General features: G+C 45.6%; 7 protein-coding genes and 8 long non-coding RNA genes across 37 annotated transcripts; 8 read left to right on the top strand and 7 right to left on the bottom strand.

Annotated features, from left to right (window-relative positions):
* Nucleotides 1-23743: 23743 nt before the first annotated feature.
* LOC121071154 lies at nucleotides 23744-27549 on the bottom strand. The gene is made up of 3 exons (XR_005820405.1): nucleotides 27534-27549; nucleotides 26406-26584; nucleotides 23744-24063 (listed from the first exon to the last, which is right to left on the bottom strand). It is a non-coding gene; the product is annotated as an uncharacterized LOC121071154 (long non-coding RNA).
* Nucleotides 27550-29122: 1573 nt separating this feature from the next.
* On the top strand, nucleotides 29123-30866 carry LOC121071152 (inositol 1,4,5-trisphosphate receptor-interacting protein-like 1). Its single transcript, XM_040559182.1, has one exon. The coding sequence runs from the start codon at nucleotides 29264-29266 to the stop codon at nucleotides 30770-30772; it is 1509 nt and encodes a 502-aa protein (XP_040415116.1). The 5' UTR covers nucleotides 29123-29263; the 3' UTR covers nucleotides 30773-30866.
* Nucleotides 30867-33568: 2702 nt separating this feature from the next.
* On the top strand, nucleotides 33569-35507 carry LOC121071151 (inositol 1,4,5-trisphosphate receptor-interacting protein-like 1). The gene has a single exon (XM_040559181.1). The coding sequence runs from the start codon at nucleotides 33905-33907 to the stop codon at nucleotides 35411-35413; it is 1509 nt and encodes a 502-aa protein (XP_040415115.1). The 5' UTR covers nucleotides 33569-33904; the 3' UTR covers nucleotides 35414-35507.
* Nucleotides 35508-38206: 2699 nt separating this feature from the next.
* On the top strand, nucleotides 38207-53212 carry LOC121071150 (inositol 1,4,5-trisphosphate receptor-interacting protein-like 1). 2 transcript variants are annotated; one of them, XM_040559179.1, is made up of 2 exons: nucleotides 38207-38894; nucleotides 51853-53212. In XM_040559179.1, exons 1-2 carry the CDS (start codon nucleotides 38542-38544, stop codon nucleotides 53051-53053), a joined length of 1554 nt encoding a protein of 517 aa, XP_040415113.1. In that variant the 5' UTR covers nucleotides 38207-38541; the 3' UTR covers nucleotides 53054-53212. The 2 variants fall into 2 exon arrangements, with proteins under 2 accessions (XP_040415113.1, XP_040415114.1); XM_040559180.1 differs by having other exon boundaries at nucleotides 38207-38898; nucleotides 51857-53212.
* On the top strand, nucleotides 38812-39810 carry LOC121071153 (inositol 1,4,5-trisphosphate receptor-interacting protein-like 1). Its single transcript, XM_040559184.1, has one exon. The coding sequence runs from the start codon at nucleotides 39160-39162 to the stop codon at nucleotides 39805-39807; it is 648 nt and encodes a 215-aa protein (XP_040415118.1). The 5' UTR covers nucleotides 38812-39159; the 3' UTR covers nucleotides 39808-39810.
* A 10641-nt stretch (nucleotides 53213-63853) lies between the features above and the next one.
* LOC121071418 lies at nucleotides 63854-75770 on the bottom strand. Of its 2 annotated transcripts, none has more exons than XR_005820582.1 (3): nucleotides 75424-75770; nucleotides 74057-74153; nucleotides 63854-65240 (listed from the first exon to the last, which is right to left on the bottom strand). It is a non-coding gene; the product is annotated as an uncharacterized LOC121071418 (long non-coding RNA). The 2 variants fall into 2 exon arrangements; XR_005820581.1 differs by having other exon boundaries at nucleotides 75512-75770.
* Nucleotides 75771-92636: 16866 nt separating this feature from the next.
* Nucleotides 92637-101986, bottom strand: LOC121071817. 3 transcript variants are annotated; one of them, XR_005820796.1, is made up of 4 exons: nucleotides 101783-101986; nucleotides 100425-100546; nucleotides 95578-95694; nucleotides 92637-95490 (listed from the first exon to the last, which is right to left on the bottom strand). It is a non-coding gene; the product is annotated as an uncharacterized LOC121071817 (long non-coding RNA). The 3 variants fall into 3 exon arrangements; XR_005820798.1 differs by lacking the exon at nucleotides 101783-101986 and adding an exon at nucleotides 101028-101154; XR_005820797.1 differs by lacking the exon at nucleotides 101783-101986 and adding an exon at nucleotides 100716-100948.
* LOC121071819 lies at nucleotides 101386-122778 on the top strand. The gene is made up of 4 exons (XR_005820802.1): nucleotides 101386-101397; nucleotides 115814-115823; nucleotides 120882-120883; nucleotides 122031-122778. It is a non-coding gene; the product is annotated as an uncharacterized LOC121071819 (long non-coding RNA).
* On the top strand, nucleotides 102093-113414 carry LOC121071818. 3 transcript variants are annotated; one of them, XR_005820800.1, is made up of 4 exons: nucleotides 102093-102194; nucleotides 103113-103189; nucleotides 105920-105990; nucleotides 106802-113414. It is a non-coding gene; the product is annotated as an uncharacterized LOC121071818 (long non-coding RNA). The 3 variants fall into 3 exon arrangements; XR_005820801.1 differs by having other exon boundaries at nucleotides 105920-106913; nucleotides 107125-113414; XR_005820799.1 differs by having other exon boundaries at nucleotides 105920-113414.
* Nucleotides 111650-211387, bottom strand: SYT16 (synaptotagmin 16). Of its 13 annotated transcripts, XM_040560575.1 has the most exons (13): nucleotides 185099-185508; nucleotides 183060-183189; nucleotides 181477-181544; nucleotides 172352-172415; nucleotides 167350-167665; nucleotides 166831-166956; nucleotides 163497-163673; nucleotides 150583-150625; nucleotides 149726-150352; nucleotides 131271-131527; nucleotides 126946-127389; nucleotides 125718-125907; nucleotides 111650-114487 (listed from the first exon to the last, which is right to left on the bottom strand). In XM_040560575.1, exons 9-13 carry the CDS (start codon nucleotides 150279-150281, stop codon nucleotides 114174-114176), a joined length of 1761 nt encoding a protein of 586 aa, XP_040416509.1. In that variant the 5' UTR covers nucleotides 150282-150352; nucleotides 150583-150625; nucleotides 163497-163673; nucleotides 166831-166956; nucleotides 167350-167665; nucleotides 172352-172415; nucleotides 181477-181544; nucleotides 183060-183189; nucleotides 185099-185508; the 3' UTR covers nucleotides 111650-114173. The 13 variants fall into 13 exon arrangements, with proteins under 13 accessions (XP_040416509.1, XP_040416507.1, XP_040416511.1 ...); XM_040560573.1 differs by lacking the exons at nucleotides 166831-166956; nucleotides 167350-167665; nucleotides 172352-172415; ... (1 more) ...; nucleotides 183060-183189; nucleotides 185099-185508 and adding exons at nucleotides 201031-201166; nucleotides 201319-201457; nucleotides 210573-210674; nucleotides 211305-211337; XM_040560577.1 differs by lacking the exons at nucleotides 172352-172415; nucleotides 181477-181544 and having other exon boundaries at nucleotides 167350-167701.
* LOC121071820 lies at nucleotides 137633-142893 on the bottom strand. Its single transcript, XR_005820803.1, has 2 exons — nucleotides 140216-142893; nucleotides 137633-138628 (listed from the first exon to the last, which is right to left on the bottom strand). It is a non-coding gene; the product is annotated as an uncharacterized LOC121071820 (long non-coding RNA).
* A 4577-nt stretch (nucleotides 211388-215964) lies between the features above and the next one.
* SNAPC1 (small nuclear RNA activating complex polypeptide 1) lies at nucleotides 215965-225587 on the bottom strand. Its single transcript, XM_040560570.1, has 10 exons — nucleotides 225247-225587; nucleotides 224558-224717; nucleotides 223201-223341; nucleotides 222618-222722; nucleotides 221488-221646; nucleotides 220965-221039; nucleotides 220282-220344; nucleotides 219153-219294; nucleotides 218084-218167; nucleotides 215965-216453 (listed from the first exon to the last, which is right to left on the bottom strand). The coding sequence occupies exons 1-10, from the start codon at nucleotides 225387-225389 to the stop codon at nucleotides 216419-216421; spliced, it is 1107 nt and encodes a 368-aa protein (XP_040416504.1). The 5' UTR covers nucleotides 225390-225587; the 3' UTR covers nucleotides 215965-216418.
* A 2208-nt stretch (nucleotides 225588-227795) lies between these two features.
* Nucleotides 227796-261231, bottom strand: HIF1A (hypoxia inducible factor 1 subunit alpha). Of its 3 annotated transcripts, none has more exons than XM_040560565.1 (15): nucleotides 260793-261231; nucleotides 246605-246795; nucleotides 245659-245804; nucleotides 245474-245558; nucleotides 242510-242622; nucleotides 241198-241400; nucleotides 239743-239849; nucleotides 239438-239585; nucleotides 238425-238645; nucleotides 237960-238240; nucleotides 237301-237423; nucleotides 236673-237067; nucleotides 235727-235835; nucleotides 232893-233019; nucleotides 227796-232745 (listed from the first exon to the last, which is right to left on the bottom strand). In XM_040560565.1, exons 1-15 carry the CDS (start codon nucleotides 260825-260827, stop codon nucleotides 232594-232596), a joined length of 2436 nt encoding a protein of 811 aa, XP_040416499.1. In that variant the 5' UTR covers nucleotides 260828-261231; the 3' UTR covers nucleotides 227796-232593. The 3 variants fall into 3 exon arrangements, with proteins under 3 accessions (XP_040416499.1, XP_040416501.1, XP_040416500.1); XM_040560567.1 differs by having other exon boundaries at nucleotides 227796-231084; nucleotides 260793-261156; XM_040560566.1 differs by lacking the exon at nucleotides 260793-261231 and adding an exon at nucleotides 259888-260200.
* On the top strand, nucleotides 236947-259902 carry LOC121071814. 2 transcript variants are annotated; one of them, XR_005820795.1, is made up of 4 exons: nucleotides 236947-237083; nucleotides 242011-242171; nucleotides 248643-252688; nucleotides 252770-259902. It is a non-coding gene; the product is annotated as an uncharacterized LOC121071814 (long non-coding RNA). The 2 variants fall into 2 exon arrangements; XR_005820794.1 differs by having other exon boundaries at nucleotides 248862-259902.
* Nucleotides 261232-266118: 4887 nt separating the features above from the next.
* Nucleotides 266119-273809, top strand: LOC121071813. Of its 2 annotated transcripts, XR_005820793.1 has the most exons (4): nucleotides 266119-266725; nucleotides 267660-267742; nucleotides 273083-273218; nucleotides 273493-273809. It is a non-coding gene; the product is annotated as an uncharacterized LOC121071813 (long non-coding RNA). The 2 variants fall into 2 exon arrangements; XR_005820792.1 differs by lacking the exons at nucleotides 266119-266725; nucleotides 267660-267742 and having other exon boundaries at nucleotides 272708-273218.
* The last annotated feature ends 12323 nt before the right edge of the window (nucleotides 273810-286132 follow it).

Genomic DNA, 286132 nt, shown 5'->3' with positions numbered 1-286132 from the left:
AGTATAAGAACTTATACCACTTACTATGAGTGAAAATCATGGCGATCATTTAAAGTCCCATTAAAAAATAAAAAATAAAATAAAATAAAAATAAAGTTTTCTCATGGGGAATTAGCAGTAACAGTATATTTTCAATACATAGTAGTTATTACAGTTAAAATACAAATAAAAATGGTGTGTAAGAAATGCACACATAGATCACATTATAGATATGAACAAACTGTGAATATACATTTGCTTCCAATGAGGAGCACTATATTCAAATTCTGGATGAATTGCAAGGTGTTTAATGCAGGGATCAAACCCAAACCAAACAAAATACCATGTGTTGATTCTTAGCCTCCAGGAACAATACATTTGAATACCAACCTCAGCATTTTATGGCAAAGAAAGGGAATGGATACATTTTTCTATAGAAATACAAAACTTGAAGAGCTTTAATATTTTTTTGGCATTTATATTCAGTCTGCAATACATCTACATCAATCACCACCCACACGTGCTTTGAAGACTGAAAGTAGATAGTAAGTCTAGCAGAACTTCATGGTGGGAGTTGCGGGTTTTTTCTATTGAACCTTAAAGAAGGCTTGTATAAGGTAACTTCAAAAATCCTGTTTAAATCCCAAGGCTGTTAAAATTTGGAACTGACTACTTATCTTCCAAGCCCTATAAACAAAATTGCTGGATTCACCATTTTAAGTAATTCTTAACTGAAGACTGTATTATTGTTATTGTTTTAAATAATGGTTTCCTTTACTTCATGTATTTAGACTGGGAAGCATTATGGTTTTTAATAAAGAGGAAGTCAGAATAAATGGCCAGTAATTAAGCTTTCTGGCCTTGCAGATTTACAAAACCACTGCTGATTTAGAGCAGATAGAGAGGATGAGAAATTGGTTCTAATTAGACCTTGGATAGAGCTCCATGCAGATAAAGCAAAGACTGACCCTTCAGCCTAGTCTAACATCAGCCACCTGGATGACACCCCATACAAGATCATCCAATCACTCATAAGATAACCATCAGTCTTTTATGTGACTCAACACACAGCTTTCGGAAAAAATTACAATCCTGATGGTTCAACTTCAAATGATGGAGAATACAACATATGCAGTTGCTATTTTTGCTCGATTGTACATAGAAAAAAAAAAGAAAGAAAGAAAAGCAAAACAGTAGAATGTGACCAGCACTTAATTTTGGCTGATCTGAATTTTAGGGCAAGATAAGAATCGGTTCTTTTTTTCTACTTGGGCCAGTGCACTAACACGTGATACGAAAGCTTACATGGCTCAAAAACCTTAGATTCTAACTAAATTATCTGTCTTCACACATACACCATTTTGGCAGGCAAAGATCCAAGAGGGACACTTTTGCTGGCATATCTGAGCATCCAAGTCTGAAGAGAGGGCTTTTAGCAAGTCATAGCCATCTACTTAGTATCTTCATACTAAGTATCTTCATTTACTTAGTATTTTCATTCAGTAGCGATGCATTAGGCAACACATATTGCCTTCTTAGAGCAACACTGCAAGAAGCCTTCATTCTAGGCTTTGACTTACACAGAATTAAGTAAGGCAGACAACTCCCTTGAGAGGTAATCCAAGACAATAAATTCACCCACATTATTGCTGTGAGGCCCCATGACTGCTACAAGCTACAGCAAAAGCTCACACCTGCCAGCAAGTGGTGGATCTTTATGCTTCTCCTTGTGGAGCTCTTCTGCCTGGGGATGCCTTTGAAGAAGATTTTCCATGTTCACAGTTGGTGGCTAGCCATAAAGAACAAGGTCATTCACCCAAGCAAAAATCTTGATGCGTCTCAGAGCTGGGTCCTGAAGACAAATGGTCAAAATTTCCCAAGCTCCTCATTCAGATATTGCATACGTGCTCAGAAATAGACGGTTTACTACATTTTTGCTAAACAACAACAAAAGAGCCAAGCAAGGCTGCAGTCTCCTCTAATTCAAACCTCATCCTGCCCCTTCCTGCCAGAGAGCAAATAACTCCAATCCCCACAAAGCTGGCCGGTTGGAGGGCCACAGGTTTGAGCAATGATATTCTATAACCCAAAACAGTTCTGCAACAGGAATATTTCCCTCCAGCCCATCAGCTCTGGCCTTGTGGCTCCTCTCAGGTGCATTTGAAAGTTGGTTTGCAGATTTGCCTGGAGAGGCTGTTAGGGGCAAAGTGGTCACTGCTAGCCTACTCAGGACCTTACACGTACAAAAGCAGGACCCCTCTGAGATGCTCTAAGTATCCTGAGATCATCCCCAGCCCTCCCAGGGTGCAACGAGCACCCAGGAGGGTATGCCAAAGGATTTATGACATGGATAGTGTGAGAAGTTAGTTTTCAGGACACACACGCACAAGTGACAGAACGACATAAACACAACCAGCAAGTGCACAGAAAGATGCATGTGCTACTCATGCCATTGCTGCTTTCTCAGAGCTTTGAAAAGCACAGAATACTGTAAGAGGCATGTTTGAATTATTTCTAATAACTCCTTCCCCGAGCATCAAGTGCACCTTGGCAGTGGCAGATACTCAGTGCACTCTGGACTCTTGTTTCAGACCCATTCTTCAGCCCTAATGTGGTGGGGACAACTGCTGGAAGTGGCTGCACTGCCCCATGTCCCCACCAGGCAGGGCTTTGTGCTACAGCCCTTACCAGCACCAGCCTGCAGGGAACTGAGTTTGGGTTTAACAATTGCCCAGATTTTCAGATTCCAGTTTTAGTTCCTGGCTGTTTTTATTGGGATTTTTGTTTCAAGGTGCTTATATACATACATAAAAACACTGCCAAGGTATTGTCATAATAACCTTATGGGAAATAATGCTTCAGAAGCTGGAAGGTATTCTTCTTACACTCCCACATGCTCTTCTTTTAAAAGGCAAAAGAAGAAAGAAACAAGCAAAATACCAGCCACTTTCTCTATTGAGAAGAGATTAGAGAGGACAAGTTGCAAACTAATGTGAATAAAATGACTGTTTATAAACTCCTTTTTTTTTTTTTATTGAGGAGTTTATCATTAAAATCTATTATTGAATTCACTTGTTTTGGTTTTGAACAAATGAAATTCATCTAATGTGTTTGAGCTTTTGCTTAGGTTTTACCTGCTTAGGTGCCCCAGTAGGTGTGTGAGCCTTCTGTGGGCTTTGCATAGCACAGTAATGCTGTTTTCACTCTCTGATCTCCAATATATTTCTCTGAAAACGTATACAAACTGAATTATCAGGTTTTCTGTTTATTTGCAGAGAATAATAAAAATATCAAACACCAGTAACTTTGCAGTGCTTTCCTTGTGTTTTCACTGTTTCCAAACTATACTGTTTTAATCTACCTCATTGATTCCCGATGGAATTAACAGGTGACATTTCTAGTCCTAAATTGCTTACTGTCTCTAACTATGCCAAACCATTAGGGATGGGAGCAAGCAACACAAGCTGCTTCTCAGCTCAGATATTAGGAGGTGGAGGAACGACTCTGCTCCAACCCCCCCTGAAGTTTTTGTCAGCCTGAGAATGGCTCAATTTCCAGCTCCAAGTGAGGCAGTGCACTGATGAGCTTCAGGACAGCAACAAAAACAGTCAACAACCTTCTGGAGCGTATGTGCCATCTAGTAGTGATGCTCACAGAACCAAGATGAAATACTGGTAATGTTCAGTGGAGTCTGGATTAGGTGGGCACAAGAGGAGGGGTGGGGTGAGGAAATTACACTAAAAAAAAATCAAAAACAAACAAAAAAGGGATGTGAATTTCTGGCTTTAAAACCTCTATCTTACAGAATATTTCAAAATGGGAGACAGCTTTTATAGCAGCCATACCACAAGAGGAAAGCCTGCACTCCACACTAAAACCCTAAGAGGTATTAAAAGCTGTGAAGTTTATCCACTACAGAACAGAAGGACAAAGACAAGGTCATTCACTGTGTGCAAGTGAAAGAACAGGACTCCAAAATCTCCAAACAAACAGGGGTAGAAAATAATCTCCTTGGCAAAGTTCTGCAGTATTTGAGCATCAGGAGAGAGTCAGAAGAAATCTTATTGACTAACGAAGCTGACATTTGGCTACTGGAGTATTTAATTCTTTTAGTCCCTACTAGACGAAAGGACACCATGTCCATCTCCAAGTGATGGTCTGGCACAGGCAAACAGAGTGCAGACTATCAATTTTTTTTCCTTAGTGGGTTGGGGAAGAGAGGACAGACCTAAAAGTTTCTCAGTTGCACATTGCACTTTATCTTGATTGATAAGTTGACTTTGAGCAACACCTGAGGTCAAGTTCTGCTAATTGGCCATTCCCATCTCCCTGCAGCCTTTCATTCGGTGAGGTGGCTGCAGAGAAGGGCTCCCAGCAGGACATGGGATACGCTGGATATGCTGGATTCCACTACCAGGTCAAGCCACCAACACTGCACAAGAGGCTGTGATAAGATGGAAGACAAACCCCTTTCTGGGAAAAGGAGCATGCATGGCATAAGGCATCGAGCAGGAGGCTGCAGTGCTGGCTGAACACAGCCTACAAGGCTTACCCAACCTCCATCAACAGTTCAAGTCAAACCAGCCCAGTCTGGAAGAAAAGGATCCGACACGTCTCAGTCTCATGGCAGAAGCTGCTAAGAGAACACCAGACAAGTGTGAGCCGCTTACAGAGAGGCAGCACAGATCACTCAGCACCTAATAATCGTGGGATGTCTTTGTTGACATGATCAAGGCCCAAAGACTAAGGACTCTAAATAATTATATCCATTTTTTGATAAAGCTCCAGCTGGGTGGCAATTCATTCTTGGCTACCTATATTTTATTGGCAAAGCTGCAGCAGTCTTTCATAATGTTCAGCCACAGACAACATACTACATCACAGTGGATACTTCATAGTAAACTATTCAAGTCATTCTCCATCCCTCTGCTCTTCTTCTTTGCAAGCTACCTACAAGCAGAATATATATATATATATATTTATTTTTTTATTATTTTACTCTAGGTGTGTTTGTGAAGATTCCCATGCATAATCTTTGATCTGTGGAGTACTTCACATAATCTGAAGTTCAAAATTTGATCTGCATCAATTGCTGGCAGGGCAATTTTAGCCCTAGGACTAAAATTGCAACTCTCAAGATTAGATTTATGGTGTAAATATTGAAAAAGTGCAGTAAACATTTAAGAAACAGTAATAACTTCTGAAAATTGTGGCATAAAAGTCCCTGGGTCTACTCCTTGGATTCAGTTATTAAAGATCAGTAACTTACATGAGAGAATTCATTCTAGTTCTCATTTTTTAATTTTTTATTCATTAGCTTTCTGCTCCACCTACCATCTCCCTGTTTTAGAAATTAAGGAAATAGGTAAACTTGGTCAATTTTCTTATGATTTACGACTTCATGCCTTCTTGCCCTGTTCTTCTTTCTTAAAACACACTCTCTTCTCAGTGCTAGACAGCCTCCCTCCAGGCCACCTCCCCCATGAGAAGCTTCTTTGCCTGTAAGACACACTCATTGCCCAGCACTCATTTCCCTTGGTTGGTCCTTTGCACTGGGCCATATTTCCAAAGGGCACAGCATCTCATTAACGAGCATCACATTAGCTGTCTTAGTCCATCTGCCTGTGGATGAGCATCTACGTTACAAGCTGTGCTGGCAGTTTCCCAAATGAGCAGCTAGGATGCTGGTGTGACCCTCACGACCATCCTGTCCTGGAAATGGCTCAGGAGGTGGGGGATAGGACAGGTAGGCAGCAGCCAACCTTGTCCCCAACAGTCCTCTGTACTCACTGGACTGCAGTCCCTGGGCTGTCAGGCTCAGCACCTTTCAGGAAAACTGAATTTACACCCACATACTGCTCCCCCTCCTCCACCCCCCCAACTCCAGACATTATAAAAAACGCTTCATTCCCTGGTGATTCACCAACACCTGGGAGCAAGTTCTGCTTTCTTCATCTCCAACTAAAATCGTTTCTTCCCCTTGGCAACCAAACGACAAGCCTCCAAGATTTAAAAGAAATGAGAACGAGTGTGTAAGTGTACGCTTGTTTCCTTGGAGTGCATGAAAGGCTAATTACAGAAATTAAATGCTAATTTCTCAAGATTAATATAGGCAAGTAAAAGGCTTTTTGCATTGTTTGCATAAGAGGCTATTTCAAAAGCCTTCCTCCTTTTGCTCCTCACCTGTAGTTTCTACCATTCCTCCCTGTGCTAGGTTATTCCAGGTCAGGTTTTTAATTGGTGCTCATTAGCCAAGCTGGGTTTGCTCCCCTCTGGTCAGTCCCTTTGCCCACAGGCAACTGCTGGCTGCATCTCTGCAGGCTAGGAAAAGGAAAGCAGGACCCCCTAGCCCAGCAACAATGGCACTTTGAGCTCTGGCACCAGCGGCTTTCCTGACACCCTGCGGAGAAATTTAAAGGGGAAAAATATATAAAATAAAATAAAATTTATATATATAAAATATATATAAATATATAAAATATTTTGCAACAGCAAAATTTTGTAGCCCAGCTCCTGTGTTTGCCAAAAGTAGCAAACCCACATCACAGCACAAGCTGTGTATTTGGTTAATGTCCAGGTTATCTTCTTCTCTCTCTGAAGCAAGAATAGAGAGGCCCCAAACATATTTGATGGTTGGACCACATGATCTTGGAGGTCTTTTCCAACCTTAATGATTCTATGATTCTATATCAGGAACCCACTCCATTGTGTGCCAATGGGAAAATAGGTAGTAGGATGAATGTAAAATATATGTTGTGCTGTTCCTAAACCACCTTATTTTTTGATGCGCCAATAAGAAAAGTCAGCATTAAGGTTACGTTTACAGTCTTCATCCAGTAAAGGCTATACAAGTACTCATAGGAACCTCATCTGAGAAAGAATAACAGAACTGCCCCTACTGAAAAGCTGTAATAAGGGAAGGAAAGAAAATGAAGTAATTTGGCATACCTAGGTGCACATATTAATTAAAGATAACAATAATAATTATACACTTGGGAAAGGCAGACAGGTCCTCAGCAGATCAAGAGGCCTATAAAAGTTCTAGTGAAAGGAACCAAAATCTAAATAAGAAGGGGTGCAATTATTCCCCAACACCCACCTCTGCTGAGGGTGGGAAGGGACAAAACTCACAAGCAAGAGAAAGTAAATGTCACAGATGGGTAACAGGGACAGCAACTGAGAAATTCTCTGTAAGGTCTTCCAATACAGAACAACTGAACTAAGAGGATACAGCAACAGCATTTAATCGCAGAACTCAGGCAAAGTCCAGGGGCATTTCACACCTCTCCCTCAGCCATAGGAAATGGACAGGCAGCTTCTGACAAATAACTGGAAAGGGTTAAGGTGGGCAAAAACTGGAATGGATTTTTAGCAGGTTGGTGATGTTTATATTTCACTTATTTCAAGATCAGGACAAGAAAACAGAGAGAATCCCCTATATTCCTCACCCTGTTAATGAGCATAATACATCCTCCCTGCAATATTTCTGCAGCAGATATCATGTTATAGCTAGGCATCAGAACAGGAAAATATCATACAGTAAGAGGATTGCATGCTAACATCTTTTGCCTACAGCATAAATGCATGAAACTAAATAGACCCTAGCCAATAAGCAGCACAGCAGGAATAGTTTTATTGAGCTGATATCCTACACATGCCTTTCTACATTAATTGTCCAGTAAGTGCAGCTGGCTCAACAGGGATAGTGAGGGAGCCAGCATCAATCAGAAAGGAAAAAGACGCGTGTAAGAAGATATCCTCTGAACTAGGTACAGAAACATTTCAGCACTTACTTCAAACCCAACCATATGCATACACCAAGTTTAATTCACGAATAATATACATTGGTATAAATGTAGAACCACCTCAATTGATGTGAACAGTATATAGCTGCTCAAGACATTTCGGAGAGTAAGGAGAGGTGACACAGCCCACTGTAAGTGTCTCAGTGACTCGTTGCAGAGCAGACCCAGTACAACAATATACTCCAGCAGTTCTGAAGCACAATGCCTTGAGCTATTGAAGCTGTCATTGAAAGGTACATCCACTCTTGCACCTCAGGTGTGAGCAAAAGGAAACCAACCCTTAGAATATGAACCTGGGATGTCAAATTGCTCATTTCGACATTTCTAAATAAATTACCTAATTCCTTGGTGAAAAACCTATACACGAGGAGCTCCAGCATTTTAATTTTCTTGAAATAACAGAGCACAATTTATAACTCATGGTTTAATTGAAGAATAGCCTAAACCAATACAAATTGCCCCCAAATGTTGCAGAGCAATTCTAAATCTAGAATGAAGTTTGCAACAAAACAGCAGCAGCACAAATTTCTGCTGTTAGACAATCTCCAGTTAGTTACCCAGAGATATCCACTGGAACATTTAGATTACACTGATGAGAAGAACAGGGATAAAAAAGCCAAAGGTTATGGGGCCTCAGCAGGAAAATTATAGGTCAGCTGCAGTTCTGAGTAACTTCTCTGCTCCTGTTTTTAAAACTCGTGGGCTAAACTAGTACATCACTAATTATTCTTTTACTTCCCAAGCTTTCTGTTCACATTCTTCTTGTGTTACTCACTGGGCCTAAGTATGAGTGGGATCGAATGCACCCTCAGCCAATTTGCTGGTGACACCAAGCTGTGGGAAGGGCTGCCATCCAGATGGGCCTGGGCAGGCCTGAGAGCTGGGCCTGTGCAAACTTCATGAGGTTCAACAAGGCCAAGGGCAAGGTCCTGCACCTGGGTCGGGGCAATCCCAAACCCAAACCCAGGCTGGGCAGAGACTGGACTGGGAGCAGGCCTGAGGAGAAGGGCCTGGGGGTGGTGGTGGATTAGAAGCTTGACATGAGCCGGCAATGTGTGCCTGCAGCCCAGAAAGCCACCCATGTCCTGGGCTCCACCAAAAGCAGCGTGGCAGCGGGACAAGGGAGGGGATTGTCCCCCTCTGCTCTGCTCTCGTGAGACCCCACCTGGAGCCCTGCACCCAGCTCTGGGGCCTCCAGCACAAGAAGTACACAGAAGTATTGGAACCAGTGCAGAGGAGGGCCACAGAGATGATCAAGGGGCTGGAGCACCTCTGCTGTGGGGACAGGCTGAGGGAGCTGGGGGTGTTCAGCCTGGAGAAGGGAAGGCTCCGGGGAGACCTCACAGCGGCCTGACAGGGCCTAAAGGGGGTTGCAGGACAGCTGGGGAGGGACTCTGTGTCAGGGAGTGTAGTGACAAGTAATGGTTTTAAACTAAATGAGGGTAGCTTTAGATTAGATATAAGGAAGAAATTCTTTACCTTGAGGCTGGTGAGGCCCTGGCTTAGGCCGCCCAGAGTAGCTGTGGCTGCCCCATCCCTGGCAGTGCCCAAGGCCAGGCTGGATGGGGCTGGGGGCAGCCTGGGCTGGCAGGAGGGGTCCCTGCCCATGGCAGGGGCTGGGATTAGATGGGCTGTGAGGTCCCTGCCAATCCAAACCATGCTGTGATTCTCTGTTCCATTAAATATTGCAGCAGCGGTTATGAATACAACTTTGTCAAGTAAGTATCTGGCTGAAGCTATGGCTCAACAGACACTTCACTGAGAGTTGTCGGTTAATAATAAACACCCTAAGAACTTTTGGGTGCAGGGCACCATGGTGACATGTTATCCTTTCACACGAGACAGATACTTCCAACCAGCTGAACAATACTTAGAAAACTAGATTCTGTATTTAAAAGTATATGCTGGATATCCTTGGTTTCCATAGGACCTATTTCAAAACAAAAGGAGGAATATGATGCTGATGTTCAATTGCTCAGAGAATGCTAAAAACATGAGAGTTCCGGGAAGGATTTTTGCCAGATTACTGAATTGCTCCGCTTTAGATAGTAACTTAGAATCCTTTTTGGCAGTAATTATATGGCATAATGTGCAGATGAGATGTGGCACACATTCTACCATATGGGCTGGAAAAAAGCAGATGTCTAGGGAATATCTTCAACTAAAAATATTGTGTCTTATCTGACTAACAGAATTGTAAATATTTTAAACGATAGTCAGAATATTTAATTCCACTCCTTGGAGTACTGGAATTTACATGCAAAATAAACTGACAATTAAATGCAACACCTTGAAAATGTACTTTCCAGCTCTCTTCTGTGATTGTGTTATGATAAAGATATACTCAATGTGTTAAACAAACAAAAAAAAAACAAAAACAAAAAAAAAAAAAGGAGAACAGAGGCAAAGGGAAATTCTAACTTCTTCCAAGACAAATTTTGGTTGTCTTCAGAAAAGCAGCAGGAAAGGCCTGATGACCCTAAAGGCCTCTCCCCAGTGTTCACAAGTGTCTAAGCTAAAATTAGTTTCCCTTGAAAGACAGATGCAGAATATTTGAGATTCCATGACTTAATGCTCATCACCCATATGCTAATTTAGCAGACAAGAAAGATCGTCATGGAGGATATTAGAGTGAGTCACACTGGAAACTAAAAATCACTTTCTACATGATGGTGCCTCACAGAAACTGACTTCTGCCAGCAGAGTGCCTGGGGAGACAAGGCTTGGTGTACATTATACAACTCCAAATTTTTGACATGCCAAGTTATATTTGTGCAAACAAGAGAATTAGGAATCTTAGTCATTATTTGCTCAGGCAATGATCTGATTTGCATGTGAAAGCCAATGCTTGTAGATAAAGACATAGGACCAAAGATATTAGTAGACTTCAAATGAGCAAAAGCAATTGTAAATGCTTCTGTTATTTCAACAAACAAGCTGGTTGAGAGGGACATTAAGATACATATCAAAATTCAACACTACACCCCCAGAACACAACACCCCCAGATCCCCAATCCTCCTGCCTACAGTGCTATTGGAATTGCTTCAACCACAGATTAGGTAAAATCATCCCAGCTACCCATCTGCACCAGCCTCCCTTCTCTCTAGGGAACCTCAGCAGGGCAAACACATCTATAAATTCTCATTATGATATTGTTTTAGCCAGAAGACTTTTTCTTTCCACATGGAACTTCACACCAAACAGCTGAGTATATAATATCTTGTAAAGGCTCAGATTTATCCGAACTGAGAAGAATCTTTACAGTCACTTTACCTTTTTTCAAGGCAGACTCCTCATGAGGGAATCCCAACTATGAGCTTTATCTTCTTGAGCTCAGAAGTTTCAGAACAGTGAAGTTATTACTACTCCAGCATGTTAAAATAAAGTCTGTAATATGAAATATGTACATATGTTGGCTAAAAGAATTTAACAGCACATGACTAGTTTAAGAAATGCTGTCATAAAAGTACAGCAGCAGTGCAAAATACTAAATGAATACCACAGCCTCAGGACAGTAAAAAATGGGATTTAGCATGAAATTCACCCCCTCATTGGAGTGAGAAATTTCTGCATCAGCTATGCTTTCTGCTCATCTTCTGCAATTAATCTGGTTTGTTTGAGTCAGGAAGCAGAGACAAAATTTAATTTTGCACTGTGGTTACCTGGCACTCACACCTTCTTGAACTCCAAGAGGTTCACTTGGTCAGCCTTTTAACTGAGGACTTTGTGAACAACTTGCTTCCCTCTCCCACCCACCCTCAAACATAATCACCCCACCAGTCAAAAACAAAGTTTTCTGGGGAACCAAACCACATTTTTCTTCCTGAACTTTGTGAAAGGCCTGCATTTTGCTACCAGAAAGGATGAAGCATAAGGCACAGGAAAAACATTTTAGTCCCTCTCACCTTCTCCTGCATTTCATGATAATGGACTTCAATGAACACTCACATTTTCTTCAACAAAATATTCACAAACACATATCTCTAAACATTGAAGTGACTCCACAATTTCATCTTAAAATTCAGAGCAAGTTGGCAAGGCTGTCTGGAGACAGTTCACCCCAGACATTGATGAAGGAATATGTGATTTCATGAATTATTCTAGTTTTCATGGAATCACTTTGATTTCATTTTCCTCCTCATAATTCCTGTTAAGATTTGCCACCTATTTAAGTGATATTTCTGAGATCTTTCTGGGATTGATTTATAATTTTTCAGGTTTCCTGTAGTGTCTGTCTTATGCTACCATTTTATTCTCTATCTTTTTTTTTTCCTCCTGTCCCATTAAACCTGAAGGAAAGGCTCTGTTTCTCAAGAAAAAAGTTCTCACTGAAAAACGTTTTGTTATTTAAAAGTTTGGCTGTTCCCGAGGAGGCTTGTCAGCTCTTCAGAGTAAGACTGGACTTCTCTGTCTCTCTTACACTCTAGTGCATAATGCCAAATTCAAGCAGAATCTTAGACCTATTTCTGTGTTGCATGATGCAACAAGAAATGTCATTCTGTACAGCAACAAAGGGGAAATTAATCTCTTTCGATTTCCACTGCAGATCACTGAGTCATTACTTCTCTATTAGGTTTTCATGGCACTAAATTAATGCAATTTAAAGTCTCTATATATAAAGTCCAAGAAAACATGTCAGTTGCCTATGTCATTTTTTATTGTATTGAAAAATCTCAAAAGGCAACTGTATGAAAGAACAGCTTAGACTGGAGAAAGAAAAAAAAAAGAAAAAGAAAACATCAGATTTCTTGAAGCATTAGTTGCCTGCTTAGCTTCTGAGTTTTCAGTGGCATTTCCATGTTTATGATCGAACAGATGGTTTAATATACTGTGTAAGTCACTTCTGCTGCTGTTACAGAACCACAGGGCCACAGAAGGATGAGGCTGGATGGTTCAGGTACTCCTTGTAATTTCAACAAGTCCCTAACCCCATCTTAAACCAATACAATTACGTTGTTTTGTTTTGTTTTGTTTTGTTTTTCTTGACAGATTAAGAGTAAGAGATCTTAGCACAGGACACTCATCACTTGCTATCTCTACTGGAGATTCAGCGCTGCAGGATTTGATCACTGAAATTCTTCCTAACCCCTATGGGACTTCTCTTTCACAAAATCTCTTATGTACTTGGTGTCCAGGAGTACTGCAGAACCAAGCTCCCCCTGTAATGGTAATTGCCCTTGTCACTACATACTACAGGAAGGCAACGTGATCTTGGAGTGTTAGTGGTGCTGGCCTTCCTTAACCATAGGAAGCTGAACCTTAGCATCCACAAATTTCCAGCCAGGAGAAAGAACAATATTTCTACTAGGACAACCTGTAATCTTATCTTACTGTTTTGTTTGTTTGTTTGTTTCCAAAACTCTCAATTTCTCTATGTGTGGTAAAATAAGAGGCTCATATTGACTTATTAATTTCATAGTAACTACTGAATTTAAAAAAAAAAAAAAAAAGTGCATTAACTCTCTTGGAAGCAGATTAGGGAGACCTTGAACACATTGCTAACACTTTAAGAAACCGTTTACCACTGGTAAGAAGCCAAATACTCTCAGTTAGAAATACCTTTACCCAGACCACTTTTTCCACTAAACGAGAAGTGATACACACCATTAGCTTTCATTTCAATTATTTGGCAAACTGAAAACTTCCTCTAAAATGCACTTGCTGAGGAAGTTCCTGGCAGGAGACCTTCAGCACTGTATCCATACTTTGTCCCTAAAAAAGGAATAACTGAAACTAACAGAGCTGGTGGATAAATCACACAATGCCTGTCCAAGAGCATACTGTACCACTGTATTGCTCCATGTAACCAACACAGCATTTATGTGGTGGCCATCAATGAAGCGAAAAATCACTACAGGTCCTTCCACCACAAGCTATCCAATCTTTTGTAATCACAGATCTGGCTTCTATTCCCAGCATGCTAGCCACATAATTACACCAAAAATCTGCAGCCAGATTTGATATGCTGTGGGTTTTCAAGTCTTTTCAGAGCTGGCAGTCAGCTGCTCCTTCCTATAAAGGAACAATCGGTCAAACACAGAAGAGTTAATGTATGTCTGTGTTTGAACTCCAAGTATACCCGAAGCTTGAAGGTGTTCAGAGCCAAAGCAATGACTTTATTTGCATGTGAACTCTTCGCCTGGCATGCGTGAATATCTGATCGATGGAATAATGTGCACACATGCAGCCTCTTTTTGCTAGCTACAAGTTCTGACTTACTTACATCACTTTTCCATGCATCACAGATACAGGCATGAATTGTGTTGCCACTGGCCCAGACAGAAAGAAAGGGGCTTTAATCCCTTCACCAACAAGTCTTCTTCCACTGGGAGCCTTGTTTCAAAATTTCTGATGGGAATCAGGCAAGGAAAGTTCTGAATCCTTCCCTGTTCCTAAATCATTAATACCCTTAGGCAAGGTACTGAAAGTGTCCTTCTTATCCATGTGGTATGCAAAAGCTGCATTACATTGCCACAGCTACTACCTCCTCTACCTCCTCAACACTTTGCTGCCAGCTATACCCTGAAAACCAGGGCAAATTTGGCCCCAGCAATGGTCCCAGCACAGTATTCACTAGGGGTTGGGGGTGGGGGAAGAGCTGAGGAGTTCTGCTTTTTCCATTTTTTCCTGCACTCCTCATTGCAGCAAGAAAGGTTATCAAGAGCTTTAATCACTACATCTTAAAACACATGAAGTTAGTACTTTTCTGTACTTCCAGACAATAGATTAGTGCAGCCTGGCTGCCAAGCATGATTAATAACTCTGCAAGGGCCTTTGTACTGTATGCACTATTTGCCAAAAATGGCAGAAATCAGAAGAGAGGAGGGTGCACTGCAATGACAGTTATTTCAGATCCAGATGACTGTCTGTTTGTTTGCTTGTGTGATTAAAGAAAAAAAAAATTACATGAAGAAAACACCGTGACGTAAGCTCTCCTCTAGTTCCCTCCTCCCCAGACCCCATCACCCCTTCTTCTTTAAAGTGTTGCTTGGCATTCCTGAGATTAATTTCATGGCTATAAAATAAACACTTCCAAAAATAGTAAGAGGAAACAGTAATCTTCCAAAGTGGAGTTTGTTAGCTCATTTTCCAGAAACCAGAAGCCCTGCCTGCTTGAAACCCTTATTGCTGTGCAGAGCAAGGCGCAAGAAGATAAAATGACTTTCAGTATCAGCAAAGACCAAACACACTGCTGTTCTGGTGCAGAGTCTCAGGCTTCAGTATAGGTGGAAAGCAAGCAAGAAACACAGGCTGGAGGGGCTGGGGCAAACCCCAGCACAGCTGGCGAACTCAAGCCTACCAAACCAAGTTCTGCTTGATGACCAGGCTGGCTGTTGCAAAACTAGTCCATTTTTCACTAGAAGTGGTCTCACGTTCCACACACATTCCCATCAGCATCGACTTCACCAGAAACATCTCCAAGAAGTACACCCTCATTCCCTACCAGATCTGACCATTTAAAGTAAGTTAGCACGATCCTAGCACTGCCTGTCACCCCCAACATGAGTTCTTTATGTCTAATTTGGAAAAAGGACTTGGTGTGTGATGCCAATCACTCTGTCCTCCAGGATATTCAGCAATGAGACAGCCACTGCTGTGGCAAATGTGAAGGGTGGTATTGAAGAAAGTATGGCAACACTCCTTGGGAGAAGTGCAGCTTCCTGACACCCATAGCCAGCTGCAGCAGCCACCATCCATCACACAATTTCTTCACTCAGAATAAAGGAAGTAAAAATAGATAGATAGATAGATAGATAGATAGATAGATAGATAGATAGATGAAGAGAAGGGGAAGGGGAAGAGGAAGGAGGGAAAAAAATAAGTGCTACTCTAGGCTGTGATTTCTAAATTGCCATGTTTCTGTCTCAAAGCACACACAGCAGAGCTTCAGATAAGTTGGGATAATACTTGATAAGCATCAGATTCTTTGGGATGGGGGCTTACATTTTTGTCCAAAGTCTGAATTAAATAACTGTAGAATTACTTTGTGGCATTTTGAAACAGTAGAGAGGATCTGTTCTGCCAATAGAGCATCCCCATCTACTGTTGGAGAGTGGAAAGAGAGCACAAGGAAGCAACACAACAGAAGAAGAATCTGCCACCCCGCAGGATTGCCAGGAGCCCATCTCAAACATGCAGAGGAGCAAGTGCCAGGTACAAAGACACTTTGCTTCTCAGCACTGCTGTGGCCTTCAGCAGAGCTCTACTCCAGGACCTATCTAGGAAAACCAGTTTTTAGATGTCATTTTTAAAAAAGGAAAATTTTAGAAAACAAACTTTCATGCAAGCCAATAAAAAAGCATCGCTTTTCTAATCTTGCAAACAGCCTCAAATAATTGCCTAAGTAAATTTGAAGTCTATAAAGGGGAAAAGCTCATAGTGACATTTTAGCTGCTAAAATCCATTTAGATCTTTCACTGCTGTTGACGAAATAGCCAATAAATCTGCAATAGCCAATAAACTGTAGCCAGCTTTTTTTTTTACAGCACTTGTCAAATTTCAAGTATTTCTGAAAAAAAAAAAAAAAAAAAAAAAAAAAAAAAAAAAAAAAAAAAAAACTCTTATTTCTTATTTTCCAAAGGATTTCCAAAATGTATCTAAATTGAGATTAAAGATTTTAACCTTTTCAGAGTTCTGAAGTTTATTGAACTCACACACTTATCTTTGGTCATCTACTAATTGACAAGGAGAACAGAAAAAAAAAAATGATCAGACTAACAACTGCGCAGTAAGGCACGGATTTAGCAAGGGGCACTCACAAAGCTAAAATTAAGATATTAACAAGCCTGCCTGTCAAAGAAGATGTGGAATGATTCCAGACTAAAGCCTTCAATACAGCTCTCTAATTACAGATTACTCTTCATAGAGGCATGATGAAAACAATCTTGATAAAGTTACCCATTCATCAGTTACTGTCATTTTCCCATAATAATAATTCTGCTTATAACATAGAAAGCAAGAACTCAAGATCTATCACTGGTACAGAAATGAACAGCCCCATAAACTCAAGGGATGTATTCTGAGAAAGCAAGCTATTCATCACTTTTCTATAACCCCTTTTTGTGTGTGTGTGTGTGTGTGTGTGAAGTAGAAGTGGGCTAAAAATTAATGAGACAAGACTACTCCCATGCTGCAGAAGTTAAGCACCCACTTTAAACAGCTTCCAAAAAAGAAACGAAATTACTTGCACACTTGAAAAAACTTGCTGAATTCAGGATTTTGATGCTGAGGGATGGCTGGCTGAAAGCATCCCCAGAAGATGCCATATTTTTATGATTGATTTAATTCAGAAAAGAATCTTTTAGTCTTTAAAGTGATCCACTTTAATACTGAGCTTGCAATAGCTGTGCATGTGTACACAGACACAGCTTGCAAAGGAATGAGGAGAAATCCAAGCACTATTTTTACTGTACAAGTACCACTTAACTTGTTCCAAGCCTATGTTTGGAGGTTTGTCTTTGGAAAGCATCAACATTTTCTTTCTCCTGTTTTATTATGCAGTAATACATTCCCCTTTGGAAAAATAATAATAAAATAAAATAAAATAAGGGGGAAAAAAAGAAAAAAGCAGACCTACATATAGTTATCTCAAGGCCAGAAGATGACAGAGACACATGGGCCAGATTTTTCACTCATTGCTCCTCTCTCTCAAGGATGGAGGGCTTAACTCTCTCCAGGTGATCAAGGAACTAGGTTGTCACTCATATAGTAAACCACAAAACAACTGGCATCTCCTTCTATGTGTAAAATAGGGAAATAAATAACTTTCAGCTTCTCTTTGGACTAGAACGAACAGGAGACCATGTACCCACATTGGGCTCAGACCTCTTTCCTCTTGAATTATTAGTAAGTGTCCAATGGAGGACCACAAGATGCTGAAGGGACTTGAACACCTTTCCTATGGGGAAAGGCTGAGACATCTGGGACTGGTCAGCCTGGAGAAGAGGAGGCTTGGGGGGATCTTATCCATGTCTGAAGGGAGGGTACAAAAAGCTGTGCTCTTATCAGTGGTGCCCAGTGCCAGGACAAGAGGCAATGGGCACAAACCGGAACACAAGAGGTTCCATCTAGCCATCAGGAAGCAGGTCCTTACTGTGTGTGTGATGGAGCACTGGCACAGGTTGCCCAGAGAGGCTGTGGGGGTCTCCTCCTTAAAGATCTTCAAAAGCCATCTGGGCATGGGCCTGGGCAACCTGCTCTGGGTGGCCCTGCTTGAGAAGAGGCTTGGGCCAGAAAACCTTCAGAGGTCCCTGCCAACCTCAACCAGCGTGTGATTGATTCTGTGAACTCAGGGATTCAGTGAAGGGAAGATGAATCCCTGCACATGCTCCCGGGGTCATCCTATGCCAGGGATCAATCCTACTCTCCCTCAGAAGGCAGGAACACCTCTGTTGCACACCACTTCAGGCAAGTATCATGCACTGGGCAGAAGTCTCCCACAGCAGATGTCTCACACATTTCTCCTAGTCTGGTAACTTATTGACCGGTAACTCCGGACCATGGGAACACATCACAAAGTCCCACGTTCCCAGGTGGCCACCTAGAAAGCCAAAAGGCCCACCTCTGCTCCTCAGAGACCTCAAGAGAGAGTCTTTTCAGACTTCTGTTCTGTAGCACACTTTAAACAGTTGCAAGGGCTGTACTGCTCTCCACAAAGACTTTACTAGACCTTGTAGTAGAAAGAAATTGCATAAAAGGAAGGACACAACTTCAGAAATCAGGTTAACACTTTGACTCCTCAACTGCTTATGCAGGGACTGTCCCAGTGAAATCAATTAGTAAAATTAAACACATGCATAAATGCTTGCAGAATTTAGGCCTAAGAGAGAGCAAGTACTCACATAGCCTGGGAGATACATATCCAGCAAAGGATATTTTAGTTTTGAGTCAAAATACATTTCAATAAACTTTCCAATTCCATATAAACATTCTTAAAAGACCATATCCATTTTCTGCTTGAAGGATATAAAAGGAACAAAATAGAATTGAAAATGATTAGTGTATATTTATGCCTTAAAAGTGATTGTTAAGGGCATCCAAGGAGTTGAGAAAATATTAAGCTGTAAGTTTTATTAAACCCTGAGGAGAGACCAAAACAATACCACTGAGGCAATGACAAATTCCGGGAAATACAGGCACTGGAAATCCAAATGAGAAAGTGTTGGGTTAAAATAATCTCTCTCCACTGCCAAATCATGAGGGTTGGGGTAAGGGTGCTGGGGATTTCCAAGGTTTCCTGAAAATTGAAGTCTTTTTGTCCACGAATGGTGAAACATCAGAAGCATTTCACTCAAAAAAGGAAAGGGAAAAGAGAAGACTCTGAATCTATAGTGGAGCAAAATTCCCAAGCGATGATAATATAAGCCCCAGAAAGAGGGCTTCAAAACCATGGAGTACATCTTGGCGAGCTTAGACCAATATAACTTTGACAAGCAGACAATACCAGTTCAGTGAGATACAAACCATAGTGGAAGTGGGGACCAGGGACAGAGAATGGTCCTAGGCATAAGGCTGCATACAGGGATGTTACGAAGGACAGCATTTACACCACGCATCAGATGTTTCTAGCACCATGGGAGGTGCCTTACACAGCATAAAAGTCTCAGCAAGGAGTTGCCTTGCGCACTTATGAACTCTACAGAAAACAAAGTCATCACTCTCAAATGTTAACCACTATCAGATGTGTTTGCTTTGTGCGAGCAAACTGGTAAAGCAGAAAGGAGACATTGTTCTTTGAAGAAAAATACCATACAGGCTGCTTAAAACATAAGATATCAGCAAAGAACTCAGAGCAGCTGGAATGCAATTACCTCCAAATAACAGGAGAAAACTGCACACAGGCAGATGACGATCTCCATACTGCAGCAGTTTAGCAGATTGCTTAACCAAGAGTGCTATTTCAATAACTTTGTCCATTAATCCAAACCACAAACACTTCCCAAATCTAAACAGTTTTACTAATGAATAATGAATTAATTTTCATCACATTCTGAATATTCTTAGGGGGATTCTTAATAAATCTTTAATTTATTAGATATACACTGTATTTCTTGATAAGGAACTCAGTCTCCTAAGGAGAAAAAAAAAAAAAAAAACAAAGAACACAACGGTCCTATTCTCCTTAAGCCTCATTCAGATCATGAACCACCCCCACCCAAGGCCACCCTCATCCCAAGTAATTCCCACATGAAGTTTAGCCTGGTGAACAGGTAACAGAGTTTGCTTCACTCCAGCAGCAGCATTCTTTGGTAAAATCTACCATTTTGATGCAAACAATTTCCTCACGGGCAAGGATCCTTTAATATGTAACAAATTCTTGCCATATCTCCTAAAAGGTAGGAATGAGAGTCAGAGCAATTAGAAGCATGGACGCGTCAGTGTGAATTAAGTCACCATTAATAACAGTCCTTATGCTTGTCTTCTTGCACACTTCCACATTGCTTGAAGTATGCTTGTCTCCTAAAGAGCAGAGCTGCCACTACAAAAGGTCCACATATGACAATAACGGCCACAACAGAGCATATTTTTATTTTCAAGAAGAATATTTTTAGGAATGAGAGAAAACTGGACCAAAACTAGAGGATTATTTCTTCCAGCATCCTGTTGTTACTAATGGCAAGTACCAGCTGGTTCAACAGTCAATGCAACAGTGCTAAAGTCTTAGAATAATGAAAGGAAGAAAGGAAGACTTGATATATAAACAAGTTCTATTATATTTTTGCCCTATCCACCGTAATTCTGGTGGTCTCTACAAATGATGTAGCTGTCCAGCATGACTCAGAAAAAGATTAAGACATTATCTTGTCTGCATCCAGGAATATGCGGAGTTTGATATATTAGGTGTGCTGTGTAAAATAGCCAATGTTCTCAATAACTACGGTATTGTGTCAAATATGATTTCTCTGTAGGCAATGAAAGCCTTGAAAACCAACAGCTTCAGCAGCAGCACAAGATTATTCTTCTAAACTACCAGAAAGAAAAGGCTTTAGATTGTTATGGATTCTGCAGAGTAATTCAGCTTTAGGGATCTCTGCTGGGCATGTTAATATTCATGAATGACACAACCTGTGGCATTACAAACACTAATATTTATTGCTGCAAGAGAGGTAGCAACACTCATATTTAACATAACAATGGTGCCTGCTATGACATCTAACAATTTCCACTGACGTTAATGGGAGTTGGGGCTTTTCTTCCCCGCATAGAAACAGGACCCACATACATCTTGCCATTATTTTCAGGAGAAAATACTTTTATCAGCTATGCCGTAGATGATGGGGAGTGGAAGTTAGAACAGGACATAGACAGGTCCCCACTCATGTTAATGTTAAGTATTCTAATATTAATCTCTACAAACTGAATTTTGAAAGACAGGCAGATTGTGACTTAAGCTATGTAACTGCAAGGAAGCGGGGGGATAGAAATCACTCTTCCCTTTCAACCTGAAATATCTTTTCAAGCAAGCAGGAGAGCTGGAGGAGTGGGGCAGGCTTTGTAAAGCTTTCCAGTCCCCACTGAGACAGACAATGGCAGAAACCATCTGGGGACATGGCATTTAAGCATGACTCTGGTCATGCTTCGTTTTGGTCCTTGTAACCTGGTCTCATGGCAAAAGCATGGCCAGGCCCCCACTCTCTGAAGAGCTGGCACTGACGTCAGTGCAGAAAAAAAGTAATACAAGCCAGCAAAAGAACAGCCACAGCAAGTACTGCTGACAGTGATGCAGATCATTATTAGTTGTTGTTCCCAAAGCACACGTGTGCCAGTCCTGTCAGGCAGAGAAACACATACCTGAACCTGCCTTAGGGCAGGGTAAGCCCAGCCCCTTCCAGTCCAGTTTCCTCCCATTTATGAGAAACTCTGTAGCACATAAGCAAAAACAAAAGAACTAAAAGATGCCAGCAAGGCCAAAGACAGTAACTGTTCCAGTGCTTTTACTCGCCTTCTCTCTCCAGATAAAGACAGTGTTAATCTGCAAGCCAAAGCAACATCCATTTCTTCCTTCTTGATACAGACCCTCATATGTGCAACTACTGCTTTCATGGTAAGAGTGCCAATTCTGGTGTAGCTTAATGAAGGAAGTTACCCAGAAAGGGACGTGGACTCCTATCAGCCTCATTATTTTTTTATTTCACATGGCATTCAGTAGCCTTTAGGAGAGCGAATGTACAATGCTCAGTATCACAGGTTCAGAATACATGGTTTATTTAGTATATTTTCACTGAAGCATCAAAAATAAGCATAGCGCCACCACATCTAATTAATGTTTTTTCTCTTGCCTGATAAGATCTTCCTTTTTAGAGTATTGCTCCTGAACAGAGAAGGGACCAATGCTCTTTTTTCTTTTTTTTCCCCTTATATATATTTCTTTCTTTTCCAAGACCATAAATCATCTCCAGTAAGGTTTTCAGGCATCTGTAGGCATTTTTCAACATAGCTATGATTGGTCCAACTTGTACTACTCAGAGGTTTCAAAGCAAAATTCCATTTCTAGAAAAAGCCTTGCATTTGAAGACACACTAACATCAACCTGACGTTAGTAACTATTCCTTAAATCCATTGGGGATGATGTCACAACCTCAGCTGAGAAACGGACACACTTCTCTTACAAACCTGACCTCAGAAACAAACTGTTTTTCCACTTTTCCATTCAGATATCTTAACGCATACTTTAAATCTGTGTTCACTCCAAGTGAGGTATGTTCTGTGTACCAGACCATAGCTCAAACATGCAGTTGAAAGTCCATTTTCAACTGCCAAAACATACCAGCAGCTGTTAGGGGGTGATGTTTAGAACATCCAATATTATTTCACAGCAAGCTCCCCTCAATAAACTACATCCCTCCAAATCCACATCTGCAGTAGGCAAATCCTCATTGCCTCTTCATCAGGTAGCACTGCATTACGTTGCTTTATATCTAAATATAGGACGCATTTTTCCTTCACTAGCAGCTTCTAAGAATCAGTTTCTCATCAGTGGTTAAACTCATTTCTTTAAGGGACTTATGGTCACCATCTTTTTAAGTCACAGTCACTCCCTGCCCCTGCTCCATGTGGGGTCCCTCCCACGGGATGCCGCCCTGCCCGAACTGATCCTGCGGGGACTGCCCACAGGCAGCAGCTCTTCAAGAACTGCTCCCACATGGCTCCGTACCACGGGGTCCATCCCCCAGGAGCAAACTGCTCCAGCACGGGTCCAGCAGCTCCCCCCAGACCCCTGCTCCTGCGTGGGCTCCTCTCCACGGGCTGCAGCTCCGGCCCGGGGCCTGCTCCTGTGGGGGCTCTCCATGGGCTGCAGCCTCCTCCAGGCCACATCCACCTGCTCCACCGGGGGCTCCTCCACGGGCTGCAGCGTGGAGATCTGCTCCATGTGGGACCCATGGGTGCAGGGGGACAGCCTGCTCCACCAGGGGCCTCTCCACAGGCCACCAGGGAACTTCTGCTGCACCCCTTGCCCTCCTGCTGCACTGACCTTGGGGGCTGCAGGGCTGGTTCTCACTCCTCTCTTCCAGCTGCTTTTGCACAGCAGGTTTTTTCCCTTTCTGAAATCTGCTCTCACAGAGGTGCAAACAACATTGGTTATTGGCTCTTGGCTCAGTTCTGTCCAGTGGTGGGTCCCTTTAGAGACAACTGAAACTGGCCCTTATCTAACATGGGGCAGCTCCTGGATTCTTCTCACAGCAGCCACCCCTGCAGCACCCTGCTACCAAAACCTTGCCAAGTAAACCAAGGGCCCCAAGAGCATCCACCACCAGGAGGTTGGCCCCTGCCCTGCCACCATGCTGTTGTGCCAGGCCCCAGTGTCCCCTTCCTCATGGCAGTTGGCCCTGGCAATTTCCACCCCTAAGGCCATACAGGGACGGTCATCATTACAAGCCAATACATTCCATTATTAAGGCAGACTTTTAAGGCATGTAGTTGTATCAACAGATAACACTGACATTTTGTGAGTATTCAGCTTAGTATTTTGAGATTTCTATTCACTAATCACTTTTTTTTTTTTTTTTGCAAAGTAGAACTCCCACAGCTGGTTTTTACTAGCTCAGTTTCACAGATTTATTGTCCTGTTCCAACAAATGAAATGGATCATGTGCTGTATTAATACCCATATGCAGGAAAAACTTCTGGACTGATTTTTCCTGTTGTCAAGCAATAAGCACATGTGAATGGTGAATCAACTTGAAAACCTTTCTGAGAAGTTACATGTTGAACCAACAAAAGCATTTTCCGTACATGCGCTCCTCTCAATGGCACTCGAAGCTATATCTTCACTGTAATCTGCAAAAGAAAATAGGGGTAAATTTTGCAGGAATAAGGAGAAAAAGAAAACTTTTTAAATATGCAAGTGCTGAATAAATTGTTTGGTAGGGCAGAGTTTCTGGGCAAGCTTCACATGGAGACTGCCTTACAAGCAGACATGAACTGCCGTTATATAACTGTCCTTTTCATACTTTTTATTTGCCTGGCCTTTGTTTTCTTCGTTTGTTCACAAATCTTTTTCTCAGTTCTGGTGTGTGCTGTTGCTGTCTGACATTAATTTTGGGCCTAATGCACAGTAACATGTAAACTTTGGAAAAAACTTCAAAGAAAGGTTGCGTGGTCCAAGTAAATGGTACATGCCTAATACTTGCACAAAGTCTCTTAAGAGAGCCTGTGAAGAGCACAAGCTGCCACCAGGTCTCTTTAAATTTGACCCTACCTCAAAGATGTAGGAATGAAGAACATATTAAATTAAAGCTGGTGTGATAATCAAATACACGTCTTTTACAAACCAATTTCTCAGTGTATTGCGTTATCTGCCTTCCCTGTGTTAAGAACAAAAAGGATGCAAAATTACAATAAAGCTGTATGACTGCACATGCACACCCATAAAATTCAAGTTTGAAATAGGTCAAAAGTCTCAGTTCTGTTTCTAAGCATTACCACCATATCTAGAAGCCGTGCTGTCATTAGGTGGACTTTTCATCAGATCGTAGTGTTGGCTTGTTTCCTTTTGGGCAGATATGAACTAATCAATATAGCTATTAGGTAAATTCCGTAACAACAAAGTGTTTTCAACAAAGTGTTTTCTTAAATATCAGGTTCAGGTTTTGTTTCATTATCAGTTCCTGGAAAATTAAGAACACAGACTTTTTTTTCTGCATTGGTATGTTATTATTTTACTTTCATTGGAGACTGAGCAAATACTCATTTGGTTGTATCTCCAGGAATACTTGATTAACTACCTTTCTCTTCCTCCAACAAGATTAGTTCAGTTCTTGCTGAGAACATAATGAAAGTTTAATTAACTGGAACATCAGACAAGGCCTCATCAACCTCAAACTTTCCACTTTCCGTTTTTTCTTCAGGAAATAAGATTTATTGTGCTCTCTATTCTATACACACTTCCACTCCTGCAGACATGTCCTTTTCAACACTTTCCACTTGAAATTCTATTTTGGGAGCTGCTCTAGCACTTTTCACATCCATTTTCAGTCCTGAAATTTCTACCTTTGGATCTTTCAGCTTAGCTGCAACAGAGGCATCGTTTTCTAATCCCTGCTACAGATCAGAAGGCTGGAGCACCTCTCCTGTGAAGAAAGGCTGAGAGATCTGGGGATGTTCATCCTGGAGAAGTGAAGGCTCCAGGAAGACTTCATTACAGCCTTTCAATACTTGGTCTTATAAAAAGAATGGAGAAAGACTCTTTACTTGGGTAGACAATGATAGGACAAGGGGGAATGGTCTTAAACTAAGAGAGGATAGATTTAGATTAGACATTAGGAAGAAATTCTTCACTGTAAGGGTAGCGAGGCACTGGAACAGGCTGCCCAGAGAAGTTGTGGATGCCCCATCCCTGGAGGTGTTCAAGTTGGTTGGGGCCTTGGACAACCTGATCTAGTGGGTGGCGTCCCTGCCTAAGGCGTGGGGGTGGAACTAGTTGATCTTTAAGGTCCCTTCCAACCCAAGCCATTCTATGATTCTATGATCATTCACACCTAGATCTTTTGAATTGGCGTCCTTGCCCGTCTTCTTCCATAATTTTCAACTCACCTATAATCTTTCCTGTTTTAATTGCTGGCTCTTTACTTTGAATGTCTATGTCTTTCTTTGGAAGACTAACATCTATTTTTTAATGCTTTCCACACCCAGTATTCTCATTTGATGATGGTTTAAACTACTTCTGAAGTCTGTAACTCAGTGGTGCTTTCTACTTTGTGGACATCCGTATCCTATGATTTGACTTCGTGCTCTTGAGGAGTCCAAGCAAGTGCAGGGGCCTTATTTGGTAAGCTGTTGTCTGTTAGTTTTTAAAGCACTTATTTCTGTTTTAGGCAATGCTGCTGAAGACACTATATATTCTGAAATATGCATTTTTATCCTTCAGCAACATGTTTAAGTCTACACAGGTTTCATGTCTGGGAAAATTCACTCTACTCCCTGTTCTCTCTGCAGATAATAAAATATCTCCTCCTAAATTTGTCAAGCTAATGTTAGAACTCTTGACACATTCTCCTAACTTTGGAACCCCTCCGTTTTGAATTTCAGTGAAAGTGAAATTTCAGAGGCTGCATATGGCAATGGAAAGGTATATTCAGGAATATTTTTCCAGTTTCTGTTTTGGCAAAAGGAATGCCTACCTGAGGCTTTTCCAGACTTCTTTCAACATCAGAGAGATTCCAAACCTTGGCTTCTGGAATGTAAGCATTTTAATCTTCATCTGAAAACTTTCCAATTTTATTTTTCTTCCTTCCACAAATGAGCACTAGTTTAGGGCTCCTCATTTCAATTGAAACTTCTCCTTTGGGATATTTAATACCTGTTTTTTGAATTATATTTTCATTAGTAAAAATTGACTTTTTTCACTAGGAACTTTCTGATTCCACATCGGAATCAAAGTCACTTTCTGACAGTTTTCCTACTACAGCATGAAATTCTAAGTTTTGGTTTTCAGGATTTAGGTATCTAGGTATTTTAACTGTAAATTCCTTGTCACCCACACATATTTCAGGAGCTAGTGTTTTCCTTCTTGGTTTCAGACTTCTTTTCTCCAAAGAAAAATCTTTATCTAAATTTTCAAAATGTGTTGCAGAAAGATTCACTTCAGCAAGAGATTACATTTTGATTCAGATCCTGGAATATTCACTGATATTTAGTAAGACTTTCATATCCTTCTGGCAACCTCTGTGTCCTTGCACCTCCCATTCCAAATTGAGAGATCTCAAGCATCATAATCTTCATTTTCAGGCACAATGCTTCCAGCTTAGCTCCATCCAGAGAGCCTTTGGCAGAGTGCACCTTCAGAATGCCAGAGGTTGACAGAGCCATCAGCAAAAAACAGCTTCATAACAGATGCAGAGAAACTGACATGAATAGAACTGGGCTTGAGATATAACTTTTCATGTGGCATTTCAGCACTACAAAACATTTTGTGTGTAACTGTTAACTTTTATTTTGGAGGCTTTATATCTTATGTTAAAAAAAAAAAAGGTTAGACACCATGATATTTTCCTTTTGAAACAGTGTTTCTGTCCCTTCATCTTCACCTGGTGTAGTTTCATGGTTATTTTTCTTCCTGCAACACCATGCTCATTCACAACATTATTTCAATATCAGGTTTGGGAATCACAGTTTATACTTTCACAGAATCACAGAATTATCTAGGTTGGAAGAGACCTCCAAGATTATCTACTCCAACCCCTGACCTAACATTAATAAGTCCTCCACTAAACCACATCACTAAGCTCTACATTGAAACGTTAACCAACCTCTATTGACAATCTCTATTGGTAACTATTAACCAATACTCCTAGGTCCCGCTCTGCCAGGCAGCTTTCCAACCACTCATCTCCCAGCCTGTAGCTCTGCTTGGGGTTGTTGCGCCCCAGGTGCAGGACCCGGCACTTGGCCTTGTTGAACCTCATACAGTTGGCCTCAGCCCATCGGTCCAGCCTATCCAGATCCTCCTGCAGAGCCTTCCTACTCTCGAGCAGATCAACACACGCACCTAACTTGGTGTCATCTGCAAACTTGCTGAGGGTGCACTCGATCCCCTCATCCAGATCATCAATAAAGATATTAAAGAGAACTGGCCCCAGTACTGAGCCCTGGGGGACTCCACTAGTGACCGGCCTCCAACTGGATTTGACTCCATTCACCACAACTCTTTGGGCCCGGCTACCCAGCCAGTTTCTAACCCAACGAAGCGTACGCCAGTCAAGCCAAGAGCAGCCAGTTTCTTGAGGAGAATGCTGTGGGAAACTGTGGAGCTATAAACATACATTCTTTTTTTTTTTTTTATTTCATGCAATTACACGTATTACAACACGTGAATGAATTCCTGCCTGGCCCAATGCAAGAGCTGCTGCCCAGCCATTTGGCAGGACCCATGACAGCCTGGTCTTTGCCCCGCTCCTCTGTGGGCCAGGCCAACTCCCTGATGGGTCCAAACTTGAGCTCAAAGGTGATTTATTTTAGTGGCTGATCTTGCCCAGGGAAAGCCCTGGTGAAGGACTGGGAGTGAGTGCATGCGAGAAGGCAGGAGGGTGAGCACGACTGCCCATTCTCGTCTGGTGAGCCACCGGATGGCTCCTGTCACACCTACACCCAAAGCGGAGGATGCTCTCCCATCGCTGCCCAAGGCTGACCGTCATTCCTCCAGCCTGGAGGCACCGTCAGCAGGAACATGCCAGCCCCAGTCAAAATCTCACCCATGCCTTCAATGCAGGCGGAGAAGGGAACACAAATCCCTCCTGCTGGAACAGCCCTGGGGGACCAGCGTAACTCTGACAAGCTGCAAGAACAAACCTCGAGATCCGACCCAGTGGGAGCAGAGGACCTGTCTCTCCTTGCCTCCCACTGCAAGCCCTCCTGTTCCAATGACTGTCTATGGGTTACTTTTTCAGAACTTAACGTGGAATGGCACACGAGGAGCACAGCCTCCACAGGCTACATCATCCAAATTTCTTTCTGCAGACGGCCCTGGGGGCTCCCGTGAGCGGTGCAAAGAGAGCCCGGGGAACTCTGTCCAGCCACGTGCCTCTGCACTCGGGTGACACCAGGGCCTGGGCTGCCCAGGGCAGCTGGGTGTCGCTGTGCCACGGTGGGGACCGAGGGCGGGGCGGGGGTCCTCTGGCAGGGCGGGGGCGCAGGTGACATCAGAGGACGCGTCACAATGGGGGGGGCTGCTTTTAAGGCAGCCGCAGGCAGCGCTGCTGCATTTTGGCCTGAGCCATCGGTGAGTGCAGTACCAGGGGGAAGACGGGGCTAGGCCAGGGCTGGGGCACAAATGCTGGCCTCCCAAGGGCTTGCTAAGCCTGCGGCCAGGGCTCAGCCGCTCAGGGCAGGGCTCGCGGCTGTCACTGCCAGCACTGCCCACAGTCCCTGCTGCCTCCCAGCCCCTTCGCCCCCTCTCCTACCTGACCCTAGGGGTCTGCGGCTCCTGCCGTAGCTCCCACCCAGCCCCACTGACCCGCTTCTCTCTCACCTCTTTCAGACCATGGCTTCGGCACTTTTTTTCATCCTGACGTTCCTGGGTTTTGGCCCGCAGAAGGTCGGCGATGAACTAGATGCAGATACAAATGAGCCCATACAGCAGCGTGCGGAGATGCTGCAGGAGCGCATGATGCAGCTCCTGTTGGAAATTGAGAAGAGGGACCAGGAGCACCACAGGCGTGGTGGCATGCAAGCCGTGCTCTTATCTGTGTTGCTGCGCTGGCAGTTCTGGTTCAGCATTGGAGTTCTTGTCCTTTTCTTTTGGTACCTGTGGCGGCTTCTTAGAAGGATCCGAGAGCCTGACAGCAGCAGTGAGGAGGAGAGCTCCAGTAGCGAAGAAGAGGAGGAAGAGCAAGAAAGACCACGACCAAACCCCAATGATGCAGACGATCTGGCTGATTATGTAAGTCAGCGCATCTACTGGCCACTTCCAAATCCAATCATCAGATGCTATCAGGTGGTGGAGGTGGTGGAAGACCTCCTGAATGTCTACAGCTCGGTCTTTCAAGAGACTTTCTTTCCGGAGCTGCAGTCAGCCATCGGAGTGGGCAGTGCCTTTGAAGGTTGGAGTCCCCGTGAGAATGACACTGTCTACCGCCTGCTTATGCCCATGACAGCCCCCCGTGGGCACTCCTTCCACCTGGAGCTGGGCAATGAGGATGATATGCTGGCAAGGAACTCCTCTATCCGTGTCGAGCTGGAGTGCACGTGCGCGAGGGAGCAGGCCTTTGAGGACATGCTGTGCTTCCTCCACCATTCTGAGGATGAGCTGAAAAATCAGGAGCCGAGCCTCCTAGACACCCTCTGCACCGACTCCTACCTAGATGCGGAGAAGACTGCAAGGTGGTTCCAGAACTTCGTGAAAACAGCCTGGGTGGTTATGCCTCAGTCGCACATTTACAATGTAAAAGTGCTACCTTCCAGCCGCTCCTGCAAGTTCCAGATGACAAATGCTACCAAGAGAAACCTCACCATTGAGATAATATTTGGGGTTCAGCAAGGCAATTCAGACATCTTCCTGAGCAGCCAGAGGACGGAGGCCATCTTTACCCGCAGCACAACATGGCCACAGAGCTGTGCTGTTGCAGAGAGGAAGTTCTTCCAGCACATAAACACCGAAGCCTGGTTCTACAGCTTACACCTCAAGTGCATGCAGATCTGCGCCCGTATGCTCGTGGGCACAAGCATTTCCACTTATGTCATCAAGACTGTTGTCATGCACCTCCTGACCACCATCCCCTTGGAAACGTGGCACAGGGAGGATTTTCTGCTGCGGCTGGATGATATCATTCGGTACCTGCACTGCTGCCTGGAAGAGAAACGCCTCAACCACTTCTTCTTTGGCAACGAGATGGTGCCCGATGTGATTGTCCTGCCACCAGCCTTCCAATTTTCTGGCCCAGTCAACCTTTTCGAGCACCTGGAGCAGGACACGCATGCCTACACCCACGCGCTGGAAGAGTTCCAGGAGCTGCGCAATCGGCTCACAAGACTGATGATCTATGGACGCTGAAAGAGGCCTTCGTGCACAGACAGGGCACTCTGCTGACAGCAGGTGATCAACTCTTACCACTCTGTGGGGAGCCAGACCTCATGCAGCTCAAGAGACTGCTGCATGGACGTTTGACGCAGAGACTGCTGATACCAACTGGGCAGGCACTGCCTGTCCCCTTGGAGGGTCCATTCCATTGGGAGCTTTGGCCTCGGCAATAAATGCCTTGCTTGAACAAACGCTTTGTCTGTGAGCATCCTCCTCGAGCAGGGCCACCTAGAGTCAGTTGCCCAGTACCATGTCAAGATGGCTTTAGAATACTGCCAAGGTGGGAGACTCCACAATTTCTCTGGAGAGACTGTACTAGTGCTCAGTCATCCTCACGTTGGAGAAATGCCTTCTGATGTTCAGACAGAACCTGCTGTGTTGCATTTTATGCCCAATGCCATTTGTCCTGTCCCTGGGCACCAGCAAAATGGTCTGGTTCTTTCCATCTTGAAAATGGCATCAACAGCAGCAGTTGCCACGTGCTGAGAAGAGCGCAAGGCCTGCAAAGTCCCAGTCGTGCCTGAAGGAGATTCTGTGCCCCGACACTCGTGGGCCATGTGAGCTGTGCTTGCGGAGACACCAGCCAGCAGGCCACTGCTCTCATGAGGGGCTGGGCAAACCGCCAGGGAGTGTGGACTGAGCATGTGGCCAGCTTGAACAGCAGGAGGCCGCAGGAACGTGCCTGAGGGAGCACCAGCAGCCTGCGCGCGCCAGCAGGGAGTGGGTGCAGTGGGAGGCAACAACCAGCACGCACCCACAGCACGAGAGGGGCTCTGTCAGTGGGCAGCCTGGACTGTTCTGCTCTGCTTATCTGCTCTGCCTCACCAACAGGCCTGGGCTATAGCCCCAGCGGCCTCCTCAGCCAACGGCAACACGCATTCCGTCAAGCGTGTGGAAGCAACAAGGCGCAGCCTTGGGAACCGCTCATCAGAAAGCCATCCCCTCCACTGCTGTTCCTCCAGCACCCAGTCGGACCGACACAGCCATCCAGATGGAACGCCAGGCAGCTCACACGACCACCCAGCCCTCAGGCTACAGGATGCACATTGTGCCATTCCCTGAGACGGAGAACCAGAGCAAGCACACCAGTGCGAGGTGAGCCTCCTCTTCTCCAGGCCGAACCACCCCAGCTCCCTCAGCTGCTCCTCGTAAGACTTGTTCTCCAGACCCCTCACCAGCTTCGTTGCCCTTCTCTGGACTCTCTCAAGCACCTCCATGTCCTTCTTGTAGCGAGGGGCCCAAAACTGAACACAGCACTCGAGGTGCGGCCTCACCAGAGCCGAGTACAGGGGGACAATCACTTCCCTAGCCCTGCTGGCCACACTGCTTCTTATGCAAGCCAGGATGCTGTTGGCCTTCTTGGCCACCTGAGCACACTGCTGGCTCATATTCAGCCGACTATCAACCAATACTCCTAGGTCCCGCTCTGCCAGGCAGCTTTCCAACCACTCATCTCCCAGCCTGTAGCTCTGCTTGGGGTTGTTGCGCCCCAGGTGCAGGACCCGGCACTTGGCCTTGTTGAACCTCATACAGTTGGCCTCAGCCCATCGGTCCAGCCTATCCAGATCCTCCTGCAGAGCCTTCCTACTCTCGAGCAGATCAACACACGCACCTAACTTGGTGTCATCTGCAAACTTGCTGAGGGTGCACTCGATCCCCTCATCCAGATCATCAATAAAGATATTAAAGAGAACTGGCCCCAGTACTGAGCCCTGGGGGACTCCACTAGTGACCGGCCTCCAACTGGATTTGACTCCATTCACCACAACTCTTTGGGCCCGGCTACCCAGCCAGTTTCTAACCCAACGAAGCGTACGCCAGTCAAGCCAAGAGCAGCCAGTTTCTTGAGGAGAATGCTGTGGGAAACTGTGGAGCTATAAACATACATTCTTTTTTTTTTTTTTATTTCATGCAATTACACGTATTACAACACGTGAATGAATTCCTGCCTGGCCCAATGCAAGAGCTGCTGCCCAGCCATTTGGCAGGACCCATGACAGCCTGGTCTTTGCCCCGCTCCTCTGTGGGCCAGGCCAACTCCCTGATGGGTCCAAACTTGAGCTCAAAGGTGATTTATTTTAGTGGCTGATCTTGCCCAGGGAAAGCCCTGGTGAAGGACTGGGAGTGAGTGCATGCGAGAAGGCAGGAGGGTGAGCACGACTGCCCATTCTCGTCTGGTGAGCCACCGGATGGCTCCTGTCACACCTACACCCAAAGCGGAGGATGCTCTCCCATCGCTGCCCAAGGCTGACCGTCACTCCTCCAGCCTGGAGGCACCGTCAGCAGGAACATGCCAGCCCCAGTCAAAATCTCACCCATGCCTTCAATGCAGGTGGAGAAGGGAACACAAATCCCTCCTGCTGGAACAGCCCTGGGGGACCAGCGTAACTCTGACAAGCTGCAAGAACAAACCTCGAGATCCGACCCAGTGGGAGCAGAGGACCTGTCTCTCCTTGCCTCCCACTGCAAGCCCTCCTGTTCCAATGACTGTCTATGGGTTACTTTTTCAGAACTTAACGTGGAATGGCACACGAGGAGCACAGCCTCCACAGGCTACATCATCCAAATTTCTTTCTGCAGACGGCCCTGGGGGCTCCCGTGAGCGGTGCAAAGAGAGCCCGGGGAACTCTGTCCAGCCACGTGCCTCTGCACTCGGGTGACACCAGGGCCTGGGCTGCCCAGGGCAGCTGGGCGTCGCTGTGCCACGGTGGGGACCGAGGGCGGGGCGGGGGGGTCCTGTGACGGGGCGGGGGCGCAGGTGACATCAGAGGACGTGTCACAATGGGGGGGGCTGCTTTTAAGGCAGCCGCAGGCAGCGCTGCTGCATTTTGGCCTGAGCCATCGGTGAGTGCAGTACCAGGGGGAAGACGGGGCTAGGCCAGGGCTGGGGCACAAATGCTGGCCTCCCAAGGGCTTGCTAAGCCTGCGGCCAGGGCTCAGCCGCTCAGGGCAGGGCTCGCGGCTGTCGCTGCCAGCACTGCCCACAGTCCCTGCTGCCTCCCAGCCCCTTTGCCCCCTCTCCTACCTGACCCTAGGGGTCTGCGGCTCCTGCCGTAGCTCCCACCCAGCCCCACTGACCCGCTTCTCTCTCACCTCTTTCAGACCATGGCTTCGGCACTTTTTTTCATCCTGACGTTCCTGGGTTTTGGCCCGCAGAAGGTCGGCGATGAACTAGATGCAGATACAAATGAGCCCATACAGCAGCGTGCGGAGATGCTGCAGGAGCGCATGATGCAGCTCCTGTTGGAAATTGAGAAGAGGGACCAGGAGCACCACAGGCGCGGTGGCATGCAAGCCGTGCTCTTATCTGTGTTGCTGCGCTGGCAGTTCTGGTTCAGCATTGGAGTTCTTGTCCTTTTCTTTTGGTACCTGTGGCGGCTTCTTAGAAGGATCCGAGAGCCTGACAGCAGCAGTGAGGAGGAGAGCTCCAGTAGCGAAGAAGAGGAGGAAGAGCAAGAAAGACCACGACCAAACCCCAATGATGCAGACGATCTGGCTGATTATGTAAGTCAGCGCATCTACTGGCCACTTCCAAATCCAATCATCAGATGCTATCAGGTGGTGGAGGTGGTGGAAGACCTCCTGAATGTCTACAGCTCGGTCTTTCAAGAGACTTTCTTTCCGGAGCTGCAGTCAGCCATCGGAGTGGGCAGTGCCTTTGAAGGTTGGAGTCCCCGTGAGAATGACACTGTCTACCGCCTGCTTATGCCCATGACAGCCCCCCGTGGGCACTCCTTCCACCTGGAGCTGGGCAATGAGGATGATATGCTGGCAAGGAACTCCTCTATCCGTGTCGAGCTGGAGTGCACGTGCGCGAGGGAGCAGGCCTTTGAGGACATGCTGTGCTTCCTCCACCATTCTGAGGATGAGCTGAAAAATCAGGAGCCGAGCCTCCTAGACACCCTCTGCACCGACTCCTACCTAGATGCGGAGAAGACTGCAAGGTGGTTCCAGAACTTCGTGAAAACAGCCTGGGTGGTTATGCCTCAGTCGCACATTTACAATGTAAAAGTGCTACCTTCCAGCCGCTCCTGCAAGTTCCAGATGACAAATGCTACCAAGAGAAACCTCACCATTGAGATAATATTTGGGGTTCAGCAAGGCAATTCAGACATCTTCCTGAGCAGCCAGAGGACAGAGGCCATCTTTACCCGCAGCACAACATGGCCACAGAGCTGTGCTGTTGCAGAGAGGAAGTTCTTCCAGCACATAAACGCCGAAGCCTGGTTCTACAGCTTACACCTCAAGTGCATGCAGATCTGCGCCCGTATGCTGGTGGGCACAAGCATTTCCACTTATGTCATCAAGACTGTTGTCATGCACCTCCTGACCACCATCCCCTTGGAAACGTGGCACAGGGAGGATTTTCTGCTGCGGCTGGATGATATCATTCGGTACCTGCACTGCTGCCTGGAAGAGAAACGCCTCAACCACTTCTTCTTTGGCAACGAGATGGTGCCCGATGTGATTGTCCTGCCACCAGCCTTCCAATTTTCCGGCCCAGCCAACCTTTTCGAGCACCTGGAGCAGGACACGCATGCCTACACCCACGCGCTGGAAGAGTTCCAGGAGCTGCGCAATCGGCTCACAAGACTGATGATCTATGGACGCTGAAAGAGGCCTTCGTGCACAGACAGGGCACTCTGCTGACAGCAGGTGATCAACTCTTACCACTCTGTGGGGAGCCAGACCTCATGCAGCTCAAGAGACTGCTGCATGGACGTTTGACGCAGAGACTGCTGATACCAACTGGGCAGGCACTGCCCGTCCCCTTGGAGGGTCCATTCCATTGGGAGCTTTGGCCTCGGCAATAAATGCCTTGCTTGAACAAACGCTTTGTCTGTGAGCATCCTCCTCGAGCAGGGCCACCTAGAGTCAGTTGCCCAGTACCATGTCAAGATGGCTTTAGAATACTGCCAAGGTGGGAGACTCCACAATTTCTCTGGAGAGACTGTACTAGTGCTCAGTCATCCTCACGTTGGAGAAATGCCTTCTGATGTTCAGACAGAACCTGCTGTGTTGCATTTTATGCCCAATGCCATTTGTCCTGTCCCTGGGCACCAGCAAAATGGTCTGGTTCTTTCCATCTTGAAAATGGCATCAACAGCAGCAGTTGCCACGTGCTGAGAAGAGCGCAAGGCCTGCAAAGTCCCAGTCGTGCCTGAAGGAGATTCTGTGCCCCGACACTCGTGGGCCATGTGAGCTGTGCTTGCGGAGACACCAGCCAGCAGGCCACTGCTCTCATGAGGGGCTGGGCAAACCGCCAGGGAGTGTGGACTGAGCATGTGGCCAGCTTGAACAGCAGGAGGCCGCAGGAACGTGCCTGAGGGAGCACCAGCAGCCTGCGCGCGCCAGCAGGGAGTGGGTGCAGTGGGAGGCAACAACCAGCACGCACCCACAGCACGAGAGGGGCTCTGTCAGTGGGCAGCCTGGACTGTTCTGCTCTGCTTATCTGCTCTGCCTCACCAACAGGCCTGGGCTATAGCCCCAGCGGCCTCCTCAGCCAACGGCAACACGCATTCCGTCAAGCGTGTGGAAGCAACAAGGCGCAGCCTTGGGAACCGCTCATCAGAAAGCCATCCCCTCCACTGCTGTTCCTCCAGCACCCAGTCGGACCGACACAGCCATCCAGATGGAACGCCAGGCAGCTCACACGACCACCCAGCCCTCAGGCTACAGGATGCACATTGTGCCATTCCCTGAGACGGAGAACCAGAGCAAGCACACCAGTGCGAGGTGAGCCTCCTCTTCTCCAGGCCGAACCACCCCAGCTCCCTCAGCTGCTCCTCGTAAGACTTGTTCTCCAGACCCCTCACCAGCTTCGTTGCCCTTCTCTGGACTCTCTCAAGCACCTCCATGTCCTTCTTGTAGCGAGGGGCCCAAAACTGAACACAGCACTCGAGGTGCGGCCTCACCAGAGCCGAGTACAGGGGGACAATCACTTCCCTAGCCCTGCTGGCCACACTGCTTCTTATGCAAGCCAGGATGCTGTTGGCCTTCTTGGCCACCTGAGCACACTGCTGGCTCATATTCAGCCGACTATCAACCAATACTCCTAGGTCCCGCTCTGCCAGGCAGCTTTCCAACCACTCATCTCCCAGCCTGTAGCTCTGCTTGGGGTTGTTGCGCCCCAGGTGCAGGACCCGGCACTTGGCCTTGTTGAACCTCATACAGTTGGCCTCAGCCCATCGGTCCAGCCTATCCAGATCCTCCTGCAGAGCCTTCCTACTCTCGAGCAGATCAACACACGCACCTAACTTGGTGTCATCTGCAAACTTGCTGAGGGTGCACTCGATCCCCTCATCCAGATCATCAATAAAGATATTAAAGAGAACTGGCCCCAGTACTGAGCCCTGGGGGACTCCACTAGTGACCGGCCTCCAACTGGATTTGACTCCATTCACCACAACTCTTTGGGCCCGGCTACCCAGCCAGTTTCTAACCCAACGAAGCGTACGCCAGTCAAGCCAAGAGCAGCCAGTTTCTTGAGGAGAATGCTGTGGGAAACTGTGGAGCTATAAACATACATTCTTTTTTTTTTATTTCATGCAATTACACGTATTACAACACGTGAATGAATTCCTGCCTGGCCCAATGCAAGAGCTGCTGCCCAGCCATTTGGCAGGACCCATGACAGCCTGGTCTTTGCCCCGCTCCTCTGTGGGCCAGGCCAACTCCCTGATGGGTCCAAACTTGAGCTCAAAGGTGATTTATTTTAGTGGCTGATCTTGCCCAGGGAAAGCCCTGGTGAAGGACTGGGAGTGAGTGCATGCGAGAAGGCAGGAGGGTGAGCACGACTGCCCATTCTCGTCTGGTGAGCCACCGGATGGCTCCTGTCACACCTACACCCAAAGCGGAGGATGCTCTCCCATCGCTGCCCAAGGCTGACCGTCATTCCTCCAGCCTGGAGGCACCGTCAGCAGGAACATGCCAGCCCCAGTCAAAATCTCACCCATGCCTTCAATGCAGGTGGAGAAGGGAACACAAATCCCTCCTGCTGGAACAGCCCTGGGGGACCAGCGTAACTCTGACAAGCTGCAAGAACAAACCTCGAGATCCGACCCAGTGGGAGCAGAGGACCTGTCTCTCCTTGCCTCCCACTGCAAGCCCTCCTGTTCCAATGACTGTCTATGGGTTACTTTTTCAGAACTTAACGTGGAATGGCACACGAGGAGCACAGCCTCCACAGGCTACATCATCCAAATTTCTTTCTGCAGACGGCCCTGGGGGCTCCCGTGAGCGGTGCAAAGAGAGCCCGGGGAACTCTGTCCAGCCACGTGCCTCTGCACTCGGGTGACACCAGGGCCTGGGCTGCCCAGGGCAGCTGGGCGTCGCTGTGCCACGGTGGGGACCGAGGGCGGGGCGGGGGGGTCCTGTGACGGGGCGGGGGCGCAGGTGACATCAGAGGACGTGTCACAATGGGGGGGGCTGCTTTTAAGGCAGCCGCAGGCAGCGCTGCTGCATTTTGGCCTGAGCCATCGGTGAGTGCAGTACCAGGGGGAAGACGGGGCTAGGCCAGGGCTGGGGCACAAATGCTGGCCTCCCAAGGGCTTGCTAAGCCTGCGGCCAGGGCTCAGCCGCTCAGGGCAGGGCTCGCGGCTGTCGCCGCCAACACTGCCCACAGTCCCTGCTGCCTCCCAGCCCCTTCGCCCCCTCTCCTACCTGACCCTAGGGGTCTGCGGCTCCTGCCGTAGCTCCCACCCAGCCCCACTGACCCGCTTCTCTCTCACCTCTTTCAGACCATGGCTTCGGCACTTTTTTTCATCCTGACGTTCCTGGGTTTTGGCCCGCAGAAGGTCGGCGATGAACTAGATGCAGATACAAATGAGCCCATACAGCAGCGTGCGGAGATGCTGCAGGAGCGCATGATGCAGCTCCTGTTGGAAATTGAGAAGAGGGACCAGGAGCACCACAGGCGCGGTGGCATGCAAGCCGTGCTCTTATCTGTGTTGCTGCACTGGCAGTTCTGGTTCAGCATTGGAGTTCTTGTCCTTTTCTTTTGGTACCTGTGGCGGCATCTTAGAAGGATCCGAGAGCCTGACAGCAGCAGTAAGGAGAGCTCCAGCCATGAGGAGGAGAGCTCCAGTAGCGAAGAAGAGGAGGAAGAGCAAGAAAGACCATGACCAAACCCCAATGATGCAGACAATCTGGCTGATTATGTAAGTCAGCGCATCTACTGGCCACTTCCAAATCCAATCATCAGATGCTATCAGGTGGTGGAGGTGGTGGAAGACCTCCTGAATGTCTACAGCTCGGTCTTTCAAGAGACTTTCTTTCCGGAGCTGCAGTCAGCCATCGGAGTGGGCAGTGCCTTTGAAGGTTGGAGTCCCCGTGAGAATGACACTGTCTACCGCCTGCTTATGCCCATGACGGCCCCCCGTGGGCACTCCTTCCACCTGGAGCTGGGCAATGAGGATGATATGCTGGCAAGGAACTCCTCTATCCGTGTCGAGCTGGAGTGCACGTGCGCGAGGGAGCAGGCCTTTGAGGACATGCTGTGCTTCCTCCACCATTCTGAGGATGAGCTGAAAAATCAGGAGCCGAGCCTCCTAGACACCCTCTGCACCGACTCCTACCTAGATGCGGAGAAGACTGCAAGGTGGTTCCAGAACTTCGTGAAAACAGCCTGGGTGGTTATGCCTCAGTCGCACATTTACAATGTAAAAGTGCTACCTTCCAGCCGCTCCTGCAAGTTCCAGATGACAAATGCTACCAAGAGAAACCTCACCATTGAGATAATATTTGGGGTTCAGCAAGGCAATTCAGACATCTTCCTGAGCAGCCAGAGGACAGAGGCCATCTTTACCCGCAGCACAACATGGCCACAGAGCTGTGCTGTTGCAGAGAGGAAGTTCTTCCAGCACATAAACGCCGAAGCCTGGTTCTACAGCTTACACCTCAAGTGCATGCAGATCTGCGCCCGTATGCTGGTGGGCACAAGCATTTCCACTTATGTCATCAAAACTGTTGTCATGCACCTCCTGACCACCATCCCCTTGGAAACATGACACAGGGAGGATTTTCTGCTGCGGCTGGATGATATCATTCGGTACCTGCACTGCTGCCTGGAAGAGAAACGCCTCAACCACTTCTTCTTTGGCAACGAGATGGTGCCCGATGTGATTGTCCTGCCACCAGCCTTCCAATTTTCCGGCCCAGTCAACCTTTTCGAGCACCTGGAGCAGGACACGCATGCCTACACCCACGCGCTGGAAGAGTTCCAGGAGCTGCGCAATCGGCTCACAAGACTGATGATCTATGGACGCTGAAAGAGGCCTTCGTGCACAGACAGGGCACTCTGCTGACAGCAGGTGATCAACTCTTACCACTCTGTGGGGAGCCAGACCTCATGCAGCTCAAGAGACTGCTGCATGGACGTTTGACGCAGAGACTGCTGATACCAACTGGGCAGGCACTGCCCGTCCCCTTGGAGGGTCCATTCCATTGGGAGCTTTGACCTCGGCAATAAATGCCTTGCTTGAACAAACGCTTTGTCTGTGAGCATCCTCCTCGAGCAGGGCCACCTAGAGTCAGTTGCCCAGTACCATGTCAAGATGGCTTTAGAATACTGCCAAGGTGGGAGACTCCACGATCTCTCTGGGCAAACTGTACAACATGCTTTACCTTTTGGTTAGCCCTAAAGTGGTCAGGCAGTTGGACTAGGTGATCTTTAAAGGTCCCTTCCAACTGAACTATTCTAAAAGCTGAAGCTTTTCCCCTGCTTTCCCATCACACTGGTGCTGTTAACACTGACCATTAACTGTGCTCTCACATCCTAAGACTAGAGATTGCATTTGCTTTTTTTAATGTGTTATTACATCTTTAGCTACACAAATCATTTGGTTTTGATACAACTGTAAAAATGTAATAATATGGAATTGTTTTGGCATTCATGTACACCGGTTGCAGTCTCCCAAAACACATTTGAGGCATTATATATCATTTTAACTTAGGACACTGTCATCCAACCCAAATGAATTGGGCTTTAACAAATTTTATAATCTGAATGGACACTTAGCTTTAATTGAAGCCTTGGTATATAAGTTTACCATGAGCTGTTTGCTTTAAAATCAAACTAAGAATAAAACATCGAATGAGTATTCTGGAGGTATTGCTAAAAGAAACTAGTACCTCTTGTAAGCAAGGGTGACAGGAAGATCATCAAAAATTTTGTAATCATGTAAGTTCAGATGGAAACTTGCATGCTTTGCTCACTCATTTTTATTGTTTGGTAATAATATCAAGGCAACAAGTTATCCCTTTGCTTTACTAGGATTTTGGTGCTTGCCACTTACCATTTCATAACTCTGATAAGTAACAAGCAGATTTGTTTGTCCAATATCGGTCAGCAGAAATAAATAGATCTGATTACATAGCCAGGGTAAGTTCTTGTGCCTAGACACGTGAGCAAGGCTGGGACGTCTCTAGACCAGGCGTCCTCTGACAATGCAAAGCACACCCTGGGCACCTAAGGTGATTTGTTCTGTTAACGAGGAAGGATGAGTACTCCAGCCCCAGAAGGTTGCAGCTGTGCGTACGCCTGGCCATGATTTTGTTAATCCTGCACCAACCTCCTGCAGCAGGCTCGTGTCCCAGCCTCAGTCTGTCCCCAGGGAGATGCCTGACACCCAGGGCTGGGGCTGCCCCACTGCCCTGCTCCTGCTGGGGAGGTGGGATGTGTCCTGGCCATGAGGCCCTGACCCACCACCCTTTGGAGCCCCCAGCCCTTGTTGCGCCCTGACAACTTCAGCGTTAAATTCCAGCCATCCTTAAACTGCAAGTTAGTTTAAACAACCTGAAGTGGTTTGGCTGAGGCCAAACCTAAGCTGAAGCTCAGTGGTTTGTTTATATTCCACACCAAAACAAAAGTAAACAGAAACAAACCTGTATCATTATCAGCACTTTTCTGCTCTTTGAAAACAACTAAGTTTTCTTTGAAGAAAAAAAGCTCAGGGAAAACCTTATAACCAGCTTTTTTTATAGTCCAGCTGAGTTCACATAAATGAGAGCTAAACTGAAATAAATGTTTCCACAATCTTCTTTTTTTTTTTTTTTTTTTTTACAGTCCCAGTTTAATTCAAACAAGAGTAACTGTATGCAGACCTGCCCTGAGCAACCTCTATCACATCAAGAATTTAAAATGATTTATAATTACTGGAGTCCCATCATTTACAATTATGTTCACTTCAGACTTCCTTTACTTTGACAACAAATGTAAAATGACCTTTGAAAATCTGGGAATTTATCCCACCATATCTTGTGCAGTTATGTCACATTTTCAACAGAAATCAGTTAGAGAAGAGCTGTCCTACAATGTCCCAAGTTTTCTTCCAGAAAAAGTCAGCAGAACCAATTATAACAACAACATACAAACAAAAAAACACCTCGGCAACTCTTTCATTTATAAATTACATCTTTGCCAAGTGCTTCCCTGCTGCATAAAGCAGATTGTCGCTTCTCACTTCAGTTCCTTGTGTTTTGTCCCACAGCTTGAAAAACATTTTTGCAACTTGTTACAAGGTGAGATTTTATCCCTTTAGACAGACAGACTGCCAGATCAAAAGCAGATGTTGAACAAAATCTGAGAGTTTCAACCACTAAGAGAAACCTCGAGTGCTCTTAAACTCTGCAACGCCACAGTGGCAGCTGACAGCGCTGCCACTTTGCCTGACTTGCTCAGTACATAAAATTAGGGATAGGAGGGAGGAGGCACTGAGCTATATAGCTTTGTGTTTCTTGCCACTACCATGGCACCTGAGAGTTTTTCACGTACTAAGAACTAGGTAATCAACCTTCTGTACAATTCATATGGGTCCCATCTCATTTTTCTTTATTCCTGGTAAAGCTTTCAATACCTATGAAGGCTACTTGTAGCTACGTAGTTCGAGCAGATCAGCTTTAAATCAAACAAAGGCATTGCAGCATCTCTCATGGTTATTACATCACTGTCTCAGCCACTCTCTTCTTGAAGTTGGTTCCACAGGCAAAGCTAGGAGCGCTTCAGTCCCTTGTTCTCCTGCTCCTTTTTGAATCCTGTCTCAGAAAGCATCTTTGTCTCATCACAGTCCCACTGAAAACAGATCATTCCCCAAGGAGTTCTCACCTTGAACGCGCCTGCCCTCCATACAGAATCTCACTTCTCTGTTAGCGCCAAGTTTTTGCCCTGTAGCAGGAGAGTTTTCATTTTAGTGTTCTGCTTTAAAAAGGTGGTCAGAAGTGCTGTCTTCTAAAAGTGCCTAGAGAAAGGTTCTGGGGATTTGCTTGGTGATGGGGAAGAGACTGAAACAAAGGAGTCACAGGGTGTCGTCATACTCTGAAAAGAAAAAAGCTGTTCATAAGCTTATAGAAATGTCATGGGAATTAATGGATTTGCACAATGACAAACCAACTAAGAAAGGAAATACTTCAGCACTTGTCTGTAGGGGCTCAGACCTTCCAGCTTTGTGTGCTCTCCCCATCTCAGCTTCATCATTGCTCAAGCTTCAGTGCCAGGGAAAATAGGTGCTAATGCCATGAACGGACTGACACTACAAATTCAGGATCAGACCAACACCTCTCCAGGCTAAACAGCTCTTCCTATTGCCACTTTCCAAGATAACCCACATATCCCTAGGTAGAATTCTGAATCAAGGATAAGGTGTGTGTGTGTTTTAAGAGGTACCTTCTACTTCAGTACTTCAGGATCTGAAAGCTCTTGACACAGTGTGTCCCTGGGTCTGTATTTTTGCTCAGCAGTGGTACTGTGCTAAAAATGGTAGTAATAATAATAATAGAGCATTGCTTGGAGCTTTCAGTCCCTGACAGGGGAATCTACTGACTCTCAGGTGGAAAGGAATAGAATGCCAGAAATTCAAGTACAAACTAGTGTTTTACTGTCAAAAATTACTGTGAGCATCTTGAACACAGATTAACAAGACTGACTGTATTGGTCTATGCATAAGCTACATTGGGTAATAATTCTGTAGCTCCAGCCCAGGGTTCAGCTGCCTGCCCTGTGCTCATATTGCACAGTAGAACTGTGCAAAAAATAACTCTTTTCCTGGAAAACTGTTGATGAGCTGCAGTACTTTGTAAGCTAATGCACGCAGATCTGTGCCCGTATGCTGGTGGGCACAAGCATTTCCACTTATGTCATCAAGACTGTTGTCATGCACCTCCTGACCACCATCCCCTTGGAAACGTGGCACAGGGAGGATTTTCTGCTGCGGCTGGATGATATCATTCGGTACCTGCACTGCTGCCTGGAAGAGAAACGCCTCAACCACTTCTTCTTTGGCAACGAGATGGTGCCCGATGTGATTGTCCTGCCACCAGCCTTCCAATTTTCTGGCCCAGTCAACCTTTTCGAGCACCTGGAGCAGGACACGCATGCCTACACCCACGCGCTGGAAGAGTTCCAGGAGCTGCGCAATCGGCTCACAAGACTGATGATCTATGGACGCTGAAAGAGGCCTTCGTGCACAGACAGGGCACTCTGCTGACAGCAGGTGATCAACTCTTACCACTCTGTGGGGAGCCAGACCTCATGCAGCTCAAGAGACTGCTTCATGGACGTTTGACGCAGAGACTGCTGATACCAACTGGGCAGGCACTGCCCGTCCCCTTGGAGGGTCCATTCCATTGGGAGCTTTGGCCTCGGCAATAAATGCCTTGCTTGAACAAATGCTTTGTCTGTGAGCATCCTCCTCGAGCAGGGCCACCTAGAGTCAGTTGCCCAGTATCATGTCAAGATGGCTTTAGAATACTGCCAAGGTGGGAGACTCCACGATCTCTCTGGGCAAATTGTACAACATGCTTTACCTTTTGGTTAGCCCTAAAGTGGTCAGGCAGTTGGACTAGGTGATCTTTAAAGGTCCCTTCCAACTGAACTATTCTAAAAGCTGAAGCTTTTCCCCTGCTTTCCCATCACACTGGTGCTGTTAACACTGACCATTAACTGTGCTCTCACATCCTAAGACTAGAGATTGCATTTGCTTTTTTTAATGTGTTATTACATCTTTAGCTACACAAATCATTTGGTTTTGATACAACTGTAAAAATGTAATAATATGGAATTGTTTTGGCATTCATGTACACCGGTTGCAGTCTCCCAAAACACATTTGAGGCATTATATATCATTTTAACTTAGGACACTGTCATCCAACCCAAATGAATTGGGCTTTAACAAATTTTATAATCTGAATGGACACTTAGCTTTAATTGAAGCCTTGGTATATAAGTTTACCATGAGCTGTTTGCTTTAAAATCAAACTAAGAATAAAACATCGAATGAGTATTCTGGAGGTATTGCTAAAAGAAACTAGTACCTCTTGTAAGCAAGGGTGACAGGAAGATCATCAAAAATTTTGTAATCATGTAAGTTCAGATGGAAACTTGCATGCTTTGCTCACTCATTTTTATTGTTTGGTAATAATATCAAGGCAACAAGTTATCCCTTTGCTTTACTAGGATTTTGGTGCTTGCCACTTACCATTTCATAACTCTGATAAGTAACAAGCAGATTTGTTTGTCCAATATCGGTCAGCAGAAATAAATAGATCTGATTACATAGCCAGGGTAAGTTCTTGTGCCTAGACACGTGAGCAAGGCTGGGACGTCTCTAGACCAGGCGTCCTCTGACAATGCAAAGCACACCCTGGGCACCTAAGGTGATTTGTTCTGTTAACGAGGAAGGATGAGTACTCCAGCCCCAGAAGGTTGCAGCTGTGCGTACGCCTGGCCATGATTTTGTTAATCCTGCACCAACCTCCTGCAGCAGGCTCGTGTCCCAGCCTCAGTCTGTCCCCAGGGAGATGCCTGACACCCAGGGCTGGGGCTGCCCCACTGCCCTGCTCCTGCTGGGGAGGTGGGATGTGTCCTGGCCATGAGGCCCTGACCCACCACCCTTTGGAGCCCCCAGCCCTTGTTGTGCCCTGACAACTTCAGCGTTAAATTCCAGCCATCCTTAAACTGCAAGTTAGTTTAAACAACCTGAAGTGGTTTGGCTGAGGCCAAACCTAAGCTGAAGCTCAGTGGTTTGTTTATATTCCACACCAAAACAAAAGTAAACAGAAACAAACCTGTATCATTATCAGCACTTTTCTGCTCTTTGAAAACAACTAAGTTTTCTTTGAAGAAAAAAAGCTCAGGGAAAACCTTATAACCAGCTTTTTTTATAGTCCAGCTGAGTTCACATAAATGAGAGCTAAACTGAAATAAATGTTTCCACAATCTTCTTTTTTTTTTTTTTTTTACAGTCCCAGTTTAATTCAAACAAGAGTAACTGTATGCAGACCTGCCCTGAGCAACCTCTATCACATCAAGAATTTAAAATGATTTATAATTACTGGAGTCCCATCATTTACAATTATGTTCACTTCAGACTTCCTTTACTTTGACAACAAATGTAAAATGACCTTTGAAAATCTGGGAATTTATCCCACCATATCTTGTGCAGTTATGTCACATTTTCAACAGAAATCAGTTAGAGAAGAGCTGTCCTACAATGTCCCAAGTTTTCTTCCAGAAAAAGTCAGCAGAACCAATTATAACAACAACATACAAACAAAAAAACACCTCGGCAACTCTTTCATTTATAAATTACATCTTTGCCAAGTGCTTCCCTGCTGCATAAAGCAGATTGTCGCTTCTCACTTCAGTTCCTTGTGTTTTGTCCCACAGCTTGAAAAACATTTTTGCAACTTGTTACAAGGTGAGATTTTATCCCTTTAGACAGACAGACTGCCAGATCAAAAGCAGATGTTGAACAAAATCTGAGAGTTTCAACCACTAAGAGAAACCTCGAGTGCTCTTAAACTCTGCAACGCCACAGTGGCAGCTGACAGCGCTGCCACTTTGCCTGACTTGCTCAGTACATAAAATTAGGGATAGGAGGGAGGAGGCACTGAGCTATATAGCTTTGTGTTTCTTGCCACTACCATGGCACCTGAGAGTTTTTTCACGTACTAAGAACTAGGTAATCAACCTTCTGTACAATTCATATGGGTCCCATCTCATTTTTCTTTATTCCTGGTAAAGCTTTCAATACCTATGAAGGCTACTTGTAGCTACGTAGTTCGAGCAGATCAGCTTTAAATCAAACAAAGGCATTGCAGCATCTCTCATGGTTATTACATCACTGTCTCAGCCACTCTCTTCTTGAAGTTGGTTCCACAGGCAAAGCTAGGAGCGCTTCAGTCCCTTGTTCTCCTGCTCCTTTTTGAATCCTGTCTCAGAAAGCATCTTTGTCTCATCACAGTCCCACTGAAAACAGATCATTCCCCAAGGAGTTCTCACCTTGAACGCGCCTGCCCTCCATACAGAATCTCACTTCTCTGTTAGCGCCAAGTTTTTGCCCTGTAGCAGGAGAGTTTTCATTTTAGTGTTCTGCTTTAAAAAGGTGGTCAGAAGTGCTGTCTTCTAAAAGTGCCTAGAGAAAGGTTCTGGGGATTTGCTTGGTGATGGGGAAGAGACTGAAACAAAGGAGTCACAGGGTGTCGTCATACTCTGAAAAGAAAAAAGCTGTTCATAAGCTTATAGAAATGTCATGGGAATTAATGGATTTGCACAATGACAAACCAACTAAGAAAGGAAATACTTCAGCACTTGTCTGTAGGGGCTCAGACCTTCCAGCTTTGTGTGCTCTCCCCATCTCAGCTTCATCATTGCTCAAGCTTCAGTGCCAGGGAAAATAGGTGCTAATGCCATGAACGGACTGACACTACAAATTCAGGATCAGACCAACACCTCTCCAGGCTAAACAGCTCTTCCTATTGCCACTTTCCAAGATAACCCACATATCCCTAGGTAGAATTCTGAATCAAGGATAAGGTGTGTGTGTGTTTTAAGAGGTACCTTCTACTTCAGTACTTCAGGATCTGAAAGCTCTTGACACAGTGTGTCCCTGGGTCTGTATTTTTGCTCAGCAGTGGTACTGTGCTAAAAATGGTAGTAATAATAATAATAGAGCATTGCTTGGAGCTTTCAGTCCCTGACAGGGGAATCTACTGACTCTCAGGTGGAAAGGAATAGAATGCCAGAAATTCAAGTACAAACTAGTGTTTTACTGTCAAAAATTACTGTGAGCATCTTGAACACAGATTAACAAGACTGACTGTATTGGTCTATGCATAAGCTACATTGGGTAATAATTCTGTAGCTCCAGCCCAGGGTTCAGCTGCCTGCCCTGTGCTCATATTGCACAGTAGAACTGTGCAAAAAATAACTCTTTTCCTGGAAAACTGTTGATGAGCTGCAGTACTTTGTAAGCTAATGCACGCAGATCTGTGCCCGTATGCTGGTGGGCACAAGCATTTCCACTTATGTCATCAAGACTGTTGTCATGCACCTCCTGACCACCATCCCCTTGGAAACGTGGCACAGGGAGGATTTTCTGCTGCGGCTGGATGATATCATTCGGTACCTGCACTGCTGCCTGGAAGAGAAACGCCTCAACCACTTCTTCTTTGGCAACGAGATGGTGCCCGATGTGATTGTCCTGCCACCAGCCTTCCAATTTTCTGGCCCAGTCAACCTTTTCGAGCACCTGGAGCAGGACACGCATGCCTACACCCACGCGCTGGAAGAGTTCCAGGAGCTGCGCAATCGGCTCACAAGACTGATGATCTATGGACGCTGAAAGAGGCCTTCGTGCACAGACAGGGCACTCTGCTGACAGCAGGTGATCAACTCTTACCACTCTGTGGGGAGCCAGACCTCATGCAGCTCAAGAGACTGCTGCATGGACGTTTGACGCAGAGACTGCTGATACCAACTGGGCAGGCACTGCCCGTCCCCTTGGAGGGTCCATTCCATTGGGAGCTTTGGCCTCGGCAATAAATGCCTTGCTTGAACAAACGCTTTGTCTGTGAGCATCCTCCTCGAGCAGGGCCACCTAGAGTCAGTTGCCCAGTACCATGTCAAGATGGCTTTAGAATACTGCCAAGGTGGGAGACTCCACAATTTCTCTGGAGAGACTGTACTAGTGCTCAGTCATCCTCACGTTGGAGAAATGCCTTCTGATGTTCAGACAGAACCTGCTGTGTTGCATTTTATGCCCAATGCCATTTGTCCTGTCCCTGGGCACCAGCAAAATGGTCTGGTTCTTTCCATCTTGAAAATGGCATCAACAGCAGCAGTTGCCACGTGCTGAGAAGAGCGCAAGGCCTGCAAAGTCCCAGTCGTGCCTGAAGGAGATTCTGTGCCCCGACACTCGTGGGCCATGTGAGCTGTGCTTGCGGAGGCACCAGCCAGCAGGCCACTGCTCTCATGAGGGGCTGGGCAAACCGCCAGGGAGTGTGGACTGAGCATGTGGCCAGCTTGAACAGCAGGAGGCCGCAGGAACGTGCCTGAGGGAGCACCAGCGGCCTGCGCGCGCCAGCAGGGAGTGGGTGCAGTGGGAGGCAACAACCAGCACGCACCCACAGCACGAGAGGGGCTCTGTCAGTGGGCAGCCTGGACTGTTCTGCTCTGCTTATCTGCTCTGCCTCACCAACAGGCCTGGGCTATAGCCCCAGCGGCCTCCTCAGCCAACGGCAACACGCATTCCGTCAAGCGTGTGGAAGCAACAAGGCGCAGCCTTGGGAACCGCTCATCAGAAAGCCATCCCCTCCACTGCTGTTCCTCCAGCACCCAGTCGGACCGACACAGCCATCCAGATGGAACGCCAGGCAGCTCACACGACCACCCAGCCCTCAGGCTACAGGATGCACATTGTGCCATTCCCTGAGACAGAGAACCAGAGCAAGCACACCAGTGCGAGGTGAGCCTCCTCTTCTCCAGGCCGAACCACCCCAGCTCCCTCAGCTGCTCCTCGTAAGACTTGTTCTCCAGACCCCTCACCAGCTTCGTTGCCCTTCTCTGGACTCTCTCAAGCACCTCCATGTCCTTCTTGTAGCGAGGGGCCCAAAACTGAACACAGCACTCGAGGTGCGGCCTCACCAGAGCCGAGTACAGGGGGACAATCACTTCCCTAGCCCTGCTGGCCACACTGCTTCTTATGCAAGCCAGGATGCTGTTGGCCTTCTTGGCCACCTGAGCACACTGCTGGCTCATATTCAGCCGACTATCAACCAATACTCCTAGGTCCCGCTCTGCCAGGCAGCTTTCCAACCACTCATCTCCCAGCCTGTAGCTCTGCTTGGGGTTGTTGCGCCCCAGGTGCAGGACCCGGCACTTGGCCTTGTTGAACCTCATACAGTTGGCCTCAGCCCATCGGTCCAGCCTATCCAGATCCTCCTGCAGAGCCTTCCTACTCTCGAGCAGATCAACACACGCACCTAACTTGGTGTCATCTGCAAACTTGCTGAGGGTGCACTCGATCCCCTCATCCAGATCATCAATAAAGATATTAAAGAGAACTGGCCCCAGTACTGAGCCCTGGGGGACTCCACTAGTGACCGGCCTCCAACTGGATTTGACTCCATTCACCACAACTCTTTGGGCCCGGCTACCCAGCCAGTTTCTAACCCAACGAAGCGTACGCCAGTCAAGCCAAGAGCAGCCAGTTTCTTGAGGAGAATGCTGTGGGAAACTGTGGAGCTATAAACATACATTCATTTTTTTTTTATTTCATGCAATTACACGTATTACAACACGTGAATGAATTCCTGCCTGGCCCAATGCAAGAGCTGCTGCCCAGCCATTTGGCAGGACCCATGACAGCCTGGTCTTTGCCCCGCTCCTCTGTGGGCCAGGCCAACTCCCTGATGGGTCCAAATTTAAGCTCAAAGGTGATTTATTTTAGTGGCTGATCTTGCCCAGGGAAAGCCCTGGTGAAGGACTGAGAGTGATTGCATGCGAGAAGGCAGGAGGGTGAACACGACTGCCCATTCTCGTCTGGTGAGCCACTGGATGGCTCCTGTCACACCTACACCCAATGCGGAGGATGCTCTCCCATCGCTGCCCAAGGCTGACCGTCACTCCTCCAGCCTGGAGGCACCGTCAGCAGGAACATGCCAGCCCCAGTCAAAATCTCACCCATGCCTTCAATGCAGGCGGAGAAGGGAACACAAATCCCTCCTGCTGGAACAGCCCTGGGGGACCAGCGTAACTCTGACAAGCTGCAAGAACAAACCTCGAGATCCGACCCAGTGGGAGCAGAGGACCTGTCTCTCCTTGCCTCCCACTGCAAGCCCTCCTGTTCCAATGACTGTCTATGGGTTACTTTTTCAGAACTTAACGTGGAATGGCACACGAGGAGCACAGCCTCCACAGGCTACATCACCCAAGTTTCTTTCTGCAGACGGCCCTGGGGGCTCCCGTGAGCGGTGCAAAGAGAGCCCGGGGAACTCTGTCCAGCCACGTGCCTCTGCACTCGGGTGACACCAGGGCCTGGGCTGCCCAGGGCAGCTGGGCGTCGCTGTGCCACGGTGGGGACCGAGGGCGGGGCGGGGGTCCTCTGGCAGGGCGGGGGCGCAGGTGACATCAGAGGACGCGTCACAATGGGGGGGGCTGCTTTTAAGGCAGCCGCAGGCAGCGCTGCTGCATTTTGGCCTGAGCCATCGGTGAGTGCAGTACCAGGGGGAAGACGGGGCTAGGCCAGGGCTGGGGCACAAATGCTGGCCTCCCAAGGGCTTGCTAAGCCTGCGGCCAGGGCTCAGCCGCTCAGGGCAGGGCTCGCGGCTGTCGCCGCCAACACTGCCCACAGTCCCTGCTGCCTCCCAGCCCCTTCGCCCCCTCTCCTACCTGACCCTAGGGGTCTGCGGCTCCTGCCGTAGCTCCCACCCAGCCCCACTGACCCGCTTCTCTCTCACCTCTTTCAGACCATGGCTTCGGCACTTTTTTTCATCCTGACGTTCCTGGGTTTTGGCCCGCAGAAGGTCGGCGATGAACTAGATGCAGATACAAATGAGCCCATACAGCAGCGTGCGGAGATGCTGCAGGAGCGCATGATGCAGCTCCTGTTGGAAATTGAGAAGAGGGACCAGGAGCACCACAGGCGCGGTGGCATGCAAGCCGTGCTCTTATCTGTGTTGCTGCGCTGGCAGTTCTGGTTCGGCATTGGAGTTCTTGTCCTTTTCTTTTGGTACCTGTGGCGGCTTCTTAGAAGGATCCGAGAGCCTGACAGCAGCAGTGAGGAGGAGAGCTCCAGTAGCGAAGAAGAGGAGGAAGAGCAAGAAAGACCACGACCAAACCCCAATGATGCAGACGATCTGGCTGATTATGTAAGTCAGCGCATCTACTGGCCACTTCCAAATCCAATCATCAGATGCTATCAGGTGGTGGAGGTGGTGGAAGACCTCCTGAATGTCTACAGCTCGGTCTTTCAAGAGACTTTCTTTCCGGAGCTGCAGTCAGCCATCGGAGTGGGCAGTGCCTTTGAAGGTTGGAGTCCCCGTGAGAATGACACTGTCTACCGCCTGCTTATGCCCATGACAGCCCCCCGTGGGCACTCCTTCCACCTGGAGCTGGGCAATGAGGATGATATGCTGGCAAGGAACTCCTCTATCCGTGTCGAGCTGGAGTGCACGTGCGCGAGGGAGCAGGCCTTTGAGGACATGCTGTGCTTCCTCCACCATTCTGAGGATGAGCTGAAAAATCAGGAGCCGAGCCTCCTAGACACCCTCTGCACCGACTCCTACCTAGATGCGGAGAAGACTGCAAGGTGGTTCCAGAACTTCGTGAAAACAGCCTGGGTGGTTATGCCTCAGTCGCACATTTACAATGTAAAAGTGCTACCTTCCAGCCGCTCCTGCAAGTTCCAGATGACAAATGCTACCAAGAGAAACCTCACCATTGAGATAATATTTGGGGTTCAGCAAGGCAATTCAGACATCTTCCTGAGCAGCCAGAGGACGGAGGCCATCTTTACCCGCAGCACAACATGGCCACAGAGCTGTGCTGTTGCAGAGAGGAAGTTCTTCCAGCACATAAACGCCGAAGCCTGGTTCTACAGCTTACACCTCAAGTGCATGCAGATCTGCGCCCGTATGCTCGTGGGCACAAGCATTTCCACTTATGTCATCAAGACTGTTGTCATGCACCTCCTGACCACCATCCCCTTGGAAACGTGGCACAGGGAGGATTTTCTGCTGCGGCTGGATGATATCATTCGGTACCTGCACTGCTGCCTGGAAGAGAAACGCCTCAACCACTTCTTCTTTGGCAACGAGATGGTGCCCGATGTGATTGTCCTGCCACCAGCCTTCCAATTTTCTGGCCCAGTCAACCTTTTCGAGCACCTGGAGCAGGACACGCATGCCTACACCCACGTGCTGGAAGAGTTCCAGGAGCTGCGCAATCGGCTCACAAGACTGATGATCTATGGACGCTGAAAGAGGCCTTCGTGCACAGACAGGGCACTCTGCTGACAGCAGGTGATCAACTCTTACCACTCTGTGGGGAGCCAGACCTCATGCAGCTCAAGAGACTGCTTCATGGACGTTTGACGCAGAGACTGCTGATACCAACTGGGCAGGCACTGCCCGTCCCCTTGGAGGGTACATTCCACTGGGAGCTTTGGCCTCGGCAATAAATGCCTTGCTTGAACAAACGCGTTGTCTGTGAGCATCCTCCTCGAGCAGGGCCACCTAGAGTCAGTTGCCCAGTATCATGTCAAGATGGCTTTAGAATACTGCCAAGGTGGGAGACTCCACGATCTCTCTGGGCAAATTGTACAACATGCTTTACCTTTTGGTTAGCCCTAAAGTGGTCAGGCAGTTGGACTAGGTGATCTTTAAAGGTCCCTTCCAACTGAACTATTCTAAAAGCTGAAGCTTTTCCCCTGCTTTCCCATCACACTGGTGCTGTTAACACTGACCATTAACTGTGCTCTCACATCCTAAGACTAGAGATTGCATTTGCTTTTTTTAATGTGTTATTACATCTTTAGCTACACAAATCATTTGGTTTTGATACAACTGTAAAAATGTAATAATATGGAATTGTTTTGGCATTCATGTACACCGGTTGCAGTCTCCCAAAACACATTTGAGGCATTATATATCATTTTAACTTAGGACACTGTCATCCAACCCAAATGAATTGGGCTTTAACAAATTTTATAATCTGAATGGACACTTAGCTTTAATTGAAGCCTTGGTATATAAGTTTACCATGAGCTGTTTGCTTTAAAATCAAACTAAGAATAAAACATCGAATGAGTATTCTGGAGGTATTGCTAAAAGAAACTAGTACCTCTTGTAAGCAAGGGTGACAGGAAGATCATCAAAAATTTTGTAATCATGTAAGTTCAGATGGAAACTTGCATGCTTTGCTCACTCATTTTTATTGTTTGGTAATAATATCAAGGCAACAAGTTATCCCTTTGCTTTACTAGGATTTTGGTGCTTGCCACTTACCATTTCATAACTCTGATAAGTAACAAGCAGATTTGTTTGTCCAATATCGGTCAGCAGAAATAAATAGATCTGATTACATAGCCAGGGTAAGTTCTTGTGCCTAGACACGTGAGCAAGGCTGGGACGTCTCTAGACCAGGCGTCCTCTGACAATGCAAAGCACACCCTGGGCACCTAAGGTGATTTGTTCTGTTAACGAGGAAGGATGAGTACTCCAGCCCCAGAAGGTTGCAGCTGTGCGTACGCCTGGCCATGATTTTGTTAATCCTGCACCAACCTCCTGCAGCAGGCTCGTGTCCCAGCCTCAGTCTGTCCCCAGGGAGATGCCTGACACCCAGGGCTGGGGCTGCCCCACTGCCCTGCTCCTGCTGGGGAGGTGGGATGTGTCCTGGCCATGAGGCCCTGACCCACCACCCTTTGGAGCCCCCAGCCCTTGTTGCGCCCTGACAACTTCAGCGTTAAATTCCAGCCATCCTTAAACTGCAAGTTAGTTTAAACAACCTGAAGTGGTTTGGCTGAGGCCAAACCTAAGCTGAAGCTCAGTGGTTTGTTTATATTCCACACCAAAACAAAAGTAAACAGAAACAAACCTGTATCATTATCAGCACTTTTCTGCTCTTTGAAAACAACTAAGTTTTCTTTGAAGAAAAAAAGCTCAGGGAAAACCTTATAACCAGCTTTTTTTATAGTCCAGCTGAGTTCACATAAATGAGAGCTAAACTGAAATAAATGTTTCCACAATCTTCTTTTTTTTTTTTTTTTTTTTACAGTCCCAGTTTAATTCAAACAAGAGTAACTGTATGCAGACCTGCCCTGAGCAACCTCTATCACATCAAGAATTTAAAATGATTTATAATTACTGGAGTCCCATCATTTACAATTATGTTCACTTCAGACTTCCTTTACTTTGACAACAAATGTAAAATGACCTTTGAAAATCTGGGAATTTATCCCACCATATCTTGTGCAGTTATGTCACATTTTCAACAGAAATCAGTTAGAGAAGAGCTGTCCTACAATGTCCCAAGTTTTCTTCCAGAAAAAGTCAGCAGAACCAATTATAACAACAACATACAAACAAAAAAACACCTCGGCAACTCTTTCATTTATAAATTACATCTTTGCCAAGTGCTTCCCTGCTGCATAAAGCAGATTGTCGCTTCTCACTTCAGTTCCTTGTGTTTTGTCCCACAGCTTGAAAAACATTTTTGCAACTTGTTACAAGGTGAGATTTTATCCCTTTAGACAGACAGACTGCCAGATCAAAAGCAGATGTTGAACAAAATCTGAGAGTTTCAACCACTAAGAGAAACCTCGAGTGCTCTTAAACTCTGCAACGCCACAGTGGCAGCTGACAGCGCTGCCACTTTGCCTGACTTGCTCAGTACATAAAATTAGGGATAGGAGGGAGGAGGCACTGAGCTATATAGCTTTGTGTTTCTTGCCACTACCATGGCACCTGAGAGTTTTTCACGTACTAAGAACTAGGTAATCAACCTTCTGTACAATTCATATGGGTCCCATCTCATTTTTCTTTATTCCTGGTAAAGCTTTCAATGCCTATGAAGGCTACTTGTAGCTACGTAGTTTGAGCAGATCAGCTTTAAATCAAACAAAGGCATTGCAGCATCTCTCATGGTTATTACATCACTGTCTCAGCCACTCTCTTCTTGAAGTTGGTTCCACAGGCAAAGCTAGGAGCGCTTCAGTCCCTTGTTCTCCTGCTCCTTTTTGAATCCTGTCTCAGAAAGCATCTTTGTCTCATCACAGTCCCACTGAAAACAGATCATTCCCCAAGGAGTTCTCACCTTGAACGTGCCTGCCCTCCATACAGAATCTCACTTCTCTGTTAGCGCCAAGTTTTTGCCCTGTAGCAGGAGAGTTTTCATTTTAGTGTTCTGCTTTAAAAAGGTGGTCAGAAGTGCTGTCTTCTAAAAGTGCCTAGAGAAAGGTTCTGGGGATTTGCTTGGTGATGGGGAAGAGACTGAAATAAAGGAGTCACAGGGTGTCGTCATGAACAGCTTTTTTCTTTTCAGAGTATAAGCTTATAGAAATGTCATGGGAATTAATGGATTTGCACAATGACAAACCAACTAAGAAAGGAAATACTTCAGCACTTGTCTGTAGGGGCTCAGACCTTCCAGCTTTGTGTGCTCTCCCCATCTCAGCTTCATCATTGCTCAAGCTTCAGTGCCAGGGAAAATAGGTGCTAATGCCATGAACGGACTGACACTACAAATTCAGGATCAGACCAACACCTCTCCAGGCTAAACAGCTCTTCCTATTGCCACTTTCCAAGATAACCCACATATCCCTAGGTAGAATTCTGAATCAAGGATAAGGTGTGTGTGTGTTTTAAGAGGTACCTTCTACTTCAGTACTTCAGGATCTGAAAGCTCTTGACACAGTGTGTCCCTGGGTCTGTATTTTTGCTCAGCAGTGGTACTGTGCTAAAAATGGTAGTAATAATAATAATAGAGCATTGCTTGGAGCTTTCAGTCCCTGACAGGGGAATCTACTGACTCTCAGGTGGAAAGGAATAGAATGCCAGAAATTCAAGTACAAACTAGTGTTTTACTGTCAAAAATTACTGTGAGCATCTTGAACACAGATTAACAAGACTGACTGTATTGGTCTATGCATAAGCTACATTGGGTAATAATTCTGTAGCTCCAGCCCAGGGTTCAGCTGCCTGCCCTGTGCTCATATTGCACAGTAGAACTGTGCAAAAAATAACTGACTCTTTTCCTGGAAAACTGTTGATGAGCTGCAGTACTTTGTAAGCTAATATCATTCAAGGAAAGGGGCGGGGGGGACAGGACAGAAGTAATGTTGCTGAGATAACAGGTAGTAACTCAAGGACAAAAAGACACCACATGAGAAGGAAAAAAAATTAAGGACACACCTGAAGATATAAATCAAGCAAGGTCAGGTATCTGTCATTCCAACATTCCAAAGAGGATACATCCCCCCCATCAGACAGCCTGGCTAGCTCATCAGGCATCTGCACATCTAGCGTGTCATTGCCATGGATGTCCTACCTGCAGAGTCTGTGATGACTGATGCCATCATAAACACCAACAGAGGAAGGTGTGTCCATCAGAGGAGTGCAGGTTTGCACTGCAGATCCCTGCAGTGATGCCATGCCCCATTCAGGGGACAGCGCTTCCCAAAACAAAGTCACTCAACTGCTAACGACTCAAAACCACTTCACTGAAAGACAAGTACACTATACAGTGTGCTGTATGCCTGTGCCTAACAAGTACAGCAAGCACCTGGGTGGCATGAAACCTTGGGCTCATGTGAGTGCACCTCTGTGTGTTAGTTCTGTTAGTTCAGTTTGCTCTGTTCAATTCTTCCGAGCTCTTTAACCACATTATTACTGGATTTCATCTGGGAAGTGCTGTCTGGGAGCTTTTGGTATTTGAATGACATTGGCGATCCCAGGTCTTGAAAAAGGAGTATTACTGCCTGTTGCACCAGCACAAAGTTGTCGAGCGTGACTGTGAGTATAATGGGCTGTACAGAGAAGAAATAGCCCTTGCCGCTATGAAAGTACGATCTCACAGACTCCCTTCTGCTCTTTTTTTTTTTTCTGAAGGATAAGGTTTACTGACCTCACCTTCATGTTTTAATGCATATTAGAGAGTTACCCAAGATAACATAGGACGCCTGCAGCAGAATCAAGAACTAGGTTCGTGTGTTCATTAAATATAAGGTAATCTTTTTTTTTTCCATTTCTTATAAGGAATTTTTAAATACTGGCTGCCAAAATGAAAGGAAGACCCCAAATTTACAGTTTTTCCCTAAATAAATAACCCTTTTCTTCCATTGAAGGCTGTCATTTCAGAGCACAACCCTACCTAAATTAGAGATGATTTGAGCACGTACAAGGTAGCAAAACTGAATTTCACTCTTAAAAAGGAAAGAAATAACAGATAAAAATAGCTTGCTTCTGTCCTACAAGCCCCCAGCAAAAAATAAGGTTGGGGAGAAAAAGTTACTCTGCCTAAGCCATCCTCAACTGATTTTTGCTTGAATTACTTAAGGACAGGTTGAATAACAGAGGCTTCACCTTCTATTCTTTTTTTTTTTTTTTTTTGCTATTCTCAGAGCAAAAATTCTTATGCTAATTTAAACCTCCCTTGTTTTAATTTAAATTCATTATTTCTGATTCTACCCATCATGTACTTGAACAGATTATTCCACTGCTCTTTTAAGCCACTTACACCCCCTAACAGAACCTTCTTTAGTTTTCTCTTTTCAGGAGACACCATTCTTGCCATCTTCCCACGTAACAAGTCCATTTTCCAGCTCCACACTCAGCAGCACGCTTCCCACCGAGGCCGTCTCTCACCGACCACATCCCTCTTGTAGTCCATCCCCAGGACTCCCAGAAGAGGCCAAGCAGAGTGGAAAGGCTTCAGGTATCCAACAGTTTCATTCGTTCATCCCAAGATGACAAGGTCTATTCTGTGTTAAATCTTATTCCACTTTTGCCCTGCTGTGCCCCGTGTGGCATCGGCACCCTGTTTACACTTGCATTTTTCCCACCATGCCAACACACTTCACTGATCCTGACAGTTCTGTTGTGTTCTTTTATGAGCCACACCTGAGCACCTCTAGCACTGAGAGTCTTTTACACATTAACTGAGAGTTACAAGCCATGTTCACCACCTCTTTGGTCCCAGTGCCAACTTGGAAGGGTGACATCTCCAGAAGGAGACGTGAACGTTTCAGGCTCTGGATTGCAGCTTTAGGTAAAACTGGTTTTAATTTCAAGACATTGGCACATTTGGGGGATGGCTGCTAACGCTCTCCAACTGTCAGCTCTTTGGCAGGGGCACCACTTGACTTTTGGTGCCAATCTGTCTTTAGATATCGCAGCCTATAAACCCGCAGATGGAGTTTTGCCCAAGCAGAAACTAACATGTCAGTTTGATTGTAGGATCAGCTGGCTATGATCCAGCACTGTCTTTCCCTCTCTGTGCCTGTGGGATGTGTGCTGAGTGAACAAGGAGCTAAAGGTACCTCTTTCCAGGGTTCAGGCACAGGCCAGCAATCTCTTGCTTCTGCTCCCCCAGGGGAGTAAATGTAACAGACTCTGATCGGAAAAGCTAAAAACATAGAGGTGTTTGTCAGCTTACATTTACTGGTAGCACGGGGAAGCAGCATTAAGATTACACCCTAGGCTTATAGACGCATTCCAGCCTGTTGCTTCACTACGCCAGCTAATAAAACCAAGCTTAGCATGTTTGTTGGTATTTAGGGCTTTTTAATTGACTTTATAGAAGTTCAACCTAAACACCTTCATTACCAAGTGCTTCACTCTGCCCACATCATGTCCTGCACACACATTGTGCTTTTCTGAGGATGACCAGACTATGTTGTATGAGTCCCCTCAGCTCTAAGTCCAGGGATGCATGAAAACAGGGTGTATTAAATACGGAGCCTGCTCTGTAACCCAGAGCTGATACCCAGCAGTGCACAGACTAAACATTAAACCTGATATGGAAATAAAGGACATACAAGAGTTTGGAATAAAGACTGCCTAGACAAGCCAAGCTATTTTGAGACTCATCCTGAGAACTGCTAGTGGGATAGTGACTGAGAAGCACGTTTACTTCTATCCCAAGCTGCCTAGTACTGAAGCCAAGCTTAGTGCAGACCAAGCTGTACAAGAGAGGACTGAGGGATATATCAGTGCTTTTCCAGCAAGCCAGAAAATTAATTTAGAAAATGTTTACAAGCATTCCTTTAAGTGTGTATTATTCATTTGACTTTTGAAAATAATTCAGATCATTTTAAACTACTGCATTGCAGCCAGCAAGTAAAAACACCTTTCTAACAAGTATCTCTACAATAATAGCTTTTCAGGACACTCACTTGTATCTATTCTTTCTAGTTACCAAATATACACTCATGTCTAAATAGTCAGCAGATAATTTAATGTTTCTGGATGTGACATTATGAACAGTATTCCTCTGAAAGTGATGGGAATATATTATGACTCACACGTAACATCTATCTTCATCCTAAAGAGTAATTTAAACTGGAGTATTTTATCAGGAGATTATTAATTTTGGAACATAAATTAATGAGCATTAGCCTGAGTGAATATCTAGAAAATATTACAAATGAGTGGGAGGGAAGAAAAGCTACTGCATGACTCAGAAAAGTTTAAAACACCATTTAAGGGGGTATAAGTACAGTAATAAAAAAATGGCAGTTGAAAAATTGAGACAGATTATGTCTGAAGTAAAAGTCTACTAAGGACAACAGCAGTTCCCCCCACCACTGCAACAGGTCTTCTACCAAGTCACCATGAAGAAAAAACAGAAAGTACCTGTTTCTTGTAGGAGTATCGCCATGGGGGTCGACAAGCCCTGTGGTTGGTGATAACATCGGACTCAAAGATGAAGCCACGAGGAACGTAAACAAGTTAGAAGGAACAAAGTGGTGATCCATGAGACACCTTGCTGTCTCAAACCCACTTGTTCTCCAACCGTTAAGACATGGAAGTTGCTAAATGTTTGCTGTTACAGTGCAAAGTTGTTAACCAATGAATAGCTAGTGGAAAAGTACCACTTGTAGAGCTAATGGTATAAGAAGGGAGCTTCTCCTCAATAAGGTTGTTGAAGTTATTGATCCCCAAACTTACCCTGGTGTCTGTGTGGTCGTTACACCACAAATGGCGCCTGAACAGGGACAGGCCAACGGAACACCTCACGAAGATAGGTTCGGCTGAACCCAGCAAGCTGAAAGAGCCAAACCTGGCAAGCTGAAAGAACCGAACCCAGCAAGCTGAAAGGAAGTGCACCCGAGCTGAAAGAAGCGTTGTGCTGAGAGAAGCATATCCGCACACACAATTACCTCTCACTGGCTGAAGGTAAGCAGTTGCACACCATGGGGAATCACATGGCCTTAGGAACAAAGAATGTCATGGGAACCTTCCAGATTATTCCCTCTAGTACGAATCAGACAGTTTACGATCCTGAAACATGGAACCAAATTGGGGTCAAGCTCTGGGACTCTGCTACTAAAAACAACAAGGTTGTGGCTGGATTGCTCAGCACCTGGCAAGCAATCTTTGAGGCCTTAAAGAGCCATGTGGGACCACAATCAGAAACATCTTGTTTGGCAGACAGTGAGGGAGCTGCGGGCTCATCCACCAATCCCCCTGCTAGGCCATCGCCTCCCCCACCATGACAGGCCTTCGCTGTTATGCTCCCTGGTGACCTGGACTATCCTTTTGATCCAGGCCTTACAGACCCTGAAAAGGAGACAAATCTGTTTCCCTTTGATCTGGGGGGGGGAATAGAATACATAGGACCCAAAGGCTGAGTTGCTTAACAACTTAAAGCGAGATATATTGTTCCCACGACTAGCCCCTGAAACTCACCAGTGTTTGTAATCGAAAAAAGAAATGGAAAGTGGAGACTTACATGATTTGAGGAAAAATTAATGAAGTCATGGAAGATATGGGAGCGCTTCAACCAGGACTGCCATCTCCAACTATGCTCCCCCCATCACGGACATTAATAGTAACAGGCTTAAAGGATTGTTTTTTTATGTTAACGTTTCAATTGATACGTTTTCCGCTTGTATTTTTGCATCTGTTCATGCAGGAGAAAAGGCAAAGGATGTCTGTAAACATCTTCTGTCAGCTTTTGCAACATTAGGAATCCCCAAAACAATTAAAACAGATAATGGCCCAGGATATGTGGCCCACATAACCCACTTTTTTTCCAACAGCGGGGCATTCAACATCTGACAGGTATAGCCCATTCTCCCATAGGTCAAGCAATTATTAAATGGGCCCGTGGTACCCTAAAAGCTATGCTTCAAAATCAAAAAAGGGGGAGTATGGGTATGACCCACCAGGAAAGGGTAGCTAAAGCATGCTGTTATGTTCTTATTTTATTTTTATTTTTTTTTTTAATCAATGGACAGAGGAAGGTCCTCCAATTCAAAAACATTTTAATCATAATACCTTAAACTCAGTTAAAGAAAGGGCACAAGTCATGGTAAAAAATTTAAGCACCAATCAATGGGAAGGGCCCTACTCTCCAATAACTTGGGGCCAAAGTTATGCTTGTGTTTCAACAGGAACTGGTCCAAGATGGGTGTCAGCACAATGGGTCCAGTCATCCGTCTCATCATCTGCCTTAACATGATCACAGCATTCTCCTCTGCTGTTTGGATTCCAGCTCAACCAAAAAACAACGTATGGGAAGGTCCCGCTGGCACATGCAGGACCCACAAACAGGCGCTCCAGGAGCTGGAGGGGCAGCCAGAGCCCCCCGCTGGGCAGCACTCAGTGCCTGCCTCTCCCAGGGATGTGTTACAAAGTTCATCAAAGATAGGATTAGTATGCCTGATAGTTTTTCTTAATTTGTGTTAATCCTACTTTCTCTCAATAAGGTTGTTGAAGTTATTGATCCCTAAACTTACCCTGGTGTCTGTGTGGTCATTACACCACATTTCTTATCCTCCCAAGTTTGTTATGACCTGAATGGGAGATTGCCATGATACAGAACTTTTAAGGACACAATGAGCACTGAGTTTGAGATCATGAGTCAACACAAATTACTTCTTTAGTCTAGAAGACTCCATTTCAAGCTATAAAAGAAATTGGAATGAGTTGTGTCTCACTGCCGCTTCCCAAACCATTCGCCAGTGACAAAGCCCAGGCAGCATTTTCCCATCTGTAGCACTACAATACAGTCAGGATGTCACCTGTGTGAAGAGAGGCTAGAAGATACCAGGGGTGTAGATACAAACATCTAGAAAATGTCTGAAGAAACACAGAAACAGCTTAGCTTTGAAAAGAGAGAAGTCATCTTCACATATGAGGGCAGCTGAAAGGAGAGTGGAAATAAGCCCTTCTCTCCACATCCAGGATGGCGAGGGCAAGGAGGAGTAAGTTTAAATTGTAGCAGGGGAAAATTCAGACTGGAGTGGCTTTAACATTTCTAAGACTCAGAACAGCAAAGCAACAGATGGGATGGGGAGGAAGTTTTGGGGATCCCCTTGTGGAAGGAGTTCAGCACAACATCAGGGAATCAACATGTCAGGGATGGCAAAAGTAGCATTGCTTATGTCTTGGGGCAGAAGGATGACCTTGATAGCTATTTGCTAATCATGGGAGATAAAGACCTTAAGCAGCCATTTCCTGTGATTAGCAAATGGGCAGAGTTGAGTTCCTACTTGTACCAAAACCATTTCATTTGGCAGCACGAAGAGTCCTAAAAGAGTGTCTGGGAGAAAAAAAAAAAAAATCAAGCATGCAGCTTGGCAGGTGGTAATAGTCAGAGAGCATTCCCCATAGTCTTTAGAGAATTTATGAAGTACATCATCAGAGGGTGATTGTCTGTGTCACATATGGGAATACAACTACTTAGAAATGTTTAACTTTTCCATTTTGCAGTTGGAATAGCCCACCCAGGGCTCAAAGCATAGGCACCATCTGACAAGCTTTAAATGGGAACCCAGTGAGCCCTCAGTTGTTTGGAAGCATGAATACTAAACTGAATTTCCCCAACTACATTTCTTGTCCTTTATGAAATAATAATGAATTTTTTCTCAGTATTTATAGTACTTCATGAATTTGGGATGAGTACTAGCAAATGGTTTAAGAGCTAGCAGAACAATAGTAAATAAATGCATAAAGACTTGGACTTAACCTTTTGATGTGATAGTTTCTCCTCCCTTGATTCTAATTAGCGAGGGGCAACTCACATGCTGGGCCTTGAAATGCATGGTCTTTTACAGGACACAACCATTAACTTCTTAGGGACTAGATTTAGTCTGACCTTTTGCTTAACACATCTGGCACTGGAAACCCCAAAATACACAGGCTGTGGGGAGTGCGTACTCAGAGACCATTTCTACAGAAATTTCAGGACTACCTCCTCTGTGCCAACCAGTGAGTAATTGTTTCCCATCTTTTCTAACATAATAGCAGGTACCAGATGAAGCAGGTCCAGGCAGCCACTTACACAAATTCGTGCATGGAAAGGTCAGTCTCTTTGAGGCAGCGTTACCTCCTACCCAGAGCTTCTTGAGAAAAAACACTGCAGAGAATGTGTATTGTAGGTTTTGTGTGTCTGCCTCTGAGATGCAGAGAAGGAACCACTCTGTGCTGTATTTATCAAGAGCCACCAAACACAGAAAGCAAAGTTAGTTCAGGTATCTGGCAAAGAAAATTGTGTTTTAATTTCCCCAGCATTTACATGCTTCTCTTACCCCTGTCAGAAAGGTATGGGGGAAGATGCACCGCCACCTGACTCAAAGAGGGCAGGATACCTTTGTATAAACACTTTGAGGAAGGAAATTCAGGACACTGGGACTCTAAAGTAATTCCTCCAATGTAGGAACAACACAGGCGGTGCTTACTTTACACCGTCCTCCTGAATACTTCCTTCATTGGCACAGAAACATCAACAGGTTATTTGTTTATTGTAAGGTTCATTTGCAATATCAGTGGTGATTCAAAGCTTCCATACAGCCTTGTTTCATTTAGGAAAAAAATATTGTTTAGGTTAAGCTATATTTTTTCCCCATGAGTCACATATTTGAGGGCCTTCATGAAAAGAGCATGAGCAACAGCAAATCTCTCTTAAACCAGGGAGAGGAGAGCAACTGAAGCATGAGCCTGTTGCAGCAACAAAATTTTGCTATGATGTTTTGTCAAACACAATTCTGGAGTGTTAAGCCTTTCTTAAGAAAAGAAGGTCTATGGAAGTGTATTTTTGAAAGTGCCCATATACCTTCATGAAAGAAGCAATAAGCGCACAAAACAAGAACATGCACAACACATTTTCCTCATGCACTCGCACACAAATGTGTCAGAGCTCCCAGGGGGAAACTGTTACCGAGCCAGTGACCTTTCCTCCAAAAACACCCAAAGTTACTTGCATTGTGACCATGCAATGATTACGCTGAGATGAGGGCAGGCTCCTCCAAAACTACCTGCTATGCAAGGCTGAACACTCAGACTCCATTATGTAGATCAGCTGACAGCTGAGGGGAGGAGGAACAAACTTCTGAGCCTCAAGTCCTTTCTCCAAAACATGTAAGAAGGAGCTCTGCCTGCATGGGAATCTGCAGTTTTGGACATTCACCGACCAGCACAACAAAAAGGTACAGGATGTCCATTTCTGTTGTAACACAAAGGGACGTTAGCCAGGTCAAAAGTGACAATTATAAGAACGGCAAGAAGCTTTCGCATCCGCATTGTATTTGCAACTAGCATACCAAAGGAGAAAAGCACAAGTCTGTTCTGTGACAAGAAGGGATTAGTAATATCCACAAGATCACTTAATAAGCACTGCTGGTATTTTGCCAGCCTTGCTGCCTGCTCTCCAACCAACAGCCATGTTAACAGCTGCTCTCTGATTTCAAAGTGCTGCTGGTAGCAGGAAGGGCAACTGGCAAAGTTTTCCCTGGTTAGAAAGGCTGAGCACTGGTAAAGCTCTAACTCTCCTCTTTGCATAGCTGTGGTCAGACACTAACAGATCATTTTCAGCCACCCATTAATATTTCATCTAAAAAGATGTACAGCAGTCTTTTCTTAGTACACAAGCAGGCATTTTACAACTTGCGCAATAGCGGGTGACTGAGAAAGTCAGGCTGAGAGCCAAGTGTTACAGAGATCTGGCTGGCCATGCTCTCCTGGCAAGTGCAAGCAGCCTGAGCAACCCTGGGAGGGAACTCTGGAAACCCAGGGGCCAGAACAAGTGCATGTTCAATGGCTTAGAAACATTGAAAAAAAATTTGCTCTCAGGTCAGCATGGAGAGAAGAATCTGTAAGTAGCAGGTCCTGGGTCTGGGGATCTGCTGTACCATTTCAGATCCTGACAGTATTGACAGAAACACACGAAGCCTTGACACAACTCCAGTTTGGGCTCAATATGCAGTATAAGCACACATCCCATTACTAGTTCATCTGGTCATGACTAATTCCTGGAAACTGGGAAGTCTAAGTAATAGGGGGATTAAAGAAGAAAGAAGAAAATGTACTGTCACAGAAGAGATTTTCCTCAAACACCACGTGCCACCCATCCAGCATTTCTGCACAGCCAAGTCCTGTTACCGTGAAGGAGCAGTCCAGAGAAGCCGAGCCGAGCCGAGCCAAGCCAAGCAAAGCAAACGGAGCTGGCAGCAGTGCTGACAGAGGCAGGTGAATCCTAGTGCTGTCAGCACAATGCTGAGCTTCAGTCTGTGTTCCAAGAGCAAGTGCTAAGCTTGCACTAATTTTTCCTTTTTCCTTCCCCCCTCATAGCCTGGCCTGATTTGTTAAGCAGTGTCCTGCCCAGAAAGAGAATTAATGAGGTTTCATCTTTTCAGTTCTTTTTTTTTTTTTTGAGACATTATAAATTGCAAAGCTCAGCTGATCCCCTCCATCCTACCCACCTCTCCCCTTCCACAGCTTAAGCAGCAGAGATGTGTGCCATCAGCTATTATCCTGTTAAGAGCCTGAGACTAGCACTATAAATACCCAGTATTCTAATGCCGGCACCCGAGCTCCCAGAGAGTAAACTACCTTGGTACCTTGATTGAAGAATGGGCTCATTAAGGTAACAAAGTGACAGTTTTGAGCAAGCTCCCTTTGCAGTTTCTAAATGCATCTGCTCTGATGGGATTAAAGATGTGCTACCAACTGGGAGGAAAGAATGTCCTTAATGTCAGATCTGCCTCTGGCTACATCATTAAGCAATAAGACATGACAGGCAGTATGCTTCCAGGAGATTTTTTGCATGCTTAGGTATGCAGTGAGGTATAATGGTCAGAGCAAAGCAATTTTAGCCCCCAAGAGCTGTGGTCATTGCACCAGTACATCTTATACACACACCCCAGCCAGCCAAGCCCTATGCATTTCCAAGGCAATAACACAAGGAAGCAGTCATAGAGCATTTTTTCTTTTTTTTTCTACATCCCTAATTAATGGGGGGGGTGAGGGGGGGGGGGGGAAGGGAAAGCAAAAGATTTGCTCTCCCCTCATTTAAAATATTTCTATTTCTTATATTTGGCTTTGTGCTACAGGTTCCTTCAGCAATGAAATATCAGATACATGCTGAGATAGATTCTCTTTCATCAAATGGGAAGTAGGCTTCCTTGATAGAAATTACAGCCCATCCTGCCATCATCCCTATTATAAAGATGTACCTTTTAGGAACCAGGCAATGGAAAGAACCTGACTCATCCCACAGGCAAACTGCCTTACTCCTCTGAATGTCAGTTTGTTGTTAGATAGGATGAAGTACTCTTTGGGAAGAAGTCATTGACAAAGAGAGCTATGAAAGAAGATAGATATGTATTTAGCAATAGCATATGATTGTCCTAAGATGAGAACCCTCTTGTCCAAGGATCTTTGACCATAAGAAGCTGATAAACTTTCAAAGCTTTCCAATTACAGAAGATGAGGGGATTAATACCATCTGAAATACATCATTTTTAATAGAACATTTACAAAGGCAGAATATATTGACAAGGCAGACAGTGGGAACTTGCAAAGCAAACTTAATTTTGGTTTTCTTTAGCTTTCTTTATAGAGTTACCAATGCTACTCATTTTCCTCCTTGTTTCCTATATTCTTTCTGCCTATCTCATCTCACCCCTTCACTCTGTCTCCTTTCCTGGGGGGCTCTTCTGAACCACCTTGAATCTGTACAGCACACAGCACAGTGGGGCTCTGTTCTTGATTTGCCCATAGATATTACCAGAAGGAAATAAAATACAGCATCCTTGTTAGCACAGGATTTATTCCTGGAAGGCTCAGAGATTTTCCCATCAAGCTGGAATTGTTTTAAAGGCTTCAGAAATGTTATTCTGCCAGCTTTTCCCCAACCCAGTAATAACTTCTTAAATGAGACTGCAAATTTACTTTAATCGTTGTAAGAAAGAAGAAATGAGGGGAAGGAACAGAGTTTCAGAGGAGTCATAAATTTGTTTTGCTCCTGTTTAAAGGCTTAACATTGTTTTCTCCTTTCCTGACATCAGAAGTCCAGATAAGCACAACCAGCCTTCTGGAAATCATCTGAGATGAATATAACTCACTTGAGTCTGTAGAGAATAGAGCAGGTACACTGCTTACATATGATAAGAAATACCCTCTGTGGACAACCTACAGGTGAACCTGAACAGAGATGAAGCAGCGTCCTCTGGCCACAGCTGTCCTCTCCCCTTTACGAAAAGATTACCTAGTAAATCAAAGGGATGCCTTGAAGGCCCTGTGATAGAAAACAAAGATAGAACACACACACACACCAATAACAATCAATCCTGCTATAGTGTATTCAGATAGGCCACACATCTGTAGAGGGGCACACATGAGGACTAGGAAAACAGTACCTTACAAGAAGAAATACCTGGCATTCTAAGAATATGTGGCAGTTATGAATAGGGCAACAGTTTTGCAAGTCTGTTAAAGTCTTTTTCTCGCAGCCCATCCCAGTGCTGTTAAAGACTTCCTGCCAGAATGCAATCTAGGCGTAGCATTTGATGCGAGTGGACATCCAAGCATACAGCTGCTGGTGACTGTCACTACCATTACATCAGAGAGGCACCAGTCTCCAGATCAGGCTGGAAATTTCAAAAGACAGGACTATTTTGTGGCTTGCAATGCATCTGGACTGTGCTAGGAGACAACCTTCTTCATTTACTCTCACATGTGCTGGAGGACTTCGATGTAAAGGTCTTGTTACATCTTTGGATTCCCTGTGCTCAGAAATACAGGCTACGTGCAGCTGGAGCTGGGCTGGAGCTCAGCTGCCTACAGTTAAGCATGGTAGTCAGAAACCACAAAGTTTTGACCAATGCCAACCTTCCATGAACGCACACACACATGCTCATGGCTGTATTTCACCAATATAAAACTAATTGCACATGCATTAACTGGAATTGCACATGCATTAACTGAATTTCATTAAAAATAATTCTGGCACACGTCTGAGCTTTGTGTACTTCCCATTTTAAGCACATATACAAGGTCTCTTCATCTTACGAAAAATCAGAGAGGTCTCTTTACTCAGACCCAGTCTCCAAGCACAGAACTCTTCTGGGAGTTCAACATGCCCAGGAGCCAAGCTGCCAGGCAACAGAGAAAGGCCTCCAACTGCTCCGTTGTACTGCCTGATGCCATGCTAAAAAGGGGGTAGCAAAGACCAGACAATTATCTCAGAGTTGCTGACCAGGAATCCAGGGACCTAATGAAGTACATGTCCAAAAATATTATATATATGTATATATGCATTGCAATAAATTTAAGCAGCTTGATATCCTTCCCAATCCTTACTTTTCAGCATGTTTTGCTTATAACTGGTGCATGTTCTTCCCGTCAATGATTTCTCAACCAAGAAAAGCAACTGAAAATACTAACTCCCACCACGTTGCAGGAGCACAGCACACCCTTGGGTACCAGGAGTTTCCCTAGAACATCCCCTAGCAGATGGCGTACACTCAGTGAACCATGGATGGGAAAGGGAATCCCCAAGAGATGCAGTGACAGCAGAGACGCTGTGAAGGAGATTATTTCCGTGTCCTCACAATCCATTTCCATACAGCTCTAGACTTTTCTCCCCATAGCATTCAAGACTTGAGCATCTTTAATGATTCACACTTCTGAGACTGGGATGAGGTAGGGAGAAAGAAAAAGCACTTCCTAAGTTTGCAGAGAAATCCCTGAGACACCAAGGGGACTACCCCCAGTCTCTAGGATGTGAGATGAACAGGACTAGTTCCAGAACAACATGTAGGTGCACCAGCACTATTATATGAGCAGCAACAAATAAATGCCTAAGAGACAATTTCCTGCCTCCAGGACCCCGGCTGTTTACTCGCCTAGCTCTGTGCTCTGCAGCATAGATGTACCACCTGTCTCTGAGTCCCCAGGCTCTGCACACCATGTTGCACCAAATAATGGTCATAAAGTACTTTTCAAGTATAAGATCATAAAGCAGAATCACAGCCACTGAAGAAAAAAAATCTCTAGGCCCAGAAAACAATAGTTGGACCACATCCAACAACCTAGCCACGGTAATATGTTTGCTGCCTCTTTTCTCAGCACCACCTTCTCACACTTCTGTGCACATGAGCACCAGAACCCCCAGGACATGAGATATGCGAGTGACCTGCTGGACAGCAGAACTGGGCTGACTCCAGTGCCTTCCAGGGCTCCCCAGCTCGGCAATCTGCACAGCACAAACACACACCAAGTTATTTCATAATTTAACAGATACAACAAAGCAGGAGGCAATCTGACAGAAAACAACATAGCTTTCAGGATAAAGAAGGGTCTCTCTCATGTTAGAAATTCCTGTGGTTTGGTTACTAGACCAGCTTTGTCAATTATAACTTTAAGGAGACTTTCACTGTAATCAAATGCTTAGGTGTTCCACAGCATCAGTAACCCCATCCGAAGTGAGACTTGGATAAATGAGCAAAAAAGTGCTGACATTAAAAATGATACACTGCAGTGAGTCACTCAATTAGCAACCTCTGTGCAATGTTTGGTTGACAGAGAAGGGCTGTCCTATCTGGTAAGTGACTCACAAAATAAAAGAACGTAATACAGTAGTGATCAATCACAGAGGTGAATAAGCAGCAGCGGTTTTGTCCAGAGGCTGAGTAACATACTCAGCTACACATCAATGATCCATGCTCCTGCTTCTTTCCACTCATTTAACTGAGTGCTACATTGCCTAAGCTCATTGTATCATGCAGTGCCTTATCTAAAGGTTGGAGATCAAAGAGCAGAAGGAGAGGACTTCAGACAGTCCACATAACTCTTCTTGCCAAACCCTTTTGCCTGACTCCAGACAACCCTGCAGAAGATCACAGGAAAGGAATTGTACAAATTCCACCTGAACAGAGGCTGCTGGCAAAGCCAATAAAAAGTAATTTTAACCCAAAGTAGTAGCTCCTATCATCTCTTCTAAAATTAATGGACAGAAAAGTCTGTCCTTTCACTTACTTGTGGATGCTCAGCCCTATCCACATCCCAAAGTTCATAATTCCCTCAATTGTGGTGAAATATGGCTGAAGCATTCACTGTGCAGAGTCTTCTTCAGTTCAGAGATCCAGCCAGAGCCCAGCTTCCTCCCATCCCCAGCTGTGCTAGCAAGGGAACAAACTGACGAGCAACAGGGCCAAGTCAGTTCTGCTACCATAGAAAAATCATGTACTCTCTGCTGGGAAGGGAATATGCTTTTACCTATTAAATGCTGTTGCACAGTGGATTGGAAAGATGCTGTCAAAATAGCAGTTACATCAAATAGAATCTAGTAACTGCGGCCATTCACAAGCACAGCAGGTAAGGCATAGTCAACAAGTCAATGTCGATGGACATCCTGCAAAGAACCTGTTGTTTGGGTCCCACAAGCCATGCTGCTTGCTGTCCTGGCACCTGCTCTATGAAAGCTCTTCTGAAAGAAAGACATTGAGAAACACCTCATAACTGGAAAGGGGAGAGGTGGCTGGGCAGGCGGGCACTGCTTCGAGAAGATACAAGTTCGTGCAGGTGTTTAATGGCTCCCTGCAACATAGGAAGACTCACCCAGGGAAAAAGTGAAATCAAAGATTTTTACCTATTTCTTTGGTCTCTCCTAAAGGAAAACTCACCATTATATACCACATGAAAGCAACATCCAAACACCAAAAAAATAAAGAGAAATTCAGGACCCAGAGCCAAATTCTTTAGCTCTGAAAGGTTGACTCTTCAACCTTAGTAATTTTTTTCCTCCTTTTAAGCCATGCAAATACAGATAAAATATCCTAACAATAGTTATAAAACCTTTGCAAAGCTTGTGTCTTGGGTGATCACATTATTCATACGTTAGCTAGCTGTAAGTGAATAGTGCAGCTCATTCGACTGATTTCTTATTCAACTTTCATACAGCAGCACATAATGGCACAGTGTGTCGTAAACCCTCTAGAATACTATTTTAATGTCTTCCCCAAATATTTCTAACCTAGCATTACAACAGTTTCTTACAACTATAGAGCTAAATTTCTTAGAATGCATGAACCCAAATGTGCTGAACTCAGAAAAAGTCTGAAGATAATGTAAGAATCAAGAAAAATCCTTTTTTCACACTTAGACTGCATTCACGTCAGAATTTCCAAGGATAATGATGTTTTCTCCCTTCAGTAGAACACCACAGCCAGACCCAGCTACAGTGATGCTGTAACCCATAACATCTGATGATGTAGTGGGGTGTTCTTGGGGGAGACACCTCGAGGTCTCTTCCATTCCATTTTCTGCCCTCTCCATCCCCTAAATCCATTCTGGTGTGCAGGTGTAGGATAAGGGCTTATTAAACTTTTGTTTTTTTTTTTAACTAACACTACAGAGCAATACCTTAGCTTGGAAGTTAGCCAGTTAGCCCAAGCTCTTCCATTGCACATCAGTGCCTTCAATCTGTTAAGAAGACAGAAAAAAATCCTAACTACTCTCCTTTACCTGGACACGCTCTCACTTTGGTAGACACCTGAGCTAATTTTAAAAACAGTTGAAAGAGTTGCACAAAAGGCAGTTCCAAATGAGGTTCCTGTTTATCTCAAGAACGGTCACTGGTACATGCTCCAGACAACATCTCAAAGACAGGCAAAAGTCTGAATTCCAAAAGAGCTGCCATGACCCAATTTTATTTCAACCTTCAAGAAACCCCAGCATGCACATTATTTCTACATTTTGACTTAATTCATAGAAATCCACCCCTTCATTTCCAACCAAAGGTTATAGGTCAGAGGATTTTCAGCTTGCGGCCACATCCTTGAGGGTGCTGCAATAATCTCCTTCTCAAGTGATGAGCTGAGTTCAAAATTTGTTGGGCTAAGGGCATCATTTCCATTAGTAGAGTATGGAGGGAATCACATCTATATAACAATACAACCTCTCCTGGGCCTGCATTGCTCTAACCCAGATTACATGCAGCCTTTGAAACCAATCAAATTATCTTCTGACTTTTCTCAGCATAATGGAATCAAGTCCCAGAGACTTTCAACAGACCAAGTCTGAAGAACACCTGTGTCATCTTAGGATCTCCAGAGTTTAACTATTCAAACCACATTTTTTCAGCTCTTATGTAGTAGCAGCAGCACATTTGCTCTTCTCCATCACAAAACACAAGTACACCATTCAGTCAATTATTTTAGGATACTGAAGCAGGTTAACAGAAAGTATGCATCAGCATATCATCTTCAGGTAGAAATTCTAGTTTTTATTCATTTTTTGTTGGCAACTGTCTGCAGAATTAAGCCCCCTTCCCTTCCAATTCTTTCAGCTAAAAACAAGATCATTTGGATGCTGTACGGCATTAGTCTGAGCAGCAATAATCCCAAATGAGGTCAAAAATAGCATAATACTCCCAAAAGAAAAGTCAGACCAGTTATGTATCAACTACTCCTTCAGCTAACTAAAAGTAAAGGCTTACTAAAGGTAAGCCTACTGGTCTTTAATGCTTTGGTTATAATAATTCTGCCTTCAAAAGATCATTAAACTACAAGGAAGAGCACAGGATACTTAAGTGTAATGTTGTAGTTGGAATCCTTTCATCTTTTACCTAACACAGGCAACGTAATCACTAGAATGCAGTTGCACTTCAAAAAAAAAAGGCTTAAAGAAAATCTTTAAAATGTTAGTGACCTCAACACAAGAGTACAAAATTTACAGGAAAAGCTTCAATTAAAGAAGTTTTTGCTTAGCCAACCCCCAAAAGATCCCAAATTTACATCCAAATCCACTACCACTTCATCAAACACTTAGTTCCTTATACCTCAGATCTGACAATAAATGTTCATAATTGCTTTTAATTTTTTTCAAGAATTTAATAGTGAAAACAAGCATCAAAGTCTGAAGACCAGTCTGAATGTGTTTTAGCAACTTAGTTCACACTAAAGGAAGATAAAATACAAAGAGGAATATGAGTCTGTACATCTCAAAAACAACCTGCCATCATTTACAAACCATCATTACCTGGGGCGCAGACTTCAAAGGACTTTCGGAGTTTTCACCAGATTCTGAGTTGTTGCTTTATTCTAATTCATTAGATAGGATGATACCTATGAGTCATCTAAAAGGTCAGACAAAAAGAAAAGGTGAGTTTCAGCTCTCTACAGGTCTGATTGTTTAACATTTTCAGCTGGTCATATTACCTGATAGCCTAAGCCAACTAATTGCTTTGAGTCAATTGAACAGTAATTGGTTTGTTGTCCATAGCTATGGACCAATGCTGCAGCATTGTATTGCTAATACAATAAAAGTCTATGAAATCCATGGCCTTGTTGTGGAGAATGGTACCTCTGAAACAAATACATGCTTCCATTATGAATATTTTTCTTTTTTTTTTTTCTTTCTTACATCATTCTAAGTGCATTAAGCGTGCATACTTAGCAAGCTGCAGCAGAGTGAACGAGCAGAAACTAGACAATGGTTCCCTTTCAGGGAGTGATTTTAGAAAACACTTCTAAATTTTATCTACTGAAAAGTTTCAAAGACATTTTAGTTCCTTTGCTCGAAATCTTGTATTTAAGGGATTCCAGCACTATTTTTTTTCCTACTATAAGACAGCAGCCAAAGTTACAGAGGACAGAACAGCTCTCCGCAGATTGTTCACCAAGAAAACAGAGGCTTCTGTAAGCACTCATATGCAGCCACATCTGAGTCTGAGCTGTACTCGGTGTGGACATTGTCACCAGAGAGCCTTCTATAGTGAAGGAGGTGAAACCGTCTTTCCCAAATGATGCTAAGTCTTGACTTTGCCATGAGCAGCAATTACAGACTGTAGTTACACTGCTGAGTGTTGCCCTCATCAGGGTGTGACAAGCATTTGTCCCTGGTCACACAAGTGAGGGAGGAAAACCCATTGAGGAGATGTGCCTCAACTCCAGGAGACATCTCTCACCTCGCATTCAGCAGACAACCCCAAAGAAAAACTACTTCTGGCCTTAATGCACCTAATACACAGGGTGCGGGAGGTGAAATTGCACAAAAGTGGGGCTGAAGCGCATTTAGCTCACAACCATACTTTATACTGAAAGGGCAACATCAAGTCTAGCAGAGTATTTCTCAGATACAGATAACTTGTGTCAGAAAGAGCTTCAGGTACATGTAAGGCTGCAGGGCCATAGCCTTTGCCTTAGAGTTTCATGTAAGTTAACCTAGAGGAAGGCTCTGTTGTTTTATGACTCTCAAGAGACAGGGATGTCTGGGCTCCCTTCATGGCTGACAAGGACTTGCTTCTGTAATAAATGCAAACTCCAAACCCTCCTGCATCACCCAAGAGGGAACCCCCTTGTCTCTGCACTCCTCCCGACCCCTGTTAGCTTGCTGCAGGAACTTACACGTGACAAGAAACCAGGATTTATTCCTCCCAGCACCACCACCCTTTCCGCACAGGACAGCGGCGCAAAGAACACAGAAAGCACTCACTTGGGGTGATCAGTTTTGCATTCCTTGGTGCTAACAAAACACACTCTGAACACACCCACCTGGAGCTGGCCTCCAAAAGAGAGAGGCTGGAAAGCACTGAGCTATATAATGAAACCTTGGCATATCCTGTTCACACCTGGCACCTGCTCCAAGAGCAAGGACTCAAGGTCTCTAAATCCCCTGCCTGAGGTGATTAATTAGGTGATTATTCACACACAAAGCTTAATCCCCAACCCATGGAGACCTGTGGGAGTTCACTAAGGACTGGCAAGTTGCTACCCAGAGCATCCCCAGAGATAATTATATACCAGATCTGCTCAGATTATAGACCTGATTTACAACACTGCTTGGTATTAAGCACGCCTAACACTTTCTATTATACAGTTTAACATTGAGTGTTTGTGCTGAAGTGTGTACATGGCTGCTTCAGGGAGCATCTTTGGAGAACATTTGAAGTCAGACATGTTAGTGGCTTCCAAGAGGTAGAAAACAAAACAAAAATAAAATAATTAAATTTATTAAAAAAAAAAAAAAACACTACTGAAAATATATTGGCTTGTTCTTTGGTGCCAGATCTGGGGTGTGTGTGTAGGGTTAAGCTTTTATTTGAAGACCTCTAGCACACCCATGCTGTGGTATGTCAAGAACTAGAAAGCAGCCAGCTTTCTACAATGTTGTGTTCTTTGCATCACTACAGGAAGATCCACATTTGTGATTTTGGGCATTTCATCTGCTACAAAACCCCAAGGACCCTGTTCTCAGGTGGACCTCTTGGTAACTCCCTGCTGGGCCTGGGCATGCTGGAGGAAGAGGAAGCACCTCCTCCTCTTTCAATGAAGAAGTGACATAGAAGTGAAGGGAAAAAGTGCCTCATAGTTCCTTCTTCCAATCTCTCTACTCAGGAAAAGCCTTATTTTATCAGTTGCCATCCCCTTCCACCTGTGGAAGAATAGTGAAGAAGACACAAGCAGATGGTTCATGTTTGTATCAGTACCCATGCCTCATGTAAGTGCTGTCCTTCTGCCGGCATGGCATGGCAGGAATGAAGCAGAGTTGTCTGTGCAGGCCAAGGCAACCCGTCAGGTCAATGCCACCCACTGTCACACGGATGTGGAAGGCATGAACATCATGAGATGATCCACAGCAGTAAGCCTCCTCTGCTTGAGTTAGCCTCTGGGTTCACAAACCACAGTACGAGCCCTCATTAGACACTCTGAAGGAGTTTCACTTCTTGACTTGCCCAAATCAATACACCAGGAGCAGGATCAAGGCGTTTGCTGGATTGTAACAGCAATTTGGGCATGGCAGAATGGGTCCACACTGCCTGGTGATTCTGTTTCAGGCTGTGCTTGGCTTATGTCCCCATGTCGGTGCATAAAATACTTGCAAAGAGAGAAGAGCCTAAGCTGCTAGTGTGATCCATTAGGCTGAGACTTGTGAGCAAGTGTTGCCACGAGACTATTTGGAAAGGTAAGATAACATCTGTAGCACAGAGGCTGTTTCACTGATAATGTGGATTACAGACTGCGGTGCAGTCGTCTATCACTTAGAAGTTATGAGTCTGCAGTAGGGAGCAGTCTGAAAAGCCAGACCTATACGTCAGGGATTTCCCCAATAATAGGATTACTCATCAAAACAGCACAAAGGAGCTGAGCTGAATATCTTCTCCCAGGCAGGAAAAAAGTGACACAGAGTTAGTGAGCATGCACAGGTGCAAAATTGCAGCTTTGTTAAAGCTGTGCCTTCCAGTTTCCTGGAGATCTGGCTTTCCTCAGGCCTCTACTGTGCTGTTTAACCACAGCCACCACCTCTGAAGAGCTAAGGTAGGTGAGGGGGACATCCAGGGGACAGAGCAATGTTTGCAAACAAGCCATCATCCATCTGCGGTGCAAGGCAGAGATAAACATCTTTATGTAGAAGACAATTTATTCCATGGAAAGGACTCCTTCAGCCATATGGGATGGCTGTATAGAATCAACATCCTGACACCAGCCCAAAAAGGTGTCACAAGCCAAAGCATACTCAACTTATTAAATAGAAGAGGCAACTCCGTCCAGATCTATGGTTATACATAGAGTGCACATCAGATGGAGCAGGCAAATATAAGGACCCTACATTTCTTTGATCTTCTAAATTGATCATAAGCTCCTTCAGTCAGGAAGGACGGGTTCCCAGAAATACACTGCAACATCACTCACTCAAGTGTTTTACATCTTCTGGTATTGGTTTTTGGCCTCTGTTGATGGCAGCTCACAGGACTGGGCAGACCACCCTTCTCTTCCAGTAACAGGATCAAGTCAGCAAATTAGAAATTTGATTTTTGGGAAGCTGGCTCTATTGGATTGTCTTGCTGATAGTCTCCCTGGCTTCAAAGCTCACATCTGTCTCATGAGCTGGGGGATGGTTTCTAGCTTTAGTTGACCCAAATTACTCACAGCCTTTTTGTGCAGCACGCAGCAACGCTGAATGTTTGCATTGTGCCTTTGATCATTGCACCACTGAAGTAGGCTGACCTGGAAGTCTGTGCAAAAAGAGCTTTACAGGCTAACACATTGGTGATTCAGCTGTCCTTAACACAATTATTGTCTGATTTGGAGTGGCAGAGGAGGAAGATGAGCACAATACTAGTTTTGTTTGTTTTTTTGCATGATGCTGAGTTTCTGTGCATTCCTATCACATCTAAGAGCAATTCCTCACCTAAAGGAGGAATTGTCCAGGCCATATTCTGGTTTTCCATAAGATGGTCCTGTAGGTAGCAGAAAGAAGCTTTCCTGAAGTCTTAGTTTATATATATATATATATATATATATATATATATATTACACACATATATGAGAAGCCCCACAGTCTACCCCAGCCCTTGTTGTTAACCCTTGAACTGTTAACTTCATCAGGGACAAGAGACTGGGCCACTCTTCCTTTGTATCCTAAGATATTTCCTAAAATCTCTCTCTGTCTCTTATTCCCTCAATAAACATGCACACTCTGTAAATGCCAAATTAACATTAAGTTACATACAAAAAAAATGGTTAGGATTAGAGAATTTATGCTGGGAGTCAGGATTTTAGTGACTCATTTGAGGGAGTTAACACATTAAGTGTATACTGCAGTTGTATTCTTGCTGGGCAGAGCAAATGTAACTCTTCTTCAGTACTGGGATGATTTTTGGTCATTATCTATACTTGCAACACCACTAACTTAGCTGAAATGGTAGGAAGATAACTGTAAAATTCTTGGGAGAAAAAAGATAACTGTAAAATTCTTATTGCAAAGAAAAGTGAAACTCAAGCAAAAAAAAGCACAGCATCTGAGAAAAGGGTAGGGCCATTTTTAACCACCACGAATTAGCAGAATACGGCACAACTTGAGCTCTTGACTATTCATAGATGTGACCCTTCTAAACAGCAAGAACAGGGAGAAGAGGTGTTTTGGATTTTTGTTAAAAAAAGGAAAAATTAAAAACCCTTAAACAGCAGGATATTATGTACCTGCTATTAAATTCCATCTGGCACTAACCGTTCAGGCAAGTAACAAGCCAAAACAACCATTTTTGGGAAAAAAAAAAAAAAAAAAAAAGACTGATCTTAGCAGAAGCTGTAGAAGCAAAATTTGTTTGAACTGTTTCTGTACATCTTTACATCATGCACTTGCAATTTTTAAAACTATTTTAAAACAGGGTGGTAAACGTGTTAAATAGGTCACTCCCTGTGTCCAGCGCAGAGATAAGAGGCTGTTTATATCTCCAACTGCAGAACTTTGGCTCTTGAGCTCAACTGGTAACTGCTTACATGGCAGGTCTCCAGTGCTTGCCCAGAAGGCAAATGTTACAGTCAGAGGAAATAAATAAATCTGACTGCTCTCATGTTTAGTCCTGCTCCAGCACACCAATACTGCTATATATGGCAGCCCTGCAGCTCTGGTACAGGGACCACGGAGGAGCACATGATGAGTTGGAGAAGCAGTCCAAAAAAGTTAAAGCATCAGACAAAGAGGCAAACTGGGTGGTGTTGCAAGAGTAAGCTGGGAGAAAGAAGGTGACATTTCTGCTGAAGAGGACTTGGGTCCTGCTGCTGCTCACAGATGTGACACACAGTGACACGTTTTGACTCAACGTGGGGTAGGCACAGCCCTGGGATGCACCAGATAAAATATTCAGGCAGATGCATGTGATCAAGGAGCAGGCAAAAACTGAACAAATGCTGCCCTGAGTCTGCCTCCCCTTGTCCTCAAGGGACCTGGTATCACTGATATCACAGGCTGTGGCATGGTAAAGACTTCAGGTGTCCCAAGGTTACAGGATTTTCTCCACATTATGGTTTTATAACACAGGAGAGTGAGGAAGATGAATCCAAATGTACTCTGACACTGTTTTGCAGGACAAGTGTCCTCCTCCCTTGGGGAGCCACAGGAGTTCATGATGGGAGATGCAGGGAAAATGCTCAAGGGGTTGGGTCTCTACCTGCAGGCTGCAAGGAACAGCTCCAGGGTGGTTTGGTCCCTCCAGGCCTCAGAGAGCCTTGGAGGTAAAACAAGGCCCCTCGACAAGCAGGCAGTGTGCCCACCCTGGGTACATCCTGCCAGTGCCTCTATAATGGCAGTGCCACCAGAGCAGGGACGGCCAGAACTTCAACACTGCTGAGGTGCCGAAAAGTAGTGCTGGAGCTCCTCCAGTTCTAGCGGTAATTTGGTTCAATTAAGCGTAGGTAAACTCCATTTAGGCTGAATTTCCCCCAGAGCAGGGGTTCTGTAAGAGCCAGAGGGAGTGAGGGAGACCTTTCCAAGGTCTGAGGCCTGCCTGCTGAGAAACAGATTTACAGCTCCGGCTTCTGCGGTCTGGAGAGAATAAGAAAAGATGGGAAGAGGGGGAGGGAAGAGCTTTCCAACATGTAAAAGATAATACGAAAATGAAGATTGTAAAACTCTTCTATATACTGGGGATAGACTAATAGGCTTACAGTGCATTAAGGCCTTATGCAGGCCTCCCTAGGGAGAGCTTTCATGTGCTCAGGAAAATGAAATCACTGGGATACACTACCTGGAGAAGGCAGTGGAGCCTTCACCTTCTGCACGAGCAATGAGTCAAATGCTGTTGAGCCTAAGATAAGGGATTAGATTAGATTAGATATGTAGAGTCCCATATACCCTTCCCAAGAGCCGTATTTCATAACAGCCCAGAGCCACATTTCAGCAGTGCTTACTATCCTTCGGAAGTGTTTTTACATCCACTCGGAACTGCTCCTACCTCTAAGCTGTACTAATAGCTCAGGAAGACTGAACGAGACCAAAGAGATTCTGAGCCCTACAAAGACAGCAGATTGTAAAACAAGCTCTCTTCTTTCTCTTCCCTTGTGCCTCCCAGAGGCACCATTTAAAACCTGAGCCCTAAGCCCAAGTCTGTCCATGAGGGATCCAGAACTCACATGGATTTGGAAACCCCTTAGACTTCACTGGAGCAGCTACCATTTTAGAGAAGAATAGTGTTGCATCAGCCCTTCTGCAAACTCCATTGCATCTCCTTTGCCGGCCAAGAGCTAATTATTCCGTAGGACGTATTGCAGCAAGGAGTTCAAAACATCTCTCTGATTGCATGGGGATTGGCTCAACTACTACCTACCCCCTTTGTGGGCCAGTTGCATGGAAAGCTATGGTGCACCAAAGCTCTGAAAGCAACAAGGTGTCTGGTCAGGTAACCTCTCTTTTTACTAACAAATGCAGCATGGGCAGAAGCAGCTCCAACGTGGAGGCTGAAGGGTTCCAGGTGATGGCTGACATGAGCCTGTGAGATCCTTTTTGGAGAAGCAGGAAACCAACGATATGGTGACTAAGTAGGAACAAGGAGTTAGATCAATAAATCGTCTCATCACATGCAGCCCTGCCCAGCATAAAAATATTAGCAAAAAAATAAAATAAATTAAAAAAGGAAGGCCTGTGGGTGGTGAATGCTGTTCTTGGTCTTCACATCTCTTCTGTTCCTCTGCCCTTTTGTTCCTGCTTTTGGGCACAGCAAGAGAAGTGTGGAAACAAATCAAGAAGCAGTCGCACACAGGAGGAGCGAAACCTCAGACAGCAGCTAGCAGAGAGCAGAACATATGTTTACTGTCATCTTCCTCCTCGCGTTTGAAAAGCCACCTTATTTCCAAGGGGGAGAAAAATCCTTGTGCCAGTCTCTCGGAAGAGAGGAGAGCACCTCCTCAGCTGGGTGCTGGCTCAGCTCACAGCAGGGGGGTCATTTTCCTTCGTCTATGCAATCCTCCCAGCGCCCTGATGGAGCCTGTGATTAATTCAGCTCTTTGCTCAAGTTCCGCGCTGTTCCTCACTCATTCTGTGGAAGTTGTTCCTCTCCTGTAGCAGAAAGTGGCATGTTTTGCATGTGCTCCTGTGGGCTGTTGTTTCAGACCGGTGGCTTGTATCTTTGTGTCGCTGGTGCTCACAGGGACATCCCTTACAAAGTCTGCACCCTGCCACCAGCCAGGGGAAGCGTCAGTCCCCATGACAGAGGGAACAGGGGTCTGTCAGAGGGACAGGGCTGACCCAGGCTGGTGTTGGGATGCTGGAGCAGCACAGTGCTCTGAACCCAACCAGAGCATGGCTTGAAAATACAAGCCCCAGGGTGAGAGAGGGAAGCCAAAGGAGGAATGGAGAAGAGAGGTAACGACCTTCACTTCTGACACCCCCATTTAAGCACAAAGACAACTATATAATTGCTTTATTCCACCATCAAATCTTCATCAGTAACCCTCAGGTTAGCTCCCAGGGGTGGCTTCTCCTGCCCAAATGCAGGTTCTGCACACAGCTCGTCCAGCTTACTGGGAGACGCTGGGGTTGTTCCTATCTGGAGCTGGACCCAACGGGAACGCATCGCAGGCTGCAGGACAAGGATTAAAATCAGACCACGCACAAGCTACAAGTGAATGACAAATTGCAGTTGTAGGGCTCCTGTATATAATACAGCACTGGAGACACAACCCAAAGCAAGGAGCACTTTTATGCACTTAATTCCTTCACCAAAAATATAATAAACAGATCTTGTAGGTTTCTACCACTTAATTCTCTGGTTTGTTTCATTCTTCCCAAAAAGTTCACTCGGCCCCAAGCTGAAGTTATCTGTGAATTTATTACCACGGTGGTTCCTCAGATTAGGCAGCAGCACTGAAACAGAAATACAGAGCCATGAAGTGGTCCGAAAATAGGTGAGAACTAAATCAATTAAAATTTAAAAAATCAAGCTTGTAATATTGCTTATTAAGACAAGGGTCACCCTGCTCACCGTCACACACCAGACACCCTGGAGAAGAATTTATCCCCATGAATGACAGGAGCCAAACTTTCCCAAATGCAATCCATCTGTGTTTTCCCCAGCCTACTCCAAAGAGGCTGAAGGTTTCACCTTTGGGACAGGTAGTCTGGGAAGGAGGTCAGAGCAGAACATACCGGGAGTGTTCGGCATCATCAGGGTGAAGCAAACTTTCACACCTGGAAATTTGCATCCGGTGATGATTTCAGCTGGGGTATGAGCAACCAGCTGATCCTTTCACTGCCACAGGAAGATTACATGGCACAGCTTTCTGGCAAAGGTTTTTCTGCTGGCTGAGATTAGACAGGTAGGAAGAAGATTCTCTGAGAGAGCAAGAACACAAAGTGGAAAGAGAAAAGTCTCGAGCTGACAAATTAATGAGAATCAGACAGAAAGTAGAAAATAATACTTAATGAGTCGTTAAGGGACATTTTGTTTTGCAAAACAGTCATGGCCACATGCTAACTGTGACATGCAATGGCCAACACATTTGCTTGTTATAAATGTTTGACTGCAGTTGCCCACCAGGAAGCTGCAAGGTACTCTCATTAGAAAAGCTATCGCTAGGAAATCAAAGCTTGCTAATTAATATAACTCACCAAAACAGACAGTGAGGTAGAATTGTAGACAGTGATATTTACACATGTATTTCTGAAATGCTCTCTTCTGTTTCATAATTTGCATCACTTTAATGGTCTCCAGAAAGAAAACTCTCTATTTCATTGACCCTGTCAGAGAGGTGAATGAAGTATGCCTGACTTTATTCTACTAAATTGGTGAGCATATATTCTTCCTTCCCCCCCAAAAAGCCAGACCCAAAGCTTTTCCTTTGGCTTCGTTTATAGTCATCGTATTTCTGGGTCTTGTTCTTCAGTACTAGGCCTCTCTTTAAATTGGAGTTAGAAAAATAAGCTGGCAACATCAGATTGTTGGATGTTTTTTAACTCACAAACAAGGAAAGCTTGAGAGCTTGTATATGTATTTTTTTTCAGTGGAAGGCAGGGGAGCTACTAGGCAAAAAGACATTTTGCCTGTTATGTTCTTGATACAGTAATTAAGGATCTTGGAGCTTTATTCTTACCATGTTTGATAAAAGATAAACAGGAATATAAACCAGCAACTAACCGGGATGGGAAAGGAGCTACTGGTAATACGATGGTATGAGATATGCTTCTTTGCACTCTTAGATGCTGTCAAGAGCGTAACTAGACATACTGCATGTACCACCGTAATTCTTATTGCACAGGGCAATATTTTGGTTTTACTTCCTCTCTGCATTTCTCCTTCATCCCCAGGAACGAGTCATCCAGTAGCAAAGCCGTCTGCACAAACTCACTTGTGTGACAAATCACCACTCCAACATTTCTGGTCTTAAGCTACTCCTCCATTCCCAATCCCCATCCCACCACACATACTTTTAAGCCTGCACTGAACCAGCAGAAGTTTGCTTCAAAAGAAGGATCCAATGTGCCTTAGTGGCCACCTGGAAGTCACCTGAATTTTACATGCAGGAGCTTTACAGGTTGGGAATTTTCTAACGCGGGCACGTTCTGGACAGCGTTAATGTAAAGCAGGGTGTTGCAAGGGAGCAGATCCAGCTCTGTAACAGGGATCAGGATGGGTTTTCAGTATCAGTGTGAAAGCAGATCATCTCCTCATCAGTTACAGCACTATAAATATTAATCTAATCTTGATTTAACAACCATTTCTCCTGTTCTTGCTCTGCAGTGGCAGCTTCTGGCATTGATGACAGAAGGGCTCAGAGTTTTGAAGTTCAGATTACAGGGGCAGGGTAAGATTTCCCAGGCTTAGGATTTCCTGATTAACACTGGTGCCCAACATCTTTCCTGCTTGGAAGAGCCCTGCACAGGCTGCAAGAACTGAGGCGTTTGGGACTTGCACAAGCCACTGAGCTCCAGTGCTCTCAAGACACAGGGGTGGCTTACATGTAATGGCTTGAGTAGAGCACAAGGTGAGCTATTTCTCCTGTCAATTTTCTTTACAAGGTTGGCCTTTATATATATATATATATATATATATATATATGCAGTATTTTTCTGTACCCTTGAGATAGGGGAAAATCAGATATCTTGCCAATGGAGAATTTCATGTCAGAGTACAGGATAGTGTTTTCTTCACAGAGGTAAGGCAATGAGAATCACTATTATCCCCAGTAGGGAACCAATATAACCTTCTGTCTAATACCTTCTGCCCTATAGCAATCACACTGGCTTGCAGCAGCCAGACTGAGCACTAGGCTTTCCTGAGTTCAAAGCTGAACTTGCTGCCTCCCCACCCCTGCCAGCAGGCATATCTGTCTTCATCTGTTTTCTCCAGTGTGGCCTGAAATTCGTGAGAACATTTAATATTCTGGTCTTGACAAAGGGATCCACAGCCCCAGCCAACACACCTGTCGCCTGGTGTTGTAGGGTGACGGATCCAAAACCAATTTTGCATCTTGGTGTCTGAAACACTGAGACAAACATAAAAAGGCAAGAGTAAAGAAACTGGATAAAGGAGACTTCACTCTGTATTGGCCATGAAATCCTTAATGCCTCATGTCATGCTTTAGAAAATCACTTTAGCCTAAGACTCACTTAGTGATTACAGTCCCATTTCAGCCCCAGATGCCCAAGTGAAGCTCTGATGGAAGGTTTAGAAAAGGCCTTTTAGCCACAGACAGGGAGCTCAATCTGTTTAGTCTCAAAAGGCAGAGACTGGGAGGCAACTTGATTACACTGTCTTCACATGGGGGAGATAACAGGCACTTAAAAGGGATTCTTAATCTAGGAGAAAGGTTTAACAAAATGCCTGTGGCTAGAAGCTGAGTCCAGACCAGTTCCAATTAGAAACGAGACACTTAAAGAGATTTAAAGAAAAAAAGGCACCCATACCAGTGGTTGCGGCCACTGGGACAGACTCCTTGGAAAGGGCAGAGCCTCCACACCAAGACTGGATGCTTTCTGGGAGGTGTCCTGCATTCCCCCCCTTACATGGTGCAAAAAAGGGAAACCCATCAGGAATTTACCAAAAAATCTCACCCAGCAGCTCCTGCTGAGCTTAGCTAAGCCCCCAGAATAATCACATAAAAAAGATGAAATATACTTTCCTAGCAATCACGTTGCTCTGCTATTCCAGTCCAAGTCTACCTGGGCTTCCGTAGTTCGTGCAGTGAACCTGTGTCAAACAGCAAACACTACCGGCCTTCTTCCTACCAGTGTTGGTCATTACTTGGTACACAGAGACATGCTACCACCAGTAACAGGGCTGGGAAAGCTCTCGATGATCCAGAAGTGGTTCAGGAGAAACCAACAGAGCTGCATGGCTGCTTCTCCTAGCACTTATGTACCCAGCTTCTACATATGCAGAAGAAAATAATACCATGAGTTCCCAGAAAGAAAAAAAAAAAAAAAAAAAAAAAAGAGGTTTCTTCAAAAATACAAATACCACTAAGACACGAGGCACATAACATAACTGCTTCCCTTTCTGCCAAGGTTTCAAAGGAAGCGCTGCGTTCGCTGACCAGCAGCAGGTCCCATTAGTGATTCTGAAGTACGGTGCTGTCTGATTTATTTATCAAAGCTGGTATTTTCAAAGGAGCTTAAAGGAAACACAGTCATTTGGGAGGGGAGGGAGAGAGAGATGAAGGGCACAGCACAAAAAGCTCTGATCTAAAATGGCCTTTTCCAAAATGTGAAGTTCCATGAAAGATTTCTTTAAGAAGTCCCCAAAAGCTTTTACCGAAACAGTTACACAGCTTCCTACCCGACACCTAGGCAGGAACAGCGAACACGCGGGTGCAGAGGGCTTGCAGGCACTTGCAAACCACTGCTGGAGGCTTTACCGAGGGAGCACGAGCAGGGTTTTAGCCTGCCAGCCCCAGCTTGCTCGCAGCTCTGCCTGCTGCTCGGTCCTTGCTCCGCAGAGCTGTGTCTCTTCCCAGCGGCAGCACGCCTCCCCGGCACCTCTGCGCCTGCTAAAGCCAGCGCAGGATGAAGGCTGCTTCGTTCCGAGCAACTTGCTGCCCTCTGTAGTCCTAGCAGAGCTCTCGTTAAGTCAGTCTCAAGAATTAAGAGCTGAAATAGAAACCTGTAAAGTATGTGTGAAGCTGAAATGAAAAACAAAGCCGCCTCAACAGGGACCCCGGAGAGGCCCAGCTGTTTAGCATGCCCCAAAGCATCTGCAGATATGGCATTTCCTTTGCCGAGCTGGAGCTGTGTTTCTCTCTGGTGAGTTAACCAGAAAAACAGCTGATGGAAACCTCCTGAGCCCATGGGGGGCAAGGAGGGACGAGGCTCGGGGACCCACCAAACAGCACGGGCACAGCACGTAAATATGGGTCTGTCTCAGGAGAGCCAGGATCTCTGCCTTTGATGGCACATGGGCCCAGGATTATGTATGACAGAGGGAGCACAGCCCAAAACAAACCAAAGCTCCTATTTTCACAGCCCCACTGTCCTGAAGCAATTTCTCTCCTTCCCCCCCAACCCACCACCTTTCTGAAAACTAACCCCAAAGCTTCCAAAGGAGGAGGAGCTCTTTCACTGCAACACGACAAAGGTCACAACCAGGTTGTTCCCTGAAGAAAGCAGTCCCTGCTTTTCGGCCCTCCCCAGTTACATTTGTACAAAGCATTTCACAAGGTGACAGGTGCCCTGGGTTTGGTGTAACCCACTTAAAGTCTGCAGGTAGATGCAGCCCTCCAGTGGTGACAATACACACAAGCAGCTATGCTTTTTATTTTTTTCCTTCCCCCTCCCCCCCCCCCCTTTTCTTTTCCTTTTTTTTTTTATTATTATTTTTTTTTAATCTGAGACAGAATTGTCCTTATGGGCAATGATTGCTGCTGCTTCTCCCTGCCGATGGCATTTGGGAGTGCAAATGCACAAATGTCACTAAATCCAGTGGGCACACGGGGTCATCCCAGGAGGGCCACGACCCTTGAAGTGTAAGCACAAAGCTGTGAGCTCATGAGCCTTTCAGGGGAGCAAAGCTTCTCCACGTGCAGCCCCACGGGACCCAGCAGGGGGTTCAGCCGAGGAGCCCGTCCACCCAGATGGGGTGTGCAGGACCCTGGCAGTCGGGGCACCCTCCTGGCCTTGTCCAGGCCCAGTCCCACCTCTCGGCACCCAGCTAACATCCACACCACCGAGCGTGCGTTGGACATCGCCTCGGAGCGTGTCCCCGCTCGGTCCCCATCCCAGACCTAGGATATTATGGCCGGCAAGGGGCTTTTTCCCCCTGGAAAGACCAATTCCTTTCTGCACAGCACAGGAATTATTTTCTGCTACTTCAGGTCCTTCAAGAAGAAATAGGAGGAGGAGGGTGGGGGCAGGACATGGGCACAGGACAGCCAACTCATTCAGTCCCTGTGGCTCTGGCCACAAATGTTTTAAACCATGTGAATGCCTGGGCAGAGCCTCAAAATGTCCCTGGGGCATGTTCCCGTCCACCCTTTTACTGCTAGCACATGAAGGTATGGATAAATTGAAGCAGCTCCTTGCATGTTTTTATGGTGTTAAGCATCACCTGTTCAGCACACCTTCATAAGAAATCAAGGAGAAAGAGCTTGCAAAGAAATAACAAGGTTTGGGCACTGGGTCCAAAAGCTAGGAAAATAGAAAGAGCTTGGTCCAAAAGCAGTCTGGGTTTGGGGCTGCCTGCCCGTGGGTTTGGGGGTCCTTCAAGCCGAGGCAGACAGTCCCGGTGGTCGCCCCCACACCAGGGCAGGAGCCCCCCCAGTCCAGCTCTATCTTGGCACGGGGAGGTTACAGCTGCTTTCCTGCCATCCTTCGATGCAGCAGTGCCATCTTCAGGCAAAAAGCCTGAAATTAAAATTTAAAATAAACGGTATCACTGTCTGGCCTGGCCACGCAGGGCTCGCACTGACGCACACCGTGCTGTGCAGGACACCTAAGTCATCGTGGCACTGTCACAGTAATTGTGCTCGCACCCTTCATCCCATGGCTCGGGATACCAGATCCCGAGGTTTCCCTGGACATCATCCCATACCTCCCAGCCTCCTCCATCCCAACTGAGCTGTCCCGGGATGGAGGCAGCTGGGAAGTATGGGATCACGTCTGGCCAGCACCATGCCCAGGTGGGCACAGCCCCAGCAGAGGGCTTCCCCAAGACCCCAAACCCAGAGCTGGGCATTTCCCTCACCTCTGCCCAGGCAGGAGCTGATGTCCATGGCCTGGCTGTGGCTGGAACATCTCCCTCAGAGGTCTCCGCATCGACATGAGCACAATATAGCTTTCCTCTGAAATTACATGTCTTTCCACCTGCGCCTGGACCATGCAGAGGCTCTGGGGAAAGGCCGTGGAGCTGAGGCCACTCTGGCCCCATTATCAATAGGGGGCTGCAGCCCCTCTCTGTGCTGCTGAGCTTTGGGAAGGACCCCATCCACGTGAGGCATGGTGCAGCTTCCTTTGGGAATGCTCTCTGGGTACAGTACCGGTGACCCCAGCAGCATCCGGGGACATGCTTAAAAAACCCCATGGCTCCCACCAGCATCACAAAAAGGTGAGAGTGAGGGAGGGGGAAAGCAGCCCTCCTGCTGGGGAGCTGGCACCTTATAGGACCTTCTCCTGCCTCCTCTTCCCCGCCAGCAGATGTTACACGCAGCCCTTCTTGCTGCGAAATGGCAACGATTTCCACCAAGCAGTTTGTTTCGGCACAGTCTCCCTGCCCTGCTAGGAGCTGCGACTTGGCACCACTCAGCCCAGCTGGGGATAATCGGCTATCAGCAGCACGGCAGCCCGTGGGCAGCACGGACTGTCCCGCCGTGCCCCAAAAGCCAGGAGGATGCCCTGGAGCAGGCCTCAGCCAGGAGCTCAAAGCATCACCTAGCCTGAGGAACGGGGCTGCTTAGCTTAAGGCCTGAATTAATTAAGCCCTGAAATGCACGGAGCCCGGGATGTAATGGTGATAAAGAACATCCCGTGTTCTGGGTGGTCGCTGCTTCCCCCTGGTAGCATCCAGCTCAAACAAGGTACGCAGGGGACTTGCCACGGGTGGTTTCAGGGCAGTCACCAGGCTGACAACACGCAGCTGTAGCTGTTCGGTCCTCAGGCAGCACAGCTGGAGCAGGAGGGTGATTTACAGCTGTGCCTAAGGCCGGTGGTTGCAATGCTCAAGTCCCGAAAAAATGCCAGCCCTCGACGGTACCCAAGCCCTGGCTGAAGCACCTGGTCCTGCAGCTGCTTCGAGAGGCTCCTCGCAGGCTCCCATCCTGCACAGGAGGAAAGTTTGTCCTTTTATAAACATTTCTCCTTATCTATAACACTAAAAATAGTTTCAGAATTTTGTTTCAGCTTCTTCAGGGGAAAAAAAGAAATCCCAAAGAAAAGCTGGGAGGATGAGGGAAAGGGGATCTTTCCATTATAATCAGGATTTTTAGTTAAAAATTCCCTTATTCCTGAACTGCTCCAATAGCTGCCTATTTTATCTTTGACCCTTCTTCAGCATCTGGAAGATGTCCTGCAGAACATTATTAGAAAAATGGTTCCCAGCTCTGCACGTCAGACTTGCCAGCTGGGTCCAGGTTCACCCCGGGATGCAGGTCCCTCAAAGAATATGTAGGTTTAAAAACTTTCAGGGTGTTCATGGTGTTAGAATGGTGTTAGTTCTTTAGTAATTTTGCATGTTTTCCTGTAAACCAAAGAGCATATGTTCAATGAGAGCCCATCTGATTCAATAGAAATAGATCTTTATTAATAACATGCACATTATATGTATATTTAAAATACATTTACATTTTTCTACTATTCACTTTAGAAAACAATTTCATAAAAACCTTTAACCAGGTCCCAAGTAATTTTAAACATTAAAAAGCCATTTTTTATCATAGAACCAGTAGGTATTATTCCAATTAAGTGGTGTATAATCACCATGTATTTACCATAATGCAGGCTCATGCATTTCAGCAGAAATAGGTGCTCCCTTTTCTGCTTTGTTAACCATGTCAAATATACGACGATATACTTGACAACATTATTATCTGCATTTGTGATCCCCTGCTGAGAGAGCGCTGTACAGATGGCATTGAAAAGCTGGAGACAACTTTTTTTACAACTTTTTGAGTTCGCGGGAGGGGCGCTGGCATTGCAGGTAACACAGAACCCGGTTATGGCAGAAACTGGAAAAGGAGAATTTTGTGAACCACGAGGAGGAATGCAGTCTAAAAAAAGATGAGAAGAGGGAATTGCCAAACGCCCTCTGTGTTCATGGCAAACTTTGGGGTCAGGGTCGTGCTTCCCAAGGCCCTGCTGAGCACGGAACCAGATCTGCGTGGAGTGCACAGAGTTATCAGCTAAACACGGGCTGCGGTTTTTACAGGACATGTACAAAGGCTTGTATGAGGATGGGACTTTAAGGCACGATAGTCCGTATGTATACTCAACACATTCATCGAAAACAAAAGTTCCATTTACAGTGCAATATAAACGTATCCAAGAACTCAAGCGGCAGCTCTATAATCACTTTTCACTGATAATTAGGCAACTGAGGAGCACGTCTGTGGTGCAGGGCAGCCCCAGCCCCGCTCGCCCGTACACATGCTGAGCGTTGAGCACACGAGGAGCCTCCCTGGCTGCAGCCGGAGGATGCGCGCCGAGACACTCGGGCAAGACCCGAAGTGTTTGCAGGATCAGGGCCCTAATCTTGCGGGATGTCTGCACCAAAGCTGATTTCCTGCTGGGCCAGGCTGCCTCCTACCACAGCTGCTGCTGCTCCGGGCGGCACCGGCGCTGCTCAGGTCCGGCATTCCCAGCCAGGTTGGGGAAAGCGGCACAGAGAAAACGTAGCTCTTTGAAACGCTACTTACAGCCAGGTGTGCTGCTGTTCCGAGATGACAATGGATTGTCCTAAGCCAGTCCTTTGCAAAGTTACCAGCTATCTGTCACCAGCTCTGTCCGTGTCGCCCTGCATCGTCTCTGATGAACGCGCTATCTCCAAGGCAACTGAGTCGAAGGGAAGGAAGGACTTTCTTTACATCCAGTGCAAACATAGCCCGTGTGTGGGAGCTCCTACCGCAGTCATAGTAGAATATATATATATATATATATCTATCACCGAAATTTGACCACCTACAGACAGATTCACACATCAGAAGCTAGAAGAGCTGAATTGCAGCTACAAACCCCAGAACAGGAAAATCACTGTAGGAAGCTGTATTAAAAACACTGGTACCTAGTAGCTTGGCAACTAAACGATAAGATCAGCACATAATTCAAAAAAGTGTCAAATTAAATATTTCGGGAGCAACTTGCAATGTTACTGCACCTTTCTACTTCTTTATCACTCTGAAAATCATGTTTCTTAAGCACTGAAGTTGAATGTTTCAGACCCACTTTTCAACAGCACAAATCACTGGGTGAAGCAGAAGGCAACAAAAACTTGTGTAGACTCAAAATAAGTTAGAATTGTGGACCTTTAACTCAATTTCATATCAAAAAGTCAACCAGAGTTTTCTAGAAATAAAATTATCTCTTTTAACAGCTCCTAGAGCAAATAGAAATAAATAAAATTAAAGATTAGACAATGTATTTTGTTCAAGAAAACAACACATGAGAAAAACACGAGTAAAATATTACTCTCTTTCATGGGTAGCCCAAGCAGTTTTGTTATCTGATCCAGATCTGCATCTGTTGTACCTGTTCAGGAGACAGCGCGTTATCAGAGAAGCTTTCAATAGGCAAGAAAGTACCTGCCCCTTTCAGCAGGCAAGGAATTTAGTGTTCAGAGCTGAATCTGACAGGGGCACTGCTTTTTCTTCAGATGAGATTAAAGGCTTTCATCCTACTAAGCTTTTTCACTCCATTGCAACAAATTTTATGTAAAAAGTTTTGTTTTTCAGGCCAGGACCGTCGTATGAATGTAATAAAGCAGGGCAGAGGAAAAACAGAAGCGTTTTAGCATTTCATGTAGTAGCTAGATCATCATGAGTTCAGGCAGAAACACACAAAGAACAAAGAAGCATATAAATTGGATCACTTCAGAGCAGCAAATTACATATTTTGAAACACCAGACAAGAGGAACAGTTCCCCTGTAACACCCAGCAGCCTCCTGAGGCCTGGCTTCTGTGTCCCCAGGAGGATCCCAGGGGCCAACAGGGGCTGGGAGCTCCCCGGGGGCTCACAGCACCTCTCGTGGCGCCCATCAGCCATCAGCCCCCTCCTGTGCAGCACGGGGTTGGCTTCCAGCTTCTGCTTAAGGTACGAGGGCTGCTGCGCCCAGCTGGCAATGAGCAATTAGCCAGCCTCTCTCAGCTGGCCCCTGTCGAGCTGGGCACAGACCCTTGTAGCTGGAGACTCCCCAAACAGGGCCCAGCACGAGTTTTTTGGGAGGGAGGCAAAGCCCCCTGTGTTGCACAGCAAGGGGCTGATGACACCTTTTTGAAGAGGCAAAGAAGTATGCCCTGCCTCAGCACAAAACCAAAAGCTGCTTCTCACAGCCTGAACATTCATAACAACCAACAGGGCCTCCCAAACACAGCGCTGCCCTGTCCTTCCAGCCTCACTGCAATACCTGTGCTGTTCGTGTTCCCCAGTTTGCAGGCTATCCTTGTTTTGAAATCAGCTGTTGCATTTTTTTCTCATTAAAAAGTTGTATTTAACTGCTCCGTTCTATCCCCTAAACCTGTCCTGCTTCCAACTGCTGATATATGAGCTGACTTTGCTCTTCACACCTTCTGCTCTTGCCTTCCTATCTTTTTTCCTGCGCTATGAACACGTGCCTGACAGCTGCGATGACGTGCAACACACACAACTAAGATGCTCCGGGCAGGGTTACAGAAGGAATCCTACACTAAACACATCCCTGTCAAGCAATGGTATTTGTTCGTACTCCATAATGCTTCAGAAATAGCATCGGCCAGACCCGCATGAGAAAACCCTTTCAAAATAAAAAAAAAATCATGTTCTTAGATACATATCTGCCTCCAGCTGAGAGTGTGCTATTACTTTGCTTTAAAGCTGCGGGGGTGATAGCCAGGCAGGCAAAGCCAATTTCTTCACTGGAAGCCAACAGCCCTAGAGGACAGGCTTTGGACCATTTTGCGTATTTGTTCAGTGATTCTGGGTTGTGAGCCACCCTCCGGAGAACAGCAGGTGTATCAGCAACTGATAATTTACAGGCTCATCAATCACATTTCCACAGGTTATAGTGCAATCTTTGCTTTTGACCCCATTGCTGGAGCATCATCTTTTCCCTTATATTACTCTTTGGTATTTTCATGACATAGCTTTGGCAGCTATAAAACTTTCCACTTGTAGTCATCGATTTGCTGAACATCTCTCATGTCATTTCATAGCTTGCGAAATATATATTTACATATTCTAAGGTTAATTCCCAGATTGAAATTAGACATTTCACTTGACCTGAAACACTATTACGAATGCTGAGTAGCTTCATCAGGAGAATCTCTGAGGCTTTACTAGCATCTGTCACGTACATTCATTCTCTATCGATAGGAGTTATGGTTGTTTTTCTGCCTTGTTTATTCCACGTAAAAATAAATGACTGTCTATTCCCTAGCACCAATGTGAACCTCCGGCCAAACAGCAAATTAGCATGCAGAAAAGTATCAGGGAAACAACTAGGGGAAGAATCAAATGAAGCTAAGGAAACACTGATGGCGGGCTGAAGAAGCAATTTTTCCTGTGAGTCATTCTGTTCTGTATTAAAATAGCAAAATAGATACCAGCTAAGAGATAATAATATGTAAAAAGGTGAATGCAATTATTCTAAAAAAAAAAAAAAATAACCTTGTAAGTCTCAGTATAGAGTGTCTTGTAAGTAGCAAGCGAGTTAGTCTCTGAAAATCCTAAGCAAAAGGCTATTTCCTTTGGCACTGACTCCTTCATATTCCAAACATTTCCTCAAAGAAACTTTCTATCTATGCCTTTACGTAAATAACTTGCTTTTTACTCCTCACTGTTAGACTACTCTGCTACTCTAGGGGCTCCCCTTCTGCCAGGAATGGCAGAATTTAACTGCAAAGTGATTTTCAATGTCTGTATCTACACACACAGAACTTAAATGCGGCTTTGCTTCTACACAACATGCTGCACACAGCCTCAGTGGGTAAGGACCTGTGTATTGCACCAGCTCCGTGTGTGTGCCAAGGTACTTCATAGCCACGGGGTTAAAACTGGGGCTGCGGAGCGGATTTCAAAGTGCCATTCGCTCAGCTCCTACCGCACCCGGCTTGATCATTAAGTATCTCTGCAATTAGTGCCTCATCTTAACACCTCAATAAGCAGTTCAAGCATTCAGAAACAAACATAGGTGGGTCTAACAGCTACTTTAATTCATTTTATAAATAAGCAATTGAGAATTTTGCTCCAAGTGGCTGCTTGTGTAGCCCATTCCGTAAACGGCGTTCTCTGCAGAATAAGGCACGATACGATACGAATGCAGCTCTTCATAATAGAGCGACTGGGAACAGCACTCGTGTACCATAAACTTCAGCCGTTTTCGTGCATCAGAGTAAGCAGTCCTATAACACGGAGCCTCCTTAAAGTATTCATAGCTCTCCCTCTCTGTCTCTAGGTGAATCTTCCTCAACAGATTGTTAATTAATACAGACCTACGGAGGTAGGCTTCAGGGTCTTCCAGGAATCGGAGTTTCTGGAGAGAAAGTTTTAGAATACAAGTCCGGTCCTCGGGTAGTATCAGGTGCTGGGGAGCAAAGAGCATCAAAGGGGTCTTTAGTACGGAGGAATGAAACCGAGGGAGGATGGGAGCTGCAATGAGAAAGCTACTCACTTTTGGACAATACTCATGGCAATCTTGATGTAAATGTTCTTCTTCTGCATATTTCCTCTTAAAGTAGGCTACTTTCGACGTCGTTAATGTGTTTGGTAGGCCCCGATGAGATCAGCTCTGCGCAAAACAAGAAGGAGAAGAGGCTCGGTAACGCTGCCGCCGTGCCTGCAGCAGCACAGCCTGGGCCGTGCAGGGGGTCCGGAGATGGGACCACGCTCCCCCCGACCCCACTGCCTCCTCTCCACACCCCAGGGACAAAACCTGAGGGGGAGTCTCCAAGCCCGCGGCCCTCCAGCCCCTCAGGCCCTGCCCTGGCAGCGCTGCCCCCGCGGCCTGACGGGCGTAGGCTGGGGGGCTCGGGGGGCCGCAGGAGGGGCCCCCCGCTGCAGAGAGGGGTCCCTGGTGGGCAGAGGCCGGCTGGGGGCCACCATTACCCAGGCAGCTCCCGACTCCCCCCTGTCGCAGCACGGCCCCGCTAGGGGGTGGTGTTGGCCCGGAGGAGCCGCCGAGCCCAGCCGGTGGAGCTGCGGCAGTTACCCGTGTGAAGGGTTCCAGGCCCCGTGCTCAGCGTCCCCCTTGGGGTCGGGGCTCTCTGCACGTCCTGCTCCCAGCCCGCTGTGCTGCTCCGAGGGGAGATGTGGGGCTAAAGCACCTCGTCGAGACCGTAACTCTGGTGCTGGGCAGCTCAGGACCCTCCGGGAGAACCGGGGCCCCGTTGTGGTTCCCAGTTCGTGACACGATATCGGGAGGCAGGTGCCTGTGGGGCGGCATCACCGCCGCCAAAACCCGCTCTGCTTGCAGTGGTTTGCTTTTAAATGGGCACATTTTTGAGATCTTACTGTGGTGAATTTTAAAGGCAGTCCCCAAAAGTTAGTATCTGGATTCACTCAGGTCTTACGGCATAAAATTTCTTTCCCACGCTGAGATCCTTTACGGGGGCACGTAAAGCCCGGCTTTCCGAGGAAATAAAGGGCTTGGTTTTGAACCGCATCTGTACCCCAGCAGCAGAGCCAAATACATTGTGCAGCCAAACCAGACCTCATCTTACAGGGTGGGCTTGGGGAGCTCCTGGAGTCCTCGCTGCGGGTGGGAGGGAAAGGATGTTGGTGCAGGTCTCGCAGGGGAGGAGGTGATGTGCTCTGCCATCCTCCCTCTGCACCAAAACCCCAAGGAGATGTCTGAAGAGGACAGACCCTCACAGGAGATTCTTCTTGTGTTTTATCCCTGAATTTCAAGTCAGTGAGGATGGAGGTTTGCCATAAAAGAACGTTACAAACCGGGGCGGAAAACCCTTGACTGGTGGATTAACACCTGACTTACAGCCAAGACCCCCAGCCCTGGGACTGGCCTGACATGGATCCCACAAAGCAGCACCGTTCCCACCACAGAGGTATCAGAAAGGGACTGCCAATCTTGTGACAGGACAACACCGTGTTTTAGTCACGCTGGACCACTGCACACAGCAGAGATGCTCCCTGCACTGACCTCAGCTCTCGGGACCAGGGGCACGGCTGCAGTAAGCTCTGGGCAGCCACAAACACTGGTTCAAACACACGTGCAGCAGCCTTCAGTGCTGGCAGGTTTTATCCTAGTATTTGAATTATGCTGGAGACCAGACACCCTGGGCACTTAACTACTCTGATATTAGGTTCTCCTAGGTTAAAGCCCCTCTGCTGTGTTTTCTGAGCGCAACCCCAAAGCATTTACCCTCCCTGCACTGTGGGGTAGGAGAACACTACGGTTTTCCTCAGACTACTTTGAGGACAGAGGTATGAAACACAAAGTGGTGTTCTCATGGCCTCCCGGGCCATCAGGGATGGGAAAGGAGCCAAACTCAGCGTACAGGCTGATGAGCCAACCAGGGGCTCGTTGTTCTCCTTCAAATCAGGCTTCTAAATGCTAAAACTCGCTCCCTGGTGGTTTTCAGTGAAAAGGCAGAAGCACAGACCCAGCACTGCCTGTGTGCTCTGCAAGCAGAAAATGAGCAGAGGCAGGATAGACAAGCACAGCATAAAGAGAATCACTGCTGCTGCTATGTGCAGAGCCCTCCAGCTCCTTCAGCTCCAAGCAAACCTCTCCTTTGCTGCCGCTGGCAGCAGGAATGCCTCCCCCCTGGAGATGGAGGGTGACAATGGGACAGTCATTGCCCTTCGCATGCACGGTCCTGAAGAAAAACCGGCACGTAGCTTGGAGTGGCCATGCTAGATGCAGTTCCCTGGGACCCAGACCCCTCCAGACATGATTGTCTTGCATGAGGGTGAGCCACGGTGCAGGAGAGCCTGCAGCTGTCCCCACCACACTGCCCTGTCCCCACTGGTCCCCAGGGTGCTCCCAGAGGGAGAGGATTGTGTCCTGAGAGGGACACGAATCACCATCCTGGCAGTGGGTTGGGCGAGCATCCAGCTGGCACCAGCCCTCTGCCTGCCAAGTCTGCAGGGTACGGACAGCACCAGCTTGGGACGTAGCCCTCGGGTGCGAACCGTAGTCAGTTCCCAAAGACCTCACAACATCAGGCAAAGCAGTGGAGTTATCACAACCCCCAGCACTTTCTTTAGGAGCAAGGAGGGGCAGCAACCAACGGCTGAACACCAAACGCACCTCTGGGCTGCGAGGCTGATGTTAAGAGGACATGTTCCTACTTGAAAGTGCAAAGCCACTCAAAAGACACAGAGAGCAAAGCAGACACAAGCTGCTCAACGCGATGCTAGCTGCTGGCAAAGCCCAGAAACTCCAGGGCAGGAGGCTCGCGAGCTGCCAGCCTTGCTCTAATCCTTCTCTGAAAGTCAGAGCGGACGGCCTCTGTGCGTGCCTCGGGACTGCTTGGCCGGGGCTGCAGGCACGCACGGCGGTAGTAATGCCGCAGTGAATCAGACCCTCAGCGTTTTGTTTAAATATAAACATATTGAATCAGTGCTTTTTGTGTAGAAGGCTATTCTCGCCAGCCAAGTGTTTTGACAGTTACAGCAAGGTGGTATGAGTCACTGCCTCCGCCTCACTCAAGCTCGGAGACAGATACATCTTAATCACATTACATTTCTTCAGCGCCACACCACAACGCAAGGCACGGGGCCAAGTTTCCCCTCCAGGGACTAACCGGTGGGTCCTGAGCCTGATATTTGTCCTCCCAGCCTGGAACAGACCTCGGGAAGCGCGTTGAGCCTCCCGCCGCCCGCCCGCCGCCGCTGCCTGCTCGGCATGCGCGGCACACAGGAGCGCGGCGGCTCTGGCTGCCATTAGCACTAATGGAAGTTCGGAGCATAAATCCCACGCGCGGCAGCGAGGGAATAGACGCCTCCGTCTCTCCAGCCTGCATCTCTCAAACGCAGCTTCGCGAGGTCTTTAATTGCGCTTTCAAAAAGAGCAAAATCTGCCCCTTCCTATTCATTTCTCCGGGAATAATTGCAGCGCTGCGTGGACCCGCAGAGTTATTAGGCGTGTTTGGGCAGAGGGCTATCTTATCTAAATTGAAATGGAAATCAATTTATAACACGGCAACTTCGCGGTCTAGCTGCAAATTGCAAGAAATTGTCTTCATCTGGCCCCGGGCTCCCCCACCACCCAGTGACAGGAGCCCCTCTGCGGCATGAATTAGTGCCGGGTGATTTCAAGAGGGCTGCAAGTCAGCCCGGAGAGGGGGCAAAGTGGGGCTTAATGAATGATCAAACAGCCAGGAGAAAGCAAAGCTCATGCTTTCCCACTTGGGGCAAGGAAGAGGGACCTGCCAGCCCCAGCTCTGCCCCGGACATCGTACGTGAGAGCTGGGGAGCGCTCCTACACTCGGTGTCTCCTCCTTTTCTCAGAGGAAAACCCATCCCTGCCTCACTGTGCTGCAGTGTCGGGGCCGTAGGAGCTGCTACTATCGGCACGTTGATGCAGACGTCTGCAGGGGGCAAGCAGAAGGGCTCGCTGGCCGAGCCAGAGCTGCCGACACTGCACGTGGAAGGCGGTTGGTAAAATGTGCCCGTGCCCTGTGGGGTTTCCTAACACGGGAGAAGGTGATCAGTGTGCGAGGTGGAAACCGTTTCTGAGCATCTCTCGCATGCACAAATAGAAAACCCGAGGGAGGCTTCTAAGCACGCAGAACTGGGCATTTATTATCAGCAGGAGCTGTGACTTTGACATGGCTGGAAACATCGTAACGTCCTTGCAACCGCTGTCAAACGGCAGTGATAAATTCCCCTGTCTCTAACCTCACCAGCGCTCGCAATTAAGGAGTGCTCGGCTGAAACCCTGCTCTGATTTCGCATGCCATGCTGCTGCATTTCTCCTCTGCCGCTGGCAGGACAAGCAGCTGGTCCCACCGGGGGCTTTCCGGTTGATAACGCAAAGCTACCAAGCCACAGGCAGGCGAACATGTGGATCGAAAACACACCAGCCCCAGGATTTCACATAGACTGCCGGTCGATTGCAGCTTTTCCAAAGGGTAGGGACAGATTTCCTACTCCTCGCTCAGGCGGAGAAAGCCCCCTTTAGTTCACCTGTGGGCAGGTAAAAGCCTTGCTGCTGTCTGCTGGCGGGAGCTGCTGGCTTTGCACTTTAAACCTGCCTTCCTTTTAGTTTGCTAATTGCTTTGCAGATCTCCCTAATTCATTTCTGGGCAAGGCACAAGCATCCAAATAGCTCTCACGAGTGCATGAAAACCGGGTGACTTCTCCTCTCCCCGTCCCTGCAGTCCCACTGCCTGCACCCCTCTGACTAAGGGGATGGCTAGAGCTCGGGCCACATGCAGCAGAGAAAGAGAATAAAATCCCATCCCCAGCTTGATCCCCTTTTAGCACTCATCCAAGCAATTCCCCTCACCCCGAAGGCAAGCCCGACCGGCTGGACTCTGCAAACTTGGTAGTTACCTGAGGACGTGGAGTCAGTCTGCAGAGGGTCTTTCTGGGGTAACGCCAGCAGTTCCGGTGAGATTTCCTCCTCGCACGGGCTCAGCGAGCATTTCTGGCAGCACAGCACTGCTGAACGGTACCTGCCACGGGGGATCAAGGAGAAACACACATGGCTCAGGTGGCAAAGCCGGGACGTACGCGGCACATAGCTGGGCTGCAAGAGAGGGGAGCGCTATCTCAGGAGCCCCGCGGGGCTCGCTAGCAGGGAAAGCAGAGCTCTGGTGTCACATCCAGCGCTCTAACTCTGACCTCGCTTCCTAGACACCCTCTCGAGCATCAGGAAAGTGAAATCAAACATTAAGAAAATTTGCTTCGGTCTCTCGGTGGTATAGCTGCAATCCTCCCAGAACAAACGCTGCAAAAATACAGCTTGCTCCCTGAATATCCGGAAGTTTCCTCAGCTAGAACGTGATTGCTGCCTTGATCACTGCCCTTTAAAACTGCACGTTATTTCCTCTGTTAGTTCTTGTCAGCCTGGGAGGAAAGCTGAAGGGAGACTATTAAAACCACAGCATCGTTTCGAGTAGTAGCGCTAATTTCCTATCCCATACGCGCGCACACCCACACTCCTGCAGAGTCGCACAGCTCGGGGGAAGGCAGATTACCAGCTTTATTTAACAGAACGATTGCAGCGCGCACGTTTCAGTGTTTGCCTTGTGCACCGGCCAGTTCCTGGGCTGCAAGTAGACGCAGCAGCACCCAGCCGATGCCTCGCCTCCTGTGGGGAGCATTTAGCACGGGGCAGCGAGGACACCTCCCGCTCCAGGTGGGGAGCACAAACAGCTCTGTGCGTGCATCCCCCAGCTCTGCACTTTCACGCGTGTGTGTGTGTGTGTGCAGGCACTCACACTTGTTATGTGTGTGTGTGTGTGAACGAAGAACAAACAGCTCTAAACCCTGCGAAAGAGAGAAAGAAAAGCAGAGCGTGTGCGTGCATGCGTGCCTGTCTCGCAGCTGTAAGACATCTATATTTGGATGGTTGTCTCATCCCAGGAGATGACACTCAGCTAACAGGCACCAAACGAGCAGCTACGGATACTTCTCAGAGTCCTGCTTTGGCTACACCGAGGTGCCTCGGATGCCAGCAACCTCCCCTTGGAGCCCGACGCAGCCCGGCCGAGCCACGGACACCTCCGCAGGACGACCAGCCGAGCCTCCCGCTGGGCTCCTCACCCCCTGCCGAGGCGCGGCGAAGCCCAGACCTCGCCCCCACAAAACTCCTCCGCGCCAGCGTCCCCCTGCCAGCCCCACCGGGGAAGCAGAACCAGCAAAACCCCACGCCGCCCTCCACCGCACGCAGCCCCACGGCCGCTCACCCGCCCGGCTGCAGCAGGAGGGCTGCTCCCCGTCCTCCCCTGTCCTCTGCGAGCCGCCGGCTGCTCCCGCTGGCGGTGCTGGCGGTGGTGGCAGCTCCCGGGTCCCCGCAGCACTGAGCCCAGCATCACCCCCGGCCGCCGCACCGAGACGGGGCCCAGATGCGCCCCGCGCCGATTGGTCCAGCGGGAGCAGGTGCGGGGCCGTCGCTAGGGGCGTTGCTAGGGGCGTTGCTAGGGGCGTCGCTAGGGGCGTTGCTAGGGGCGTCGCTAGGAGACCGTGACGCTCTGCCCATCACTGGCGGGACGCGGGGGTGCGGGGAGGGAGGGGATGGGGTGGGGTGGGGTGGGAAGCACACGAGGGTGAAGCCAGAGGATGGAGCAGGTGGCACAGCTCAGAGCTGGAAAAAAGGGGGTGAGAAGCCGCCAGGGACACGGTGGCAGGGCAGAGGATGGGGATGAGGAATGCCGGAGGTAGGAGGGGACGGCTCTGCTCCAGGCTCCGAGGCAGAAAGTGTCCCGTCTGGGCAGGATGGAGGATTTATGGAGCAGAGAGGAAGCTGCGGGGGAAAAGGAGAAGGGTGCCGGGTGTCTGCCCCAGGACAGGGAGAGGGCAAAACGGGGAGAAATGTAAGCCAGTGCCTGGAAGGACCTGAGGCAGTGAAGGGTCCAATCTGGGGCTGCTAGCACTATGAACTGGGACCCGAGCTCTGCTGCTCTCCTTCTGGGTCACACTCCTCTTTCCTCCTCCTCCGTGCCCATCGCCCCTTCTGGGCACACTGGCCTTTGGGATGCCCCATCACAGCACCCTGCCTGTGGCACATACGCTAGTGACCCCAAAGGGTTCCCCCCCAGCACCCTCAAATCCCAAGGGCAGAAATAGGGATTGCAGCAGGAACAGACACCAGACAGAAGGACAGCCCAAACCTCCTCTTAGATCAGCCCAGCACCCTGGGATCTGCTCAGCACCCTTCCCAAGGGGAAAACCCTCCCAGCCGTGTCTGTGCCCACAGAACACAACTATCGTGGATCCACCATGGATCCACCGTGGATCCACCACGCCTCCTGAGAGCTTTGTGCTCATGCCACCACCAGCCCCGTCTTCGTGGCCTGCCCAGGTCCCAGTTAAATGCAGCCTCAAACCAGCCACTGCCTTGTCTTTGGGCATCTGGTTGCACCGACACGCGGTGCGTGCACACATCTCCTCTGGCCCATGCAGCTCGAGAAAAGATCAGTCACGGCCACATACTTACTTCAAATTATCTCTGAAGTTCTGCTCCTTTTACTGAAAAGTCAAACGAACTCAAACTAATTTCAAATTTGATTTTGCCAGGACAATAGGAAGGCACTGGAATTTAATTGATTTTGATTACCTGCCTTATTATTATGCTGCCAGTAGCGATAGTTCAGGTTGGTGTAATTTTAAATTTACTGTGAGATGAATTTGACATTTCTCTGCTGCTGAATAGAGGACTTGAGCGATGCTTCAGCTCTTCACAAAGATGTCATAATTAATTCAGTAATATCACTTCTGGATACGGAGATAGAAAAGGAAGACACGGCAGCACCTACTCTGCATCTAGGAGCCGAGAGAATGACAGAGTGCGTTACTCCAGTGTTCCCAAAATTGATTGTGAATTTTTTTAACATTCAACACAATTTCTGCTGCAAAGACACGTCTTCCCCTCTCCTGTCAGCAAACAAGTGGGACTTATTAGCCGGCAATAACTCACAGCTGAGAGGTCAGCTCATCTTCCCCCAGCTGGCTCCAAGAAGAGTTGCCATCCCCTGAGCAGCCCAGAGCAAATTCTTCTGAAATCCAAACCTCGCTGCTTTATTTTGCCCCCTTTGGGGGGGGGGGGGGGGGGGGGGGGGGGGCAGAGAGTGCAGGGAAACAGAGTGCCTGCTAAGACAAACCAGTGGTCACACAATCTGAAGGGAGATGCACAGCAGATGCTCCATCCCATCCCATCCCATCCCATCCCATCCCATCCCATCCCATCCCATCCCATCCCATCCCATCCCATCCCATCCCATCCCCATCTCCCACCCCACCCCACCTCATCCCTTCCCCGTATCACCATGGGACGTGAGCCGCCCTCCCCTCCCAGGGGAAGGAGCTTTCCCCTCTCGGCCAGGGATGCCAGCTCAGGAGTCGCTGCCCAGCTCAAGCACACGTTGTTTTCGTGCAGTGGAAATTAAACAGACCCGTGAACTGGGACCAAAGTCTCTATTGACAGTGATATTATTTGAAAAGATAAGACTTCAAGTGTGTACTGCATGAGATAAAACCCGGACAAGCAGACAATAGAAGAGTAGCTTTTTTTTTTTTTTTTTTAATTCTTTGGAAAGCAAGATTGCCTAGCACAGTCAGTGCTATAATAAAATAATAAACAGATTTTAAAATGGTTTAGGGCAATTGGGAACATAAAAAAAAAAAAAAAAAAGAAAAAACAAACAAAACCATTAGCATTTACTTTACTCTAACTACCTCTCAGAATTGGAAAAAATCAGCTCCTTCATCTCAAAAGAGTTACATCTCCTCCAGCCAGCTGTTGAGGACCAGCGCATGAAATGAACGTGCCTTCTGAACTGAAGCACCGAACACCCAAAAGACGGGTGCAGGAGCAGCAGCCCTCCCGGGCACCGTATACCTGCACACACGCCGTGTGTCTGAACACAGCCCGAGCCCCGCTGGCACAAAGCTTTACACATGCAGAAAGTATTTTAAAAAGACAAAATGTACCTGAAATGCTTAGCATCTGCACCCGAGAAACCGAGCAGTTTCGGGCGTGCCCTGCTCCGGTTTCTCCCCCTGGCCTGGCCGTTTGGCTGCCCCAGCCCACAAAATCCCCCAAATCCTCCCCTCGTCCCGGCACATCTGGACGTGCAGATCCAGCTGCCGGAGCCCTGCAGCCACTGGCCCACCAGGGAGGGACTGAGTGGCCTGGGGGCCAGCCCTGCCCGCAGCCTGCAAGGCCAGCTCGTTTTGGCTTTTCCAGTCTTAGACCTCCGCCTTTCTGCCCTTTTCCGTCGGTATTTTAGAATCTGCTAGGGGCTGTTTTGTTTCACCGCCCTGTTTACATTTAATAAATCAATAGTGAGACAACAGAAGCCAGCTGGGGAGCAGCAGAGCAAATGAACTCCTTTCTTATACCCGTTTCCACTCTTTCCCCATCAGCCTCCCACCAAACCCCACCGCAGCCCCTTGGCCACCTCCAGCCCCACCAGGGGCAGCACGCGGAGCGGGGCCGGGGCTGCGCCCCATGGCTGTGTGCTTGCCAACCAACCCTGGGCTGCCAAACCTGCTCCTTTCTGCTTCTCTGCAAGAGCCCCTCTGCCAGGTAACGCAAGTCGTAGACATGTAATCGGCTTCCAGACGTTCACCCTTCTCTCAGATGTGCTTGAAATTGGCCAAACCGTTCAGAAACGGTGACGGTGGGGGAGAGACTGGTGAGGAGACAGATGGCAGACAGCTCAGCTTCCCCAGCCCAAACTGAGCTGATGGAGACGTGGGAATGCTTTCACCCTCTCATGAAAAATGATATCACTCTTTCGTTGAAATTCAAAACTTAGCTTCCCGACATTAAAAATGTGACTTCTCCACCTGGCCAAATTGGGGATGACATCAGGGATATCTTGGCAAAACAGTACTTGGTGCTTTGCCAAGGAACGAAGCAGCTCCGAGCAGTGGATTAACATGCAGCTGGAGGACGAGCAGAATAATGGGAACAAAACAAAACAAAACAGAGCGTGGCGTTTGCAGGGGAATCAAGGATGGGAGACGGGCAGCATGAATTGTAAATGCGTTTCAGAAAAATGCATGGGGAAAAGCTGTGCTATCAGCCAGCCCAGATTTGCACTGGCAGGGTGAGTTTTTCTGGGCTGGGTTTGCTGCACGCCCAGACTGGGCTCGTGCAGCCACTGCTGGGGCTTCTGGAGAGCAAAGCCACCAAGAGCCGCCAGGAGAAGGAGCTGTTTCTGGACCGGCCCTGGAGAGCCAGCCCCGCGGGTGCCAGCAAGGATTCAGAAATCCTGGTTCCTCCTAATAAATCACCGCTCTCGGTGCTCTCCTTCAAAATCACCCCCAGTTCAGAATTGTTTATTCTGAATTATTATTTAACTTTCGTCTTTTCCTAGCTTAACGTGGTCGTGGATTACAACTGCTACCTGGTGGAAGTGTACCGCACGTAAGCAAAGCACGATCAAAGGTACTTGCAGGCCAAGTGGCCACCGGACAGGGACAAGTCTCTCACCCCCACAGTGCCGTGCCCGGCCTCGTGTCAGCCCAACCGCTGAGGTCCGGCCCAAGGGACACAGCAAATGTGGAAGACACGGCTAACCAGGAGCAGCCCTCATGGGAAAGACGACTTTTGAGCTCTTGGCTCCATTTCCGAAGCAAGACGCATCCTCCCCTTGGACACCCCGGCCACAGGGGCACCCAGAGCCCCCTGTCCCCCTGTCTGTCCGTGCAGACAGACAGGGGGACGGAGGGGGCACATTCCCATTCCTCCCAGCCATGCATTATGCACCGGCCACCTGCATCTTTGTTCTGAACACAACGCGTGCGCCTCTCCTAGATGCATATTCACTCGGTTCTGCCACAATAAGAACGACGCGCTGGTTTTTGCATGTCTACATGAGCCATCTGCCTCTAGTTTATTGATAAAAACCTGGAACAGCATTGCTCACCGAAACAAAATAAGAGTGCTTGTAAGGTGTGGATGGTTGTGTGTGCGTGTGGGTAATTTCAGCCCAGAATTCTGCAGAAGCTGGGTTTAATGCTTTTTTTTTTTTTTCCCCAGTCAGATATCATCTAGACATTAGTATTCCTAACACAGCATATAATTAGCGAGAGGCAATATATTGTATGATCATGCACGTTAACACTTAAGTAGAATAAAAATGTTTCATTGTCAAGTACATGAAAAGCTAAGAATAAACCCATATCACTCTTCCTGTTGAATATCCAAACATCTTTTCATCGTATTTTTCATCTTCTTTTTTTTTTTTTTATCACAGTTTTGCACTTCAGCTTCTCTCTTTCAGTCCCACACGTAGCAAGTAAAACGATGCTCATACCATTCCCATGGCCTCACCAGTCAGTACCAGTCATCCACTAGCTAGAAAGAAGGTACAATTTTCAGTGCTATCTTTGAACTTTATGAAAGTGAAAAGGGTACATGAATTTGTTCCGTGTAACCTTCAGAGCAGAGCAGTTCTCCTTTTATAGACATATTTATAAATTGGCAATAAATTCAAGCTCTACAAGACCTGCTTTTATAGAGACAGGAGTTAGGGAGCTGGCATTTTTATTAATTTGTCCATATTGATGCGATGTTAAGTGATCGATTTATAGAGGATACACCGCGTTTCCTGGGAAAGGAGAGCTGAGACCCGTGTTACTCCTGACGCATCCTCAGCCACAGGTCGCTCCGCATTTCTCAGCGTACCAACCAGCCCGAGGACATGACGGCAGGGAAGGAAGAAAAATCTCCCAGGGGATTATTCCAAGCATCAGAGGCATCAGAGGGAGGTGCAGGGAGCGAGCTCGCCGTGCTGCCTGGTGCCAAGGCACCCCAAAAGCTCTGGCATCCACCCACCAAGCAGCTGGAGATGAAACACTATCACATCCCAGGGCACGTGCGAGAGGGACTACATGCAACTTGGCCAGAGAATCCACCACGTCCAGCAGTAAATGCAGCCGAGGGGCTACAAAGACCCATCCCTGCCAGAAAAGTGCATTGTTCCAATAGAGAAAGAAGCCAATATGCACTAAAAATGACTTACTATGTACAGTGTGCTTAAATCAACAGTCGAACGTACGTTGAAATGTGCTTCATGCAAATGCCCGGGGGCACTCTACCATAAAAAACATTTTTATATACACATGTATAAATGCCACGCAATATTTAAATGCTAAGTCTACCAAATGATTACTCCACTTACTCTTCATGACAGGCAGGAGGCAAAACTCTCTGCTGGGAAAAAGTCGATGGAGTTACAACAGGGAATAGAGCCCAGCATGACAAAAAATACAGCTGCGCCAGCAGAGGCCAACAGGAGGGATGTGGGACTAGCTTAATTGGAAACCTTGTGCTTGAGATGCCACATAGTGACAGCAAGAGATCGGAGAACAGGTTTTATCCTGAGCACCATGAATATAAAATATTGCTGCCAGGCACGGCCCTGACTTGGAGCAGATCTCTACTGATATTAACAAAAGGCTGGGAGATGGCATGGTGGAGGTGGTGTGAAGGAAAAGCACCTGGAAAGTGTTAACAAGACACAACAGGGATGAGGAAAACTGGCAAAATTCTGTGATTTTTCCCAGCTGCTAATGAAAAGTTTGCAATGTTCTCGCAAGTCTGAGAAATTAAGGGAGAGGGAATCATTTGGCACGATAAAATGCCTTCCCTGGAGGTGAAAGGTAATTAATGGTTGCGGGACTCAGCAAAGAATTCAGCTTGTGTCCAAATCCTGAATCCTTCTTGTTCTTCACCCATGGCCAGAACAGCTTTTGGTCTCGGTCCTCAAGTTGAGATCCACCCACGATGGGTAGGAAGTTACAGGGATGCCTCTGAAGCATTTGGTACCTCCACGGTGCTGGTCTGCCACAGCCAGCAGGGGCCAGGAGGCCACGTCCTCACCTCCTCACACCTGCAGCTCCCTTGGGAGCTGAGATTTCTGTTAAACCACACTTTTGTTGAGCACAGCCCAAGACTCTGCCCTCAAATTTTCTAAAGAGATGAGCATTGATGGATCTTCATGGCTCCCATCTGGCTCTCGGGTCTCCTTTTGAACTTTTTCCACCTTCAGCTGCCCACTGCTCCGTGCTGGTGACAGGGGGACATGTGGCTGTGTGCTGTGCAAGGCATCGCTGAGCACCACAACCACCTGCATCGCTCACTCTGGCCCCATCTGCAGCCCCTCACCAGGCCCAGGCTGGTTATGTCCCCCAAAAATGATCAAACACATCTCAACAGTGGCCTTTTACCTGCCATATCCAAGCGCTGGGTTTTCCCTGCTTTTCCTTCCCTTGAGAACTGGGGGAGCAGAGGGAAGCAACCTGGCCTTCAGCCATCTGATGTGGGGAGCAGAGGGTGCACAGCCTGCAGCTCTCCTGCTACACCCTCTTCCGTACGGGTGGTTTGTGTGGAGAAGAGAGGGATTGTAACGCTACAAGAGATGAATTGTAACACTAGAAGTGATGAATGGTAGCTACCAAGTTCGTTATCCAGGCTATCCAGTATTGACCTATATCTGCTTCATAAAGGTGAAAAAACATGGATAGCTGCGTGGGTTGAGCAGGAACATCTTCCTGCTGCCAGCTGGCAAACAGCTTGGGGATTACAGCATGAGGATTAATAGCCTTTGTCATTTGTAAGTGCAGATGCTAACCTTACTCACATGACGGACTGATCTTCTTTGGATTCTGTGCCTGTTTGCTGTTCCAGAAAGATGACCTTGAGCTGCTGTGAGAGACAAAATATTTACACTTTCATTTCTTAAGGCCTACGGTGCAGGCTGCGGGAAGACACGCGCTCACTCTGCTTAGGAGGAGGAGGAGAAAAAAAAAAAAAGCTGTATGCCTTGTGTATGCCTTCAGCAGCTCTGGGGCTAAGGAGCTGTGGTGACAAACAGCAAACCCACAGGTGTGCAGCAGTGCAAGCACCCAGCCTTCCCTCCCCCTGTCCCGGCCACTGCTGGGGGTTTTCACTTCTTGCACAACTTCTTGCACGTCGTGCCTGCTAAATCTGCACCAGATCCCAAATAAACACTCAAATCAGCTACACTGAGTTCCAAGCTCTAAGACCTGCCAGCGTCTGGGTGTGTTTATCGCTGAAGAAGACCAGCCGGACACCAGCGGCCTACCTCCAGCCCGGCCCCTCAGGTGGCAGCTAGCCCCACCGCCATGCCCTGCAGCAGGCCGTAGGCTTCGCTCGGCCTCCACATCCACCTTTGTGGCGAGGGCAGGAGGCAGCTGAGAGGCCGAGAGATGAAGTGCAGTGATCACACAGATTAAAGACGATGATAAATATGGGAGTGGAAGGAAAGCTCTGCAGGCACGCTAGCTGCAAGGTCAGCACCAGCTGAAGGAGAAAGCGAACCGCCACCAGAGGAAACGCCTGTTCCTCTGCCAGGCTGCCACCGTCAGCTTTGTGCTGGAGAAATGATCAATAGCAGCTGGCAGCCCCTGGTTCTGTGAGTCCAAGAACATCTGAAGACATTCACAACTGAAGATCAGTCGATTATGTAAAGCACACGGTAACTCCTCGGGATCTGCAGCCGCTAAAAATACCCGCATGCATTGTCCGTGCGCCCCAGGAACCGCGCACCCCGCGTCACCCCGTGAGGGAAATGCAGGCAAGCTGGAGCGAGCAGGACACAGCAGGGCCCAAGTAATTAAAGACAGCGGTAGAAAGGAAACCCAGACTCATCAAACCGCGCAGCAGACAGCCCAGAGGAAGGCTTTACAAAGGGGCACTTCAGTTAGCTGTCGCTGCAGCGCCGCAGGCTAAAAGAGGTTCTCGTTTCTGTGGGCATCAGTTGAAAGTCAGCATTACTGCAGAGAATACAAACGCGGTGAGATCATTCTGTTCTGCTGTTGATACACATTAAAAACAAAACAAAACAAAAAAATAACAGCAGAGTGCCGAGCAGGACAGGGACGTGCTGGCTGGAGAGAGACCAAGGAGGGAGCAGACTGCAGCTAGCTGAACGATGCTGCTTGAGGTACAGAGATGTACCCAGAGCACTTGCCCACAGCACTCTGGGCTTATGCCAGTGTTGTTAGCTCCTTCCCACACAATGGTTTTGTGGGTTTGGGGGCTTTTTTTTTCCACCACTCCCCAAGAGGAGAAAATTCAAACAAACTCTTAGGGGATTCCAGACAAGAGAATCAAAAGGAGATGAATTACCTTAGAAAACGTGTTAGGAAACTTGCACAGGGAGGATGTGCAAGTGCCCAAGCACTCCCAGAACCAGGTCAGCCTCTGATTGCCCCACAGCCTCCCTCCTGTCCAGGAGCCCCACAAAAGCAGAGACTGGGCATCAGCATTCACGTGGATGGAGGCTGGCAGAGCACCGGGCTCCAGGTCTAGTGACCGCCACCAACAGAGGGCTAAGTGCACGGCCAGATTCCCAAGGAATGGAAGTACTTCTGAAAATTCAGTCTTCTCAGCCACTTCTAAAGGAAACAAGGGGTTAAGACAGTGACTGAAAGGGCAGTGGTATTTACATGAGAAAGACCAGGAGCACAAGGCCAGCCTGTATCAATATTAGCAATGACTAATTCAATCTGTCAATAGGAAGAATTACGGGAGCTCTGCTATAAAGGGGAGCTGCTGCAAAGCCTTCTTCATTTCACAGATACTCAATACTGCAAAGAGAAATAAACCAAAAAAGCAACAAAACCCCCAAACTAGAGCTCGTACGCATGAGCTCCAACACTGTTCATCCCAAGATTCCTAAATCCCCCTGTGCTTCAGTAGGAATTTAATGAACCTCACAAATGTACTGCTCAAGGCATGGATGTGCCAGCGGGTTTAGCAGCAGCCCCAAAATAATAAAAATAAAAAAAATCAGTGCTTCCCTTGCCTCATCCCTTTTTCCTTCCCTCCAAATTCTTCTTGTAAAACATCAGGCCAAAATGCCGTTGCAATGATGCAGGAAGCTACTGCATCTGAGAGCAAAGTTTTAACATGCTCAGATATTAGCTGACTCCAAGTATCCTGACTCCCACTATTCTACAGTAGAAATATATCTTAAAATTCAATTTCCCTTATGCTGTATCTTCAGAGAAGATGTAGATACGAAAATAGCACAGAAGTCCAAAAACAGTTTACTTCATTGCTTTTTAAAATGGTCTTTTCCAAGATTTCTTTTTAATCAGACAATTAAAAACCTGGGTTATCTCCAGTTCACTTCTGAAACATACTATCAAGTTATGCTTTTCCCTTAGCTAATCATTAAATTAAGCATAAGCAATACTTTGCAGGTTCAAGAAGTAACGAAGAGAATCTCAGTAAGTTTATTATACATACACATTTCAGATAATAAAATTGCTTATAAACACTTGTATATACATTTTGTGCAGTTCAGGAAAAACAGATGCAGAGATTGGAAAACATCTGAAATCAGCAAATGCACCTTTTGAATTGGGCTGTTTTCTGTACTTTTTCTTCCAGAAGAAAAGTACATGGTAAAAGAAACACAGACCTGTTCTGCTCATTACCGCTCACATGCTTATTTTCTCTCCTATTGGTAATACAGCAGCATTAACAGTGCAGTCAAAAACGTAGTTCTGTTTGGGTTAGATCCTGCTTTGCGATACAAAGCTCCAGTAGTGCAAAGCAGATACTATGCCAGCTTATCTAGGCAGTGGAGGACAACCCTCCTGCATAGGACACCCACCAGTCTCACTGGAAATGGTGCTCAGACAGGTAAGTGTAAGAATATCTATAACCATGACCTGTAGGATAATTTGTCTCACCTATACCTGCAGTCCTTCTCCCTACAGATTATTCTTTCTTGTTGGACTGCCCCGCGAGGGCAGACAAAGCCTGTGTGCATCACACCAAGTGATAACCCAAGTCTAGCACTTCACTGGGTGTGAGGCAAACCAGCACCCAGGCTCAATTTTGGTTAAAAAGCCAGTGCCCAAACTTGCACTGGTTAGATCTGCACAGCACCATCAAAGGGAAGGAGACAATTGTGGTGCAGGAGGCAGAGTTTGGTGCCAGGTCTTAGTAAACGACAAAAACAAAACATGAGGTGATTCAGGACTCAGAAACCTTTTCAGCAGAATATTTCCTGTCTCATTACCATCAGCAGGAATGAAGAAATGCCAGTCCTCTTCTAAAGAGAACAGGGAATCGAAATCAGGCCGATGATAGCATTTGAATGTCTTGGCACCTTACTGTCTACGTACCATCACTGCACGAGAGGATGAACATCCTTTGCTGTGTCACACGCAGCTTTGCAACAGCTAACGACTGCTAAACGTTCAATAGTGAGACAGCAGACGAAGACGTGTTCCCTATCCATTGACTCCAATTTTTTTCATTTTTTGACTTTAACTCACAGAGACAGGAAAAAAGATTAAAATGGAAAATGACAAAAAAGAGTCCGAAGAATAACTACATAAAAGTGTCATCACCTCATCCAGCAAGCCTGCTCCTTGCACTGGTTTCAGTCAGAGGCAGGAAACGTAATACTTTTCTCCGGTGTGGTTCGTCAGAGCCAGCACCCCCTCTAGGAGGGGTCCCCTGGATCCTATTTCTTGCCTGTAGGAGAGCTTGCCCCAAAGATGAAGTGATGTGGTCTGGCATTCCCTACTGCTCAGCATGCCAAAAATGGTCCCTTTTCAGATCCCCAGAAGACATTACAGGATAGAACATTTGAACAAGAGCCCTCAGAGAACTTGAGTTGTGCTTAACTGAGTGAGAGAAACCACAGCCAGAAGGCCTTTCTGTGCACTGCTCACAGGAACGCTTTTCTGAATGAACCTCACTTTTACAGAGCAAAGTAACACACGGCCAAAACGATGCAGAAAAGTGTGATTCAGGCACAAAGGTGGATGTGCAGCTTGGTCTGGTCTTTTTTTTTTTTTTTTTTTTGGTATCCATGATGACAGAAGCCATGAACTTCAAGTAAGCATCTAAACATGCGTTGTATAACTGCGATATAAAACCGATGCTAGTTACCTCTCATGCACGCCTATGGCAATACAGGCTAACAAGTGCACAGGGTGCCTCATTAAAAATATTGGTAGTATTAAGTCCTAATGAATAATATCAATTGTTAGTACAGGAGACAGTAGTAATGCCTAGGCACTTAAAAGTTGACAGAGAATTCAACAGTGCTTTCCCATGCTGCCTGAAAAATCCAGTCCATAGTGGTACCAAATGCTTATTTCTAGGACTCAAAAACATGATAATGAGAGAGAGAACGTGATCTGCATGCAGTTTAGCCTATCTGTGAGCTATCTGCGCGTCAAGAATGTTTGCAAACTTCATTAATATAAATAAGGGAAAGGAAGGAAGGGAGAATTTACCCCAGAAGAAAACAGCATCAAAATCAGACTGCGATGGTTAGGCGTATGATAAAATGAGCAAGACAAGGCCCAAAGAGGGGATGTTGTAGGTTTGCCCATTGCTTTTCCCTTGGGATAATTATTTGGATATGGAAAATGCAGGGAAACCTGCAAAGACAAGAAGTAAACTTGCTTCTCAGGCCTTGCCACTTCCAGTGCTCATGACAGGTGGCACTGACAGTCAGGTTAAAGTGTACAAGACCTGGCAGAGCACAGTGCTTGCCATGGGATAGCTGCTTCCTGCTGACTGGGAACACAGCCCACAGTCCCAGGACCCGCAGGCTGCCCCTGTGACCATTAGGACTCGAGCAGTGTGTGCCACCTGCAGACCTGTGTCCCCTTTGATTCCTTCATTTCCTGCCAGTGACTCTGCTCTTCCTGCCCGCTGCTGTTCTGCCCCATGGAAATCCAGCCGACCATCTCCTTGCGCTTCATGCTGCGCTTGTTGTATATGGAGATCATGAGCGTGACATCGGAGAGCTGGAAGAGGGCAACCTGGAAGATGAAAGTTTCCTTGTAGACGGGGTTGGGCTGTCCTCGGCGGATGGAGGTCTTGCAGCGAGACATCTCCTGGCCCATGGAGTTGAGCAGGCAGAGCTTTCCATAGGTGTCTAGGACAAAACAGAGGAAAGAAAATGTTTGGAATGGTTAACAGACTAAATGAAAGCCCCAAGTCATCAAAAAACAGCCAAAAAACTTGAAGCAGGGCAGCTTTGTCTGCACTGCAAAATGGATGAGGGCTGGGCTGATCTCCTTAGTAAAATCCATGGGATGAGAAGCAGATGACAGCACCTCTTGGTGCACCTCATATTCAGCTGGGGAGAAGAAAGGAAGGAAGCAGCCCTACTGAAGAAGAAAGGAAAGAAACAGTGCTTCAGCCCTACTCTCTTGGAAAAAGCAGGAAAGTTGGTTCCCAAGCCTAGGAAACCTGTCTAAGACTAACTGAAACTATGAGCATCTCTGTGGACTCTCCACGTCAAATGGTGCATCTGCACATTACCCTCCTCTCCCTCACAACAAAGTTTCTTTGGAGCTGTCGTACCAGGGCCTCCCTTGGCTACACTTTTTCATCTGAGAAAAAAAAAAAAACAAAGCCTAAAAGCCTCTACAACCTATTACTTGAAACAGCAAATGAAAAGGGTGATGAAAAAGAAGGAAAAGAAACCTGCGTGCACAGTAAAAAGCCTGTTCCAAATTTTTGTCTTATTTTTTTGGTGGCCTCAAAGTCAATTTTATTCACTATTTAAGTCAATGTAAGGAGTAAAAATGATCAGTAAATAAAGGGAAGGGATTCTAATTCTATATTCCTATAAATCTACCCTTAAAACTCTTGCTGTCTCCTGTATTAACTATTTCACCTCAGTATGTGGTGGTCTCAGGCAGAGCTCTGCAGTCCCACTGCTCCACAGACCCAGCTCTGTGCAATCTTTCGCCTTGCTCTGCAGGCAATGGTAGCAGATCACTTGGCCAGAAAAAGCCTCTCCTAACCCCTCTGTAAATCTGTGCCTGGGTTTCTGCAAGCGATTATTATTTCAGAGTGTGCTGAAGATAGGAAATAAATAACAAGCCGCGGTCTCTTGTCTACAGCATGTCTATCCTCTTCTGTTCCCGTTTGATGTGCTATTTTACGCACTTATCTGCTGAGCGACACAAGGTGTGAAATTACACTTCAGGTGTGAAAACACTTCTGTGTCTCCAAAGCAGGGCTCCCCGCTCCTCAAACTGTTCCACTGAAAAAGCTGTCAGGAGACTGACAATCGAGGAGCAATTTGTGAGCCTGCACAGCTGTACAGCTATCGAGTTACTGCGGGGAAAGTTCAGTCCAATCATTAGCTAGCGGGGCCAAGTTGGCTCCCAACACAACGCTGGAGATGAGTAAACTGTGCCAGCAAAGACCTGCTCGTTAGACAGAAAAGCGGAGCTCTGACGTAAAAGAGTTTGCCGATCGTAGCTGGGAAGGAAAGAGCTGCTTCGCTGAGAGCTGCTTTCCCAAGAGGAGGGCTAATTCCCCCTGGAATATTCGACTCAAATCCCTCGGGTGATGCCGAGGGGTTGGCATCTGGAACGACTTTGGACCCATCAGAAACAAAACACGCAGAAGAGGACTCTGCCCAAGCTCAACTCAACGTGAAACCAAACCAGATAACCACCAGGCACAATTTCTTGCCATACTCACAGAGATGTCACTTTATTTTGCTCTAACAAAGCAGAATGTGCACTGAAACACGAGAATCATTAAGGTTGGAAAGACCTCCAAGACCCTCTAACTCCTCAGTCTGCAGGGAGCTCCCCAGAATTAAAGATAAATGGGGAGTAAGGTGAGTTTTTTTGTTTATTTTTTTTTAACATATTTTTTCTTTTTTTATTGTGAGGACTAATTTCAAAGCAGCCAGAAACTCAGCCAGACTGATTTTTGGATACAAACAAGCATCTAAGTAGGACAATTCCCTGCTTAAATTCCAAACTGCCTTTCCTTTAAAAAATTGAAATCTCACATCTTCTGCATAATTTCAGTACATTTTCCAAACCAATCCCACGTGCAGACAGAAAGCTGAAAAGGCTCATTTCTGCTGGCATGTAAGCGAGGGAAGGGCTGGGACCCAGGAATTCACGGAGCTGAGACCCTCTGTGCTCCACTCCCCTGTAGTTATGTCCTTGGTGTCGCTTCCCTTTCCCCACCACCCTCTGAGAACCGCTTTGCAGAGGGCGAGGACACTTGGCTGGGATCCCAGTAAGGGCTGGGAGGTCAGCGAGGGCAGAGCTGGGTCTGCAGCAGTGCTGGGAAGAGGGGGCAGAGGGAGCCAGAGGGTCCAGGAGCCCCTGGCAGGGCATCCCCAGCTGTGCTGGGGCAAGGGATGGACAGAGCAGAGAAGCAGCATCCAGCCAAGGAGTGCCACAAATGCTATCTGCTATCCCACCTGAACACAGGACCTGGAAACTTAGCCAACAGCAGGTGAAGTGCTTTTTTAGCTTCCCACGCCACTTGGGAGAAGGGTCACCCACACATGCCTGCATCTCTTTTTCTGAGAAGACAGAGAGGACCGAGGTCTAGGTTTTCCTTTCAGCAAAGGCTCCTATCACCCTCCCCTCTCACTACTGCCAGCACTGACAGCTCAGGTGGGGTTCATCACACCTAGCTGCAGGCACGTCTGTTTCAGCAGAGCCCTGCGGAGTCAACCAAGTTGCAGTCACTACAGCCAAAGGAGCACGTGGCATAACTGGGCAGCCATCTAGGCAATGCTGCCACTAGAGATGAGCTCCGTTTCAACACTAAACAAGTGCCACAGCTTGAACCTCACAGGTGTTCCACACGTCCCAGACAATTTTCCAGGCAGCAAATGGACGGGTTTCTTGCAGTGTGTCACATCCCTTAGTGAGGCCTCAACTTTGGCAAGTGTGGAGTAACAGAGCTGGCTCTAAAGACGACCGAGCACTGCACAGCTGATGACTTAAACCGAGAGAGATCAAAACCAGAAAATTAGGCTTTTTCCTTAATACGCATCAGAATCTGTTATGTAATTCTCTGGCACCGTCCTGCCTGCACGGTACCAAGGTCTGAGGGAGTTCTGCACACATCATCTGGATAAGGTGAGAACGTGAAGGCTGGGAGGAGAAGCAGCTCACTGCAGAGCTAATACCAGGAGCCTTACTCACCTCCGTGTAAACACAGGCACAAAACCAGTGCAAGTGACATCAGGCTGCTAATTCTTCTCAGATTTATTCCACTGGGTGTATTTTACCAGCCAAAAGAATCGAGCTTGCCTGAACAGAAATAAAGGAGTAGGTGTGGATAATATATTTAGCATATGAAATTTGCTTTGCAGAGCTGGTGCGTACGAAGCAGAGCTGTTATTCTGCTTCACTAACCACATTTGTGGCTCGCTCACCCGTACTGCATTGTGCTCCTTTCAGCACCTTTTTAGGTGTCTGATCAGGAAACACTTCCTGGCTCTCCTTGTAGTCCAGTCTGGTTCTCTGAGATGGAAAGCTCTCCCCTTGGCTTGGCTTTGCCAAACAAAATCCACCCTTGGGTACCCGGCAAGATTAGTGGAACTAGAGCAAGAATGAACTTGCCAATTTGCTGAGGAATGTATGTGTGAGAGCATCTATTCATTACGAAGGCAAACATTTTCCATCTAATTACATGCTCAGATTCAGTAATGGCCTCATTACTGTGGTATCTCAGCACTTTACACTCTTGAGTGTATTTACTTTCATGTCACCTCTGTCAAGCACAAAAGGGGAAGAAAGATTAAGGCTTACATTCTTTAAAATGCCTAAGAGCTCACCCTCTATCGAGGCACCTACCTCACTGCCGTGAAGAAGAGCCAGACCTCTTAATACCTGGGATTGTGTGGCACTGAAGCTTGCCTACGGTTACACAAAAGTCTGTGAAGAAGCAGGAACGATGTTGAATTTTGCCAAGACCAATTTTAGCACCGCATCCACCAGGCTCTCTTTTCCGTACAGACTTTGGACCAGAAGCTCTTGCCACAGATCGTTTTTACGTTAAACTCATCATTCAGCCCTGGGACGAGGGGAGCGAACAATGTTCACAGACACGAAACATCAACACCTCTGCATTTAATACCGGAGCGAAGAGCACTAAATCAAGGAATGCTGCAGGCAGCCAGACACATTTTGGGCTGGCGCTGTGTATTACTCCAGAGGTTTGGCCAAACGTCTTCTCCTGCAGACTGCTCTGTCTCCATCAGCAGTGCCCCAACCATAAAACACCTCTTGAGAGCTCATCTGCAAAGGCAATCAGTTTATCTGTGATTCTTCTAATGACCCATTTCTGTCATCATCCTTCCAAGGGAACTAACTGATAATGACAACTCAGGGGAATAATCAACTATAATTTATACGTTCCTGGTTTTGGAGCACGGAGCGTAGCGTGAGCTCTGCTTTCACTTACCCTAAGCTTCACCATTATTAAAAACACTGACCTGTGAACAAAAACACTGCAATACAAAAGGGTCCAGCTCCCTGCTTGAATTTATATTTAGAAAGGAAATAAACAACCAAAGACTTCTGACCTCTCAGGCTGTGGACTGCAGAGCATAACGCAGCACTGTGCGGACTCTCCCACCCTCGCTCCAGGCAAGCTAGCTCGTTTCCAAAAGCAGTATAACCATGCCAGCATGCTGCAATCCAGACTAATAAGACCCATAGTAAAATAAAGCCTTGGGCCTTGAGCTTAATTTCCCCCAGCTGGCATGGCCACACTCCCAGCCCACAAAATAAACAGCAGCAAAGCAGCCTCGGGGGCAGCATCGCTGCTACTCTGCATGGCACAGCATGGAGATATCTGCCCTGGTACCTCCACTGGCTCTGACTGACCTGGCCCAGGAGGCTGCTGCTCTGTCAGCCCATGGCTTTACCTCCCCATGAAACTGGCACCGGGGCAGGGATCCCTGAACCTGGCTCACCGCAGCTGTACCGGTGAAAAGAGCGCAGAGGAAAATTAGACTCAAGCTTTTGCGGCCAGCCCCACGTCGTGAAAATCTGCACTGGGCCAGAGGCTGCTTGTGGCCTACTCTGTTTACTATACAAGAGCTGAGAGCTGCCTACTATGTTGCTGAGGAGCCAAATTTCTTTCCCTGCTTCCACCGAGCCTCCGCTGCTGCGGTCCCCCTCCCGCGGCTGGCAGCTCTCCGCCAGGAGAGGCTGGGATCTGGCAGCCTCCACGGTGTCTGAGTCACTGGGGAACGGACCGGCAGCACCTTTCGTTTGAAAGGCAGCAGAGAAGGGTGCTGTGCTCCCTGTAAGCACTGTTTGGCCTCAGCAGGGGGAATTGCCAGCACGGACAGCTTGTTTCGTGCAAGCAGAGGGGCTGCGAGGGGCAGGAGATGAGGGGTCTCTCCAGCTGCACAAGGTCTGTCCTCCAATAAGGGCATTTTCAGCGCTTCCTACAACGTATAGCGTGCCTTATGCTGCCTCAGAGAAGAGGGGAATTGTTGCTGGGAGTGTATCAGAAAGCATGAAGGCACAGCTTCTCAGCAATGGCAGCAGTAGCTCTGCTGCAGCATGATGTAAGGGTGCTTAGGTTTGGCTGTTCTCATCGCCAGCGACGGTGCCCACAGGCACGGCTTTATCGTACCGCCTGTCATCAGGCCTCCTGTGAACGCTGCTCCATGCAGTCGCTGTGGGCTTGCCTTAAACATTCGGCTCCAGCTGAAATTTGGAATTAGCGGGGAACAATTCCTTTGTCTTCTGCTTGTTTTTGGAGGGAAAAAAAAAAGAAAAAAAAAAACAAAAACATTTTTTCTTTCTTTTTCAGAGCTATGGCAATGGGAGAGGCATTGCCATGCACTCTGCTTCGGATGCACTCTTCTGGTTCTGAAATAACTTCACATTATCCACAGCAAGTGTAAATGGTCATAGAAATACAAAACCCTTGAAAATGTTACCAGGTAACTGCAAGTGCAAGCTGTCACTGGATGTTTAATTATTATGGAACATCCCCATGAAAATCTCCCAATTGCTCCTTGAAAGTTCCTTGGTTTTCAGTGCCAGGCCGCACATGTCTCACATGGAAGAGCTGTACCAAGTCAGTCCATCCACCCAACAGTACCCAACAGCATTTGCCTTAGAAAACCTATAAAAATACAGCAGATACTGGCTGCATATAATGGAGGGAGCCAGAGCTGCATATGGCATTCATTGTGCAGGTGCTTGGATATTTACAGTCAAATAGATCTTTTTTTCTCTGTATAATATACATTTGATTGACTTTTTTTTTTCTTTTTCAGAGGATATTTACTATAAGCTTAATACCTCGCTCCCAAGAGGCTCCGAGTCCACCCTTGTTGAGTTTGAATCCCACCATGTGATACCTTTCATTTATCTACACTTCATCTTCCATGCCAGTGCCCAGCTGCTCACTACTGAGACATCCTTCTGGGACTCATCTTCACTACCTTGAACAAAGCTTCCTCAGCTTATTTAAATTGATTCAAGATATATCCAAGGACAGGCAATGAAAAGACGTCAAAGAAGAAGTGGTCTCGTACAAGCTTACTGTGACCAACCGGCAAGTAGTCAGCACCAAACAGTTGCACCTTTACTGCTGTTTACCAAGCTCTCTGGGCGGAATCCATCCCAGCTGCCTGGTACAAATCACCCTTTATTACTGATGAGATGGGAGCAGGAATTACAAAGCTTTAGGAACTCAAGCAAGCTCCCTGTTCAGTGCCAGATATGCTGGTTAAAAGTTATCTTTTTATTCAGCTTCCTGGCCTAAGTGGGATCAATTAAAGAAATTAACCTGTGTCTTAGTCCTCCAGGAATGAAACAAGGATAATAACCTTCCTTCCCCAACAAAGAATTTGATAAAATAAAATCCACTAATGACTTTCAAACACTCTGATACCAGACCAACAAATACCATCTGAAGACCCTGATTTTTCTACATGAGCAACTTCTGCACTTCTTGGCATTGTTGTCTGGGGCTCAGGTAGATGTTTGTTTTCAGACAAGTCTTTACTTCAAGAATTTCTCCTGTTCCCAATAGAAACTCTGATAGCTTGTTCTCTCCCTCCTGTCTTTCCCAGAGTTAGTGCTATTGTATTTGTTTAATGGGGTTAATATGCTGCTGGTATAATAATGATCATGTACGGATGTAATTACTATGTGCGATTAATTCTGCAGCTACTGAAAAGCTTGGAGGACTTTTCTTAGACATGGGAATGTCTTTACAATAGTCCTTCTCAAATTGCACTACACCCAGACGTAAACCCCAAAAGAAATGTGAAAGAGGAAAAGCGAAGGCTGGATTAGAGGAGGGAGAGCTGCACCCAGCAGAGCAGCTGATGGAGGTTAAATATCTCGTGGGCAGAGACCATCCTTCTGCTGCGTGTTCACACGCTGATGAGGGCAAATGATCCCTGGTCCATCACTACAATCCCAAGGTACTATTATACCATGCAGATAGCATGTAACCGGTTATAAATTTTTAAAGATGTGTCTGCCAGTGTTGTATGCTTCTCTTGTTACTTTCCTTATAGTAAACATCCTTTAAGCGAACACGCTGAGCTTTGTTCTTCTAAGAAAACCCAATACCACAGACCGAAATACGAACCCCTACGAAATGCTAACTTGTTAATGTTGGCATAAGTAATGTTAATGATTTTCACAAGAACCGAAGACAAGGAGGTGCACAGGACACATATCATTAGTGCTAAAACACCTGGGGTGCCCACATCTGACAAAGCTGTAAATGCATTTGTGCACGAGGCTTTTTGGCAGATGCTGCCAATTTACAGCCCAGTGCTGCAGCCCTACTCCTGAGTGCTCTTAAGTGCTCTGAGTGATAATGGACCTGTTTGTGTGCTCAGGGATCGTGAACTCAGCTCTTTAAGTCTGCATATTCCCCAGAACAATGCCTGGATGCTTATTCTTGATCAAACGATCCTTACATTCCACATATGTGACCTGAAGAGAAGATACTGCCTGGTAGATTTAAGTCTCTGCGGGCCACCCAGCTATTTCCTAACCCAGCTATTACCCATGTAAGCACCCATGACTTTGATATTGAAGTGACTCAGTTCAACTCTGCATCCCATTTAAAGGTTTAAGGGAAGCATAAGATGTTCCCAGGAAAAAACTGAGAGATGTGCACAATCCCCCACCTCCAATCTTCCTGACCTTCTCCAGAAATTACCTGTTGTAGCCTCGGCAGCCTTTAACACCTTAAATCAGCAGTGCCTGAGTCCAGTTCCCTCTTCTGCGCACTGAAATCCCTGTGCAGAGAGGCCAAGAAAGGAGCACACATGCTGCAGATGTTGAGATCACCTGTGCAGGACCCCAGGTGGCAGATCAGGCAGCAAAAGAGCACAGCTGGAGAATTCGCTGTCTTGTAAGACTCTCCTGTCATTCCTCACAGCTGCAGCTGGCAGCAGCAGACAATACTAAAGCCACTGGGCTGCGACAGGACCACAAAAGGGTACTGCAGAGTCTCTGTGTGTGCAGGGGTGGGAAACGGAGGTGAATTCTGCCTATTGAGTTCTCCCAGTCTTACCACATGTAACTGACCTGCATAGCAGTTTGGTCTTGGTATTTAAGTGTCTTGAAGCGCTATTATGTCTGAAATCCCCATGATAGTGTCAAGAAATAAATCGCTCTCTCCAAGCCTCAAACAGCAGAACCATGGATAGGCTGTATCTAAGGAAACACAAGGGCTATTTCCTCGCCCTCCAGAAAGGGAGGCAGCAGTTTTAGTTTTCAGCTTGTGAAGGACTTATTGAGCTTCCCGTTCAGCCACCAGCATGTTTCAGGCAGCAACAATCCCACCCCACAGCATTCCTCTGCAGTGTCTGCAGGAGCTATCAGTGAAAAGCTACTCCAGCATCTGAGACAAGTGCTGGTTTTCTTCCTGCTTCTACTTAGCTTCTTTTGATTCCTGCTTCACAGGATTTTCCTCTTCTCAGCACACTACTGGGCACTTTACAGGTGCAGAAAAAAATTATGTGAGTTTGAGTAAAAGAAGCAGATAGTGATAGGTTCAGAACTTCCTTGTAAGAACTGATGAACTTCACCTGATAGCAGATCTAACATTGAGACCTAGCTGGCTTGATAATGCTAAAGTTGATCTGGATATAGAAAGGGTGCAAAGGAAGAATGGGACAATGCAAGATAGCCTTAATAGCAAAGACAGGGAGAACCATTATGAACCAGTGTCAGGAATATTAGTTTGCATGGCTAGCTTATCGAACTGATTTCATTAGGATTATCTGAAGCCCCACAAACACAGAAAGCAGAACATTCAGGCAGAATTTAAAATAAAAGGTCCCTCAAAGAATGCCTTCTTTTCTCATGCACTGCTCCTGTTCTCTTCACATCACCAAACATGCAAAATGCTTACGAGGTTTAAAGATGCTGTTGACCAAGCTACTGCTTTCCTGTGTGCCCATCAGCTAAAAAGCTTAATGGGACAACTAATCAAGGCAGCTAAACTTTTCCATCCTGAAAGCAAATTTGTGCGCACACCGCTAATCTGCCAAACCCCATCCCTTGAGAGGCCCAGGACAGACACAATTACACAGCATTCAGACGATGAATTCAAGGGTTGCTCAGCTTCCTGCAACACACGGAGCTAGATACTGTGCACCCAGAGAGACGCTCATCAGAAGCATACCAACAAATGTCAGCAATTTGATCATGATATTGCAGGTAGTAAACTGGAGGCCAATTATTTGAGTTCTTTGCAATGCAAACATTTCATTTATGGGGAAAGGGTGGGGCAGTACAGCTGCCTGACTGAGCCAAATGCAAGACGTGCGCAGGGCCTGATTTAAGAACAGAAGTGCTGCAGAATGCTGCCCTTCAGGCAGTTAAGTGACAAAACACCAAGACCACAGGTAGATATGTGAAAACACACCAGAAAAACTGCAGCAAATTAACTTGGACTTATATTGGGACTACTTTCATTCAATGTCTGAGAATAAAACTTCAGGAATATGTCCATTTTGCATAAACACATGTGAACTTGCTTGCTAGAGAATGTGCTAAGACCCTACTCTTAGTCTACCTTTGCTTTAAATCAACTAAAAATGCCCTGACTTGAAACTTTTAATAAAACACATGAATGCAAACAACACCACGCCTTTAAGTAACTGCCATGGAGATCTTTGTTGTCACAGCTAATGTGAGACTAGCTAGGGCTACACAGACTGAAGTCATGTGTTTTACTGTTGAAGAGACTTGCACTTAATTCTTGAAGGATTGATTGCTCACACAGTCAGGTTTATTTATGTAATGAATTGAAGTACTGAAGTAGTTTAGTAGAAACTTAAGTTTTCATGTCTGTATACCAAAACATTACATAAATGCTTTGCTAGCTCTGGGATAAAGAGCACAGCATCTTGCAAAAGCAATCTTAGCATTTTGCAAGCTGGAGATACTGCATCAAATCCAGTGAATGCAAGGAGCTGTCAAAGGTTCTTACCTTCTGTACTGGTGACAGACAGACAACCAAATCACAAAACCCAAACACAACAGCAAACAAAAAATGTTATTCTACATTGCCATTAGCTGCTGGTTTCAGTCAGCAGGCAAAAGGATAATATGGGATGAATACAGCGCTGCCATTCAAACCCTGAATAAGGGGCACAAGCAACAAAGCAGATAATGCCACGCACCATGGTTGCACGGCCCCATCTGCATCACAGACATTAGCACCATCCATCCACTGTTCTCCTCAAGGACTAACTATAGCTCAAGCACTAACCAAACCTACTGAAAGGCAATTTCCATTTTTTTCCTTTAGGTATTGGAGGAAGGGAACTCAGCTATTGAGGCTCAATAGAACATCTTTCAAATCTTCTTTCTGCAAAAGGCTTTTTTGTGTGGCTACAAAGAAATCACAGCAGGAAGATCCCCCAAGGCCAAAAGCACCAGGTCACCCAGTGCTCAGCAGCACAGAAGGGGACTAAAAGTGTAGCCCTAGGAAATATTGAATGGCACTAGGCAGGGCCTCTGCATGTCACATGGTAACATATAATCACTCAAAAAGTGCTTCTTTTTTCTGTGGATTTGCTGACAATTACTCTGTGCTTTGGGTGTAATAGCACCTTTGCCATGATCAGCTGTTGGAAAGGTACATGCAAGAAAAGGAGCATTCTGGTATTGCTGTCCTGTCAGCTGCGTCTTCAAATGATTGCCTCCATTTACACTGCAAAGTTTACCAGCGCACATATTTGCAATAATGCTTTTAATTTTCAATCAGATACTCTGCACGGAAACCTAACTCAGAAATGACATAATTGAATATCTCGAGGAGGAAAATAAAACACAAATTTTGACTCGGTGGTGTTATTTAATAGCAGTGAAAGTACTTACCAGGTGGCCTATTAATTGCGAGGTTTCGGAAATGACTGCCTTTGATCATCTCCACTGACAGCCGCCCCGTAGTGGCATTGTACGACAAGCCCACAAGCAGCTCTGGCACCCCTCCATGCGACAGGGACTGTGTTGAAGAAGTGCTATCACTGTGAGAGATTGCTGACAGACTAAGCTGAGAGTCTGCACTCTGCAGGGAAAGAGCACTGAAAGTCTCATCAGAATGTTCACCACCACCCTCCCTTTAATTTATATCTTGTAGTCTTGCTTAGTAAGATCTCCCTTAAGAAATGGCAATGACTAAGAATGAATTATGATAAGGCACCAAAAGAATCAGAGCATTACTTTTACAAAAACACCATTTAGCTTTCTCTTTAAAGATGAGGAACGCTATGTAATCTGTAAACCTAGTGTAAATCAAAGCCTCTGAGATAAGCATACATCCTAGTTCATTAAATGCAGAGAAAATCTTAAAAAAAGACTTTTGGATGGAACGCACTTTGGATTTTTTTAGTCACGTACTGTGTATTTTTTAATTTCTTTCCTTACACCATGACATTCTCTCTATCCCCTTCTCACCCAGACTGTGATGTTTCATTCATTTTGTGTGCCTAACCTCTTACTGAGCTTCTTGTAGACAATGAATCATGTCAGAGCTCATCTACACAAACTGATTGGCATAGCCAGAGCTGGATACAACTGTGAGATGCATGGAAGGCTATGAAGCAGCACTGCCAGTTCCTCCTCCCATGACCTACCACTCCAATCTGCCATGAAAAGAAACATTTTCTGAGTGTTTCTGGTAACATGGAAACTGCTCAATGCAGAGATCCACAGGCCAGGAGCTAGTGCCAAATGAGGTAGCTCTTGAACTGGCAGTAGTACAGCTCCACCAACATAACGGTGCACAAGAACTACTGTTCTCGTTGAAACGAAGGTAATTAGCCTTTGTGATTCCAGGACCCAAGCTATTAATCCTGCATGGCACGGTATTTGATGAGTTGTATAGAAGTACAAGCTTGCTAGCTGAGCCACATTAACGAGGCACAACTTTCTGTATGGAAGACATGCCCTGTGCTTCCCCTTACTGCTACCTGTGGTAAGTGACAGTAGGATAGATCCACCAGCTGCATCCTAACGGCCCTGAATTAAAGGTATTAAGAACAGCTGGTCCCCATTCAGCAAAGGAACAATTTTACAGACTCCACATTTCTTTCATCAAACTTACAGTCAAATTACTCCTTGGCTCCAAGATCAGTGTCACCTTCACCTCCCCTTCCTGGCTGATGTTGCTCAGGTAGAACAGCTGTTCTCCCATCATCTTCTCTCCAACCATCTTGTGCACGGCATAGAGGCGGAAACGGATGGCGTAGCCACTTAACTCGTGTGGCTCCAGCTTACTGAAAGTAATTTTATCCTTGAACACCGGGACGGGTCCTCTCTGAACACTTGTCTTACCCCTCTGTTTCTTGCTCGGCATCAGGACTGTGTGCACTTGCCAGGTGTTCACACCGCTGCGGTCTTTGTCTGGGATGTCCCTGGCCTCCAAGACAGTAACCACCAGCTTTTGACTTGAGGCTTTATAAGTGAAGATGACATCTAGATCACCACATCTACAAACAGGCTGATGAGCACTGTGATGATCTGGTACACTATTTACTTCATCATGCTCCTGCAAAGAGAAGGAAGAAATATAACCTCCATCAAAGTCGAATTGCCTTTGTGATCCCAACTCTATTTAAAAAAATTTTGCTCTCCTCACTTGTGTTTGCAAATGTAGGGAGTTTCTCTGCAAAATAAGGGTCCCACTTTCTTTTGAAATGCCAATGCTAGTTAACTGCCTGATCCTGTGTAATATTTCCCATACAATCTAGTAAGCAACAGCACTTGTTGAAACATTTCCAACAAAAAGTTTCATCAATATTTAAATGTTTTGCAGAAGACTGTTGATTTGGCAAAAATTGTATATAGGGGAAAAATGTTTTGGTTTCATTTGGTTAAAAAAAAAAAAGACAACCTATTACTTTGAATATACACTGGAATTTTTTCAAGATGGCTTTATTTTTTTTTTAACATTACTGAAATCAAACACTTCAGTCGAACCTGCTACCTTTTGGGATATTTTGTTCTGTAGGAAATTTAAAAAATTAAGCACTGTGTTCAGCTTGATTGAAGGGGAAAATCATAATGTCAGAACTTGTGGCAGAATGGAAATTCCATTTCTAGATGCTACCCTATAACTCAATAACTTTCCTACTGCTAAAGCAATGATAATCAAGAAAAACGGTCTGATTAAATACATATTGATTCTTTATTCACTTTTTAAATCTCCCAGGAGATGCATCTGTTCCTTCTGTTCAGTCTGGATACTAATACATTCGGAATAAGAATTCAAAATACAAAATCAAAATGTGCAGACGAATTCACACGCGATCTTTTACCTTCTTCTAAAGCAAAAATCGTCTTGATAAAATAAAAAATGGATGCTCACCTTACCTTTTGATGAGTGGGCGTGTGCGTTTCTGTTCAAAAGTGCTTGTTATCTTAGAGCTAGAATGTGCTTCATGTGATAAAGGGGTTGCTATAGTGATCAATGATTTGTATTTAAACATGAGTATACACTGTACTTGGGAAAGATTTTCAGTTAATAGCCAGAAGGTGAATTAAGGCCTGTCACTAGCAGTCTGAGTCACCCTCCTCCTCAAACATTTATCTTCTTTCGCATTTCAAGTAACACTTCTTTTCAACAGAGGGATCTTATTGTTTAGAGCACAGATGATGGGCCAGAAGACTTCTGATGTAATTCCCTTGAGAAGTTTCTAGGGTGGCCTGTGTCTCTACCAAGATCTCAGACAAATCTCAAAATTTCCATCTACTTCCTGTCGATCAGCTTTTCAAGTGTTCAGACTCATCTGCAGAGCTCCAGCTTTCCATATTTTACAAGTGTTTGAGGCATTCGTACCTGTGGATACAGATGTCCATCTGTGTACATTAGTGATGGAGACCTGCTGTCATATATCTTGCAGAAGTGATGTCAAAGAGAGAAAAATCACCTTTTGGTCAGCACACAAAATGACTCAGTTGTTCGTAAAAATGCCTTTCTGTATGAGCAGCAGGTTTCAAAGACAAAGATGCCAGGCAGGCCAAGCTGCTGGGAGAGAACGTGACGTTATGTAAATGTAAGTGCTGCTGTGTAGCTGTCAAGTTATTTCTGTCTGGCTGCTGAAATAATATTTAAGAAGGAAATGTAAAGGGATTGCACTTGATTCATGCTTCCCCCCACATGTTCATTCCTCCCCACTTTCATCCGTGCATTTGCTGTTGAGGAGATGGGATCAAGGCGCATTTGAGAATTGCTACTGGAGTACAGAGAAAACCGTGCTTGCAGCATAGCTGCTTTCATCGACATGCCTGAGCTGGGAACGTGAGTACCTGTGCGTCATCATCTTGTACAAAAAGCCAAGAGGCACTTTCCTACCAACAGGGCTGAGCGTCTCATCTTCTGGCTGCCTGAAGGGCAGGCTGAAGGTCAGATATCTGGTCTTTGACAGAGCAGTTAAAATGGATCTGGATATCAGGAAACCTCAAACTGCTACAATAGCTGTGGCCACATCCACTGCAGAGAAAACTGCATGCACTGGAGGAACGGAGGGAAAGAGAAATGCCAGACTCCGTGCCGGTGACCTTTCTGTGGACAACCAAGCTGTCGGGATGCCATAGGCTGGTGCTTTCAGAGAGAGCTGTGCTATCCGGGACTCACCTCCCTACATGTGCTCAGCCCACGAAGCTTACAGATGCTCAGTCTTCTTTCTGTGGAAGTCTTGACAAAATTCCCATTGGCTTCTGGGGCTCAGCTGGGTCTGTGAGTGCTTTGTGAATGTATTGGCTATACAAACTATATAAACAGTTAAACTGAAATCCAAGGAAAGCGTGGGGTCTAGAAACTTCATCCAAATTTATTTATTTCCCTCTTCCCAGCTCAGCTGTGGTGGCGTCAAGCTAAGTAGACTGATTGATACTGTATGTCTAACCCAGTCGCTCAGGACAGAGCCAACATCCATTTCACTAGGTAAAATAAGTCCATTTCTGTCAGAGAAACCTGTGAGAGCAGCTAATTATGGACTAGGCTTGAAATGGCACTTGTGGTTCCACGGTAGGGGCATAAAATTATCATTTTTGTCTCTAAAGAGAGGAGCTCTGAATGAAGCATAATAGAGCTTGGACATTCCTGGCATGTTGGAACATTTAGTTCCTGTAATAAAAAGTCTTTCATTAATCCACACAATACCTTTGGATGAGTAGCTGCTCGTAGTAGACAAACTGGGACTTGGGGATATCCGCCACCTGATGCTATAACCATTGTTTGCATTTTTTAACTGTGCATACCAGGAGCGAAACGAGAGATGGATTCCAAAGAAATACAAGTGGAGGACAGCTGAGACATTGCAACACGGGCGTACCACGGCAACGTACATCAGATAAAGAGAAGGAGGAACGAGCCTCAGATGGGCAGACAAACTCTGCGTGTCAGGCACACGGCAAAGAGAGGTCTGGGCTGCCATCTCATGGAGTTCCCATGTGTTGTATGGTGCTTTGTGGGACTGGTTTGTGCAGCAAACCAAAATGCTATACAAAATGCCCTTTAAAGCTGGAGCATACGCACCGAGGAGTGGCTCTCCATCGCTTTAACCAGCTGCAGGCAGCATGCTCGGAGGAAAGGAACCTTGCCCTCAGAGCCTCGTTGCTTGGAGTACAGAGGTATTAATTTCCACAGCTGAAGAACTGTCTCCTTTAACTCAGGCAGAAGACGTGACCTTTGTGCGATTCTTTTAATATGTCTGATGCAGGCTGATATTTTTTCAGAAATTCAATCTCATGGTAAAATAATAATGAAACCAAACATCACGTAGAAAGAATATGAGAGAAAAGAGGGGTGCTAAGTCATCAGGCATTTACAAGTCTTAAAATCTGTAACGGTTTCTTGAGGCTTCAAAATAAAGGTGCAGAACCAAGGGAAAGCAAAGCAGCTCTAACCTCATTCCCTCTCCTTCCCTGGAAAGATGCCTGTTATCAGTGGGGACCCTGGTGATGGTCACTTTGCCAAGTCACAGGCACCAGTCGCCTCCAGCTTGCCAGATGCTTCCCATTGCCTAAGCCACAAAAACCTTGTGGAAAAAGAGGCAGAGACCTGATCCAGGGACAACACCATGTCTCCAGACCCGTACACTGCATATGCACCCAGTTGCAAAGCCCTGGGCCACCACAGGGTGCTCTTTGCTAATTGATGGTAAATGCTGGTTGCAGTTTCAGTTCAAAGACCGAAAGTCAGACATCAAGCAAGAAAGCAGCTTCTCTGAATGAGCATTAGTAGCAAGAGGTACAACACGAGAAACAGGAGAAACACACAGAGAGGTATATGCTCATGCACACAGGAGAACCATTACCTTCTGCTGTACCGATCAATTTTTCACTTAATTTCTCCCTTAACATTCTTTGGCCCCTGGTATCCTTCAAAATCTTACACCACATGTAATAAATGACAATTCACTGTACCTCAGGGCTCCACGCTGATGAGCTGTCAGTCGCATCATTTCCTTCAAATCCCTGGTTGGAAAATGTTGTCTCCAGTTCCAAACATCCATGGGTGGCTTGCTGGCTAATGCCATCAGCAGTGCTGGACTCCATCCTAGGCCCTTTATGCTGCCCAGCACCCCTACTCTCCATTGTTCTTCTTGAATCAACAGATACGTGGTCATCTTCACGATAGGGTAGGTTGTCTTGGTAACTCAGTTGGCTTAGTCCATCCAGATCTAACAATTTTCAGCAAGAAATTAATTTCAGAGGGATTAGAATGAATTCCTCCCCGTCTCCCTCCCAAAATGTGTCTTCCAATCATATTTTTTTCTTTTCTTTTTTGACCTTGTCTCCACGAGGCATTGGGACGGGTTGCCCAGGGAGGTGGTGGAGTCACCGTCCCTGGGGGTGTTCAAGGAGAGGTTGGACGTGGTGCTTAGGGACATGGTTTAGTGGTGACATTGGTGGTAGGGGGATGGTTGGACCAGATGATCCTGGAGGGCTTTTCCAACCTTAATGATTCTGGGATTCCACTGTATGTCAGAGGCAGTTTCTACTTAGGAGCACTGCAGCACTGGACTTACAACAAATCTTGTATACATCAGCTTTTGGTGGGATGGAGATGGCTGTTTCTTACTTTCCACATCCTGAATAGAGAAACTAGTTTCCCTTACTTGAAGAAGCTCACCACCAAATGCAGTATGGGGTATTCAAGAGCCTTGGGGTTGCTTTGTAGTCCCAAAGCAATCGCTTCCATGAAAATTTAGATCAGACAAATTACAGAAGAGCACAGCATGACCCTGATGAACAGATATTAAGGTCGGGTTGGATGGGGCTTCGCACAACCTGTTCTAGTGGGAGGCGTCCCTGTCCATGGGGTTGGAACTAGGTGGTCTTTGAGGTCCCTTCCAACCCAAACCACCCTGTGATTCTGTGATATCAGCAACTTCCTTTTATGCAGGAGGAGGAGGAAAAGATGAGTCAGTAAGGCGAAGGGGATGGAGCTGGTAAGGAAAAGAGTTTCACATAGCTGAGAGTGCCACCACGACCCCATCACCCATCCCTGAGAGCATGGGTACACACTATCAGCCCCACAAGCCAACCAGGAATTTCCAAACTCTATGTTTGGGCTAATTTGTTCCATGGGTGGCTGAAGGGAGATGTATTCCCCAACTTCCTTGACTCTTTTGTTAGTTTTAATTGATCTGGTCCCACATATCTGCTTTACGGGCTAAAGGAAGGTTCACTAACAAGAACAAAATGATCTTCTTTGGTTCAGACCACCACTGATTCCTCCTCTACGCCATCAAAGCCTCTATTTTGAACACAGGGCACTTCACTCCAAGGCATCAGTGAGAGCACTCTGTGTAGAGTGACACAAATAATTACATGGGCAGGAACGCCGATGAAAATAACGTCGTGATCTGGCCTTGAATGTGCTCTGCAAACACCTGCGGAAGAAAATCAAGGACCTTCCTCCTTCCAGTGAATCTGATGCCAGGCCTCGCTTTTATGAACACAGAGAGCCAGGTTCTGCCTCCCTCACTTTCAAGTAGGAGCAGTTACAGTGAACAAAAAAAAGCCGCACCTCCACACGGCTGATGAAAGTAACAAAAACAGATTCAGAAACACAGACACATGGGATGCAAAGGTTTGTTCTCATGAAGGTCATTACCATAAAACAACAAAAAATATTCAGATTTGGCCTCCAACTCAAATAATAGTAATAATCACTGTATTACATAGAAAACAATGTCTTTGGAAATACTGATTCATCTAAACCAAAGCATTCTCTCCACATCCCACTGTCTTGAAGAAAAAGCCCAAATCCTTCTGAGTAGAAGAAATTCTGTGCTTGGTCCTAGGAGCAAATATGCTGTTTCTGATTCATATCTGCCCCACACAAACCAAACCAAAAGCACAAAGGGAATGGCACTCAGGAGCCATTTCTCAGAGGTGGGCAGAAGCCCCTGCCCCCCTCCTTGGCTACTCTTTCAATCAATGACCAGGACAACTCCTTGTCCCCTTCGCTCTGCCCCCAAAGGGTCTCTTATCCTCCCTCCCAGCAAAATGCCTCGAGTTCAGGCACTTCAAGAGAGCAGTCTGAAAGCACCCCACAGCTTCACAGTTATGGTGCTCTTCTGAGATGTGGGAGATGGTCCTTCAGGAGAATGAGGGATCCGAATCCTGATCTCTCAAACGCCAGGTGAGTGCTCTTCTCACTCCCTTCTAAGATGCAAACGCCACCCCATCTTCTCCTCCTTCTCCCAGCTGGCAGACCTGGTCCTGAAATCAAGAGCCCTCATCCTCTCCCCTCTGCCCCGAGCTGAAATCAAGCGAGGGTAGGAAGTCATTTGATTCTTTGCCATTACTCCCACTCTTCCCTACGTCAGAAAACAGAAACAAGTAAACACGAGAACACAGGCAAGAAATAAAATAACTGAAATTCCACATATACAAATTTACTTAGAGTGAATGGGTACAGGCGCTCCTTAAGGCATTTAATTAGCAAGCCAACGTCTAATACACATTTTAAACAGTGGGTCATCCATCAAAGCACACACCACACAGCAGGCTTTCAGAATAAAATGCTACTGTAGTAAGAAATTATCCTCACACAATTGTCTTGTGGTTTTGACTCCTGCTGGGATAATATCTAGATCAATAATAGAGGAATTTTCAAAAACTACATTAAAGCCATAAAAGGCTATTCATAACAGGAAAACTCCAGAAATGTATTAATAGAGCAAGCCATTTCCCTAAGACTCAGGGAAAATTAATGTGTTAGGAAAGCAAATGTAGTATTCAGGGAAAGGAAGGGAAAAGGTGATTCACCAAAACCATTTAGAGAAACAGTCTGGCTTTTTCTTTAAATTTAAAGCAGTTTGGTAAGTGATAATCACTTACAAATACCAGTATTAGGGGATCATTACAGGTAATAGCCCAGCTACACAGACTAGAACAACTATACGTCTCCAATTACATTCATTCTGGTGTTATATTCACAAAAAAAATGGTCAAAACAGAAGTTCTTCATGTAAGGGAAAAGGTCATAGCAGTAAAATGCTTGTAATTTACTTGAGAGAACTTTAAGGAAGAAAATGTCAACTGTCTTATGAATACCTGACATGAATAAACAGCAGAGTATCACAGATATATGTTGAGACAGCATTACCTAACTATCTGAACTTTAATTAGCCAGGAGTCCCCTCAGAGCAGTAGCAGCAAATTCTAAACTTAAGGGCACACTATACACTAAAAGAATGTGTTTTTTCTTCAGTCCTGCCCCACAACCTTTCCCTGTTGTGTCATGTGTCACAAGTCACGATGAAGGCCAGGTGAACACCAGGGAACATAAATCACCAAAAAAATCAGGAAAGTCTGCATTCAAGGTTGCAGAGCTGGCTGTGAAGAAACCATGAATTCTGCCAGATGAAAGGATGAGCCTCACCTGCGACACCAGGGAGCAGAACTCCAGCAGGTACTGGGATGCAGAGGCACCTCTCCAAGGATACGGGGAAAGTTCAACACATCCAATACTGAAAGTCAGGCTGGAAAAAACTGTGAAGACTCCTCTCGAATTAGCAAGTAAACGGTTTGACTAACCTAAAATATATTTTTCTTCTTTTTTCAGAGATGCACAATCTCCCAGTTCTATGAATTATAATGCACTAAAGAAACATCCTGAGAGGCCTCAACAGTTCCTAAAGTGCACTGCCAGAGTTAAAAGATGAAGCCTACTAGATCTTACTAAATTAACACCAAATAGTTTATTAACCATCAAGAAACACTGAGATGAAGGGTTTAATGTGTGTCTCTTACTTGTGCTGGCCAAGGTGATGTTTGCTCTGTGGACTGCAGTGAATCACTGTTTTTATGAGAAAAAGAGTCTTTTCTTTGCGATTTTCCAAAATGGCAGAAACTTGATCCCTGCTTCTAGACTGAACACAAACACATGTGGAAAGTTACAAGCTTGGGCAAGAGAAAGAAAGCACAGGCAAGAGAAAGAAAGTATTTCAGGATAGATCTTGAAACTTCTGGACTTGGTGGTGATTTTGAAGTGCCTCTTCCTGAAAGACAGGCACAGCAGCAGAGACACGAGTCAGTGGGGTGAAGCACGTTTGCCCTCATACAGCACTACTCCCTTGCTAGATCCCCCATTCCAAGCCATTCTTAGGTGCCTCGGCACCACGTGCTCCCACACACTGAACCACAGCAGACACGGGGGGAGACTGAGCCGTGCTCTGCCCCTGGTTATTTTGAGATTAGCCATCAAAGTGCTAAAAAACTTCCCAGAAGAGCTTCAAAGAAGCAGAACCATTACCTAATTACTATAAATCTAAACAAAAATGGCTTGTAAATTTTAGGGGCTAAAGAGAAAAAGGATCTTAAATTTCAAGTGACATTATGCAATCAGGCCAAGATTGTTTAATTTACCACATGCTGGGTAATTGCATAAGAAGACTCCATGTTTCCAGAACTAAAACAGGCTCTTTATTAACAGGGTGATTTGCAGAGAGGCTGTGGGCAGAGCTGGCATTCAAGCCATTCAGCTCCCCGAAGCATCCTCCAAACACCTCCTTCCTGCCGAGCACACTCCTCTTCCCAGGCTCTATTCAGGTTACTACAACGATTTTTAACGGTTGAAAAGTTCGGGCTAAACAAGTCCAAAGTGCCGACTGTGATGACATTCAGAAATAGAGGGTCAAGGAAAATCTCATTTAAGAACAGGATGTGCGAAGACTGCTGTATGCCAAGGATGAGTGGGAGAGAAGCTATTCAGGGCCCTCCAAGATGCTCAACTTCTCTGGATGCCTAAGTCTGTTGTAGATTTCTGATTCTGTAAAAAAAAAAAAAAAAAAAAAGAAAACTACCAGTTTGAAGAGACCTGGCATACCCAACGACAATAGTTTACAGGCATTTGTTCATAACGAAGGGTCTAATTTTGAGCTTAATGAGGAATGGGGTGGTGAACCCAATGCCTTCGTTGACAGCAGGTTTCAATATCTGGTTTAATCTAGTTTCTGAACAGCTATTTAAATAATATTAATATTACCTCTGAAAAGTTATGCCAACACATGTTGTGCCAGAAGAAGAGTTCAATGGAGAGCCATATCTTGAGATGATCAGAGGGTGAATTAAAACCAAGCAATTGTCTTTCAAAATTAAGGCATTCTACGGAACTGAAAACAGAGGGCACTTTCACAGCTTTTCCCTCTAATGAATTTCTCCAGATTTTAGAATGTGTTCAGGCCAATTTTCTAAGTAGCTACATTTTTAAATGCATTCCATCTTTGTTTGTATAAAAGAGTCATTACATTAGTCCATAGAAGATCATAAAATTCTTCCCTTCTGTGCCATAAATTTTTAGTTTCTGTCATTGCCTGACATTTGGCGTATGTGCTGGCAAATGATCCAGCATAATTCATTCACTGTTCACCTTGCGTTTGCAAAGCTGCTGCAAAAGGAGACATGCAACTTTTGCTAAAAGGCTCGCTAAAGAAATGACTTAAATGGCACAGATCAAAAAATATTAGAACAAAGTCCTGCAGTCTTTATTCTGGCAAAATAATCCATAAAAATCCCTGTGGATTTGGAGCCAGAACTCAAAACCAATAGACAGTCAATGGAAAGATCTTCATGGACTTCATCAGGGCTTGGATCCAGACGCTTCCCTCTTTTAGTATTTTAGAAATGAGCTGCAGGTAATCAATAAGGAAAGCCAGTTTAGTAAGAGAGAAAGCAAGATCACATTCAGATACCTCTGTACTGCGCTCCTCATGGCTGGAGAGAAGGAGCTGAATGTGGGTCTATGCTCCACGCCTGCTTGTGTTGCTTTTTCAGATACTCCTGATCAAAAATTTTGTAAGCATGACATAGATCTCAAGCTGCTTAATCACCTCATTCATCACTGAAGATGATGTCAGTTCTTCATCCACCCCATAACTGTTTACTGGGAGGAAAAGACAGCTTGGGCTTTAGACAATCTGCTGCCCTCAGCCAAGAAGCCAGACGAAACGGCACACTTCCAGCTCTCAGATGGACCTTCTGGGGACAGACAGCTGAGCAAGGGTTTGAGGAAGAGGGAATGAACTTGACATGGACCTGCTTCTTCAAACCTCGGGAAAGCCTGTGGATGGCATACTGTATCAGCAGCAATTACATCTTATTAGACCTTGCCCACCTCTGCGCTTCACCTTATTTTGTTAATGCATATATTTAACAGAGCAGAACAGAGTAGGATAAAACATACACAGGGAACCACTTGTAAAATCGTTAGCCCGTGCAAAGACAAAGCAATCAGCAGAGTGCTTGAAAACTTTCTTGTCCTTCCATTTGCCTTCAGCTCCTGCAAAGGAGAGGGAACTTCTTTTGTGCAGAAAAAGCAACTCAGCCACGACCTCCTCTGGGTAATGCCATGAGCACAGACACGGCACATGGCTAACAGGCACTGCTGACTCCATCTGCCAGCAGCAGAGGAACTTGGGAGACCAATGTAAATCGTAACCTTTAAAAGTGCAGATACACATTTGAGCACGTCCCCACGAACGCCCTTCCCCTCCTTCTCCCAGCACGTGCTCTGACTATGAGATGACTGCACCCTCATTAGCGCGGAAATATCTGCCAGCTGGGAGGAGGGCTCAATACGCACTATATATACTTGGCCTTGCTTTCTCGGGGTGAAAATGTAGCAGCATTTCGCCCATCTCCCTGCCAGCTCCCTCCCAGCATCGAGGGAGCCCAACAGCAGGAGGCTCTGACCCAGCGACATGCACGGAGAGGGAGCCCTGGGGACGACGGGCAGCCAGGGTGTGCGTACACGTTTGTGTACACGCACGTTTGTGTACACGCATGTGAACGAGCCAGCTGTCCACCGCGGCCAACCTGCTGCTCGCTCTTGAGCACCAAGTATACAATAATGGTTGCCAAGACTCGCTTTGATAATCGCCATGGCAAACTCATGCAGCTGAACAAATGAGCGGTGCAGGCAAACGGGTGGAGGGCTGCTTTCTCGGGAAAGCACCTTTCCTCACCTCGAATCTCACTTACACCGGCCACATGGGGAAAACAGCATCCTGCCTTCACCTGTTAAAAACCTGTGACCTCGATGACAACTTTGGCTCCTTCTCCATAAGCACATCAGCAGCGATGATGGGGTGCTGGAGCTGACAGCACCAAAGCAACCTGTGCCCACCTCCACCCAGCAGAAGGCAACTTCTTCCACATCCCGCTGGCAGACTTGAGCCCCTCTTGCTCTGATTTACCACTTATCTGACAACAAGGCTGCTGCACCTTCTAGAAAACTGCTCTCCGTTGGAGGAGAAAGCTAAATGTTCCTGTTGTGATAAAAATGGAAAAGGGTTTTAGGCATTAGTTTGTAAATGGGCAGTGCCCAGCCATCATAAAATTTGATTATTTTTACATAAGCCCTTAAAAGTAAGTTTCTTTGAAATTGCTTTAACTAAGAATTATTTCAAGTTGTAACAACCCTTTGGTCTAAACGCGCTATGATCTGTCCAAATAATTGAAACACATAAAACTAAATATTCCTTTTCAGCCAACTGTGCAGTCAACTCACTACCCACAGCTCATGCAACCTCTGCAAAATTAATTTCAATGCTCAGCAAATACTGATAACCCCTACTTTACACATATCTTCTGGGTATTCAAGGCACAAAATAAAAATTACTTCAATTTAAACAGAAGTGTGCTTTTCACTCAATTCGCCGAAAATCCTGGGTAAAACTTTATCTTTAGTAACTAAGCCATGTCTTTCAGCATTTTCTCGTGAACACGTAACATTAAGATCCTGGGTCCACAGGCACAAGGCTGTACACTTAAATGAATGTGTATTGATGCGTGTAAACCAGGTTATTAAAAGAAATTTTGCAGAGGCCACGTGGATCCTGTGCTCCTGGGGCGACCTGCGAACAGAGGGGAGCCCCTTCTCTGGGACAGTCAGCTCAATTTCTGGCCATTTGAAAATTCAGTACTACTTCTTAGGATGCCTAACTGAGGAACACTTTATTAGATTCATTTAAAAGCGTGGGGTGTAGGAGAGAAGACAGATACCAGTGCTCGCTTTGCAACAGCACTTGTGGGATTCCTTTGTAAATCTACAGCAAAAACCTAAAGTTAGCTATCCAACCGCAGCCTTTAACTGGGCTGCTTCATCATTTGTTTCCACAAAGCTCAGAATTTTCTTTTTTTAAAGGATCTTTTTTTTAAATGGAAGATTACATTGAGCCAAATTACATGTCTGTACCATCCACTGAATTCATCTACTGTGTCTTGCTTGGGCAAAGGGAGGAGTTTGGCCAGGTTTTAGAGATTATTGGCCTCTTGACTTTGACTCCAACTGCACAAATCCCCAAAGCATGACTGCATCGCTTGTTATGACACGATGCTATTTCTTACTTGCATTCGGAAGCACACAGGCTAATTAAACAGAAGCACTGGGGAATCTGTAGCAAATGCTTGATACGTCTGCTGTTGAATCTGTGCCTGAGCAGCAGACAGCTCCATGTCAGCTTAATGCCTCCGTATTAATAAAACTAACTCTTCCCAGGGGAGGGAAAAATGTTCACCATTCAAATATACAAGTGTCCTGATTAGGAAAGGACAAGGGGGAAACATTTTCTGTATCGCCATGGAAACTTAAATAAAGGGCCCATAATTACAATCTAAATTCTGGAAAGATAATGAATACATCTTGAGATCTGCAGATGTTGCGTAGCATATACATATTTCTAGCAACTTCAACTCAATTACTTCTATGTATCATCTGCTTTACAAATCAGCTTCCCACCACTCTTAAGGAAGCATGTGAGTTGTTTTTGTTTTTTTTTTCCAAGGATGACAGCGTGGGAGGAAGGAGGCTGACCTCTTTTTCTTGCAAGGTATTCCAAACTACCACTACTTACTCAGAAATTTCAAACACCCAATCAGTTACAAAGTTGGCTTTCAGGCATCCAGACACACTAAGCTAAAATGTAGGAAATAAATAATTCAAGAATTCTCTGCAGCATTACCAAGTATAAAGAATAACTTAGCATTTGTTCAAAGCTCATCCAAGAAAAAAAAAATTACCAAATAAAATACATAGCGTAAGTGTAAAATATAGATGTACCGCATCCTGTCTGCTTGCATGTTAAAAAAAAAAAGTGATTTTGGCTGAGCAAGAAAAAGTTAGCAAATCACAAATTTCTGCTTTCCTGTACATTTAATGCTGCCCTTCACTTTCTTCCTAAAGATTTTGATTCTGCTTTACTGAGGCCAGTGAGAGCTTCCATGGGAGCAACCATCAAGCTCTGAAGGAAGTAGAAGTGTTATACCAAAAAGAAAAGCATTTGATCATATAACCACAAACAATATCAGTATATCTATGCATAATGCATACACTTGGAGAATCCCAGGAGCTCTCGGCGCAGCGTTCTGTGCTATTACAGAGCCAGCCACATAGGCCTGGTCCTAAAATTTTCATGATGGGGATGACACAGAGAAACGGTGATCTGTGCTGGCTTCTCACTCAGCAAAACCCAGAGCTGCACACGATAAAGAGAAGGGCTTCTCCTTGGGAAAACTGAGCCTGCTGCAAGCAATGGATTTGTTAGAGCTTCTCAGAAAAGGGGAGGAACATTTTATAAAGGAAGCATATGGCATTACACGGGGAGTTGCTACTACCAATTTCTGTGCAACTACAGCTTTGATTTGCACAGTGGCTCTGGTCTGGTGTCTTCTTCTCACTCTTGCTATCAACCAGTTGAACTGGGGGTGCAAATCAATGTACAGAGTAATGCAACTGCCTGCTGCGTGGGTTTGACTAGGGAAGAGGCAACCCCTGCCTTCATTTATGCTCAAAACTACTTGGAGATACAACCCCATCGCCAAAAGCCTTCTTTTTATACAGCAGAAACCAAATCCAGAGCAGCCACCCAGACCTCAAATGTATTTAAAATGGGTGGAGAACGCACTGGGACGCATAAACCCCATATTTCTCCATATGCCTTTATGGACTGTGACACACCGCTTCACCTGCACGTTTTCTTTGCACCCAGGCCTGAGTGTTTTTGTCCCTTTCCTATAGGTAAGGGACCGGGGAGGCATTTGGTGCCCGGTGTTAAACATAAGGCCCCCCATTTGCTCAGGGACAAGTGGCGGTGTCCTCTTTTTGCCACAAGTCCACCTTTATCAACCTCTCTATCTGTCCTCTGTCCCTGACCAAACCCGACGGGAAGCTCTGCGAGGAGAAGGTGCCGGGTGCGATGCAGGCAGAGAGAATCACAGCTTGGCAGCTTTCAGAGCAGGGGAAATTTCCAGCTGCAAGCGAAAAACAAACAAAAAAGTCAAGGGGTAATCAGAAACAAGACCAATTGCGGTATTTGGCTCTGGCCATCAGGCACTTGTAAAGCCGAACAATGCAGCAGTCAGAGCAATAAACTCCAATTCTGCACGCTGCTGTGCAAAGCAAGAGAGACCTGCCCACAGAAAACAGCGTGACAATCAACATCTTTTCCTACCGCTTTTTTTCCTACTCCAAAATTTGGATTTTAAAAATAGGAACACGGGATTCGGCTTCAAACCGACTCCCGCTTTGCTGCCTAGGGTTCTTCCACAGCGAGAGGAAATTGCAGCCAAGGAGCAGAAGCAAAACCCATCCCTGATTTTCCCAGTCACCCACTTTGCATTTTACGTGCAGAGTAAGCGTGAGTCAGGCTTTGTTTGTGTCACCGGGTTTTATCAGCATGGGCCCGGGATTTGCAGAAAAGTGGAAGACAAAAGGTGACGCAGTGCAGGGGACCCTGCTAAGCCAGAAAATCCCCTGGTGTGGACAGGGCTGCACCCTGAGCCGTGCTGCACCCCACGGCCAGCTCCTTTCCCTTTAGAAGCATTATTTCATGACAGCTTTCCTGGTTGCCTTTTTACCACAAGGGGTCAAATCCCTTCAGGTTCCTTGTCGCCCAGCTCTTCTGCCTGGCTTGGATACTTGGTTCTCCTTCTACAACAAAAGTCACTTTGGAAGCTCCCTCTACTAGATGTAAGGAGGTTTGCCTGAAGCAGCACTGGCTTCATCCAGAAAATGGCCTTCCCCCCTCACAGAAATCGAGCTGGACAAGGAGACCCCATACACTGACTCCTGCTCCTCCTGCGGTTTTGCTGTGCCACACTCACAAGCAGCCAGATCCAGCAAATGCAGGCTGATTACGCACCACTCGTGGCGCTCAGCACCGTACCCACCAGCTTCACACCCCCAAGGCTTTGTTTGCTGATTAACAGGGTGGAAATCGCCTCCCTCGCACAGATATTTGTTTGGGGTTGCTACGGATAACTACCGCATTGCAACAAGGCAGATCTTTATTTTCCCGCTGGCTTTTCTAATTGAACCTTTCTGTTTGCTACCACGGGGCTGATTCACCGCAGCCTCCTTTCACCACTGCTGCAACACCACCGCTGCCCCGGCACCCCTGGGGAAATCACGGCCCTCAGGGACAGCGGTGGCTGCAGATGTGGTGCAACAGGACTCTGACGGGTTTGTGACCACTGCTGTCACCCGAAGGGGACAGTCCTGTCTTCCTTCTCCTCCCCATTTCTCCCTGTTCCAGTTGTGGCCGACTCACCTGGTTTATCAGTAACAAGGAAGGGGCAGGTGACTCTCAGAGGAAGCAACGAGCTGGTTCAATTCCCCACACAGCGACACTGGAAGAAGCACAGCTTGTGAGCAGGGAAGGTCAGAGCTCCTCAGCTGCAGGTTTACATCACCTACTGACAACTGCAGAACCACCCTCAGGCCCAATGGTCTCACAGCTACAGCTCATTATTTACGGTAAGAGATCCAGGCCCTGTGACACAGAGCTTCAGCAAACCTTGGTGTTCTCATTAATCCAAACTCAGGGCTTCCTCTCCAGCACTGCGACTCTCAAACTATTTGCTGGAAAGTGCTCCCACACAGATTATGCTGCTACGTATAGATCGCATGGGCTCGAATCTCCTCAGCCCGAGGAACGAAACGTCTCCGAGCACGTGGCTTGTGTGGGCACGCACTCACCCGGTGCCGTGAGTCCTTCCAAGGATGCTTCATCACGCATCACTGCTCAGCTCTCTGGATGGGGGAGCACGTGCCTGCACGTCAGGGAGCTGCTGGGTGGGGTGAGGAGGCCAGGAGAGCAGCAGTTATTTTCAGAGTCAGCATCAGTTCTTTTCACAGTCACTTGTCTTCTACAGATTATGCTACAGATTGGTCTGAGATTCAGTCTAAATCCATGGCTGGACTACAAATAGGTATAGATGAAGCCTTCCTAAACCAGAGGTAAATGCAGAAGAACCACACGAACGCATAGGCAAAGGTCCAGCCCAGCCACATCTCCCTCATTACCTGGAAGATCCACATAGCACAACACTGCCCCTCACCACCTGTAAAACCGCACATTTTTTTCCCCATGACCGCAATCTCCCTCTCTTCTTTCATCCCAGTCTTTCCCCTTGGTTACTACAATTGTGTTTCAGGAGTCCACCAGGCCACTCACGATGACGATGGCTGCCAGCAGCTCGTCACAAGAGCCAGAAATGAAGTCGCATCCTCATCCCCTACCTCTGGCAAAAGGTGAGGAGCACCACCAGCTCACCTTTAGGTAGAGCGATGCCATCTCAATAAGTTCATATGAGTGCTCTTTGTGCTGGCAAGCAACACAAAGAGGGTAGGAAGAACCAGAGAAGGATTATCCACGCACCCAGCAGTTCTTACGGCCGTTCCCTTCCGCAAGCATCTGCCTGCAGCCGTGGGTTTGCACAAGCAGCCTCCTGCAAAGCAGGCCAAGCGAGCAACGACTGCAGCTGGAAACAGAAAATGGAAAGAAGTACTACTGTTTGTGTCAGCTCAGGGAAATACTATGTCCTAGTGCTGCAGAGTGCTGCTAGTATGCCTGCACGTAACCTCCACCACGACGCAGTGAGATCATTCACACCTGCCTCGCCTGTAGTAGGAGAAGGAAGGTGAGGAGGCAGGGTTTCTAGGAGAGAGGCAGCACTTCCCAGCTGCTGCCAAGATGCTGTTTATTGGCAAATGAAGCCTCCTGAGCCCTAAACAACCTTCCCAGAGGAAGATAAAGTCGCAACTGCCATATGGGGAGTGGGAAGAGGATGCCACTTAGCAAAAGCGGATCAGAAAATACATGCACAAACACACACGCTCACACACACAATTTGTTCTGCAACTGTGCTGAATGGCAACAGGCATTTCTTCCTCTTAAATAAATCTTTCTGCACGCAGCTTATGCAACCTGCTCGACGGCCAACACAGATGAGTGCTCCTGAGCAGAGCCCCCCAGGGAGCTGGGCAGGACGAAGCCTTGCCTGCCAGACAAGGAACTCGGTGAAAATCCAAACCACTGATCCACTGCGGGCTGGCAGACTGCACCTAAAACCACGAACTGAGGATGAGCAGCAGTGCTGACGGGGAAAAGACAGATCCCGCAATAGTAGCGCCTTTGAAAACTCGTGTTTTGAACCACTCTTTGCCTCCACTCCCCTGGCTATACAGCTGGAAATACTGCCATCCACCGCCCTTTCAGGGCCGTCGCATACTCTCATCCACTTACTTGTAGCATCCCGGATGAAAATACCTTATAACTTGAAGCTTTGCAAAGGCAGAACTGCAAAGGAGTATTTTAAATATAAAAAGGAACACGGTGCCACCTTCGCAAGGACAAAAGTCTGCGCACAAATACTTCCTGAGTGGCTCTGAGTTTCCCAGAGAGAAAGCGCTGAATGCAAACTCGTGTCTGCACTTCATCTCTCCCACTCGAGCAGCCAGGAGTATTTTCTGTGAAGTGCTTTTGTCCACCGTCTGTCTTTGCTTGCTTTCACTCAGTCCTAGTGGTGCTGCTGATTCAGTGTACCCTCTTCAGATGTCCTGCTTTGAGAGCAGGCGCTGATTTTTATAGGGCTACGTTCTGGCTGGAGCACAGGCTGGCTCCGTAGGCAGACAGGTGATAAAATACATCAACACTCGGGGTCTTTAAATGGAAACAGCCCATCTATCTATTTTAGTCCCAGGTGCAGGCAGAAGTTTGATTTATCACACAAGCAACAGCTTTTTGGTACAGGTGGATTACGCTACAGGACCTAATGAAAACTCACTTCTTGCCAAGGAATTTCTGGCCGTATAAAGGGTCATTTACTGAGGTCAGGAGTTCTTACATAGAGCAGATAGAATAATTTCCTCCACTACAGCGATTACCAGGAAAAATCAATGACCCCTGTTAAGCTTGAGGCTAAGGTGAGTAAATGCAATGGAGCTTTCTAGTTTCAGAAACTCCCAGAGCCTCCCGTTACACACGCGTGGAGGATGACTATAGCCATCCAGATGAGATTCCCATTAGGACACCAAACTTCCTGGTGTTCCAAGGTCAAAAATTTTACTTTAGTGTAGCTGAAACGCAGTCTTCAACTAGCACTGGGATTGCCTAATTGATGGGAAAAATCTCCCCAGACTTGATGCAATTTCAGCGTAGTGCTCACCTATACATTACGCTCGTGTTATGAACACGGTGTCAGACAGCTCGGGAGGCTCCTCAATCACAGAACTGGCTGTGCAAAAATAGCTCAGCTCTGATTCACAACCTCGGCTCTGCTGGCATGTGCCTCTCCCCGTGTCTTTTCAGAGCAGCCACTGCCAAAACCGCTTTGCTTAATGGTCACTTTGACTTTGTTTGCAAAGGACGCAGGCCCCGAGGAAGAAGCGGGTTGAGATCACTGCATTCACGGCATGATTATCGCTGCTCTTCACTTTTTTTCATCAGTACTGATTTTCTCTAATAGCGCCAGGCTGGGAAACAGACGGACTGGCCAGCTCTACCCCTCTGCTAGCAGCGCACTACTTTTGGAAGTGCCTTATTGCTCCGCTGCTTTTTTTTTCCTCCCCAACTCTTAAGCCAAATGTGCAATGATAGATTTGGCAGCCGCGCTCTCACCAGCCACCCCCAGTCAGCTGATCCGCTCCGTCTCAGCCTCAGGGGGATGCGAAGGCTGCTCTCTCCCCCTTCTGAGATGGGTGATGGTTCCTCTATCAGAAACACTGAGGTTAGACAACAAGGAGGGTCTCGAGGAAGCTGTAAGAGAAAGTTCATCTGTATTTGCAAAATGTACAAGTGGTGGCAGACACCTGCCTGCACGAAGGGGCTGCATTCCCATCACCAAGCCCTCAAACCAAGCACCGTGCTTCGGTGAACTACTTCCCTGTTTTTATGCCATGGCCCAAAAGCATCCGAGGTGAAAAACTTTTCCCTGCATTTGTTTCAAAACCTCAGCACACCATGACAAGCATCACTTAAATGCAGACCAGGACTCGGCAGCAGCCAGCCCTGCACCCCGCTGCTTAGCATGCCCCGCGGTACCTAGCAGACGTTTGACTTAAGAACCCAAGAATCTCATTGCTAAAACGCTGTATTAAATCCCTAAGCCTAAAAATGGTTTTCAATAACGCGTGAGCTGCTCTGGGGCGTCGGAAAAGCTACCCTGGGAGCTAGGACACATTTCCTAGGAGGCAAAAATGTGATCGGAAACATATTTGATAAAAAGAAGGCGACATAATGATGGGTTTTAACCGCAATTTTATTTTATTTCATCTCAGAAGCATGATGTAAGTTTAAGAGAGGGGAACAACTGGATTTTGTTTTGAATTATTTTTTTAAACTATTCTCTTCTAGGGTGATTTTTTTCCCCCCTAAATCTAATAAACTATATATTGGAATGACCTTGTAACGGGTTTCTGTGGCTCTTTAATCACCAGCGGCTGCTAAATGAAGCATATCTATTTTCTCTGTTACATTACTATTGGCAACCAGGTCTTCAGTAAGTGCCCAGAAATATTTCCATGGCAACAAAAAGCATTCAGCGTTGCAACTGTTTTGTGCCAATTTAGCTTTAAAATATTCTATTGTGGAGAGAAATATGGTACATTAAGTGAAATAAAGTCAAGATGCAATGTTCTGAAAGAATATAAGGATAAACAGGATACATGTATTTTGTACAAACGAAGAAAAAATGCCAAATGCAAGGAAAAATGCTCAAAGCTAATAGCGATGCTACTGAACGCCTTTGCTGAATGTCAGCAAGTCCATATGCTCACTTACATTGTCACTTAGGGTTAGGTAACAAAACTAGCAGAAATAAGGATACCTCAAACATCTTCTTTTGATCACTCTAATCCATGACTGAAATTTTAAGTTGTCAGGGCATTACAGCCTCCCTGCATGTCTAGGTTACCATCAGAAGAGTTCACACTCTTGATGTTAGAGAATGAATCTAAAGGAAAAAAAGGAAATACAAAGAAACACGTGAAATACAAAGAGCATGTCTGTGTTTTGGAAGAGAAGGGTCGCTGAGAAGAGCAAAATAAGTCCTCCCACATCAGAGTTCTCACAGAGGGCATTTTCAAATCCCAGTTCAGCACCTTCTCTCCTATTATACAACTTAGATAGCTCTGAGAAGAAAGGTATCGGGTCCCAGCCCTCCAGCAGCCAACTTCACGACTATCAGGCATTGAGAGCACTGGATGGCCCTTTGTGCAGGGCACTGCTGAGATAAGAAGATAAAAGACCATTTGGGAGCATTTGGGGTGACATCCCCTTTGGTGTAAAAAGCTTTGCAATGCCCTCTAAAGCGCTTTGTGGGGAAGCGGAGCACTCTAGGCTGCAGCGAGGTGGGTGCTAGGGAGGTCTGTGAGGCCAGCCCCCTAGTCCTCTAGAAGGAAAGCCAGTAAGTAATAAGAGAGCCCAGCACCAACGCGGTCAGCATCTGCTGCTCTTGGCTGGGGAAAAGGTTCACAGCGACTCTCCCCTTCGGCTGCAGTGACGGGTTACTCTGGCACCTCTGAATGTCACGCTACCGTATGAATCTCACCAGAAAATTCATGTTGTCCATCCCAGTGCTCCTAAGAACCGTCCTCCTCAGGTGTCCCTGCAGGTGAGAAACTGTTCTGACAGTGACAGCAGCTCGCTCCTGGCCCCCAGCTCCCCAGGAGCTCACCACCTCTTCTCCCATCCATTGGGAGCAAGGGTACGGTCCAGAGACAGGACAACCTGCCCTGTGTAGCACTTGTACAGAGGGAACCATGGCTCCAGCACGCCCTGGAAGGACGCTACAAGCCCTGCTCGAATCTGTATTCATTCAATTGGAATATGACACAAGCAGCCCCAGCTTGGGGGACAGAACAGCTAAACCGAAAGCTCTTTTCAATTACAGAATCACAGAATCACACCTGCTTAAGGTTGGCAGGGACCTCTGCAGGGCATCTGGCCCAAGCCCCTTCCCAAGCAGGGCCACCCAGAGCAGGTTGCCCAAGCCCATGCCCAGATGGCTTTTGACCATCTCCAAGGAGGAAACCCCACAGCCTCTCTGGACAACCTGTGCCAGCGCTCCGTCACCACATAGCACAGAAGTGCCTCCTGATGGTTAGACAGAACCTCTTAGATATTAGATATTTGAAACTGAGCTCTGAAGAGGTTCAGCAAGTCTCAAGTTCTCCACCAGCCTCATACTGTAAACCTCCCTGTCCTCCTCCCATTATTCCCCTTCTTAGGGATTTGTTCCTGAGGAGCAGCTTTAACCCACCAAGACCCCAAGGTGGTGCCAGCAGGACTGCAGCTTTCCTGCGTTTGGTTGGGACAAATTTCCATCAGCCTTCTGTGGCCCATGGAACCACTGACCACACAGACAGAGGTAGCCAGTGAGTACAATTCAAGTGGCTGAGATTCAGTCCTGAGCACGACCTGAGAAGCTGTTCATGTCACTTAATGATCAGAAGTCACAGTTAGGTCTATTTTAAACTGAAAATACCAAATTCATTTCTCCATCCCATAATCTCCTGCCTGCTGTCCTTTTCAGTTTTATTTCAAAAGCCTGTGGGGGTGGTGGGAGGGGAGGAAAATGATTTGGGAGCCTTTCATCCATAAAATCATGAGATATGGCTGGGACTTTTTAGTACAGCATTTCACAGCACATGGCACAGTAACATCTTGAGATTCCTGGCACAAAGAAACAAGGTTTGAGATTATATATATCTTTAATAGCAATGACGCAAAGGCAGATGGTTCTCAAAGCAAAGGCTTAAGGCTAAACACTATCTTCGAAGGATCCTGCTACCTGAAACAAAACATGGTTGGGTGAGAAAACTACTCCATGCTACTGCAACCGGGCCTGAGTGGCATCTAACAGCATTTCATCCTGGAGATTTCCACTCATTTCAGTTAGATCAGTTTCATGAACAAGAAAAGAACTGAAAATGTAAGAGGGAAAGGTTAGATTTTTCTCTGGTATTTTTGTTGGGTTTTGTTTTAGCTGTGAGAAACAAAGACAACACTGAACAAAAGGAGCAGATTAGCAACTGCATCAAATCAATAGTGGAGAAGTGGTCTGGGTGTTTGAAAGATGCTTACCTGCAAAACTTGCCTTGCCATTATGAATTTCTGTGGAGCCACCCACGCTGAGGTTGTTCTCGTGGTCTCTGACCCTCACAGAGGGCTCACCTTCTTCCTCAGCGATAGTAGGAAGCCGATCAAGTGGCTGGAAATCTTCATTCAGCCAGTAGGATCCGTTGGCTGCCAAAGGCCTGGTGCTTTCAACACTCTGCTCTGGTAAGCTGGTTGTATTTTTGACCCATTTTTGCCTCTGGAGACCCAGGTCAGAGCCACTAGGGAGGGGTTGTGAAGCAAGAACAGGACCCCCAATGTGACCGTCTTCTCTAGGATATGTGTATTCCTCATCCCACAGGTCCATGTGTATTTCATCTTCTGATTCCTCAGAATAATTCTCATAAACTCCTCCATTGTCCTCCAAGTCCCGGTTTCTTTCTTCCTCTGACTTACGACCCACTCCGCTCAAATTCAGCAATGAAGCTGATATAGAGTCTCCTGCTTGCTGGATAGCTTCATATATTTGAGACATCCAAGATGACAGTGGCTGGAGGAAATTTTGAGCAGCCTCAGAAGCCATGTTTAACACTATGCCGGTATCTGGTGATCAGTTGTTCGGTTTTGCCAGCATGTCACTTACAATTCAGGGAGCTACAAGAATAAGCATCAGAAGAGATTACTGCAAACTGCTTGTCCATCAACACCTGCCAACACATTATCCACCTAAGGTGTCTGGATCTGAGAGGAGAAATGGAAAAGTGACTTCCACCCATTGAGAATACCACTAGAAAGCCAGAAATGACGGACAAATCACACATATTCCTGCAGAGTTGCTAAACCTTATATAAAAGCACAAACATAGAACATGGGAGCAAAAGTACCTTTTCTGAAGCACGCACGTTCTGGTTACAGCCATCAACAGACCTGGTAAAAAAAAAGAAAGTACAAAACAAACTTCAGTCAAAAAATCTCAAATAACTTCCTGGCCCTGACTTCCTCCACACCCTTAGCATGTCCAGATGGGGAAAGGGAAGCATGGAAAATTTGGGGAGAATTATGTTTTGGTTGATTAAAGTGACAGGCCCCAAGCTTGCAGAACCAGCCTGTGGCAGAAAAACACCTCAAATGCTTTATTTCAGAAGGGATTTACAGAAGCCCTCTCTGCCCCAGAGTAACACAAAGAAAAATAGTTGTGCCCTTCACAGAAATGAACAAAAGACAGGAGGTAGGATGTTATAGATATTAAATTACTGGAAACAGGAGCACGTTAACAAAAGCATTGGTCTGTATGCCCATTATAACTCTCAGTGGCTGGAATAAGCTACCTGCTTCAGCCACATCTTCACTATGAAGGTAGACACAGCCCAGGTCCTTATAGCACTACTTCAGTGCAGAACAATCACAGGAAGAGATTTATAAAAGTTGGTATATTTAACTGCTGTTTAAGCACCATCATACCCAGAATAACCACACATTTGGAGAACTGTAAATATTGACCTTTGGGTTGCGACGAACTCCGACACATGATTTCTCTGAAGCTGGAGATGGAATCAGGCTTTCCATATCTTGTTTTCTTAAAGCTCTCCTGAATACTAAATAGGAACATTGGTCTTTTTTGCTGTCATAACTTGCAGAAAGCTAAAGTGCCTTTTTTTGCCCATTACACATTTTCCCAGATTATCACAAGACAGACATTCTTTGAGGGACTCGGAGAAGAAAAAGCCTACACACACAGCATGATGGGTTTAGGAAGAAAGAATTAAATAGCTGCAGATCTGGGGCTAACAGAGAACTAAAAAGATGCAAAAAGAAGTTTCAAAATTGAAATAATCCCAGCAGTATTATTAATAATACTACTACCAGTATTAATTTGTGTCTTGCTGAACTTAGAGGCCTAGGAGTAATCAAACTATAAAAGGGTAAAAACATAATGAGTAGCAAGAAAATAAGATCAGCAGCAATGTGTATTACCTTGTTAAACAGTCTTCAGAGAAAAATTGTGGAAAGCCCACTGTTTGGGGTATTTAAATGGAGCATGGATGAAGGAGGTTACACTTTTTTTGGGGGGGGGGGAACTGCTTCCTTACGGATGAGATTAGTGACTTGAAAGGGTCTCTTACATTTTGAAACACCTCAACTGAATAATTCTACTGAATAATTTTGTCCAATGCTGTTGACTTACGGTGCAGACACTTCCAACAAGCTAATCATCCGCTTCAGTATGTACTTTAAATTGCAGTCCTACCAAGGACAGTAAATAAACACAGGTCACTAAAGCCCGTTTAAAAGCTGATGGCTGTTACAAACTCCTCTGGCTCTGGGCACACTCCAGCACCTACCTGCCAGCTGCTGGCCTCTGACCCAGCCCTGGGGCCCAGGCAATGCTCCCTGTCACGCTTTAAACCTTCGGCAAAGAACAGACAATGCCGTGACACAAGCTCCCAGGTGAGCTGCTCCCTTCACTGACCCTCTGTGCCCAGCCCTGCCCTTATCAAAGCCTCTGCAACTCATTTTCTCGCAGAGCTGGTTACACACTCCAAGCATAATGCATGGCACTGGTAAGTCACAGCAGTCACTGGAAAGCGATGGTAATTTAGACAGCGAGATTTTCTGACATGTGGAAGGAGGTAAATTTGGGTCAGTAAGTACTAGTTACAGGATACGTTTTTAGCCAGTCAATTATTTACAGGAAACAGCAAACGAGTCTGATTTTGATGAAAAGAGGACTTCACAAGGCTCTGCCTCCATCGCAGCAGCAAGAAACACAACAGCAGTAGCCCTCGGAGGGATGCAGGCATCCAGGAGTGACAGCTAACCAATGCAGAGAAAGCATATGGCTGCAAAAAGGAAGCTCTGATCTGTTCTAAAAAATCAACAGAACGCAGACTTGTGATATTCTCGTAGGGAATAGCTAGCTCCTCTCGTTACTTATTTCAGAGCTGACACCCAGTTGGTCCCACGTCTCCTGGATGCTGTGGCCGATTGCCCCGTGGCTCAGGCAGCCAGCGCCGTGCTGCACAACAGATTCCCCAGCAGGGAGGCTGGCACCACAAACGTGAAGGCTGACGGGTTTTTTGAAGCGTGAATTTAATTCCATCACAGAATTAAGGCGGTGATTTTCAGTCACCTGCAGGGGCTGGACGCAGTCCTTCAGGCATCCCAAAGAGGCAGCTAAGGCTTGAACCTGCAGCTGTCATGCACCAAGTAGGCTGGGGCAAACGTGATGCATACACACATTCTTTTAGTGCCATACAAGACTGTTCAGATTCAAAAGGAAAGTATGGTTAACAGAATCACAGAAGCATCTAGGTTGGAAGAGACCTGCAAGATCACCTAGTCCAACCTCTGACCTAACACTAACAAGTCCTCCACTAAACCATATCACTAAGGACTACATCTAAACGTCTTTTAAAGACCTCCAGGGATGGTGACTCAACCACTTCCCTGGGCAGCCCATTCCAATGCCTAACAACCCTTTCGGTAAAGAAGTTCTTCCTAATATCCAACCTAAACCTCCCCTGGCGCAACTTTAGCCCATTCCCCCTTGTCCTGTCACCAGGCACGTGGGAGAGTAGACCAACCCCCACCTTGCTACAGCCTCCTTTAATGTACCTATAGAGAGCGATAAGGTCGCCCCTGAGCCTCCTCTTTTCCAGGCCGAACCACCCCAGCTCCCTCAGCCGCTCCTCGTAAGACTTGTTCTCCAGACCCCTCACCAGCTTCGTTGCCCTTCTCTGGACTCTCTCAAGCACCTCCATGTCCTTCTTGTAGCGAGGGGCCCAAAACTGAACACAGCACTCGAGGTGCGGCCTCACCAGAGCCGAGTACAGGGGGACAATCACTTCCCTAGCCCTGCTGGCCACGCTGCTTCTTATGCAAGCCAGGATGCTGTTGGCCTTCTTGGCCACCTGAGCACACTGCTGGCTCATATTCAGCCGACTATCAACCAATACTCCTAGGTCCCGCTCTGCCAGGCAGCTTTCCAACCACTCATCTCCCAGCCTGTAGCTCTGCTTGGGGTTGTTGTGCCCCAGGTGCAGGACCCGGCACTTGGCCTTGTTGAACCTCATACAGGTGGCCTCAGCCCATCGGTCCAGCCTATCCAGATCCTCCTGCAGAGCCTTCCTACCCTAAGAGAATTAATATAGAGATGTCTTCACCCACCATGAGCGTAAAGAAAGTGTGAAGAAAGGTTTGAACTAATTCCAGTTGAAACAGCTTCAGTTACTTACTTGGTCATATCGTCCTTTCAATATTCAAAGCTGAAGCAAAAGCATGGGAATTGTTGCTTCTAGAAACAGCCCAGTTCTCTTTCGGGTAAGTGTTTTGTTTTTCCTTCAGCCAGTTGTGGCGTTCTTTAGGTGGGTTAGCGTGTATGGGCTGATGTGTTTCCAAGTTGAGAGAGGTAAGCGTGTCTTTTTGAGGTAGCAACTAGTAGGATCTTTTAGAGTAAAGCAAGCTACGTAGTAGTAGGTGCCTTTACTGCATGCAGCTCTTCTTCAGGTGAGTAATTTTTAGAGCATGCTTATGGATAGGAAGATGATGTTACTTTGCGTGTTTGCTTTATGGTTCTAGGTCTCTTATGATTTTTGCAGAATTATGGGGCTTACTGTGAATGTGACCTTATGCCTTCACCTGTATGTCAAATATTATTGAAGTTACAACCTTGCTGTTAAAGTGATGGAGCGGGGTTTAGGGGAAGGGTATCATCCAAGTTCCCTGTACCAGTGAGAAAACAGCAGAAGTAGGCACGTAAAGTGTAGTCTTTTTCAGGGTTAGGGACAGTTTCTTATATTTATGGAGATTTTTTCTGCTGTTTTGCTGACTGTAGAGTCTTTAGACTTTGTAGCCTTCTAGATTTTAAGTGCTTGGAATTCCCTTAATAGAGGGATATTTAGAAAAATAAATAAATAAAAAAACTCCCACCCAACATAGGTTCACGAGGGGTAGGTCCTGCCTAACAAATTTGGTTTCCTTTTATGATAAGATCACCCATCTAGTCGATCAAGGGAAACCAGCTGATGTGATCTTTTTGGACTTCAGCAAAGCTTTTGACACGGTTTCCCATAGGATCCTACTGGACAAAGTGCCCAGCATACAGCTAAACAAAAACATTATACGATGGGTGAGCAATTGGCTGATGGGCAGGGCTCAGAGGGTTGTGGTAAATGGGGCCACATCAGGCTGGCAGATGGTCACTAGTGAGGTCCCCCAAGGCTCCATTTTAGGGCCAGTCCTCTTCACTGTCTTTATAAACCATTTGGATGTAGGACTAGAAGGTGTTTTGAGCAAATTTGCCGACGACACCAAACTTGGAGGAGTTGTGGACTCGGATGAGGATGGAAAGGCCTTGCAGAGAGATCTGGACAGATTGGAGAGCTGGGCGATCACCAACCGCATGAAGTTTAACAAAAGCAAGTGCCGGGTCCTGCACCTGGGACAGGGCAGCCCTGGCTATACGTACAGACTGGGCAACGAGACGCTGCAGAGCAGCCCCGCAGAGAGGGATCTGGGGGTTGTGGTTGACAGCAAGTTGAATATGAGCCAGCAGTGCGCCCTGGCAGCCAGGAGGGCCAACTGTATCCTGGGGTGCATCAAGCACGGCATCGCTAGTCAGTCGAGGGAAGGGATTGTCCCGCTCTACTCTGCGCTGGTGCTGCCTCACCTCGAGTACTGTGTGCAGTTCTGGGCACCACAGTACAAAAAGGACATGAAACTGTTGGAGAGTGTCCAGAGGAGGGCGACGAAGATGGTGAAGGGCCGAGAGGGGAAGACGTACAAGGAGCGGCTGAGGTCACTGGGCCTGTTCAGCCTGGAGAAGGGGAGGCTGAGGGGGGACCTCATCGCAGCCTACAACTTCCTTGCGAGGGGGAGTGGAGGCGCAGGGGACCTATTCTCCGTTATCACCAGTGATAGGACCCACGGGAACGGCGTCAAGCTGAGGCAGGGGAGGTTTAGGCTGGACATCAGGAAGAGGTTCTTCACCGAGAGGGTGGGCGCACACTGGAACAGGCTCCCCAGTGAAGTAGTCACTGCACCAAGCCTGTCTGAATTTAAGAAGCGATTGGACTGTGCACTTAGCCACATGGTCTAAACTTTTGGGTAGACCTGTGTGGTGCCAGGAGTTGGACTCGATGATCCTTATGGGTCCCTTCCAACTCGGGATATTCTATGATCCATTACTCTAACCAAGTCCTGGGAAATCCATCCGGATTAAAGCTGCAAACCCCCACAAACATTCTGATTTCAACATATACACAACAGACAGACACTGAAGTGTTTCATTGGAAAAATCTGAGCTGCTTTGCAGCCACACCAGGGACACACCTGTATGACCACAACCCATCGTAGATCCTCTCTGCTCAGCCTGTGCTTGGCTTCTCTTCTGTCCCCTCCTCGTACTGAAGGCTCCTCAGTCTGTGATCTGCTGAACAACTGGAGTTCAACTGAATTATAAATTGCTTATTTTTGGTCTTGCAGCAGATGGATAAAATATGTAACAAGCTGCAGACAAGTTTAGGCAGGCAAGGTTTTTACAAACTCTACAGAGGATCAAAGGGGGCTGATCTCTGTTATAGGCTTGCTGTTTCCCAGGAGCTCTCTCCCTTAATTAGCAAGCACTGCTCTAACAGGGTGTTTATAATATATTTCACAACATGGCCTTTTCAATGTTACGGATTTTTACTTTTCAATTCTCTAACATTTTTGACTTACGTTAGGGGAAAAAAAAAGAACTGAGAAGAGCATCTGAAATGTGTGGGAAAGAAAAATCCATTTCTTTTTAAAAGCATTCATCAATAAAGAGAGGGGAAAAAAACAGTTTAGCAAATTCACTCCAAGTTCCATCTTCTAAAACTAACCATAAGAATTTTCACATCGAACCGCCTGCTTAACTCAAAGTTGTTGTTTTTTTTTCCTCTTGGAAAATCAGATAGCTAAAAGGATCAATGCTAAGCCTTTCTCAGAAACCATCATAACCTTTACTACAATCTATACTCCCTTGTCTTGATAGGATCATTACCTCTGAGCCGTGTTCCCATTGAGAGGTGCAATTACTGGATAGCTAAAAAAAGAGTATTAGCAGAATTTCAAACACTACCACAATGCATAGGTTTGTAATATTAGCAAAGTGTCCTTCAATCTTCTTGATAGGCAGACTCCTAAAAACTGCCATCAGATGTGCATTTCTTATAGCAATTTCCCTTCTTCAGATTGTTGTATGGTATAGGCACTTCCTTTTCTTCAGTCACTTTGTGTCTGTGCAAACCTACCAAACTGCCCCCCTGCAGGCAGGCTGGTATACCACAGGTTGAAAACCACGTTCCAGCACATAACAATTTTCTAGCAAGTGCTTGTTCCTGAAACACAGCCTCACCTCTCTGCCTGGGAAAATGCTGTCCTGTGTTGAGACACAAGAAGAGGAACTTGGCACCCAGCTTCCAAAGATCAGAAGACACTTTTGCTGCCCCAACACTGTTTTAGGAAGATGCACCTTCTTTGCCACTGCCAAGAATATTGTACCAAAAAGCTCTGTTAGCACTTTGGACAGGTTGCTGAATCTAACTTTCCACAATTGAAACTTTGAGTACTCCTGCTGGGTTGCCAGTTTAGACAGGTCCACAACATGTATCCAGAAAAACGATTCACAGGTTACAAATCACCAGGTCCTAAACCCTCTAAAGCAAAGCACCGTTCCTGCTGTCCCCTAAAGGGCAAAGTAAAAACAAAGATGAGATCAGACAGACATTTAAATAGCCACTTGTCACCCTGCTGAACAGCACTTAGCCTGAGCAGGGGAAGCCTGCAGACTTATTTCTTACTCCCAAACCATCTCATGTCTTTGCAGGCAGCTCACTACTAGTGATGCTGTGCCAAATTAGTTGTAAAAAAGTGATACCCAAATGACAGAAGTGGTTTTGGTCAGTATTTTTAGCCCCACGGTGTTTCTGTCTTCCTTCCCAATCCTTTTGTCGCAAGCTCTCCTCTTGTTAAAAATAATGGCAACAACTAATTACAGATCCTCACAGTTTCAGCAGGTAGGTGGAAGAAGAAAGGGATAACAGAGAAACGCTATTATGCAAATGTGACATTAATTGCTGAAAACCACGGAGCCTTTTTCAAAAACATAGATCTCTCCACAATGGAGAAGAATGGTGACAAATTCAGACAAAAAAAAAGTGCTCCCTGAAGTCCGGCATCCAAATACTAACGCTCAGAAGCTCCACCAGCAATGTGTCTGAGACACTGCCAGTGATTTCCTATAGTGACCACCAGGCACCTTAGGCTTTGCTCAGACTGTAAGACCTCCTGAAGTCGGAGGTGTCTGTTGCATTAAGAGCAGCGCTCACAAAACAGGGAATCTGTAACTGCATGCATAATGTCAGCAAAATTGTAATATCAACCCTGTGTGAATTTTCAGGAGGCAAGAATGGAAACACCTTCCTTGCCTGTAACACTTGGCCTGGGTATACCAGGGAGCCAGATTCTGTCTCAGCACTGGTGTAACCCCAGAGTTACTCCACTGAAGCGAGTCGTGTCCTCCAAGTCAAAATCAGGTCCCTTGCAGTTAAATAGCCACTTGTCACCATAGGCACGCACAAAACAAACCCAACAAACAGTTCTGTGCTAAGCAGTAGTACAACCAATCAACAATGTGTAACTTCCATTACTTTTATTTCTCAAACCAAGAGTTACAAAAAGGGCATAAAGGAAGTCACAGATTGTTGGGGTATTAGAAAAGTGGTGTTAGTAGTGGCAACCGTGTTCTTTCAATGTAAAGGAGGGAGAAATGTCTGTAATTACTGGATTAGGGGAATGAAAGTAGAAACCTGCAGTCAGAAATTACAGCGCATTCTGTAATTGAGCTGCTGTCATTCGTCGGCTTGCATGAAGACAGAAGATCCAAAAGGAAATCACAAGTTCAAAAGCCTGGAGAAACACCAGCTTACACCACCACTCGAGCCCACCCACCTGTGCTGTCAAGCTGTTCTCATAGAGCAGACCCAGTAGACCGAGTCCCCCTCTCCGCCTGCACTCGTGCTACCCAGCCTGCAGGAACTGAACAAGCCGGGGTCAATCAGAGCAATTACTTGCATGGAAATTAGCAGTGGGAGAGCCTGTCTAGCTGTTTAACACAATTCTGTTATTTCAGAAACATTTTGAGGAGTCACCCGGTTACTGTTACTCTTCCTTCCCCCACATTTGCTCCACGGTAGCACAGCCTATGGAAATTGCTGTACTGATGGTATGGACCACCACAGGCAGCGCACAGTTTGGGAACCGCAGCCCTGGCTGCCAAAAGAAGTGGGTGACAGCCCGCTCCTCATTACCATTTTGCATAAACCGATGGCTTAGTCCATACCTGCCATCTCCTGTCACTTCTGAGAAGCCAAGCGCCGGTCCTGCTGGTCATACTGGGAGGCTGCGGGGCCACTGGGAGAACTAGGTCTGGTTTCAAATGATTTAAAAGGATTCAGAGCCACAGATCCAAGCAGACAGCTGTCCCTACCGACTCAGTAACCACTCCCACAGCTACACTACCCTTAATTCGGCATTGTTGCAGGCCAGGCTTTCTGATATCTAGGCAGGCATCAGTGGCCACATTCACACTTCCCCATGCACTCTTTTTTTAAGAGCCTCTATCCTGACAACTGAGAGAGAAAGCAACTTAGAAGAGCAGCTTCATTTCGGCACTGAGAAATTTCCCTTTCGAGAGCTCCTCTCCCTCCTGCCCCCGGCTGCTCAGGGAGCCTGGCAGCCTGGCTGAGCCACGTGCCTCAGCGAGGTGACATCTTCAGTCTGCACAGAGCCCCAGAGCTCCTGGACCCTCAGAGTCAGGGTTACAAAGACCAGCCACAGGTTTATTCATTTTGGAAAAGCACGTTTGTGTCTTACCACTTACCACTGGAGGAAGCCGGCCTGCTGTGCATACCAGAGTGGCACCATCACACCGCACCCATGTTACTTGTTTTCAAACATCGAGCTCAGCCTCTGCTAACATACCAAGGTCTCACAAGCTGCACATGGCGTTCCCAACTCCGGGCTGAGCCCAGGCCGTGCTGACAAAGCAGGGCCAAGAGGCAGCGCTGCTGCCCTTCCTGCTCTTGGCTTTTACAGGTGTCGATTCCTTAAAGCCTCAGCTACTGAAGACAAGTGGTTTATGTAAGAACTGAATCTCCATTTATTTATTTTAAGTATGTTTCTAGCCCCAGAGGCTAGAGCAGGGGCTGTGCAGAATAGCTTGAGAACATGAACTGAAAGCGCTCTCAAGGCTGACAGGACAGAAGGAAAAATGGAGAAACATTTCTTCAAATCTCATATTTAAGCAGATTTCACGTATCAGGAGTACAGGCTTAACACTGTGACAAGTGTTCAAGGCAAGGTGCAACTGGAATATTTTTGTACAAAGCATGGTCAGAAAATCACAATTCCTTTCCTGGTCTCTGGTCACATCACTATATGAAGATTGCGGTACAGAACAAAGCGAGCCCTTTTCTTTTTTGAGTCATGGCATTGAAACACACGGTTCAATACAGCTCTTTACACAAGGGTTTGCCCAGCACTGTTGCATGTTTCTGTGAGGGAGTTCACTTCACACATGAACTTTTGAAGCAAAGGGCTCGGCAACACAGCAAACACCATCCGTAAGACCACCATCACCACCTCTTCGTCATGAAATCCACGCTACAAAATGGGACACCAAACCATCACAGCCCCAAAAGAGGTCTCACGAGAGACCCCACTGACAGGCCTCTGTTCAAGGGAAGGTCCCTCCTTGTGCAGGCCACCATCTACATGCTTGGGCATAGCCAAGCAAGCTTAAATAAATGTGACCTCAGCTCTGTGCTACCCTCCTCTCACTTAAGCCTTTACCAGATTCTCTGTGCAGCTTTGTGGCCTGCTCTAAGCTCTCTCTTGCAATGCCAAGCCTGTCCAAAATACAGGGTGATTATGTCCAGACGAGCTCCAGCCCCAGCAGCAACTGGATTCCTGCAGCTGAGGGAGAGGCCATCAGGGGCAGCGCATCCTGGTGCAAGAGATGGGCTCATCGCTAATGTCAGTGAAGGAGTCAAGAGTAGCAACCACAAAAGCCTCAAGTATCGGAGAAGTTATCCATTGTGTCCCAGCAATTAAGAGCCTTTGTCCTGGAGTCTTCTAAAAGGTTTTCAATTAAATCATCATTTTCACAAAGGTTTTTTCCTTCTCTTGTTCCTTTCATAAGGACAGAAACTGCGCAATTACAATTAAATTAGTAACAAACCAGCCAGATGTATCATAGAGCCATGATGATGGAAACATCTCTTTCATTCTGACACCCCATTATGAGGTCAGGCTCTTTATAGAAAAGCAAAACCAAAAGAAAACAGACCTTAACACTTTACAGTACATTTTCTGAATGTCAGCTCATGCACCTGCAAAGTGCAAAGCAGGCAGAATTGCTTATGTTTCAATACCAACTCTCCTTTTTTACCGGTAGGTAAGTTAAAACTTAGCTAGATCCGAGGACAAGAGAAAAACATGCATCTAACCCAGAAACATCCAGAGGCTACAGCCTTCATTTACGTATGCTGTTGTAAATTTTGGTTTATCCTACTGCAGAAATTATGGTCATGCCAAACACAAAATGCCTTCTGACCTACTTAGATCTGTTATAATGCTGACAGTCATAGCAGACTAGTATGTTCTAACCACTCTTGATTCCAGATGGGGAGAAGTGGAAGGATTTCCCCAGTCTGAGAGTTAAGAACTGGGAAGAACAATCATTATCAGCTTACATGTTAAAGAACAGCAGAGCCTGTAGAGTCAGGATCCCCTTGCAATAAACACAGCTCACCAGAAGAAACAAGCTGAGAACAGGAAAAGTGAATGCTAACCATTAAATTACATGTTACAAACACCTCACCCTGCTCCTTTCTACCCAGCAAAGTAGGACTGGATTTGAAACCAACTCTTGCTTGTCAACACTCCTCTTGGGAGAGCTCCCTCACCATGCAACTGCTGTGCCAGAAACTGGCTTTCCTGGCTTCCCAGCCCAAGCTCAGGTTCCAGGTTTCTGCGTTTGCCATATGACATGTTATGTCAGCCCCGGGTTTAATCTATCCTCTCATGCTGCTGTCCTTTAAAAACATTAGCATTTCCTACACGTATATTCCATATTGGCCTTACAAGTATCAAAACGCTATGGTAAAATTTAAACTAAATATAGAGACCTGATATTTTTAAATAGCTCTTAGCTCCAGCTCACCAGGCTGATTTTGTAGGAACGGAAAAAAAGAGGCTCCAACTTTAAGTTTCTATTGTAATTAATGATTACAACACATTCCTCTACCGAATCAGATTTAGCACCTCATTAATGTGTGTGGTATTTTGCTTGTACGGCACAGCTGTAGTTAAAGTTGAATTAGTGTTTCCATTATAAACCCATGTTTTCAAAGGTTTATTACTCAGACACATAAGATTTAGTCTGAAATGAAAATTGCCATCGAGTGTGTCAGCTGGGAAGCAATTTTTTGTCCTTCAAAATTCGGAAGGAACAAAACAAAAAAAGCAAGCCACCCTGTTTATTAATAATTCACATTTTAAAAGGCATTGCAAATACATGTTTACATGATAGCCTGTGACAGCTCCATAGAATGTCAACGCCTACACATTCCTGTGAGATGTGTCATCTTAAAAACTGAAATAAAAGCCACATTTTTACACTACTTGATGGGAGGGGAAGAGAAGGGAAAAAAGACTTAAATATAATCTTGATGGAGGAAACAGTTTAAAAAAAAACCAACACAATCTTTGCTTAGAAATATCAAAGTCAAAAAATTTTAGCAGGGGAGACTTGCAAGCACCATTTGCTTTTGTAACTTGTGCGTGCCATCAACCTGACCCTAGCTCACTAAATACATTTTGCAAGAACCAGCGAGTCCTACTGACTTCCTATCACACATAACATCCAAGCCTTTGCTTGCTCAAAAGTCCTGGACTCTTAAAGTATAATCAGACCAAGTCCCTTGCAAAAGCCATGCTGAACTCAAGGCAAAAAGTACATCAAAAAAGCTCCAGAGGCTCCAGGCTGTGCAATTGTGCCTTTCTACAATTACCTTTATCACTGAACCTCTAAGAAGACAACCTTTTAATTGTGAGGCTTCTGAGGCCACTTCTTGGCTAATTGTCTCAATGATTATATGCTTATGACATGCAAATTTACAAATAAATGTACGATGAAATTATCAAATTCTCACTTACCACCATTACCAGAATAGATGCCTTTCTGACAGCCAAGAAACATTAATATGTTATTTTTGCAACTCAGTAAGGTTTCCTCATGGGCACTCTTACAGTTATTTTGACTCCAGGACTCATGGGTTTACCCAAGACATAATGTTTCCAGGCAAGAACAAATGCATGAAAAAGCATGTAATAGCTACTGCAAGAAAAACAGGAGAGGTGCATCCTCCAGGAGCAGAAAGGCAGTGTCGTTACTTAGAATTGTTCACATTTTGTTCTTCACTGGATTAACAGCACACTCCCATAACAGACAGAGAGCAGGGAGTGTTTTTTCCCCAGTGCTGCCCTCCATTTCTCAGGAGAGCACTCCAGACAACAAAGATAATAGGAGCCTGGTAGCGATTGCATATCCATTTGATCAAGTTTTGGAGGTTACTATAGTCTATCCAAAACCCTGCTGTTTTCCACGCAAATAACCCGAGACACAGCAAATGGCTCTCTCTCTATCCTCTCTGCAATCAAAGCCTTGAGAAGATTCTGTACATCAAAGGCGGTATAATATTGTGATACTTACCAAGGCCCTCACGAACTCTAAACTTTTCTCTGTAGTGTTTTCTTCTCCCTTGTTCCAGGCATGAGAGTCCACCTCTCTTTTCAAAGCAGAGCTTCTTGTTGATGAAGAGGAAGAGGACTGCAAGGAGGACAACGAAGACTCCAACTACAGACAAAAACCCAGTGGCCTCAGGAGTAACTAGGAAGAAAAATTCAGAAAGAAAACATCAGCACAACTGGAAGAAATTGTCCAGAGAGAGATGGGTTTAACCACATCTGCACCCATAGCTCTGCCTCCTGTTCTCATCCCCAGAAGAAATAGCAATAATTCAGCAGAACTTGGGACTTGTGTTAGATGGTTACATCGGGCCAGTCTTCTGAGGACATAAACAACAGGGGTTACATTACACACCAAACCTGATTCTGATCGAGGTCTTCCCTTCTGTCACACGGTGAATTCCATCACGGGAGACCCTTACTGACTCCAACAAATTTCATCTTAGTGTAGAAGTCCACTGGCTTCAAGAGAGGGACTCTTGACCTATACTGGCAACAAGGACCTAGCCAAGGAAGTGCTGTTGGCCATAAACCATTCCTGAGCCCGCAGAAGAATGCTCAGGGGAGGCTGTGGGGAGGATTAGCTCCGGGGGAGAAGGCCCAACGCCTCCTTTGGAATTTGTACATTTTCTTTACATCCAGCAGACTATGTTGGAATAGCACTCATTAACTTCACTACATTTACTAAGAAACAGGTTAATGTCTAGCCTATGAGCCTCATTAACCTGTTCCTTTACCCTGAAGTAGGAGGTATATTACCGGGGCACAGCGTTCCCAGGCTCCAGCTGAGGCAATTCAGTTTAGCTCCCCCGGTATCAGTTTTGGCCACCCGTAACAAGCACGGTGGATTTGCACCAGCTGACGACCTAGTGCTATACATCAACATCCCTACCTTAAATTGTGGAGAAACAGTCTTATTTCAATTCATCACATTCCACTGTGCCACCAGGTCTGCAAAAAACCGCAGGCGCCAGCAAAAAGCTTTTAAAGCCGTTTCACCTCTCTCACACATATCAAAATGCCAAAACAAGGGACAAACACTGCATAGATCATCCAGTGTGGATGGCAAGGGCACACACATCAAAAACTGTAAGTGCCGTGGACAAAAAAAAAATAAAAAAAATTGGCTTGTTATTCTGGTAATTACTTCACCAAGAAGAGGTGAAGTTCAGTTGTCCAATTCAAGTCAAAGATCCCATAAAAATGAAACATCAGCAGCATCAGTGGCACACCAGGGATGCCTGTGCTTGTAAAGCTACAGCTCATAGATGAGATGAACAGTTGGAAAGGATGCAAACAGAGCCAGCCCTGCCTGTGAAACAGCCCACTGGGAGTTTACAAGACTTGACTCAGCGAAAAGACTCAGGCTGGAAGAGCTGAACCATCTCCAGCTACAGCCCGGAGAGCGCACTCTAGGACTATGATCTTGGGGATTTTAAAAAAACTGAATTACTGCAAGGCAACGTGCCTTAACTGGAAACAAAATTCACAAACACATAGCAGCAGCCCACATAAAAGCAGACGAGCACTGGGGGCTGAGCCCAGCGTAACAGGGGTTACACAAACCCCGGAGCTGGCTCCGACCCTGCTCACTGCAGTACAAGGAGGAAACATAAACACGGGCTGAGTTACGCCAGGTCAAATGACAACGCGATCAAACCTGCATTCGCCTTGCTCTCTTCTGTATGGGCACATTCACTTCTCTGGTGGACACATCTACATCCCCCTCGTGCCAGCCCAGTGCTGAGCAGGGGCCATGAGGGCAACAGGTCTCCAGCCGGGGCTGAAACTGGCCCTGTCCCCCCAGCCCCTCAACCCCGGGCACAGCTGAGCGATGCACCCAGCAGCTATTGTCAGCTGCTGAAGTCACCATGAAGTGGCTGCAGGAGCCAAGTATGAATCAAAGGAGCTGAGTATAAATCAAAGTAGCCATAAACCCAGGATATATATGACAGCCCAGCTGGGTCCCATCGCTGACTCCTCCTTTTCTTGAGCACAGGTAGCAAGTGAGCCACCAATATTTCTGAAGACCAGATGTCCACCACATGCTCGGATATGCTACAAGGCCCCCAGCCACAGAAGTCCCTGAAGTGCCCCTATCTCCAACAGAGCTGCAGGGCACCTTGCAAAATCCCAAAGGACCACCGCAGGTCTGGCATGACATGGTACCCCCTGCACAGGTCTCTCCTGCACAGTGCCCATCCAAGGAGGGTCTGCACAGCTGCGAGGAGGTGGCTGGGACTTCTGCAGCACGAGGCACAGGAGCTCGTGCATCCTGTCCCACAGCTTCAAGCAGAAGTTTTCTCTTCTCTCCCCCACGTTTTCCATGCCAGATACTAGTGGTTTGTGCCACAGCATCTCTGAGGGAGGGCTGCGAGTTTGCACCTGAGCACTGTCTCACATACGTGGGCAGAAACGTTACATCTCTGCACCTGGCTCCTGCTGGAAGCACGTATTCCTCTGGGACAGGAGCCACGCTGGTGCTCGGCTCCTCCGTCATCAGGGAGAAAATGAGCTGCACCTGCATATGGTCCTGAGCACGGGGCCCAGCTCTGCTCTCAGCCCCCAGCAGAAGGGCTTCCTCTGCAGCCACGGAGCTCCAGGCTAAGCCTGGGCAATCATTTCAGGGCTGATTTGGAGTAGAGCTCTGTTCTGGCTTATTCAGAACTACATGTTACCTATATTAAAGTATCACTGGAGTGTGTCAGAGCTTCTCACCCAAGTAAAAGATCCAGCCTCCCAGCACTGGGTGATGCACTGTGCCCGAGGGCAAGAAGAGAAGGAGCAGCATGGCACTCAGTTCTTGGTCCACACTCTGGGCACCCAAGGCCAGGAAGGAGGTGGCCACCGTGTGCTTTGGAACGTGAACAGACCATTCAGCCAGGACTTTCTCCCACTCATTTACCCATTTTTAAGCCAAGCAATTAACGGTGTAGATGTCTTTGTGAAATGCCACAGTGAGTCCCCACATTCTGCAGCCCCAGGTGAGAGCGCAAGCCAAGAAATGGTGTTAACACAGCTGCCAGACTGAGGGCATGCAAACTGCACACACTCCTTTGTGTACGCTGCTGAAGAACAAACAGGAGGTGCAGTGTGAAGGGCCCCAAGCCAGGAAAGAGGAAACCAGAGAAAGAATGGAGGTGAACAGGAGACATCTGGCAGCGGACACAAGGAAGCACAAGACATCACAATGCTGTCCCGGCTCCTGCACTTCCCTCAAAGCTGCCTCCGTGCTACCAGATGACTGAAGGCAGAACCTGTCTGGAAGAGCAGTTGGGAAGTACTGGCCACGCCATTACCTTCATTGAATCTAGCTGGGTATTTGCTTTGCAGCAGGTTTCATAGCAGTTCTGCTAGCCTTCTGGGCACCTCCAAACGGACCAGGTGAATGAATGCAATTGCCATAACAGATTCACTTGGAGAGTCTGCAATTAACAAAACCTTAATACAATTTGCTTTGCAAGGGTTAACTTTTTGCATAAAATTGTATTCCAGACAATAGCTCTTTAATTCCATTTGTTACCAAGCTTCCTGCAAAAGGAATGTTTACTGGTACTTTTTAATTACGAAAAAAAAACAAATTGTCTGTTTTACTGTCTATGCTAATTACATTTCATTATATATTTGGAGTAAGCTATGATTTTCCTGCTGGTTCCCATGACATTTTTCATTATCAACCACTAATTGTCTAGCATGCACACTGCATTGTGAACCAAGTAGGCTGATGTGTGGGCAGAAGTTCTAGCGAAAGCTGCAAGGCAAAAGAAGCGCACATTATTATTATTACTATTATGATGTATTAGAAAGTTTCCACCTACTTGCGTACCTCCGTGTCCTCATCCCCATCAGCAGTGTCACAGCACAGCAAAGCACAGGAGCCCATCTGCAGTAAGCCTCATGCTTGGCAATGATCAGCAGCTACTGTAGGAAAGTTATCTGGGGTGAAATGATGACAGCAGCCCCACTGCAAGGACAAGTTTCTTGTTGGGGACAATGGGAACAGCAAGAAGGTTTCTCAGTCACTTCCTCTATTCATTGACCAAAGCACGTGGCTATCGGGATCTCAGGAGTCACCTTGCCCACCCTTAAGCTGAGGTCAGGGCTATAAAGGAAAACAGCACCATATGTGGACTCCTAGAGGGAGGAGAGCAGGTAGCTAATGTGATCTTCCTGAGGGAGCATGAAAAAAAAGCAAAAGGGTTTTCATGAGCAACAGATTACACTGTTTGCATAATAGCAAAACCTGTAATGAACCTGTACCTATGCAAGCTCAGAAAGTGTCACAAAGGACAAAGCAACTCACTGCACGCAGCATTTCATAAATTCCAACCGAGGCAGAGTTGTAGGAGCAGATTCTTCATATAGCAAAGTGCTAGAACAAGGAGCGCATGACCACTGCTCCCAGGATCATCGTTATCAGCCTTGGACAGGTGGCAATTCTATTCATGTGCACCACACACACAATACACAAACACTTCAGAAATAAATGTGTGTTTTCACAGGATTGCAGCTCTCTCCTGATATCTATTTCAAAGGAGACAAAGCCCGACCCTTCCTAGCGGCGCTGCGAGGGAACGGTTGTGTAACTCCTCCTCTTCTCCTCAAGGTGATCCACAAATACATTGTCAGACCCGCAAGCAGACTACGTGCAGCACTATGGCAGGAGGGTGAAATTCCCACCCAAGGCAGGAGGACTTGCCCCGCACCAAGGCTCAACTTTCACACGCTTTATTTTTATGTACTGATTTACAGACAGCGAGATGTGGAAGTTCTCCAGTCCTTTTATATAAGCAATATGAAAGACTGAAAGAAACTTTTGACCTGACCATGCTTCCATTAAATTCGGCTCCAAAATTTAATTGATGAAAAGGTGGAAGAAAGGTAGCTGTTGCTGATGCGTTTGCAGGTCACCTCTAAAGATTTAAGCAGCTCTTATGTCCTATGACATAGGGATGCAATTTCAAAGGTCTCAAAGACAGTACAGCAAATTCCTTTCCCCCTCTTCTACAAGCCACACAACCACAGCATCCAAACACCTTGCAGGCTTCAATGTGCTTACGCCCCCAGCAACTCTGCAAGGCAGGGAAATGCTGATGCAGCCACTCCACGGAACGGGAGCCTCAGCACAGATTTTCTACAAAAAGTGGTAGAAGTAATGCCCAAAAGAGCCATAAAGAAGAGTCCTGTTGATCTACACAGGCACTTAGCATCTAGAAGTACCTCAGTTTTCACCCCAAGGCTGAGGCTCCCAAACAGAATACCTACAGCACCTTTCTACAGATGACACCATACTGACAGCTGCTGGCCTCTGGGCATCTCCTCAGACACCTAAAATCACCTGAAAGCCACGGGGCTGGCATTTCTTTCCCTAAACCTGATTCTTCTTAGGGATGCAATCCAGGAGATGTGCTCAGGTGAAGCCCAACACCTCCCAGAAACACCAGGGAAGGCACATCAGGCACAACAGGCACACGGAGGCAGTAGCAATAAATGAGAGCTAAGAAATGAAAGGCCCCAGACATTCTTCCATATACTCGTATTTTTCTTTTCCCTGTACAATGTCCCTGCCTCACAATCAGAGGGGAGCACCCTCTACCCTTTCAGCTGAGCAGGGCTCACTGTGCAGCCAGTTTTGGGGCCAGCAGGAGAGCCAGCACTGGTACACCTTATTTTTTTCAACCTGCTTACTGATGTTGGAGAAGGACAGACCCAGACTCATGTTCTCAGGATACAGTCTGGGCTTTACTGTGTATCTGCTGCTGCTAAGTGACCAGAACATAAAAACCTGGAGGTAAAACCTCAAGACCATCCAGCAGCTTACCTGTGAGAGCCATAAGCCAGCAACTGGGAGAGCCAAGTTCAAGCAGGCTTTGTCTGAGACCAGATCTTCTACCTCACAAAGGCTGCTCTATAGCTTGTATACACTACTCTGTGGCAGCACTGCTTTCCCTGCAGCAGAAACACCACTCTAGTTTTGAGCAATGTCCCTGACAATGCTTGTGAGAAAGCAAACAGCTCTGTAAAATATTCTGCTTTCACCAACAGGCATTTTCCCATTAGAAAATATGAAGTATTAGTTTTGCTGGATGCATTTCAAACAACTCCGGAGTACTAGGTCAAGGCAACAGCAAGTACACTGTGTTTGCGATGATGCCTGATGTTCTGCGTCCTGGCTCTCACCCAATTCTCCGTGTGTAAGCACACACCGCAAGTACAAATGAGAAAAGGAGACAGAAGTGTGTCATAATGGACAGGGGAGCACTCACGTTGTCTAACGGAGGTGACTCAAGTAACAGTCTAGCCTTCTAAAGGATGATCCAGAGACTAATTGTTAATCTTAATAATGTTAGACAAGGCCCCAGTTAAGCATGGTTTTTAAAATTCATTGAAGTTAACGGGGCTGTGGAGACTGAAAATGTGAGCAGCACAGCACTCGAATTACCATTCACAGAATTAAAGTTGGTCCTCCACACGTCAGGGCTGAAGAGGTTGAAGAGGGACAGCACAAGGAACCTCATGGTCCCAGCCAGGTACCAGTACCTCCTGTCCCACAGTTGCTCCCTGCCCCAGGCTACAACAGGATGGTCATGGCTTTGAGCTCTGCACACAGACTGAGCCCCCTTCCCTGGGAAAACAGGGAGCAGTCAGCTCTGCCAGACCCCAAACCATCCTTCTGACCAGCTTCCCATATGTACGTGTCCTTCCCCAGACCTTCGGCTGTGGGAACGCAGGGCACAAACCATTAATGAGAAAACATCTTACTGTGCTAAAGAGTCAGAGATGAAAGCACCTGCAACACCCAGATAATCCCACCTCTCATTTAAGTTTCTACAATTTGAATGCTCATGAGCATTTCAGGCTGGGCAGAGCAGCCTGAATCCTTCTGCGTGTCCCACTGCCCGCAGCAGTCATGCTCCCTGCCCCCATGGAGAAGCAGACTTAAGCTCTTTTTTCTCCATAATCTGATCTACTAAAATGCTACAGCAGCCACCTTCTCCCTGACATTTTTCCCCAAATGAAGACTTCCTATTAAGAAAAAATACTGTTCTCTGAGCTGGGCCAACATCTGAGATAAACAGTGAAAACTGCAGCCTCCACAGCGGTTTGTCTCAGTCCTCTTCCAGACCAACAAAGGAAAATTAGAACCAGGCAGAAAATCATTTTCCTAGTCCCCGGGTACTTCTGAGATCTCCTGATCAGCGCTTGGGCAAAACCAAGATCTTCAGAAAATTATAACAGGCTGAGTCTGTAGGTGAGTGTCCCACCTGCTATGAGAAAACACCGACACTCAGGTCTTCCTTCTGTCATTTCACGGCTATCTCAATGCTCACCCCAATCTCAAATTCTGTTTGTACGCTCCAACTATTTCCCACTGTAAAAACTTCCAGCAGAAAACGCAGTGAGAGGACTAATCTGGTGATCAAAGCTTTCACCTAAAATGTAGAGAACACCTAAAATGCAGAAAAGCAACGAAAAGACTGTAGTGATAACTACGTACACAATTTGGATTAGATCAAGTGGGAGAAGGAAACTAGTCCCTGAAAGCCAACCTCCTGCTGCCCAGGGCTCTCACGTTAGAGATGAGACCTGGATTCAAATGCAAGTCTGAACGAAGCAGGGCAGAGACTTAAACGGGCAGCTTCCATGTGTCCTTGGACTCTCTTACCACCAGAAAACCTACTGCTGTGGCAAGGGACAGCTGCTTTCTCCTGCTGTCACCATGCTTTGCTCAGAGAGGAATTCCATCCTGAGCAAGGACATGATTTGCATTTAGGAAAGGTTTTTCAAGATGATGTTTTTCTTAGAAAAATTACACATTTTAACCAAATTGAACTGTCTGACAAGAATATGTTTTCTCAGAAATTCCCAACCGACTTACTGCGATAGGTTTGTCTTTGACTGTGTCCCAGGCTTGATTTCAGTCACAGTACAACACAGAGTTCATAATCGGATACATTTTGTCATAGCTGACACCGCCACTGCCTTCCTGGTATAAAGGGAAGGCTCGGGCTGTCAGTCTGCCACCTTTCTCAAACGCTCAAGTCACGCTTCCTTTTTTTTCTTTTTCTTTTCCTTTAAAGACAACTTCTTTGTTGCCATGGTATCACTAATGCAGTATTTTGAGACAGGGAAAGAAGACAACCATGCATCATCACAGTGACACATCTATCAACTCCCATCCTCTCAAAAAAGGGTAAATAAATAAGGATGCCAATATAGACTTTTAAAGGCTCCTCTACCCTTTTTAATTTCTCCCTTTCATACACAAATTGTAGTCTCCAAAGGCCATGCCTTGGCTTTATGACAGAGGTCAGAATTTGTCTCAGCAAGCAGTGTCTAGGTTTATTTTTTGATTCCTTCTCTACTCCCCATGCTACATGACACCAGATGAGGGGCATGAACACAAGAGAACCAGAGCACCGGAACGTCCACAAAATGCCAGCCTGTTTCCCCGTGTTAGACCACGCAGTGAGAATTTTTGATGGTGTTTCCCATATACCACCTTCAACTCACCAGCTGTGGTCTTGTTAGCACTGTAGCACATCTTTCCTATCAACTCCAGAATTACGTTAAAGGTACCTTAATTAACTTAGCACACCAAGGCCTTGCACTCAGCATGATGGCATTCCCCTCCTTGACACTGCATCAGGTCCCTTCCAAAATTTCAGAGAAAGCTCTGCACAGCACTGGCCCAACCTTTCTATCTCATCAAAATCAGGAAGATGCCTGTGTCCCAGCACTCTCCCTGACTTAGAGTCCAGATCAACGAACCAGCAGCAGACCAGAGTGACATTGAGCACGCCAGCTCCCCACGCACACCTCAGCTGCACCATTGCAGTGGTATTCACAGTGGTGGCATGCTGAGCATTTCAGCCCCAAGGTCCTGCAAAATGAGAAATAATGTAATGAAATGAAAACCAATACAAGCTCAATTTATCAACGCTTCTGCAACAGAGGAGGGAATGGAGAGCAGCAAGCAAAGCACTGATGGGAAGTCAAACTGGAAGGATCCCAGGTATCGGTCAAGAATTCATCGATAAGCAGAGTCCTCTTGCAAATGAGAAGAAGTATTTTACATTTGAGAGAGAGGAACAGGGAGCAGAGGGAGGAGAAAGGAGGATCTCAGTTAATGCTTCTCTGTTATTTGGGGAGAAAAAGATTAAGTTGTCTCCACTCAGAACTGAAGTGCTCTTACCTCTTCAAAGAGGAATCTAATTGTGATCTTTATGCTGTCATGTACTTATTTTTCTCATCCATAAAACCTTGTTCTTAGTTCCACCGATGTGACCCAAGGCAGAATGACTCACCACAGTAAAAGGCCGGACAGCAGCTTTTTTTTTTTCCCAAAGACCTAAATAAACCCCTCTCCATCAATTGACCAAGGACGATGCAGCAGTAAACCTCTCGCTGAAGGCTGCGCGTTGCCTTGGCAACCTGTCTGATCTCCATTGCTCCAGGGACTGGAAATGTGCTGCCAACAGGAGATTTCAGCTAATCAAACCAAATCTCCTAATTCTTAGACCATTTCCCATCTGCAGAGAGCAGGCCATGTGCCCACGGGAAGCGGGGCACCCTCTGAACACAGCCCTGGCTCCTCCTCACCCCGTTGTTTTTTGGCTCCTGGTAGGCCGTGGACACCTCCTCACAGCTACGGAAGGGGATGAGGGGGGGGCAGGAGGCCATTATGTGCTGGGTATCTCAGTGCACTCCTGGAGAGCCTCCTGGGAGGCTGAGGAGAGGGACAGGCAGCGAGGAGACCGCCTGCCCACAGGCAGCAGGACCCTGACAAGGCCCATGCTTCCTCCACGCCTCAGCCCCCTCTTGAAAGAAATACCAATTTTGAGGATTGGGAACAAGCCTGGTGCCACCTGTTACAAGTGTGGCCTTCTCAATCCACCTCATCCATTTTTCAGCCCCCATTAAACACATCCAGGCAACACCATCCGTGGCAATCTGCTGACCTGAGAGAAAAATTGGGACAGCCACGTACCACCGGCTCCTGACCTTCCTAGACCGGGCACTGCTGTCAAACCGCAGTGCAGAACACCTGCTTTATTATAAAACTCCTAATTGAAAATGCTAAAAGGGCAGCTTCGGTGCCTAATTTTGCCTTGAAAGCACAACCAGTAATTGATTTTTTTAAAACTAAAACAAGGCCTTTCTCTCGCCCATTCCACCAAACGCTCCTGGCCCACGCGTTTAAGGCCAGCCACAAAGCCAGACCATTAGCCTGGCATTTAGGCAAACCGAAGGGACATGAAAAGAGGCCAAAATGGCAGACAGGAGGGAAATTTCTCACAGAAGAAACTGTGCCTCGGAAAGAAACTTTACTTGGTGGCGAAGAGATTTGTGTCAGTGAAAAGCCCCCAATTACCATCTAACAGCCCTCAGCCCTACATCACCTAGCATGGTTCTGACTGTGACCTTTCCACACAATTGCTGAAGGAAATTGGGGGCTTTGAACAGCGCGGCCAACCCCAGCATTCAGGCTCTCCTTCCCCTGCTGGGCCATTCTTTATTGTACCGTGGAAAACATTAACCCACCACTCTCTGAACCTGAAAGCCACGGGCCATACACTGGGTTTTGTGGGGCATTTAGGTGTGTTTTTGGCCTGGTATGGAGGTTGTCTTCATAGAAGAGGCTGTGCAGAGGCGCAGCTCCCTGGGACCTGGGCTAGCTACCAAGCTCAGGCACCAGCTGTTGAGGAATGGGATGGATGAATTGTTGGTATTTAAGAGGGAGCCCTGAAGCGGAAGAAGGCTGCTCATAAAGCAGGGTGTGGTTTCCAAGAAAGATCATATTATGGAAGATTTCTAGGCCTCTAGTATCGACCAAGTGACCTACGCCCTGAGAAAATATGTCCTAACAATAACAAAAGCCATTAACACAAATGCTCGGGGAAAAATGCCAGTGGTTTCTAGATTCGTGTATTTAATAGAGTGAAGAGCTTAGTGAGTACTGCCACCTTTTACAACGTCACTGTGAAACTTTCTCTACACACTTTAGCATAACAAACCAATTAACTTGTTACTAGGGCTGCAAGGAGAAGGGCATGAACTGAAGTCATCATTCTGCTAACCCAGGGCTCCGTGACAAGGGAGAGGAAAACAGGTCCCACAGGCATAAGGAAACGTGAACCAGAGCTGGTTTTAATGGTAAGGAGAAGACCTGGGTCCCCACATGTGCCTTCCCCCCTTATTCTTCCCTGTACCATGCCTTCTGTCCATTCCAGGCACTCCTTGGACAGGATTAATCTCAGGTCAGCCAAACTGAATCAGAGGTGGACCCTGGGACTTACGCCCAAAATATCTGTCTCTGCCATGGCAGACAGCCATGGAAATCAAAAGCGGGCTTCCCACTGACTTAATGGGGACCAAGAGTGATCTCAGAGAAAACAAATGTTGGTGATGCAAGACACCCTCCATAACTCCTTTGAAAAACCAACTCACAGAGCAGGACCTCAATGCCATGAAAGCTGGGAGAATGGCCCCCTCCAGACGAAGGTGACCACCACTCTGCCCCAGAGGCATTAACAAGTTTCAAAGCATCTGTTTCTTTCAAAGTTTCTTTCAAGCAAGATCAGTGATGTTGGACCAGCCTCAAGGCCAGGATGGAGAGCCACACCACATAAGAGCCACAGGAAGAGCGAGAAGGGGGGAGGCAGATAGAGGTGACTGTCAGACAAAACAAATGCAATGGAGACAGACTAAAACAGATTCTGCATATTTCAAGGGGATTGCAGTTCCGATACTCCAGTCCAGCCCATGTGAACCCCTGCACACATTCTACAAAACACTTGACATAGAGGACCACAAGAATGAAGCACATCATTCCTTAGATGTGTTCAGACACGTGCAGTCAAACTATGGAGCCTGCTTACTATTTTATTTGGATTTCTTCAGCTATTTTCTCCCACAAGCACCAAGCTACACTTAGGCCCTTTCCTTAACCTACCTCAGTCACAAGTACCTACACGGATCCATGGCTTCCCCTGCACAGGGATCAGGTGCACCCTCTGCTTAACAGGAATGCAAGTTCTCTGCACTTGCGTTACTCATTCCGGGTCTGTAATTATGGTCTTACCACTGCTCTACAGTAAAACCTGAAGTGACAGCAGGAAACAGCACAATGTCAAAGCAGAAAACGGAAGAAAAGGCTAACTCCTATTTCATTATTTGCAATTTCCAAGATCTTTGTATTACCACTTCAAGAAAACCAAAAAAGCATGCAAATCCACAGTAACAAGTACTGCTAACACGAGATTTGCTTTTAAAACCATAATTGTCACAGAAGTAACAAAATAGGAAAGTTATCTTCCCACCGAGAAATAGCCGCAAATCATTGAAAACACTAGACTTACCTAATTGCTGTTACATAAAGCAGCAAAACTAGTCAAACCAGCAATGAAATCCCCCCAAAAACACTCTTCTCACAAATAATACGTTTCACAGCTTTCTTCCCGGGGCAGGTTGCTAAATCTTTTGGACATGTGGTGTACACGCACGCTGGGCAAAGCTGCAGAGCCCCGAGTTTCAGGAGCAGGAGTGGTGCTCTTGCTCTTTCTCTGTGTGTACATGTTGACTTAAAGTCCCAAGGAACAAGGAAGGCTGCTGGTTGGTAAACACGTGACAGCCACCAAAGGAATGTTAGCCAGAGAAACGAGATAAAGCAGCCTAAGCCACTTCAATGGGCTTTGTTTAGAAATTACCACCTTACCCGTAGCTTTCCTGACCACTCTGCAACTTAGGAGTGCTCAGTCTATATTCGAACAATTATCTTGCTGATAAATTTACCTAAAAAAGAGCAAATTGCCAGTCAATTACCACAAAATAGCAAGTAATTGTTCTCTCCTGTACAGAGATATAATTTATTGTGCTGCATAAATTCACACTGTGGCCATAAATATTTTGCATCCACTTTAGAAATGTAGCCTTTCCATCCTGGAATCCCACAGATTTGCTGGGAAGAGCAAAGTGAGGATCAGAGCCCGCATTCAGTTGAAAATGAAGTGTTCTATCCCCATGGCACAGCCCACCCCTTGCCTTCACCAGGCCTCATCCAGTCCTTGCTCCCCAGCTGGCTCTGCTAGACGAAGCTGGAAGAGCAAAGCAGCACCAGCAGCTCTGCCACTGCTGATGGGGTTTGTATACCCACAGGTAAAAACCGTTCTTAGAGCAAGAAGAGTAAGACTCTGCATTATTGTGTGTGCAGCACAGCATTGATCCTAACGCAAAGCAGGTCACATAACTACTACACACCTGTGACTAGTGGGGATTTCATCTTGGAGACCGCCTCTTATAAAGTATTGCCTTCATTGAAGGGAAAAAATAAAGAGAGAGAAAATGGACTTCACCTCCTGATTTGCTTGGTTTTGGTTTTAGACCTTAATGCATATTTTAAGGAAGGCTCTGCGATGCTTGCTGTAAGATCACATCCTGTTCTCACTATCCACACAATTGATGCTTTGAACATGGATTTGGGATGTACATTTGATCCACTTTAGAAGGGTTAGCTTTCCCCATCATTCAGGTCAAATCCATCCCCACTGCCTCTTCTCCCTGCAGAGAAACTGAAGATCTTCCCGGCAACTTATTAATTACTGCAAAATTCTGTTCCTGGTTTCTGTAATATCCCGTCCTCCTCACAAGCAGTATGGAAAAGCTGTAGAATAAAATCACATCAGCTGAACCTAGCTACACCCAATGCTCAAAGCAGGAGGGTCCATGGGGAAGGCAGACAAAAACGTAGGGAAGGAGGGGAGTACAACCCCTGCCCAGGAGCTTGCAGACCTGGCCGTTCACCACCAAAACCAGCTTCTGGCCCCAGTGCCTGTAGCAATTTTGAAGTTGGCTCTAATCAGCTATCAGCAATGTCTTGCCTCTCTAAAGCTAACTGCTCCCTGAGGCAATTTTTCACTCACCCCCACCCAAAAAAAAAAGAAAAAAAAAATGCATTCTGATGAATCTGTTTTTAAAAGTTGCTGCCTGGCAGATCCCTGAAGAATAGTCCAGACTGGGAGCTTCAAAATAAAAGCTACTTAGAGCTGAAGAGGGAGGAAAAAAAAAATCCTTGCCGAGCAGACGCCAAGCCCCTTGACTTACAGGAGCCTTGCCACCCTGGGTGTCCCATGCATCGGGCAGGCGATGTGCTGTCTGGTTCCTCAGGCTGGGTGAAGACTGCAACTTTCACTGTGGCCCTTACCATTTTTCTGTGGTAATAAACGTATTGATCCACTTTTATTTAAATTTCTCCAGAATTCATCAGGACCGTTATATTTCTGAAGGAAAACGGGAAACAATTTAAGTCTTAGTCCAACTCTCACGCCCTCAGCTGCTTTCTTTGCTCTCTGGCATTAACCTCCTACTCTAAACTTTATTCTTGAATATATCATTTGTTATGTTACAATGAAAAAAGTACTACAGGAATATCACTACAATAACACTAGGAGAATAAAGCTCCTATCCTTGTCTACTTGACACTTCTCTTTTTCTACCACTTTTTCACCCCCACAAACTGTTGCTAGAAGAGCTGTGGCAGAACTGGCAGAAATTCAAGCACCCTTTCAAACAGACACAGTTTTTATTATTATTTGTCAGCCACCAGCTAAACTGCAAAAATATTCCTTTTATACCCCGCTAAATGTCAAGCTGTTATTTTAAAGGCCTGGACAATGCATCTCACATGAACCTTTACACCGCTGTTTCCAAGACCGAGCATCCCCTCGCCAGGGAGCACGGGGAGAAGGTGCCAGAGGGGGATTTGTAAAAGCTGGGAGGAGGAGGAAGCTGCAGGGTCCCACAGAGGTGTCAGGAGGCCTCCCTGAAGCCACAGCCCCGCTGCCAGCCCCATTCCCAAAGCTCCCCACGTGCCGCTAGCTGTGTTTCAGCCCGTGCTGATGCTCTCCTCCCAGGATGTTTTGATGCTGCCGTGATTTCTGAATACCACTCAGCACTAATGCCTAAAAAAAAGCTTAGTGTAAAGTTTGCAAAAACAAATGCACCTCCCGCTTCTTATGCTCAAAGTAAAACTACGCTTCCCCCTCTGCCTCAAGCTTTATTCAAAAGAAATATGAGACCAAAGAGAATTGTGTAAAACAGCCAGGCCCCTGAGTGTGTGTCAAGAGACAGGGAGTCAGCGAGCCCCCAGGATGGAAACCCTATGAAACAGGACTGAGAAGTGCACCGACCTGCTGCCTCTTACCCAGGTGTGCGTACAGGATTGAAGAACCCCAGGCACATCTCAGCGCCCGCTGTCTGCCCGGTCCTTCCCTCCCCTGGGCTAGCAGAGCATGGGAGCTGCTTACACTGGAAGGAAGGTGCCTGTGCTAGATGAGTGTGAACTCAGAAATATTTGCACAACACATGTCTGCCCAAGTCATATTCACCTGCTGCTCGCTAACAGGTGTAGATGACAAGATTCCCAACTCGGTAGCAGGAGCTGTCGTGGCAGACCCAGCGCACAGATTATGCACATGCCTGGACTCCACTGCTTTTCCCCAGCAAATTGCTATGAAGCGGCATAGACCAAAGCACAGCCTTGTTTACCTGAAACCACACTTGAAAACTACCTGAAATGAGATCCTAAGTCATTAACCACAAGCAAAAAGTTAAGTTTCACCTATAGACGAAAATATCAACAAAATCACTGTGTCTCATAAACCTGCAGAAGAGAAATCTGACCTGGTTTGCAGAAGTATGCACAGAAATTGTGTCTGTTTAGATTATTAAGTCAGCAGTAATTTGATGAAACAATTTCCCTGTGGCTGTTCCAGCATGTGCTCTTTGATGGCCAGGCTTGCTACAATCCCAAGTACCTGCACGCTTCACACTGTTCTCAGATCCAAGCCTGACTTCTGCCCCGAGCTTGGACTGGGGGGTTCACTTGTTCCACTGAAATCCCTCCCACTAATTCAATGGGTTTTGAAGGGAATCTGAGCAGTCCAGCTCACAGATACTTGCAGAATTTGGGGGCAGAACCAAGGGTCTCTGCTCTTCCTCGCAACCCACACTTCTTTTTTTTTTACTGTGTCAGTGAAGGTGGGAAGAAGGAAAGCAGAACTCAGTCCAGCAGGACACCCAGCAAAGAAGCTGGTATATAAATCAACCCCTAAAAACAAAGCTAGCAGACGGGCCGTCCAGAATTCCACAAGAATTTCCAAAGAAAGTCTGTGTACATGCGGATGGAAGAAAGATCAAATCCATTTAGAGACCTGAAAATCAATGGTAAAGACTTTCTTTTTCTAATTAGAGGTGGGTGGTTTATTTAATAATATCTGAGCATGAGGAGAAGGATAAACACTGAAAGACAGTGTTGCTAGAAACACAACCAAAAGTCTGACAACTACGGATAAGATGAATGGAGGCTGGAATTCCCCAGAAAAATGGCAGTTTTTCTGTCAGAAGCTAAGAAACAGATGAGCAGTGTTTTTCACCTTGCAGCTGAGTCCACAACACACTTTGGAAAGAGCAGACAAAGTAGAGAGCTTGGGGGTTACATGAATCCCGTTTGCAAGCAAGTGAATGGAGAGGAGAAGAGGTAAATCTCCAAAACTGCCCAAAGAGAGCTGCAGACAAGCACGCTGTGCAGGGAGGGAACCAAAATGAGAAGAACACAAATACCAAGTCAGCACACAGGCTCCTACCAAAGCAAGGCAGCAGGGCAGATGAGGCAAACAGACCCAGACCAGAGGCAACACCAAGCAGCCTACCAAGGGAAGTGATACGAGAGGCAGAGAGGAAGATAGCTGCTCTATCAGCAATCTTGGCAGGACTGGAAGAGACAGGACCAAACAGCTCAGGATGGAGAAAAAAAGCAAACAGTAACACGTGCGCTGGCTGAGAACGCTGCTGAAGAAGAGGAAGATGCATGCAGAGCGGCTTTAACTAATTCAAACACTTGCCATGTACAAACACTGCAATCTAATCCCGGTGACACTGATAAGCAGCAATATCAGACTGAAGGAAAGGAACCAGCTGCTCGCGATGCACAGTAAAACCATTTAAAGATGCATAAGCAAACGCAGGCGGCCAGTAAGGAGCCCAAAGCACCAGGAATGTTATCACAAAGCCTTCACAGTACTTGACATGCACAAGGTCTGTCATCTGCCCGTGCTCAGCGTACGTGAATGACAGCCAGGGACCTGCTGGGAGCTCACCACGGCACGAAGGAGAAGGGAGGACACCAGGGCCATGCGACCAATCCAGCCCAGCCCCAGCCCTGCTCCGAAACAATAATTTGTCTGAATGCAGAGCAGGGAAAAACCAAACCCTTCTGCAACGGCTGTGTGTGGCCCTCAAAAACTCTCAGCTTTTGAGAAACTTGAAAGCCAGAAGGAAATACCCAGCACACGCAGGGAATCCCACACTGTAAACGGATCAGCCGTGCTTCCAGATGCTTCTGTGCAACTGCACGTGAATGTAATATGGTTACCTACCAGCAACGAAAAGAAAATCCGTGAAAAGACAGTCAGCAGGCTAACAGTGCAGGGGGCATTCCCCTACCAGTAATGACAAAGCTGCAAGGGTAGCCCAGACCAGGATTTGGAAAAATGAATGTGTTTTCAGTGACAAGCAGGTTGGTTTAGGACACAGAAGCAACAGGAAGGACACAAAAGTCATTAAGAGAAAACCAAGCAAAGCAGGCAGCTTCTACACGACAGACACCAAGGACCGTAAAGCCCATAGCAGAGATGAGCGTGATCGGCCTCTGCCTGTCAATCAGTCATGGGAAGCAGTGGAAAAAGTTAGTGGAGGACCTCCAGAGTTTGGGTTGGCTAGAAGAAAGTAGTGTTACATTAAGAGAACCCCTTCACAATTGCCCATGACAATTTAGTTTATTTAATTAAGTGTATTTACTCTGGTAAATCTGAGATTTGAACATTTGTTACCAGGAAGGGAACATGTGATTTTCAGGAACATCACAGCAAAGCTCAGCACCAACTTACCCCTTTCTGCAGAAAAAAAACAAATCAGAATAGTGCTTAGAGGACCAGCTGGGAGCTCATACACAGACCTGGATGGAAAAAACCAGAATCGTCCCTCTCATCATTCATGACAAGGATGTCAAGTGGTTTGCTCCCCTCCAGACAATGCCGTGGGGCCCCTCGGGATGGTGCCACAGCTGCTGAGCAGATCCCTTCGCTGCCCTTTGCTTCAGCCCTGGCACAGGCTGCACCAACATAAATCAGTTGGCCTGGGGGGGAAGGCTCAGCGGTTCTATACTGAATTCTGCTTTGTTTAATTTTTACCTTATTTCACAGTGCATTTTCAATCTAAAACTCCTAATACATTGAAAAAATAAAATCAGAGTGATTATTAGCTACCAAAGCTTAGTAAATAAGAACCTTAGCTTAAAAGTCAAGCTCTAGATTTAAGAAGTGCCAAACCTTAACTTAGAAATCTAGATGAAAATTACGACCTTGAATAAAACTACCTTTAAACATTAAAGACTTTTTTTTTAGACTCTAGTGCTCAGATACTCAGGTTTTGGGATATTTACTCTTAGGGAGAGGTAAAACTGCCAAGTGTGATCCCTTAAAGAATCTACAGAACTTAGTTTTTATACCCACGTAAGTTAGCTAAGTGAAGTAACCTTCACTACATTTCAGAGCTTATAATAATTAAAGTTTACAGTAAACCCACAGAATTCAATAGAATTAGCTGGCTATAAATCTTGGAGCATAAAACTGGTTTGTGGAGGTAGCATGCAAGCAATTCTCAGCCTTCCTGCAAGGTGCCAGCCATTGAGAGAGCTGATTAGACAATCTTTGATTAATTGCCTGCTGTGTAAGAGCCAGGGTCAATCTACTCAATTAGGTGAAGGTCTGGTGGAGATCAGAGATGTAAATCAAAACCTACTGCAAAAGCTTCAGCACAAGATGAGAACATACCAGCAGCCTTCCTTCCCTGCAAGGAGCAGCAGCCTGCTCTCCATCCGCTGCCCTAAGTGGATGCCGTAGGAAAGAGCACGAGCAGGACACCCACGTGTGCCCTTCTCTCCTGAGTAACCTTCCCACCTCCAACCATGGTCATTTCCGAGGAGATCTCGAGTCTGACATGGTTTGTCTTCTCCAGCCTCTCGCTGAACCCACAGAAACCTTTTGCACCCAAGGCACCCTTCAGCAGAGGTCTTTGCAGGCTGCCTACCTGCTGCCACCTCCTTCTGAGCCTGCTCCTGATCCCTTTGATGCCCCTCAGGCTTTGTGAGGCTGTGAACTGCCCACCTCCTCCGCTGCTACTCAGCCAGGTCTCTGATCCCCCAAAGTCAACCTCTTTTCCTGCTTTATGAGTCTGTCAACCAGTCCTGCCCAGTACCAGGACTTCCACGCCTCTGGCCCAGCTGCCTGTCCTGGACTTCTCCCAGCTCTGCTGTTTGCTTTGGGGAACGTGCACAGTACTCATGGCTAACTCCAGGCTTACACAGTGGTGTAAATGGCAGTTGGCTTCCAAGTGGATTTCAGCCGCAATATTCCACTTCCCTAATACTTGGAAAAACATTTATATGGAAAACAACAAATAACTTCAGTACCTTGCAGATAAGAGGTATGGAAAGAAAGGGCGGGTTATGCCATCACACTCCTGTTCCACACGTGGTTGGCTCAGAAATCCAGGGTGCAGGCAGCTCCTGATCTTCAAGGCTGACAAAAGCCATCGGGAAACTGCAAATCCCCAGACGTGGCAAGCAGCGAGCCATCAGAGCAAGCGAGGCCAGCGGGGAAGTGGTGTGAGGTGATAAAAAAAAAAAAAGCACAGATTACGATCAGTAAAGCCAAACGGACTGTGACACTGTCCACTGGGCTAAGGGAGATTGGGTGTGCAGACAGAAAGCAGCAGTGATCTGAAACCACAGTTATCCCACACGGATGGGGAAATATCTTGACAGGGCGATGAAAAGACTGTCTGCTTAGACGTCACAAATAAGTAGTGAAAAACCTGTAAGCAGCCAGTCCTCAGACACACAAGGAAGGCGATTCTTCAGCAGCCCTGCAAAGAGAAAAAGCCCACAAGAATCCAACCCGCAATCTTTGATCTGAAAAAGGGGAACTATATAAAAATCCTTGTAGCTGAAAAGGTGGGAACGCTTTCAAGACAGCATGTACAGGTGCAACAGGAAAGCGTCAGGCTACCTGTATCACCAATTCAAAGCACACTAAAAGGACAAGAAAATCAATTTGTTGTTTGGGGTTACACAGCAGATTAAGATGGCTTCTGGCAGTAAAGAAAAAAGGGGAAAAAATATCCTTCAAAATCTGAGCGTCATGTTCAAAGGAGGAAGGAAAAAAAAGAAAAAAAAAGACCATGAACTTCTGGCAAGTTAAATGTAGGATCATAAGAGGGCAGACCAAGAAACAACTGTGGTAAGCAACTTCCTAACGGCATAAAAATTTAATTACAATTCTTTTTCAAGTGCTGCAGAAATAGGACACCTTCCAGAGAGCTGGTGGGGTCAAAGATGATGAAGGTGTACAAGAAACAATCAGGATGATAGGCCTAGAGCAAGAGAGCTGAATTTCGCATCGGTGCTACTTGCAGAGAAGCTGAAGGACCTAATCCAACTGTTTTCGCTCAGAAAAGGGGATGTCAGCGACTCTCCAAACAGTTCTTTGAAAATAAGATCAGTGTTGAGCAAAAAGGCAAATAAAGAGATAAGAAAATAGGAACTCCCTGCTGCAGGGAAGCACAAATGGGTTCAAAAAGCAAATGGATAAATGGAATACGGGTTCATCAAGGGCTACCAACCACAAATGTTGGACTGAAAGCCCTGGCCTAAGCTGCTGGCTGCCAGAAGCTGGGAATGCGTCGCCCAAATCTGTTTTTTAACCTCCCTTAACCTGCTCCCCAGGTACCTGCTACCAGGCAGAGTCAGGGCTCTCTGCCTTGACACAGCACAGCCGTCCTTCTGGCAGCACACCACAGTTTGCCTTTTTTAACTTCTTAAAATTTTTTTTGGATTCTAAAATAATCTGAACCCATGATTGCAAGCTATGACAGAAGATGAACAAATAGCCGCCCGGTTTGCAGCTTTCACTCGGTGAATCAAACAAATAACCTGCTCCAGTAGCTTTAGCTGTCCCATAAACCTTTCTGATCATTTATTTAAGCTGAGGGGCAGCAGTCGCTACCGAAATGCCGTCTGAAAGCTGCTTCAGGCTGCTAATCACAGCTAACAGCATGCCACGGCAGCCCAACCAGCATGCTGTGCACACACCAGTCGATGCGAGCCCCCGTGTCCTGCAACTCGACTGCACAGAAATATCGCGAACACCACGTAACCCAGACTCACCCCTAGACCAGGGCAAGGCATTAACTGGAGCCTTATCTTTATTCATGCCCATTTTACTAAGGTGCTTTTCATTCACGCCAGGCAGCACAAAGGTCAGTGCTGCGGTGATAAATCCTCTCCCAGGCACTGATCTCCTCCAGCCCGGGCTCTCCTCTGCCACGAGGATTAACACCACCTGCCCGAGGGCTACAGCGTGGCCACACAGCATCCCCTCCCAGCCCCAGGCATAATCAGTGCCCGTGTGTGTAATGAGGGACACCCCAGGGATGCTGAGAGCTCCTCACGTGGGCTTCGCTGCCTGATGGAGAGGTCTGGGAACCACACGCTCTTATTGCCCCGGTGGGCAAGGAAACCAGAGGAGCCTCAGCCCACCTGAGGCAGAAAACAAGAATAATCGTTACTTTTGGGGGAAAGGAGATAGAAGACCATCTATTTATTTTTTTGAATGAAAAATACTCAACTTGGAGAGGAAACCTTCACATCCGTTAACATTCCCTCGACCTTCCTGGCAATTTTTACACAGCCAAGTAGGGGGTAAATAAAAAAAAATAGAGGGGGAGGGAGAGCAGAGGTGCAAGGAAAAACGTGGAGAAGGTGAAGCAGAAAAGGAAAAAGCAATAGAAAAGGTCCCCCCGAGCTGGGTGACAAAACAGTACAACTTCTAAGTTGGAAAATGAAAATGTATTTCACAATTTCTTCCAGCAAAATGACAGTATCTTTTTATGCACCTTTTTCTGAGATGCTGCCAAGCTCGGCTGCCAAGAAAATAAGTTTTGAATAAAATGTTTTGACCAGCTTTGCATGAAACACTCAATTAGTGGCGACGGGAATTGCTGGGGGGAGAGGCCGGCAGCAGCAGGGCAGCACGCAAAGCAAGCCTGTCGGGGAGACGATGCCAGCACCAGGCCACCAAGCAGCTCACACAGCTGGGGTTGGGCTGATGTGTTCACCCTCTCCTTCAGGCAAAGCTCATCCTCTGAAGGTCCTGATGCCCTGCGCCACCTTCCCCAGAGAAGCCCACCAGCCCGCCCGGGTGCCTCGTACCCTGCGGCTCCCCGCAGCGAGGTCTGCGGGAGCTCTCGGGTGCCTGGAGCTACCAACGCCCATGGCTGGCGCTGAGAATAAATCCGAAGGCTCTTTAGGAACTCATCGCCACACGGTGACAGTCACCAAGCTGGGTTAATGCAACTCCAACCACGCTTCGTGCACTCGAGTAACTGCTCAAATATAGCTGGTAAGCCGGGCTCCTTTCGGTGCTCAGATTCGTGTTCTTCCTTTCCTTTCCTACCCTCTCTTTTATTAATATAGTACATCTCTCTGGCGTCTCTTTAACTTAATGCTCCATTTGCTGGCTGGCTGACAGGTCTCAAAAAAGCACATCTTTCTCCTGCCAGCGCAATTCTGTTTAATCTTGTATGGAGAAGGTGTACCACTTAAGGAACTTTTTCTCCCCCCCCTCCTTTTCTGGAGGAAAAGGGAACAAAGTTTGAAAAAAAAGAGTGACAGCAAGTTAGTTTTAACCTAAACAGCAGCAATTTGCATACAAATCAGATTTTTCAGGTGCCACAGAAGATGTGGGGGCCCTGACAATCCAGAGGAAAAAGATAAAAGGCAAGGAGAGTTTGACACAAATACTGTCAAGAGGTGAACCCACAATTTACAGTTTCTTCCCCCAGAGCGAAGTGCCCTGGAGAGAGAGGCTCTTCCGTACTACTTTTATTTTCATTCTCATTGACACTATCATTGTAAGACAAAGAACCTGTTTCTTCTTTTATTTACGCTCCTTCTCCAAGCCCCTTGCATGCAAGCCCTACAAAACGTAGTCAATACGTGAGTAGGTGCAGCTGGTTGCAAACCCAGGTGGGAAGTGGTTTCCTTGCCGAACTTGATGAGAAAATGAGTTCTCCAATCAATAAAGCAGCACCAGGCTGCAGAGGAAGAGAGCCATACGATGTACTAAACAGCACCCAAACATTATCGCCAATAAATCACTGCTCTACGGGAGCCAGCAGGGGCACAGCAGGGGTGTCAGGGCTGCAGCGAGCAGCTCAGGAAGGCAGCAGCCTGTCACACCTCTCAGAGAAACACATTTCAGGCAGCGATTCCTGCAGACGTTTCCATCCTCTGGACGGCACTGAAGCGATCTTTTTGGGAAACTGAGGGCACCAAGCCCCGTGGCAGGGGATGCCACAGCCCTGCATGCTCAGGACCCTTGCGCCACACAACACAGAAGCAACAGATCCGTTCAAACCAAACCCACAGCACTGCAAAGTGTGCGCAGACAACACTTCAACAAGATCCTCAACGTCAGATTGACCAGTTTTATCTTATATTGAAGAGGGAGAGAGAGGAACCGGAGGAAAATATCCTGCCTTTGCCTTCCCATGTATACTGCAAAGCAGACCAGGAGAAAGTCTTCAGCAACCAGGCTAACAAATAAGCTACAGCCGCTACTTACTGACACAAGCATGCATTTGCCCTGGGAAACTGGTACTGAGCACAAGTTTCGCAAGTATTCGCTTTTCTACTTTCTCCTTCGACATTCCCAGCATGCTAGTACAATTTGCCACGACTGTTCTTACAGAAGTGTTACACCCTTTCTAAAATAAAACGGGGCTATGTGACAGATCTAAAGCAGCAAAACGCATCAGAGCAATTAGCAGTTCTGCTGCTTTTATGGCTCTGATTGGAATTCTGATCTAAGGAGCAAAGCGTGTTCTCCAGAGAAATGCAGTGGCTTTGCATAAGGGCTCCATCTGCTGGCACACCGCTCCCCTGGCTCTGTTCAATATATAGTAAACTGAAACAAAACCTACACAGCCATCAATTACATTTTTTTTTCTGCTCGCAGCCTATGAATTTCAATAAATACACCATCTGTTCATCTTCTGTGTGGGAGTTCAGTCATCTTCTTGGCAGCAATATTATTCTAGAGCAATTACCTGTGTCTTTATCACCTATCATTGTGCTTCATCATCTTTTCATCATGTGTAAAAACCAACCACTTTATTACTACAATTTCTGTAGGCAGCCCAGTCCTGTTAGTTACCATGGCGATGATCTGTCAAAAGAAGTCTACATTTAAAGAAGCAAAAGCTGAGAAAAGGAGGAGGAGAGAAACACAAAGAGCCTGGAATGAACTTGTTTCTCCAAGTCAGAGTTTAAGCACAAAAGGCACATCTCAGGCAGCAACACGGAGATGCCACCACCAACCTCGTTAGGAATCCATCAACCTGCCAATACGGAGGATGAGTCAATGATTCACAGGCATTACGATGCGCTCGGAGGTCAGCGGCTCGGCTTTAATCCCTCAGCTGAGTCTCATGATCTGCTCTTAGGAAGGACAATTCTTATTGCTATAAATCAAAAGATAAAACGAGGTGAGAGAGGAAGGGCAGGCTGGAATGGCAGGCAGCAGCAACTTCCCCTCCCTGGTGGTCGCTAGCAAGACTGAATTTTACATCAGGTGCCCTGCAGTTTATATCCGTCCCTGAGAACTGCTTCAGATTCATCTCTTTCTTCCCCACTTTTACCTTGTTAACGCTCTGCTTTCTCTCACCCCTTCCACGGATTCCTGTCTAACTCTGCTTTTCTGCTCCTTTCTCCACAATCCGCATGCACATTGCTCTCCTTTCTGCAAAGCAAACGCACCTGCAAGTGTTTTACCTGTGTCTTTCCAAATTCTTATGCATTTCTAAAGCAGCTGTTAGTGCCAACTATTTCTAGCTGCTTGTTCCCCCACCAACCCACATACGCCCCCTGACTTCAGTTTGTGAAATCCTCTTTTCCTCTTCAAATTCCTTCATCTCCTCCAGTCCTTCAGCTCCCACCCTTCCGAGCTGTAACTGCACCCGTGCTACTGCAAGAAAAACATCAGCGAGGTACAAAGGACTTGCTGATGCTCTGTGTTTCTGGGATGCGTCATTAGCAGCCTTCAGCTGGAACACGCCAGGCTGCAAACTGCTTTGCTTCACTTCATCCTCGTATCCCTGGAAGAAATAAGCAATCTCAAGGCTATCCAATTTGTTTAATATCAAGCACACACGCGCTGAGTTTTAATGAGGCGGGCTGTCATTCGGAATTGCGGGAGGACAGGAGATAACCGCTGACGAGCAGGAAGATTAATTCACCATCTTCACGACTACCTTCCGAGGCAGAACTACCCCAGCCTACAAAGTTAGGAGAGGGAAGAAACATTTTCCAAAAGTTCTCTAGAATTTTAAGCACTTTAATTCCTGTTCGTCCACCTTCAGACACAAGGTACCCAATTTTCCCAAGTGTCTCTCTTTTCCGTGAGTTTCTGCCCACAAAGCATCTTAGGAAATGGTGTCTAAATGATATCAAAACTAGATGCTGCAAATGAGACAGAAGTCTGGAAGTCTGAGACTAAGCAACTACTGGGTATTAGAAAAAAATAAAGTATTGCAGCAGTGAAAAAAACCAGTGCTTAAGTTCTGAGAAAAAGAGGAGGGCACTTAAACCAGCAGGGTGGGCTATGAAAAGACAGATTATCAAGAACACGCTGCCATCAGTGTTCAAAGCAGAAATTTCATTGATATTTACGAAAGTACCAAATCTGAAAAACTCTGTATTTGCTGAGAAAATATGAATTAAACAAGAAAAACCCCGTGCTGATCTCAAACCTGATCTCACCTGAAAGTTTATTATGGCGCAAAAGTTCTTCCCATACGTCCCGTTAGGAGGAGGGCTGTTGGAGAGACTGAAACCACAGCGAGATCAGACTCTGCAACAGCTTAAGGATGAGGAAATGGCACCCACGCACCCTCCTTTATCTGTCAAGGTGTGGGCCCTGTGTTTCCTCTCCCTGCAGACACCTCACGCAGCCAGACCGTGCCACCGACTTGCAGATGGCGCTTTACCTGCCACGAGACAGGCCCGGGGACAGCCACTTCCCTGCTCTTTAGCAGGACTTCTGCTGCACAGATTGGATGGAGATGGAGACGTGCCCAGGCTAAAAGATGGTTTCCAGCATCCTGGGCCAACGCAAGCCGCCTCTCGGCACGCGTGCTGGAGAACCTTCTGCTTCTGCCAACCCCGTTTCCTCCAGCCAAGCCTTCCAGGCGGGCTCAGCAATTCCGAATCCGCGCCCTTCCAAGTTTGCTGCCCTCGACCAGCAGCATCGGTGCCGCCTGTGCCCTCGGTGGGTGCTGGAAGGCAGCCGGGACAGACGCTGGGTCTGCGAGGAGAGCAGCCCCCCCAGGGAGTGCTGCCTGCCTGTGCGGGGCTGCTCTGTCGGGGCAGCATGCCCCCCACATAGCCCACCACTGGCACTTGGACAGCAAAGTTCTTGTCCATCACCCCAACTCTTCAAAGCCCTCAGCAGCTTTGCAAAATTACCAGTTCTGCTTATTCTTTGGTTTGAGCAGATGTTCCCAGACGCTGCTGTGTGCTTGTGCAGCGATCCTCCCTCTCCCGGGCTCTACACGCGGGAGAGGCAGAAGGCAAAGCGCTACAGGGCTTGTGGCTGTCCTAGCCGGGCCACCCACAGCTTGCAAAAAACAGGAGAGAACAGCAGGTGACGATGGCCAAGCAGGAATAAAAACACAGCCTTCTCCTTCCCAGAGCGTCCTGCCACAGCCTGCAGGGTCGGGCCTTTCCTCCTGCTGAGCATCCCTGCTGGAGAGCAGGCCGAGACAGCACCTGCTCACGCCCCATGCCGCAGGGGAAGTAAAATCAGGTAATAGTGACCTCGTGCTGGGTGAGCCCATGGTAAACACATGGTCGGACCACCTAAACTGTGCCTTAAAGCCTCACAAAGCCATTTCACTCAGTGACCCAGCATCACCCGTCATCAGACCACAAACTGGGGCAGTGGGAAAGGCAGAGGAAGAAGAGAAGCGCTAAGGAGGAAGGAAGGTAAGTTTAATCACTTAACGAAAGGCATCGTGAGCTCTTCGTTCAGAACCGCTTTCTTCCAAACAACCAAACAAAAGGCATTCCTGCATCCCTCACGGCTTTGCAGGTATAAGCAAGTCAACACGGCTCATCCAGCCATCTCGTCTGCAGGAGTTTCCCACCAGTAATCCAGAAACCAGGATACTCCCACAACAGCACGCAGCCCTTGGAGAGAAACACGTAGCCAAAAAGCCACAGCCCCCTTTAGGGACGGAGAGGGCAGCCTTCCTCCTCGCTGACAGACCCGCTTCCCTCACCTGGAGCTCTGGGACAGTGTACCTGTATACCTGGATAACCCCAGTTCTGGTAACGTGAGACTTGCATTACATTAGATATATATATTATATGCATTATATTATGATATTATAACTTGCACTTTCCAGATGTCAACCAGAACTCGGACGCTGCAGCCCAAGGTGCTGTGCAGCCATTCAGTAACAGAGCCAGGGCCCAGAAAAGTTTGCAGGCACAACAGGGAAGGGGTAAAACGCAGATCACGTGGCAAGGAGAGAAAACAGGACCTACTCCCTGAAACGCCAACCTGAAGGATTAGGTTAATGAGGAGGGATCATTAACACCTTTCCCTCTCTTCCTTTAAACTCCGTAATACTCATTGCACACACAAAGCAATCCCTATTTCTGCGATCAAAGCAGCGTTAATTATTTCAGCTCACAGCGTGTTTCTGTCCTCAGCTGAGCAGTAGCCTCCACTCGCTCTGTAAAAACTTACCAGTAAAAGTGTTCCTGGCCTGCCCCTCGGGCAGCAGCTTCCTGGCAGTGCTGGATGCGTACAGTCAGCGCCTCCCACCCCAGGCTGCCTGGCAGAGGAGCTGGGCTGCATCCAAAGGCAGCCCCGGGCTGGGGAGATGCTGAGACGCCAGAGCTGATGCTCTGGCAACAGGCACGGGGAAAAACGGGAGCTTCCTCGGAGCTTTTGGAGGAAAAAGAGGTTGAAAGAACTTAAAAGATCACATCCTCAACTGTTCTCAGGCCGTGCGGGGACCATACACACTTTTTTATTTTTCTATACGTATTACTGATGTAGTGGTTATTCCACAGGCTTTTTATAGTTGTTTCATTGAACGGCAATTAAAGCAAGCAGCCAAAGTCAAACCTGACCTGTGCAGTGGTGAGACAAAGTCTGGAGAGAACAGTTTTTCCTCCCCCAGTATAGATTTGAGGAAGACAGATGGAGACACTAGATCTATTTCATGTTTTACCTCGTGTCTGCAGGTAGCGGCACGCAGTCACAATGGAAATTCTTGAAGGCAATTCCCTTCAGGCGATTTCCTGCCCTTGTTACTTGCAGGTATTTGAAGAACAGAATCAAGCCTTATGCTGCCATTTGCTCGTACTGATGCACAAGGCCAGCACAGTGCTCTGGCCCTCTGGGACAAAGGGACACCCCGTTTTGTACCCCTCACATAAATGCTGGCACACAGCCTCATAGGAACAGCTACTCATAGAAGTTGCTGTCAGCAAGGAAAGGCAGTTAGCACTTTCCTGATTAATATAAAATATATATATATATGAATACTTGCTGAACAAACCATTGCTCCACTCTCATTCTCCAGTCTCTCATTCTGCAGCCCTGGAGGAATCAAACTCATGTGAAAATAAGGTTGAAGTAAGAAGATCGCAGGGAAAGAAGATAAAAAAAAAAAAAAAAAGAGCCCCAAGATCTCGCAAAAAGTTCAGGAGACTCTTCTGTAAACTCTTGGGGCAGTACTGGGAATCAAAGGCTCTTCTCAGCAAAAGCCTTCAGCTGTGGCAGTGCGCCCCTGGCCTGACACGGGACGAACTCTGCAGAACGTGAAGGCTGCCTTGCTGTCTGTCTGCTTCATACCCTGCGTTTCATTACACGATGCAGCAGAGACTTCAGCTAGCTTCAGGCTGGCTTGCACAAGTAGTGGAGACAGTCAACTCACGGCAGAAACGCACAGCCTAATTAACCTTGCCAACGATTAGCTTGCAGGATAGACCCAGAAAAGCCTGTAAGCTTCTCTGGGATCAAGCCCTTTCACCCGCAAAGAGACCTCGACAACTGTGGTGCGCTTACAGCCACGAGACACCAGCCCCATGCTTTGTATCTGGCAGTAAGGACCGTCCCTGCATGAAGCACAAGAAGCAATCCTTCCTCCCTTCTCAGTACTGCTTCCTTCTGTGGTACTGCGTCTAGTGTCCAGGAACACACAGGGGGTAAAGAAAGGGACAATTTAAATGGCCATTAAACGAACACATAAAAGAAAGATCATGGAAAACATGATGCACGAGGAGAGGACAAAGAAATGGGGACCACGTAGGCTGAAAAGAGAGGATTAGAGGAGGGGGAAAATATAAAATTACTGTGTAAAGAAAGGGAACTATCTGATCTCTGTGTTTACTAGATACAATGCAACAAGAAAACTTGTCAGGAGAGATTTAGATACAGCTCACCTATACATGGGGAAAGGGAATAGACCCATCTATTTCCTTTCCACCGTTATTTTCTGTGATTATGTGTGCTCCTCAGAACCCATGGGTCAAGACACCCTCTTCCTGACTAGTACACAAAGCCAGTCAAAATAGGATTTGGCTCCCATTTTGTTCAAGCTAGAGAGTTTCCTCCCAAAACAATAAAGTCTCTGTTTAGCCTCAGGTCCTACACATCCAAACAAACAACAACAAAATAAAAAACAATAAGAAATAACCACATCCAAACAACAAAAAATGAAAGTAATTCTACAAACGGAATGTCAGTATTAAAATCCATTAGGTAGGGAAAGGCAGACTCTATTAAATTTATTGCTTGACTTCAGGACTTGGGAAGAGTCTCTTCATTTCCTGTACCTCTCGAGTATTTACTATGTCTCCTATGAGCTAAGTCTTCCAGAGTCATTTTAATGTCATGTTCTAAGCACTTCTGCATTGTAATTCATCGATTTTTATCTCCTTCTCCCAATCAATGCAAAGATATTTATGCTGAACACATAAAAGCTCCTGACACTATAGAAAAACCAATTACACCCTGCGAGACGTTTGCTTTTGGTCGTTGACATCACGGAATTATCCATTACACTTTGCACATGCCTGCCGTTTACAGGAAGGCAGCGTGACCTTGCCTGCCTGCACTTTGCATCTGTGCAGCTTGGGGAAGCGAGGCAGAGGGACCTGGGGAGGCGAGGCAGAGGCAGCTCCAGCAAAGACACCCATCTCCGCCTCGGGCAGCGCCCTCGCTGCAAATCATGGAAGCTGGGAGAATCCTGCCCTGGAATAATGCTGCACCCTCTCTGGAAGGGATCAGGACACGGGGCACAAGAGCACAGCGTGCGCTGGGATGCCTCCGCCGTGCCATGCCACTGGTGAGAGAGGTTCACGAGACGAGCCAGGCACCAGCCCTTTTATCTTGGCAAAGCTGCTACAGATTTGTCAAGTCTCTTGAGCAGTTTACAGTCATGACTCACCCACCAGTCCCTGTCTTGCACTTTCTTCTTCTAGCAGCAGCAATTCCCTCCTTCCTAGCAAACCACCAAGGACTCTACTTCCCAGAAAGGCCCCTCTGTCAACAGACCCCCGGGAGGTGCAGTCTCTCCAGCCCTAGCTTCTCCCATGCCACCAGCTCAGCAATGAAAAGGAGTTTTCCTGCCATGCTACTGGCAGCCACATGGATGTGCCCTGGCCACCACACCACTCGATGCTTGCCTTCTCACCTATTAGACAGGAAATGCTTCACCCAGCACCGAACCTGAGGACCTAGCACATTGAACAAGAATGCACAAGAGGACGGTGCACCTTCCCAGCACTGCTCATCCACGCAGCCGTTTCATTTCAGGTGCCTGTCTGGATTTTATCCAACGTTGCCACATGCCTGCAGCCCCAGCACGTGAGGACAGTCTTCACCACTAGCTAAAGAGAACTGCGTTTCATTTTAAGACCTTCGTCAGATCGTCTAGTGCGGCAGACTAATTCCAGGGAAGTTAGGGAGCTGCAAAGATTGCATCAGATCCAGCCCTGTAAGCCACGAACGCACCTTTAATAAGAGCATATAAAGACAGAGAGTATTAAAAACCCAATGGTCATCATTCAAGAGCAAGACTTACAACAGCAGTAACACCAGCGTAAGCTTTAAGGCCCAGAGTCATCCTGTTTAATTCTCTAAGATCCCAGCTGACCCAGCTGAGAGAGGCAGAAGTATCTGTCATTAGGAGGATAATTCATTTTTTTGTGTATCTGGTAGACATAAGCTCCTGGCACAGCACGGCAGATTTATATATTCTCAGCCAAACTGCTTACACTGAATCTAACTTCTACATTTTTGAGTGATTAGAGGGGCTTTTTGTGTTTATTTATTTTGGTTTTTTAATCTTTTGTTGTCAAAACAGGCAGAACTCTGCCAAGTTCGCTGCCTAGTGGCAAATCTGCCCCCATGAATGGACAACCAAACCACCTGGGGGAAAAGAGCACTAAAAAGCCCTACCGTGTTTAAAAACTGACAACCTCACTTTGACTCTCAAATTGCCAGAAAAAAAAAATTGATTTTTTTTTCCTCTGTTATTCATAAGCTTCTGAACACCTGGAGCGTCAGGCAAAGGAACGGCGTGAGAATGCCAAGCAGATACTGAGGGCAGAAGGGGGAGCAGGAAAGAGGTCCCACACTTTAAAGGGGCTGACAGAGATGTGCACTCAGAAGAAATGCTAAAGACAAGAACTTGCAGCGTATCAGCTCACCAGCATTAAGCCCTTTTGCAATCTCTCCTCTTCAAAGACTCAAAGTAGCCTTAAATTACAACACTATACAATTAAGCTGATTTCAGGCACTTCAAACCAAGTCAGACAGCACACGCAGCTCAGTTTCAAACCACAGAGAAATAACAACCTTCATTCACAAGGAGAGTGCGTACACAGACATTTATCATCATTCTGTTAATCCACTTGGAAGTCACACCTTCGCTAATTAGAAAACACAGAGGGAAATTAATTGGTACAAACATAAATTAGCTGTGATTTCTATGCAATACCTACACAACGCATCACCCAGCAGTCAGCCAGATTCAGAAAGTCTCTTACTGATAGGCGACACGCTTGAGGACAACATGTTTTCGGTGTTTGAAGAGCAGGGCACTCCAGCAGGCAGCCTCAATTCACCTGACCAGTTAAACAAACCAAGGCCACTGCCAATCCCCCAAAATGCCCCGAAGTTCCTAGGGGGGAACCGGTCAGGCTGATGCGCAGCTGCTGGGTTGCAACATCTGCCCCTGGCTTCAGGCTCTGGCAGACCTGGAACTGGAAGGAGGGAAACCTCATGGGGAAAATTCACTGGGTTTGGAGAAAGCCAAGGAGAAGAAAATGAACGAAGGCACTGCATTTAAGTAGTCTAGAAGAGACCGCATCAAACAGAAATGCAACCACGTCCTGTGCGCTGACGAGCACAGCGTAGCTGCCTGCGCTGGCTGGGACTGTGCAAGGCTCCCGCCCCGACAGAGCTCCGTGCGGCTGCAGCTGGGCTGCTTCCAACATCCATGCCAGCTCACAGAATCACAGGGTGGTGTGGGTTGGCAGGGACCTCATAGCCTATCTAATCCCAGCCCCTGCCTTGGGCAGGGACCCCTGCCCCCAGCCCCATCCAGCCTGGCCTTGGGCACTGCCAGGGATGGGGCAGCCACAGCTCTGCTGGGCAGCCTGCGCCAGGGCCTCACCGCCCTCAGCATGAAAACCTACCTTCTGTACACCTACATATATCTAAACCTACCCTCTTCTTTTAATACAAAGCCTTTACCCCTTGTCCTATCACTCCACTCCCTGACAAAGAGCCCCTCCCTCCCCAGCTGTCCTGCAGCCCCCTTTAGGCCCTGGCAGGTCCCGTACAAGGGTTTGCCACAGACGTATAAGCAAAGGCACCTCCACATTGCTCTCTGCACATCCCAGGTGTCGCCGTGCAGCCCACTCACCAGCCTGCAGGCAGCCAGCCTGCCCTGCAGGACACGTCCTTCCCAACTACAGCACTATCCCGACAGCAGCTCAGGCAGGATGCTCCTGCACTTCGCAGCCAGAAGCTGAGCGCCTGGGGCACACCATACAGGGGCTGGATGCGTGTCCTCTGCTCCAGCCCTCAGCTGTTGGTGCTGCATGGCCCCGTGGAGGGCAGAGGACCAGGAGGGTCCCTTTAAGCAGTCTGCGGCCCCTCCACTACAACAGCATCCTTTTGCAACGAGGTGTTGTCTCCAGCCTTAGACCAACAGTGGCTTCCAAATGCTGAAGAGGACAGATAGGTGGAGCTGCAACAAGACAAACAGGACATGGCAGATGAGTGACACTCAGCTATCTTGTTCATTTTGGTTTTTAACGCAAAACTGAATAAAAGATAAACCAGACAGAACTGAGAGGGAACGTACTACTGCTTTTTGTTGTCGTTTGGTTGGTTTTAATTCTCTAAGTACGTATAAATGTATCAGCAATTTTCCTTTACTCAGGTTGAAACAAGATCACGTTGTATCTTATTTTTCAGCTCAGTAAAGTCACGTCTCCGTTATCCCCTGCTCTCCTTGTCCTGTCATCACTTCTAATTTGCACAGACTGACAAGGGGCGCTCTACTTTGAAAACAAATACATATTTCAAGAGCATCAAGTATTAAAAACTCTGTGCATAGGGATGTGCACTTTGTATTTTGTATAACATACCGAAGTTAGTAGCTGCATTTCATGCCATTAATGGAAGAAAGAGTCCCTAAACAGAAGTGATGCATGGCAAAGCAGAGTCAGTTGTTTAATCCACTCAGAGCTTTTTGCATGCACCCAGAGTAACTACTTAGGACGATCCTCCTTTTCCTGCTGCATAAAGGAGTCAATTTCAATTTGGAAGAAGCATTGCTACAGTGAAAGTTAACAGAAATCTATCATCCACCGACTCTCAGAGCGATGCTGGTAGCACGCTCCTAGCTCGAGCACCTGCCTGTTGGATTTCAGCACGGGCTCTTCAGTGCCGTCACCGAACGTGCCTGCAATGGCAACGACGCCCTGACTCTGCGCGTCCCCGGCACGTGCATCTGTGCGAGCAGCGTGCAGGTGCTGCACCAGCGTGCAGTGCCTCCCCCGAGGGAGAGGCACCTCCAGAAGGACGGCGAGCACAAAGCACTGACCCTTGCTGACGGCTGTAAAACAGCAGGTGCTGCTGTGCGCTCCTATTATTAGATATCAGGGGAAGAGGGTCGCGTATGCCAAGCGTGCCCTCCAGAACATCCTTCCAGATAATTGTGCGCACGTGTTCTGAAAAGAATTGGAGGCATCCGAGTGTGACTCCTGCGCTTTAACTCACCGTGAGCAGACGCCTGGAGGACGACAGGCTCCGCAGCCCCCGTGTGCTGCGAGACCTGGGCTCTGCTCCACTTTGCAGAGACACAGACGGTCACCGGCTGGGGATGTGAACTCTCCCACAAAGCCAAAATCCACAGGAAATGCCCATTAGATAATCAGCCAGCTGCACACACAAACTCTTTATTGAGTAGAAAGTAGCTACTGACCCCTTCTGACAGCTTGAGCAGCCTCGAGGTTGTGGCTCAATATCCTTCAGAGCAGCCTGCCATACTGAATCAACACCCTATCGCTCCGAACGCAGCCTTGTAACGTTATCTGCAGGTGTGTGTATGGCACATTTGAGCTCCCATCTAAAATTAATTTGAAACCTTCCTGTACAGGGAAATGTGGTTTCAAGCTGTGCTCTGCTGACACGATGATTTATTGATTTACCTGTATACAAGGAGAGCACAAGGCAGCACCTCCAGTTGAAGGATACGCTGCATTGGACTGTCCTGGAGGAGGAGGAGGAAAGCAACGTGGAAGCAAATAGCTCATTTGTGGAGTCTGCAAGATGCACAGGAATGCTGAATTTATGTTGGCTGGCTTGTTTGCTTAAATCATACCCAAATATCCTACAAGTGATTAAAAATTTAAAACAAAATCAGTATAGTTAGTCTAATGCTCAAGGTTCTTCTAAAAAGAGGGACAGGTCTTCTTGGTACAAAAATTTTCATTAGTCAAAGCTTTCTCTGAAATAAATTCTAAATTACTTTTAACTACTTTAAGCAACCATCCTAAGGAGTAAGATTATGAAAAAAAAAAAGCTACTTGTATCACAAGGATGCTGCAGTGCCCTCTAGAGTCTCCGTCACTTTCTCATTCCAGCATTTAGATGCAGAGATTCTTGCAAAAATGGCTTTACAGGCATCACAGAGGGGAGCGGATATAAAGCAGGGCTAATAATTAAGTTGAGAGTTCAAGTCATTCTTAGTGTTACTTGGACAACACCTCTCCCCCCAGCCTCTATTCAGAAGGGTATACCTATAAAATAAGGCATAGCATTTTAGGAAGGACTTTCAATATTATCATCTTTATATCCTACAAAAATAAAGAAGCTAACTAAGGTGAAAGCAAATACTGTATTTTTATTACTTGCTCCCTTCCCAAAAGCCACAACTATTCCCATAAATCATATCACAGGGCAGAATCTAACTGGTTCCTTCCAAGACAGGTAATTGCTGCACTCAGATCTGCTGCATTCAAACTCCGTGAAGGACTACAGAAAGAAGGATACTGCTCCCACTAGTGCTTTGTTTTTGCTCTTAAGAGTTTCAGTTCCTTTTCCTCAAATTCATAAACTAAAGGTCCCTTAAGGGAGGTTCCTCCCTACCACACATATCCCTCTGTATGTATTTAACCACCATCTTTTTTTTTTTTTGCCATTTACAAGCTGGCAAGGGGAGGACAAAACACACTTTAAACATCACATAGCAAATCTTTATCAAGTGTCTTCTGCTGATACCACATCCTAACAACCACGGGCACAAATCCCCACTGCCCGTGCTGCAGGAATACGAACCAGATGGGAGAAAGGGAGCAGGAGCTGGGAGCTCGGGGGCAGGTGGGTGGGGAAGACTGACAAAAATGCTGCAAGAGACAAAACCAGAACCCCAGGGATCAGAGCCCCTCTTAAATAGCCTGGAGATGATATGAAATCTTATGAAGCCGTGGGAAATGGAGCCATAGCAATGACATACAGGTGTCTGGTCTTTGGGAAGCCACACGCCTTGCTCAAAATTTGGTGTATGCTACATTAGCACAATTAGAGCAGTGCAAGTTTTATGCCTGGACATGCCGTAAGCACACATTCCCCGTTTGCATCTTTCTTTAAAAACTTTTGGGTTTTGTCTCTTTGTTGTTGGGATTTTTTGTTACAAAAAATGTATATTCCCTCTGCTAATTTAGTAGTGTCCCTTCAACGTTTCATTACTCCTTGGGCAATGTTTTTAGGAGCTACTGAGCACTGCTGCAAACACCGAGATACTGTTATCTCCATCCAAGACAAAGTTGGAAAGCTTTTAAGTTAGCCAAATGTACATCCCATTGAATCACACTCAATTAACCTAATCAAGTATTTCTCTAATGAAAACATACGTTTCTGTGCTGGCAGTTTCTGACTCAACCACAATTCATTCAACGTTAAAGAAAAAAACATTAGAAAAACCATCTGTTCTCTTTAAATAGAGAAGCTATTTTTACCTTCGTGACGAGCCCAAGTAATTATAAAACGAGTGGAGTGGGTTTCAAAAAGAAAAAGAAAAAGAAAAAGACAGGGCAAGACAGCTGCTACTTTGCGATTATCACAGCACAAACATGATACTAACCGTGTGGTTTTGGCCTTACACTACTCATCCTGCTATGCATCATGTAACCTATCGTCACCCCGTTTGCTGAAGCTCTACAGCATATGCCATAGGGAGAGACAAAGGTTAGAGTGCAGCACAGAAAGATTTGGTGAATGAATTTTTACGTACTAGAATTGAACGTCAACAGAATCCCAAAGTTAAAGGTCTTAGAAAAGGGTCGAGTCTTGCAGGAAATAAGCGACAAAAGTCCCACACAAGCTCTTTTTTTAGGTGCCAAATTCTAAACTGCAGTCCTCAAAAATCATCAGTCAGGTGGCACCCAACCCCAGGGGAGCTGACATTTTCTGCATTACAGTTCTCCAGGCACCCACATGCGCACAGAAACTGCGATAGCATTAACCCAATCAGCACAACGCCCTCACACTTAATCCTTTCTGTAACCCACAACGCAAACATCTGCCTGTGCTTCCTGACGAGCTTCGCTCCCACCCGAGAGGCAAAGCAATGTGTAAGAGCAAGCAGGCAGCACCTCCTCCAGTAGATGTGTGGCAGTGGCTACAAGACAGGACAGTCCTCAGCTGCTGTCCCTGGCTGCCTGGAAGGAGCATGAAGGCTCCTCTTTTCAGCTTCAGAGGGGGAAACTTCTTCACAGGATTACATACTGACTGCCTTGAAGCAATTCACTCTCAGGCTGCTGGCTGTAGGTTTTCCCATGCAGACACGTGGCTGACCACAGGACCCCTGTGACTGTTGTGTTAAAGGTCTGACAGGAGCTCATCCTGGATCTCACTGCCACGTCTAGAAGAGAAATATTCCTTCCGTGTCCCCAGCTCGTGAGTGATCATGCCAAGCACAACTCTTAATTTCCCACTGACCCCATTCTAAAACCGTCTAGTTATGGATTTCACACTCCGATAAACTCCAAAAATCCCAGGCTGCCTCTGACTCACCTACTCCTTTCAGCAAGGGACGTTCACAAATGGTGCTCAGTGACTCCAGGCGGGCACAGGCTGCTGAGCAACACCATATGAGCAAGCGTTCCTTCCCTCTCCCGAGGGGCCAGCTCCACACAACTCTCCTTTCCCCGGTCTAAAAGAAGAACAAAACACAAACCGAGGTGGCAGCAGAAGCTCTGACTGCACCCCTCTGCCAGGCAGGAGACAGGAGAAATTCAGAGAGAGTAAAGAACTGAACCAGGAAGAGGCAAGAAAACATCAGGAAAGCAAATGAGGAGAACAGCAGCTCTGGAGGTCTGTCCTTGTGCCTTCAGCCAGCCAAATACACGACCATTTGTCCTTCACACTTCTTTCTGAGGAACGCTGAAAACAACTGTGTTTAAAAGAATCACTCCTCACCTATCAGACTACCTATTTGGAAACCTTTAATCCAATCCTTTGCCCCACAAAAGGGGTACCCTGCAGCTCTGTTATCAGAATTGCAATCGAATAGAAGTTACTTGGTGTTTTTCTTAAATCTACAGATGTAAGAACAATGGAACAATGTAACTATGAAAGAGAAACTCAGATTTGATTTACATTTTTGTTTCTAGCTCTCACACTTGCAGAAGAAATAACTGAAAATCAGACACACGCGGAGTAAAGACTGAAGAGTCAGAACGTGTGCTCTGTTTGAGACTTGGAACTGCTGCTTTTCAATGTCAGGTTACAGGCTTGGGAGGCCTGGGTTGTTGTTTCTGAGCACGTGGCAATGCTGTCATCTCGACTCCTCACAGAGCCTAAACCATAGCATTTGGACATACCCACATTGATTTTCAGAGAAAACATAACAGCTACGGGGAACAGCACATCTCCTGTCTCCGCGTCATTGCGGCACGTACTACAGCAAGTCCCACTGATAAAGACAAAATTAATTAGCAACATCAAACCAGAGTGTGCTGAGTTGTATCAGCACAGCCAGTAAAACCAACACCTTGAGGACTCCTTCCTCAGCACAGCACTTTGTAATTGCCTTTACTAAATTGCAGCTCTTTTACCATTTCAAACTAGGTCACATGGCCAGCCATAAAGCTCCTGGGTAGTCAAAAAGTCCTGAGTGTTTCCCAGCATTGGGGCTAACATCAGAGCATCGTCAGATGCAAACAGTCAAGGCTCTGTAACTGAGGAGTGGGATCCCAAAGAAGTCACCGTCTTCTCCCACCCACGAAATGCCCCCTTACTACAGCTCTCCGCGACATTAGGTGCACGTCAATACAGTTCTCTACTGCATGAAAATGTTGGCAGGTGGCTCTTGGAGACAGGAGGTTGAGCACCGCTGACATGCAGCGGCACAGACAGGCCGTTGGACCCCTCGTGACGGGCTGCCTTAGAGAACACAGCAGGCAGCGTACGTTTTGGCAACACGAATATATCTTAATTTGCTTCCAGGCTGTCTTCTGACTTCAGCATCATGAAATGTACTCTGCTTCACATAAAAAGCCTGTGACAAACATACAACCACATAAACTCCAAGGGTGTGCGAGGGGGTAACAAATCAAGTACTTGAAATCATAGAGGAGAAAAACAAACAACAACAACAACAAAACAAAGCTGCAAAACACTGTGAGCATTTTACGCGCCTCATCTAACAGGGCTCCAGTGAAACCTTAGCAAGCACTCACCTTGGTGTGCAGTGACAGAACTGCCCGGCCTCATGTCCCAGCAGGGCTGTGCACATGGGGAATGATGAATACAACTGCAGGGTCCAGGTACAGAACTTCTGCAGAAAAGTAATCTGTACCTACACCTACCTTCATGGAACGTGTATGCTTGGTCAAAGGGCTGTTTGAATGCAACTATCACAACCTCACCAGCTAAAATGTCAGTCTTCATTGAGCTCTAACAGGTGTTGTTGAGGTGAGTGTGAGGTGATGAGGTGAGAATCTCAGCTGTTGTAACAACCAACTTCCTAGTCTTCACGGCAATGAAAAATAAATCCCTTCTTTCTGTTCACCTGCTCCCCGAAAAGAAGCTCAAAGAATTTAAACTGCTGCAAAACAAGAAAGAAGACAAAAACCTCCCGCACATTAAACATTGTGTACGTGATTGTTATGGTGACTGCACTGTTCTTCAGGGTTGACTCAAAGTTTTTAAGCACAAAGTGTAACCATAGCACAGCTATGCAAAATGGACTTCAAAGAGCAAAGCTTCTTAAGAATTCTCAACAAAAGTTTTTGGTAGAAAACATTGGTTCCAAAGATTCACTAGGAAACAAAAAAAAAGAGAAATATCCACCCTGGAACAGACAGTTTCGGCCTCCTCTGCTACTGTCTGATAAATAGTTTTAGGTTGCTTTTGCCCAGTTACAAAAGAGTGAAAAAGTAAACCCACAATATGGAAAACAAAACAAAACAAAACAAACAAAAAACAATATAGAAAAAAAACTACATTTTGTCAGAAACTCACTTGAAACTCCCAAGATCCAGACACTACGCAGTTCTGATACGTGCCAAAAATATTCCAGCTAGTGCTGGTCATCAAAAGACACCTACCTCAAACACAAGTCCTGCACTACCACCACCTCCCAGATCCAGTGGCTTTGCTACTGTGTGGGCATTTTTCAGTCTTCCCAGGATGGTTCGTGCAGGGAATCCCACTGTCTGATTTTAAGGCTCACCCTATCCTTGGGATGGAAAGTGGTGTGACCGTGAGTCCTCTGAAATAATTCTCAGAAACTGGGCCAAGGGAATCATGGCAGTTATTTACTACAAAAAAAAAAAAAAAAAACAACAACAACATTAAACAACAATTACTTAGTGTGGAGACACATGTAAGGATATCATGGAAAACCACACTTGGTTTTACTCCAGCTGCAAGAAATTCTTTCGTTTCATCCAGACCAAAAGATACCAGGGCCCAGCCTGCAGGCAGGACACTCGCCCTGCTTTCACAAGACCTCTGCTGGCAGAAGCAAACATTTTTTTTCTCCAGAGGTCTCCGTTCAGCTCAGTGTCTGTCCTCTCTCCCTCACGCTCTTCTTCCAACACTTTTCTCCAGCTCATTACCTCAGACCTTCAGAAACCACGCTATAATACGTTTCCCAAAGGGGAATTCACTATCTATCTGCACTTTATTAATACTTGTGTTTCTTGGGCATGACCAGTCAGTCTCCTACTAACGACTGTCTTGGCTCTTAGCTGCCGATCGCTTGTTAACCCATTGTGAAATAACCCCCTCCCCTTCACTCGTCAGGCCAGAAACATCACCGCCTGAATTCCTGCCGCCCTGCAAAGCACATTTCATCTCAACACCACGTGCACGAGCATCAGTTTATGCCAACGGCTAGGAGAGACTGCCTGCTGTTCGTTGTTAACTCCCAGGAGAGAGTGAACAAAACCGACCACAGCTTCAGGGACAATTCGCTGCAGAACACCACAGCACCGGGGGTCTTTGAGACACGGGTGGTAAGGAAGCAGCCATATCTACCTGCAGCCAACACAGGCACCGCAGGCTACGACATCTTAACCATGCTTTTGATTCTCAAACAGCCCATTAAAAATGAAGGGTCTCTATATCTTAGCAAAACACAGACCCAGCAAAGCTCCGGAGATCTTTGCATCAGGAAGTGCAATCCCACCTGAAATCACAGAGAAGAGGTGAAGAGCAAACGCCGCAGAATCCCTTTGTTTGCTGCCACCTTCTCCAGCAGCAGCGTGACAGGACACTGCCCCCCTCCACTTGCCAGCAGAGCTGTGCACGTCTGCCCAGCGCACTAATACCTGAGGCACGCGCGCGTCTGAGCCGTGGCTGCGTGTTGGTTAGTTAACTAACAATTCCCTGCAGCAGTTTTACCTGCACAGCCTATGGAGCAGTCTGCAGCGAGCAGAGCAGGCGAACGCTGCTGAAAGGGAGAGCCCGCTCCCAGGTCTGCGTTTGCTCGGTCAGCCACTGCTGAGCTTCAGCCTTTGCTGCAAGGCTCACTTCCTCGTCTCTGTCTGAGCAAAATTAAATACTGGAAAAGAGAAAAACCTATTGCAATTGTTTGCTGCAGACGACAACCCGAGATCCTGATAATCACCTTTGGAAAGTGGCTCAAATGCTTCTCTTCTGATCAAATTAGCAGCAATGCCACCAGGAATTAGCAGGGTGCAGATGCCCTCTACCTGCAGAATCCCGTTGATGAGCCAATGGTTAGGAAAAGAGCAAGTACCACACCGAGGAGTAATGAACTCTTTCAGAAAGCTCTTTTCTTTCGGTCACAGTGAGGTATCACAAAGGGCTGAGTAGATCTGTCTGAAAATTACTGGGTTCAGGCACCAAACACATTTTTGTTTCAACTGCATAAGCGCTTGGTTCTCAGGGGGAGGCGATGGGAGAGGTTTGGTGGATTTTTTAATACATTTGTATACAATACGTTACCCGAGTATGCTCTCTAGACACTTGTGAGATGTAAATCACATTCTGATTTTCCACATTTTCACAAGAAGTGTTTAAGAGTCTCCAAACTTCGACTGAACTAAGTAGTTCTGGTATCCACAAAATTGTATTTTTTTAAAAAATAATTAGCCAACTGAACATGTCAGCCAGCTGCAGAAATTTTGCACTACCTTGCAAGGTCCCAGGTGCTTTCAGACCTTATTAAAGCCAATGAAAGCTAATTATGGCTGAACCCCACTCCTTGGAGGCCCAAGTGTTGTGTACATTTAACCCAGAAAGGCTCAATAATACTGCCTAGCTTAATGATACCTCAGGAATTCAGAAGCAGAACAAGGACAGAAGCCCAAACACAAATCCCAGCCGTGCCTTCTGCACAGGGCCAAGACACCACTTGCGAAAAGGAGTGGTCAGAACAGTCAAAGATTCTCTAAGGAACTTTTTGTATACCTGCAAGTGTTGATTAAGGGTTACCATAAGAAACTAAATAAACCAGCCCTATTCCATCTTCTCCAGTGCAGCTCGGGCATCCTGCTCTCCTCTCACAAGGAGGTTTCGACAGGGAGCTTCATAGGATTGCTCTTTACAGTCCCTACATACTCTTCAATTCTCTTCCTAGTCTTCCACTTTGACTACCATAAGCTGCTCTCCTCAGGACTTCATGAACGTCACCTTGTCCTCATCATACCTGTTCAGAAGGCTGCCACAACCATCACTCTTTCAACCTATTGCTTTAACCAAGTCCTGCAGCTGGTCACGCTGCTGATGGATAACATTGCTGTTGGCAGTTTTAGCCATCTGTTTATCCATTCTTTTAACCCACCAACACCAAAACCTAAAATAGGAAGACATCCAGGAAGCTCATCCTGGATAGCACAGCTAGCATAATATCTATGACTGATTAAAACGTGTCTAACTGGATTTGCTTACAGCCACCGTACTAAGTTGAGCACATACTTATCAGATGAACAATCGATAGCTGTATCCTCCCCGAGTGGGAATTCATTTCCTAAAACTCCACCAAGAACAGTCAGTACAGAGCCTGTGTGCCCAAACAGCAGCTCACAGACCCAGCTTGTAGAGTCAGTGTCTTCCCAGCCCCTAGACAGATCGGACTGAAGCCCTTGCTGAATAACTGATCGAACCTTCTCAGCGCACAAGAGCAGTAAGCACTAGATGGTACAAATGGGAAGGGAACACAAGGGCTCCTTAACGCACACTTAAGCCCACCGCTCATGATGTCAGCCTATCTGAGGCATAAAGAGGCTGCTTTTGGAAATAACGCTGCCCGATGCTTTCAGATAGCCTCCCCTGGTAATTATGACTGCTCCTGTTGAGATGAGAGGCAGCTCTGCAGCTGAGCAGCGCCGTGGCTTAGCCAGGCCAGATGGCACGCGCTTGTTTGCCACGTGCAGGGGAACCAAAAGAACACTTCAAGAAAGGAACGCGCAATAAACGTTACGGACTGCTGCAGATGGGTCCCCGAGGAAGTGCTGGCATCATTACTTAGAGCGAAGACAAGCCGCAGACCTCCATTTTACAACCCCTTGCACAGCTAACAGTTCTCCTGCTGCCGCAGAGCTTCCAGCACGGGGCCCCAGCGCATCCGCAGATTCACCACCACATTGCAGGGCTTCCTCCTTAATGGCCCGCCCGCCCCGAAAGGGACCTATTTCACCATGACCTAAGCATACTAAATTAGTGCTCCGGCCATTACCAGCAAGGCTCTGGGGCCAGATTTGATTTAAGGTGCCCTACATGCCTGAGAACGCTTGGTTTGGTACCTCACTTGTGCCTTCAAACCTCTAAAAATATTTTTTAAGAGCCTGGCTTTCAGGGCCCACAAGCCCAGTGGTCCCTTAGCTCTTCTTTTATCGGAGAAGGAATATCGCCTGCACTCCTGCAACTGCATCCCAGGTCCCCATCCTCTCCTAGAGCAGTCAAAGTTGCCTGTCTTCGTGAATAACAATGCCCAAAGCAAACCCTCGTCAGAGGCAGCTTCCTTGGAGGATACCCTCCACTCCAACGATCATCAAAACAGGAAGGAAACAGAAGATTTAAAATGCTCTCCAATTTATTTCGCAAGCCATTTTCAAGCCTGAATACGTACTTCTCTTTCAAAGTTTTCTCCTGGGGACAGCGTGTAAGCACAAATAGAGGCTCTTTATAAAATTAACTGTGTTTCAAGTATTTAGAAAAGAGCATACAACTGCAATCAATATTTCACACAAAGCAGGCGTTTTTCAAGATCTGCTTTCAACACAACCAGATGCGGTGCAGGTCTATTATTAGCACGAATTTAAGCAGCGTTGTGTCAAAATGAAACAAGAGAGGTAACAAAAATCAAAGCATCTAACAGCCCTGATTACTTTCAAATGGGAGGTTTTTCACACACACCAGCGCGGCAGCAGTCAGCAAAGCCTTGCACGGTTGCACGCAATCTCACGGGCAGCTATCAGGCATACAGGTGCAGGGGTTGGCTCTACGCAGGCATTTCCTAGGGCCACCAGCTCACAGTGGCAGTGAAGTGACTGCCATTGTGAGGGGAGGGACGCAGACCACCAGCCTTGTTGGCAGAGCTCCTCCAGGCTCCTTCCTCGCCGAGCAGCTCAGGACCCAGGAGCCAAGGCCCTCTCAGCCAGTGCTTTCAGGCACGCGAATTCCTAACACCACCATAAAAACCTCAAGACCCACATCTTCATGCCATCCATCCAGACAATGCAAGCTAACCAGTAAGACTCTGAACTGTTGTTGACAATTTATTCACCTTTTTTTTTTTTTTTTTTTTTTAAAGAAGCACCTAACAGTCTTGCCTGTATTTTCTAAGCTTTTTAACAAGGATCTTAGCCAAGGAAACGAGTGCACCCTTCTCTAGATAGCTATACCAGACCCACATCCCCTTCCTAGCATCTTCATTAAGATGGTAATTAAGGTAATAATTCATTCAGGATTCAGGATTCAGGTACCTTGCCTGGGATCTTATTACTGCACTAATAAATATTAATGATACATTGCTGCACTGTGAAACCCGTGAACATGAAGTAACGCAAATACACAGGCGCAGATTGTTTAATTAAAGTCTTGTTCAAATGACCAACAGCCCTTTAACAGTGTGAAGCTGCCTTTGGGTGGAATACAGCCAGCACACTCATCTGTGCAACAAACAGGGCTGCTAATACAAAACGTGGTTAAAGCCCTGACGCCACAGACCCAGCAGCAGAAAACGTGCACATCCCCGTAACACTGATGGTTTCTCTATACATCTCAGGTTCCTAAGTCAGCAAAAAGAGAACTCACCTACAATAAAATGAACTTTCAAACTAAAACTACTTTATTCTCTAGTATTTAAAGTCTGCTCTGAATAGTCACTTGTGTCTCCATTTAACTCATCTTTTCAACATGTCCCCTTGGGAGATTTTTCATTTAAAAATGTCTGGAACACACTTACTGCTGTGAGGACACCATATTTATTACCATTAGAAGTGTATTCAAATGATGCACAGTATTTTCTCTAGCACTAATCTGAACTGTGTCCAAGCTGTATGCATTTCAAATTGGGCAGAAGCCAAAGCTACTGGAGACCAAACTTGCCTCGCTTCCGATCCTTCAGCCATCAGGAACAATGAATTATTTAACGATAAAAACCAGAGCAGACTGCTCTAACATGCATCTGTGATCACCTCAAGTCATCACCGCCACCTCTTCTGACAGCCCAGGATCACAGAGAGACGCTCTGGCTATTATTCCTTTCCCTGAGGAACAACTCTGACCCAAGGACAAAATTTGATAGCACCTGAGCTACAGGATGCCCCTGCTCCTCCCAAAGTTCCCTGATCAACACAAACCCTCTGTTCTGCCCATGGTGTCACTGCTCCATGTAAGTACTGGCAGGGTTGACAACTGCTAAGGCACCTGCTAGACAGAAAGCTAAACAGAACAATCCAAGTTTGCCCACTTGAATTGAATCATAGAATTATAGAATCATTAAGGTTGGAAGAGACCTTTAAGATCATCTGGTCCAATCATAAAAATCAGTTTATATCTGAATGAAATTTAATACAAAGACACCATCTTACCAAGCCCAAGGAATGCAACCTCTTTCATTCTAATATTGGGCATCCCTCAGGTCTTTGGTACTTCAGGTATTATTTCTCAATTGCTATATCGAGTAATTGCCAACTAGATCAGGAATTAACTGTTAGATGTGCTTACCAAGATTAGGTATTGCAAACCACCATGGAACCTCGTGTACACAAAGCACATGGGTAGCTTTGAAAGCAGTACACTGGTGACTGCAGCAAGTATCTCAGCTCTAAAGGACAAGAGGACTAAGGCTGAGATACAGAGTGGTAAGGAAAAAAGGAACTTCAGCCAGCTCTGACATGGCACCCAAATCAAGCACAAAACAGTAGGCTGTATGAGACACTCTGGTTGCCACAGACAAAGCCAGATGAGTTTAGCAGGGTTTATCAGCTTGGTCTCTCACCGCAGTGCTAGTGAAAGGCGGAGGCAGCCCCAGGACAGCAACACACGACAGGAACTACAAGGAAGAGCACCCAACGGAGCACAAACGCTTCCAACTTAATGCAAAGCTCAGCTAAAAGCAAACTGGGACACAAAGATCCACACCAAAGGGCAATGTAAACATCTCCAGGCTACCTCCTTACTCTTACAATCAGTTGAGCAACACTTCAACACTGCACTTGATCAATGCGCTGATCGCACTGCATTGTGAATCCCACCCCTGGCACTTGTTAGGCTTAAGAGGGGCTAATTTACAGCATCGCACATAACTGCTTCATGTTATGTTTGCTGATCTAGTTCAATCTACTCACGTTGACCAGCAGCGTTCTCCAAAGGCCGCGTTGAAGCACGAGATGACGTCCACATCGTGTCAGCCTGGGCCTTGCCCAAGATCACCCTTCCTTAGGGACACTCTTGAAAGACAACGAGGAACAGCAAACACAAGTGAGCACCGCTAAATGACAAAAGGAGGAGAGAAATTAGACTCCCCGTTAAGTCTCATCTTTATAAAAACTCAAGCCTAGGATATTTTGTTCTGGGCAGACGATGAACCCGTTTTGTGCCATCCTGACATCCTTTAAAGGCTCCTGCGATTATTTATCCCCCAAATACTCTGGTAAAAGACACAGGAAAACCAGCCCTGCCACCTCCAGCACAACCGATGTCCCTGCTTCTGCAGCAGGCTGGGGCTCCCCAGGACCCTGGCAGCAGCACCCAGCTGGGTTTTACCCCCCCGGCGCTGTGGCCTGGCACAGGAACAGGAATTTCTGCCCTCCCTGCAGCCGGACCCACACAGCAGCCGGGACTTACGGCGTGTGCCATTAGGATCAGAAAACAGAAGGCGATTTTCCTCAAAACCACTGCTGCGGCCAGAGCCCCCCCTCCAGCCGCACACAGACACAGCTGAACCCCCCGTCCTTTGTTAATACCCCTGCCAGCAGGTGCTCTCCCTCCCGCTATTCGTCCTCCCACGACCACCACACGCCTTGAGGAAAGCCCCGGCAAGGGGCAGCGCCCCTCGGGCATCCCCCGCCCGCACTCACCCTCCGTCGCCATGGCGGCACGGCCCGGCACGGCTCGGCTCGGCCCGGCCCGATGGCGGAGCCCGGCCGCCGCCGCCGCCAGCGGGGAGGGGACGCGGTGACCCGCACGGCGCCTCCCCGCCGCGGGGGGAGCCCCCGGGCCGCGGCCGCGCTGACGGGAGGGAGCGAGGGATGGGGTGCGAGGGGGGTCCCGCTGAGGAGCCGCGCCCCGTGAGGGGAAGGGGAACGGTGTTCTCGGCACTGGTGTGTTTGTGTGGTAAATAGCGGGGGATGAGGCAACACCCGCTCCTCACACGCCTCTTTGGAAGTGTTGCGCCAGTCCCAAAGCCTCTTTCCACATGCGGGTCCCTCAGGTGTTCCAATAAAGCACCATCTCCACCACCCCCTATCGCAGCACCCAGCCCCCGTCAAAAACTAATCTGGAGCCACACAGAAGGGTGTGGTTGAGCTTGTATCTGAGATTTAAGTGATGCCTCACATGTCATTGCGTGTACCAAACTTTTCTAAAAAATTTAGGCCCAATAACCCTAACAGTTGACGACCTGCCCCTATATCCACCACTATTTTCCATATCCAAGCTTACATTTCTATGAGTAAAGAGGAACCTGGTTACAGGAAGTTCAAGGTGTTGGCAGCTAATTTTCCTTTACATCTGTTTCTATTGCAGCCTACCTACCATGTACGAGAGAGAAGGCTGACCCAAGCCTTTAAGTGCTGAGTAAGATGGAGCTTCAGCACACTGCTCAACAGCTTGTCACAGTCCTGTGTCCACATGTAGGCTCGCACAGAGATGGAGGACACAAGTATTCACTTACCAGGCTTAGTCTGGTGCCCAGGTTTGAGGACACAGATGAACATGGGGTGAGGAAACCAGGACCTCACTCCAGCTCCATGCAGCAAGCTTTGGAAAATGTGAATGGATGATTCCAGAAATGGTATGAACTTTAGAATGAAACATTCCAGAAAATAAGGGATAAAATAGCCATGCCCTTTGAAGAATTTTATTCCCATGCATGTGTGATGAGAAAATATAAACCGTCTGCACAGGGTCACATTATTTAAAATATTAAAGTATATGACTAGAAGAAACTTGAGGGTATGCTCTAGTCCCTCTCCTTTCTCCAAAGCAGGATCAGGTCTACCTCAGACAACCATCACTACTATTTTTCCAATATTGTTTTGAACTTCTACAGTAAAAGCGACTCACTTTGCTACAAGGCCAATCTAGCTTCTTAACTGCAAAAATCTCTCATTATTTTAATAACTTCATATTGCTGTGAGTTGTATAGCTCTACCTCAGTGAACATGGAGAACAATTAATCACCACTTGCATAAACACATTACATAGCTATGAAGACTGTTATATTCACTCTCAAACCTTTTCTTTTCCACACTAAACTCTCCCAGAGCTTGTTTTGTCTTTGTTACCCTCCCCACCATTTTTTTTTTTTTAAGATCCTTCTAGAGATGTCTGCATACTCCCCAAACTGCACACAACCATATCACCACTGCCATCCGCAACACTTGGAATTTTTCACATTAGCACCACACTGCTGATCCACCTTCAGTTTGAGAGCTGCAAAACCCTCCAGACTGAGAACAGCTACTTAGTCAAGCGTTCCCTAGCTGGTATTTGCATTTAATTTGTCCTTCCAAGTGCAGCCTTTCGCACTTACCTTTACTTGATTAGACCTTGTTGATTTCTCCCATTATTAGAGTAAAAATTGTATTGGAAAATGTCTTCCACTTAAGCTGTTTCTAAACTGATGTCACCTCAAAGTGTTTTAAAGTGTATTCTGCTTTTCATCACCCATGTTATACTTGTAAACGTGGCATACCACACATTCAAACGTCCACTTAGAGGATCCTTCAGCTGTGCTAAACATATGGTGATTACTATTGTATGAATGTTATTCTTTAGCCAGTTGTATATCCATCTTAGAGAAGTTTCAGCCAAACCATATTTCTCTAAATTATTTAGAAACGCCGTAATAGCATCTAGATACATACTGTCATGCTGCTTCACCCTTATCTAGCAGGCCAGGTGGAAGTTCGACTGGAGATACAGAGATGAAGTTATCTTGAGGTCTTTCACTACTGTATTAACTGAGGCTATAACCAGGAGAGAAGTTAGATATTAGAAAACAATATTCTTAGAAATCTACATTTACTTTGTTGTTGTTGTTGTTGTTTTTAAATGACACCACCTCGCTTTACTGAAGCATCTTAGGAATTCCCTCTCTTGTTTTTAATAGCCTGTGATTGCTCACCAGACTGCAGCAAGGGCATTTATACATATATATTTTTTAAGAGAGATCACACCAGCATTATGAAGTGTTGTTTACGGTTGCCCCAAAATTCTAAAGATTACTCTTTTGAAATATTACCACTGTATATAGTCATCAGTCAAGTTTATCCTTAAGCATAACTTACTTTTTACATCTATGTTATTTTATAAACAAATTAAAGAGCACACTTGTTTTCATAATTATAATATTAAAATAACTGCTAGTTGAGTGCACCCATCTTAGTGCATATTCAAGCCATTGCACGCATCAGATGTTGATTTGCAAATCGTTTTCAAAAGAGTCTGCAGGAGAACTCATGTCACTGAATATCAAAAACTGGAAAATGCTCCTACTCAGCTCTTGGGATGGTTCAAAGATACAAAATGAGGCAAACAAGATGGTCACATTATAAAGAACTGCTACTTCAGGGAAGCATAAGCAATGTATGCTTGACAGAATAATAACTTAGCTGAAAGGAGCGTGTCAAGAAAGTGAAAAGTAAGTTTTTGTACATGTGTTTAGTCTTTAGTCGCCTTGAGGAAGAAACCTGCAAGTCAGAGGGAAATAAAGAAACCACCTTCAAGTTTTCCTTCAAGAGAAGGACTTAAAATCCTGTAGCTGGAAGACCTAACTTAACCTTAGTGCCTAGGAATAGCAGAAGGGAACTGGTGCTGCAACGTTCATCCTTAAACAACCTCCCAAGTGAAGAAACTCATAAGCGGTGAATTTGAAGCCATAAACCCAGTATCTGCATCTTTTTTAACAGTCATGGGGTTTCCCAAGAGATTCAAGTTCTCTGTATCTCATTTTCAAATTGTTCCTCTGTTGCACCAATACTATTGTTCATCCTCTGCAACATCAGGATACCAGAGGCTTCTCTGTCAGCCTCCATATCCACAGCCAGAGCATCAGCTGGAGTTGACTAAATGGACGAAGGCAGTATTGCCCACAGGATCCTAACAGCATTACTATGAGCAGACAATATTGACCAAAAAAGGTCTGGTTATGTTTTCCTTAGGAGGTTTCTTTACATCTCTTGTATTTGCTTATTAAAAATTAGGGGCAGAATAGGTTTTGCTAGTAACAGAAAAGCACAGCCTCTATTATTGTCAGAAAACCCATATAAAACCAAATCATTCAAAATTAACAGATATGATACCTGCCCACACTTATAACTACAGATGAGTCTTTTTAACAAAAACACATCTGTGATATGTGTTTTTTTTTTTTTTTTTTTTTTTTAAAATCAACAGACTAAACCTAACAAACAGCACCAGAAGATAAATGGAAGCAGGTATGTCACACCAGGAAAAAGGAGTAGAAACTTAATGTATATATGGTAAATTTAACTGTAAATTACTTCTATGGAGATTTTATTTTTCCTGTATAGATGTACTCTTTTTCTGTAATGACTACATCTGGACTAATAATGACTTTTGGATTAAATCGTAAAGTTTTTAGCTGTTCGATTGAATATGCAATTGTTCACTTAATTATACAGTACATTCTTGGCTTTATTAAAAAGTGTTTCCTCTTTGCCCATAAACAAAGTTTCCAGTGCAACACTAGTGCTTAATTATTAGTTTTTCCAGTATCCATCCTGTTCATCATTTAGGCCCATTCCTCCTTACCAACTAATGCATTTAATACATGCTTCTTTTATATTCAGACCCTTTATATTTATACTTCACAGCTTCTTCTAGATAAAGGTACTTCAATTCCTTTGGCCTTTGAGAAACCTGCCGAACTAATTCATTCAGTTTAGGCCCCGTTTATATTGAAAACCTTTCATATTTCTATTTTGTACTTCTTATTGTAGAAAAGGACACCTCAATTCTGTTGGCCTTTCCTGACAGGTCATATTTTTTTCAGCTCTGTTCAACTAGAGAAAAATACCAAGGAGAATGAATAATTATCCACGTTCTTCTTGAATTGTCGTTGTCATAGGGGGCTATTTAAGGCTATAGCCTCACAGGGCTGAATTATGACAAATTCTAGTGCTTGTTGTTTACAGAAAATACGCACATACAGCTTATGATTCTCAGTCTTTCTGCAGTACTGTTGCCTAGCAATCGTTTCCCTGTTTCATACCTGTCCTTAATACAAAGCTTCATGTTTATTTCCACACCTATTTCTTCCACATCCACACCCCAATTTATAAAGATCATTCTGAGTTCTAGTCATGCCCTTGTACAACTCGGTGACATCTGCAAAATTAATAAATGCATGCTGTATTTCTTCATTCAAATACACAACGACACCAGGTCTGCTGGAGACTGAGTACAATAAAAGACTTACCAAGTTCAATTCCAACACCTGTGGGATCAGTGATAAATATTGCTGAAGTTGCACACTATAAAACGTAGCAAATAAACTGTGAAAGATGATTTATTGTACTAATTTTAAACAGTCAGTAAGCTTATTAAGTTCACAGACAAAAGATTCCAAACATCTCTCATATGGGAAAGTATTTTGTGAGCTGTTCTTCCAACAGCCTCAGCTAAAAAAAATGTTGCAAGTCAACATGAGTTCCGAGTAATTACTCACATTGTACAAATTAAATACAAGAAGCAACCATCTTCTCGCTCTTCCCTTCTCAAACAGCACACGGCAACTTCATCTCCCACAGGCATCACTCACCAGGTGCTATACCATGAGACTGCTAAGGTATACCAGTCACTACCAATATTCCAGTGTCACCCGTAGTTCTGGTCCCAGCCATTTCCTACTGTACATCCAAAGGCATCCAAACAAGCACTCTGAGCAATGTCTGACATTTACAACTTGTCATTAAAATTCTCATTAGTGCTTCTCCAAGTGGATCCTCTAACGTCTTCTTCTCCTCTTGGGGAGAGATAATTCTGAAAGGAAATAAAAAGATTTTTCTGACAAGCTTTTCAATCTATCTTCTCTCAGGGGAATGACTAAAGTAGAATTAATTCTGCACAGAAAAAGGAAATGAATTAGATGAGCTCTTGAGATCTCCTAATTCCTCTCTGCATGGCTTTAAATATGAAAAAAGTCTTTCTAGATTCTGTTGCATATGATATTATTCAAAATATTAAATACAACTCCACTAATTAACAAAATACTGTACTTTTAAACTAATTCAACCTTGACAGCTTTCTGTTCCTCGTGAACTCTTAACATTTCATTGTGAATTTGACACACAATACTCACAAGATTAAGCACAAAATTGCTTATTGGTATGTTTTAACGCTTCAAGTTTACCAGCAAAGCTATCTGGAGAACTCCTGGTTTAAAGTCAAAACATTTGGACATTAACAACTTAAAAAAGTAAATAAAATCAACTACAGTATTAAATGCACCACTGTGCCTTCAACCTGACATCTAAAAGTTGAATGACTTCAAATTGTCTACAGCTAACTAAGGTGATCAGAGGATGTAATCATCTCAGTACCAAATATGTTCTTTAAGAGGAGAGAATATAAACATGCTGCCTCACAATGAACATGTTTTGATACTTACTATTCTCTCTTATATGAAAATATCTTTCTGTTACACACAGTTTTTGATAATAAGTTAACTTAGATACTAAGAGGTTAGCTCCTCTCCCTGAGAGGCTGCCCGTATATGAGTTGCGGCCCCAAAGCAGAACCCTAGACTCTTCGAAGAGCGCTACTAAATGAGGTATCTCAAGAAAAAGATGATGCAGTTTTCTCTGGACAGCGTCTGTTCCATGGTACTTATGTTCCCCTCAAGTGATAATGATAACAGACACAGAGCAGTTGGAGATTAACATATCAGCATACACTAACTGCATTTGATGCTTCTGTACAGCAACTCCACCATCAGCTTTGAGAAACCTGGTTTACCAATGCTTCCAAATAAAATTTACTTTATTTTCAGCAACACGAGTGATAGCAACGTCATCCATCCTTCTACCTCAGTTCCCAGATTCCTACCCCAACACTTGTAATATAGCGGAGGAAGCTATTACCATGTGTGTATACTGGAACTTAAGCCTCGAAGCATTACCCAGCTGAAATTAAGGCTAGAGAGGAAACTTCTACGTCCCTCACTTCCACGACAGTGAAGGCAGCAAGGACTACTCTATCTTCAAGTGCAGGTTACAGAAGTTCCCGGAGCTACTACTACAGGTATCTTGAATAAGTAGGGGTATAACCAAAAATCATTTCTCCTTATACATTAGTACTCTTCAAGGGAGATTTATATTATAGGAGAGTAAGTCGTCTTTTAACTGGACTAATTTTAACACTGAGCACACTATAATGAATTCTGCGTACAAAACCCATGATTCACAGGATTTCGCCATCATGTGTGCTTACAACAAACCCTCAGAGAAAAGCTTCAACTTTCAGGCAACAATTTACAGGCTGAAGACTAACCTAGCTTTTGCAAGGAAGCAAAACATGGTCCAAAATACCAGGTTTTGTTTCAGAAAAAATATGGCATAGTAGAAAGCTATTAAAATAAGTCTCCAGCTTGTAAGAATTTCAATCATCATACCTTCTTCACCCGAGTTATCTTCTTCTGTGATTATAGGCATCCCAATGTGCTGAGTAACAGTTTCCTTTTCTGCTTGCACCTCACCTGCAGATATATTTTTAGGAAAAAAAGTCAGGTTTTTTTTGGGTGTGTGTTTCTGCACCTCAGGTCCTGAAGTTAAAAATACTGTTCTCTTACTGCTATCTCAACTTCCCAGTCAAAGGCTGTGAAGAAACACCGACATTTCAAAGTACCTTCATATGGTTCACTAGAGAAATCCTCAATAAAAAGTAACTAACAGTACAAGCTTAGAGCATACTAATCACCAGCTCAGTTCAGAGGTTATTCAAAAATCCTCACCTTATTCCCTCTCCAATACATTGCCTACTGTTCTAAAGAAAAATTGCCCAGTGCCCACCTCTGAAGAGGGCTGAATTTTCTCAGAAGCTCTTAGTACACCAGAAAACAGACTTTAGAACTCTGAAATGAAATCACCGTCTTCAAAATAAAGTTTATGCAAAACAACTTTGTTGCTCAAATTTATGCAACCTTTAATAGTAAGTCAAGTGATTGACTTAAGTGGCTGAGCAACTTTTATCAGCTTAAAAGTCAGACATCAGAAAGCTGATTTCCTTCCGAAGACAAAAGCCATTTACCACGTTTTCAGAACTAGGAGACAAAGATCAAAATAAACTCTTGGAAAACCAAAAAAAAAAAGGAAAAAAGAAAAGAGATGCATAAGCAGGGATGCACAAATATGTGGAAAGAAAGTAAAAAAAAATGCACAAATCCAGATGGCATAAATGCTATGATAGTAAAATAAATCACTCACTGAAGAGTTCATGTATGTCAAAGATCAGCAAAAATTCACAGAACTATTTGTGACACTTCAGTTTAACTATAAACAGCATGCCCTCATGTCTTCCTACCTGACTAGACTGTCAAAACCAGACAGAACGGTTCAATAATGAAAGCGGTATCACAAAACTTTTCCTTAATTTTCTACGTCCACTAAACAGTAAAAGTTTAAACCAGCTGCCTTAGCTGGCAAAGCAATTGAAAAACTTCTGCAGTCTCTCCAGAAAAATACCTTTGAATTCCAAAGAACCTCTTCTCAGTGCTGGCTGTGGTCTCCTACTGTTTTTTTTACTTCGGCTTGGAGATTTCCTATAATCTGATCCTGATTCAGAGGATTCTAATTTTACCTGACGATGTCTTCTGGATTTGGAGGCCTAGAAGGTAAGCATATGCATAAATGATAAAAAACAAAAGTTAAAGGGCTACAACCACAAGTTGCTGTAAATCATCAGTACTTAATCAGTCAACACAGACCCAAGTATCAACTTCCTCATGTATCAGAGGAGAAGGGCAGGGAGGAAGGGAAGACTCCCACTAGTTACTGTTTTTCAGTTTAACATGACAATATTAGAACCGATTCTGTGATTTAATGGGCCCATTGTTTAAAATTCAGGTAAAGAAACTATCATTTATCCTCACACCACTTTCTGTTGGCATCAACCTACACTATACTGCACACCACTGCACGTAAGCAAAGGGAACATTTCCAAAAACTGCTACATCATAAAGCTTATTTACTATCATATTTTTCTTAGGTGCCTAGAAAACAGTTCCACTGCATATTCACAAGTCTGGATTGTTCATTGTAGATTCCAGAGATCTTTTTCATTTAATAATGCACTCTCCCATAATTGATTTAAATAAACAAGGAATTATGTAATGTTTATATAGGTCTGCCATAAAAAGGCAATTCGGCAATGTTTAAAAAGTAGTACTTATTGAAATAATGTTTCAAAAGTTTGCCAAGTGACTTTAAAACCCTAAGTTCCATTTTCATAACCATCTTCACAGCTTCAAATACCTAAGCCTTGTGGAATTTGAACAATTAAAATCACAAGTATTTTTAAATTCCATTTACATAAAATTCCATCTATTAAAAAGCAGAGTACAGACAATAAAAGATATCCCAGAAATGAAAATCCCCCAGGCACAGACCATATTGCATTGCTTCCCTAAATCTAACAATAGTGAGGGCTTTAGGTTTTCCCACTGTGTTAGATACGGAAACTAGAACATGCAAAACTTGAATTACAGAGTGCAATTTTAACTCCTTCCTTTCTGACAAATCGCTTACATTGAACTGGTACTTAAAACTACTATTTAAAACCAAATACATCCCTATCATCAAATTTTGTATCTACCTCAACAACTGCAGAATAAGACTTGTATTTGATTCTAGCCAACGCATTTGCTCTTTCGGAACCCTGCAAAGAAACAAAAAGATCAGTCAGAAAAAGTTTTCATATTACAGCAATATTAAAACAAAATATTAAGTTAGATTTGAGCAATATTTCACTATGGCTCTAATTCTACAATAAGTGGTGACAAATTGTTTCTTAATGAAAAAATGCTCAAACTCCATTAAGAATGCAGAGCTTAATTTCGGCTGCTTTCAGTTACATAGCCCAGTAGGAAAAAATAAAATATGAGACTTCGTATGTTACTCAAATTCAAGGTTGAAGCAAGCAGGTAAAAACAACACAAGGGAATTATGTAGCATAAAAAGTGGATACTGCATTTAGTTGAAATTCTAGGAGGAATCATAAAGGAGTTTGGCCAAGAAAACATGTCTCTTTCCCCTCCTTACTTGAAAGAGGCCATAGCTTTTTATTACAAGCATCCAAGAACTACCACAGCAGGGTATGCTCAAAGCTTAGCAGAAAACAATGCAATTTAAAAAAACAAATCCCAACCTCACTAGCTATTCTTGGAATTTACTTTGACACGGGCCCTGACATACATGACTTCAGACCACTGTGATCTGAAGTTAAGGAACTAACAGATTTTGCCTGTGCAACGTAGCAAACGAGTTCAATCTTCTTACTTCTGATTCTAGTGAAGTTCCTTCTTCCTTTTTGTTTAGCACTTCATCAGCTTCTTTAGCATTTAGGAATAATTTCTGAAAAAATACATAAGAGAATATTTTTAAATGTCTATCGTTCACAAAGCAGTTAAAAAATTCGAGAATTTTGAAAAACCAAACCAATATTTAAGTAACCGCATATGCTGATTTTTTCCACCAACATTACACTACAGCCTTTCCTTGACCCCAGGCTGTTACAGAGCTATTTCACAGAGGCATTCTAATACTATCCACAAACCACTTCTTCCAGGGCTTACCTGTAAGCAATCATTCACATTATCATAGAGGCAATAGAAGCCATTGTCCTTCCCACCACACCATAACTCTGCCTAGGGTTTTACTTATTCCGTGCCTTCAGTGTTCCAGTTCCTCTGCTTACTTCTGAGATTTACAGAGTATGTTCACAGGTAATGACACTACACCAGTTCTTACACGTTCACATAATCTGTTAAATTGCCACAGCATAATGGTTGGTATTACCTACCATTCTTTTTTGCTGCCATTCCTGATGTTCCAAAGTTATGTCTTTAAGAGTAACTACAAATTCATCCTTTATCAAGCTCAGGGCCTTGTCTGGCTGGGATTTGTCAGCTGATATGACACACTTCATTTTCTGATAGTGCTCATGGATATTCATCAGCTCCTAAAACAAAAAAAAAAAAAAAAGAAAGATGATTTTCAGGAAAAAGAAGATTACAGCAGTAGACTGATACTAATTCTCACTGAACAAAAACTAAGGTTATATAAACTATTCTAGAGACCACTGCAGTAGCAGAAGTGTGAGATTGTTTCTATCAGTTCAGTTTCAGGGAGCCTAACAATAATGTTACCTAGCACTTTCCCATCAGACCACCAACTAAGCAATAGAAGAAAGAGTACCTTTCGTTATTTAAACTGAGGAAGAAGTCTCTGCGAGAGCTGATCCTCAGTACCACTGAGATTTCACTCTGATATGGTAGTCTATTTTCTCTCTGGAGGAAGCATTTTACAGTCTACTCACACTGTCATTTCACAGATTACTGAATTTCGTAGCACTGTAGTCAACCTTACTGATGATACGTATTTGCTAGCAGCAACTGGAAAAATTATGTAAGCAAAGACCTGCTATTGAGTCATAACGAGCAATGTAAGCTATACCCTGCTTGAATTATTTATTTACAAAAAATTGTTACCTATTAAATGAAACCATGTTTTAAAAGGAGAAATAAAGGTTTGAGAACACTATAATCTTGCAGATCATTCATTTTCTGTTACCAGTACCTAGCTTCCAGCTGAAAGCTGCAGACATCAAAACAAACCTGCTTCCCACAACCCACCGTTTTCCGTTTTCCTTTGCCTAAGTGACAGTTTACCATTTTTTCCCTCCCCCTTTTACATTTTACTAAGGCAAAGCCACAAAACGTTGGAGTGTATGGTACAGGTATCATATGGTACCAACAGGTACCACAGTTCTTCCAAAACGTTCAGAAAAATTGCTGGCACAGACTATTACCTTGGTCTGCATTCCGTAAGACAACTCATAAAGGACAATCTTGAGCTAATTAGAAAAGTTACAGCTCTCAGACACGAGAAAAACACAAACAGTGGTTAATCTATTGTTTAAAGTTACTGTACCTCCAACACATCATTAGTGATGAGGCTGCTAACTCTGTTACTTGGGTCCTTAAATTCTTCTTTAAATTCATTTTCCTGAATCTTCTTCTTAGTTCTGTAGTTTAGCTAAAGCAGAAGACAACATTTTGTAACTTAAACAGTCAACTTAAACTGCACCTCCTCTTGAAAATCCTTACCGCATATCCAACAATTAAGAGATGCTCAAAGGCATAAAATTTAACTCATCAACATAGCATGCAGCTTCATTGTCAAGCGCTCAGTCAGCACTTTTTGAAAATTATTCCCTAGTCAAGAATTTAATCCAGCAACCAAACTCAAGAGTTCACCATTTCCACAAATCATGAGACATCTCAAATCTAATGAGAACATTAGATACTGGAAAAAAATATTTTCAGGCAAGAAGCACACTACATTCAAACATCCTCTAAGCTTTATATTACATACCTAGTTATATAAGGCAAGACACAGTACATCTCAACACAGCATGAAAGCCAAACTAAATAAATTAGTGTTGTTGAACTGCCAGCCATTGAAAGTGAAGATACTTTATTAAAAATGATAAGCCATTAATGTAATAACTCACTAGCTTTGGCATTGCTGTGAAATGGAATGCTCTGGCAAGTCGCAGTGTCCTGAAGATGTATGCCGCATCATAATGCTGGGAATCTATCAGCTCCTGTTGAAATTTCAGGATTTCAGGCCAATCCTTGAGTGCAATTCTGATCTGCAACAAATCAATTGTATATTATTATACTGACGTGTATTTCAACGAACAAACACAAATTCAGCTGACTGCTGTGACCACATTACACGCACAATAATTGGATGTCTGGATGCAGCATGTCACATGATCACAGAACTACGGAAAGAATCCTACTATAACATGTTACTACTATCACAAATGTTGCAGATAAGCTTATTGTACTGTTGTGTTAAATATTCTTAATGCAGTTGCTGGCTATGATAGTGATGTGGAAGAAGAGTCCTCTACGATATCTGAAAAAGTTAGTTCTTCATGTTGAGGCGTTTGAAACAAAATGCACTCCTAGAAGGCTCTGATTCACTAGGTAATTAGGAAACAATACTTGTACCATGACCTGTTGCCAGTCAAACATTCATTAAAGTCTCTCTCTCATTTCTTGCTTTTCCTCCTCTCCCATCTACACTGTCCTCTTAAATTTTATTCTACCTAAGCTACCTTCCTTGATGATTCTTGGAGTCTCTAACATTTGCTATATAGCAGCTGTTTTAAATTTGCCCAAATTCATCTCCGTAAAAGGCAATGACTTCTCTGAAGTTAAGATATGAGATGTCATGGCATCACTGCAGGACACTTAGATTTCTGTCTTCTATGTAAAGAATTTGGACTCCATTGTTAACATGCACACAACATACGTGACAGTTCCTGAATAAACCGCTTCTCCTTGCACTGATTTTTCAACTCCTTTATATACTGATCTCCTCCCCTAAAAGCAGCAAGCAGGCACGTCATTCAGGCATTCAAACTTTCAACCTCTTTACATATTCCACTTCTAGTTAACAGGAACTGGAAATAATTTAACCTGCCTTCATTCTCTTGAAATTCTAAGGAATGACTGGGACTGCAATGGACTTCTCCCTGCATTTGATGAGTAGTACATTCTCAGTTCCCATTTTGAAAGCTAGTCTTCTTCATTTCTTTAGTCTTACAGACAAGATTTCTAAGAACACAGCTACAATTTAGAAGGTATAAACAGTACTGTAGTCACGACCACTTAAATTCTCAAACCCAATGGTGCCTGAAAGGTTACCTTTTCCAAAAAGACCTTTTGATTCTAAATATTTTTACTTTAAGAAAGTGAAAGGAAATACCCTGCCCATTTCTGATGACAAAATATACAGAGGTACACAAAACATCTTATGTCTAGTACCTCCTGAGAAGGAAACCCAAGAACAATTACCTTCTGTTTTGGCTGGCAGAGCTGTGTATTATAGAGCCCATACAAAAGGTACAGAGCACCAACTCTAATCTGGAACGCATACGGTGGCAAGAAGTACTGCTGTGCCAGTTCTAACGTCTTCTTTGTGAGCTTATTCCTCTCCAGAGCTCTTATTCTACCACTAAAGTAAACAAAAAGGAACTATGTTAAAAGCAAGTAACTATAAAAGCACAGGCTTTACAAAGTCCATAACACAGAAACAACCATCATGTATTTTAAAACATTACCACAGGGCTCAAGTTCTGTGAAGTGTTGAAAGATGGCCAGGCCCTGAGGTCTCACATAGTAACCCCTTGTAGTGAGATCTACAGTGAAAAATGCAATACCCCATAGCCGTATTTTTTAATATCATTTCTTAAGGATTGCACCAGGATCCTACTACTATACTACAACTATAGTTCCAACCATCAGCGTTCAAACTCCGTGTGTAATTAGTAGACAAAATAAACCGGCCTAGTACTTGATGGAACAACTGATTAACCTTTTTTTGTTGTTGTCCTTTACCTGCACTCCTGCCAAACCTCTCCCGGGAGCCCTCCCTGAGGGAACCGCGGCTCACCAACACCCCCTCACCACCCAGGGGGGAGCTGGGCGCCAGGGGGCCGCGAGACGGGGGGCACAGGGGACCGCTCCCTCCACCTCCCACTCACTAGAAGATGGTGTGGAAGCGGCGCTCCCTCCACAGCTCGGCGAAGCGCTCGAAGCGGACGGTGTCTGCCTCCTGGAAGGCTCCGAGCAGCTCCTCGCAGTCCGCCTGCAGCCCGTGCACCGAGCTGGCCGCCGCGGCCGCCATTTCGCGCACGCTCAGCCGGCCCCCTCAGGGCGGCCGCTCATGCGCCCTGCCCCGCTGCCGGGGCTCCACCGCCGGGAAGGGGGGGCTGAAGGGAGCCGGGGCGACCCGAGCCGTGCCCCGCATGCACGGCCACACGTAGGCGGCAGGGCCGGGCGGCTGCCGAGCCGCACGTAGGGTGCCTGGGCGCGGCTTCGGCGAGCGGGCGCCGGCGGCTCTCCCGCCCCTCAGCCGCAGAGGCAGCCGAGGGAGCCCCCTGCGCCCCGCCGGAGCCCAGGTGGGTGATGAGGGGAGCCCCCCAGGGTCCACCCTGCCGGGGATGTGTTGAGGGAAGGGGGTCCCGAGCGGTGCTGGGGGGCCGGGGAGACCCAGCGGGGGGAAAGGGGGTGACCGGGAAGGGAGCGAGGGGTGCGCCTCCGACGGGGGGCTGCTTAAACCTGCGGGAGTTCCTCGTCGTGGGCAGGGGGATGGATTCACGAGTTGCTTTCCTAATGCTGAACTGCGGAATTAACGTTAAGTTCTGGCTCTGCCGCTGCGGCGTTCCCCAAACGGGTACGCCGTTAGCATCGGCTAACCGGTCCCAAGGCTGCTCTTTGAGGCTGGGCACTGTCAACCGCTGCGTTATAACCTCCACAGCGCTTGGGGTGCAAAAACATCTTTCTGTATGAATTGTATTTCCAAAAAGGTTCCAAGAAGCTGTTGTTAAGTGCCACTGATCGCTGCTTTCATCGGTTAGGGGCAGGGAAGCTTTAGCAGAGCTGTTGCATGTGGTCTGGGCACGTTTCAGCAGCTGCCGGGGCAGAGCTACACCTGGTGGGGTTTTGGTTGTTTGTTTTCTGAAAAGACGTTTTTCGTCTTATTGACACATCATGGAGTGACTTCATTCCTTCGAGGCCAAGCCCAGCTCTTCATCAGTTTTAGCAGTAACTTCATTTAAAAGGAACAGAGCTTGGTGCTGGAGTGAGTCTGTAAGGCTCAAGTGTGTTTTTGGAGGCTTGAATTTAAAAGTGCAGCGAGTGTTGCGATTTCTCAGAGACGCTGTTTCAAGAAGCACTAGGTGGGTTAATTTTTTTAATTCTAAGGCAGGTGGGGCTGCACATCGTGACACTTTCATTCCCTAAGAGGATGTAAGATGTAGTGAGGATGAGGCTGTTGTGCGTGCATGTTAATGCGTGATAAGTCTTGCAGAAAATTTGGCTACAGTGTAAAGAATGAGAATGCAGAGGAGAAAAAAGGCAACAAGTTCTTGCAGAATTCCCTTTCTGTGCCATTTGCAATGAAATACAGCGTTAATTTTTTAGGTTAATTAATTGTCCACTTAGTTTTCTTAACTCTCTGGTCTGTGTTTTCATTCAGCGCTCCTTCAGATGCTGAGTATATTTTAATTGTTCCTTGGAAGGCAGTCTGTTAACAGTGTGCTGGTTACCATATCCTCTTCATATTCTTATTTAACTCCTAAATGAAGGGATGAAGTCCTGTTTGGCCTATTAATTCCTAGCTTATAAGCGGCAAGTTAAGAAGCCATTTATCCTGCGTAGATATGGCTATAAATAACGGGTTTCTTCAGTTGCACACAGTACAAGAGAACTCATTTATTTTTGAAAGCCTTATGTGATTTAGATCATATTTGCAAATTGAAAACATGAAAATAAATCATGTTTTCATGGATTTTCATGAAAATGAATCATGGATATGTTTTATTAAATAGTGTATTCAAGCTTCCACATGTGCAAACCCATCAATTCTAATAAATAAGGGGATCATACTCTACTGTGACAGCAGCTCTGAAAACAGAAGGCGTGCACACTTCTTCCCAGCAAAGCAAAAATGTGGCAATAGACTTTGAATTTGTGCACTAGGAAATGGTATTCATTTAATGAGACAGGGAGAATCCCAAGATCTTGTCAAATTTATTTGCATGAGGCGAGAGCAACTGAAATCACCTGGAAAAATCCTCTTGGATTTAAAGTTTTTTCTTTTGTTACTAAGGGTGCTCTCGACTTGTTTACCCAGAGGTTTCCTTTAAAATTTCCATCCTTCTGGCTCTGCATCTGTAGCTTCCCCCCTGAGAGCCTATTCAATCCCTGGTGTCTGACTTGTTGAATTGTATGCCTAACCTCTTCTGTTCATGGATGTAGTCTATGTAATTTAGGTGGGATAACCACTGTGACCAAAGTAAACGGGATTTGGCTGTAAGGGCAAGACAATTTATAAATGCCATTGGAAAACAGACCACATGTATGCTTAGTATCAAAGTTTGTTGACTTCAGTAGCAGGCCGGTCACGCCTCCAAACGTGCATGGAGTTCTAGCTGTGCTGCACAGTGTTTAATTCTTTTTAAATTGTGTTTGCCATCTCCGTCTTTTAGGACAGGAATAACTGATGAACAGAAATCACAGATGTCACACATTAGAAACAAACCCTCTCTTTTATTGAATTTTATACTATTACACAATCAAAAAGAAATACAATCACAAGTATGTCAAAATGTTTCAAGAGAAATATCAATTGCAATAGGTTGTACTTGGTTCCAGAAAAGAATTTCATTAAAATATACCACTTTTTCATGAGAGAATACTGCAATTATTCACAAAATCTACCATACTGTATAAATCCAGTAGCAAACTCTTAACCTTTTGGTAACTTGGCAAGCCTTGCTCAAGGTAAGCAGGGAAGCAGAAGGAAAAATGACAATGCATTTTTAGAATTTGGATCAAAATCACAATTCTCCAGACTGGAGCTTTCCAGGGAGTCAAGTGTCTGATCACTAACAGTACTTTTAATGAAAGCTGGATACTCAACTCTTGAGTTCCTATGAAAATACTGGCCTTCCTACAGCGTACTCCTGGCCTGTGAAATGTTTGTTTTCATGCTGGGTAATTGCAGTTTGAATAATCTGCATGAGTGCAGTGCCATCTGGGTGAGATGTGCGCGCTGTTCAGTAGCAGCTAATCAAAGGGGATGGGGGGGGAATAGACAACTGACCTCAGGCATAGCCTCTAGTGCCTGCTGCACAGCACCAGGGTGCTCCTGGCTCCCAGGGTCGTCAAAGGAAATGAGTCATTCAGCACTGTGACAAGGGACAAAGCCTGACAGCAGATTGTAGTGAACAGCCCACACTTCTGCCTTCAGCTACCCTTGTTTAGCTGTTTAAAAAACTATTTAATTAAATAATTTTAAAATGCTATTAAATATGCACTGGTTTAACCTGTAATAATCAGATATTTGATTCCTATAGCTTTAGTTCATTGCAAGCATGTACAGTTTTATTTGTTCTTTCTGGCCTCAGTCTGTAACTTTAAAGTAATTCATAATTACTGTGAGGGAGTTTGTGCGTACACAGGAATGGAAACTGATAATAGTAAATTGCTTTAATTTCGTTTTCCAAGATCAATATACAGTCCAAGCTATCTTACTACATGGGTGGAAGGTGTGGTTAAAAGTGTGCACTTTGGACTCCAGGCTACCCTTATGGAGTACAACATCTGCTGTCCAGCAGCTCAGGTGTAATAGTGACTTCTTGGGAGCTACAGCTGTAGTTAAGTATGACTACTTTCAGGTAAAGGACTGAATGTCATCATCGTGAGTCATCTGGTCAAAAAAGGCCTGTAGAGCTTTTAACAAAGCCATCAGTGTCCTTGATAAAGACATCAGTTAGAATCCATATGCAAAAAATAATTGATATGCCATGAGGAAGGCACGGTGTGACTACTGCTGCAGTCACAATAACCTACTGAAAGCTATCTTTGTTATGCTCAGCTTATGGGGAACTGATAATTTACCATGTTTCATATGCAAAAGCAAATACTACATCCAGCTGCAGTTTCTTCTTTATTACTGATGAAGAGTAAGTGCTCTAAGTAGCAAGTCAGCAAAGAACTTACTCAAAATTGCTAAGAAAACCTCTAGAAAGAAATGTATTCTTCCTCCAAAGAAGGGGTAGAATCTAAGACTATATAGTCTGATACTAAGGAAAAAAATAAAGCAGCTAAAAAGTCTACTTCCCGATTTTGTAAACTTGCAGCAGTTTTTATAGCAAAGCTCAGACTAGGCCAGAGCAGTTACTGTTACTTTTCCATGCTTTCTTCAGCATTTCTACGAGCTGAATAACTGTTCTCAGTAACTACAGCACATCACTTAGTCATAAAATTAATTTAGCTGTATCCTGGAAGCTAGAGCTTCCACAGGGGAAGCCCTAATAATGAATGGGGGAGTTAGGGGAAGAAGGGGAACATTTGTTACATCTGTGTGTTTTTTACAAGCTAGTTTTACAAGCTAGTTTTCAGGTTGAGGCTTTTTCTTTTTAATCCTCCAAAGTGCAAACCACTATGGGTACTACACTTCAGTTACTCCTAGGATTACCTATTTCACTCACTTTTACAAAGCACCATAAACAAAATGCTATGCCTCAGTTATATGTATAATAGGAAATGTGTATGAGTGGGGAAGATTATTAGATGAGACGGTGCTCATTTAAGTCCCTGGCTGCTGTCATTAAGAACAGAGATGATTCCTCCTGGCTCATAACCATAGATCATGAGGGTCACTTAAATTTTCCTCCTCCTTGTAATATGGATTTTTCTCTCTGATAACTCGCTACCTTCTTCAAGTACATTAAAGAAGAACTCCAAAATAAGGAGTAATTAACAGAACTACTTCAAATAAGACAACATAACATTTCTAGGGGGAGATGAAAAGACGGGTCAAAGCTTGCCAGAGAAGTAGGAAAAGGAGAACCCACTTGTACTTCTCACGTCTACAAGACTCTCCTATCTCACATCCTGCCAGCCCACGCAGAGCTAAGGATAGGGGTTGCCCCTGCCAGCTGCTGCCTAACTTTGCTATTACAACTTCTACTGCTGCTAGAGAAAGCAATGCTAGGGGAAGCGTGATGTCCTCAAGGCCTCACACAGCACACACACGCAGTAGTTCTACTGCTTTTATCCGAAGAGCTTTGTAAGCTTTGCATACGAAAGCTTTATTACAAATCTTTAATACTGAGTATTAGGTGCATATATTCAAATTGTTCTCTCTGCACAGATCTTGAGCTCTAGCTTAGTGTACCTACATGCTTTCCTCTCTATGCAACTTCTACTCAAACTAAGAAGTATGCAATCATATTCTGCTACCAGTGCTTTACCTTTCTCTAAGTCAGTAGCTAGTAGTCTCCATGTAGTTTCATTAGCACAGCTGTGTCAGTTTGAAAAGTTCTTTTGCTTCAGTGAAACTGTAACAGTGATTTTTAAAAGACAGGTTAAGCTTATGCAGTTATATCTATTTCAAAATACTCTAGACGAGTTCAGTGAAACCAGTTTCCAAAATAAAACCAACAAATTTTGTGACACTCCACATTTGATTTCTTACATTGAGATATGCTTCTTAAGATAGTTACGTATGTATGAATGTACAGAATATCTTGACCCTATTTACACATTACAAGGTTGTATCAGTAGTATCATGTTTTATGACAGTGACATAAGTCACCTAGTCAAAGCTACCGAGTCAACAGCACAAGAAACTAGAACAACCTTTATCATAGAGTACCAGCTTCATTTTTCATCACACAGTTTTGCAATTTAAAACAAATCATCTTCAGTTGATCACTTGTGAATTTTACATTTCCTGCTTTCCAGTGTTACCTTGATAATGCTTCCAGAGACAAGCCTTTAAGCTGTTCAGGAGGAAGAATCCTTCCACTCTGAAATAACACACATGCTGTCTTTGCACTTTCAAGTTTGCTAACTGGTGTGATAACATTAAAAAATTTAACGTCTTTGGCCGGCAGTAGTACAACACTGTCTAGGAGACTTTAGTACTGAATAGGCTCAAATAATTAAGGTGGAGATGTTATGATCAAAGCAAGGAAGCAGTGATTTCCAATGAACTCTAAGTTAAAAAGGGAACACGGATGAACGATAACCACTAACAAAAATATAAATTATTTCATTTTTCTCAGATAACACACTCCCCAAGGGGGGCCTGGTCCACATATAGTTTATTGATGTAAGAAAACAATACAGTTAGTGTTAGATCCAACCACAAGGAGCAAAAGAATGAGTGAATGAAGTTTTTGTACAGTACATATAGGAAAATAAGATGTTTGTGACAACTATATATTTCTAAATAAAAAGGCTTCTAAATATATTCAAGTTACTGAAATCTACATGAAAACATATGGATGTTAATAGCAACAAGGTGCATGAAACCAAAACATCAAAATATTGAGCAACTCAATGATGTACTAGATAAAACTCTGCTAACAATGCAAGATGTTTTACAATCTGCTTGAAATATCACCTATACCACACAGGGTAAGCTGAACATTTAAATTTAAGATCATACACAATATTAGCATTAACTTCAACAACTACAGGCAGGGAATTTTTTTTTTTTTAAGCTGGCAAAGTGACTACTTTAAGAACATCAAACTCTCTCTCTAAATTGAGAACGTACCCAAATAAAATGCTGCTAGCCCTTCCCAGATAAAAACCTTTCCCTTTGACTAAACACACTCATTTAAGTCAAAAGTGTAAGACAGCATTTAAGAACAATTTATATTACAACATGACTAAAATAATGACATAATCCAGGTTTAAACATGATTTCATAGGCAAACAAAAGATTCTTAAAAACTAGTTTTTATAAACACAGAATATATTGCATGAGGAACTGCTGGTATTTTTTAAGAAAATATATTGTGCGATTGTGGCTACAATGCACTGCTGCAAAGCATTGTTGTTTCTTATAAAAATTATTAAAATAAAAAACTCGCTTGAACATAAACAGTAAGAGAGCACAAGTCTTCCAGCTACCTATGAAGAGCAGGATGGAAGTATTGCCAGTTGTTCCTGTGTTGACATTTTACTAACGATAAATTTTGGTGACCAACTCCCCAGCCAAAAATAAATATATTTTTTAAAATCAGGTGCATATTTCTAAGCTGCTATTGCAAGTGTGTTTTAAATGTAATGGACTTAAAAGTGTATGTACCAAAGAATTATAAAAATGCACTATAGTTTGAGTTACTGTTACATAAAGAACGTATTAAAAAGACTGTCAAAATAAGTAGAAAGGGGATCAAAACTGAACTAACTGAATTAGTGCAGTACTGTAGCCAGGCTTCTAAAATCAGATATAGAAAATATAAATAGACTGCTTTAGGTGATGATTCACCAGTGTCCAAAAAAGGAACAAGTATTGTGAAAGCTCAGTTAACTTGATCCAGAGCTCTGAGCAGTTCTTCCCCCTGTAGCAGGTTTCTGTTGCCTTGTATGGGAGCATTTACTTCACAATCATAACTTGTGAGTTGGGGTAGTCCACTTTCATCCATCGACTGCCCTAGAAGTTTACTTGCTATGTCTACAGAGGAAGGGGAAGGAAAAAAGTGCACTTTATTCACTTTCCTCCAAAACTGTTCATAAACGAGACAAGTTTGGTAATGTTCTTGTCACTGTTCTCTTCCACGCAGCCCCCCCATCCTCTACATATTTTAAAAAAGATACTAACCAGTTGATAGTAGAATGATTGTCTTTTGCTCCACTCCATTATGACCAGTTGTTTTGCATGCCTTTACACGTTTCCAAGCAAGCGCTGCATTTCCTCCACGGTCACCTGTCTGCTGGAATAAAGACCCCTAGAAAGAAGTAAAACAAAAATTCTTTATTGAATGCTGTATCCTTCTAGCCTTCCACATCCCTTTTCCAAACCAGCAGTTCCTGCCACTGATTACCAATGTAGGCATCATTACAATTTAAAGGGGACTTCATTCAGAACTTAGGGAAAATGCGTTTCCAAAGTACACTGGCCTTGAAGATTATTTAGAAGAAAACAGGATCAGATTTCAAGATCTCCCTTACATAAAACAATTACTAAATCCTGGTTATCACCAGCTACCATGCTCGCTATTAGCATGGACCTGTACACACACCCACACCCATTTAATTACCACTGCTCTTGGGTGAGTAAGCATCAGGTTTTCACTGAAGTTGCTAATGGTTTTCTGCACTGGAATTAACAGCGTGGACAGGAGATTCAGGAACCGTGGTTGGTTGATTTTATCTAAATTTAAGATGTAAATTCTGCTTGCACTCCAGTTATTGCCACCAACCCATCTGATCCAAGTTTTGAGGGGAATGCAGTCCCAAGCCTTTCTATTGCAGATACAGCACCTTAACATAAGTCTTTTGGCAGCAGCATACCAGGTATGGAGATCAGAAAGGTTTTAAGAGCTCCATGTAACTAGCACAAGAAAAAGCCACCACTGAAACAGAAGATGGGATGGAAGGAGAAGCCCATTTTAGTAACAAGTTTGCTAGCAACAGTGGCTGAATCAGCAAAGCCGTGTCTTGTTAGTAGTAGTGACTTGCAAAAGAAGAAAAAGTATTTCAGAATGCTGCCATTATCCTGAACATTCAAAATAGTAAAGGACATGATTTCAGGTTATAAAACACACATGCAAGTCAAAAAGACAGTTGTATAATAGAAGTTAAACAACTCAGAAGCTGCATTTCATAGTAAGGTAAGTCACCTACATTGTTCCTGGTTTATTTTTTTAAACTGTGAATGCAATACAGCCCTCCATATCAAGACAGATGTAACTCACATTTTTCCCCTTTAATGATTTGGATCATTATTTCATAATCTTATTATAACACATCTTGCCCTTGTCTAGTTCTCCTGTTTTCTAAAAACAAACTAAAGTAGTATTGTCTTTGCTTATTTTCATTCCTGGAAGTCATGGCAAGTTTTTGCACAATCCCAGTTCATCATGTAATACAAGCCTGGATTTAATCTAATTTTTGTCTTATGCATGTGTAAGGCCTAGTTCATAAACTCAAATCCATTTTGGAGAAAGAAGCCAGATGACAAAAGTACTTGATTGTAGTAATGTCAGTAAGACCCAGCTACATGGAAAAAAAAATCAGCTTCTGACTGTGCAGAAACCTTCAAAATACAACAGTTTTGTCACATACAGGAAAAAAAAAAGGGTTTAGCAGAGGATGAAATTTGAACCTATAAGCATTAAAAAGGCACTAAATACAATAGCGTATGTCCATTATAGTAGCCAATATAAAACTGCTTGTGTTCTGCTATTTTAAAATATCTATCAGCAACACTGTATCACAGTCATAGCACCACTGCATGAGAAAAAGACAATGAGAAGCAATAAAATTTTTAGCAGAGCTGTGAATTCTTAAAGAGCCACTGGTAGCAACAGAACAACATGCACGAAAATTGCAAAGCATTTAACAAATAAGGACAATGGCATCAGTATGTTGCTTGCTTTTTAATAAAGTCTGCTAGGCTCATAGAAAAAATGGATGTATGAATGCTTTCTCAGCTCTCACAGAAGAGGCCAATGGTAAGGCAATACACTGTGACTTGTCACATTCCCAAACCAGAATGCTAACTCAGGAATAGTTCATAATTCAGAGGAAAAACAACCCTGCACTGTAAGACATGATGGATGACTACATCTAGGAGATGGATCACTAGAGGAAGAAAGAATCTCAAAGGCTACAAGGCAGTAGAGGAACTAAGATCTAACCACTTAAAAACTTGAGAGAAGTGGGAATTTGCAATGAAAGCAAGAGGAGAGATGCAGTACATCGCAAAGCCCAAGGTTTCAAAATACTAAGAAATGACAGTAAGTGTCAAAGATCTTAGAGATAAAATACCCTTACAGAAGGCAACAAGCTTAATAGCCCCAGTTAAGTGACAGAAGTCTAAGAATACCTAAAAAGTTTATTTTTGAATAGCTTAGACTACGATGAGGTACTTGCTATCACATGCTAAAACTAGAGAGAGAGTGCATGAAATGAAAGTGGTAGTAATGTAAGTTTGCCAGATTGTAAAAATTCTATTTATTCCCTTATAGATCAGATGGTATTGTTATCTGACCAAATTAAAAAAAAGAAAGCAACCTCAGACTCAATGGAGAAATGATAGGAAGAAGCGTAAGAACACTGTCCAGAACTCACAAATATGAAAACTGAGTTTGAAACCAGAAACAAATGACAGAATAAATGACAATTTTGCCTTACATTTGTGCATATTCTACTGATGAAGCATGCCTCCTTGCGTATATGTTCACAAATGAGCATCTTCTACCTAATCTAGAAATGTGCTTGGGTACAGAGGGCACTTCTGAAACAACTGACAGTAAGAGAACTAAAAAACAGTATCTGCACATACGAGGGAATTTCATGCCCAAACAATCATCTCTGATCCCAAGAGTCCATTGCATACCAACAGCTAAACTCACGAGTCTGCACTGAAGCCTCGATTCAGAAATTGCAAGGTTAAAAGTGAATATTTTAAAATGGTAAAACAAAACTCACAATTCCAACTGCCTGAAAAAGTGAACCATCATGTTCCATTTTTCGTTTTCTCTGAGCATTATGCAAAGCTAGCATCTTTGGATTTAGTTCTTCATCCATTGCAGTAGATCTAAGAAAAATTGATTCAGGCTGTTAAGACGTTTCTACTATCCTCAAGCCATTTTTTTTGTGGACACATATACAATATGACAAAACTGAATTTATGAACTATACTACTTTTCTTTTGTAACTGACTCATTTCAACAATTATTGTCTATGAGCATAGAAATTGTTAGCATTTAATCTTGCTGTGAAGCTCAGAATGAGTTTTAGCAAAAAAATAAGTCTGTAGGAAAAAAACAAAGCATAAAAGTTCAGCAATTCATTTTCTACAGGAAGGAGGGAGGGAAGGGTGAGGAAAGTGAGTATTTCTATGTACAGATAAAGGTTCTGTGTATCAAAGGTCTGACGTTCTGATTTTGTAGAGTTTTCTATCATAAAAATGTGCTACGTATGCCATCATCTGTCATTATGAATTATAGCTACTTTTAAAAGTAATACATGTAGCACAGAGACTGTAGATGCCTCTTACCTCTTAAGAAGTGGACAAAAAAATATCAGAAATATTGTGTGGGTATAACTACCTCTAAATTGCCTACTGCATTCTTTTTAAATGGTTGCATGTCAGATAAAAAAGCAGAATAAACTTATGAACGCAGTTGGCATATAGTAGCTGCTTATTACAAGAGATGTTTATGTAAGAGCTACTGCAGAAAAGCTGCTGAGAAATTAACTTTAGGGAAGATTAGCATATCAAAAAATACAGTATGAAGTGTCCGGATTTCAACATATCAATATCTACTTTGAAGTAGAACGCTGAATACAACACACACCAGTTGCAGTATTTAAAAGCACTTTGTATCTCATTTCTTAAACTCCTTGAAAGTGAGCTTCATTTTTAAAATACCTTTTATTCACAGTGACTGTTAGCAAACTGGGTGTTCCTGGACAAGATTTTTCTGTCTGATCCAACGTTCCTTTTCCTGTTCTGATTGGAGACGCAGTTCGACTCCTGTTCCCACTGTAAGGTGACGCTGGGGCACTACTCGTGTCACTGATGATGTGGACAGGAGATGAAGGAACGATTAGCGTCTTCACATCATCCACACGTTCTGCCACTGGTTTTATTTCATCAGCAGTAGTCGATGGTGTCTGAGTCTGCTGAAATATGGTAATAGTGGCTGCGTTTTGGGAGCCGGAAGAACTGCTTTCCAGTGGAGATAGCTGATCAAAGGAGCGTAGCTGGAAGTCATCATCCATCGGGATGTAAGGAGCCAACATCTCCAAGTCTAAATCTGTTTCCTGGAAAACGAAAGAGGTAAAACTTACAAATAGGTCAGAACATCTCAGCTCTGACTTCATGGCTCCTTTAAGTCTCTTCTTTTTACCAAATCCTTAGAATAATTATTTAGAATTTATTTTAATAACATGTTCCATAAATAAAAAATGAGGTCCCTGAAAGCATTCTAAGAAAATGAGAAGCACATTGAGAATAAGTATTAAGATGATACAGATTTCAAGATAATGTACATTACCTGAGTAGAGAATGGATTTTTTGCTTCTGTATCTATTGCAAAGAGTTTCTCCACTAATTCCAGTTTGAATTCATTAGCCATATCATTATCCACATCAAAGCAATAGTCATTTGGACTACTGGGCTGTGAAAACATTTTGAATGCAGTTTTAAGTTTCTGTCATTATTTTATGTTGTATCTACAGATGGCCTTAAAAGTGTATGAATGTAAAAACTAATTCCAACCTGTAGTTGCACAAAACTAAAATGGGAAAGGAAAACATTTACTTTTATCTGTATACATTTAAATTCACCCCATTTGGGAAGCACATGATTAGTTGGAACCCAGAAGTAGCCTTTGCAGGTAAATTATTGCAACTAATTTGCTGTTTGCAGGAGTCAACTCTGACTCATCCTTTCTAGGAAGACCAATCCCAAGCTTTTCTTCTTTCTGTCACAGGTACTACTACATGCATTTGCAAGACTCACTTCCATGAAGATGTAATTCTGCCTATGAAAATTTATCTGTTTCCTCAGAGCATGGTATGAGCTTAACTAAGTCACAACCTAGAAATAATTTTAAAATTCATGCCTTGGCTGCATCTTTAACTAGATTTGCTCTACAAGCCCCAACACAGCACATACATGTTAGTGACAGCATATCCAAATTACGCAACTAACCTCAGGTGAACTTTGGCTGGTACTTGCATCAGAAGGGCTGGTTGGCTGCTCTTGCACCTGAGGCATGGTAAAAGAAAGTTCGAGTGTCTCTGTGTTTGGCTCCAGCTTTGATACAACTTCTCTATTGAGTGCAGGATCAGCATTGCTACGAAGTGGCTTTGTAGTTTCAGAGGCAGGCAGTGGGGACATTGCCATATTTATATTCTGCAATTTCTCACTGGATGAGGGGAGCATTACATCGTTATACAAAGGAACTTCATCACATTGTTGTTCATCAGACTCTATAAAAATTAAAAGAGACCATCAACCTAAGTAACAATACTGAGCGTGTCTACGGACCTCATTAAATTTCAATAGTGACTGAAATATCACTAGGCAGTGATACTCAGAGGTTCTTTTCTGAAGTTTACTGTAAAACACTAGCTTTACTAATTAGCATGCTCTCCAATTTAAACACACACCCACCATTGCTGCTGAAATCTAGAGAGATAATTGTGTCTCCAGCAGCTGGAGCCAGCACAGTTAAAGCATCTGGTTCCTGTTTAAGTTTCTCAAAAAGGTTGTTCGTATCATCCAGGTCATCTTTGCTGAATATTTTGGTCATTTTCATATCTGGAGACTCCACCGGTTTCAGCATACACTCGGTTTGTCCAAGGGAAAAAATCAAGTCCTTCTGAACAATACCACTGCCAGACAAAGGAAGATGATTATTAAAAAACAACTAATGCACAGCTAAAATTCAGCCTTAATGGTTTGTAAGTTGCAAGTGATTAGAAGCTAACAAAAAAATATTTCCTCAAATTCAATATACAAAGCAACCACTAATTCTGGTGCCATAAAAAGGTAACAAGTAAATAGACATACTTTTCAGAAAGCATCAAAAAAGAAAAACAAAGTTACAGATTTCCATAAAAAACTTTTGTTTTAAACAAATGTACCATATGTTGATAGACTGACAGTAGTACATTTACTAAAATTTTGAAAAACTTAGGACTACTCTACAGTTGCAGGAAAATAGTTAACAAGTCTGCTTTAAGTTGAAGGTTTCAGTTAAAGGAATCCTAAGGAAGATAAACAGGATTGAGATACCATTATTGCTGCTCTGACTGCATCTCTAAGAATGATTAGTGAAATAAATTGCTCCAGACTGTGTACAAAGATTAAATAAATGTATAGAATGCACATAAATTCTCAGATGTTTCCATCACGATAAAACGCAGAAGAGGTTGGTCCTGTACTCATTTGCCTGTAGAGATCTTCCAACTGGCATCACTAGATCAAAGAAGTGGCTTTTGTATTTATTTGTTTTTAAATACAATTGCTAATCCTTTGACTAGCAGTGTTTTAAGTAAAAATCTAATTGGCAAGGAAAATAGCAACATCACAGCACATTGAACAGGGGAGAAAAAAAGCAGGGCCATCAGAATGTGAGCCTTCAAAGAAATTGTGTCAAAAATGGCAACGTCCACTCAACTTACCTCAACACATAGTTCACACATACTATGCACTGTGGCTGAGAATTCTTAGTGTTGTATATAACAGTTGCTTGAGTTTCAACCCAGACGTAGCCACCTTGTTTAGCAAGCATTCTGTACTGTCCTGTTGTCACCTGCCCTTTCGTGAACACTAAAAAAAAAAAAAAAAAAGGACATCGGCTTTAACCACAGGCAGGAAAAAGAAGTCAGTTTTCAAGGTAAGTATTCTCTGCAGATTCATATCCACAGTTAAAAGAAAACCCTTGTTATTTTGTTGTTTTCCCCCGGTGCTGTATCTTTTCACTTACTATCATGGTGCGTTTTGGTCAGATGATCAGAATCCAGCGCATGGTAGTACTCATAGATGGAACGACCCAGGAGTTCCTCTGGCTCATATCCCATCAACTCTGTAATTCTTTAAGACAAGGGAGAAGTTGCTAAGTAGGAGCAGACACTGAGCAGTGAAAATAGTAGAGCACATGGATGCTTGCAGATCTACAGAGTTCTTAAGAATCTCTCCCATATACATTAGCAGCAATGGTGGTTTAGTGTGAGTTCATTTTGAAGTGCTATTTTTTTTAATGCTTATTTAAAAGAGAAGTTTCAGCAGGCATAGGATTTCACTTCTCACTGAATATGTATTATTCATGTCCCGTGATAGACAGGATCAAGTAAATCCCTGCTCTCTAGTCTTTTTTTTTTTTGCTTAAAGATAGACAAGCTACTTGTGGATGAGAATATACAGCTTACACAAATATGAGAACATAATAAAATTATAAAGATACGCTTTAACAGTTTTAACCATGCTGCTAGGACAAATTAGCAATCAGATTTATTCTTCCCACTGTCAACAAAGGAAACAGTATTTTCTTCAGCCCCTAGAGGGCAGTGCTAACTAGAAGAAAGAATTTATTTGGCCCTTTTCTTCACCCTATTTTACGCACACAATGTGACCAAATAAGTACCTTTCTATGTGATACCACAAATCCAAGGAAGGTGAAGGTATTGCAGAGGTCAGAAAATAACCTGCACTAACATACCTTTGTATCTAACTACAGCAACTAATTAAGAAATTAATTTCTGGTATAAATGAAAGGAAAGTCTTAGCAAGCAGTAACAAATAATACCCAACTGAAAAAACCTTAGGCCAATGATTTCTTTCACTTCTGTTTTTCAAATTGGTCAAGCTAAAGTTTCCAGAGAATAGTAAGAGCAGTATGTATTAGACTGCATCTGTGATTTCCAACAGAATACAAAATTTCAATTTCAATGGCAGATGTTATTGCATTAAAAGTACAGAGCTTTTTTTTTTTTCCTTGACTGGAACAAGCAGACGCTGATCTCCTGAGGAAAGGGTGGGGAAGGTGTTGCAAGGAAATGTGCTTGACAAGTACTATACATGCACTCTTTTCGGTCATCTACAAGGATCTTAAAATCCTTCCCATCTTTTTCAGTGTCCAGAAGAGTTTTCTCATTTCAATTTAATTGTTGCCACAATACTAAAGGCCAGTTTGAACAGGCAGTGGAATTATTCTCAAGTTATAACTCTACAACTTCTTTAAAGTTAAGAATTGGGCTTTTACATAAGACATCCTGATCAGTTAGTAAAACCCAAAGCATCCCACCAACAACTCCATTTTACAGAAAAATCAGGTTATGCTTTTACATAGTCTCACTCCCCAAGTCCTACATTAGCCAACACATGTACAACCCCTGTAAATCCTTCAAACGAGCACAGCTATTACGCACAAAATATAGATTACCTTTCATCACAATAGGAAAATTTCATATCAAGACTGTGACGACTGAGGAACGTTTTACTGTCCAGTGGGACTTCAATGTTGGATGGGTGAGGAATAGGTTCACATATCAACACCAAGCACGTCATGGGAGGCTTCTTGTAGCCACAGTGAGTTTGATTACTGCATGTGTCGTACACACGGATGTGCCCAGTGCAGTGCAGTACCTGTGGGACAGTTACATTTAAAAAGAGACCAGGTTGTTTTCTGTCAGACCACACAGACTGCATTTCCCTTGGTACCCAAAGGGAGTTCTCCCCTCCCCACCTCTCTACGCTGTGTTATCAACAGCAGGAACCCAGCAGTCCTTTCCGTCTGATAGTTAAAATACAGCCAGGTCTCTTCCTCATGCTGCACAGGCTGCCGTCAGTACGCTGGCTGCCAACTCCTTCCTCTCTGGTGTTTGCAGAAGCAATGCTAGAAGTTTCTGCTTTTCTGTCTGTTGTTGTTCTTTTAAAGTTACATTAATTACACTGGTAAGCAATTACTTCAGCAAAAGGCATCCTACTATGTCAACTTGAAAGCTATGGTAATAGTAGCAGCCTCCATTTTAGATGTTAGGAGAAATCAAGTGTGTTCTTCAAAAGATGAGCAGCTTTGCATTTTCTGTCCCCCCCCCCCCCTTTTTTTTTTTTTAACAAAAAAACATACTGAAGTAGAAATTGTTTACATACAGCAGCAAAGAGGAACAAGAAACAAGTTGTTTGATCAAGTTAAAAAGAATATTTTGAGCTGTAATGCCACTTCATACAGTAAAAGGTTACATTTTTTCCACAGGAGAAAATGCATTCATTTCAGAGTTACCAGACTGGGCTCTTTTTATTCTGATTACTACAGAAGGGATAGCCAGCAACTTCAGAAAGAACAACATACAAGTCCTTCCGAGAGACCTCAATGTCATATTTACAATGCCAAATCAAAAGGAATCAGGTATCAGTGTAAGTGGTGTCAAGTATATTTTCTCAGAGGAGGAGGCTTTACACAAACGTTTAGTAATTGTAATATCTAATAAGTGAACAACCTCTAATTTAAAATGGAGAATTAATTTAAAGGCTTTTGAAAAACTAATTTTAAAACATTGTTTCAGTTACATCCTGATGCACTCAGCATTAAAATTCAGCATATTGAAGCACAATCATTAGATTAGTTAAGTACTTACTGAAACCCCAGCTCAAGTTACATGAAGGGAAAATGTTGAAATACAGCAAGTTATGCAAGTTATGACATCAGAAAAGGAAGCTGCCAACCTATGCAAGTATTCCTTTGTATTCATTACCTTCCACGTAGCAGACTTTATATTCACTGTTCTTCCCCTGCTAGTCAGTGTACACTTCATTCTGAGAAAAAAGCTGCGCTCCGTGTTTTGTTCTTTGCCCTTTTTCACAGGACCTAGCAAAAGTAAATAGTAAACCAATTCTTAAACTCTTGGAGCATCTTCTGAATGTATTCAAAAAACTAAAAAAACCCACAACTCAAAAACCCGTGTTATAGAACTGTGGAAAAAGGCTAATAAAACTAGAAGCACTTTTGATTAATAAAGCTTTTCAGAATGAGTTTTGCTGCGAGGTAGGCAAAAAAAATGAACTTTCAATGTTTTAAGATCAGTCTCATATTTGTAGCCAACTCCACACTGCCAGATTTCAGGAAAAAGGCAGGGAGAGATTGAGAATTTAATATATTTTAAAGTTGCAATAGGGGACAAGAGAAGCATATACAGAATGAGAAGTACTTTAAGCTGGTTTGCATTAAAACAGATCAGTAATTCACTGCAGGGAGGTCCACATATGTTTTGGGCCCATTCCTCTTCAGGACTGCAGTATTTTAAGGTTTTTTAATTCAGAATTAAGCGTTAATTAATGTTTAAATGCATCCGAGTTTTTCCACAGACATTTATGCTCTTAAGAGTAAACAGGGACCAAGTTTTTAAACACACTTATTAGCATTCTTGAAAGAAGTCAAGACAACCTGATAGAAATTAATATCCGTGGTACTAGTTTTTCAGTCTTACTTGCTAGCAGCAGGCTCTAAATTAAGTTTTTGCCTTTATAGAGGAGAACCTTTCAAAGTCAATTACGAGCTAGGCTACTCAAAAAAGCAAAGCCTATTTTGGGCACAGAAAACACAAACTGATGCTATCAGGAGAGCTGCAAGCAGCTCGCTGTGCATGGACGAAGGCAACAAAGCACCTAGGAAAAAGAGCAGTGGAAAACAGTGAGCTTGCAGAGGGCTACTAAAGAGTGAGGCCCAAATCGTGGCAGTGTGGAAGTTCAGAACACGTAAGCTTACTTCTGATACAAGCTTCTATAATAGTTTGCCCATCCTCCACAGGCAGCAGTTGCGATGAAGTTCTTCGTGGTGGTTTGCACTACCAGCTTGATAAAATCCATCAGAAAACAGTAAAGCCACTACGCTGCTTTATCTATCGCTTCCAGCAGATGCAAAGACTAACGGAGACAAGCCTACTCTATGCCACATCATAACACCCTCAGTAAAGGGGGAAAAAATAATAATAATGCAGAGTTCAGAGAAACAGCCTTATTTCATTCAGTATGTTTTTGAAAGAGCTAAACCAATCTAGAGGTTCATAACTGAAAATCATGCAATGTTTTGGCACAAAGTCCTGATGCTTAAGGCTCTGCTTTGAGCAGCAGCTGTAAAAGAGGGAGCAACTTTCTCAATGTCCAGTGCTGAATCAGACTTATTTTTAAAGTCACCAGCTTTGAAAGTAAAAAAGCAATCTTCTAAAATCAGAATGCTGTTCAGTTTCTGCCAATCACAGCTGTTTTCATTTGCACCTGCACAATCCCAAAGAGGAGTGTTTAATACTCAAATCGCAATAATTCCACTGATGTGAGAGGTGCAGTAGCTGCAACCTGGGAATAATAATAAATATAAAAATGTACTATTATTACTGTAATTTAGACTTTTGTCTGCCAACTTCATTTGCGAAACAGATTTAGTAATAATGTTTTCCAGACATCGTATGCCAGTCTGGTCAATTTAGACATGCGAGAGTTGGTTTGCATGAAACTCACTCACACTATGTTAAGAACATGCTTTTGCAACTACACCAGCTTTTGCACTGCTTTAGTGACTTTTTTTCCCCCTCCAAATACATCAGTGTATTCCAAGAGGGAAATGTCTAATTTAGCCTTAAAAGTACACTTCAGCATTAGGGGCAGAGAAGTTTAGAAAATGCTTACAAAGTCAAAGTCAGGGCCCTTAACACAATGATACTGTATCTGGTCGCTTCCACTGAATTAAATACAATTACAGCGATACAAGAAAGCAGAGGTCAGTCCTAATGACATGGTAATTTATGACCATCTAGATTCAAAGTCTATATAACCCTCTTGTTTGATGGAACAGGAATTAGAGAGGTCCAATTTTAGATTTATAACAACTGAGTACAGCAGATTTGTTTGGAGACATGCACGTTGCCAAGTCTTTAGAGTCATTAACAAACCTTTAGAAGACTTAAAGGCAGTAATTCATGGGCATTTGTTAAATCCCAAAGTGTAGAGCATATGTGAATATGGTGTTCTATTCCCTTCCATGGAGAAAGGAAAAGTCTGAAATCTGTGAAAAGATACCAATTTCATGCACCAATTAAAAGGTGCAGTGAAGCATAAATCCCGAAGCCCAGAACTAACAGTTGCTTTTGGGGGCTTTCCAAGTGTTCTTTTTAATTCTTATCAAAGCAAAGAGCATCTGATATCCCTAAGACCACTACCCAATTAGTTTTTCTGTTTCCTAAATATACCATCATCTCTGCATACTAAATGTACCGCCACAGATTTCTGGAAGAAACCATTTGCTTTTAAGTTGTCTTGAAAAGACAAGCTGAGACCAAGACAAATGTACCAACTTCACTTCTCCATACACTTCTATAACAATCACTTAAGATCATTCTCACTCAACCTACCCCTAAATGCATTCAGTCCTGTAGGCATGCTAATTCTTTCAACCCTCAGTAATTCTGTTCAAGTGTTTTGTTTTGTTTTTTTTTTTACCTTAAAAGTGTACTAATAAAGTCTGATGTATCCTCAATTAGAATATTTCCAAAACATTCTTCCTATTTCTGTTTTTAGTATCTCTGAAAACGACTTACTTTGAGATCTACGCAGCAAAGCGTACTAGTTTGTTCTCTCAATTCCTTTACCTGGCAGATATCCAACTGTACTAATGCCAATAGGAACTATCCATAAGTAAATTAAATAGATTGTTTTTTCATTCTCACCATTTCTGTGCGTAAGCATTTCTCTCAGCTCTTCATGGTCACATGGATGAGTGAAATCAAATACACTGTGCCCTGTCAACTCGAACTGCAAAAGTAAGAGGTATACAGGTGTCTAACTTTATACACACAGAAGCGTAACAACTTTTACTGAATTGGAGCAGTCTTAGGAAATGTCAATATTTCACCTGAGTGAGTCCCATACACTTGTTCACATTTTCAGACATGTAAATCATGTCCCCATCTTCAGAGAGAACCATGACAAATCCATCAAGAGCTTTCAAGTAGAAACAGTTCAGTTCCTTCTCCATTTTGGCTTCTGTCTCCAGCTCACCTATAAGGACCCACACGTTTATATTAAAGTAAGCATCAATCATTCTTCGCTTACTATCAGGAATGACTTCTGGCACCAGTCTGCAAGGAACCAATCTTGCAGGACTGTTCAAAAGTAGTATAATTTACTTAAATAAGTGATCAATTAAATTCAAGGTCTACCATGAGTCAGAGAAAATCAGAGTGACATTTAACATCTGTGCTTTGATACATGCACCAAAAAACCTTCTACCTTAAGGAAAGTCTAGTCGACAAAAATACTACCATTTGCCTCAAAAAGACCTTACAAAATTTTCTCAGGGGCTTCCTAGGAGACATTTCAGAGTACGTCTAACAAAACTACTCCTCCATATGGTGTAGGTAGGCATAGATGAGTACAAGTAACTAGTACAGCATCAGTGGCAGATGTACCCTCAGTTCACTTCACTTTCAGTAGAATACGAATCACAAAAATTCCTTCCAATTTACACTAAAGAGAAACACATACAGCGAGCTACGTCAGCCCTACACCAACCTTCTACAGTTTAGTAAAGCACTTAATTCCCTAGGGTAAAAAACAAAAAAGGGGGGGTTAAATGAAAGAAGTTAACTCTGGGAGAAGGGTCAGAACAGAAAGGAACAAAGTCCATTAAATTAAACAGTGACCATATTTTCTTGTGCCATCTTTTTGCTGAAAGGTTTTCTACCTTTCCATATGAAGGATGAATTATTTTTCAACTGCTGATAGGTTTTAGAAATATCTCCTTCCTCAACGTATCTCCAGCCCCTTTTCCAGATCCTGTTGACAATTTATCTGCTTACCAGCATCCAGCAGCTTCCTCATGCGCAAGTAGCTGATGGTCAACCTCATGATGGAGGCCTTGTCAAGGTGGGCGCTCACCGTGTGCGGAAGAGGCAGCTGATGAGCAAGTTCGTAGAATACTTCTGACTCCTTGCTTCTTCGGCATCGAGCTGCGTCTCTCGATTTTTCTTTCCTGCGCTCAGAACTAATCCTATATAAACAAAGTTTGGGGTTAATATGAAAACTACAAAATTCTCTTGAGTTCAATTTGAAGCTGTCTAAGCTGCCCAGGAGCCAATTAACCAGTTATTGAAGTTGAATAATTTAAAACCTCAATTTATAAATTTAAATGTAATTCTGTATATACAGCTCTGCAGCAATCGGGCTCTGACAGAATTAGATTCAAAACCACAAAATCTTCCAGCAGAAGGAATCAATTCTTCAAACAGACATCTACAAACTCAAAACGGTTCTTGCAGTCCTTGTCTCACACCTTGACTCTGCCTCTCCAGCCTCCAAAACCTCTCTCGTCCTGGTCCTTAACCCCTGAAGTCCACCCGAAATACCACAGTTTAAGTTATTTCTAGTCTGATGCTCGGGTAGTATCATTTACACTCTCCAAGTTCTTCCTCTTACCATCCCATCCCTCACATGCTAAAGCTGTCATTCATCCTTACGGAGCCTGCCAAACAGGTCAGTTAAGCAAGCCTACCCATATAGCATGAGGTGTCCTGCTTTGCAAGTGCTTCAAGAAGTCCCCTTCCCACTTCTTCCTCCAGCACAGCCCCTTGCACTGCCTCTGTTAAGCTCGCCTCCCCCAGCACGCATCAAGTCAGTGACAGCTCGCTAAGAGCAGGCACGGACACAGCTGTGCTCCCCAGCCATAGTCCCAATAACCCTCCCTTTTCCAGGTGCCCACATCAGTGGAAAATAACTGCACTGAAATGTGCTTTTACTTTTAAATGGACTATGGAAAGTAGTACCATATGGTTTTGCATCTTTCCTTTTTTTTTTTTTAATATATACACACATATGTATGTGTCTTTCAAAGGCATCCCATCTTCTTACGTACAACTGAGATGCAAAACGCAGCTGTACTGATCTGTAGGATCCCCTTTTTTCCATTCATTCCAATGCAAGTTGTACAATAAATAACATGCCCATAAACACTGCTTTTATAATTCAAAGCACATGAATGTTACCATAAAGAGACCAAGCATCACTAGTTGAAGATGACAGAAGATAAACCTTTGTTATACTGTATTGTATTTGCTACCAACAGTTTAGGAAATACTTTTTTCTCATTTCTTAAAAGGCAAGCAGTAGCATTGCCAATTTCTCATTGCTAAGTTTGTGAAAAAAAATCTTTTTAATTAGCACATTGTCTTGCGAGAGGTACCACAAATGACAGAGGAAAGTGATTCACTGGCTGATAATACCCGGGCAATAACGAACAGGTTCAATGTAAGCAGTTAAATACACGTATAAATAACGTGCTGCTCGCAACAGCCAAAAAACCTGCTTCGTTTGTGCACGAGCATCCAAGTGACCACACTGTTGGTGTATATAAGACCGACCTTAGAAGCATGAATGCCTTGAAATATTAAAGAAGCTTTTTAAAGACTTGTTTTAAAGACAAAGTGAACCATCAGAATTTCTTCTACGATTACCTTAATTTTTTCCAACTTCGGAAAACTGTAAGACATCCCATCTGTCTCTACCCCACCATGCCTGTCTTCTACCCCTTTGGCACTGCCAACAGCAGGAAGCGTTAAAAGCTTAATTTTCAGAATCCTACATTTTATAATAGGTAAGGATGTGATTATGTTACCTCCTTTGTGGCAGAATCAGACTGCTAGGTCACAAAAGCAGCACTTCTTTGTCATGAGAAACATTAATATATCAAAATAATAGTAACAGAGGCTTTCTGATAACTAACTTAGGGGCATATTAGTAAATAAAACCCTGATATGCAATAAGTCAATTAGTTACTGTGACTATTAGCTTGTGTTCCTCAGAAAGGTGGCATAAAATAGCTGATGATCTCTCTTATTGCAGATTTCTTTCCATTCAGTCTCAACCTGAAGGCAGATATTCCTGCTCCAGAAATGGCATCTTGGTCTGAGAAGCTTGAGGATCCCAACGTACAGGTGTACTCTAAATGTCACTACTAGCAGCCCGAAATGGACAGGCTGAGGCAAACTGAATACTGAATGTACAATACTGAAAAAATATTCTGTTTTTTTAACCTGATTAAATATTTCTTACTGAAATCAGGCCTCAAGTATCTTCTCTCTTGGAGGAAAACTAAGGGTGGAGGTGAAAAACCATTCCCAATTCTTTGTCCTTTTTCTGGACCACAGATCTCACCGCTGACAAAAGGTAAAACAAGTAATTATGCTGCCTTAGACAGCTTCACCTTTATACTTCTGCTTTTCCCCTTGTTAGCTACTCATTCCAGATCCCTTCACCTGTGAAAAATCCACTCTACTACAGAAAGGCAAGGGAGAATTACTTGAGGTAATCGATTTCCATCTGCCTGGCTGCCAGAGCCTTACTACGGCTTCCCTTTAAACTGCAGACAGCACTTTTATGTAAAAAATGAAAAAAAAATGCAAAGAGCTGCTCACCTCACCAAGTTCTCCCTTCCTCTTACATTTTCTTCATGAAAGCTCCATGTTCTTGAAAATATTTCAGCCAGTTTCTAGATTTTGTTTGGTTTTAGCACACTCGACAGCAGACTTTGACAGAAAAAGTGAGAACTTTAGGCCAAAAGTGGGGCCACTGAATTATTAATTACCGGCTGAAATACTGCTCAAATCAAGCTCATAGCGCCGCCGTTAAAAATTAATCCCAGAGCAAGAGAATTGGGTGCTGCCTGCTGGAGCTCTGCCCGATGTTACAATGGGTGAAACTCATGTAAAGCCAAAATATTAGTACCAAGAGCTGGCGTCCAAGTGGCAGACTCAGGTCTCCCTCTTACTATATATTTCCTTACGAGAAAGGCTACTGCTATAGATAGATGGTTAAACTGTACAGCACAACAGCTTGCTATTTTTAGCTGTTGTTGAAAACTAAGCTGTAACTAATCTCAGTAAAACCCAGCAATTTAAATAGGAAGATTAATCTCCAGCTTCAAAGAGCGTTTCTTTACTGGATCAAATTAATGGGGAAAAGGTCTTTCACAAATGAGGGTTAATTACCCAGTGAAGTCAGAGTTACCTCAACAGGGGATGTCACCAGATACAAAAAAGAAAGGCAAAAAAAACCCTTTACTGTTGTAACTAATCTGAGCTTTGTTGCTTCGAGTTGCACAAAGTAAATGAAAAAGCACGGTGCATGCAGCTGCCCACAAATTTCTGCGTAGTCAATTAAAGGAGTTTGAGTTCCCGTACAGAAAATACATCTCTGGAGTGAGCTCTGTCAGCTAGAATAAAAAGGGAGCTCAAGGAAGGGGCCTTTAGACACTAAGACATGAACTAGCACTAAGATTAAATAAGTCACACAATTGAAGAGCCATTTCAGAGTGTCTATGCTTAAAAATCATGGTTTCCACAGCAGACGTATCCTGTAAGGGGAACGGGAACCCGAGTCACATTTAAAAGAAAAACAACTTCAGAGCTATTGCAACCTTCTGCTATCTGTTTCGCATAAAAGAAAACCATCTAAGGATTCAGAAGAAAGATCTCCATTGAAGAGCAGATTATACATGCAATGAAAATATCAGAAATGCCCATTCTAGGCAGGAAATTGCATGCATTTTCAGGTATGTTTCCTGCCCGATTTCAGTGCCAGACATTCGTTTCCATTTTGTGTTCCCACCACCAGAATACAGAAGCAGAAATCAATCTAACGCAGGATACACACCACAGCTCACAGAAAACAGTGCTCTGCTGACAATTTTAAGACCAATACTTGGCACAGCTTACACGTTAAAGATATTCACATGTAATGGCTGAACAAACAACCGAGTTCCCAAAGCTACCCGACTCAGACACCCGAAGCAAAACCATATTTCACCGCCAGGATTCACTGCAGCTGAACCGAGGGCTCAGCTGAAGGATATTACCCAGGCTCCCACTCCTGCCCCAGACGAGAAGGGCTTTAAAAGAAGGCAGGATGAATATAAACAAAGTTTTACAGCAGGCTTTCGCAGCAAGCAAGAGCCAGCCCAGCAGCCTTCAGACAGAGCCCACCAGCAGCAACCACGCGTGCACCAGTTACAGACGTCAACGCAGCCTCCGTACTCGAATGTACAACTCCTGTAATTACGGCCACACGGACTACTGGGGCCACGGCATCTTTCTTAAAAAACGTGTTGTTCACCGAATCATCTCAAAAACCCCACCACAGCACGTTTCTACAAGCGGCTCCACGGTCTTCTAAAAATAATCCCGTTTTCCTCTCCTCAAGTATAAAACCAGTCCATGGCCACATTGAAAGCTGCCTCGTTCCTCCTTACTTAACACGACTAACAGAGACCAAGAACAACCCTGGAAAATGGCATTAGTAACCAGTACTTTTAAATTAAAGATCGCTAATGAGATTTAAGACCTGCACACTGACCAATTTTTATACGTGTGGCATATGAACTTTGTCTCCTTCTAGTTTCTTAAATCATCACCCAGTGTCAAAGAAAACTACGCCGTGTACACAGCATTACATTAAGTTTTATTTTCTTCTGTACATTGCTTACTGCTATTTATTTTCGATCCTTCCTAGCTGCACACTTGTTTGTACTGACTTACTGTTCCTCTACTCAGATTTCTCCCTCTGTAGGTGTTTTCAACTCCCGTGTTAAACAGCTATTGTGAACACGGGAATTAATCCAGCCTCATCTTTCCTGATTCAGGTCTGAGAACGTTCTTAAAAAAAAAAGTTATAAACATCTCGTGTTAGTGATTCACAGTCTCCTTTTCAGAATTGTTTTCTACAATTGAGTGAATTTGTATACTGCATTTAAACAGTTTCACAGAAGTGTACCATGTGGAAAGAACATAATCCAAATGAATAAAGCATCTCAAATGCAGTAACATCTCCTTATTGAGCTTTAAGTGGCTTTCAGTTCTGATCCCCTTCATTTGCCAACACAAGATTTCATATGCAGTGCTTCCGTGTCAGAAGCAAACTCTCCTGAGACCGTCAAACTAGCACCAGCAATAGCAGGCTTGGAAGACCACCAGGGTCACAAAGAACACATCTTCTACAACACAGCTTTGTTTTTCTTTAAGCAACAAAGAGGACAAGATGCAGCTATCGCAACAGAACCATACATTAACGCTGTATGTTGATTGAGGGTATTTGAACTCGGAAAGGAGACGTGTAAGCGGCCTTGTGTTTAGCCCTTCAGGTTGAATTTTCTCCTGCAGTTGCAAGGAAATGGTCATCAGCCTAAAAGGGAGCTTCTGCCAGCACAGCTGTGCGGGACAGAGGCACAGCTCCTGGTCCGCAGCCGCGTCCCAGCAGGTACCTCCACAGGGGCATCGCCACACCGCTGTAACCAAAACCTCACGCCAACAGCTCTCACCTGCCACCACGCAGCAGTACACGTAGACATGGGCTTGCTGGAAGGGCATGGGCTGCCCATAAGCATGCTAGAGCAGGGCTCTGCTCTTCAGGCTGCGCTGAATCATTTGATTTCGCTGTGGTTAGATTCGCTCAGGGCTGCTGGTCACAACGCTTACCGAATTGTTCTTCCATGGAAAGAGGACCCAGACGAGCCCAGCGCTTACCACAAACTAGCACAGCACAATTCAACTTCCATAAAGAGGCCTTCATAAGAAAACCAGGTTTACAATATAAGCAGAGCACCACTCAAATCCGCTTTTTTAAACATAGGGCAAGCGCACGATGAAGTATTTTTTAAAAACACACAAACAACCCCCAGCCCATCTTCTGCCCAGCACACGCAGAGAATATGCCTGCTCGTCTTAAAAAACAGGAGGAAAGCCAGGCAGCGGGGCGAGGAAGAGGAGGGCCAGAGGACCTTCATCCTGTGTGCCACCTCGCAGGACTGCCTGCTGCTGGCACCCGGCCTCCCGAGAGCAGGGAAAGGCATTTCAGACGCCGCTCTCCGACACGTAACGCAGAGTCAGAACTTCCAGGTGAAGGAATCGTCGAGGGACGGGCTTTCCAGGAACTGTAGTGAACTTCCATGCAAATTTTCCACAAGTCTTCCTTTGCAGGTTGGTGTGGAAGGGCGCTCCTTCCTTCCTGCTCCAGCTGCGCTGCACAATTAGCACGAGCTCTCAGCTACCGGCTCACGATGAACTCCGGGCTGCGGCTTCATCTCTTCTCGCTTTGATGTGATTTTAAGTACCACTGCTTTTGCCATTACGGCCAATTTATCAGTTTTCCTTATTGTGTAATCTGTGTAGAATAACCAACACCCTGATCTCCTGCGCAGTCACAAGCATGTGATCTTCTAGATGAAAGTCGTGCTCGTTATGAATTAATGAACTTTAAAGCCCAGTAATCTAACACAGAAAATTAGTTACTATATTTAAAGAATTTCTAAGATTTTAAAAGAAATTTAACGGCAAAAACTAGTGTAATATTAAGGCACAGAAACCACACTTCTATATGTAAACTATTGGTTAAACTTCATTCCTTTGTACATTTTCTTCTGACAAAGCAATTTAAGCTGCTTTCTTTACATTATTATGGTTATTTAAGGGCATTTAACATAATTTGAACACCACTAAAAGCCTTTTAACTGAAAAAAAAACTAACAAATTAAGAGCAAGCAGACAGTTCAAACTGAGTTAGCTTCTGAACGAGCAGTGCTTTGAAACCCATTGCTACCTGCAGAGTGACAGTGGGGGCTGGCTCTCCTTGAGAGCTACATGGTAAGCAAAATACAGGGAGAGATTTTACTACCAGGAGCATGAGGTCTGTATAAACAGATGTCTTACAAACAGGTAAATGATGGCATAAAAGAGCCAGCAGCAGTCTGGCACTCCTAAACCTAGTGCGAGACCACACTTCCAAGATTATCCATCAACTGTGTTTGGCCTTGTGCTGACCTGGAAACCCTCCTGCTCCCTGCTTAGAAAGCATAAGAAGGTAAAAGCTTCCAAATTTAGTATTTCTAATTATGAACATGGTGAAGTGATTCTGCTGTGTCTTACTATACAGTGTAACCCCCAGATATTTTCACTGTGCATAGTAATTTACTGTGTAAAAATAACCATAGGACATACAAAGGCTGTTTGTAAGAAAATTCTGACTTTTTTTTTCAACCATTTGGCTGTTTTCTTTTAAATAGCTGTACTCTATCCTTCAGGAGAAATGATGCGTGGTTGTTAAATCATGCTTATTACTGAAGAAAAAAACCAGCTACACGAAGATGATGCCTGGACAGAACTAACCTCCAAGTGCTCACCCCCCCTCAACACTCTTGCTGTTAATAGCTCTTGCTTCAGCCAGGCTCACAAAGATGAAAAACACATCCCTAAGATGGGTTCATCACTTGACCTCGCAGCTAACACTGTTTTAGTTAGGAACTAGTCTATCTTCACACAGGCGGAGACTCGAGTTTTCCAGAGCAGAGGCTGAAGGTTTTTCCTCACTGCTTCAACACAGGTTCTTCGCCTTGTCTCTTCACCTTGCATTCCTCAACTGCTTTCGCCTAGCAGGGTATTTCATGATCAAAGGTTTTGTTTAAGAACAAATTAAAAAAATAGAAATAAGCGATATAAAATTTTATTTTTCTGTATGAATAAAGAACAAACAGATCCACTGAGCAGTCAAGAAAAATGCTTACATCAGTAGCCAAGATAAAGAGCCTGCCGCAACGTCAGTTCTACAGCCAGTAGATTCAATAGTTTGCAAGAAAAAAAGCCTCTTCTGAAGGACTGAGCACTGAATACTCCTGTTATCAGCTGAATCGCTTCCATTTAGAGTGTCCTGTTCGCAGCCTTTGTACTTGACATGATTACTTCAAGTCTTCTGTTCCGTGGAATATATTCCCATCTCTTCCAGCAGGTGTAAGCATGGGGAAAATATGAGGAGGCAAGCCTCTGAACTCCCTTCCAGCCTAGCTGGTTCATTAATAACTCTCAGTTGTGAGCAGCATGAAATAATTCCACAAAAACAAGGTTCCTGGCCTCGGTGTTCTTTTCCTTCTTGAAACATAATCTTCCTAAACCAAAACCAGATGGGCGCTATCGGTTAAGACTGACGGGATCACGATGCATTCTGGTAAACCACAGGGGGCAGCTTTTTCAGGTAACACGTCCAGGATCGTTACAAAAGGAGTTGAAAGGGATACTTAGTAAGGTACTTGGGATATTAATGAGTTGTTTGGTAAAACCTTCCGCTGCTGTAAATATAATAGCAGAAATTTCTTCACACAAACGCGATGATTCAGTTCCCTCAATTCTTCACTTGAAATTCAGGCTCTATTTTAACGTGGCGAGTTATAAAATCTGTTGTAACATTTTTCCTCTGAATGCTTAACAAGCATTCATTCATACCACCCCAAATTAAACAGAATTTGCAGTTTCTCTAGTCTATAATGCACACGGCATTTATTATGTATTAGATATCTTAAAGGAACTAAGAATGGATCTACTTGAAGCACCAGTTCTCCACCGTCCGCAGACACCATGTGAAAAAGGTTGGTAAAAACATCTCAATATTTTAAAACAACACATTTTTGTACAAGTCACTGCATCATCAGGCTGCAACAGAAAGAAATGACGAATTATGCATATGACGAAACCCATCAATGCACTTCGAGATATCAGTTCTGATATCTTGGATCAAATCCCCAGGCTGGTACGAACAGGCATAGCTTCAATGAACCCGTGCTAATTTACATCAACTGAGGCTATGGCTCCACATCAAAGAAGCCTAAAGCATTCGTCACCAACATAAACTGTATTTAAAAATACATATATGCTGGCATGTATTCACTTGACTTCATGTTTCTAAATTTCAGAGCTTAATTTTCATAGAGTTTTATTTTAAGATAAATAACAGATCTCAGTAGAGGAAAAACTTAATAGCATTCACATCCAACTCTAATTTGGAAACCTGTATCATTCCTGAATTTTCATTCATTAATCAAAACGCAAAGGCTCCTCTTTTCTCCTGGGCCATTTCTGTAGTTCCCAATGTCATAAACGCCCCAAGCACCTCCTGTTTCAGAGCGATACTCGGTGCAAAACAGATTCTCCTGCATGATCTTCTGCCTGCCCTAATACAAAAGGGGGTTCTTGAGAGAGGCTCCAAAATGCTCAAACTTTCTCAAATCCAAAAGAGAAAGGGCTGTTATGACATGAAAAGATGAGTAAGGCCTACGTTCTTTCCATGCATTGCCTAGGATTTTTTGAGGCATGTAAACACCTGCCTATGTTGAGATAAAAGCAGCATTTGGGCTGATGACTCGCAATCTGGAACGTTCCTTCCTTTTGGACATCAGCTAGCAACACAAGAGGTGGGAAACAGGTTACTACACCTTACTAAGGTTCTTGCAAGATGTGTTTTTGTTTTGAAGTTGCTTTGTTTTTAAAGAACACACATGGTAATCTGATCTGTATTTGCATCTCCTTGAAAGAGCAGTATCATCAGGAAAATCTGGGTACTCCCGTTGCCACTGCTGAACCAGGCGGTACCTCCCACCTGGGTTTACTTCACAATGCATAAGAATTATTTTGTTGGCATATCATAACACCAAGCTCTTCACAAATAAGTGGAGACAATACTGCTGATTTTTTCCCCTGCAGTACACAAAACTGAATACACAAACCCAGTGGTTTCTGCGATACGACATCCCCCTGAACTCTGGAAAGTCTCATGAGAGCCTAGCTGAAATCCAGCCCTCTAACACGCATTAGTGTAATTTTATTACCGTGCAGAACAAACGCACAAGAATTTAATCCATTTTGTTAGATCGGCTCGGTGAGAGTCTCCACGGCTTTCAGATCAGAAGCACACCAAAGAACAGGCACACTCGTAGGAACCTCAGAACGGCTCGTGCTTACACCACAACACTGCTGACATTCGCTGGTGCTGGTAAGAGTTGATTTTGTTCCTTTTCCACTTCGCCATCAGCAATCAGACTCTTGGAAACGACTTTACGAACTCCAGGCATACAATTCAAGGATACGAAGGAACAAAGGTCTACAAGCTGTGCTCACAACATGAGGAGGAGGAAGTAAACTCTGGCTGTTGCATTGCTGCCCAGTCTTACTCTCGGTAACAGGACGGCCTCTCTCCAGGAGGCAGCAGGATTGGCACGGCACCGCGTGTCCACCCCGCTTCGCAAGGCTTACAGAACCCTAACGTAGCCTTAACCTAAGCTAAAGAAGCCCTCGATGGCCATTCCTCAGGAAAGGGAAGCCTACCAGAAAATGGGGATCACAATTAGAAGAAGAAATAAGGTGGATTATCAACTTTACACCTCTGCCTTTAAATCGATAGTTCGCTAATTGCCAGGCTTTGGGTGCCATGACCAGTACACAGCTACATCTGCCCTCCCCACGGCCCAAAACGCGTCAAGGTAAGCCTCCTGAGAAACAAATAACATTTATACAGAAGGTAGCTTCCCAAAAGAGCTTTAAACTACATAAAATAAAAACCTTTTACCATCCCAGCCCCCCCGACACATCTACAGCAGACCTCTCCACAAGGACCACTCGCGGCTGTTCCAAGCACGCCAGCCCAAGGGCCCCAGACAGAGCAAATATCACTGAACAAAACCCAGAAATCTTCTCCTGCTACTTCCATGAATGTGCTACCAGATACTCAAATCTCCACTGATACAAGCAGACCAAAGTGCCAAGAGTTGAAAATTTTAAGAAGTGTATCTGCAGTAGGCAAACCCTCCCCAGCTGTTCCTCCCCGGTTTTCTGTGCCTCAATAACCACGAGGCAGAGCTGCAGCAACGTGCTGTTGCCTTCATCTTTAGTGGGCACTGAAAAGTAGATTCCGATCACTTTTGCTGAAGATACTTCAAAACCATTTTGCGTTTGAGGAAGTGACAAAGAACAGACAACTCAGGCAATACCATTCAAGTCCTAAGGCAAGCCAAACAATCCAGGAAAATCCAGAAAGCAGTAAAACCAACCACTTCTATGTAAGCCATAAACCACTCTCCCCTCCCCGTACCTGCAAGTGGATTCTGCATAAGATTTAGAAAGTTTTCTCCTCTTCATACAACACAGAAAGGTACAGTTATAGTATATACAAAAGGGTTTTGTGTTAGCTTTCAACCCCATTAACAGCGGCTCAGTACCACCAGCACTGAAAGAAATTAACAGGCAAAAAGCAGTGTACAATCCTAAAAACCTCACATAGGTTTAAGAAAGCCAGCAGCAGTCATTGCCCCTTTCACAGGCAGTGGCACAGGACCAGGGCTTCTCAGCCAGATTCTGGAGCCGGACCACAGTGGCAGAGACAGAACAGAAAACCCCTGGTTTTTCAGATCATCCTTTCAGATACCAGACGATACAGTTCAAGTACCAACTATGAGAAACTGAAAAGCTGAAGTTTTTCTGCAAGACGCTCAAGTCAGGATGTTAAAGCATAGTGCTTTATACCATCTTAAGTCTGGCACTCAAGAAAATACTTTTTAGAAACCTTCTGCTTGTCATTTTTATTTAGCACTCATACCATTACATATATATATTTACGCTACAAGTAAGGACTTAAAACAATCCAAGATTCATTTTTCCAATGTATCTATTTACCAGCTGCAGGCCCTTACCAAAGCAACTAGTAACCCTGGGTGGTGCATTTACTTAAAGCGTTGCAAGATGTGCTCTCCTAATAGCAAAGTGTCATACCAAAGAACTGAGGAAAAACTTTTCATGGCATGAGCCATCTGTATACTACAGTTCGTTAAAAGAAAATTGAGAAAGTCAAATTTCTATATAAGAGCCTTAAATTTGACTAAAATGGGAGTTAATAAGCAAGCAAAGCTCCCAACAATGCTCTTTTATTCACTCTATATGCAGAAACAAACTGAGTCCTTGAAACACGTGAAAAAAGACCAGGAGCACACAAAAGTGACCCAGGTACTGAAGAACAGCTAAAACCCACAGAGCCGGCAATACATAACAGCATTACCCATGCATACAGGGGGTCAGGATTCTGTAAGAACTCAAGTGAGATCTACAGAAGTTCGGGACTGCCTAACAGAATGGGTTCAACAAACCTGTAAGTGAATCTGTGCTAACAGTTACTATGATGACGAGATTTCACTTATGTAAGAATGAGGGACACACTGGGTCAAATTTCATAATTTCTGCATCCCACAGCACATAATTAGCAAACAACAAGCTTCACTTTAACTCTCAAGAGCTAAACACTACCCAAACACAAGCACACAGAGGGATGAGGAGCGAAACAAGCCCAACGCATGGTGAAAGCAAGGCACACTACATCTACAATCAGCCAAAGTTTTATCATCGAAGAACAGTCTGGAAGGTATTTTCCCTAAAGGTATCCTGAACAGGGACACTGGCAAACCTAAAGCCTTCTAAAACAACCCCCCGGTTCTTGAGCAATGTTTGGGATTTTCAATAAGTTCTCTTGTGAGCTCACATCCTTCCTTTTTTGCTTAGCCATCTTTGCTCAACTGCAGACTCGCAGCCCCAGGATGAGCGTACCACAGACACAGCTTTATGTTTTAATTTAAAACATACCCTACAGAGGTAACCTCAATATTCCTTGCTATTTTATAAGAAACATTCCCAACCTTGAACTTGGTCTACAGGAAGCAGAAGGCAACAAATGCTCTTTCTTAAGCTCTCCCTTTAGGAAGGGCAGGATAAGCTACGCATACTGATTCTTACATTCTAAAGAAAGCAGATTACATCCAGGACAAGGAAATTGCAAAAAAAAAGTACCCAAGTGGGACAGAATGGTAAGTAAAAAAAAATAACAAACGCTCGAGGACAAAGCAAACAGCAACAGAAGAAAAAAAAAAAGTCTCAAAGCCCCTTTCCAGCCTTGCCACCAAATTAGGCCAGCAGAGCACAGAACAGAACAATCATTTCTGTTGCAACATTTTCTCTGCAGCTTCTCAATAGTTATTAGCTTTGAGAAGAAGAAAAAAAAAAAAGGTTACAGGACCGTAGATATTTCATTAGACTAAAAGCTCCTGCTCCTCCACCCCACCACTCTCACAACTTGAAATCATCATTCAGATGATACCGTCCTGGAGGTGAAGCCCAGGGGCAGAGCACTCCGTATTCCCGAGCCCCACGCTCTGCATACACAGCTCCGGCTCAGCACAAAGCTAAACATCCATTTTAAAGGCCAGCAACTCAGACTCCCTTCCAAGGCGACTTACATGCTTCATCCTCACTCCGTTTAGCCTGCTCGGACGACCTCCTGACACAAAAGCAGAGATAACCCATCTAAAAAAGGGTATCGGTATCAATACAAACAAACGCTGTTTTCTGCAGATGGCAATTACAGCAATTAATCCCTCCACGAAGCACACTGGGGGAGCATCCAATCGAAAAAATCCGATCACCTAAATACTCAACTCCATAACTTCGCTACGTAACAAAAGCTTTCAAGGCTTTTATTCCCCCCCTCTTTCTAATTTGAGCTAGCAATCCGTGGTGAATTATTCATACTTCTCAACTCACATTGTTCGGCAGCCCTCCTCCTCCTCCTCTCTCCCCCCCCCTTTGCTTTTCTCAAGCTCGGTAATCTAAAATCTTCCCTTTCTGAACAAAACCCGGGCAGAACAGGGAATCAAAGCCTCGGTGGCCGCCCCCACTGGAGCACACCCGATCCCACCTCCCTTTTCCCAAACAACCGGGGTCGCCCCGAGCTGCCCCCAGCACGACCATTTAGGACCCTACCAGACTTCCCACAGCACCGGTGCCGAGCCAGACACACACGTTTCCCCTTTCGCCACCCCGTCCCCAACACGCTTCCCCCACTCTGGGTTTTTAATTACGAATACACCCCGCTATAACCCGCCGCCCCCAGCCGGCCGGGCCGCAGGGCGCTGAGGGGCCGCAGCTCGGGAGCCCCCCGGACAGCGGGGAGCCGGGCTCCCCCCGCCGACAAAATGGCGACGTGGAGGAGGAGGAGGAGGAGGAGGAGGAGGGAGGATGAAAGAGCGAAGCGCGCTGCGGGGAGCCGGGCTGGGAGCGTGGGCCTCTCGGCTGTGGAAAGGGAGGAAGGGCGGTGAGGGTGAGGAGGGTGAGGAGGGGGATGCCCACCCTCTCCCCCCGGTACCTTTTCTTGTCGCTGACGCCGCCGGGGCTGTCCATGGCGGCGGCCTGGCGGCTGCTCCTGCTGCTGCCGCTCGCTGCCTGGCTCCGGGGCGGCTCCAATGGCCGCCGAGGGGCGCGGAGATGGCGGCGCGGCCGGGAAGGGGCCGGCGCTGGGGCCGCGCGGAGCTCAGAGCATCGGGGCAGGCGCCGGGGCCTGCGCCGGGAGGGGAGGTGCGGGAGGAGCCGGGCACGGCGGCGGGGACGGCGGCTGGAGGCGGCGAGGGGCCGGCCGGGGCTGTGCGCGGCGGCGGAGGAGGAGGAGGAGGAGGCAGAGGCGGGCTCGGCCGGCCCGGGCCCTGCGCTGCGCCAGTGAGGAGAGGCGGCGGAGCCCGGCCCCTCGGCCGCCGGGGTCAGCTGAGCAAACAGCTGGGAGGAGGGGGCCGGCGCTTCACGTGGAGAGCTGTGTGCGGGGCGGGACGCGGCACGACACACGACATCTCACGACACGACACGACACGGGGCGCGGATCGCCCAGCCACCCACCGAGCCCGGCCGTGGTTCTGCCCCCGCACGGTCAGCGGGAGCCGAAATGCCACCCCCATCCCCCCGGCGCGCGTCGCTTCTTCAAATTAAATTTTTTTAAGCCTCTCATCAATTCTTAACTCCTCTTCCCCAAAGTCATAAAGGCGGCCAGCTAACGAGCTTAAAAAGTCACGTTAATTAAAGAGAGCCAGGTGGGCCAGAAGGGAGAGACACGGACAGTTAATCACAGCCGAAGCAGGCTTTTACCACTGAAAAAAAACCACAATTTTTACCCCAAACACCCAAAGCCGGGAGGCAGGACGGGGATTGTGGGGGTGCTGCCTGCCCTCACACCCGCCCACTCGTGTCCGTGTCCCCGCTCCGTGCCCGCCGGGGGGCGCCCAAGGGTGGCCGGGGCCGGGGGGCAGCGGCTTGGCCGCCCCCGGCAGCCCCCGCAGCCGGCTCCAGGCTGAACCCGGGGCTCCTGAGGAGCCATTGCAGCGGGGCTGAGGGCATCGTGGTCGCCTCCTGGCCCGAGGGGAGGCAGCCCCGGTGTGGGCGTTGAGGGGTAACCTCTGGGATGGAGAGCCAGGGCACGCTGCAGGGAGGGAATTTATGGCCGAGGTCCGCGCGTTTAAAATTAAAGGCTCCGCAGCCATCTCAGCTATGTTCCTTGAGTCATAAGTGTTTTCAGTTCTGTGGAGAGGTGGGAAGGGTAAAAAGGGACTGCAGGGAGCTCCGGGATTCCGGGGGGACTGAGGGGAGGCCTCATGGCGGCCTGCAGCTCCCTCACGAGGGGAGCAGAGGGGCAGGCGCTGAGCTCTGCTCTCTGGGACAGCGACAGGACCCGAGGGAACGGCATGGAGCTGGGACCGGGGAGGGTCAGGCTGGGTGTGAGGGAAAGGTTCTTCATCGAGATGGTGGTCAGGGCACTGGGACAGGCCCCCCAGGACAGTGGTCACGGCACCAAGCCTGCCACAGTTCAAGAAGCACTTGGACACCGCTCTCAGACATATGGTATTAATTTTGTGTGATCCTGCGTGGAGCCAGCAGTTGGACCCGATGATCCTTGTGTGGGTCTCTTCCAACACGGGGTATTCTATGATCTTGTTGGTTTCCTCCAACAGGAACTATAAGTGATCATACGGAGCCGAGCCATATGACACTACTCAGTCGCCATATGACGCTTCTCAGTTCACAGTTCTGCGGTAATGATACCTTTTAAAAAGAAGCTTTGACAGGCATATGTAACATCCTTGCCCTGCTGTATGCACATGTAATGTTGTAGGAAACACCTACAGGGCAAAATGATGTCGTTACAGTACTGTATCTTCCTAACATTTCTGCAGTGGTCTCTGAGCTTCCATGTAATGAGCAGTCATTTTTGCATACAGACATGGCTTGTTTTTAATTTTTTTTGAAGAAAAAGCGGTGACCGTGACATTTAATAGAAATCACAGGAAGCGTCTATATGACAGGAAATCACAGGAAGCCTCTGCCTGCACCAGTCTGAGATGCAGAAGAGACACAGGTGCTATAGACTCCTTTTATTCCTTTAAGGTTTCTCATCCGCATACTGCCAAAGCCCAGCTTTACTTAGCTTATGAGATGTGACAACACGATAGCCCGTGGCAGTGTGGCTGTGGACTACTGCTATATTTATTGTTCTGTGCTCACTGGTGCCTCAAGAAGAGAAATAATCAGAACAAGACTCAAACTCAGGTCTCCTGCATAAGTACCAAGAAGCCAAACAGAGGAGCTCACAGACACCTCATCTTTCCAAATGAGTTATAGCCAGTTAATGCACTCCTGCACAGCAGCCCTGCACTATTTTAATACAGTCTCAGAGTCACCTTAACAGCCACCGAGGAGTTCCCCTGGTGAAACAGGGGGATGCACTGGCAGGGGCAGAAATGTCAAACACAGTTAAGTGCCACCTTCCCCACCAGAGCCCCTGTCACTGGGACACACCAGGGGAGTTTTGGTAGTGAAGTGTTGCTAGCAGAGGTACTTCCCATGCCTTAGAGGAGGCTGGTGCAACTCTGAGCAACTGTTTCAGCTTCTCTAATGTGGGTGCGAGGATGAAGTGGTTCCTGATGAGCTGCCACACAGCAGTGAAAGCCTGCTTTGCACCTCAACTGCGGTCTCAGTGCTCACACAAAGGTGATTGTGCTCCCTTTAAAGACCAAGTAGCACCAATGTGATCCAGACCAGGGGTTGCCTAGCTCTAACGCTACAGAACCCACCTGATCCCACCCAGCACTCTTATTTTCAATCTTTTAGCTGTCACACCTTTGCATGATGATTAATTTTGGTGCCTATAAGCATTGATGTTTCAGGATTCATTTGTACAAATTTATTACCATTATCCAAATTTACATGCTGTACAATGCATCAAAACAGTTCCTCGTTGAATGCTCTCATGCTAGGTTCTGATCATTTTTAATAACTGAGGCACCAAAGCCCTAGATGTGCTAGCAGTCTCTGAACAGAAGACACTGCAGAAAAATCTTGGTGTACAAATTACTAACATTGCACAATTTAATTGTTCAAAGATGTCGGACTTCCCAGCATGAACTGGCTGAGGAGCTGTGAATAAGTGTTGTGGTCTCCTTACTAGACACATTTCTCTCATGCCAAACATGCTTTCCCCAAGCCCATAATAAAGAACACTGCATCAAAACCCAATTGTGTTTCAGGATGATGTTAGTGGAAACTTGTTCAGCAGTTAAACATTTCATGCTACGGCATCTCTAGGGGGATGTTAAGCAAATATTCTCCCCACCATCCTCCCCTTTATTAAACTTTTGAGTCACTAAAACTCTGCATATACATTTTCTTTTCCGCTTTGCCAGTGGCCGATAACAGAGCCTTATTACAGTATAGCACACTCACTTTTCCTGATCTTTATTGCTGCGCTAAGTTCATACTCCAACTTACGTTAAAAGAACTTCCTGAATAAAATACTGTTTGCATATGACTAATTAGGGCAAATGCAGAGAAGGCGAGCTGATGAGTCGGCAAGTGGCTCGGTGAGGACAGTGGCAGGGATTCAGCAGCAGAACAAATCAATGCAAAGATGTGAGATATGCTCCCGTCTGTGGCTTCAGATCTATCTGCTGATGGGCTGAATATCACCATGATGGGCACTGTGTGCATTAACTCTCGGGACCCTATCACACCCTCATCAATATTGACTGGCAAAACTTCTGCTGACTCCAGTGGGAAGAAGTTCAGGGCCTTAATTTACTCAGGAATCTTTCTTCCAAAGAACACTTAGATTTTCTGAGTATGGACTTTCCAATGGGGAGTGTTAAAGAGAAACAAAGGCTCCCTCCATTTATGTAACTCGAGTTGGTGACGCACATCGCATGGGGTGCCACTGTGACAAACCACTGACAGCTCTAGCTTTCCTGGGCTTTCACTTGGCAGCACAGGGAATTTAGGGATTTAATGTTCATCGATTCAATAAATAAGCACCATGCTACAGTGAAGAGAACATACAATCTATCAATATTTGGCCACAAAACATGCCATGCCCACAGAGCCCCTGTGGGAGCATCTACCTGAAAGGGAAGTGCCAGAAGGTCTCTAAGGCTGTGCAGCCCCTTGGCTCTGCTGCACGCTCGCTATCAGCAATCTAAGGCTCGTTACTATGACTCACTGTGCTTAACAATGCCAGAATCTGAGATGTCTGATCGCCAGCTCCTTTCACCATAGAAAAGTGAAGTGAAATTTGAATTAAATTCAAACCAAAACATTGATAGTGAAAGGTTAATGCTGCTGTTACTCAGAATATTGTCTGAAACAGGAGCACACAAGGGGAGTTAGAGTCTCTCCTTGGCATCTGTTATTTCCACTGGTCTTTTCTAACTTTAGTTCCTCTCCTTCTTGTGCCAGGATCTTATTTATTCTTCTTTTCACATTTGCACAATACATTTGTTTTAAACTATGACCACCTCATAAAGCCTGCTTGACTCAGTGCACATTCAGACATTTGGAAATACTCTCCCGACTTTGATTTCTGCACAGAGAAGTACACCAATGTGGCTAACAAATTCTGCAGTATAATAAAAGCACTATGTCCAATTCAGTGTAATTAGATTTGAGGGAAGGATTTTCTACCCATGAAAGGAATTCACCAGATGAAAGCATGAGGCAAGCATGCGCTCGGCAGGCTACGCCATGCAGTTTCACCAGTTGGCTACATCCTGCCAACCCCAGGCCACTCCTGGGCAGATATTGCAAATCGTATGGTGGTTTTCCTGATGTGGACAAAAAGCAGGATGGAATTTTGAAATTATCCTTACAGAAAAGAAGGGTTTGTGGTCGAAGTCCTGGATGCTTTGGTTACAGGCTTCCCGCAGGACGCTGTACAAATCATTCAGAGAAAGGATTTCAGATCTCATTGCTGCAATCCTTTGCCACACGCTGAGCAGAGGAGTTCACGGTGTGCCAGGCATGGAGTTCGGCTCTCCATGCAGTGCACAGGGAGACCTAGGGACTCGAGGAGTCCTTGGGGACTCAAAAACTAGCTGAGCAGAGAGCAGCTGAGATGACCACAGCAGGAACACTGAACAAGGAGCACTGCTTAGATCTGTGGCTGAGCCAAGGCCAGGTCCAGTTTTTGGCCTTCAAGATATTTCCCCCTCCTCAGCTGTTGTCTCTGGCCTGCATTTGGCACCATGATGGGACTCGGAAAGAGTAGCCAAAGTCCTAGGGGCAGAGCAGGCTCTTGGGGTTCAGAGATGTGTATTCCATCTCTGTCCCCGTCCATCACAGACCAGCTGTGGTACCCGCATGGGGAAACCTCGCTCCTCTCCTCTGGGAGCTGTTTCCTTTTGACCCCTTAACTCCTGTTTACAGAGACACTCAGGGATGTGGAGGAGCTGGGTTTACATCCTTACTCCAGATCAGGCAGAACAGAGATTTGGGCACAGGTTTGCCCCACTCTGCATTTGGAGGTGCAGAGCTACCTAAACCACAGGTTTGCTGCTCCTCATCTCAGTCCTGAGTCCCTTTGAACACCCCAGGCACTGTCTCCCTGCCAGTCTGTCTTGCTGTGTGGCACAGGGACACAGATTCTTCCTCCTCCTCCTCGCCTCCGCTCCTACACCCAGAGCACAACTTTCTCATGAGGCTGCAGTGACCAGCACAGCGCCGTCTGTCATCACACAAACAAGCAGGGCACCGGCTGTTTTTACCTGTGACCAACAAAGTGTTTTTAACCTACGTCTCAGAAGCCAGCAAGACACTCCCAATCTGCCAATCAGCCCATAATACCTCATACCTACCAGGCTAGTTTTACTTTCTTCTTTGCCCAGCTTCCCTTTTGAAGGTACTACAAACGCAAGTGAAATGCCTTGAGAACACACGGGGGAAGCCAGAGCAGCAGCCGGCAGAGGCAGCATGAACCCTGCTACAAGCCCGTGCGTAAGTTATAACCCAGAGCAGAGGGAAAATGCCTGTCTCAGAAGGTGAAATGGTTTCAATTTCATGCAGATATCTGACTCCTACAGCTACTTATGATCAGCAGCGACGTTTTGAAAGAAGTTTCTTTTTCCTCTTTTTGATCTTTTTCATCCCTCCTACCGAGCCCTTTGTTATGTTACAGCCTGGACCGCAAGTTTCTCACACAAAGCAAAAAAGGCTGAAATAAATGCAAAGATGAAATTGAATGGGTTTCACTTGTAATTAAAATGCAAAGGGGAACAAACTATTTTACCTGATCAGACATTGGGAACCGTTTCAAATTCTGTTTTCTTCCTGTTTTGGCATTAAAACACGCTTTCGAACGATACAGTTTGTTAAGTGTTTCTACTTAACATTTCCCCAACTTGGATCTAGCTGAAACACAAAGGACTTGAGGTTTTGTTTGTTTGTTTGTTTGTTTTCCTGCAACACATCAAAAATGCAGTGCAAGCTTTAATGACTACGTCTGTTATAACATGCCTTTTGGAGGACTGTAGGCATTTATGGGGGAATGAGGTAATTAATATATTACTTAGGCATGCAAAGACAAGTTAGAGGCAGCTGTCTCTCTTCGCTTGATATGGCAACACAATCATTAAAACAATGGCTTCTTACATCTGTTTTTTTTCTTTCTTTTTTTTTTTCTTTTCTCTGTGTTCACGGACAGCTCAGGTTGTTTTTTTGAAGGCAAAGCTTCAGGAGATTGCCATATTTTCAGGACCAGTAATTTCTGTCTCAAAAACACTATTCTCTCATTTATTTGAAGTAGCTACATGAAAATCAATACCTCAATCCCTTTAAGGAAATGCTGGTATTAAAATAAAGTCAAGAACTCCCATGTTCTAGTCCTGACCTCTAAAACGTGACTTTTATAGAACATCCATTTCTCTTTCAGATTCAGGTACCGCGGCGTCTGGGGTCCACAAGGGGGTGAAGGAGGTCTCAGGTCGCACCGCATCCTGCCTTGCAGAAAGCCAGGTGGGTAGGTGAGGGGCGATGTGTAAATCGGTGTTTCTAAATCACAGGGTCGAGGAGCTGATCGTTGCTCTAGGCAGAAATAAGCACTTTGCCAGCCTGATAACAAGAGAGCTGAGACACAGCAGATTACAGTTCCTTTAATTTTCTTCCAGTTAATTAAATGATCAATTGCAGCGTTGGCTTTCAGCCATGGCAATGCCAGCTTAAGTGAGCTCTCCATTTTATGAGAGGATAATCAATAGGCATCATTTACAGTAGCGTTACAGGTTTTTATTTTAAAGCCAAATATCAAAATGCAGAGCAAAATAGTTCTGTATTCAAAGCAAGTGGAGATCTTCTCCTGCCCCCAAAACATCCTAATGAAGGGAAAGATGGCACTGTAATTACAGCTTTAACTTGGGATGTGTTTTCACTTCTCTGCTTACCATAGACTTCCTGCATGACCACAGACAAAACACTTAGGCCCAGATATGCAAAGATATTCAGGCAACTGAGATAAAAATCAGCTGGAATTGTGTACATAAATAGTTTGTGGATTTGGGCCTTTGTAAGAGAGACTGAGCTCCCCATTTACTAAGGGGTAGCAGGCACTTCCCAGTGCTGCAGCAGAACTGCTACAAGTCACGTCACAGAAGACATTGGCCAAGACAGAGACCAGGAAAGGCAGCAACTGAACACCTGCAAGGTATTTGACCACAAAGCAGCATCTGAGCACACTGCCCAGTGTCTTCTCGAGGTGTACTCAGTGCTACCAAGTGCTACCCACCTCCATCAGCAACATCTGGATCCCCCCTTTGCTTGCTTCCAGATATTCCTTGGTTCAAACTCTTTTTTTTCCCAAGGACGGTAGCTGGAGACACTACGGAGAGCAGGAAGGGTGAGGTGTGGGGCAGTGAAACAAGGACCACCAGCACTGGGCTGTCAGTGCAGGTGGGAAAGTTAAAGAAAAATTTTTTAAGGCATAGCATGGACTGGGGGCATTCCCATATTGTTAATGATGAATTCGGCAGTCCTGTCAGGTTATGGTAGTTTGGAGCTAACAAGCACAGCACTTCAGAGGACAGGAGAACCCTGGGTTCATATGTCAAAAGATGTCAAGACAGGATGGAAAGTGTCTGCCAAGGAACCAAGTAAGCAAAATTCAGGGCCATAATGACAAAGCTGGTGCATCAAACCTCTCTTTGCTATCTGAGATCAAATGTTAAGTAATTAAACTGTTTATCAATAAGAGGCAACTCATGAGCGTGGGAAATAAAGATCTCATAGCAACTGGATCTAGATAAGAATGACCACAGACCTCACCATTTTCAGAACCAAATGAAAATTTGTTTATGCTGCCAGCTTTTGCTCAATACAAGTCTTTAGTGCATATAGGTATTCATGCACCCAACAGACAAAGATATATGCAAACTAATCAAGTTTTCTTTTTCCTGTCTTGGAAAGAATAATAATAATAATAATAATAATAAATCTAGTTCATGGATGTGATTTTCAGTTTTAGACGCTTGAGAAACCCTCAGTTCATCATGACCAAAATACCTCACCAAAATCTAGACAGCAAAGTCAGCAAGTAGTTAGTTCCATTTCATCACTACTTCCTGTCTGCTGCCATTATTAAAAAAAAAAAAAGTGCAAAGGAGCATACCAATAGCAGCTCTGACACTAATTTATGTTACTAAAACTGCTGCACAAAGCTGAGAGGAAACAGTACTGACAGCAACCTCCCCCAGGTAAAAGCAAGCATAGTACAACAGCTTGTGGGTTATTGATAGGACTAGCATTAAAACTAAGCTATATTCTCCCAAAACAGCAACAGAAGAAATCTGTTTCGCGAAGCAGAGCGTGGTTTCTGGAGAAGGAGGGATCCATCCAGCTGCAACAGGAATGTTTTTGAACTGAAAACAAACAAACCCAAATCAACCTATTAGGCACCAAGGTCCGCAGGAGAGACCATCAATGCGAACTGGACCAGGAATTCACAAGCCAGAGAGTGTCAGCAGCAGCAGTTAGAGGTGTCTGTACTCCTAGAAGTGGTTTATTAGGCAAGCACATATGCCTGGCTCCAGTGCACGTGGTACAGAGCTCACCTGGTATTCTCAGCCTGACGTGTCCAGAGCACCGCACCCTCACCCATCTCCCAACCATCCCTAGGGCTTGGACAGACAGAGAAAGGCCTACAGTGATAGTGTTAGGCAGAAGAAACACATCGGTGATATCTCAGGCTCTTCTGTAGACCACCTGAGACTGAGCAATGCCTCTCAGGGGTGCAAGGTGTCCCCAGCCCTGTGCTTCAGGCAGTGCCACAGCAGGACAGGCAGGGACAGCCACGATGCTCCAGCTGTGTGGCTTCTCAGTGGAAAAAAGGAAGCATAGCCACAATAACAAAAACCAGCAGAAAACACCCCTTCCTCCCTCACAATGCAAACAAGCAGGCTTGGCTCAACCAAAAGGTCAGCTCGTTGCCAGCCCATTGACTTCTTCAAGATCACGTACACAGGCAGTGAAATTCCCAGGGATGCATCCCAAGTTTCCAAATTCACAGATCTGTGCAGTAACCACTAATCTTCCTGGCAGGGATTTTTACAGGCAAAAAGTCCCTCGCTTTTATTTTTTTCCTTGTCAAGAAGAGACAAGTAGCTAGCATCATATGACTTTATATTTTCCATGTAAAGCAAACTTATCTTTAAAAAAATGGGTTGAAAATGATTTAAATAAGCTGAAAACTATCAAGGAGCAATGTTTATTTGGAAAAAAAAATAATAACAATAATAAAATAAAATAGTTATCTCATGTCCAGGAGCCCTCATTAATTTGAAAAGTTTCCACATGACCTCAGGGTTTCTGGAAAATGTATGAACATCCCGCAGCATCTGCTGCATATGATGGTAAAGAAATTGCTACCGTAGCCACATGGAAACAGTAATGAAGTTTCTGTCTGTGATTTCTGAGGCAGCACAGCCAGGCTGCTTTTTTTTTTTTTTTTTTTTTTTTAAAATAACCATTTAACTCATGCATACGCATGCTCACCTGAAGGATGCTGCTCCACACACGCAGCCCAGTTGCTGGTGGCGGGGTTGGGACCTGTGCCAGTTTCCTGGGGCTGGATGTGGCCAGGAGTGCCGGGTGTCAGAGAAATCAGGCCACGCTCCTGCAGCCTCATAGGAGGGGTATGAGGAAAAGAGCGTTTCCTGGAGTTAGCTAACACATCTGACCAGAGAAAGTCAATCTCATCGATGATTATCTCTCCTTCTGGTGGCCCTCTCTAATCTCTCCTGCCTGGGAGGCTCCTCCCAAATGCCTCATTGCTAAACAGCAATTAAAGCACAAGTCCATTAGCAACCCTGTATTATAAAATGGCTCGCAAGCCGCAGAGCACTGTGAAGCCTGTCTGTGACAGCGGGGCTCTGCCTCGTATCTGTCTGCTTTCCAGCACCAGGAACATCCATCACTCACCCTGAGACCTTGTCAGGGTTCATGTCCCCTCATAACTCTGTCCCAGCCTTTACAAAGTGCCCAAGCTCTCAGCGCGAGGCTGGCTGAGGGAGGCCAGGACACGGGTTGGGCCCTGCAGTGGGTGACAGGAGATCGCCTGGCTGATGGTAACAGCAGGCCTGGGAGGCTCTGGCCAGCTCTTCAGGTACCACAGGAACGGGGACAGTCTTGATGGAACAGGAACAATTAGAAAAATGGGCAAGAGGAGCCCATTGCTCTTGTCCTTCCTGAGGTGATTTGGTCTCATTTTGATTTAGAGCAAACTACAGCACATATGCCAAGAGATGTGCTTTTGGGAAAAGGTATTTCTGGGCAGAAACCAGCCCCTGAGTCCATCCAGCAGAAAGCAGCTTGGCAGAGAAGGACTGGGAAGTCCTGGTGGACGCCAAGTTGAACATGAGCCAGCAATGTGCCCTTGCCACAAAGGTGGCTAATGGCATCCTGGGCTGCACTGGGCACAGCATGGCCAGCAGGCCAAGGGAGGTGATCCTTCCCCTCTGCTCAGCCCTGGTGAGGCTGCACCTGGAGTGCTGGGTCCAGTTCTGGGCACCCCAGTACGAGAGAGACCTGGGCATCCTGAAGAGAGTCCAACAGAGGACCACCAAGATGCTGAAGGGACTGGAGCAAAATGTCCTATGGGGAGAAGCTGAGAGAGCTGGGGCTGCTCAGCCTGGAGAAGAGGAGATTTGGGAGGATTTTATCCATGTCTATAAATACCTGAAGGGAGGGTGCAAAGGGGATGGATCCAGGCTCTTTTCAGTGGTGCCCAGTGCCAGGACAAGAGGCAATGGGCACAGACTTGACACAAGAGGTTCTGTCTAACCATCAAGAGGCAATTCCGTGCTGTGTGGGTGACAGAGCACTGGCAAGGGTTGCCCAGAGAGGTTGTGGGGTCTCCTCCTTGGAGTCTTCAAAAGCCATTTGGGCATGGGCCTGGGCAACCTGCTCTGGGTGGCCCTGCTTGAGAAGGGGCTTGGTCCAGAAAACCTTCAGAGGTCCCTGCCAACTTCAACCAGCGTGTGATTCTGCGGTTCTGTGATGCCGCAGAGCCTGGCAGGGCAAGGGAACCCAGCACTTTCCTCTCCAGTTCTCAGCTTGTCCCCGGACCGTGGGCCCAGATGTGACACCCTACGTCTCCATTTACACCACCAGGAGTGCAGCAGTTTGGAGCAGGGTTTTTGTAAAGCCGAGGTGCAGGGATTTAAATGAGAAACCATCATCTGCTGTGCTCCAGGGGTGCAGGTGTGGCGAGGGGAGGATGGGCAGTGAGGTGGAGCTAAATTCGTAATCCCTCCCTTCACAAATAATCCCTGCTCTCACGAGTGATCTCTGACGTTTTGCTCCAGCAGGTCATAAACATCTGCTCTCCCGGTACAAAAATGGGACATTTCTCCAAAACGTTTTGTATGTGGCTGATGCTGCTGAGTGCAAGAGCTTCCACACAAGCCATTTCCCCTTTGCTGCATTATTTCCTCTGCATATCAGCATGGCTGACACCATTTCCCCTCTTATGAAAGAAGGAGATAGAGTTATTTGGAAGGCATCTGTGAGAGCAGAGTGAGGGTCTGGGCTCCTTGCTTGTTTGCACACTTGGAAAGGTGACAAGGCAAGCAGGGGAGGAGAGAGGTTTTCCCTGGGCATCCTGCTGAACTGTCCTGGGGAGGTCCCTGAGGTACCAACCAGCACAGGGGATGAGGAAAAAAGGATGGAGGTGACTGGAGAGCACAGGGGTAGTAAACACATGACTCAGGGGTGAAGCGGTTTCAGCAGAGGGGTGGCAATGCACAAGCAATAAAATGGGAGCTACCAACACCACGCTTCCTGTAACCACACACCACACTTGCTCAGCTTTCCAGGAGGCACCAGGGAGAAGAAGGAGGGATCTGCTGAGGAGCCATGGCACGACCCATGCCAAAACATCACCATGGACACAAAAGATGAGGAGCAACTCCCAACACAAACCCAGAGGGGTGCCTGGGGCCAGGTAAGTGTGAGAGGGGCCACAGGCAAGAGTGCATGAGTGAGGGGTGGGAATGGGATACAGAGGGGCTCGGTGGTGCTGGGGATGCGCAGCCACCCCGTCGGGGCCTGTCTGCTTCTCCTGTCTAGGACAGAGGATTTGTGCCGGGGCAGACAGCCAGCGCCACTCGCTGAGCACTGCTGCTTCTGGAACGGCGGTGCCATCGCTACTTTCAGCTGTTTACTTTAATAAATGCTCTCCACAAGCGGCCTTTTAATGGCATCTTTTGCCTCTGGAGGATGTGACGCGTGGTAACAGCCTGCAGAAACACCCGCCTGTCTGTCTGCAGAAATAGCCCGAGCAGGGGGCTGTCTCCTGAGTCACGCTGGAGAAAGCGGTGAGCTGGCTGGAGGCGACCCAAAACCCCTGAGTTTCGCAGAGACCGGCGGGGAAAAGCATTGCTCCTCGTCCCGCGCAGCCTGATCTGCTGCCGGCTGCCCCGTGCTCTGCTCACACTCGTGAGATGTGTCTTGTGCTTTCCTGCACAGGGATTTACTGATGTCGGCAACTCGTGGAAAGCCACCGGATATTAAAAAAAAAAAAAAGGCACCGGGATTAAAAAACATTAAAAATATAAAATATTAATAGCAGCGCTGACTTTTAAAAGCCTTGACATAAGTATAAAATGGAGCTGGAAAGTTTCATAAAGGTTTAGAGGCTGGATTGTATTTTGTGGCAGAATACTGCTCTCTGTGACAAGTGTGGAGGGAGCATCTGGGGGCAGAGGGACCCAATGACACACATCTGCCTTCATGTGTATTTTGGAACATGATTTATTTGTGTTCATTGAAATGGCAGCTTTTCTGGTAATTTCTTCCTTTCCTAGCAAAGAAGCCTTAATCTCCTTACTGGAAATTGTACTATTTATGCAGCAAATCCTGCCTCTGAAATTGCTTGAGATCACAAGTTATGTAACCTGAACAGATGGAGTTTGACCATTTTTTTTTTCTGTTTGTCAATTCATATTACAGTCTGAACAGGCTGCAATCATTTATCAGCTCATTTGCAACGTAGACAACATAGAGTAAGGAGTTTAAATATGAAGTTAATATACTCACACGTAGGAATGCTTACGCCAGTGACGAACCATCACTGAACAGCAGTGATAATAATAATGCTTATTAAGGACTTTCCTCGTTCTTATGAACATAGTAAGCATTATGCATATAGTAAGATGCGCATTATATCATGACAATCATCCTGCAAAGACATGAATATGGCTGTATTTACACAGGGGATAGGTGTGATTATCTGCAGCGATGGTGTGAAGGTAGGTCTCTGAGAGTGTCTGTGAGATCAAACAGATGAATAAGGGGGAAGGAGGAGCTGCAGAAAGGCTGGAGAAAAAACAGGCCGGGGAAGGCAGCCAGAGTGAGAGCCCTGATTAATGCTGCCCGGTTCAACCCTTCAGCAATATTAAGTCTTAAAATGATGAATCGTCCACCCAGCTCCCAGCTGATCACGTGCATGCCCTATAGAAGCCAATACATAACATACAACACACAGTTTTAAAATTCACATTAGCTTAATGGTCCTTCTGTTAACACTCATGAGCAAGCAGATAAAATCCTGAAGGGCTCAATTATGCTTGTAGAGATTTTATCTTTTTTTGTTACTAATGTGGCCATTCCTATTACATGTGAGTTTAAACTGAAGTGAATCAAGGCTATAGGGAATTAGATGGAAAAAGACGATGAAAAGGGACGGGAGGGAAAGGTAGAAAGCAAAGGTTATTTCAAAATATGATAAATATACGTGACATCTCTCGGTGTCCTTAAAATTGAAGGGGGCTTGATCAGACAAGTTTAGGGGAAAGGGAGAAAAACAGAATATTTTGAGCACAAATCTGATTTTCTATCAAGCCAAAGTTCAACCAGGGCTAAAAAAGCCACCAAGTTTAAATACAGTCTCAGTCCAACCACATTATATACTTTTATGCCGTTCTGTGGGAATGTTCAATGTGATGCACTTGCATATTCAGGACCAAACTGCAGTCTAAGGCTCAGCCCACGTCGAGCAGCTTTGCTAGAGGAGAGCTTTCAAGAAAACCTCAGAAAGCTGAAACGGAGCTCCTGGTATGATGCAGCACTTTTTTCCAAAGTAAAACCGAAACAGAGGCACAATGCAGCCACCAAGGCTGCTCTTATACACATCCGTGGGTGCAGTTTTTCCTCTTTTTTTGGGCCGTTGTGGAGCAGTGGCTCCCGAGGCACCCCAGTGATACTGTGAGCAGGAGCTCACCTCCACGCTGCAATAGCACCATGGTCACGCTGGGGGGGATGGCAGCAGCTCATATCTCATCACAAGATAAAACCTTCTGGTTTGATCGCATCTTTCATTTTGCTTAGACCTAAATGCATCCTCTGGTCCCCCTTTCAGGTTCCCCTTTCAGGGGACCAGCCTAAAAGACTTAGCCAGGGAGCTGCTCGCAGCCAGAGGCAGCTCCATCAGCCCCTTCCTACCCTCACTATTGACAACAGATCTTCCTCTAAAAACACTTCAGATCAGGACAGTAAAAACCAACTCAACAGGAGCTAAGTGCTTAAATCCACATATGGCTGTGGCCTCTAAATTCCCCCAACACCTCAAACTTCAAATTTTCCCTTTCATAATGTATTTAAGACTGCAGAGACAACAACAGATTTTAATGAAGCATCAAGTGATGGAGGTTGTTACAAAGACAAATTGATGGCAGAAGGAATAAAAATTTCAAAGCCAGCCCTGATTTTAGCCAGGGAATTGCCATTTCTTGTGCACAATGCTATGCAGCACCTCAACCTGCTTTCTTCTGGGCTGGGGGCTTTACATACCTTGTACTACTGATCTGAGAAAAAAATATAATGGGTTTATAATCCATTCTGGATCCTGGCCAGCGATTAATATAGTCAGATGCTTTTCTATTAGAAAAAAAAAATCAGATCCCCTTTTTTATTTATTTTATTTTATTTTATTTTATTTTATTTTATTTTATTTTATTTTATTTTATTTTATTTTATTTTCCATAAGGAAAGAAAGCACACAAGCCCGTGCTCCTGCTTATAAATGCATGTAAATGTTTAGCTGAACAAGAATTTGCTCAGGCTTATGAAGAGCTCTTTCTTTAGCATAGCTTTTCCCTGGATGATGTAATTTACTTGACCGGGTATTTTCTACACTTGCACAACTGTGTTAGTCGATCTAAGCAGCTTAATCTGAGCGCCAGCCTGGCACGCGGTTTGCCAAAAGGTTGTTCAGTGCCCTGCGAAAAGATCTGCTATTTTTGAGAGGCAAAAGGATTGCTTGTCTGCGCCCGAGATGACTTTCAGATGGATGTCAGTCTGTTTGTGTGTAAGTAGGTCTCGGAGCCCCAAGGACTCGCGGGCTGGCTGAGCCAGGCGTGGTCGGCGCAGTTACCTAACAGAAGCGGTGCTAAGAGCAGAAAAATGCTGTTTTTCCCCATTTTTACGACGGCTATCCCAGGTCAGAGGATTTAAAGGGAGCGGCCGTGATTTTAAGGGAGCACCCACAGCCCTGGCTGTGCTGACAAGATCCTGCCTAAAACTTCAGCGCCGTGAAGCTCTTGATTTTAGAGCCTGGGTTTGTGGGGGACTGGGGAAGAAAAAAGAGGGAAAAGAGAAAAAAATAGATTTATTTTTACTGGGTGAGCTTCTCAGACAGGGGAAATGGGACAGATTGATCACCTTCAGAAAGCACATTTCATTTAAAACTACAGCACAGGCTGCAGAAGGTTTGTCCTGTCTGTAAGGCACTACAAAACGCTTCAGCATCGCTGTCTGTCTGCCCTTAGGGGTGGGATAATTAAGGCTGTGCTGTCTGAACCACTGATTTTTTGGTTCACTGATCAAAAACTTGCTTAAAATCAACTTGAAATGAAAATTCCACTCCTTGTTTTGTTGGGGTTTGAGGGAAGCTGACCTTTTTCTGTCTTTCACTCCAAATTATTAATGCAATTCAGACAATATTAAAGGAAACGATTTGTCATTAGGACTAGGGATGTTCCAGGAAAAACAAACAAACAAACATCATGAGTAGTTTTATCACTGTAAAAGTACTTCCTAAATTCAACTCTGGTGTCTCCGAAACTGCCTGCTCTTGCGGTGACATTTCTGCCTGGACTGCTGCTGGTCTCTGTATTGATAGGCAATTCCTCGCTATTCCTGCATATCAAAGACTTAGATTTGGTACATCCAATCACATCTCCCTCTTGTGGCTACATCCAAGGACTAAAACAACCTGCTGTTTATTGTATGGGATTACACAGGTTGCTTCTTTTGCTAGCGCTTCATTTTCCAGCATCAAACCTTGCTGACGACAGTACGGGGATGTTTGAGAGGCTGCAGCACAATTTCTTGCCTTGTGTTTGCCAACAAGGTGCCACCAACTGCACCGGGAACACAGATTCCCCAGAGAGCAAGATGCAAATCTCCGAGTCCCATAGCACTGGCGTTTGGGCTTGGGGACAACAATGTCCAACTGCGGGGCAAGAGCTGGAAGGTCCTGATAACCCCACGCCACCCCAGACAGCTCGTCATTTAGACAAGTCGCAGCCCATGCCCAGCTGAACAAAACCAGTAAACAGGCAACCCCACAAAACTTGTTCTTCATAGGACGTTCTGTCCCCCAGGGCTCTTCCACAGGTTTCCCCCTAAACAATAACACCGCTGCAGATCAGCGCTCCCCATTTGGGTTTTACAAATAGCTGCTTTTATAACGATATTCCTTCTCCTGCTAACGGTCTCCCAGCAAATGATATCTCATTTTGATGAGGAAGCTCTTGAGCAGAAGCCAAGTTGCCCCAGGCAAAGCAGATTTTTATTTTATTTTTCCCTACAGTTTAATCAGTAGGAAACTGAGGCCAATGCTGTGCTGCGAAGGTGAGCGGCCGCCTTGGGATGCGATTTTCCTTTCTCCTTCTCCCAACAACAAAACCAGGAGCCAGCAGTCACACTAACACGAACCCGACCGTCCCAGTCCTCAGCCCCCCTCCATCAGGCTGGCGGCAGCGCTGCTGATTTGGGGGCACGAAACAGTCCGTGGTCGGCCCACCTCTCATTTGCTAAGGAGTCAGCTCTACCTTTCAAGAGGAAATGGAGGACATGGTACGAGTTCCCGTTTGTGTCCTTGCCACAAGAGGAAGGCAGCTCCTAGGCGGCTCCTGGCAGCTGTTCAGACAGTGTGAAAAGCCACTGAAATTATATATATGTATTTTTATAGCTCTGCTGTCTGAAAGGGTCAAGGCTGGCTGCTGTGAGGGAAGGTGTTTCTAGACAAACATTAATGTGACGCTCTGTTTGCGGGAGGTGACTCAGCTACGAAAATATGTGCCTTTTATCACACATTTCTAACTCTGTGCAAGAGCAGGCGCAGGGGACACAGCGCTGCTTATTCTGCGGTGGGATCCAGCTCAACCTCTCCATCCAAACGATGTTTATCTTCCAGGGAACGGAGCTTCACCTGGTGTCACACTGTATAGACTACATGCTTTGCAAGGGGCATGTACCCAGTCCCTGTGGCTGGCGGTGTTTTGGTGCTCAGCCCTTTACATAGGGTCACCCCAGGCTGAGAGCCACAGGGGCTGCATTAGCTGGGACTTTTCCTGCCCTGTTCTCATCAGGATCAGCCTGAAACTCAACCCAGTGCCTTGCCTGGACCCCTAACAGCCCGGGACAGGCTGCTGAGAGGTTGGATAGATGAAGGCAAACCCCATTACGGCGAAGGAGTTTGATGGGGTGGCTTCAACCTCACGGGGATGTGCCACAGACAGAATTACTGTCCCCGCTCCCCTTTGCAGATCCAAAGCCCACGGGGCGGATGATCAGGGCTGCTGATAGGGAAGGAGCATCTTCCAGCACGGCCTTGGATCTCGGTGACTTTCCCAGGAAGGAAATGAGAGGGTGGTGAGGCACCCCGCCACCTTTCCCCAGGTTTCCTCCTTCCGAGAGTCAGCACTTTATCATATCGCTGCCGGAAACTATTTAAAGGCTCCTTAATTAGGCTGTGGTCTCGGGCAGTTCCTGTGCTGACTGCTAGATGGGCCTGGGCGATACCACGTGGTTCGTTCTGTCAGGTGGAAAAAGTTTTTTGTGTAAACCGCAGCGAAACGGTGCCTTTGGCTGGCTGGAGGTGGAGGCAAGCGGAGGAGGGATGGGGCAGTCGTCACAGGCAGGATTTGTTTGTTCCTGTCAGGTGCCCTGATAGGAAGCGACAGGCTCCGGAGGAGCTGGGTTTCTGCAGGGCTCACCTCTAAAGTGATCCCGATCCCGATTCCTGGTGCCTGAGCAGGATGGGAGCTGCATCTCGGAGGAAAGTCACTCAGCGTCTGAGACACTCGTGGTGTGTTTTGTTCTGCCCACGGAGCTCAGGGCCAGGGCAGCACTTTATTTTTGGACCTGAAGTCTCACAAAAGCCTTTTCCAGGGCACCACCAACTACCCCAAGCCATGCCTCGGGGTACCCAGCACTGCAGCATCTCCACCTCGTCCCCCACTGCTCCAGGGCTCCTGGCCACAGCCTCGGGAGCAGGGGCAGAGGGGGGGGTCTTTCATCTGCTTCGGGCTCATGGCAGAGGCTGCGTAAAAGCTTTAAATCAGTTGCTGAAACCATTGTTAAATTAAGTTGTTAGATCAGCTGTTTGCTCAGCTAAGAAACCTGCTTTTCAGCTGGGGAACCTAGCTGGTTTCCCCGATGCTTGGGCCAAACCCCAAGCAAATCAAAGCCACGTTTCCTGAGTTAGGTGGGGATCCAAAGCCGGAGGCTCAGGGACGTCTCCTTGCTGCCCCGCTCCTGGTGGATGTTTTCCCCGTTCCCTACTCAAATCCCCACCAGTTGCTCACATCCCCATTAACAGGGCAAAGAAGGAGCTCGCTGATCCTGCCGCGAGCAGGGCGCACAGCACCTCCTCCAGCCCTCCCATAGACCTCATAAACCTCCCATGGACCTCCCATAGCCCAAATCCTTCAGCTGGCATGAACATGTGTCCTTCAGCTTGAGGCTTTTCCCTGTGCGCAGGGGTGCCCCTGAAGATACATCTACATCTGCTGTTAGGTACACAACAGCAGTTGTACGGCGGTGTGTACACGCCTGTGAATATCGTCGTAAGTCACAGGCAAACATTTCTCCAAAAAGTGTCCAGAAACCGGTGACCTGGCCCTGCCTGGTGCTGTTTTTCTCACTCTTACTCCCACACACACAGCAGAGGCTTTCAAAGGCAATAACAATTGGAAATAGATTTCTCGAGAAGCTCAAATTCAGAATATTTTCCCCTGCCTAGGCAGGCATTTGACAGTGTAATTCTTAAATATACTTTATTGCTATTAAATTTAATCCCCGTGAAGGATTACATATCTGCTTCATTGCAAGTCTGGCAGGATTAGCAGCGTAGTGTCTGCTCAGTGTCTTAAAAACATCAAACACGAACACAGCCCTGAGCAAGAAACCTTTTCTGAGGGTTGCAAAATGCCAGGGGTCCAAGGAACTGCCGGGTGGCAGGACCACTGACGGGTGCCCTTTGCTGCGTGTTTCATCTGCCAAAGCCCCTGGAGAAGCATCTGCAGGAGCCCGTGCTGTCCCTTCATGTGAATATTTCAAATCCTGCTCTCCAGCAGCGAGAAACCACGGGCTTCGGCACCGCCAGCCAGCCAGGGGAGCGGGAGCTTGGAGATGTTCTCCATGGGGTGGAGAATTCGAGGGTTTGGGGGTTAAATATTACGTGCGATGTGGTCATTGCATGTTCTTGTTCATCATTGTGTTCATAATTTTCCCTTTTCCTTAGGTAGATAAGTGGAAAGAAAGGCAGTGACTGAGCACCCCCACTGTGTTAGCCCACATGGACAGGGACAGAGGTTACAGGACCACACGCTCCCGGCCCTCAGGATCCGCAGTGGGGATGTTAAATCCTGGCTGGAGCAGGATGTGCATCCCTGGGATGGGATGGGATGGGATGGGACGGGACGGGACGGGACGGGACGGGATGGGATGGGACGGGATGGGGCAGGCTGTCTGCGCTCCAACTCACCCACTTGGAGGCATCTGTCTCTTTAAAGAGGATCTGCAGTTTCTAAAAGCTGCTGAAACTCAATATTGTTTGCGCTAATTAATGGCCTCTCCAGCCCAGGCACCAGCCCTAGGCAAATCCAGCCCCAAAATCCCCCGGAATAATGACAAGCACTCTGATGGCAGTGCGCGAGGTGCTGTGTGCTGCAGTAAATGGGTGTGTGGCACGGCACGGCCAGCGGGCCCTGCCCTTGGACCCCAGGGACCTGGCATTGCCAGGCCCCCTGTGCACCATGCGTAGGTATAACACAGCGGGAGAGGCACAGTTTTTATGCAGCCACAATTACAGTGGCTCTGGAAGAAGAGATTAGAGAGCAAGAACTGCTCCAAGAATTGCCCTTAAAACTCAGGCAGCAGACATGAATGTAATCTCCAATTACTTCTGCACCTCCGCAGCTAAGCTCAAATTCCTCCTAACTGTTTCCTTTACATCAAAGACAAAGAAACTTGAAAAAAAAAATCAAAGCAGCAAACAAATCACAGAGCAGCGAGGGCTTCTCAAGCAGGGAGCCAGCCAGGTCCCTGCTCATTTGCCCAAGAAGAGCCCTGACTGCGCAGACAGAGGCTTGCAGTTGCTTTCGGAGCTCAGGTCACATGGGAAGGCTGACGTTAAATCCTCGCCCCCCCAAAAAAAACCTGCTGCTGGGCTCAGGTGAGTCTGTTTTAAAGCGGAGGTTCCAGATTCAACGCCATCAGATGCCTCTGTGGGCATCCGACACGGGACAGAGCAGACCCTTTGCAGATGGCCTGGCTGGAAGCGGACCTCTGACTTAGGAATTGGTGGCTAATTCATCACCCAGCCCGCCGCAGTAAACGCCGCACAGTTTACACTCTCCGTGCACAAGACCGATTGCTCTGGCAGCGAGCGGTGCTCTCCTGGGAAGTTTCCTTTGCATTAAGTGCTCCTGACACTAATGTCGGTGCCTAAGCAAACACATTAGGATGACTAAAACAGCAGCGCTGCTGGGAATCGCGGCGTGCGCACACGGAAGGGCAGCGGCAGCGTGTCTCAGCGGGGCAGGACAGGGGAAAGCACCGCGCTTTTGTTTGCTGGGAGAGCTGGGGAGGAGGCCGAGCCCTGCTCTTTTGCTGGGCCTTGATCTTGCCTGGTTTAGCTTTGGTTGTGCAAGGCACCAAGCAGGTGAGCAGCTCCCTCCTCGCGGCGCTCCAGATGCTATTTAAGAAGCAGGCCCAAATATTCTGCATGAAAATGTCGTGTGCGTGGATCACGCTCAGGTGAAGTGTTTGGATTTGGTTGTGCTCCGTACAGCCAGCCCACAGCCTACACTCAGCAGAAGGATGGTGGCGTAAGAGGGGCTGAAACCAGCCGAAATTCAAGCTCCTTGCCCAGGGTATTGGCACGGCACAGCGCCGAGTGTTTGGGTGCACAGATCCGTGCCCAGGTCCTCCCGTTTGGAAGAACCTGAGACCCGGGGGGATTGTAAGGGCTGAGTGGGAGTACTCGGCAGTTCTCCATGCCGAAGATGAAAAAGACTAATAGAAACACTTAACGGCCTTTGAAACAAGAATAAAGCAGGCGGGATATTTTTAGCAGCCCGCCCGCACTTGCCAACACCTGCGTCCCGAGCGCCGACACCCAGCTCCTCTCGAGGTTTGTGCGGGGCCATCAGCGGCAGCCCAGGGAAAAGGGGCATCAAGAAAAGGCTGGGGTGGGGAGCACACCCCATGGCATCCCTCAAGGGGCACCTCTGAATGTCCTCGGGGACCTCAGTCCCCCCTCTGCACACCACAAATGCGTTTGTTTTTTCAAAGATGGTGCACTGAGCATCTCCGGAGGTTGTGTGGTGGGAATACCCTGTGCTGCAGGAGAAGGACCGAGGTGGGACTTGCTCAGCAAGACCTTGACAGCTCCCTGCTTTGCCCGGCCCTTCTCTTGGCTAAGGGCACGGCAGCTCCGTCTCCAGCCAGGCCGTCTGTTCCGGGCTTCTTTCTGGAGAGCACAGCGGTGGCTGCCGTTCAAAGACAGTTCCCCGGTTAGGGAAATGCTAAAGCGCTGCGAGTGAAAATTTCTTTGAAAGTCACACTTCAAAGCAGTGTAAAAATACAGCGTGGTTCAGCGATTTGCATATTTCTCTACCACTCCAAAGAATGGTTAGGAGCAGGTTGATAAGCAGGGTTTGTAATTATCCTCTGTGTTTTTCCTTTCACCCCCTTCACCATTATTTTCCTTAGAAATACACACAGGCAGTGGAACAAAGTGTTTTCCCATGAAGGACTACCAATGCTAGGTTGTGTGAGTTATTAGGAAATTATTTATTACTTGTTTGGGTTTTGATATTAAAAAAAAAGTGTTGTTGTCTGAATTTTCCAGTGAGAGAAATTCAATCTTGTTCAATTTTAAACAAGAATTATCCCAAGCCAGCAATAACATTTCTGAAGGAGCCGGTCATGGAAAATATGTTTCTGAGAACTGTTCTCAGGACAAGAAATTTCCTCAGAAAATCTAAAACTTGAAACAAAATAAAAGTCGAAACCTGAGGGCGCGGGACCGAGCTGGAACTGCCGTGTGAGAGTGGCACGTGGGGATTCAACCTGCTGCTGCTGGAAATAAGAGGGCTTCTCTCCTTCACCGGGATGGCTAATGGTCGTGCCTGAGATCTCAAAGGGCTGCCTCACATGGGAATGACGACAGTAAAACTATCAGTTGATAGGAGCTGTGTATAGGGTTATAGGACAGAAATCCACATGCCCCCAGCCATCGCCCCTTGGGCTCGGTGCCGGTGTCCGGGGTGGTTTCTCCTTGCACGGTCGCCTCTTTGGGCCTGCCCAGGGCTTTGCAGGAGAGGAAGAGGAGCCTCCTCCCCACCGCAGCTTAGGGGTACACCAGCACCTTCCCACCTGCCGCAGGAGCCCATCTGCAGGCTTGCCATGCAGTGCACTCACCGGGCTCCTTTTCCAGCCCTGGAGATCCAGAGGAAGTTTGGAAAAGGGCTAGACAGGGAGGAAAAAACCCAAAGGGTATTACAGCCCTACCTGGGACTGTTAGCACCAATGTGATAAATGCGATTCGCTAGCAGCAGTAATGATTTGTTTGGGAAACAGATTAATCTGGAGCCAGTCTGACACAGACCTTTCTCTTCCCCTGTATTTATGGTTGCCTCTCGGAGCTGCTCGCTGTGAGCTAAGGGCACGTTGGGGAGCTGAGCGCCGCAGTGAGCGTGGTGCTCTCGCATTATTCATGTCCCGGGCCAAAGGGGAGGATCTTTGTAACAGGAGGCCACGGGCAATTTCAATCTCCTTCTGAAAAGCCGCGTCTCATTCAGGCATCCTTTGAGGATCAGAGTTTCTCCATCATCTGAAGCTATTGCCTTAATCTAAATTGTTGGTTCAATTGCTTTCCATGAATTTAGCACTTAAAGGGATTAGGGCAAAAAGAGCTCTAATTTTCCTTCTGACCTTTTAACATCATCAAATGAAAGCTGGGACACCAGCAAAGGAATTTTCTTAAGTCAATAATTGTTTTGCAGTGACTGTATGCTTGTGAGCCAATGGTGCCCCGGCCCTGACGGCCGCTCCGTGCGTCTAACAGAGTCATCCGCCGACGTCTTCGGGATTTGGCTTCACGTTGGCCTCGCCAACAGGACAGGACTTGCAAGCAAGGCAAGGAAGCAGCAATCCAAACACAAATCCTAGCGGAGAGGCTGCTCTGCTTGAGCCCCGGCAAGTTCTCTAAATGGGATCGTGTTGAAATCCTCACCTCACTCGCTCTGAGGCTGCCGAAGCTGCTGCCTACCCTGTAGCCAAAATTAATTAGTTCTTGTGTTAATGTGTCAAGCAACTGCCATGAAATCATGAAGCGAGCAGAAAGCTGCCGGCATCCTGCGGCACTTTAGGAGAGGGGCCCAGAAGGTGGGACTCAGGGCGGCGTGCAGGGTGTGCAGCTCCGGGCTCAGGCACTGCCCACCTGAGGCACCTCCATGTCTCGCTCCTCTCACACGACCCTGGCCAGAAGGGAAGGGATTTACATGGGAACCGAGCACGTGCACATAAAGGACGAGCAAGGAGGCCCAGTCCTCACTCCTTTGCAGTTTCATCTCTTACACCAGGTAAGAAGCTGGACCGTGAAGCCTGCTCTGTGCAGGCAGGGTCGGTGACAGCCGTGAGCTCTAGGTTTAGGGTTTAGCTGTCACTGGGGCTCACCCGTGCCTCCTCCCTGGCCCCGTCACTTCGGTCGGTGGCTCTGCTCTGCTGGCTGCGTGCCCCCCTCCTGCCCCTGCAGGCCTTTCCTCGCCAGGCGAGGCCGCCCCGCAGGGAGCCGTCTCTTGCGACATCCGTGGCACTTCCAGCACAAGGAGACCCTGTCAGGAGCCTTAGCTTAATCCAGGACCAAAGTACAAGGGAGCCACAAACAAGAGCTGCAGTGTTGCAACGCCGTTACGCTGTCACAAGCCATCCCAGCTAAAAATAAACCACCGGGCCGAACTGGAGCCCAGACTTCAGACTTTCTTTCACCAGATGCTGTGAGGAAGACGCCCATCCAGGGCACTCAGAAAGGGCACAAACAGCACAGATGCTGAGATGAGGTTCCTTTTTTGCCTCTCCTCTGAGTGTAATTTCCCCCTCTGTCCCGAGCAAGCTCTCCAATTAAAATATTTTCCCCCCCTGTCATCACTTTAGGGTATTTCAGGTTGCCCCTGGGAGGGAGCAACCAACACCTTTGCTTTAGGCTGGTTCCAAGCGGGACAAGTCCTGGAAAGGCTTTGATTCAGAGATGCCAAAACACTTCCCAGTTATCTCTGATGCTCCCTCTAGCACGGCTCAGCGTGGCACCTTGCCGGGACACCACCAAGGGAGGTCACAGTGCTT

Source organism: Cygnus olor, chromosome 5 (assembly GCF_009769625.2).
Source record: "Cygnus olor isolate bCygOlo1 chromosome 5, bCygOlo1.pri.v2, whole genome shotgun sequence".
NCBI lineage: Eukaryota > Metazoa > Chordata > Aves > Anseriformes > Anatidae > Cygnus > Cygnus olor.
The sequence above is the reverse complement of the archived record's forward strand: the minus strand, read 5'-3'. Positions and strand labels throughout refer to the sequence as shown.

Coding starts and splice junctions, on each gene's coding strand:
- LOC121071152 (XM_040559182.1), top strand. CDS start 29,264: ATGGCTTCGGCACTTTTTTTCATCCTGACGTTCCTGGGTTTTGGCCCG.
- LOC121071151 (XM_040559181.1), top strand. CDS start 33,905: ATGGCTTCGGCACTTTTTTTCATCCTGACGTTCCTGGGTTTTGGCCCG.
- LOC121071150 (XM_040559179.1), top strand. CDS start 38,542: ATGGCTTCGGCACTTTTTTTCATCCTGACGTTCCTGGGTTTTGGCCCG. Junction 38,895..51,852: donor GAGAGCTCCAGTAGCGAAGA/AGAGGAGGAAGA, acceptor TGACAGCAGCAG/TGAGGAGGAGAGCTCCAGTA.
- LOC121071153 (XM_040559184.1), top strand. CDS start 39,160: ATGCCCATGACGGCCCCCCGTGGGCACTCCTTCCACCTGGAGCTGGGC.
- SYT16 (XM_040560581.1), bottom strand. CDS start 150,281: ATGGCTTCTGAGGCTGCTCAAAATTTCCTCCAGCCACTGTCATCTTGG. Junction 131,528..149,725: donor TGGCAAGGCAAGTTTTGCAG/GTAAGCATCTTT, acceptor GAAAATTGTTAG/ATCTGGATGGACTAAGCCAA. Junction 114,488..125,717: donor CGCAATTAATAGGCCACCTG/GTAAGTACTTTC, acceptor GTTTTGTCCTAG/ACACCTATGGAAAGCTCTGC.
- SNAPC1 (XM_040560570.1), bottom strand. CDS start 225,389: ATGGCGGCCGCGGCGGCCAGCTCGGTGCACGGGCTGCAGGCGGACTGC. Junction 221,647..222,617: donor TCACTAATGATGTGTTGGAG/GTACAGTAACTT, acceptor TTTTTGTTTTAG/GAGCTGATGAATATCCATGA. Junction 216,454..218,083: donor AGATAACTCGGGTGAAGAAG/GTATGATGATTG, acceptor ATTTCCTTTCAG/AATTATCTCTCCCCAAGAGG.
- HIF1A (XM_040560565.1), bottom strand. CDS start 260,827: ATGGACAGCCCCGGCGGCGTCAGCGACAAGAAAAG. Junction 246,796..260,792: donor GGCGTCAGCGACAAGAAAAG/GTACCGGGGGGA, acceptor TTGTTTATATAG/GATTAGTTCTGAGCGCAGGA. Junction 235,836..236,672: donor ACAGTCACTGTGAATAAAAG/GTATTTTAAAAA, acceptor AATTTTTCTTAG/ATCTACTGCAATGGATGAAG.